The sequence below is a fragment of the Felis catus genome, chromosome F1 (assembly GCF_018350175.1).
Source record: "Felis catus isolate Fca126 chromosome F1, F.catus_Fca126_mat1.0, whole genome shotgun sequence".
Taxonomy (NCBI): domain Eukaryota; kingdom Metazoa; phylum Chordata; class Mammalia; order Carnivora; family Felidae; genus Felis; species Felis catus.
Window position 1 is genome coordinate 24,699,900 of NC_058384.1, and position 248,798 is coordinate 24,948,697.

The 248,798-nt window shown below is 44.4% G+C and overlaps 2 protein-coding genes and 3 long non-coding RNA genes across 8 annotated transcripts; 3 read left to right on the forward strand and 2 right to left on the reverse strand.

Moving 5' to 3' along the window:
• Positions 1-3,459: 3,459 nt before the first annotated feature.
• On the forward strand, positions 3,460-167,879 carry NMNAT2 (nicotinamide nucleotide adenylyltransferase 2). Of its 3 annotated transcripts, XM_045049379.1 has the most exons (12): positions 3,460-3,685; positions 21,149-21,294; positions 133,524-133,612; positions 134,426-134,493; positions 136,546-136,624; positions 139,666-139,792; positions 141,458-141,538; positions 142,720-142,764; positions 146,904-146,980; positions 161,295-161,396; positions 161,534-161,601; positions 163,554-167,879. In XM_045049379.1, exons 2-12 carry the CDS (start codon positions 21,210-21,212, stop codon positions 163,654-163,656), a joined length of 924 nt encoding a protein of 307 aa, XP_044905314.1. In that variant the 5' UTR covers positions 3,460-3,685; positions 21,149-21,209; the 3' UTR covers positions 163,657-167,879. The 3 variants fall into 3 exon arrangements, with proteins under 3 accessions (XP_044905314.1, XP_044905315.1, XP_011289298.1); XM_011290996.4 differs by lacking the exon at positions 3,460-3,685 and having other exon boundaries at positions 21,073-21,294; XM_045049380.1 differs by lacking the exons at positions 3,460-3,685; positions 141,458-141,538 and having other exon boundaries at positions 21,072-21,294.
• LOC123382929 lies at positions 143,889-146,681 on the reverse strand. Its single transcript, XR_006592111.1, has 2 exons — positions 146,518-146,681; positions 143,889-146,419 (listed from the first exon to the last, which is right to left on the reverse strand). It is a non-coding gene; the product is annotated as an uncharacterized LOC123382929 (long non-coding RNA).
• A 2,987-nt stretch (positions 167,880-170,866) lies between the features above and the next one.
• LAMC2 (laminin subunit gamma 2) lies at positions 170,867-228,282 on the reverse strand. 2 transcript variants are annotated; one of them, XM_045049377.1, is made up of 24 exons: positions 228,139-228,282; positions 227,757-228,015; positions 207,744-207,932; positions 199,407-199,542; positions 196,326-196,424; positions 194,020-194,156; positions 193,159-193,281; positions 191,533-191,722; positions 190,438-190,550; positions 189,164-189,382; positions 188,358-188,540; positions 187,383-187,628; positions 185,323-185,468; positions 184,239-184,395; positions 183,776-183,981; positions 182,520-182,599; positions 181,289-181,438; positions 180,668-180,812; positions 179,877-180,026; positions 179,253-179,367; positions 177,283-177,482; positions 175,209-175,367; positions 175,016-175,115; positions 170,867-172,614 (listed from the first exon to the last, which is right to left on the reverse strand). In XM_045049377.1, the coding sequence occupies exons 2-24, from the start codon at positions 227,833-227,835 to the stop codon at positions 172,361-172,363; spliced, it is 3,576 nt and encodes a 1,191-aa protein (XP_044905312.1). In that variant the 5' UTR covers positions 227,836-228,015; positions 228,139-228,282; the 3' UTR covers positions 170,867-172,360. The 2 variants fall into 2 exon arrangements, with proteins under 2 accessions (XP_044905312.1, XP_044905311.1); XM_045049376.1 differs by having other exon boundaries at positions 227,757-227,976; positions 228,139-228,279.
• LOC123382927 lies at positions 181,429-189,791 on the forward strand. The gene is made up of 2 exons (XR_006592109.1): positions 181,429-181,566; positions 184,137-189,791. It is a non-coding gene; the product is annotated as an uncharacterized LOC123382927 (long non-coding RNA).
• A 199-nt stretch (positions 228,283-228,481) lies between the features above and the next one.
• LOC123382928 lies at positions 228,482-233,254 on the forward strand. The gene is made up of 3 exons (XR_006592110.1): positions 228,482-229,628; positions 231,701-232,482; positions 233,195-233,254. It is a non-coding gene; the product is annotated as an uncharacterized LOC123382928 (long non-coding RNA).
• The last annotated feature ends 15,544 nt before the right edge of the window (positions 233,255-248,798 follow it).

The window sequence follows — 248,798 nt, forward strand, 5'->3', positions numbered from 1 at the left end:
CAGGATACATACAGCTGCAAGTCACAGAGCATGTGACAAAGACTGCCTCAAGTAATGAACACATTTATCTGGAGATAGATGGTTCCAGGGTTGGGAAGTGGCTTGATGATGCCATTAAAGATTTTTTCTTTTTTTTAATCTTTCCACACTGACATTCTTGAGTGCTGAAGGTTGATCCTTGCATAGTCATCTCCTGGTAACAGAATTGCTGCTACAGCTCCAAGATCACATCTTCATGGAATAGTACTGGACCCCCATCTCTGTTTTCATCAGAAATAAAAATTGCTTGCAGAAGTGGGGCTCCTGGGTGGCTCAGTTGGTTGAGCGTCTGACTTCAGCTCAGGTCACGATCTCACGGTTCATGAGTTCGAGCCCCGCGTTGGGCTCTGTGCTGACAGCTCAGAGCCTGGAGCCTGCTTCGGATTCTGTGTCTCCCTCTCTCTCTGCCCCTCCCCCACTCCTTCTCTGTCTCTGTTTCTGTCTCTCTCAAAAATAAAAATAAATAAACATTTAAAAAATTGTTTAAAAAGAAAAGAAATTAAAAAAAAAAATGATTCACAGAAATAAATCCATTCTTCCACCCCAGCCAACTTCCCCTCAAGTATCATTTGCCAGAACTGGGTCACGTAGCTACACTGGCTTCAAAGACAGGTGGGAATGACTGCCTAAAAAAAAAGAAAATTGGCAACCAACAGTGTCTACCACACCCATAAAAGAAAAGGCTCTTTTTTTACTTTGTTTCAAAGGCAACCTCCAAACCTAGGGAGCAAAAAGCATCTCCACCACCCTTTTCTTGGACTCTGGAATTTTTCTTGAATCACTTTGTAATGTTTATACTATCACATTCATTCATTCATTCATTCATTTGTTCATTCATTCAGACTAATTGGAAAGAAGATAAATCTGAGTTAGTTTGAAATGAAAAAAATAATAGAACAATCTTAGGAACTTGTATGTCTATCACTTTAAACTGCACATTATCAGTAAAAACTGGGCTAGCCAGAGAAATCCAAGGACAAATCCTTCAGAAGAAGCTTTACGGAATGAACACGCATCACCCGGGATAAATATGTTCTTTGTACCCAAACGGACCAAGCTTCTTAAACATGTTTTTTTCTGCATTCCCCTTGCAACACTGTTTGGCGTGTGTATTTTTTTGTATACACAGGGTGTATGCAGGGTGGAGGAGTGGTTAATTAAGGGAGCAACCAGGGGCACCTAAGTGGCTCAGTGGGTTAAGTGTCAGACTTCGGCTCAGGTCGTGATCTTCCAGTGGCAAGTGCGCTGGAGCTCTGCCCTGGGCAGCTCAGAACCTGCTTCAGGTTCTGTCTCCCTCTCAGTCTGCCCCTTCCCTGCTTGCTCACACACACACACTCTCTCTCTCTCTCAAAAATAAATAAAACATTTAAAACAGGAGAGCAACTAAAGGAAACTTAAGTAAATTAACATGATACCAGCTTTTCAAATTAGTTTAGTTTTCAGTTTGGTTTCCTAACAATTCAATTATCAGGAATCTTTGTATTTAGGGAAATCCTATTTGTTACTCTTTCCCCAAAAGAAGAACACATCAATAATCAAATAACTACTCCCTAATTATCTCTTGTGTAAATATGGATTTACATATCTGAAGTTTGGCTAATATATCGCATACTTTTCGGCCTTGGTTCCCCTTAGTTGTATTATTTTTAAAAGTATTCACATCTCTCATAACAAAAATTTCCAGGTAAACTCTTGTTTTTATGCTCCCTGAGCAAGACACTTCCCTCTCCCCACCCCCCACACACCTCAAACGAATATACCAAACCTCACTTTATGTTTTATCCAAACTTGCCTTTTTTTTTTTTCTTAGCAGAGCTTTTAGGAAAAGGTGTGAGCAGGATTCATTCTTCCCTCTCTGAATTCCATTCCCAAGGTTGATAAATTAAAGCTGAACCAGGTCATTCTTATGTGAAAAGTACTTTCCTTTCTTTCGGTGTCCTGGATTTGCTGAAGATCACGATGACGACAGAAGGGAGAACATGTCACAATCGGCCACCAAGGCAGTTTCTTATCCATTGATTTGTGAAAGCTACTCCTTTTCAGTAGCATACTTCATTTTTTTTTTAATGTTTGTTTATTTTTGAGAGAGAGAGAGAGAGAATGCGGGGGAGGGACTGACAGAGAAGGAGACAGAAAATCTGAAGCAGGCTCCGAGCTGTCAGCACAAAGCCCAACGTGGGGCTTGAACCCACGAATCGTGAGATCATGACCTGAGCCAAAATCAAGAGTCTGAAGCTGAAATGACTGAGCCACCCAGGCGTCCCAACATACTTCACTTGAATCCACATTATGGCCTGCATTTTTCCAGAGGCTGAGGAAGCAAAAGACCCATCATTTCTAATTATACAGTTTGATTACTTCAAAGAACATTTTGGGTGCTATTTAGATGAGGAAATGATCCCTTTACTATTTGTTAACATTTCCTCTACTGTGATGAAATTGTTGAGACCATGTTGGAGACCACCTCAATGCATGGAGAGTCTTGAGTTGGGGACCTAAAATGGCCCATGCTTTCCTTTGGTCAGGAAGTCTTCCTCGAAAAAGATGTCCCCTGGGATTAAGAGATCCTAGAAGTAGGAGGAACTTGGAAGATCAGCTGAGCCAGAACACTTTCAAAGCCTCGCAATGTTAGGGAAAAGGAGGCTCCAAGCAGAGGCGGGCTGGTGTGGGAGGAAGCAGGGCACAGGTGCTGGTGATCAGAGGCACTGAGTGCTGCCTTACCTACCCCATATATCACCAGGATTCCAACTGGTGGGGCTCTGGCTGGCAGTCACTTCTGGATAGGTTGTTGTGTTCAGCCTCTAGCTGGAAATGTCACTGGGCTTCAAAGTGGGTTGGCATAGCCTTCTTTGTCTAGGCTAGTTATCGTGTTTGAGAGCCAAAAGACCCACACCTACTTGATTGTCCTGCAATTGAGAAAGGAGGGTGTGTACCCCCATCCACAGTCTCCTTTCAAAAAGGCAGCTTGGGGCCTTGCAGTAGGAGTGGACGCTGGACTCCAACAGCCCTGGTTCCAATCCTGGCTCTGCCACGTGTAGTGGCTGAATGAATGATCTAGGGCAAATTACTTGACTCCTCTGACCCTTTTCTCATTTGGAAAATTGTAATAACAATCCTTGCCAACACGCAGGCTTTTAATGAAAAGTCAGAACACATGACTTTTAAGCTCACCTGACAATTTCCTTTCATCCCTTCACTTAAAAATACAATTCTTTCAATAGTATGGAGAGTGAGAAGGGCTCTCATTCAGAGGGATGGCAGGAGAAAAATTTGTAGCCTATGCAGGCCAATGGATGTGTGCACAAAGGCAGTTCAAGAAGACAACATTAATCACAAGCAACTATAAAGGTGAGTCATATAACGCACCCTCCCCACCTTTACAAAATGAAATCTCAGCCCTTCCAGAGCTTGAGACCTCTCAGTGCATCCTTCCGGCTTCATTTCAAATATCTACATGGCCATCTGTCAGCATTAAAACTGAGAGTGAATTGGAGGGGAGGAGCCAAGATGGCAGAACAGCATGGACGCCTTTTGTGTGCCTCTCGTCCGTGAAATACAGCCAGACCAACACTAAACCATCCTGCACACCTAGAAAACTGAGGATTAACACAACAACCTGCACAACCTGAACCACAGAATTCAGCAGGTACGCGGCGCAGAGCAGTGAACTGGGGGAGGGAAAAGCCGCGGAGGGCAGGGAGCCGCTTTTGTGTGGGGAGAGGACGGAGACGGGCGGGGGCGGGGAATACGGGAAAAGCACCCCCGCCAAAAGCAGCTGGAGAGAAAGTGGCAAAGTGGAAACAGCCGCAGGGAGTGAACTAAAAAGGGGGAAAAGAGAAAGGAGAGGGTTTACATTCCATTAAGACAGTAAACAGGGGGAGCACAGAGTCTGAAACTCCGCAGCTCCATACCTGGCGGTGCTCTGGTGAGAAGAACGAATCCTCAGCAGCAGAGTGGAGTCCGGGGTTCTTCCGGCCACAAGGGGAGAGGCGGTTCCCCTGCTGGCAGGACACCTGGCTGTGTGGGTTCCCCAAAGGCAAGGCCCCAGTGGACCTGGGAGAACAACCACATTCGCTGGTGCTGGAACAACATCGTTAAGAGTGAAACCTGGTGCCAGATGTGTGTTGTGATTTGCCATAATCCCTGAAACGCTGCTGCTATACTATCTCACAAACTTTTTCTGGGGCGGGCTGGCACCCGGTCACAGTCTCTGGCCATTGACAGCAGCATGGTCCCACAAACATTCCTGGGTGCGGCTGGCACCCAGCCATTGCTCGGTGAGAACCTCCTGCGGAAGGGCAGAACGGGTCAAAGCTGCAGTCCCTCAGAAGTAAGGGGACGGGAAAAACAGCCGCATCTGAGACAAGACTGGGGAGGGTGGTGCTGCCTGGCAATTGATCACGGACTGTGTAGGAGCTGGGGGTGGATGGAAGCCGAAGACAAAGGACGGGTGAGCGATTGCTGATCAGGGAGAACAGAATTCTCATACTAGAGACTGGCTAGCAGGGCGACGCCATTTTCATCACTACTGCGCATGCGGATACGCACCTACAAGCGCCATCTAGTGGAGAATGGAGTCATTACACTAAGCCCCACCCAACTGGGCCAACCTCACTCCTCAAGAACACAAGTCTCACCACCTGCTTAGTTTATGGGCTGTAAAGCTCTTCATAGTTTGACTTCTAGGGGAAAATGAAGTAATTTCAATCATATTTCAGTCTGTTCAATGGTTCATCTATTCAATTTTCTTTCTTTCTTTTTTCTTTTTTTCTTTTTGTTTCCTTTTCTTCAATACAGAAAGAGAAAAATTCATTTTTATTTTCCATTTTTATTGAAAATATTTTTATTTTTTCTACTATATTTTTTACTTTTGTGTAAATTTTTTCTTTTTTTTCAACGTTTATTTATTTTTGGGACAGAGAGAGACAGAGCATGAACGGGGGAGGGGCAGAGAGAGAGGGAGACACAGAATCGATAACAGGCTCCAGGCTCCGAGCCATCAGCCCAGAGCCTGACGCGGGGCTCGAACTCACGGACCGCGAGATCGTGACCTGGCTGAAGTCGGACGCTTAACCGACTGTGCCACCCAGGCGCCCCAAAATTTTTTCAAATTCTATTTTACTTCCATCATTTCATTTTAGTCTACTTCAGTGTATTCATTTTTTCAAATTTTCAAGTGATTTCCTTTTTTTTTTCTTTCTCCTTTTCTCTCTAATCTATCAAGCCCCTTTCAACACCCAGACCAAAACACACCTAGGATCTAGCGTCATTTATTCAATTTTGTGTGTGTGTGTTTTTTTTCAATTTTTTTTTTACCTCATTAACTCCGTTTCTCCCTTCAAAATGACAAAACAAAGGAATTCACCCCAAAAGAAAGAGCAGGAAGAACCGACAGCCAGGGACTTAACCAACACAGATACAAGCAAGATGTCTGAACCAGAATTTAGAATCATGATAATAAGAATACTAGCTGGAGTCGAAAATAGATTAGAATCCCTTTCTGCGAAGATAAAAGAAGTAAAAGCTAGTCAATATGAAATAAAAATTGCTATAACTAAGCTGCAATCTTGAATGGAGGCTACGGCGGCATGGATGGATGATGCAGAACAGAGAATCAGTGATATAGATGACAAACTTATGGACAGTAATGAAACAGAAAAAAAGAAGGAAATTAAGGCAAAAGAACACGATTTAAGAATTATAGAAATCAGTGACTCATTAAAAAGGAACAACATCAGAATCATAGGGGTCGCAGATGAGGAAGGGAGAGAAATAGAGGTAGAAGGGTTATTTGAGCAAATCATAGCAGAAAACTTTCCTAACCTGGGGAAAGACACAGACATCAAAATTCAGGAAGCACAGAGGACTCCCATTAGATTCAACAAAAATCGACCATCAACAAGGCATATCATACTCAAATTCACAAAATACTCAGGCAAGGAGAGAATCATAAAAGCAGCAAGGGAAAAAAAGTCCTTAACCTACAAGGGAAGACAGATCATGTGTGCAGCAGACCTATCTACAGAAACTTGGCAGGCCAGAAAGGAGTGGCAGGATATGTTCAATGTGCTGAATCAGAAAAATATGCAGCCAAGAATTCTTTATCCAGCCAGGCTGTCATGTAAGATAAAAGGAGAGATAAAAAGTTTCCCAGACAAACAAAAATTAAAGGAGTTTGTGACCACTAAACCAGCCCTGCAAGAAATTTTTTTAAAAAAAAGTTTTTTTTAATGTTTATTTATTATTGAGAGAGAGAGAGCATGAGCAGGGGAGGGGCAGAGAGAGAGGGAGACACAGAATCCAAAGCAGGTTCCAGGCTCCGAGCTGTCAGCACAGAGCTGGACGTGGGGCTCGAACTCACAAACCGCGGGATCATGACCTGAGCCAAAGTCGGACGCTTAAGCAGCCCTGTAAGAAATTTTAAGGGGGCTCTCTGAGGGGATAAAAGAAAAAAAAACAAATAAATAAAGACCAAAAGCAACAAAGACGAGAAAGGACCAGAGAACACCACCAGAAACCCCAACTCTACAAGCAACATAATGGCAATAAATTCATATCTTTCAGTACTCACTCTAAACGTCAATGGACTAACTGCTCCAATAAAAAGACATAGGGTAACAGAATGGATAAGAAAACAAGATCCATCTATATGCTGTTTACAAGAGACCCACTTTAGACCTAAAGACACCTTCAGATTGAAAATAAGGGGATGGAGAACCATCTATGATCTTAATGGTCAACAAAAGAAAGCCAGAGTAGCCATACTTATATAAGACAATCTAGACTTTAAATAAAGACTGTATCAAGAGATGAAGAAGGGCATTATATCATAATCAAGGGGTCTATCCACCAAGAAGACCTAACAATTGTAAACATTTATGAGCCAAATGTGAAGGCACCCAAATATATAAATCAATTAGTCACAAACATAAAGAAACTCATTGATAGTAATACCATAATAGTAGGGAACTTCAATGGACAGATCATCTAATCAAAAAATCCACAAGGAAACAATGGCTTTGAATGACACACTGGACCAGATGGACTTAACAGATATATTCAGAACATTTCATCCTAATACACATTCTTCTCCAGTGCACATGAAATGCTCTCCAGAACAGACCACATACTGGGACACAAATCAGCCCTCAACAAGTATGAAAAGATTGAGATCATACCATGCATATTTTCAGACCACAATGCTATGAAACTCGAAATCAACCACAAGAAAAAATGTGGAAAGGTAACAAATACTTGAAGACTAAGAACATCCTACTTAAGAATGAATGGGCAAAAAAAAAAAAAGAAAGAAAGAAAGAAAGAAAGAAAGAAAGAAAGAAAGAAAGAAAGAAAGAAAGAAAGAAAGAAAGGGCTAACCAAGAAGTTAAAGAGGAAATTAAAAAGTTCATGGAAGCCAATGAAAATGATAACACCACAACCCAAAACCTCTGGGATGCAGGAAAGATGGTCATAAGAGGAAAGATATAGCAATCCAGGCCTTCCTAAAGAAGGAAGAAAGATCTCAGATACACAACCTAAAAATCCTCAAGGAGAAAGCAGGCAAAAACCTCTTTGATCTTGGCCACAACAACTTCTTATTCAACCTGTCTCCAGAGGCAAGGGAAACAAAAGCACAAATGAACCATTGGGACCTCATCAAAATAACATCTTCTGCACAGCAAAGGAAACAATCAGCCAAACTAAAAGGCAACCGAAGGAATGGGAGAAGGTATTTGCAAATACATATCAGATAAAGGGTTAGTATCCAAAATCTATAAAGAACTTATTAAACTCAACACCCAAAACACAAACAATCCAGTGAAGAAATGGGCAAAAGCCATGAATAGACACTTCTCCAAAGAAGACATCCAGATGGCCAACTGACACATGACAAAATGTTCAACATCACTCTTCATCAAGGAAATACAAATCAAAACCACAATGAGATACCACCTCACACCTGTCAGAAGGCTAACATGAACAACTCAGGCAACGACAGATGTTGGCCAGGATGTGGAGAGAGAGGATCTCTTTTGCATTGTTGGTGGGAATGCAAGCTGGTGCAGCCACTCTGGAAAACAGTATGGAGGTTCCTCAAAAAATTAAAAATAGAACTACCCTACAACCCAGCAATTTCCCTACTAGGTATTTATCCAAGGGATACAGGTGTGCTGTTTCGAAGGGACACATGCACTCCAATGTTTATAGCAGCACTATCCACAATAGCCAAAGTATGGAAAGAGCCCAAATGTCCATCGATGGATGAATGGATAAAGAAGATGTGGTATATATATATACAATAGAGTATTACTTGGCAATCAAAAAGAATGAAATCTTGGCATTTGCAACTATGTGGATGAAACTAGAGGGTATTATGCTAAGCAAAATTAATCAGAAAAAGACAAATATCATATGACTTTACTCATGAGGACTTTAAGACACAGAACAAATGAATTAAGGGAAGGGAAGCAAAAATAGTATAAAAACAGGGAGAGGACAAAACAAAAGAGACTCTTAAATATCAAAAAGAAACAGAGTTACTGGAGGGGTTGTGGGAGGGGGGATGGGCTAAATGGGTAAGGGGCATTAAGGAATCTATTCCTGAAATCATTGTTGCACTATATGCTAACTAATTTGGATGCAAATTAAAAAAAAATTAAAAAAAAAAACTGAGGGTGAGTTGGATGTGTTCATTAACTTGGTTGTGGTAATCATTTTACAATGCATACAAATATCAAATCATGCTGTACACCTTAAATATACAGTTTTATTTGCTAATTATATCTCAATAAAGCTGAGGGGGGGAGACAGAGTGTATTTTTTATGGACTTCCAATGTTCTTTTTTTTTTTTAATGTTTTTATTTTTGAGAGAGAGGGACAGAGTGGGGGAGGGGCAGAAAGAGAGGGAGACACAGAATCTGAAGCTGGCTCCAGGCTCTGAGCTGTCAGCAAGAGCCCGATGTGGGGCTTGAACTCACAGACTGTGAGATCATGACCTGAGCCGAAGTCGGTCGTCCAACCGACTGAGCCACCCAGGTGTCCCCAGACTTGCAATGTTCTATAGTGTCCTGTGTGCTTTTCTCTCTAGAGTGCATCTACTGAAATTTAAGAAATTTCCACACACACATATCCGTGTAGAGTAGCTCTCACTTCCCATACTCTCCTCTCCTTCCCTGAGTCCTCTTTATTTTTCAATGTATATTTATTTTTGAGAAAGAGAAAGACTGCGTGGAGGAGGAAGAGGGGCAGAGAGAGAGGGAGAGAATCCCCAGCAGGCTCTGCACTATCAGACCAAAGCCTGACACAGAGCTCCATCCCACGAACAGTGAGATCATGACCTGGGCTGAGATCAAGAGTCAGATGCTTGACAGACTGAGCCACCTAGGTACCCCTCTTTGAGTCCCCTTTAGATCCTCCTCTCTGACAGACAATTGCAAGTGAGGTGAGATCCTCCCTTCCTTTCATTTTCTCTTTTCCCAGGGCAGCTGGAGGCCCTGCTAACCCTAAAGAGACTATTGCTTGCATTTACTGAGACAGGGGCTAGTCTAGGGCAAATGCCACTAGACCTGGCCAAAGTGGGGGAAGCTCTATAGTCCCCCTAAGACAGTGTTTCCTCTTCCCCACAATTCCAAAGTCAGGGCCAGACACATCCATGTTTATCGGGTGCCAATCATCCCAGGGACAGAGAACTATCTTCCTTTCACCAGATAATAAAGTGTCCTCCAGGCAGAAGAAATAAATCATGGAGCCAGCTCCTTTTGGTTCCTCTGGATGACAGCTTATTCATCCTTCCCTCTCCCCTGCCATTTCTGAACAGCTGTTTGAGAATCACACTGCCCTGGTGGAGATAGCTCTATCTCCCAAGCAAGACCCCTTGCTTATCTGCACCTTAAAGTAGGATTGACCCATGTGATAGTAAGTGTTACAGCAGAGGTGGACACAAACATCAGGGGCCCTCTGTGTCCCAGTCACCATAAGTCACGACAGGAGCACTCAAAGGGTGTTCTGTCTTAAATGTTACCTTTAGAACCAAAACTTGGTCTCTCACTTCACCCCAGTCCTTTTTCCATGAGTCATAACAACTCAGCCAGACTTTTAAGTGCAAGAATAACTTTACTACAATATGGGAGCATCAAGCCAAGACTATCCACAGAATGCCAGATTTACCCAGTATAGAGACTGAATCCACTCTGCTCCTCGGTCCCACTGCCAGGCTGCACACACTCCACCGCTCAGAAGACTGTGGCTGAGAAACAAGAAAGAGGCACCCTCTGATCTCGAGAAAGGCAAGAATTTTTATGACTAGGCTCTATAGCCTTTGTGTTCAGATTTAAAAATAGCATGTCTATTCTCCTTGATGGCCTGAAATCCTCAAATCCCCCTCATTCTTTTTTTAAAGTTTTTTTAATTAAAACAATTTTTTTAATGTTTATTTATTTTTGAGAGGGAGAGAGACAGAGTGTGAGTGGGGGAGGGGTAGAGGGTGAGGGAGCAGACTCCAGGCTCTGAGCTGTCAGCATGGAGCTCGATACGGGGCTCAAACTCTCAGACTGTGAGGTCATGACCTGAGCTGAAGTCAGACACCCAACTGAGCCACCAGGTGCCCCCTAAGTTTATTTATTTATTTTGAGAGAGAGAGAGTGTGTGAGTGAGTTGGGGAGAGGCAGAGAGAGAGAGAAAGAGAGAGAGAGAGCAAGAGAATTCCAAGTAGGCTCTGTGTTGTTTGCATAGAGCCTGACACAGGGCTTAAACCCATAAACCATGAGATCATGACCTGAGCCCAAGTCAGATGTTTAACCAACTGAGCCACCCAGGTGCCCCAAATCTCCCTCATTCTGAAGCTAAACTAATTTCTGTAGCCAGCAGCCTGGAGGTTCTGATCTGGACACTTACTGGTTACAACCTTGAGGAAGGCACTTAAACTTCCTGAACCTTGTTTTCTTTCCTCATATGAAAAATTCAGAAAAGGGCCTACAAATGCTTAGCTCACAGAATCATTCCTTGTAAGGATCCAATAGAATAACATGTGAAATCACTGTGGATGCTAAATGGTTCCACACATGTAAGTAATTTTTGGGTCAAGTTCTTAATAATAAAAAATGTATTAATCACAACTGTGCTCATTCCCTTGTAGAACCCTGGGGTCCCCTGTGCATCTTTCTCTTTTCCCAGTCGTTACCCATCATTCTGCTTGATTCATCCTTCCCACATTCTCCCTTCCCCTGCTCATGAAACACGCATGCACAAAACCTATAATTCTTTCACCCATTATTCTAACTCCTGTCAATCAGTTTCTTTTTCATTGCGTATTTACATTTCCCAAATAACTGCATTTACATATAATTTTCTCTTGCCCGCACAAAAAGAGGGTACAGCTAGATACAGCATTTAAGGGGGTGTGTCAGATTTCAACTCAGGAAACAGAAACAATTGTAGGTATTTTAAGCAGAAAGGGATTAAAAACAAGGAATTAAGGGCTTATGAAATTCACTGGAAGAGCTAAACAAAAGGAAGTTAGGGGCCCCCACTGGGGTCTAGATTGTAAGGGCACATCACAACAGCTGTAGTCCAGAGGTCAGCTGCCAAACCACCTCTCCACGCCCACGACTTCAGTGACTAAGATCTGGGGACTACTGGAATACGGGTTCCGGCTTCGGATGTCAACAGTGTTGCTTAGCAGCAAGAGCAGTAGCAAGATGGCCTTAGCCTCACTTCTGCCTTCCAAACCTCAGACAAGGGCATTGCCTTGGTAGATTTAATTAGTATCCAGAAATCTAGTTGCAAAGGAGCCTGAGAAATGTCATTTCTGACTTTCTAGGGCCAAAAAGTTCAGGAGTGTACATACAGGGCTTTGGGCATGGATGCCTACTTCCATCTGATGATAATCTGCTCAAAGGAGTGACTTTACGCTTTATGGAGTACACAACACTGTGATGACCTAAAAGAGAGCCTGTGGAAAGAGGGAAAGCAAAAGTGCACAGATTGTGTAGTTGCAGGCATTACCATCACCTGTTGGGATTTATTTGGGCCAGTCTATTTCTTAAAAACATGTAACTCAGAATAGGAATAAAAAAATCTCAGCCTACCCTCTACAAGAAATTGGAGTTCTAAATTTTTTTTTTTAATTTTTTTTTCAACGTTTATTTTTGGGACAGAGAGAGACAGAGCATGAACAGGGGAGGGGCAGAGAGAGAGGGAGACACAGAATCGGAAACAGGCTCCAGGCTCCGAGCCATCAGCCCAGAGCCTGACGCGGGGCTCAAACTCACAGACCGCGAGATCGTGACCTGGCTGAAGTCGGACGCTTAACCGACTGCGCCACCCAGGCGCCCCTGGAGTTCTAAATATTAACAAGACGTTCCTGGCTTCAATCAGATTGTTGAACTTGATATCTATAATATATATTTTCTTCTTATAGCAATGTTGGGGGCATAATTTTGCCAAGTTTGTCTACTGTGCTCTATAACAATCCTGCCCAGCCAAGTAGTGTGGATAGAGTTGGCCTCCTTCCTGTTTTCCTTCCCTTTCCAAGCCCAGTATGGGTAAATGACCCACGTTTGGCCAATTAGAATACTTCTCTTTTTAATCACAGTAATTGATCAGGGATGGGCACAAGATGAATGCAGGATAATGAGAGTCTTCCTTAAGAGTTTACTGGCATTCCTGGGAAGGATGTGCCCTCTTTCAAGGTGATTATGATCTGTAAGACAATGTCTTGATGGGGTGCCTGGGTGGCTCAATTGGTTAAAGGTCCAACTCTTGGTTTGGGCTCAGGTCATGATCTCACAGTTTCGTAAGTTTGAGCCCCACAAATTCTCTCTCTCCTGCACTCTCTACCCCTCAGTCTGTCTCTGTCTTTCTAAACATAATTAAATAAACTTAAAAAAAAACACAATGTAATTTGAGGCTGCCAGCAGCTACCTTGCTTTGATGGGGAGAGCACCCATCTGAAAATAAAGCAATCACAAAGGAAAGTAGATTGAGAGATGGTAAGAGACAGAAATGGGGTCTTGATGATATTATTTGAACTACTGAATACAGCTTTGCCTAAAGCTAGATCTACCCTTTAGGTTTTTGTTATATCTATGATATATTGTGATGTTTTGGTATCTTTAAACAACAAAAACAACAACAACTCTTCTCTTTCTGGGGAGAGGCTGTCTGTCCCAGAGGTAGTCAATTCTTAGAGATAGGAAAGGGCCCAACAAAGAGTATATGCAAACTACTTTGCAAACTTTGATATGCATACTACTCCAGAGCCAGACCTTCTCTACCAGGCTCATGAACTCCAGGAGGCAAGATTCTCTGTCTTTATCATCCTAGGGCCAGGCACCAGGCAACTAGGTATCACCCCTGCAGCCCAAAGCCCTCCCAAATTATTCAAATTAGCCTATCCTGAACTGCTTACTCTGCTCTGCTTTGCCTTTTCTATGGAAGTAAAGGTCCATGGCCTAAGCTTTCACCTCATTCCTCTCTTCCACCTCCTGACTATCCTGGTGTTTTTCCCTGTGGCCCTTGCATGACAAGTCTCTGTCTCTTGTCTCTAGAACCTGTGAAAATATTAAACTTTGTTTTCCTGAGCCTCTCCTGTGTCTCCTCTTATTTATTTATTAACACTTTTTTTTAACATTTGTTTATTTTTGAGAGAGAGACAGAGACAGAGTGCAAGCAGGGAAAGGGGCAGACAGAGAGGGAGACACATAATCTGAAGCAGGCTCCAGGCTCTGACCTGTCAGCACAGAGCCCGATGCAGGGCTCGAACTTGCAGACCACAAGATCATGACCTGAGTCAAAGCTGGATGCTCAACAGACTAAGCCACCCAGGCAGCCCCTGTGTCTCCTCTAATACCCTACTTGGCTGACCATCTCATAAACAACTGTAAAGTAATTTCCTACTCACATAGATCAATAAAATCTCTTTGTCTTAAGCTAGTTTAAATAGGGTTTCTGTTATGGATTTCTGAAATAGTCCTGAGAAAAGCAAGCAATTTATAAAATCTAAAAATGTACCAGACCAACCTTGAGCCTCCTCAACTTCACCAACAAAAGGAATACAGGTGGTGAAGATTCAAACTAACAGGTCCAAATGGTACAAATTTTTCTTATGTCTCTATTCTTCTGAAATCAGTTTAATTAGTGCTGGCAAGTTGTGAGAATAGCTCAGCTGTGCCACTGTTGTTTTCTAGATCTCATAGGTTTGGGGGATCATGGGATTGAAATTCTAGGTTAGATCTGACTTAACCAAATTTTGAGGTAGTGACATCATGGGAAAGCATATTTTGTAGTTTAAGTTGCCTATCTTTTATTTAGCACTCCCTTGAGCCAAATGTTTTCCATTTGGGCGGCATAAAGGAGAGGCAGAGTTATTCTCAGATGTCATTTCAGGGAATACTAGACTTTGTAATTATACTTCTAAGTCTGCTACAACTGATTTTTTCTATCTCCCACTTCTGCTCTTGGGAAAACTTTAAAAGTTGTGAGATTCTCAGTCTCAGGATGAAAATAGTGATTTATACTCTCCTCTCCCCGCCATCTGAAAGAAGCCATGGTGAATAAATTAGCAAATATCTGAGCTAGCTGAGGAAATTTATCTTTAATGATATACAATGCTTATTGGTTATAAAAACCTGTGTACTTTTTCCCTTTTGCCTGTGGCACCAGCAGAATGGCCATGTTTGTAATTGACAACCAGGCTTTAAATTTGGGAAAATTTGGGGCACCTGGGTGGCTCAGTAGGTTAAGCATCCGACTTCGGCTCTGATCTCGCGCTCCGTGAGTTCGAGCCCCACATCAGGCTCTGTACTGACAGCTTGGAGCCTGGAACCTGCTTCAGATTCTGTGTCTCCTCTCTCTGCCCCTCCCCTGTTTGCACTCTGTCTCTGTCTCTCTCACAAAAATGAATAAACATTAAAATTTTTTTTTTTAATTTTGGAAACATTTTTCATTTGTGAAATATGATTTGAATGATTAGAGAAATTATAAGTCTGAGTGAGGTTTTGGGGATTTAGAGCTAGAGGAAGGAGAATTTTGATCTAGGGGCATTTTTCACCTCACAGATGTAAAAATGCTTGCGGAGAAGATGGGGAGGGTAATGACAGCCATTTTAGCTGTATCCCTGAAGACATTTATCTTGAAGAAAAGTGGAGAAAACAAAGGAGAGAGAATTATACAAACGCAGAGGAATGTAGAGCATCCCAAAGAGTCATGGTTCTCTCAGAACAATACTTTTATAGGGAAAATATAAGATATTCACTCTCTGACTTTATGTCAAGAACTAAAGAATTCACATCTAGGAGTGCCTGGGTGGCTCAGTAGGTTGAGCGTCTGACTCTTGATTTTGGCTCAGGTCATGATCTCAGTTTCATGGGTTCAAGCCCCACGTCGGGCTTTATGCTGGCAGCACGGAGCCTGCTTGGGATTCTCCCTCTCTCCCTGACCTTCCCTTGCTCACACTCTCTCTTTCTCAAAAATAAATAATAAATTAAAAACTTAAAAAAAAAAAAAAAGCAGGGGCGCCTGGGTGGCGCAGTCGGTTAAGCGTCCAACTTCAGCCAGGTCACGATCTCGCGGTCCGTGAGTTTGAGCCCCGCGTCCGGCTCTGGGGTGATGGCTCAGAGCCTGGAGCCTGTTTCCGATTCTGTGTCTCCCTCTCTCTCTGCCCCTCCCCCGTTCATGCTCTGTCTCTGTCCCAAAAATAAATAAACGTTGGAAAAAAAATTAAAAAAAAAAAAAAAGCAGAAGTCACATCTATGTGTGTGCCTTTTTGCTCTTCCTATAAAGGATGACCCCTAATACTACCTTGGAACCATTCATAAACATGGAATGTGATGTAAATGGATGATTAGTCTGGACTAGGTGAATAGGGAGAGAAGGGAGCATGCATACCCACTTTGCTAAACTTTACATGTGTACATTTCAAATCAGATCCAATACACACTTATGCCTACCCATCAGAACAGATATTTTCAGCAAGGAGAGTTCTGGATTGGAATGTCTATCTTGACCTATTTGGAAACTGAACTGGCTAGAGCAGATTGCAAGATTTAGGTTGTAGGAGAATGACTCTGGTTCCTTTTCAGCCTAAAACAATTACCCAGCTGTTGGAAAGTTGAAATATTGGACCAAATTATATTACCTAAGTTAAAATAAGCACTCCTGAGAATAGATCACTATATATATTAAGGTACATGTATTATGCAAGAGTTGACATTCCCATTTCTGTATCTTATAAACCAGCCTTGGAATCTTCCCTGAAAATAAATTCATTGTCAGTATGTTTTTGGCTATTTGTTTTTATTGGTTAATATATACACTATTGGCACATTTCCAAAGCTATTACCCTCTGTGATCAGAACTTTCAGAAACCTCCTTGACAAAGCCACCCACAGAAACAACTAAACACTGAAAAACGATAGGTGTTTTGTATGGAACAACTATAGAGTATGACCTAAAGATGACAGTATGCTTTTTAAAAAGTCAGTAAGTCACACATGGTGTTATTTGATCCATATTGCACCCCTGTAAAGTACACATGGCATGTTTTATAGTATTTCCAGTTGACAAAATAAAGTCAGCAATAAATGACTCGCCCAAAGCCAAACAATTAACAAATGGCAGGACCAGGATTTGCTCTCCATGTTTTAATTTATTTTTTTATTTTTAAATTTTTACTTATTTATTTATTTTTAAGTAGACTCCATGCCCAACCTGGGGCTCGAACTCACTACCCTGAGATCAAGGGTCTCATGCTGTACTGATGGAGGCACCCAGGTACCCCTATCCATGTTTTTGTATTCCAATTCCAGAGCCTTCTTTGGGGATGCAGAAATTAGATATAAGCATAAGGAAAATGACAAGAGACAATTAGAATCACAACCAATTAGGGGCGCCTGGGTGGCTCAGTTGGTTAAGCGACCAACTTCAGCTCAGGTCATGATCTCGCAGTTTGTGAGTTTAAGCCTAGCATCGGGCTCTGTGCTGACAGCTCAGAGCCTGGAGCCTACTTCAGATTCTGTGTCTCCCCCTCTCTGTCCCCCTCCCCTGCTCATGCTCTGTGTCTCTCTCTCAATAATAAATGTTAAAAAAAATCATAACCAATTAATCTAATCGATAGCATTTAAACTAATCTATAGCATTTAAACTATTACTTAAGACATAACCTACAAAATTGAAAACATTTATTGCATTGTATTGACACACTCCTGTTTCATTGTTACTCTCTGGGCACTGGGCTGGTGAAAAGATTTTTTTTTTTATCTTAATTCATCAGTAAATATTTACTGACCACTATTATGTGTAGAGATTCTGAGTTGGATATGTTTTCTTTCTTTTTACTAAAATTAACCTGTAGGGGCACCTGGGTGGCTCGGTTGATTAAGCATCTGACTCTTGGTTTGGGTTCAGGTTATGATCTTACAATTCATGAGTTCAAGGCCCACATTGGGCTCCATGCTGACACTGCAGAGCCTGCCTGGGATTCTCTCTCCCTCTCTCTGTGCCCCTCCCCTGCTCATGCTCTCTCTCTCTTCCAAAAATAAATAAATGAGCTTTAAAAAAAGGATGAAATTAAAAAAATAAAATTAATAAAATCAACTTGTAGCATTGAGTGTCTAATCATTCCAGCAGGCTAACACAGAATTTTGTTGTCTACTTTTTCATTTCTCCTGGATAAAGAAGGGAAAACCTAAAGACGTGGTAGAGCACTTCTCAATCTGTTCTTCAAATCTCTGCTAAGAAGTCCCACTCTCTAATTTATTAAATAGGTATCACTTATTGATCATCTACTATATGCTACGTAGTCTACATCCATTACCAGGAATCCTCAAATCTCGGTGGCTTGGTATTGTTATTCTCATTTTTAGGAATGTGGTTAGTATAGGGTAGCAGTGAAACACGATGAGATAGTAGCATTGGATCAAGAGCAGGGCCTTCAATCAAAAACTACTAGAGTTGGAATCTGGCTGCATACATACTCGTTGTCTGAACTTGGAAGAGTTGTTTCATTTCTCTGTTCTCCCTTATGCTCATCTTTAAAATGGGGTAAATTACATGAACTTCTTAGACTTATATGAACTCACAATCAGAGTTACTTTGAGTGTCAAATGAATTAACATCTGTAACCAGCTTATGGTGCCTGGGCTTCTTAGCGATACTCAAGGGATGTTAGCTACTATTAATTTGGTGTGCCCCAGGGCTGAAGCTGATGGACTCTTTTTTCATTTAGATATCTGTTACTCCCTAGATGACCTCATTTAATCCTATGGTTTTAAATATTAAGCTATACCGATGACTCCAGAATTTGTATCTCCTGCCAAGCTGATACTTTTCCAGTGTAAGTTAGCTCATGTCACTTCCCCACTCAAAACCCTCCAGTGACTTCCTATCTCTGAAAAAATCAAAGCCCTAACCATAGCTATGAGGCCCTATCTATATGTCTGTTCTATTTTTCTGATGTGTCTCCTACCACTTTTCACTTTCTTTCTTTTCTTAAGCAATACAGGCATGCTTGCTGAACAATCCCAATCATTCCTGCTCCTTCAGGGTCTTTGTATTTGCTATTCTGCCGGGTATATTCTTCTCCAAATGACATATTCCTTCACTTGCTTCACATCCCTGCTCAAATACCATCTCAACAGAGATGCCGTCCCTGACCACCTCATAGAAAGGAGGATTTTCCTTTCCTTTTCTTCTTACCCTGCTTTATTCTTCATTGTATCTATTGCCATTATATTCATTCTTTTTTTTTTTTTATGGTGTGTTTTCCCCTCTAGAATGTGAGCTCTATTAAAGTAGGGACTTTGTTTTGTTCACAGTCCCTAAAACAAGTGCCTGGCACAGGGCAGACACTCCATAAATATTTATAGCTTAACTATAATTATGCTAATTGCCCAGCTAGTGTCAGAGTTTCATACCCAAGTCAGCTTCCCTTCAATATCTCTTGTTCTTTCTACTCCACTAATCTGCATCCCATGCCAGGAAAGATACTAACCCCATTATAAATGTACATCAACTTGTAGGACTTTTGTATCTGAACTAGAAATTTTGTGCACATTAGGGTTGATTTGCAATTCAGCATAATTTAGCAAATATTTACTGCACAAATATTTATGTGATCTTGGATAAGAAACAACGATCAACCAGTAATATAGGGTAGCAATTTATTCAAGAAATCTAGAAGCCTAGGAAAGGTAAATATTTGTACTTGTGGAACTCTAAATTCAGAATTATTATGGACATCTAAAATTAATACAATGTAGTATGTCAATTATACCTCAACTTTTTAAAAGGCCATTAAAAAATAAGAATTATTAGGTCTATCTATTGTATCACAATGGAACACTTAGTTATCCCCCAAAGTTTCTTTCCCCACTTTCTCAATCTCAGCCCACTCCTTTGCTTACCCCAAATTTCTAGACATTTTCTTAGATTTCTCTTTTCCTCATCCCACACATCCAATCCATATGCAAAGACCATAAACTATCAACAAAACTTGTTGTTGTTGTGAGACCACCTGCTTCTCACCAACTTCACCTTTATAAATCCTAGTCCAAGGACAACTCTACTTAGCCGAGGCCACCAGCAGAATTTCCTAAATGCTGGCCTTGCCCTCCTACTTTTCAACTGCCAGCCAGAGTGATCTTATAAAAATGTAAATTACTCATCACTCCTCTGCTTAAAGTTTCAGTGGTTTCCTTTTCTCATTCCTAAGTTATTCCACTTAGAAAAGCATCCCAGCCCTATCCTAGCCTGGAAGTCCCATTCGATTCTGTCCTGATCAACAGTCCAATCTTGTCTCCTAGCATTTTCCCCTTATTCATGAACTCTAGTCACACTGGCCTTCTTTCACATCTATGAGCACAAAAAGACCTTTCTTTGTCTCAAAATATATGTACTAACAGGTACTTGTCCTTTAGGCTGCAGTTTAAATTTCACCTGCCCAGGGAGGCCTTTCCTGACTCCTGGATTTGAAGTGGTCCCCACTCTTCCATTCACCTTTTGTTTTGTCAGAGTGCATGGCATTCACTTATTGTGCATTGCACAATTGGCATTTAATATTTTCCTCCTGGGGTGCCTGGGTGGCTCAGGCAGTTAAGCACACGACTTCGGTTCAGGTCATGATGTTGTTGTTCAGAGTTCGAGCCCTGTGTCAGGCTCTGTGCTGACAGCTCAGAACCTGGAGCCTGTTTCAGATTCTCTCTCTCTCTCTCTCTCTCTCTCTCTCTCTCTCTCTCTCTCTCTCTCTCTCTTTCTCTGCCCCTCCCCCACTCATGCTGTCTGTCTGTCTCTCAAAAACAAATAAACATGAAAAAAAATTTTCCTCTTCTGTGTATTGTCTATCTCCCTCCAGTAGGGTTTATAACAGCGCCCCAAACATAGTGAGCACTCAAGAAACACTTGTTGGATGGGTAAATCTTTGTCTCAACTTTGGTGACTTATGTAAGATCACAGTAGTTTTCTAATACAACTTTAGTCACTCTGCCCCATCCATGTTTTCAGCATTGCTTCAACCCCTCCCCCCCCCCCAAAAAGTCCATCATTCTAGGGGAAGGATTCAGGATTTCAGATTCAGTTCAACAGTTCAAAATCATCAGATAAGGGGAAAAAGAAAGACAGAAATCAGTATTCCTGACATGAACAATTGTCATTTCTCACTTAAAAAATTGAGGAAGAAAAAAAATCCCAATTCTTAAGATCAAACACTTTTGGAGTTGGAAATGTTAGAGAAAGTAGATGTGGACAGAAAAATGTTAGCGTGTGGGAGGAAAAGTCAGAAGGAGGTAAGAGAAAGAATACTCACCATGCTGTGAGTATTCATGGTTCTGGGCGTGGGTACCACGTCTTACCTGCAGAAACACTAGGGAAGAGCGTGATGGAGTGAGGTGGGTGGGGGCGAGGAAAGGGAGGGGCGGGAGACCAGGACCAGAGACCTGGAAAAGGACAACACAAAAAGAAAAGAGAAGGACGGAGCAATACAAAAGCAGCTTCGGATCTGGCCGGAGCTGCAAGCGTTAAGGGGAGGCGGGGAGTGACGCGGTTTGCGTCTGGAGCGGCTCCTTGGAGTCCACAGCATCCACCGCCGGAGCCTCGCCTTCCTTTCTCCCTCTGCAGACATATCGAGACACAAAAAAAGAGGCGACCCCTGGACCAGCGCGAGGGACCCACCCGCAAGATGACGGAGACCACCAAGACCCACGTTATCTTGCTTGCCTGCGGCAGCTTCAATCCCATCACCAAAGGGCACATTCAGATGTTCGGTGAGTCCTCCCGCCCACCCCCGGAGGCTGCTTCCGCCTCTCTCCTTCCCCGGCACCTGTATTTTCCAGGGCGACCCAACAGTAAGGCGTGTGCCCCTCGGCGGGATGCGCCGGCTGATCCCTCTGGTGGGAGGTCAGCCCCTCTATTTCGGGCTCCTGGGAAGGGACGTAGACTGCGCTTCCCAGGCGTCACTTGCTCGGGCCAGACCCGGCACGCTGGGGGGCCAAAGGGGTGGGGGAGGGGAGGGGCCGGAGGTGACTGGGTTTAGACCCGGTGGGAGGTCGAGGTTCTAGAACTGGGGTGCGGTGGTGTGGTAGTTTGGTCACTTGGCGGGTGAGGATCGGGGTGGGGGCAGAGATTGGGACGCGGAGAAGGAAGGAGGGGGTTGGAGATAGCGTGCTGTTTGTTTAGGATGGATGGAAAGCTCGCAGGAGTTAAATGATGTACATGCCTTGGAGACACAAACACACTGACACACAACACACCATTAGCAGGTCTGGGGCTTCAGGGAGATTAAATTAGGGTTTGGCTAATGGTTCAGGGCGGCCCAGGGGCGAATGTTTGAGGGTTGTGGACCGTATATTGCCCGCGCGAGGGGGATGGCTGAGTGAAAGGGGTGGGGGCTCGCCAGCCAGGGCTTGGCTGCCGGGACCCACTGCCTAGGAAGGGGAGGGGGCGGGGCGGCCGCTGCGGGCAGCCCTTTTCGAGGCAGCGGGTGTTGATGGATCCGGGCCCAAGTTGGCTGAGGCTCTGCCCAGGGCGGCGATGGCACCCGGAAGGCTTGCGGCGTGCGAGTGTGTGTATGAGTGTGAGTGTGTGTGCGCGCGCGAGTTGGGGCGGGGGGAGCGCGCATCGTTGCGCGTTTGTTTCTTGGAGGTTTTGGGGCGTGGAGAGAAAGGGAGCGAGCAGGGGCTCCTGGCTGCTGCTTTGGGATTCAGCAGGGGCAAGGGAAATGTGGTCAGTGCCTGTTGGAGATCTCGGGCCACTGGTGGACGCGGCTTCGCTGCTGCTCCGGTAGGACCCAACGGCGCGGGGGCGTGCGCATTTAGACCCTGAGGGAGGGACGCGGAGGTCACTTTAAAATCAGGCATAGAGTAGAGGTTAGAAGTTGGAGGTGCTTTTTCTCTGGCACTGAAGTAAACGAGAAGAGGAGAGAGAGTGGGCTGGAGATGGATGAGAGACGGGTGGGAGGCCCGAGCCAGCCTGCCAGCAAGGCGCTATCCAGAGGCGGCAGTGCTGAAGCACAGGGCGAGCGGGAGCTGGCTTCGGGCACACGTGTTTACGCGAGTCGGAGGATTGCGCGAGCCCTCGTCGGGCTGTTTAATGAAAGTCACATCATATTGGTAAAGAATGGGCGAGGTGGCTTTGGTTAAAAATACTCTGCTCTTAAACCTAAAAGGTGCGTTGAACTGGGCCCAATTATTTAAAGCCTCACGAAAAGAATATAGAAAGACTATGAGCTGAGGGGAGACCAGGTATGCACATTGATGGGATCCAAGGAGGGAGACTGGGAGATAGCCATCCCTTCCTCACCATCCCTTCAGCTTTTAAAAGTGTTTTATTAGGAGCTAATGCTAACTTACTTGTTAAGTAAAGACTTTTGTTTAAGCATCAGAATAGACCAGAGCATCTCCTCATTCTTCTAAGGGAATATCGGCGCCCTGGGAACACTGTAGTTTCGCTGGTGCTTTTATCCCTGGCCTGCCTTTCTTCTCTGTCCATATTTCCTCTAGCCATTTTATGCCACTGTACTTTGTTCCTCTCAGTTGCCCAGGCGGGTTTGGTTGTGCTTTCCTCTAGAATTCCTTGGCTCTAGAAATCTTTAGTGAGCCAGCCAGTACTCTGCCTTTTTTCCTGGGGTTAAAGTAGTTAATTCCACTTGTTTTGGGTTGTAGGATGGGTAGATTTAACTTGAGAACCTAGTATTCCGTCTTGCAGCTGAAAAGAGTTTGGTAACAGTGATAAAGGCTTTTGTTAAGTCCATGCTGACCTGCCAATTCTCCATGAGTTTAGAGGATAGAATATGTGGAAATAGGCATGGATTACAGCAAAGAGGTTTAGACATAGAATAGGTGAAAGAAGACTTTCTGACAGGGGTAACTATTTGCTTCATATTGGAACTGAGGGATAAGAGAGAGAATATCTGTCAACAAAGCCTTATGAGTGTCCATTAGTTATACATAATCTGAAGAGCAACATGGAAAGCGGATATGGTATGCTCACTGTGGCTATAAGGAGCTTATAACCTAATGGAGGATTTAGCACATATACATATGAAAGGAAACAAGAACAAGAACACAAAATATATATTAAACTATTCTTTGTGGACTCTCTCATGGGAATCTTTGAGCTCATGAAAAATTTTGTGATTTCTTTCTGTATATATGTGATATCACTTATTCCTAATAACAAAGTTACCAGAAAGGCATCATGATCTCCATTTTATGAATAAGAAACTGATGTTCAGAGGGGAAGTGACTTTCTTAAGTGGCTTAAGTGATATGGAGAGCAGGTGGCAGAGTTGAGACTTGAACCCCACATTCTTAATTCCTCTTGCAGAGACCTTTGCACTGTACCAAATGCAGGAACAAGTGCGCACTGATCTGACTGCATAATTCCATGAAGTCTATTTCCTTCAAACATATACTAACAGAGATTAGAATTAAGTTGGACATCAACTAAATGGGATTCCTAAATATGCATTTTGAGAGCTTCCCACCATCTCTAAAGAAACCAGTTATCCATGAACTATTTTCTTCTTTCAAATAGCTTTTAAAATCTTCTCCACACATTACAGAAATAATTAATGCAATAAAATTGTCAAACTTTCTTTAAGGTGTCTGAAATCTGTAATAGAATTTTTTTTTAAGATTTGAACAGGACTTTAAAATTAGACATCTTTATTAGAGCTCCCATGTTTTGAAATCTAATTGTTTACCAAAGAAAAAAGAGAAAGATTATAAACAAAAAGAGATGTGATGTTCAGAACTGAAAGCTCACTCTTAATCTCTGTAAAGTAGTACTTTTACAGTTCTCAATATTTGTAAAATATTTTAGAATGAGCTTTTCCTTTTATTTTGATGAATGGGAAGTTGTATTCCTAATTGTGGCTATAGAAACATATAGAAAAATTTAATATTTGTGATAGAAATAGTTGACACCTATATACTTGATTATAAGTAAAATGTTTTCAGGGATAAGTAAATTTTTGGAAAAATCAATTCATAAACTAACAATGTTTTACTTCATGAGTCTGCCTTATTACATAAGAAACTAACATGACACTGGAAGGTTTTTTGTGTTTTTTAACTTTTAAAAAATGTTTATTTATTTATTTTGAGAGAGAGAGAGAGAGAGAGAGAGAGAGAGAGAGCGAGCATGAGACAGGGAATGGCCGAGAGAGAGAGGGAGAGAGAGAATCCCAATTAGGATCTATGCTGTCAAGCACAGAGCCTGATGTGTGGTTTGAACTCAGGAATCATGAGATCATGACCTGAGCCAAAAATCAAGAGTCAGATGCTTAACCGACTGAGCCACCCAGATGCCTCTTAACTTTTTTTTTTTTTAATGTCGATTTATTTATTTTGAGAGAGAGGGAGCTCAAACAGGGGAGGGACAGAGAAACAGAAGTGGAGAGAGAGAATCCCAAGCAGGCTCCATGCTCTCAGTGCAGAGCCTAATGTGGGGCTTGATCTCACAAAGCATGAGATCATGACCTGAGCTGAAATCAAGTCAGACATTCAACGTGGAACCCCTAGAAGGTGTTTTTTTTAAAACACCTAAGATCTTAATTATTAATTATGTAGTGATTATATTTCAGTATAATTTCTTTGCATTTATATTGCTGTGTTTGTCGATATATTCATGCCTGGGAAATCAGATAATAAGTTTAAGTAGAAAAATAAGAAAGGACTGATCAGAAAAGTTTTGCCATAAAAAATAAAGGAACTGAAACAATTAGAGCAGAGGTGAATTCTGGTTTTTGATGATTGAAAAATAACTAGATTTTCCAGTTTTTCTACTGGAATAGAAAATAGTAATATTTTTACTTTGAACAAGTGGGTCTTTTGAAAAGAGACATGATCCAATTCTGTTCCTCTTCAAAGGTAGTGAAGAGGGCTTCTTAATTATTGTAGAATTGGAAAAGCAGCCCCTATTGCTATAACTAGAAATCATAAGAAAAATGAATTTGAGTTGCTACTGATATAGATAACTGTCAGAAATCAAGAAACTGTTTAATATGCTCAAAATGGATATTAAAAAAAAGACCATTAAGCACAAAGTGGTGCTTTTTACTTTTGGCACCATTATCTTATTTGATTCTACTCTGCAAGTTAAACTGGATAATATTATCATCTCCCTTTTACAAATGAAAAAGCAGAGGTACAGGTGTAAGTCATTTGGCCGAGGTTATAAGCAAAAGTCAAGATAAAACTAGTTTTCTGATATCTAGATTCTCTCTCTCATTTAAGATGCCTCTTTATTCCTTTAGTTGCAACAGCACCTATGAAAAGAAAGTCACCTAAATTTAGTTATTAACAAAGGGTTATGGGAACTTTGTGAATATTTTCCTTGGTAGTACAGGCAGCCAACAGAATATATTCAACAAAGATATCTGTTCCCAATATCTTATACTATAACAAGGAAAGGCTATTTCTTTTCTTAGTACCCTGTATTTACCATGTAACTCTATCACTGGAACATTTTTTCCACCACTCTCTTACCTCCTCCTTCCTCCCCACTCTCCTGTTACCACAACTAACACCTACTTATTCTTCAGATTTTACCTTCAGTGGTACCTCCTCAGGGAACCTCCACTGACTTCTAAATTAAGTATGGTTACCCTGACATTTGATCCCACATCACTTTATACTTTCCATGACATAACTCTCATCTCATTATGTTTAATGACTATTTTCCATGCGAGACCTTAAGCAATATTAGAACACAAACCATGCATGGTTTCATTATGGATTGATTTCCTTGTGCCTAGCATGGAGTAGGCTCTCCATAATAGTATAATTAATAAAAGTTACAAATAGCAAGTCTTTGCTCCATCATAGTTGTTGAGTAAATACAAAATAAATGAATGTATAAAATCTTGTTCAAATAGAGGAATCAACCATGCACAAAGGCTGGGGTGGTAAGACAGAAAGCCATGATGTATTAGAACAAAGGAAAGTTTAGGATGGCTCAAGGAGAAGGGGAGTAAGAGGTAATACTGGAAAGACAGATGGAAGTCTAATCGATTATGAAAGCTTATTAAGTCATGTTAAGGAATTACAATTTTATCCCAGGGAATGAAAGAATATCACATGGTTTTTATTTTATTTTATTTATTTTTTATTTTTTTTTCAACGTTTATTTATTTTTGGGACAGAGAGAGACAGAGCATGAACGGGGGAGGGGCAGAGAGAGAGGGAGACACAGAATCGGAAACAGGCTCCAGGCTCTGAGCCATCAGCCCAGAGCCTGACGCGGGGCTCGAACTCACGGACCGCGAGATCGTGACCTGGCTGAAGTCGGACGCTTAACCGACTGCGCCACCCAGGCGCCCCTCACATGGTTTTTAAAGTAAAGGAATGTCATAATTGTATCTTTGAGGTTATGATTTAATTGAATTTTGAATAGATTAGTGTAAGGGTAAGAATGGAAATGTAGTGACCAGCTAGGCCCCTATTTCAACAATACAGAGTTCAAGTAAGAGATGGTCACCTCACTCTGGTTAGTGGTACCTGGGATGGAAAGTAAGTGTATTTGAAAACATTTGATGGGTAAAAGGGATACTTAGTTGGTGACATGATGGGTGGTGGTGGCAAAGTAGACCAGGGTAACTCTCAGGTTTCTGTCCAAAGTACATGAATAAAGAACACTGGAAGAGGAGTTCATTTAGGGTTTATGGGGAAAGCGAAGATTCATACTGACTCTAAAATTTTGGAAATGTGCATTCTAATCCAGCACTGATGCAAAAGAAGGAAATACTGAAATTCAAAATGTCTTTTAGCTGGGACATCTGAATCTTCAAATAAAAGCTCCCAGTGGGTTCTAGTTGGGTTATTCAAAGTTCCTCATGTGAGAAAGATATTGAAATTCGTTAACATTATGGAAATAAAAAGATAAAAAAGGGTGTGTTGACTTTTTTAAAAGTATGAAATTGGAGAAAATCAAGGTCCTAAAGTTGATTCTTTTTTAATTTTGAGGTTGTAAAATTGGGAATAGTCGATGCAGTTCAAAAGACCATTCTAGAACTTGCCCACCACTGTGATGAAGGCTGTGATAGTATATTCAAGTAGATTTGGGCATTCTAACTCATTGATGAGATAAAAGTCCACAATGGAAACTCATGGATCAATCATGGTTGTTTCACTGGCAGGAGCTGTGTCTGTTCATGACATGAGAATAAGGACTGAAAAAGAAAATTTAGACATTTTTGTTCACAAGAAGAGGTGGTTTGATTTACTTTATCCAGCTGAATTCATTAACTGAGCCTCATGTGGACACAAGCTAACTATGAAAGGCAAATATCCCATCTAGAATTCACCCCAAAACAAGGAATAAGATAAAACCAAGATGGGTGATGTTCTAACAATTTTGAAATGAAGTAATATTCATTTTCAGCTTTTCTTCCCTTTTTGTTTTACTTAATTTTATTCTATATGTCTAAGCCTTTTATTCTAAGATATGCTTAGAACTATGAGAATTGGAGGTTCTATGCCTTTTAGGAAAAAGTACGAATTATTACTTGATACGAACATCCTTTAAAATGTTACGAATGTCAAGAGAAACATTTCTATACACATTTCTAATGTTAGACCAAGCCAAACAAACAACCTAGAAATGTGGAGGCAAACTAAGAAACATACCTGCTAAGCTTCAAGTTTGGACTCCTCTGTTTCAGAGATATCCTCAGACATGAGAGGAAAATGCAAAACTAGATGGGTTATCTGCATTTCTGTTATTTTTCTACTGATAGGCAATAGTTGTGAGAGTAGTATATGGATGACTGGGAAAGATAATGAAAACCCAGTTTTAAAAGTGTTTCCTTAAGGAGTACCTGGCTGACTCAATCAGTGGAGCATGCAGATCTTGATCTCAGGGTTGTAAATTTGAGCTCCACATTGGGTGTAGAGATTACTCAAAAATAAAATCAGTCTGTTAAGTGTCCGACTTCAGCTCAGGTCATGATCTCGCAGTCTGTGGGTTTGAGCCCCTCATAGGGTTCTGTGCTGACAGCTCAGAGCCTAGAGCCTGCTTCAGATTCTGTGTCTTCCTCTCTCTCTGCCCCTCCCCTGCTCGTGCTCTGTCTCTATCTCTCAAGAATAAGTAAACATTAAAAATTAAAAAAAAAAACTTTTTAAAAAGAGTTTCTTTAAAAAAGATTCAAGTGCAAATTTTATAATATCATTGTCCTTTCAGCCACAGATACAGTGTTCTGAATACAGTGATTGTTTAATCAATATTTAATGATACTATAAAATATACACTGTCTGGTAGAGTTCTTGTTCATTTTCTACAAGTTTTCAAATCATCTTGAATTGCTCAAAAAGATCCTAAGGAGGGGGTGCCTGGGTGGCTCACTTCAGCTCAGGTCATGATCTCACAGTTCTTAAGTTCGAGCCCCGTGTTGCTGATAGCTCGGAGCCTAGAGCCTGCTTCAGATTTTGTGTCTCCCTCTCTCTCTCTGCCCCTCCCCAGCTCATATTCTGTCTCTGTCTCTCTCTCAAAAATAAATAAACATTAAAAAAAAAAAAAAAAGATCCTAAGGACCCAAAGGAATACATTAAATAATTTTTCAACACCACTTTTTTAAAACAATATTCAACTCACAAAATTTTGGTTAAGCAAGGCATTTAAAATAATCCTAACAACTTGATATAATAGCCTAAGAATTGGGATATAGGAATTTATTTTATAGAGAATTACATAACTTTATTTATGAATATGTTCCATATAAATGCAGCATTAGTTTACAAGGAAGAAAGCTTTCCATTGCCAGAGGTTTTCAAATCATAAGCATTCAATTGCATGAAACAAATTTACTTTTTTTGGATACAGTTTGGCAGATAGCCTCAGAATTATCTTAGCCCAAAAAGATGTTATATGGTATGACCAAGGCCATCCTCCTAACATTGGCATCCTCTCTCCATCTCTTGTACTGTACAATATATGACTATGAACTTTGCAACAAAGTCAAGTGTTTTAACCACTACTAGCATCATCATCTTCCACATTATCATTTTAATAATGGAGCTACCTTCTTTGAGCTTCTTTAAATTCTACTACCATTAAACTGTTTTCCATTAAAGTTATCACACAATTCTCTTTAGTTCAGAACAAATGAGACATTCATGAACATTCTTGTAATTCTGGAGATAAAGGGGTAAGAGGAAGAAGTAGAAAAGAGCAAGACAAAGAGGCTAACCCATGGAAGTGGTGGCAGCTTAAATAGCACTCTTTTTTTCTACTTTCTTCTGCATCAGGTTACCTCTACAGCAGTAGCCATGCTGCTACATGTTGACCTCATTTCATATTTACCAAACAGTAGGAGGGTGAGTGAAGCATAACTCCCAGATAAGACTAAATGCATATGGTTTTGCTCTTGTTCCAGTTGCTTAGGTCAAAAACCTTGGACTTTCTAGATCTATCTCTCTGCACACCACATCCATGTCTGCAAATGATTTTGGATCTCTCTGTCTTCAAAATACAAGTAGGGCCAACCACTTTTCCACATCTACAACCCTGGTATAAGCCACTGGTCTCCTTCACCTGCATTATTTCAACAGCTTTTTAACTGATCTCCCTGCTTTCACCCTTGGCCCCAATACTCAATCCTCAACAAAAATAGCCAAAGCAATCCTTTCCAAATGTAAACCAGATCTAAGTCAGATCATGTTGCTCCTTTGCTCAAAATTCTCCCATGGCTCTCTTTCTCATTCAAGGTCAATGTCATTAAAATGACCTACAACGTCTCCACAATTTGCCACCTTTCTCCTCACTGCCCCCCCCCCCCGCCATAACACAGCTCTTTCCATCTAGTTCTTATCCAACCATAATGACCTCCTTGCTTCGACCTTACAGTCTTTGTACTGAATGTACTCTCTGCCTGTAATATGCTCCTCCCACATATCCCTATGTCTAATTCACTCTCCTTCTCAAAGTTTTTTTTTTAATTTTTTTTTAATGTTTATTTATTTTTGAGAGAGAGAGAGAGACAGAATGCAAGTCGGTTAGGGGCAGAGAGAGAGGGAGACACAGAATCCGAAGCAGGCTCCAAGCTCTGAGCCATCAGCACAGAGCCCGATGTGGGGCTCGAACCCACAGAGCTGCGAGATCATGACCTGAGCTGAAGTCAGGCGCTCAACCAACTGAGCCACCCAGGTGCCCCTCAAAGTTTTTGCTCAAATGTAACTTTCTCATTGTCTACTTGGCAGATCCTATTCCTCTGATCATATAATTTAAAATTATATTTAAAATTATAAAAACTATAAATTATAAAAATTTAAATTATAATTTAAAATAATTGCAGCTCACACACTCCCAGTCCCCCTCATTCTCTCTTTTCCCCTTACCTCTTATCACCATTTAACAAATCATGTTATTTCCTTTCTTGTCACATTTATTATTTAATGTCCCCAGCTAGAATGTGAGCTTTTCATGGGCAGGGATCTTGGTTTACTCTGCTTACTAATGTGTCTCAGGCTCCTAGAAGAGTCCCTGACACATTGTAGATGCTCAATAAAAGTCTGTCAAAGGAGTGAATGAATGAAGTGTTATAATTACTTACCACCCTCACCTCAAGCCTGTATTCTTTTTGTGGCAGAAAGGGCAAAGAGCCTTGAGAGGAGTCAGTGGCAGTTGATTCAACAAAGGTTTATTGAGTTATGAAGGTGCCTCAGGCACCATGCTAGGCCTCAAGGACGTGACAGTTAAAGGCACTCTTCCCCATGCCCCTGGGAGGAGACAAGCTAAACATAGCACTTCAAGTCATAAGTGCCATAAAAGAGGTACAGTGGGAACATAGAGGGAGAAGACATGGTGTGAAGGCCATCAGAGCAGGTATTAGTGAGAGTGAACTTGAAAGTAGGAGCTGCCCAGCGGACAGAATGTAGGATGGCATTCTGGGCTGAGATCGGGGTATGTGTGAAAGGCCTGTAACAGCGTGACACATTGAGGGATCTCCAAGGAGCTTGCTAGATAACTGGGTGTGGGTGGAGACAAGGAAGGGCAGGAGATGAGATAGCCAGAAAACAGGGTTGAGTGAAGAGGGGAGGGGGCAGTTTCAAAGAATTCAGGCTTTACCCACCACTGTCAGTGAGCCCCTGAAGGTTGATGGGCAAGGGCACACATTTCAGATGTGAGGCCTTGCATCCCAAATGTCAGTGTCCCTGTCACTGTGATTTTATCTAAATATCTTTAAGTTATTTCTGTATTACTCTTTGAAAGAAGGAAGTAAGGCTTTTCCTTTAAAAAAATTTTTTTTAATTTGTTTATTATTTTCCTAAATGGAACCATTGTCTATCACACAAGCCATATCTACTAAAAAAATACATTAAGTGAAAAATAATACTACGGTACAGCCCACCCAAACAACCAACCTCTTCCCTGATTGGAAGTTGTCCTCACCTATGTTCTAAACGTATGCCCTATGTTCTAAACGTATGCCTTCTGTACATCGATAGGATGGCCCCTCATTGTTCAAATGCTCTCAGATTTGGTGAACTTGATTCACCCTAGTTTTATTGTCCATAATTTGGTAGAATTTTAGATCACGTGTTTTCTCTCTTTTCCGTAGGCTTAATTGTCAGGAGAGTAAAGACCATAGAGATCCTTTTCTTTGACGCTTGTTTTTAGCTCTCATCCTTTTAGGAGGTCTTGAAGAAGTATGTTTATGCTCTTGCTATAAAACTATGAGTTTCCATGACTTTGAAATTTAGTGTTCTATCATTTTAAATCCTCAAGTAAGTGACATTCCAGTGGGGGGCTGGGCTCGGAATGCTTTATTCTTCAACATTTCCCAACCCTTCATCTTGGTACCCACAGAGAGGCAGAATACTCATTCCATGCAGCAGTGAGATTAAAATACATCAATAACTATTCATATTTCTTTTGAAATATTTATGTGCTGATAAATATTTAGCAGTTTGTGGTTTGTCACATGAACTACGAGATCTGTAGGCAAATGTTTTTTGTTGTTGTTAAGTTAGAGACTGCTACCCATTATAAATTAAGGAAGACAACAAAATATTATACATATAAATTTAAGCCATAATTGTTTCACTTACCAGGAACCAATCTGGCTAAGCACAGTTTAAATTTATTTGTGATGCCCTGGGAATCAAAGTTTATAGATAATATGTGATTTTTCCATGCTGTGAATACTGTTGATAAAGAAGGGATAAATGTCTTAGTTTTTCCTATTGCTTCATTGTTTCTCTATATGTGGATATTAATAAACTGAATTGGTATTGATTAGGGAATATACTTAGTCTCCTTTAGCCTTTGTTTTCTCATGTGTAAATAGAGTGATTGATATAACCCAGGGTCAGCAAACTATAGCTTGCTGGCCAAATGTGGCTTCCAAGCCAAGAATGGTTTTTATATTTTTAACTGGTTGGGGAAAAAAAAGGAAAAGGAGAATATTTTGTGACACATGAGAATTTTATGAAATATAAATTTTAGTATTTATAAATAAAATGTTATTGGCATACAGCCATACTCAGCAGCAGATGTGAGCAGTTGTGGTAGAAACCTTATGAATTATAAAGCCTAACCTGTTTACTATCTGGCCATTTACGGACGTTTGCCTATCCCTGATATAACCTACCTCTGGGGGTTGGAATGGGGAGTGAATCTAAAGGTTTCCAAAAATATGAAGTGTGTTGAAGTCCATTACCCAGAGGAACTCTTTAATGAACAATTTTCAGTCTAAACTAAATCACCAAAAAGACTTGTTTAAGCAGTAAATGCAGTTTCAATTTCATAATTGTAATTTTTCCAGCTGACTGAGTAAATGATCGTGTTCACAATGGGGATGATTTTCTGGTTTTCGGTTTACATTGGACATTGATTAGCCCCTCTGGCTGCTGTTGGGCATTTATCTGCCATTGAACATTAGATGTATTTTCCCAGAACATCCTTTTCCTGATTCACAGCTACCTCCTTCTTTAAATCTAATATCTTACATACTTTGTATTTAAGGATTTTAAAAGATTAGCACAACAGTTGCATCAGGCTTTTGCAGCCTGCTCTTGGAGTTACATCTCGTTTTTCTGCAGCATCTCACCTCTCTGTGAACTCTGATAGCACTTGGTTTGTACCTCTCTTATAGCACTTAGCACCTTGTGTTGTGGGGTGTAGCTATTTCTGTCCATGTTACATATTCTCTATCTGATTTAGGCCCTTGCCAGGGTCATATGGCGTTCTGTATCTCCTGAGGTGCCTAGCACAGTGCTCTGGGCACATGGAAGTTTCTGTAAATATTTACCAAATAATTGAATGATTGAACTTTTAGGAGTATTTAGAATCCTAAACTGTTAGGAATATTTAGAATTCTCAAAGGTAAACTAGGTGATCAGAAATCAGACAAGAATTGGGGAATCGGCAAATACAGGAAAACAGAAATCAAGTATGACAGAGTCAGGCAATAGGACAAATCACAGAACACTCTTCAGGGACTTCAAAATTGAGATGACTGCTGTCCCAAGATGAGAAGTCTCATGTGTCCCAGAGTGGAATCCTATCCCAGAGTATAGCCTTTCCAGATATCCACAGAGGGAACCTACAAGTCATTTTGGGGAGCTATTAAGTAAATAACTTAGCAGGAGTGAAAACGTGGGGTCATGGATGAAGGTGAATCCTACCACTGTCCCCTGGATTGCTTCAGTTAGATGCCTGGTACATCTAGGGATGGCTTCTCAGGGAGGTGGGGTAGGTTGGAGGATGGCTGAGGAGTTAAGTTTTATTTTTGTTTATTGACAGTTTGAAAAAGGTTTTATGCACAAGTCACCTGGCAAAGGAAACTCTGTACATTGTTTACTTCCAATAGGCAAAAGGAACAGAAAACCTGGTTTGTTGATTGCAAGTCTCCATCTTCGGAAATTGCGGAATCCCCATTTGAAGGAGATTTCAAAATCGTGCAAGATATTCTGTACTGAAATCCCCTTTAAAACATTTCTGCCAGTGTCTGTCCAAACTCCGTGTCAGATCTTCCTGGCCAGAGAAGGCAGTGTTGTCCAAAGCAGTCAAACGGCACTTGGCACGGTTTTACTTTCTTTCAAGATTGCTCCTTCTATTAGGCTGACATTGGCCTTCCTGAGACTTTCCTGTGTTGGAAGTTCTTTTCCTCGTTTTTTTCCCTTGAGATCCACAGAAGAGGTTTAATCTGTCTTCTTCTACTTGTGAGACATTGGAATGGCTGAAGACAGCTACTCTCCTCCCTAGGCCTCTCTTTAGTCCTAAAAAAAACCTCAAGTTCTTTCAGCAAGGCATCCATTACTGTTTCTAGTCTTTATAACACTCTGGCTCATCTTCTTTGAACATATCTTCGTTGTCTATATTCCTCGTTAAATGTTATGTTCCGTTCATGATGCTGCATTCTTTTTTTTTTTTAATGTTTTTAATTATTTTTGAGATAGAGAGAGACAGAGCATGAGCAGGGGAGGGGCAGAGAGGGGGGAGACACAGAATCTGAAGCAGGCTCCAGGCTCTGAATTGTCAGCACAGAGCCCGACGCGAGGCTCGAACTCACGGACCGTGAGATCATGACCTGAGCTGAAGTCGGACGCTTAACCGACTGAGCCACCCAGGCACCCCTCATGATGCTGCATTTTAATGTGGCCTGGTGTGTGTGTGATGTCTTATCTATTATTGGACTTAACTTACTGGATGTTCCCTTTATTTATGGGGTTCTGTGGATCTCTTTCTAATTAAATCAGGTAAGACAAGCTATTGCTACCTGCATGCTATAATGTCCTGATATTCTGAGTGATCAACCAATTTGGTGGACTAAGCTGTTGAACTAGCCCAATTTATTTAAAGATCTAGCTGGTTAAAACAACAAAAAACCTGACTGGTATATTGTCAAGATGTGATATCCTCTGGAACCTTGCAGGTCTGCGCACATGCCTAGCTATGTGAGATGTCAGCCATACACTGGGAATGACATGCTGCCTTTAGAATAAGAAACTTTAGGGGCACCTGGGTGGCTCAGTCGGTTAAGCATACAACTTCAGCTCAGGTCAGGATCTCACAGTTGGTGGGTTCAAACCCTGAAGCAGGCTCTGTACTGGGAGCTCAGAGCCTGGAGCCTACTTTGGATTCTGCATCTCTCTCTCTCTCTGTCCCTCCTCCGCTCAAGCTCTCTGTCTCGCTCTCAAAATAAATAAATAATCGTTTAAAAAAAAAAAAGAAACTTTGCAGGTTTCCAGACAGGGATGAGACTAGAAGTCTCTGAATTCTTGAATTATCAAGTCTCTTGATATTTCATTGCAGGGTATGTTATTTTTTTAATGGGTTCTGTTGAGAGCTCCAAATAAGCTCTCATCCATGTTTAAGTCTTGCTTTGGGGACTGAACTCAGAACTTTCTTCCTATCTTGTCTAACTCTTCCTGTCATGGTTATGCTATTGGCACTACCCTATTCCCAAGGTTCCCATAAGAGTGGCAGAAATGCTCTTGTTCCCAGCAATGGTGACTTTGTCCCAATAGAGGTGGGCAGTATCACATTTAAATTGGGCAGGTGGTGGGGTGCCTGGGTAGCCCAGTTGGTTAAGCGGCCAACTTCGGCTCAGGTCATGATCTCGCATTCCTTGAGTTCGAGCCCCGCGTCAGGCTCTGTGCTGACAGCTCAGAGCCTGGAGCCTGTTTCAGATTCTGTGTCTCCCTCTCTCTGACCCTCCCTTGTTCATGCTCTGTCTCTCTCTGTCTCAAAAATAAGTAAACGTTAAAAAAAAAAATTTTTTTTAAATAAATTGGGCAGGTGGAACTTAAAAACAAATAACAAAAAAAAGTCATTTTTCTTATGGAAATTTCCAAACATGCAAAAGTAAACAATGAAGCAATGATACGCGGAACCCCAAAGTACCTGCCACCCAACTTCAATAATGAGCAATTCTTTGCCCATCTTGAGTCATTGATACTCAGACACAATTCCCCACGTTTGCCCTATATTTTTTTAAGTAAATCCCAGAGATCCTATTGTTTCAAGGTGAGAGCCTTTCACCTAGTACATAATTAATTGCTTCTCTGTCTATGTGAGACCTCCGTTAACAGACTGGATCTTTCTCCTCCTTGCTTCATGTTTGTTTGCTTGACAGCTCGAGTTGCAGTTGGGAAAGTGGGGGGACAATGTCTAATTTCCATCTTTGAGCAGACATAATAATGCCTTCACCCCAATCAACAGTAAGTGACACTTTATCATTGGAATTGCCTTCACAGCAATCTTTCTCATGTGGGGCCTGGAAGGCTCCCCTCCAGAGTTGAACTCCCACCGGACACAATGGGCCATTCTTCCTTGACCTACAACATTCAGCTCCTTATCCCTTGTCATTCAAAGCCATGAATGTCTGTTTTGAAGATGTTCTACATCAGCGAGCCCCAAATTGGGGCTCTGAAAACCAGAGCTTCTCATAAATCAGAAGAGGGGTCTAGGAACTGTTTCCAGAAAGTGTATACATTCACCCTCCATATGGCACAGGGTAGGGGCATCTGGAGGGCTCAGTCAGTTGAGCGCCTGACTCTTGATTTTGGCTCAGTTCTTGATCCCAGGATCACGGGATTGATCCCTGTGTCACATTCTGCACTGAGCTTGGAGCCTGCTTATTATTCTCTCTCTCTCTCTCTCTCTCTCTCTCTCTCTCTCTCTCTCTCTCTCTCTCCCCCTCCGCCCTTCTTCCTGGCTTGCACTCTCTCTTTATCACTCTAATATATATATATATATATATATATATTTTATATATACATATACATATACATACATATATATATATATATATATATATATATGGCACAGGCTAAGCATCAAGTTTCTGGGCTTTTACTTGTATTGTTATCAGTTTGGTGAGGTAAGCTCATGCTGATCAGGAGTCCTGCTTAGTGGTTATAGATGTCATTGGTGAACAACAACCAAAAAACAGTGGGAATTTTTTTCTTCCATTTCTTCAGAGGAGGAGGAAAACAAGTAAATTCTGTTTGGTGACAGCTTTGCTCCTGGGATAACATTTGAATTCTGAGCTTCCGTTTGGCCTAACTTTTACCCCTTGTAGGAAATTAAAATAAAATCCTTCTTATTGGTGCCTTAATCCTTCCCTTGTGCTGTTTTAAATCAACTTTTCAAAGTGTATTGTCATGCAGTTTTGTCACTATTTGCATTTAAATGTAGTGAATAAAGAACTCCCTGCAGAATCCTTTGGGGAATGTTGTAGCCCAACATCCCAGTTTGCCCGGTAAATCTAGCAGCTGTGAATATTCATAAAAGAGGTTTGAAAGACTTCTCCATTGCGGGCTGCTCTGGTTTTGTTAAGATTGGTTCTTCATGGTTTCATGCGTGGTCTTGGAGCTCTGGCCACGAACAGGGAAGCTGGTAAGGACGTTTTCCGGAGTGGGGGCTGTCATCACCGTGGCCAGTTGGGTACTTTAACAATGTTTTTCTGGCTTTGCCTGCCTGCATGTGCTCCCATCCCCCACTGCAAGCAACCCACAGCCATTTACACACTTGCATTTCTTTTAGATGCAAATTGGTTTATTTCAGTCTATTGTGATCAAAAAAAAATTTTTGGTTTGTTTGTTTAAAGAACTGTAGAAACACTTTGTGTTTGAAAAGGCTGGGAAGGTGAAAAGGAGTAAGAAATGAATGGCTTAGGAGAAATTGTTTTATCATCTGACAATGGCTTTGGGGTAAAGTCCGAGCTTTGGAAATTAAAAGCATGTAGAAGAGGAAGGAAAACCCAACTTGTCAGTTAGGTGATCTCAGCCTCCTTTCCCCTTCCTTCTCCTTAGGCTTGAAACATACCCAGAGGGTTCATGCCCAAAGGCCTTTGTGGGAAATGGAACCACAGCTATTCTTCCTGCCCCGAGGAAGCAGGGAACGACTGTAGCCTGACCTCCTTAATACCATGGAATTTTTCTGGCCTATGTTGTGACCAACCCTGCTCATCCTCTCTGTTAGGGTCAGGCGTAAGGCAGGGTAAAGACAGGAGTCAGAGGCTAAAAAATTTTAGCAGTCAAAGGCTTTATTTGGGAGCTAAGGTCTCGGGCGAGGTTCCGTGACTCAGGGAGACAGAGAGAGAGAGAGAGAGAGAGAGAGAGAGAGAGAGAGAGAGAGAGAGAGAGAGAGAGAGAGAGAGAGAGAGAGAGAGAGAGAGAGAGAGAGAGAGAGAGAGAGAGAGAGAGAGAGAGAGAGAGAGAGAGAGAGAGAGAGAGAGAGAGACAGGAGTCAGGGAAGTCGCGCCCAGGTGTGGTGGGGTGGGGTTTTTAAGCTGCAGCGGTTCTGGGTTTAGGTCCGGGTGGGCCTTTTTCGCGTCAGGTGGTGCTGTCGCTCGGTGATTGGTTGACCTCCAATTCGTTCTGGCAGCTACTAGGGGCTTTAAGTTGGGTTGCGCTGGCAAGATGGCCGTCCCCTCTACTGTGGTTCCAAGGACATCTTAACACTCTCCAATAAATAATCACCATAAATGAACATAAGCTAATGTTTATTGAGTACTTACTTTGTGCCAAGCACTTTTTTTTTTAAAGGTTTGTGAATGTTTCTTCTTCTTTTTTTAATGTTTATTTTTAAGAGAGAGAATGCAAGCAGAGGAGGGACACAGAGAGAGGGAGACAATCTGAGGCAGGCCCTTCACTGTCAGTGAAAAGCCCCACGTGGGGCTCGAACCCACTAACTGTGAGATCATGACCTGAGTCCAAGTTGGACGTTTAACCGACTGGCCCACCCAGGCTCCCCATGCCCCAGGAACTGTTTTCATGCTCTTCTGGTCTTACTTCATTTAGTCCTTATAACAATCCTATTAGCATTCCCATTTAGCTAGTGATCTAGCTAACTTGTGTTAGGTAACTTGTGTCAAGTCACACAGCAAATGTGTAGAGGGCAGAAATGTAGACCCAGATGCTGTGATTCTGGTTACTATTTTAGCTCCTGCAAAATGCTGCCTTGATCATTTGCTGAGTGAGAAGGGATGCTGAGCACTGGATTCAGAGCTGTGACAATGCAGAAACAGGCTGGGCCTCCTCTGACACTTGTATCTACCAAGTGGACCACTGCTAGGGATCCTGCCCAAAGCAGCCAAGTGTGGAAGGGCCAGAGGACTCTGTGGAGCTCCAAGGAGACCTGTGGACAAGTCCAGAGGGACAGAGAAGAGAGCTACAAGAAGGGCTCAGCCCAGAAGCAGGGGAAGATCCGGAGCAAATCAAGAAGGGCCCTGGGTGACAACCCGCACACGGAGTGAAATAGCCATAGTCACCTTTCTGCTGACCTTTTTTAAAATGTTTATTTGTTTTTGAGAGAGACAGAGTGAGCAGAGGATGGGCAGAGAGAGGGAGACAAAGGATCTGAAGCAGGCTCCACGCTGTCGGTGCAGAGCCCAACTTGGGGCTCAAACTCATGAACCATGAGATCATGACCTGAGCCAAAACCAAGAGTCGGATGCTTAAGTGACTGAGCCCCCCCAGGAGCCCCCCCACCCCCTTTCTGCTAACTTTAAGGCACAGGGTCAGAGTGGACAGATGGAACTATAATATTCTCTCCTTTCACATTGTAGCTGGCAAGGGTGTCTACAACAAATTATTCAGTAACCTCCTTCCCCCGACACAGTAAAATGAGTGTATAATAGTCCCTAACCTACTGGGCTATTGTGGGCATTAAATAAAATAAAAGTGGATATATTGTCTTGTGTGACTGCCTGGCTTTCACTGTGGGCCCCAGTGCATTGTTTCACCCCTTGCAAAATCACAGATCTGGTCCCTAAGGACTGAGTGATGGAGACTTTACTCAATATTTTACAAAGAGATAGAAGGGGTTACAGTGTAAATCGCCAGTTTCTAAAATGTCGCACTCACGTCTACAGAAAGTTGGGTTCTTCCCCTGTGACAGCAGATCTGCCTCTCTTCCTCAAGCGGCTGCCCCCCACCAGCCCAAGTCCTTCCCACAAAATGCCCTCCTTTCCCCCTCACCTACCCCACGCTTAGCTTTCCTGGCTCAGCTCCCTCTCTGTCACGCTCCCCACCTCTCTCAACCCCTCTGCCAGCCTGCCTACCCCACTTAGTAAGCAACAGCCCCTAGACAGACTCTGCCCAGGTGTAGTTCTCCAAGCATGCCCCAGCCCCGTATGCAAAGACTATAGCCCATCCCGTCACATACAGAGTTTTTAGCAAAGGGTCCGGCCCACAGTAAGTGATGGACGAATGTGGGGAATACTTGCAATCATTTCAGTGTCTGTCCCCTGACATCTTGCCTGGGCCAGCATGCAGCCACCCCGGAGGTCTGCCTGCCAGTATAGTGGGGGATTTGGGAAATGACAGAAAGGCAGAGTGTGGGTGATTGACGTCAGTGGATGCTGTGAGCGGGCTGAGACCTCAAGAGAGGCCTGCAGAAGTGTGGGCATTGCCGGTGAACATCCAGAAGTCACTGGGGAGGCAGCCTCCTGTCCAGCACAATTTGCTCTTCTCCTGTTTGTAATCACTGGTGGCTTACCTGTCAGTGAGAATAGAGTGAGTGCCGAAGGCATCCTGCCTGTTCCTGCTGGGCCGAGCGCCTCGTTTAGATGAGAGCCCTTGGTAGATCCTGCAGGGTAAGGATCTGTGCCCCTTGTCTCCCTGCAGAACAGTCTGCTTTTGCTGCTGCTAGAAAGATCTAGGGCCAACAATCAAGTGACTGCTCATCCTCTGTGAGGGCTGGCAAGAGAACCAGGATCTAGGTCCAGATTTTTGCACCTGTCCTCACCCCATCATCCACAGGAACTAATGATGACTTAAGGTAGACAGAGTCTCCATAGAATGGACCATAATCAGATTTGTAGTTGGAAGAGACTTCAGAGGTCATGCAGTCGCTTATTGGATACTTTTCATGACAGCTCATTTCCAGTCTGTTTCATTGCTGGCAGCTTTATTTATTAGAAAGCTCTTCTGTCATGAGCAAAATCTGGGTTCTTATAACTTGGGGCTGTTTGTCCTAGTGTTGTCCTCTGAAACTGTCACCCAGGCTCTGTTTAGCTTTAAGACCACCCCAATTACCTAGCATCTAGAGTGGGACTCTTGCACATCTTTGTTATTCAAATGTATGATTTTACAGGGTCTCCATTCAACAGTTTCAAGCACTGTCCATCCTGCTGCCAGAGGAAGGATTTGTGGGTAACATGTTAATGAGTTATTGCTGGACATCCCTAACGTTAGCTCATCTGCTCTACTCTGCATTGACATTTATCCCTTTCCCTTCATAGAGCTATTACCCCTGACATATTTTAGGGGTCTTTAATTGTTTACTTGTTTATTGACATCTCTTCTCTAGGAGTAGACACCCCATGAGAACATAACCTTCTCCTGGTCTGTACTTAGCCTGTACCATATGCCCAGTGTTTAGAACAGTGCTGGAACAGAGGAAGAACACAATATTTGTGGAATAAAATCAAGAGTAGATTAGGAGAGTGAAAGTCCCAGATCCTGTCAGTACTCATTTGAGCATTCCAGGCGGAGAGAACAGCAAATGAAAAAGCCCTAATGTGAGTGCTTCTCTCAAATGCCCAAGAGAAACATAAGGAAACCAATGTGCCTGGAGTGGGGAGAGACAGAGTGGTAGATGAGGCTAGAGAGATAATGGATGGCCTGATTGTATAGGACAGGTTGTTTCTTTATTTTTTTTTTTTTAAGCTTAATTATTTATTTTGAGAGAGCGAGAGAAACAGAAAGGGACAGAGAGAGAGCGAGAAAGAGAGACTCCCAGGCAGGCTGTGCTGTCAGCTCGAGAGCCTGATGTGGGCTCAAACTCACAACCTGTGAGATCATGACCTGAGTCAAAATCAAGAGTTGGCTGCTTAACCAACTGAGCCACCCAGGCACCCCCAACTTGTTTCTTTAAAGACTGACTGGTAGTGGCAAGAGCCCTAATCCTGGACTCAGGAGACTTGGGTTCATCCCAGTTTTGCACTCATTGGCTGGGTGACCCTGAAGCTGATATTTAACTGCTCTGGGGCTTATCCTTCTCATGTGTAAAGTGGGATTGACACTCTCTGCCTTGTTCAATTTCAGAGTTGTCCTGAGGATGAAATACAATTATATGGGGCCAAGAATTCTGTAAACTGGAAAGCACTATATAAATAGGAGTTATTACTTTTATGATATTATGATTAAAGATGTGTAATCTTGATATAGCAAAAGTATATTTAGTTCGAGAATGAACTTATCTCCCTCTTGAGTTGAATTAATTTCTGGAGCAGTGAAGGATCATACAATTTCCAGAGATTGCTCTTTATGATTTTGAGCAACATCCTCATGACCAATACTTATTTAAGTGCTCAGTATGTGTAAGCACTTGTCCAATTGCTGGAGATACATCAGAGAACAGAACAGATACAAATCCCAGTTTTAATGGCATTTGCAGTCTAGAAGAGGCAGAAAGACAATAAACAAAATAAATAATTATGTAGTGTGTTAGGTTTATAAGCGCCACAGAGTGCAACGGAGGAAAAAAAGAGCATGATAGAGAAATAAGGAGGACCTGGGATGGGGGTTGCAATTTTATTTGATTTTTATTTATTATTAAGAATTTTTTTAAATGTTTATTCATTTTTGAGAAAGAGAGAGACACACAGAGCATGAGCAGGGGAGGGGCAGAGAGAGACACAGGAGACACAGAAACCGCAACAGGCTCTAGGCTCTGAGCTGTCAGCACAGAGCCCGATTTCGGGCTCAAAGTCACAAACTATGAGATCATGACCTGAGCCAAAGTTGGACACTTAACTAACTGAGCCATCCAGGTGCCCCATGGGGGTTGCAATTTTAGAGGGTGGTCAGACTTGAAGGAGGTGAGGGATTCAGCCATATGGGTATTGGGGTGAGAGCATTCCAGGCAGAGGGAACAGCAAGTGAAAAAGCCCTAATGTGAGTGCTGCTCTCAAATGCCCAAGAGAAAAATAAGGAAACCAATGTGCCTGGAGTGGGGAGAAAGAGTGGTGGATGAGGCTAGAGAGATAATGGATGGCCTGATTATGTAGGGCCATGAAGGACTTTGTCAGAACTTTGGATTTTACTTCAAAGGAAAAGGGTAGCCATTTGAAGGTCTTGATGATGTTATATCATCTGACTTCCATTGACTTACTCTGACTGCAATGATAAGAATAAACCATCAGGGATGAGAATAGAAACAGGAAAACCAGTGATATAGCTACTACATGTAATCTAGAAAAGAAATGATGGTAGTTTGGATCAGGGAGGTAAAGGTGGGAAGAAGAGATAGGATTCTAGATGTAATTTGTAGGAAGCTCCAATAGGATTTACTATTAGCTCTGTTTTGGTGAGAAAAAAAAGGAATCAAGGATGAGCAGAGGCATTTGGCATGAGCCACTGGAAGAATGGAATCACCATTTTTTGATGCGGGGTGACTGTGGGAAGAGCAGGCTTGGGAGGGAATATCGGGGGCTCAACCTTGGATATGTTACTTCTGAGAAGATGATTAGATATTCAAATGAAGATGTTGAGTAAGCATATACCAGCAGGAACCCAAAATACAAATAAATAAATAACTCAAAAGTCATCAGCACATAGCTTATATTTGAAGCCACTAGACTGGCTGAGAATACTGAGGGAGTGAGTGTCCACAAGGCAGAGGTCAAGGACCAAGTGTTGTGGCACTGCAGTGTTTAGGGACTAGGGGCTGGGTGGGAGGGGTAGAGGAAGGGAGCGACATTGACTTTGAAAGACAGCCAATGACGCTGTCTCGAGCATGCTATGAAGGCACACACACGAGTTGTGTCTTTCCACAATGTCAGCTTTATTCGATCATAAAGCAAGGTCAAAGCAGGTTCAGGATTCCAAACTCAATGACATTTCTACGTATTTAACTTTGCTTCATTCAAGTCACACAAAGCAAAGCACAATATAAAGTCACACAACCAACAAGATACAACAAGGGGCAGGAAGTTAACGAACCAAATGTGAGGTCAGTCCATGAGTGCACAGTTGAGATGAGGCCTTGGTCCAGGTCAGCTCTTGACATGTACAGCTTATTTTGTTCAAGCAGTGGAGAATCCCTTGTTATGTTCAGAGATCAATCAGGCAGAGCCTTCATTGGCAGTTGCCTTTTTTGATGCAATCAGACATGAAAGGGTCAGCGTCTGGAGAGTCTACCATTTGCTGCAAAAGTCCTCCTTTTTAAAGGAGTTTAATCAGCTGTGGGCTTCTGTAGGCTTCCTTTGTTTCTGCTGGTTATCAGTCCTGGGTGCCATCGGCCTGTGTTGGTCTCAGTGATCTCTGGTCTTAGCTACTATGCCCTTGGCTGCTTACATCACTGCTTGACATGAGGGACTCCATCTTGCTCTCTACAGAGGCATAGGGAAATCAGGACACTGTGAGGTCCTGGAAGCCAAGTGAAGCTGGTGCTTCAAGGTGGGGGCAAGATCAACCACACTGAACATTGTTGAGAGGTCAACTAAGATGAGCTCTAGGAACTGACTGCTGGTGTCTCAAAGCAGAGGCCATCGAAGGCTTTGACAAGAGCAGATTTGCTGGAGTGGTGGGGCAGAAGCTGGATGGAGTGAGCATAAGAAAGAAAGAGGAGAGTAATTGGAGAGAGCAAATTTAGATGCTCTTTTGAGAAGTGTCACTCTAAAAGGAAGCAGAGAAAGAGCGAATGGCTGGAGGCAGCCATGCATCAAAAGAATTTTGTATTATTTTCGTATTATTGTTTTTTGAGATGGGAGAAATAACATCATATCTGTATGCTGATGTGAGTCATCCAACGGATGTCGAAAAATGGATAACATGGGAAGAGAGGAGAGAGATCTTGGAAGAAGGTTCTTGATTAAGTAAGAGGGTTGGGTCAAGGCAAAATTGCCTGGTGGCACTGGTAGTTCACTCATAGGAGAAGAGAAATCAGAGAATATGGAGTCACACGCAGAAAGGAGGATAGATATGGTGGTGGAAGTGTGTGGAGGTTCTCTTCCGTGAGTTCCTCCTTTCTCGGTGAAATAGGGGGAAGGGTCATCAGGTGAGAGTGAGAATGAGGGGGTAAGGTACTGGGGTTTGAAGAGAAGAAAAGAATGCAACAGGAGCAGGGACAGAGCATCACTGACGTGGTGCAGGTGTTTCTTTAAGGGCTTTGGTGCTGCACTCATGTGAGAGAGCCTCAGTGCTGCTGTGCCACAGAATACTAGTCATCCCTATCCCTTCTCTAAGATTTCTTGGTCAGGTTTTTATTAATTTTTAAGCATAACTTTTGAAATTAGAACTCACTTGTGGGGACCCTTGGGTGGCTCAGTCGATTAAGTGTCCGACTCTTGGTTTCAGCTCAGGTCATGATCTCACGGTTTGTCGGTATGAGCCCCACATCTGGCAGCACAGAGTCTGCTTGGGATTCTCTCTCTCTTTACCCCTTACCCCCCCAACCCCCCATTCCCCAACCCCCACCAAATGAGTAAATATTTTTAAAAAACAAAACAAAACACCTCACTTGTGCATCACTCAAATGATTCTAGGTTGTGGGGACTTTCAGAACTGTCATGGTCTTTTCAAATATTGACTTCATAAAAAAAAAAAAAAAAAGGGCGGGGAATGCTATGCTCTGACCTAAGCTGACCTTCAAAATGTGCCAAATTTATGCAGTGTTCATGGCTTACCTTCTTCCTCACATCATTAGTTAGGGAGTCAATCCAGGCCTGGGAGAGGAATTTTTTATTTCTGTTGTTTCAGATAAATGTGCTAACCTTTACGTTTCTCCCTGCCAAAGTGACTTTGGTTTATCTGGCCAGACATTCCTAGCCTGACTTACTTTATCTTTTTAAAAATTCCAAATGCTCTCTTGAATCACACTAGCTTTTAGACAACCAAGAGTCTTCAATTTTGGTTTTAAGTATAATTTGTCTAACTACCATTAGAATCAAGCATCTAACAAGTATTTGTAAGGCAATTAGGATGGGCCAGCCAGGAAATCATAATGTGCAGTGAAAGCTCTTCCATACTTGGCGTTAACAACGCGGCGGCAAAGGCAGGATGGGGTGTCTTCTTTGGCTCAGCCGCCTCATAATAAGGAACCTGAGGGCCGAGGGAGTGCTCACAGAATTAGGGTGGGAAGATGACCTTGGCATGTGACATTTCCTCACCATAAACCCTAAAGCATGTTCATTGTGGTCTTTAAGATCTGCATGTCTCCCTTTCAGGGCTGGCTGGTATCAGGGGCGTGTTTGAGTAGCTGTTTTCATAATGATGTACATGCTCACCCTATTCAGTCACCTCTGGTTTAGAAGCAGCACACACAGAGAAAGCAGTGATGTTCCACTGCCTTCTCTCACCACTGCTGCCCACAGGAACTGCCCTGTGTTATTAGATGCCCTCTGTCCCTGGGACAATGGAATCAGTGTTCTAAATAGTGATGAGTTTCATTTTTTTAAATTTTTTATGATGCTTATTTATTTTTGCACGCGTGTGTGAGAGAGATTGAGAACATGCATGAGTGGAGGAGAGGCAGAGACAGAGGGATTCAGAGGATCTGAAGCAGGCTTTGCACTGACTCCACAGAGCCCGATGCAGGGTTCAAACTCACAAACCAGGAGATCATGACCTGAGCTGAAGTCGGACACTTAAATGACTGAGCCGCCCAGGCACCCCACAGTGATGAGTTTCTACGCATGATTCTGTAAAACCTCAGCTCTCCTTGGTTCATGAGTCCTTTTGGATAGTTGAGAATTCACTTCAAGGACAAAAAGAGGAGTAACATTTTTCTTTAATACCTAACTCTGCATCAGGTGCTTTTGCCTATTTTGTCCCATTTAATTCTTACAATAGCCCCTGTAGAGTCGGTCTTATCCCCATGTTTACAAGATGTGGTGACCAAGATGGTGAAGAGGTTATGTGATCTGACCGAGGCCACGCAGCTATAAAATCAAAAACCTTGGATTTCAGTTCAGGTCTTTGTGTGTGACAGAAAAAAAATAAAGATATCTGTGAAAAAGAAAAATGATTTATAATTCCCGTATTTCCATCTAAGGAGCATGGATTCCAAGGGGCATGTCTTTCTACCTAGGGACCACAGATGTGAGGAGGTGCACGTGAGGAGGTACACAGGAGACCCAACATTGCTCAGGCCCAAGGGGAGCACAGCGATCCGGGAGGAAGGACAGCTGGAGACCTACAGTGCTGGGGGGGAGGGCACGTGGAACGGTAGAGGGATGGCCAGCTGGCAGGCCAGGAGCTTGCTGAGCACAGAGATGCCCAGTGGAAATTGAGGAAGAAACAGAAATGCTGTGCTCTATGCGAGGTCCTTCCCTCCTCCATCTCCCAACCCGCCTCCGGCAAAACCCTTTCTTTCCCTTGTGCTTCGTGACCTGTGTTTGCTTTGAGGGTAAGGGAATAGCATTGAAGCACTAACTCAGGGCTGGCCGGCACCAACAAAGGCCGCCCACAAGGGTCTGGTGAGCATTTTCAAAGTCTATTCTTTTTCAAATATTCGCTTCATGAATATTTACTGAGTTCTTTCTCTGTGCCAGGCTTTGTTTTAGGGTGCCAATAACACAATGATAAACAAGAAGGAAGTCTTTGCCCTTATGTAGCTTGTATACTAGTTGGGGGAGACCAACAATGAAAAACGAACAAGGAAAGCTGTAAGGAAAAAGACACAACAGAGAATTCTTTTTAAAGGGTCAAATAGAAATATTCCTGAAATATTTTTAACACGTGACTGCTTTCTTAAGACAGAGCTGAGAATTGAGAACTAATGGCTTATGACATTTGTTTAACAAAGTTTTATTGATTCATTACCATGTGCAGAGTCCAATTCTAGATTCTGTAGTGAGTTGTACATGGATCTTCAAGGAGCATCTGGTTAATAGCAGAGATGTGCTGGGTTTGTTAGTGATGACTAAGCTGCTACAAACTTTCCAGTGCAGCTGGTAAGAGTGCATTTAAAAAATATATATTTATTTTTGAGGGGGGGGAGGGGCAGAGATAGAGGGGAACAGAGGATCCGAAGCGGGTTCCACACCGACAGCAGAGAACTCATGAACCATGAGATCATGACCCGAGTGGAAGTCAGACGCTTAACTGACTGAGCCATCCAGGCACCCCAGGAGTGCATTTCTTTAGGATCCTGAAATTGGTCTAGAGTGGGAGGAAGCCTCATAGACACTCCACTCTGTGCCCTCACTTTGTTATATCCCTGCTTTCTTAATGTTTGACCTTTGCTTCACTCAAATAAACACGTGTGCCTCCGCGTCGCCCAGTTTACCAGCCTGTCTTCCTGCCCACGGCTGGTCTCCATTTTCTGGTACTCCTAACTGAGGTAGAAAAGCATAATGATCGAGTACATGGTTTCTTAGCTCTGTCACTTATAGCCGAGCCACCTGAAACCAGGCTGTCATCTCCTTATCTGTAAACTGTGGATAATATTGTATCTGCTTCATGGAGTTCTCAGGAAGATCAAGTTAATTAAATTTTTTTTAAATTTTTTTTAACGTTTATTTATTTTTGAGACAGAGAGAGAAAGAGCATGAACGGGGGAGGGTCAGAGAGAGAGGGAGACACAGAATCTGAATCTGAAACAGGCTCCAGGCTGTGAGCAGTCAGCACAGAGCCCGACGTGGGGCTTGAACTCACGGACCGCGAGATCATGACCTGAGCCGAAGTCGGACGCTTAACCGACTGAGCCACCCAGGCACCCCTCAAGTTAATTTATTATGTATAGTAACTAGAGGAGTGCCTGGCACATAGCAGATTTTGAGTTAGAGTTAGCTATTATTATTCTGGTGTTGTCTCAGTGCCCATTATTGGTATTTCAACTGACCTCACTCACCCTCAAGACCAGCCTGCAACTCCCAAGCAGAGAGGCCACCAGTGCTAAGCACTTGGCACTTCGGAGTTTCAGAAAAGAGGTCTACTTTTTGTTTCCTTTTTAATGTTTATTTATTTATTTTGAGAGAGAGAGAGAGAGAGAGAGAGAGGCAGAGAGAGAAGGAAACAGAGGATCCAAAGCAGGCTTTGCACTGACAGCAGAGCCCAATATGGGGCTCGAACCCACAAACCATGAGATCATGACCTGAGCTAAAGTTGGACACTTAACTGCCCGAGCCACCCAGGCACTCCAAAAAGAGGTGTACTTTTACTTGAGGCATATGAAGCACCAGTGCAGTGGTATTTGAGATGGACCTTGGAGATGGACCTTGGAGATATTTGGGAATGGCAGATAAGGGGAAGGGACGCCATTCTAGTCAGCGAGAGTTCCATAAGCAAAAGAACAGAGGCCTGGCATTTGGGATGGCACTGATACACGGGGCGATGTGATTTGCCTGAAGACTAAATGCATGAGGTCAAGGCCAAAAGGTAAGTGTGGAGACATTAGCTGACAAATTGTGGAGGCATATGAATGTTAAGATTATTGGTGGTAGACTTTACCCTACAGGCAAACGGGGAACTATTGTGGATTTTTAGGAAGCTGGATTTATTCTCAGCTATAATGTAGGTGTATTTAACCCAACATTAAATACCCAAAGCAACTGTAATAATTTGAGGTATTCATTTTTTCCCCACTAGTTTTTTCTAGCTATTAGATGCTCCCCAGGGATTGGTCAAGAAAACCTAAATGAATTCATTATCTACAGTGTATATTCCAAATCAAGAATATTCCATATTTTCTCAGTAAGAAGATGTAAAAAATAGATAGGGGTTTTCCATCATAAATACACAAACTTTTAGGGCTTCAGATGACATTTAAGATAACATTTAAGGGGCTCCTGGGTGGCTCAGTCAGTTAAGCATCTGACTTTGGCTCAGGTTGTGATCTCGCTGTCTTCACAGAGCCCGCTTCCAATCTTCTGTCTCCCTCTCTCTCTGCCCTTCCCCTGCTTGTGCTTTCTCTCTCTCTCTCAAAAATAAACATTTAAAAAATAAAATAAAATAACATTTAATTCATGTACCTATTTACTCTTGCATATTTAACATTACATACCATAAGAAATAGTATATTCATTTATAAATATTGCCTTTCTTCATGCATATTTCATCAGCTTTATTCAAACTCATCATAGGCATTTTCAGCATCCCTGTCTTTGTCACTGCTAAGTGAATTTTAGAATTGTCTACTAGTTTTCCAGGACACAATACCTTCACATTTGTCTAAGTGGTTTGATATAAAGCCCTTTTTGCATCTGTGTATAATAAAATTTTATCCTAGGCTACACGTATTTGCAGAACATAAGGGTGGTTTTGATTTTTCATTTTTCCTATAGCTAGCTATTCATAATTTCCACAAAATAACTAATACTATGTTGCTTTTTTTAATTAGTGAAGGATTTTTAATTTTGTGCAAAAATTTTGACACAAGGTCAAATGAAAAAGGCAGGTTACATAATTATATAAATATTATATGACCTTAGCTATGAAAAAATATCCAAAACAATTATATTTCTTTTAAAAGGTAATTTTTAAAAAGGTTACATATAACATCCAATCCCAGTTATCATAAAGTTATATCCCAGGACTAATTATTAAATGTGTGTTGAGTTTCTTTGCCTTGCTTTTTATTAATTTCATCAACTGTTTTCTATAAGCACCAAAACTTAGCATAGACTGTGGTTGTTTTTCAATTACCTAGTACAGTCCTCACAATGGGCATTAGGTATGTGTCTTCTTTCCCTTTGCTTCCCTGACATAATGGCTTGGTGTCCTTCTTCTGCAACCTAGGCACCGGGGACTTACCTCCTCGGGCCCCCATCAACTGGCTTCATTTGCACCCATTTACTTGTCTGGGTCTCTAACTAGACACCAGGTGTCTTGAGGGCAGAGACTGTGTCTTGTTCATGACCTTAGTCCCTGGCACAATGCCTGAATGAATAAATGAACAAATAAGTGTCACACATCCTCCTGTGATAAAGGACCATTCCAATATCTTAGAGAGCTGGTTCAAATTTCAAATGATGCCATATGCAGACTTTCATGTTTGTTGATTCCAACTATGTACACACTTTAAGACAGTTTCCATCTGTCGTCTAAATGTATGGGTGGCCAAATCTCGTACATGAGGTGATGAATGGAGGACAAGCAGTGCCTGGAACTTAAATATAAAGGCTTCTCTGGAAAAAAAAAAAAAAAAAAAAAAAAAAGCCAGGCTCAGCCTGTTTGTTTCCATTGCATGACTTTGGACTCTGTCTTCACAGAATATGTGCAAGTTCAGCAGGTCTATAAACCAGTAATCTGCTTTGAGTTTGTTTTATCTCAACTAGAACTTCTCCTGCCTCCTTCCAAAGTTGCCTTTCATAGGTGTATTTTTAGATGGTTAGATAGTTGGTGGATGGTTTTCCAGGAATTTCTGCCATCTGTGGGTGGTAGGCCATTGCTTCAGCCAACCTCCACCATCCATTGCTCATAGTTTCCACATAGACAAGCACACGTAGGCACGTACCCACCCAGAGATTGGGATTTTCACAATATTTTCCTTGCACCTATTTCACGTTGCTGTGGTCTTGATCACAGTTTCTATACAATGTCTTGCCACAGAACTCCACTCTGTCATACCTTATGACTGACAGGGTACCAAAAATATCCCTTAGCCTTTCATCTTCAATGCCTTTCTTGACATTTCTGTGATTCTCTCAGCCGGGAATATCAGTACTTTCTGCCTCAAGGCAGTGACAGGCACTCACTCTCTGTGTGAGGGTATGATTTGGGAAATTATTACAGGGCCCAGAGCATCAACATTAGGACATGATGGGATTCTCGAATCAGATGCCTGGTTTGAATGTTGATTCTGCTGTTGACCAGCTATGTGATATGGAGCAAGACTCTTGTTATTCTCTCTGTGCCTCAATCCTCTCATCTGTTGACTGGGTATATAATAGTTCCTACTCCTGCTCTGGGAGCAGTAATTAGCTAAAATATGTGATGGGCTTAAAACAATACGTCATACAGAATAACTGTTAGTTTTAAGTGTGACTTATTATCATTTTTTATGGAGGTAAAATAGTAGTGTTATTATTATATATGATACTGGCTCTGGTCAACTGAAAAGGAAATGACTTCCACAAGTAGCCTAAATTGGGCTATCCTCTCCCAGCTCCCTCCCCTGCAAAGTAGAGCTTAGTTTTTGGTAGGACTCTTGGACTTGCTCTGCTTGCAGAGGTTGGGAGACCTGCCACTTTTCCATCCAGAACAGGAATCATGTGAATGCCTGTCCTTCTGGTCATTTATATAGTCAATTTCTTTCTCAGTTACCTTTACAACTAATCCTTTTATCCATCCAAGAGATTTCCTTACACTGGGCATCCCATTTAATCTCCCTCTCATCTCCTAATGGCTGGCCCAGGTTCTCCTTATCTCTCTCCTGGACCACTAAAGAAGCTTCCCCACAGTCTTCTCTACCTCTCATCCTAATATCCCCATCCAGTCCTCACAGTTTCCACAGTAGTCTTTCTAAAACAAATCTCATTATGTTTCTTCTCTGCTGAAAGCCTTCAATGGCTCCCTATTACCTGCACAATGATGTAAGAAGACACCATTTGGCTTTCAGAACCTCCTGCAACATGGTTAGAAGCTTACTTCCCCATACTCTTCCTGCTCACCTACTATTCCAGCCAGACAGAACCAGTACTTGTATTTCTGCTTCCTTCTTTTACTCAAGATATTTCCTTTCCCAAATTACCTTTCCTGCTACTTCTATCTGTTGAATTTTCATCTTTAAAATCTAAGGTGAGATATTAGTTTTTATTTTTTAATTTTTAAAAAATTTTTAATGTTTATTTAGTTTTGAGAGAGTGAGAGAGAGAGAGACAGAGAATGAGCTGGGGAGGGGCAGAGAGAAAGGGAGACACAGAATCCAAAGCAGGCTCCAGGCTCCAGGCTCCAAGCAGTCAGCGCAGAGCCTGACACAGGCTCAAACTCACAAACTGTGAGATCATGACCTGAGCTGAAGTCTGATGCTTAACCAACCGAGACATCCAGGCACCCTTGAGATATTAGTATTTATTTATTTATTTATTTATTTATTTATTTATTTATTTAATTTTTTTTAACGTTTATTTATTTTTGAGACAGAGAGAGACAGAGCATGAACAGGGGAGAGGCAGAGAGAGAGGGAGACACAGAATCTGAAACGGGCTCCAGGCTCTGAGCTGTCAGCACAGAGCCTGACGCGGGGCTCGAACTCACGGATCATGAGACCATGACCTGAGCCGAAGTCGGACACTTAACCGACTGAGCCACCCAGGCGCCCCGAGATATTAGTTTTTAAAATGAGACTTTTCCTCCAAGATTTACCATCCCCCAACCCATTACCCCTTCAGTCAGAATTATTTTTTTTTTTTTTGAGAGAGAGAGAGAGAGAGAGAGAGAGAGAGGGCCCAAGTGAGTAAGGGGCAAAGAGAGACAGAGTTTGAAGCAGGGCTCAAACTCACAAACTGTAAGATCACGACCTGAGCTGAAGTCAGACTCTTAACCAACTGAGCCACCCAGGCACCCTCCAGTCAGAATATTTTAGCCTTTCTCATACTACCATAGTAATTTGTGTATATCTCTATGATAATGCTTAGCACAGACTGCCTTGTGACACTTATTTTTAACTTTACTTATTTCAAAACTGTTTTCAGATGGCTAACAAAACAGCATGGTAATATTTGTCAAAATTCATTGACTAGTACACTTAAGATGGGTTTATTTTATTGCATGCAAATTATACCTCAAAAAATGATTTTAAAAGAAAAATACAGTAAAAGCAAAGCTGAATAAAAATAAACAAATGGGAAAATTAGGATGAAGGGAAAATAAAGATGGAAAAATAAAATAGATTTAGGGGTAAAATTAGTATAAACATGCATGCCATAAATTTCCATGAGCTAAAAATTTGCCTCTGATTAAATTTCCCAGCATCCAAAGGAAATAGGGAATTACGACCAGAGAAATAGAGATTTTCCTAGTTCTGAAACTTGAGCAAAATTTTCTTATGGCTTGCTTGCTTGCTTGCTTGCTTGCTTCCCTTCCTTCCTTCTTTCTTTTTCTCTTTCTTTTTCTCTTTCTTTCTTTCTTTCTTTCTTTCTTTCTTTCTTTCTTTCTTTCTTTCGTTTTATGTTTATTTATTTTGAGAGAGAGAGAGCAGGACAGTGGCAGATAGAGAGAGAGAGAGAGAGAGAGAGAGAGAGAGAATCCCAAGCAGGTTCTATGCTGTCAGTGCAGAGTTCCATGAGGGGTCAAACCCATGAACTGCAAGATCGTGACCTGAGCCGAAGTTGGACACTTAACCAACTAGGCCACCCAGGCGTCCCTGTCATGGTGTCTTATGAAGAGAACACCGTGTGATCTAAAGGACAGCTTTCTCAATAATAACCTTATATTAAACCTAATAAGGAGTTATATAGGACTGTTTCTTTTAATATCTCTTAGTTTATGTTGCTGGAAGAACATCAAAGTGCAATTAAGAAAACAGCCCCATAAGGGACTAAACTAGTGCAATTCAAGTGCATGGCTTTCAGCTTTTGGCTAGATTAGGAAATCAAACTTAAAATAACTGTATAAATGGATGGATTGTTTATCCTTCAAGAAATCCTTTAAATTAGGAGTGCCTGGGTGACTCAGTTAAGCGTCTGACTTCAGCTAAGGTCATGATCTCCTGGTCCGTGAGTTCAAGTCCCACATTGGGCCCCGTGCTGACAGATCAGAGCCTGAAGCCTGCTTCAGATTCTGTGTCTCCCTCTCTCTCTGAACCTCCCTCTCTCCCTCTCTTTCTCTCTTTCAAAAATAAACATTAAGAAAAATTTTAAAAAGAAAGAAATCCTTTAAATTAATATGAATCCATCATGAATATATCTTTTGTTAATATTTGAGAGAGTTTAAAACTACAGTCTGTGGCCAGATCCTAGAATACAGGTGGCTTCTGTTATCAGTCAAGGACAGACCTTTGTTTTGAAACTGTTGTTAGCTGCATACACATTTATGATTGTTATGTCTTTTTGTTGAATTCACCCTTCTATCATTACATCATGTCTCTCTTTGTCTCTGATAACATTCCTCGGTCTGAAGTCTACTTTGTGTGAAATTGATATGGCTACCTAGCTTTCTTTTAGTTAGTGTTTGAAGTCTTTCTTTGCCTTTTACTTTTATTTTTTTATTTTTTGTAATGTTTATTCACTTTTGAGAGACAGAGAGAGACAGAGTGTGAGCAGGGGAGGGGCAGAGAGAGAGGGAGACACAGAATCTAAAGCAGGCTCCAGGCTCTGAGCTGTCAGCACAGAGCCCAATGCAGGGCTCAAATCCATGAACCATGAGATCATGACCCGAGCTGACCCTTACTGACCCTTAACTGACTGAGCCACCCAGGTGCCCCTAACATTTCTTGTAGAGTAGGCCTGCTAGGAGTGAATTCCCAAAGTTTTTATTTGTCTGAGGAAGTCTTTATTTCTCCACACCCCCCCCTTTTTTTTAGAGAAAGAGAGTGTATGTGAGCAGGGGAGAGGGCAGAGGAAGATAAAGAATCCCAAGCAGGCTTCATGCTCAGCATGGACCCTGACATGGGGCTTGATCCTACAACCCTGGGATCATGACCTGAGATGAAGTCAAGAGTTGGACGCTCAACCAGCTGAGCCACCCAGGCACCCCTCTCCCTTACTTTTGAGAGCTATTTCTGCTGGGTATAGAACGAAGAGTTGGTTTTTGGTGTTTTGTTTTGTTTTATTTTGTTTTGTTGTTTTGCTTTTCAAAATAGTACTCCATTGTCTTCTTGCTTAAATGGTTTGACAGTAAGTGTGCTGTAACTCTTAGCATTGTTGCTACGTAGCTAATGAGATAAAGTGCCTTTTCCTCTGGTTGCCTTCAAAATTTTCTCTTTGAGCTTTTGGATCTGTTATGATTTGGTGTGTCTCACTAATTTGGGAAAATTCTTGGCCATTATTTTTTCAAATATGTCTTTTGTCCACTCTCTCTCTTTTTCTCTTTTTTGGATTTCAAATACATATGTATTAAACACTGTATTTAATATTGTCTCACATCTCCCAGATTCTCTAGTCTGTTTTGTGTGTGTGTGTGTGTGTGTGTGTGTGTGTGTGTGTGTGTGTTCTTCCTCTTTTTCTTTCAGTTTTGGTAATTTCTGTTGACCTATTTTCAGGTTCAGTAATTTACTGATTCTCCCGTCAGCCATGTCAAATCCACTGATGAGCCCACTGATAACATTCTTTATCTCTGTTCCTGTGTTTTTTATTTCTAGTATTTTCATTGGATTCTTTCTTAGAGTTTTCAACTCTAATGAAGTTATCTGATTTTCGATGTTGCTTGCTTTTTCCATGAGAGCCTTTAACACATGAATCACAGTTATTTTAAATTCCTAGTTTAATAGCTCCAACATCTGTATTATTTATGAATCTGGTTCTAATGATTGCTTTTCCTCTTCAGGCTTTTTTTTTTCTTCCTTTTTGTATGCTTTGTAATTTTTTGTGGAAAGTCAAATATATTGTATAATACAGTAGCTAATGAGGTGAGTTCATATTTTTTTATGCTTGAAGATGAACATACCTTTCCTTTTGGTAGACCTTTAGTGTAGGGAGTTTATGTTAACCTAGTCAGAAGTTAGGCTGGGTTTGTTGTTGCTGGAGTTACACTTAATGCACCAAAGCCTTCAAATTCCTCTAATGATAACTTCTGTTTATGGTATGGACTAATTTACAAGAGTTTTTTGTCAATGTCTATTCTCAGCTTGACTTTTAATCTTTGTGCTTGAATTTCTCTTTTTGCACTGCACTGCTACCCAGTGAGAATCTGCCTTTTGTAGCTCTCCCGGCTATATTCCAGTGTTATTTTTACCTGATGCTTATTAGTGCAGAGAAGATGGGTATGTGGAAGGGCTGTTCTCTGATGTTTTGATTAAGCCTCAGCTGTAGGCAGCCACTATCCATCTGGAACTCAAGGCAGTAGCTTTCCCAAGTGTTCTTGCTCTTCCAGATGTAATGCTGCAGCCAGCATGCATTTTCGCTCCCCTACCACAGGCAGAGTTTTCCCTTTTTTCCTATTCCCTTACGCCAACTTAAGTGAGTTTCCACCAATGCCCTGAGACTACTGTTTTGCTGCCCTTCCTGCTCAATATTTTCTTCCTTAGAAAAGACAAGGGAGGTAGAATTTCAGCAATGGTTGTTGTTCCCTGTCAGCCAGTACCACGAGAGGAGCTTTCTCCCTAACCTTCCTTGGAAGACTTTGCTGGGATTCCTGGAGAAAATAATTTATAAGGGAAGCCTTACTTTTTGGCAATCAACTGAACAGAATTGGACTCCTCTTTATGAAAGTTAAAGATCCCAAACAGTTCTGGGGCACCTGGGTGGCTTAGTCGGTTAAGTGTTTGACTTCGGTTCAGGTCACAATCTCATGCTTCGTGATTTCGAGCCCCGCACCGGGCTCTGTGCTGACAGCTCGGAGCCTGGAGCCTGCTTCGGATTCTGTGTCTCCCTCTCTCTCTGCCCCTCACCCGCTCACTATCTGTCTCTCTCTCTCAAAAATAAACATTAAAAAAAAAATCCCAAACAGTTCTTAAGCCCAAAGAGACTGCCACTCTACCTTAACATGGAAGGGGCTGCTCGGGTTCGTGTAGACAGGGCCATGGTATTTATTGGACAAAACCTTCCAAGACTTATCTTCACTCTACCCATGGCACTACCCACCATACAGTCAAATGCATCTTCAAGGTTATAAAGGATTTCATGGGACAGTAAAATTAAAACAACAAATCATCAGGAAATCAACATCAGGAAAATCAACATCAGGTTCTCAGCTTTTCATTTTTCAGATCCAAAAAGCACTCATTCTGCCATCACACCATTTCAGTATTAAAGGACATTTAAGATTCCCCCTACCCCACCCCCACAAACTACAAACAATGTAGTCTTGGAATAGTGACCAATCCTTTACTTGGAATGGATATAGCCCTTTGAAAAACTCAATATGGTCAACTTCAGTTTTCACCTTTAGCATCACAGATCAATGGGTGCTTAGTTATGGATCAGTACAGGCCCTTAGCCTGATGCTCATGGGTTTGCTGCAGAGTTTGGCTATCTTTTCATGTAGTTCTGTTTTTTTGTATTTTTGTCGTGACCTTCTGGAAAGCAGGATCTTGTCACAATCACCCTTGTTTTTCTAACTTGGCCCTCAAATGTAGCCTACTTAACAGGTATTCAGCTAATGCTGATTAATAGCAATTACTAATAACATAATATATGTATATATACATATATGGTGCTGTATGTGTGTGTGTGTATACATATGCATATGTATAATAATGTATAATAATGTATAATAAACATTAGCCGAGCTGAATTGACATCCTGTCACAATCTCTCCAGCACTCCTTAGATTCTCTCCCAGTGCCTCCCTAAACCTCCCTGGAAGGATGCAACATTTACTTTTATTTCTTTTCATCTTAATGGCATTTAGTGAGTGCCCACTTTGAGCAAGGAGGGGTTTTTATTAAGTTTATTTATTTATTTTGAGAGAGAGAGAGAGAGAGGCAGGGAGAGAGGGAGAGACAGAATCTCAAGCAAGCTGATTGTGTGGGGATCGGATCATGACCTGAGCTGAAACCAAGAGTTGGATGCTCGACTGACTGAGCCACTCAGGCGCCCCAAGGAGGTTTTTTTTTTTTTTTTTAGATGCTTTAGGGGATAAAAGGATGAATAAGACAAGAGTTTTGTCCTTAAGTGGTTTATAATTATTATGTACACAGGTATTTATAATACTAAGCAGAGTGTGATCAATGACCTAATTAAGGGTACAGAGTGCCATGGGAACAGAGAAAATGTTCATGTGCCCATGTTCTCAAAAATACCCTGAGTGGCTGCTTTGTTTTGGACTTAAGGTGGCGGGAGGAGAATAAGCATGGGTTTTGCTTTGATGGATGATTGCAAAGAAATAATACTACCAAGGGGTAAAGAAATAACAGATGTGGAAAGAGCATATGGAAAGGAGCTCAGAGAGGGGACAGCCACTCCCTTCTGGGGATGGGGGAATGGCAGGTGGTCAGTCAGACAAGTGATTAATGCTGACTTGGGGAAATCTGGAAAGGTTTCATAGTGAAAGTGTGTCCTTGAGTCTGGACAGAACTTAGATGTCTGGATATGGAGGAGGGGAGTTGGTTACACAAGAACAGCCTGGGCAGAATCACAGGGGAGGACAAGTCAGAATCAGGAAATATAAAGTCATAATATAGAGAGCAAGGTGTATGGAGCAGAGGGAGTGGGGACTACAAGATATGACTGGAGAGACTGGCCAGAATCCAAGTGTGGCTGGCACAGAGCAGGTGCTTAATGTATACTTGTCAAATGATTGGATGAGAGAATGACAGCATCAGACACGGGTTGTTGTTATTTTGTTTGCTTATTTATCACAGTAGCTAAGGGTGAAGACTTTTAAATAGGGAAGTGGTATGATCACATTACAATGGCAGCTCTGTGGAGGAAACATGAGAGACAAGGCCAGCCATGGGCGGGACCCGAATGAGGAAACTGTGGCGATTGTCCTAAATGGCCTCCCTGCCCCCAGTCCTGGAAGGCCTGCTTCTCTGCCTCTGTGAAAAGCCAGAATTGGAATGCTTCCCTCTTTTGAAACATTTATGGGTCAATGAACCTAGGGCTCAAGTTAAATGCAGGGTGTGCTTAAACATACACTGGGAACATCAACACACATCCTATTCCCAGGGAGGGCACTAAGAATCTCCTGGTTGCATATGTGTTAGGGTTCGCCTGGCTCCCAGGCGATGATCTGGGAGGTGACATGTGACTTGACTGTCAGTCAGCTCTGAAGATTGCACAAGCCTCTAAATGTCCTAGGCTTGATGACTCTCGTTCCTATCTCCTAGAGGGAAGATGGAAAGCCATCTGATCTTCCTTTCTTAACACTCCTCATCTATTTGGTATTGACACCAATAAACGATGAAATCACAGGATTCAGATTCAGTAAATCTATTTTCCTTGCATGTGGTACAACACAGTTTGAAAATAAAAAAAAAAATTCAAATGCTCTGATGAAAGCAAAACTAATGCAAATTAAGGTCTGGAGAAATCCATCAGCATCTGAGCATTTATTGTGCTTTCTTCTCCCCTTTCAATTAAACTAACACTATTTTCCAAAGCTCAGATGTGAATCACAGCCCCTTCTGGAATGAATGATTATGACTCTAGCCTAATTCAAACAGATGATCCCCACAAGTGTGGGGAAAGAGACCCTTCTCCATAGGGTAGGAGGGGCTCAGGCCTTGGCCTCGTGCAGGCAAACTGGCAGGTGAGGCCAAATTGCCCAGGTGAGGTTGTCTGAAGCCATGGGAGTGAAAACAGACACACAGAGAGTGTAGTTTTCTTTTTGATGAACCCATCGCTTGTGCTTTTTAAATTTTGTTAATGCTTCTCATTAAACATTTTCAGTGGTACTATAGCATAGCACCCATCCCTAGATGTGTGACCTTGGGAAGGGTTAAATTCTCTGAACTGCAGTGTCCATCCCTCTAATTTGGGGACCCAGCACCTGGAGGACTGTATGGGGTTATACGAAATCATACATGAAATGTACCTAGCAAAGTGGCACATGGTGAGCTCTTAACAAAAGGCAGTTCTTCCTCCTTATTAATAAAGAGTAAAGTTCAAGTATCTTAAAGGAGAAGGCAGAAGTCTTAGAATAATCATGGATCCTTATTCTGGACATTTGTGCTTTCCCTGGTGATTCTGAAGTTTCATGGCTATTCTGAAGCATTTTGCCCAGTAGTTATTGCAGAAGATACCAATGGGGCTGGTCAGCTATGGGACTGTCCTGAGACAGTGAGAACCTGTTACATCTCCATTAGGCTCTCCATTAGGTCCCTGGAGGGAGGAGAGGGGAGAAGAAGCCGGTGGTGCATTAAGCCCGTGTAGAGTGTCCCTTTGCAGTCAGACCCCACACACAGGGCTCCGGGTGTCTGCCTCACATAGAGAGTACTGGCTTTTTGAAAACAGAGAGCCAGGTACTTTACTGGGCAATGCTGTCTGAGCTTTTCCTGTCAACGATTACCAGGAAGTGATCATTTGAAGTGTGCAGTGGCGTGAGCAGAGAAGCTATTCTGAGCTGGAGGGAATAGCCCGGACCCTTCTCATCCAACCCAGGGTCAGGTGCCTCAACAACCATCCCAGGTGCTGGGGGTGGGGGGTGGTGCCCAGGGGCTCTGCTTAGAATCTGTCACTTCCAGGGATGTGACACCTGGGCCTGGACTCTGTGGCCTCCGCAGAGGAGATGTTCCTTCCATATACATCCCAGAAGATGAAAGACATTTGTGCCCTCTGGTTTGCAGGAAGAATCCATGGAGGGTCTTTCCACCTGGGACCACACTGGGGAATTGACCTTCAATCCTTGTTTCTGCCCCAACTCCCAGGCTGAGCTGTTCAGACAGCAGCAGGGCTGGATTCCTTCCTGATCCCCAGAGTATATTATCCCTATAACAACATCCCTTTAGACCCAGCTGTTCAGCTTGGTCATTTCCCAGAATCACACTTTTGAATTTTGATTTCCAACATCTCCTTGGAAATAATCTGGGCCATTAAATGAAAGGGAGGGGGCATGTTTGTGGTTGTGTTTGCAGAGTCCAAGTATTCCAAGGAAAGGACAAGGACCCAAGCAATTTTGCAGTAGGTTCTGAACTTTAGTATCACGAAAAAGTCTGTTTTATTTTGAGGAACAGGAAGGATCTGGTGTTCTACCTGCTATTCTGCACAGGTGGGCCCACACAGATGATATTTCATTTTCTGTATCTGAAGGCAGAGGCTGGTTCTCTGCCTCACCTTCCAGCTTCGTTTTGAACCCTGGCTTTTCAGTCCCTCAATCAACGTCTACCCCCTGGCCTTGCTGTTCCCTTCTTTCCTTGACTTTCTTCCCTGGCTCTCTGTAATGTGGAGTTTATTTCTCAACCATCACTGTTTCTGCTTCTGCCTCATCTCTGTCTTTCTGGCTTGCTAAGCATCTCTCTCTTAATTTTAATTTTTTTCACCAACCAACGCCCAGCAGCCCGTTTCCCTGAGAAGCATGCCTCGGTTACCTGTTCCAAATGTCCTTCAGAACTGCCCCTGATTTCTCAGGAGAAGCAGGCAGAGCATTCATAGCTCACCTTTTGTTTCTCTAATCTTGAAGTTCCTTGCAAAAGAGAAAAGAAATTAGGGAAGCCCACCTCCCCCTTTCCTTCCTCTCCAGCCACCAGCGGACTCAGTAGAGCTCAGGACATCCCAGAGTTTCAGGTCTTTTCAGCTCTTTGGATTTACAGTCTCAGGAAGTTTGCCTCGTGCTCCAGGTGGCTAAAAGCATCAGTCAAAATCTTTCTCTCTGCCCCCCCCCCCCACACTCTGCTTTTTTCCTCCCCCTGTGGAAGGCATGGGGGAATCCATCCTATAATATTTTTCCAGGCAGTTTGCTCTTCCTAAGTAAAAACACATGCTAGGCACTGCAGTCAATTGCCACGCACTTGCTCACCGGCTGATCCAGGGGATATTTACCAAGCACCCCTTGCGTGCTACACCCCATGAGGCTCTGGGTCAATGGAGAGCTGCGCCGTGCTCTGCAGGAGCTGTCCAGCCTGCCTGCTGGCCAACGGATGGAAGTTCAGGCAGGGACTGGGCCATTCATGGCCTCAGTATTACTGTGAGCCCCCTGGGGGCACCCCCATCGTCCTACTTTTCCTGCCAATACTTGAGGGGCAGGAAGTGGCACATATTTTTCTGGGGATGTGATTTCATTCCCCCAGTATTAATAAGTCTTAACCACTCCTCCTCAACCCTACCTCCTCCCCTTCCTCATTCTTCTCTCCCCTGAGCAGCCGGGCTGGCTGGGCTCCAGCGTATTCATGGAGGGTTTTCAGTTTTCTCTCTGCAGAAGGTGAAGGGGAAAAGGAAGGAACGGGAGCTCTGCTTCTGCTCCGGGTCAGGAACTATGCCTGCTTGATGATTTACTGCACCGGGAACCCAGGTCTGTCTGAATCCCAAAGTCAGAATCTTGCCACTACAGCCTGCGTGCGGGTGCGCATGCGCGCAGGTGGTGGGCGGTGCTAGGAGAGGCTAAAGTGAGCTGTATGAATCACCCCAGTTTCTTTTGCTCCCACCTTGAGTCCTGGACCTGAAGAGGTTTGCCACTCTTTTGCTTCTGCTCGGGGTGCAGCCGTGTGTCTCGGACAGATGGGGCATTAAGGACACAGGTCTCTGGTTGTTTCCCCAGAGGGACTCCTATTCTCTTTCCCACGGTTTAGTGGGCTCTAGGACCACCTTCTAATCCCAGCTCTTCTGTTTGCTAGCTGTGTTATCTTGGGCAAAGTACTTAAACTCTCTGTGTTTCAGTTTCCTTTTCGGAAAAGAAGGTAATAATAACAATACCATGCTCATTTCTAGTCAAATTCAGAGACAGAAAGTAGGATGGTGGTTGCCTGGGGGTGGTGTGGGGTGGGGAAGGATGGAATAGGGAGTTAGTGTTCAATGGGTACAGACTTTCCATTTGGGAAGGTGAGAAAGTTCGAAAGTGGATGGTGGTGATAGGTGCACAACAATGTGAGTGTCCTGCAGACTATACACTTAAAAATGGTTATAACAGTAAGTTTTTTTAATTAAAAAAAAAAAAAAAAAAAAGAGGAGGTGCCTGGCTGGCTCAGTTGGTAGAGCATGCAACTCTTGATCTCACGGTCATGGGTTCAAGCCCCATGTTGGCCACAGAGCTTACATTAAAAAAATAAAACATTTAAAAATGTAAAAAAGAAAAAGTATTTTCTGCAAAGGATTTGAGGGAAGCTTGAATGAGATAATGCACATTAAACGCTTAGAACAGAGAGCATAACAAATACTGTAGAAAGGAGAGCACATTTGTGCTCCAGGCTCGCCTTTTCCAGGGAGATCCTCGAAGCCAGGGGCAGAGCTTTGTGGCACACACCTGTCTTTTGGCTCAGGGCTGCATGAGAAGGCGGTGTCACAGCCAGCGTCTGGAGCGGTTCCCTGTGCGTGATCCGGCAGCTGTCAGGATGGGCTGGTGACTGTGCATTTTAATGGAAGAGCTTTCACTGCCCATGTCAAGCAGCAAGGTTATAAATGGAACACTGCTTGCTTAAATTACCCCATTTTGCACAGACTCACTCCATGAGTTGCCGGGCTCTGACGTGAGGCTGAATTTGGTGGTTAAGCTAGAACAAAAGAATTATGAACCCACTGAGGACAACATCCAATTAAATGGCATCAACACAGTATGTCTGAGAAGAGAATGGTGTTTCAGTGTTTTCACTGGCCTTGCCCACAAATATTTATGGAGTGTCAGCAGGGGAGGGAGGAAGGCAAAGCGCTTAGACTTCAGACCAGGAAACAGCTAGCCAGGTGTCAGGGAACCCAGGAGGGAAAGCAGACACGCACAGTAGAATGTCCCTGTATTGTGCTGGATCTGGGGGTGGGAGCTCCTTCACACTTCCTGCGTGCAATTCTCCCCAGACACTCCAACTCAGTCCAAAGCAGTAACATTTATTGTCTGGTATACACAGCTCGATGAATTGAAGACAACCTGGACCGGGGCAGGGAGGGGGCAGTCAGGAGAAAAGACTCCCCTGGCCTTGTGTTCTTGTTTGAGCCCCCGAGGACCCTTCCTTGTTCACTTCAGCCATGATACTCACCCAATTCTGAACCCAGAGGACTCTGCCACCTGCCCAGACAGCTCTCCAATGCCCTTCCAGCTCAGGGCTCTAAGAGTTACTGTCTCTTGTCTCTTTTCCACATCTCCCATCTTAGCATAAGCCCTGGATATTCATCTGTTATTTATTTATTACTTTTTATTTTTGAGAGGAGATACAGCATGCACACGAGCAGGGGAGGGGCAGAGAGAGAATCCCAGGCAGGCTCCATGCTGCCAGTGCAGAGCCCAATGCGGGGCTGGATCCCACGACCCTGGGATCATGACCTGAGCCAAAATCAAGAGTCAGACACTCAACCAACTGAACCACCCAGGCACCCCTCATCTGTCTTTTAAATGTCCCCCTGTCAGCTCACACTCAGCGTATCAATGGCATCAGCCTCTATCCCTGTACTCTCATTACACGCTTCCTCTCTCTCACTTCCGGCATCTTTTTTGTTAATATCTGTTCAATTCTACCCCCTTCCCATGTCTCACATGCATCAATATTAATGATGATAATACTTTTTATATGGCTACTATTTTCGACCTCTGTGTGCTCCTATCAATCTAGGCACCTCCAAGCCAGCAGAGTACTGAGCCTGCTGCATAGGACTAAGATTAACAAGTGATGATAATGAAGATATCTAATTCTAATATGGTGCTTAATATGTGCCAGGCACTGTTCTAAGCACTTCACATGTAGTAATTCATTCATTCTGACAATTATCCTAAGACGTAGATTATTCTTTTTCTGTCATTCTATTATTCTTTTTACAGATGAAAAACCGAGGCACAGAGAGGTTAAGCGACTTGCCCAGGTTCCACAGCTTATAGAGGCTCAATGTTGAATGAATGAGTGAGAACACGAATGGGAGAACCAATGTAGGAGGCCAGAAAGAGGGGCTGAGCTGCATAATGACAATCTGTGTCATATGTATAGTTAGTAGATTGGAAGCCATTCCTTGGGTTTCTTTCTAAGGAGGTGCTAAATGTTTGTTTTGGCGGTTGTATTTTGACCCGGGGCCTAGTAGTGCATCAGAGAAAATAAGAGTTTTATATACGTGATCAAGATAAATAAGGGGATGAAACATTCTTGATGGAGAGGGAAAGGAAATTGGCTGGTCCAAGGTATGATTTTAGCTGGAGATGTGAGTCGGGGGTGGTTTATCTGCAGTCTGTGCCTGCAGAGTGATATTGGCATCCTGCCTCATCCATCCCTTGCTACACAAACATCGTGACCAGCATCCCCCAGGGAGCCGTATACCTGGGATTTATATAGCACAACGTCCTGGGCATCTACTGGGGCTGTTGGCCACCTGTCATCGTCGTTTATTTAAAAAACCCATTCCTGATACACACAACTCCTCTATCACACTAAAGCCTGGTTACCACAAACTATTAACTGAACATTTCATAATCTAGAAAAATCGTGCTGCCTGGGCCTGTTTGCCATCTTCCCCAATTCTTAACCCTCCCTGAGCTTCCTTTCTGTTTCCATAGGGCTCAATGCTGTACGTCTGTGGTTCTGCCCTAACCACTGAGAAAGAAAAACAATGGACAGGGTCCTCCTCCCTCTTTCACTGTCCTCTACAACCAAATAAACATCAAGACACCTCCATTTTTTCCTGCTATTCCTGTTTTCTTCCTTTCTCTCAGCTAAAAATAAACACACGAATAAACTGCCCACTCTGACAGCCGGTCGGAACTATAAGAAATCTTCAAGACCTGCTGGTTCAACCTCTTCATTTTAAATATGAGCAAACAAATCTAGAGAAGGTTGAGGATCCTGTCATGGGGCACGATTTAGACGAAAACCCTTTTCGGGGAACATGAAGGATAGAAAGCATTCTCTCCTTGCCTAAATTCCTCCCTCCGGCTTCGACTTACGGGACACGACTATACTGTAAATTGATTCTAATACTTTCCTGTGATTTCTCCTTTTATTTCTATTCAGAAAAATGACTTTAAATACTTATCATATTTCAGGATGTCTAGGTGGCTCAGTCGGTTAAGCGTCCGACTCTTGATTTCGGCTCAGGTCATGATCTCACAGTTTGTGAGGTCAAGCCCCAGCTCCAGGCTCCACGCTGACTGTGCACTATCAGTGCGGAGCCTCCTTGGGATTCTCTCTCTCCCCCCCTCTCTCTCCCCTTCCCCTGTTCTCTCTCTCTCTCTCTCAAAATACATAAATAAACTTAATATTTCATTGCTTCTCTGCTGGTTCTCTTCTCCAGAGTACGCCTTGACAAAGAGAAATGAAAGCATGTGTAGGTTTTTCTCTCTTCCCTTCTAGTGGTTGTATGCAAATGGAGGAATTGCCATAAGATACCCCAGGAAAGGGGAAACCTCAGTGTCTGCTATTTTTGCGAGTCCTATCCTGTGTACTCCCATGATGAAAATCACTTTAGGGCAATCATTGAAATACAATGTTATTGGGGCGCCTGGGTGGCGCAGTCGGTTAAGCGTCCGACTTCAGCCAGGTCACGATCTCGTGGTCCGTGAGTTCGAGCCCCGCGTCGGGCTCTGGGCCGATGGCTCGGAGCCTGGAGCCTGTTTCCGATTCTGTGTCTCCCTCTCTCTCTGCCCCTCCCCCGTTCATGCTCTGTCTCTCTCTGTCCCAAAAATAAATAAAAAATGTTGAAAAAAAAATTAAAAAAAAGAAATACAATGTTATTGGTAAACATCTGTTTATATACCCAATTTACCCAACACATGATGAGCTCTTTGAAGCTACTACAAAACTATGTAGTAGTCCTTTTTGTGTTCCCACTATATTGCACGATGTCTTGCACGTAGTACATGCTCAGTAAATGATTGCAGGATTATGGCTGAATGCAGTTATCAGTCTGGCCACTCATTCAGGACTTATACTCCCTTAATAGAGAATATTACTTAGAGGAAATGACCCTCAAGCTGAGCTTTAATGCAAAGACAGCACATGATAACAGGAAGAAGAAGGCTGTTTTTATGCACATGGAACAGCCAGGCAAAGGCTTGGAACAGGAGACTAAAATTACTAGGTTGTCCATCAGGAAATTAAACAGCCTATCCATTCATTAGAGGAAGAACAAATGACAGGCCTTGTGCATTACCAGACTGTTAATAAGCAAGAACCAGACTTGCTTTTATGGAAAGCCAGACTCTGAATGTCATGTTACCCAGCTCTCAAGCTACCCATTCTTAAAGTCTTGCTATTCAAAATTGTGAAGATTGTATAGAGTACTGGTGCTAGGATAAGGGGTTACAATCCCTCTTTTATAACTGTCTCTGCCCTCCTTTTTTTTTTAAGGCCGCTGAGATGGTTTATATTTGCTCAGATGATCTCATGCAGAGATCAGCAGGGCCATGTCACCCATCACCCAAAAGGGGAGGCATTGTTGTATGTGTGTGGAGGGAACCTCATAATAAACTCACTGGCCTCTTCACATTGGAGGCCTTGCCTTTAGGACTTCAATCCATTCCACTTGCCACGTTGAAATTGGTCCACCTGGGTCAAATACATCTTCCTAAGGGAAAGCATGTCTACAGTGAGGGTGGGGTGATGAGGGAGTCTAATACATTTTTGAGTGTCTTTTGGGCACCCCAATCTATCCTTGATGCTTTTACATCTCATTTGTTCTTCATAATAGCCCTGGGAGAGAGGTTTGACCTCTTTTTTATGGATAATAAAGCTAAGGTTCAGAGAAATAGAATAGTCTTGCTTGAGGTCACATAGCCTAGTGGTGTAGCTAGAATCAAATACAGGTCAAATACAGGCAAACTTGTGATCCTTCCAACATGCCGTTCATTCAACAGCTGTTATAAAAACATCTGAGGCCAACAAATCACCCAATTTTAAAAATGGGCAAAGCGTTTGAAGAGATATTTCTCCAAAGAAGGTACGCAAATGTCCAATAAGCCCATGAAAAGAAGCTCAACATTATCAGTCATCAGGGAAATGGAAATCAGAAGCACAACAAAATACCATTTCACACTCCCTAGAATAGCTATCATAAAAAAGACCAATCATAACAAGTACTGGTGAAGATATGGAGAAATTGAAACTCTTGTACATTGCCGGGGGGACAGTAAAATGGTACCACCACTTTGGAAAACAGTCTGTCAGTTCTTCCAAAAGTTAAACACAGAGTTACCATATGATACCAACAATACCACTCCTAGGTATATGCCCAGAGAATTGAAAACCCAAGTCCTCACCACAATTTGTACATGCATATTTATAGCAGCATTATTTACAACAGACAAAAGGTGGGAATGACCCCAAATGTCCATCAAATGATAAATACATGAATAAATCATGGTATATCTACATAATGGCATATTATTCAGTCACAAAAGAAATGAAGTACTAATACATGCTATACTATGAATCAGCCTTGAAAACATCATTAGAGCGAAAGAAGCCAGTCACAAAAGGCCACCCACTGCAGGATTCCATTCAGACAAACTGTCCAGAACAGGCAAATCCACAAAGATTGGAAGTGGTGGTTGCCAGGGGCCGGTGGGGAGGGGGGATTGGCAAGTGACTGCTAAGAAGTGTGGGATTTCTTTACCAGGTGATAAAAGTGTTCTGGAATTAGACAGTGATGATGAGGGCACCACTCTGTGAATATACCAAAAAGCGCTTCATTATACACTTTAAAAATAATGGTAAGTTATCATAATCTCAATAAAATTAAATCTCAATAAAGCCATTACAAAATATATATCTGAGGCTAGAGAGTTGGTTTAAGCTAATGTCAGGTAAGGGGTATGTGAGTGGCTCAGTCGGTTAAGCGACTCTTGGTTTCAGCTCAGGTCATGATCTCAAGGTTTGTGGCTTCGAGCCCCACCTCTGGGTCTGTGCTGGCATTGCTGAACCTGCTTGGGGATCTCTCTCTATCCTTCTCTCTCTGCCCTTCCCCCAGTCTTTCTCTGTCTCTCTCTCTCTCTCAAAATAAATAAACCTGAAAAAAAAAAAAACCCACCCTAACTCATTGGGCACATGCTACCAAGATACAGGATTTAACAATAAAATGACCAATAGAATGCTTGCAGGGAGTGTCTGTATATGATAGGCTTGAAAATGAAGTTCTTGATAACCAGCCAAAAAGGTGAAAGAATGTCCGTTTTGGTTGTGGTGTGAGACACATCACTCATTACAAATAATATTAATCTATCTCACAGAGATTAAGGTGCTGGGAGTATATGGTCAATAGGAGACATAAACCATCTTTTATAATCCAATAGTAAAATAAAGGCAAGCACAGTGCTGGGACCACTATTACTACTTCCATTTGTTCATTTGTTAAAAAATACTTATCCAGCATCTAGAATGTAGCAGGTACTTTGCCATTTGTGTTAGAATTTATCAGGTCTATTCTTCACAAACACCTCATAAAGTATTAGTCTCCCATTTTACATATGAGGAAACTGAGGCTCCGTGAGGTTTGAACCCTGCACAAAGTTACATAGTTAGTGAGTAGTAGGAACAGTATTTGTGCCAAGATTTGTCTGACTCCAAAGCGAAGGGCCAGCAGATTGGATTGGAGAGTAGAGAATAAGCAGTGGCTGGCCATGTGTGGACAACATCAGGATGGGAAGGATAAGCACGCTGGTAGAGTGAGTTATGTCTGGCCCAGACCCTGGACCCAAATGCTTAGGTTTGAATCTTGCCTCTGCCATCTCATGGGGATGGTGTGCAGATGTAGTAAGTTATGAATGTAAAAGTGCTTACAACAGTGTTTGGCGTGTAGCTAACATTCAATGTGCAGCGCAATTATTATTATTATTATTATTATTATTATTATTATTATTACCTCATCTGCACACATGCATGGTCATGGCTCTGAGGTTAGGGACTGTTGCCTAAAGGGTAGAAAAGCCTCTCACAGATTTACAGTCAAAACAATAGTTATTTCTGCAGAGTGGGGTTAGGAGAGGGGGAGTGTAAAGAAAGAGGAAGTGGGGGCACCTGGGCAGCTCAGTCAGTTAAGCATCCAACTCTTGATTTCAGCTCAGGTCATGATTTCACAGTTCCTGAGTTCAGTCAAGCCCCACATCAGGCTCTGTGCTGACAGCATGGAGCCTGCTTGGGATTCTCTCTCTCTCCTTGTCTGCTTCTCCCCTTCTCTCTCCCTCTCTCTCTCTCTCTCTCTCTCACTCAAAAATAAATAAAAAAATAAACATTTAAAAAACAGAAAGAGGAAGGATATTCTCACCCTCCCTTATTTTTATATTTGAACTTTTTACAATCATGCATTACTTTTTAAAATAAAACACAGCTGATAATAATTCTTTCTCCAATAAAAGAACATTTGTACTTGGGGAAAAAAACAAAACAAACCTGGGGATATCTGTATTTATTTTAATTCCTGGGAAACCCAGAAATTCAGCCTTCTATATGCAACCCACAGACCAGAGTCTTTGCAGTGAGGGGCATAGTGCCAATTTTGCACATTCATTACCTTGCTCTCTCAGCCTCTTTTCCATTATGGGCAAATTTGCTGTAATTTGATCTTGATAGATGACCTGGCAGGCATTTATTTCTAGGCCTCAGCTCTGCAGGGGACACTTCTCAGATTCCTCCCTGCCAGGTACTCCCTGGATGGGTGATATTTACAGGAGTCTACCAGCAGGACCTTCCTCCAGGAGATTGGAAGGTGACAGGGAGACTTGTTTGTGGAGGTGGAGCCTGAGAATGTGTCATGGGTGGGATCTGGGGCTTGGGAGAAGGAGGAAGAGGAAGAGGCGGGCAGTCACATCCTCCCAGATGTGAAAAGACAAGCTATGTCCATCATCTCACCCTAGGGAGCAAAGGTTGGCCCTACATCTCTCATCTTACCCAGCCTCAAATTTTCCAGGTCGACCCTACCAGGCTGTTCTTCCTTGGTTGAGATGCAGCTTTCTCATTTATGAAATGGGCTTCATATTTCCTTTTTTCCAAGGGTTTTAGGAAATCAAATTAGCTTTGGCCTGAAATGTATCCTATAGGCTTCTGGAAGCAAAGCAGAAATGATACAGAAATATGGACAGTAGACAGTGGAGTGACTCATCACTGGTTTGTCTCTCGACAGGAAGAATAACTAGAGGATTTAAACAGCCCACCAGAAAAGAGCCTTAAACCAGCAAAATTCTAGTGTTTTACACTTAGCTTTATATAAGGAAGGGTATGCTTGGGACAGATAATAAGGACACAGGAAGAAAGCTGCTAGAATGTTGGAAGCAAAAACGCTGTCATTATCTTGCAGGTCTCTCTGTAGGAAGAATAACTAGAAAACTTTTAGATCCAGGCTAAAGTTCCCAGAACAAATGCCTTCCAGTGCTTCCTGCCTTTAAACCACACTTGTATCCTACCTCTACTGGATTCTGTCTCACACATTTCTTCTTTGTCCCTCTCCCACTGCTGAGCCAGATCTTGGCAAGGGGACAGGAAGGAGACAGCCCCAAGGGACATGTTCCCACCAGCCTTGAACTGACTCCATCTCCATCCCTTACAAATGACTCAGATGCCCTCTGTCCCATTCTCCCATACTTGGAAAAAGGTATACCCAGGACCAGTACAGCCTCACCCAGACGAAGGACAGAGTTCAGAGCTCACATGGCTCAAAATATAAAGTGATCCAGGAAATTAAGAAACAAAGACAACTGGCATCTGCTTTCCAGGGCTGTTCTTCTGTTCTCATCCCAGAGCGACCAGACATTATAAGATGGGATGAGTTGTCATTCCAGCTGACAAACAAATCTGGTGGTTCACAGCCCACTATGTTTTCTTCTCTAGCCTATCTGTTGGGTTGGAAATGGGAAAATGAGGGGATTTCCATTTCCAGAGACTCCTTTGTCTCCTTATGAGAAGGTTCCTAATGGCAGCACTATATGTGTGTTATAAAGAAGTTCTTGGGGCACCTCGGTAGCTCAGTTGGTTAAGCATCCAACTTTCAGCTCAGCTCAGCTCAGATTCATGATCTTACAGTTGGTGAGTTTAAGCCCTGCCTCGGGCTCTGTGCTGACAGCTCAGAGCCTAGAACCTACTTCAGATTCTGTGTCTCCTTTCTCTCTGCCCCTCCCCCATTCATGCGCATGCGCGCGCGCTCTCTCTCTCTCTCTCTCTCTCTCTCTCTCTCTGTCAAAAATAAATAAACATTGGGGCACCTGGGTGGCTCAGTCGGTTGAGCGTCCAACTTCAGCTCCCGTCATGATCTCGTGGTCTGTGGGTTCGAGCCCTGTGTCGGGCTCTGTGCTGACAGCTCAGAGCCTGGAGCCTGTTTCAGATTCTGTGTCTCCCTCTCTCTCTGACCCTCCCCCACTCATGCTCTGTCTCTCTTTGCCTCAAAAAATAAATAAAAACAGTAAAAAAAAATTTTTTTAAATAAACATTAAAAATTTTTTAAAATAAAAAGTTCTTATTAACCAACATAAACTTTCGGTAGCATGGCATTAAGGAGGCCTGAAGGGACCGGGAGATGCCCTATACCCCGCTTCCAAAAGGAAAGGACATTTTTCGAAATGTAATAGAATTATATCAAAATTAAAATAATAAAAGGAACTATATGATGAAATAAGTTTTATGTGTTCTATAATTGGTATTAAAAGTCACACCTTTTAAAAAGAAAAATCAAGATAGGACATTTTATAAGTATATTTAAACAACTCAACAAATAATGACACTTTAATTGTACCATCTCTGCACAGCTGTTTGCTGCCAGCCTGCTTACACAAGCTTTGTTCTCATGAATGCCTGCATGGTTCTGTATTGTGAGGCACACACATTCCTGTTCCCCTTCAGTCAGGGACTGACTTGCTACTATTATATTCAAGTAATTCAAACTCTTCCCCTCTATTCCCAATCCTTAAGCATTTTGTTTATGCTATCCCATTAAATCTTGTTTTGATTATGTGATGCTTCCTTTCAGAAAGAAGGGATTGGTCCCTTTAAAAGAGAAGTCAAATGATAAAATGGAAGGAGCCAGAAAATTTTATAACAGAAAGTCTTCTGAGACCACTTTATCGAATCCTCTTGTTTTATAATTGAGGGAATTGGGAACCAACAGGTTAAGACATTTGCCCAAGGTTCCACAGAGCAAGTGTCAGAGACACGAGGCCACATATCTTGAATCCCCTTTCCTTACATCATCAGGATGTTTCTACTTTTGGATCATTCATGCAGTGTAGCCTGAAGGGATTAGGAGAGGCTTGACAGGGGGCATGTACCAGCTTTAGTGTGTGCCCCAGACCTTTCAACATGCTGCCATCCAGAAAAGAAGAGCAGAATGTGAGAGGGCAGAAAGAGTCCAGCTGCACACTTTTGGCATGCTGGAAGATTATAGAAATCTTTTAGACTCAGCATGTTTAGGAAACTGAAATTGCCAGGCCAAGGAATAAGGGAGAAAAAGTGATGAGGCAGGTATATCTCACAGTCCTGGTAGCTCCACTCCCCCTTTTGCTCTGCCTTCGTTCCAGGTCTCTGGTCTTAGTCTGGTCACTCAGCTCAAGATGTTGCAAATGTGTTTGCAATGTTTTCACTTTTGCACCTTTGCTTGAGCTCTCCCTCTATCCTCCCCACCTTTATGGCCCAACTCAGAAAATCATGTTCTTTATGAGGGCAGCCCTGAAATACTCTACTGAATTTGATGTCTCTTTTCCCTGAGCCACCCAAACACTTGGCTGTGGCACCTAGGTTCTGCCATAGATTATTTTACTGCACTTCTTCTGCTTCTCACCAACATCCTCCACACTCTGCATGCAGCGCCCCCCCCCCACCCCGCCCAACCATTCCATGTAATCAATTATAAGCTTTTGAGAACAAATGTGTCTTGTTAATTTTTATATTATCTATAGCACATGGCACAGCCCCAGACCACTGTGGGTACTGAAATTGAACAGAATATTGGCTATGAATTGTAACGGTAGACCTGATTCTGTTAGTAAAAAGTTGTTTGGGTTTTAGAGGCTCATTTTCTGACAAATACAGTTTAATCTAGAAGAAAACCATCTCCTGGCAGCCCAAAGGAATTTTAACACCTTTCAAAGGTGAACATTTCTCACTTTCTTGCTAGTTAACTCTGCTTGTTTGTATACTGTGAACACAGAGAGTCACAACCACTTGACTCAAGCCCACAGTTTCTCCAGTTGGTCTTGTCTCTGGCCTGGTGTTAGTGGGGTCCACAATCTAATGGGAGTCAGGTCAGAGCACAAGTTTGAACAAAAGATTTGAGATCCAGGATAAATGCACATGGTAATGATGCTGCATTTTTGCACTCTGTAATTTAGCAGGTACGTGCTAAACCACACACTTGGCTGGTGGTGTGCTAGCACCCTAGGGCACTTCCTGGCATTGCTGAGTGGAAAGCCTTTGGTGCCAACAAGCTGCTCAGATGCACCCAATAGGCTGGCTGTTTGCCCCGGAAGTGGTTCTAAGAGTCTGTGGCTCTCTCTAACGGGGAATAGCATAGTATAATGCTTAAGAACAAGAAGTGTTTGGACAAAACTAGATTAAGTCCTGGTTCCACCGCTACTAAAGGAGTGATGTAAGACAACATACTTAATCTCTTTAAGGCTTATTTAAAAAATATATGTGAAGTGGAGTAAGAGCCCACTTCATGACATTGTTCTAAGGATGATGTGGAATTGCACATTTCTCTGTGGTGTCAGATACATAGTCAATGCTCAGTACCTGCCAGCTATTGTGAGTTGACTACTCTCATGTGCTTAGTCCTCTCTGGAATCAGTTCTTCATTAATTCTGGCTTTTAAGCAGCAAGTGCTGCTCTCAAAAGACTAAGTTGAACCCACGCTACCCTCAGTGTAGCTCTGAGATTTCCAGAAGAAGGATTTAAAGGGTAGAGAAAATAATGGTACAACTCTAGTTGTCAAAAACCTTTCCTCAAGTGTGTAGGACTGGAAGAAGGGCAGCAGATCTGCTGTCTCCACATCAGGGACTCCATGGGTTAGAACAACAGCATAACACATATGGCCTAGAAACATGCTATAAACAGAGTCTGAGCTGGGTGGGACCTGGCTACAGGGTTAGCCGTTAAAGTCTGTGGAACAGAGCAAGCTTCAGGAGCCTACACTGGGACTACATTTCTGATCTTGGCCACAATAGTATCTATCTTTCCCAGTAAACCCTTGTAATGCACATTTATTAATTCGTTCACTCAACAAAATCTTATTAAGTGCCTGCTCTCTGCCAACCACTGACCTCATGGAGTTTTCATTCAAATTGGGGAGACAGGTGTCAATCAATTTGCCACAGGAATAACAATATAGTACTAGTTCTCAAACCTTAGTGTGCATCAGAATCTCCCGAAAGATTTGTTAAAACACTTCGTTTCTGATTCAAGAGGTCTCAGGTGGGGCCCAACATTTGCCTTCTTAATGAGTTTCCAGGTGATGCTGGTCTAGGAACCATAGTTGGAGAACCACTAACATATAATAAGGAACTGAGATAGGCTCTCTGGGGTGAAAAATAGACAGGGTTCTGGTAGAGTGTATCAGAGGGTCATAACTCAGATCAGAAGAGTCTTAGAACTCCTTTCTGAAGAAATGGCATTTAAACTGAGATCTGAACAGGTGGGAAAGAGTGGGGGAAAGAACATGGGTGCTGTGAGGAGGAAGGGAGTATGGTGAGTTGGAGAAAGAGGCCAGTGTGGTGGGCCCATGGTGGGTGGGGGGAGAGCCATTCAGACAAAGTCAAAGGGGCAAGAATCAGGACCTTGTGGATGGGCAGAAGGTTTATGTGCTAAGCACAGTGGGAAGCCATTGTTGAGCAAAAAGTGACATGCTTTATAGTTTTAAAATTTAACTGATTGCCACTATATGAAAGATGGATTAGATAAAAGCAAAAAATGGTAGTGGGAGAATGGTTAGGAAGCTATTATAGAAGTCCAGCTCCCCCACCCCAAAATGGTGGCTTGGATATCGATGGTGCCTGTAGTAGGAATGAGGGAAGTAGGTAAATCTTGGATATTGTTTGGATGTAATACGGCTAAAATTTGGTAATGGGTTGGATGTGGAAGAGAGGAAAAGAAAACAGTTAAGGATGGTTACAGGTAAGTAGGATGAAATTGTAGCCGTGGGACAGGTCTGATGACCTTCCTGAGAAAGTGATGGAAATTTTGTGTCCACATCCACTGGCAGTCTTCATTTGACCTTACCTTTCGTCCTTCTTTTCCCTTTCCCCTCTCATCTCTTTGTCATCAAGCCAATCTGTATTCATCTGCCATTTCTCTGGGCTAGTTAAGCTATTTGGTGTGGCAGTAGGCTGTCTGAAAATGAGGGCAAGGCTCTGGTAAGTTTGACCAAAACCTGTGGGCATTGGTTCCCAATCTGACAAACATAGTGGGGAGAAAGGATTGTCCATATCTACAAATGTTGTATCCCTTTCAAGCTCTTTCTATTAAACTCTTAAAACATCAATAAATCTTAATATTGTCATCCTTATTTCACTGGGGCAACACTGAACCATGGAGCAAAATGCCGTATTCCCTGCCAGAGAGGGAATGAAGCCAATTCCAGAGCAGGGGTGTGGGGCTTCCTGGCTCCCAGGTATCTCACCAAGGCCTCTTGCTCAAGTAAGTAGAAGTAGGTCATGAGCTGCAATTAGGGACAGGGACAGGATGTTTCCAGCTGGAGGTGTGAATACCAGTGAGTCAAAGTGGAGGTTCCCATGGAAACGGTAATGCCATCTCTTTTTTGAGACCAGCAACCTAACAATATGGGGGTGAGTCAACTGCTGCTTTGAAAACCTGTTGTATTTCTCCACAATCATATCTCAGATTGGGAATATCTGTGATGGCTTGGTTTGCAGGGATTTGATAGCATTTCAGATGGTTTTCCACATGGTGATGTAGTCTTAGGATAGAAGCCTAGAAGCACCATTTCGTTCTGTGTCTTTCCCCTCGTCCACTGAACCATCCCCTGGGAATGATAGACTTTAGGGCCCCAATGGTGTGAGATTTTTTACTAGCTTAAAAGTCTTTCTCAGGGCATTACAACAATTTCCAACTTTTCTGATTCTGAGAAATATCAAGATGGAAAGGATGAATGGAAAAGATCCTTCTGTTTCTAAAAGATCTCTGAGAACCTTTGCTCTGGCTCCTCTGTCTCTTTAGGAGGTTGGCTTCAGTAAAGATGGCCAGGGGCTCCTCTCCAAGTACCCTCTTCATGCTGCCTTACTCATCTGGTCAGATCGCATGCCAAGGCCATGCGGATACCCTTAGGCTCTATCTCAGGATGAGTCAGAGAACTCTTGAATCACAGAATATCAGAGCTGGAAAAGGCTTCAGTCAGAAAGGGGTGAGCATGGAACTACCTTAGAATTTCAGACCTCATTCAGGTGAGGTTTCTCATAATGTAGGACCTTGGTGTGGTCACTGTGTTCCTCCTGCAACCAGCCATTTGTTTAATGAGTCTAGGCTTCGTAGACTGACATAATAGCCAGGTTTGCAATAAAATGGCATATAAACTCAAATTTCTTCATTTGCATTTTATAATGGGAGAGATTCCATTTCAGAGGCCGGATTTCTCAGGTCTCTTATCCAGTGTCAGAGTATTTGAAAGATAGAATTGATAACCAGGAGCTTACTTAATGATTAAAGCTTTAGAGCAAAGGGAAGTAGACGACCTTGAATGATCTTTTATCTGTGACAGAAACTCCTGCTGAAGTATACCTGCCCAGCAACACACATTTTTTGGGTTACAGCAGAATGTTCACATGCCCCTGAGCTAGCTGTTCCCTTCCTAAGACAGTCTTGGGAAAGTAAATACTGATAAATTCTGTTCCTTTCAGCTTATGTGGAGCCACTCAGACCATATCCCTGTCAGTAACATATTACATTTCATTGGGTTTCAACGGTCTCAATGCAAAAATCACTTGCAATCATGTCCACTCAAATCACATCCTGGTCACCCTGTCTCCTGATTTATTGATGTTCTCTTAGTATAGGTTGACTGTCAATAGTGTCCCTTTCCGAGGGTACCCAATTTGTATATTTTTACAGGGAGCCTACTAGAGCCTCCTCCAGGACTGTAGAAGGACCAATAGTTCTCCCAATCTAACACTTTAAACACAAATTCCTAGGGCACCTGGGTGGGGGGGGGGGGTGCTCAATCAGTTAAGTATCCCACTCTAGGTTTCGGCTCAGGTCATGATCTCACAGTTTGTGAGTTCGAGCTCTGTGCAGACAGTGTGGAGCCTGCTTGGGATTCTCTCTCTTTCCCCCTCTCTCTGCCCCTCCCATGTTTTCTGCCTCTCCCCCCTCTCAAAATCAATAAATTAGCTTTTTAAACAAGTTAAAAAAAAAATTCCCAATGCCATATCCCAGCCCACCTTTACTTGAATACTGCCAACAGTGCAGAGCTCTCCACCCTCTGGGGCTTCATTTTTTCAGCAAAGACCCTAGGCTGTAAAGGATGAGCCAATGAGACAATATTGTCAATGCCCTTGTGTGTCTAGCACCTGCCTTGTGGATGAGGTTTTTTCTTGAGGTGCCACCAGAGAAGAGTAAATGACATCAGGAATGGGTAGCTGGCCTGTTGCATAATTTCCACAGAGAAGGAGGGTCCAGACCTTCAAAGACTCGGCAGTTTGTGTCCTCCACATCCCTGGTGCTGGTTCAATCACTTAGAACAACTGCTGTCTATCCAGGGCTCTAGGAGTCTGCTATTTTGATGGAAAAAGCTGAATCCTGGAGCTCCTGAAGGGAAATATCCTGCTACTAGGTCCCCCTGAGGCTTACCAGAATGTCTGAAAATCCCTCCGTGGTTTCAGACCCTCGTTTAGTTTATAGCACTGTCTCCTGAAGGTTCCTTTTATAATGCAAATCATTTTACATGAAATCAGTAACAGATGACAACATAAGTGGCTGAGCAATGAACAAGACCTCCCAAGAAGGGGACCCAGGTGCTGGAGCACTGATTTGGAGGATGGGGCCCTCTTCTAAAAGAGGAAAATGGACTTTTTGAAGGATAATTGTTTGGCTGCTAACAGCTATGGGACATGGCTCCCAAGGACCCCCATCCCCACCCCAACCCTCAAAAACAAGATTCCATGGTGAGATTTCATTGCTATTTTTGCTGACCCAATTCTGGAACTGGGGAATTTTTCCTCCAAATTTATCTTGAACTCAGTAAACTAGCTTATTGTTCAAATCCCAGCTGCACCACTTAATAGCTTTGTGATCTCATGTATGGTACTTAATTTCTCTGAGCCTTAGTTCACTCAGCTATAAAAAAGAAGAAATCGTACCTACCCGGAAGGACTGCTTGTGAAGAGTAAATGAAATTACATGTGATGTGTGGCATGCGGTAGACATGCAGTAAATGGAAATAATCATTTCTCCTCTTATTTCTTATAGCAGCTTTCTTTAGTGTGTCCATAAAGAATTCCTTCTACTCTATTTCCAGTAGTCTCACCCAGATGTACAATCATTCACTCCAGGAGTTGAATTGCAATCAAGCCTAATAACAAAAGTGAGTTGTGACAAATTAGCATTGGCCTCTGAAAGTCAGACATGTATATGCCTTACTAAAGATAACTTCCAGACTCTGAGCTATGAAATCGTGGTAATAAAAGGAGGGTCCCGTTCTTTCCTTTGGTGCTCCTTTCCCCTTTATGCCTGTTTCCTTTATCATCTAGACCTTCAAACTGCAGGATATCTTTGAACGGATTTATCTCAGTTTTCGCTCCCAACTGACCAAGGCTGACTGGGACACTTCCGTGATCTCAGTGGTGAGCAGAAAAGGGGACTCCCTGGTCCTCCAGGACACTCTAGGTCATGGCTTTTGCTTGGCGTGTAAAGGAGGGGGAAAGAAGGAGGACCGTGACTATCATGTTATTCAATTTATGTATTCATAGCACTTATCATCCTCTACAGCTCTGTCCGTTGGAACCGGAGCTCCACACGGGACTGTGTGTATCTCATATACTTTTATGCGCTCAGGGTTTACACAATGCCTGTTGCAGAGCAGGGATTCAATAAATATAGAGTGAATGAATGCATGGATGTGTGTGATTGTAGCCTGGGAGGGCAGGGCCACAGGCAAGTCTGGGAAATTGCTGAGCTTAGGAGCCCCAGACTACACTCTGCCAATCCCTGAGACACGCATCTTCTAGCAAGGGCCATGTTGGGATGGTTTCTGTGCTTTCCACCCAGGAAGGGTAAATCTCTCAGTTCTCCCCACCCCCACACCCCCAGGCTCCCAGTCTGCGAGGTCAAGATACATTTCCAGCAGGAAATCAGTATTTGATGTTCCCTTCCTTCCCCAACATTTACGTTTGCAACTTTGGGAATCTCATGTCCTCTTCACACCACCCAGAGAGGAGATTTCTCCCTCGGCTTTTACATTCTGGGCCCAGGCCACCCGCTGGTGCGGGGGATTCTAGGCATATTATTTTCTTCCCTGAGAGCCAACAGCACACTCAGTACTAGACACAAACATGCAATGACACAGCTCTCGCCTGCCCCAGAGGCTGGCTGGGTAAGTTAAACAGATAATAAAATGCAGACTTCAAAAATGTCAGAGGAGAAGGCATTTAAAATTCTCAGCGGGGGCTGGAAAGAGAATGCTTTTAAAGTCTTTTCATTTCTTTCTCTTTCCTTGCCTTCTCATCCGAGCTGCCTGAGAGCTGTCCTGCCCCTTCTCCATCTGTATGACCATTTAAGGATGACTGGTCCTTTTGTGAGCGAGCAGAGAGTTTGAGCTGCTGGCGCTGCATGTGGACAGCTGCTCCCAGGCTCCTCCCATGCTGCCTGAAGGAGCAGAGGCACCTACACTTGGCAGCAAACATTTCCAAACCCGCTTTCAATTCTGCCGTGCAGAACGGTGGTGTAAGCTGATGATTCAGGACTGCAACCCAGCAGAGCTCTGTCCTTTGGGGGAAGTGTAATCCACATGACAGGTTTCACTTGAGCTATTTCTGAATACCAGGAAGCAGTGTACAGGACAGTGTAGATCAGGAAGCAGGTGAGCTGGGGCCCATGGGTCAAGATCCACCTGGCAGGAGTTTCATGGGTGATGCTCTCACTGCTTGCCTTGGTCTTTGCAACAGACCTCCCTGGGACAGCACGGGTCCATCCTGTGTTCACACTGGTGTCCCTTTCTCCTGGCAAGGACCTAACCTGCGTCATCGGCTCTCCTAAGCAGATACGAGGAGAGTCTACAACGACTTCCAAGGATTCACGCCCTCGTCTTCTGCAGAGGCTGTCTTTTCGAGGAAAAGTTGTGCTCATTGGCTGATGAAGGGATCAGGACTCAAATAGTGAATTCAATAGGTTGGGCATCAAGATCTCACCAAAACCCAAGTCCTCAGAGGGTGTTTATCTTTCCTGAATCTGGAATGTGTGGCAGGAACAAATGAAGGAGAACAGTTTGGGGGTTTATTTTGTGAAAGAAAAAGACCCTGCTGAGATGTTACTGATCATGCAGGTACTGGGAAAGACCCTTTGTTCCAGCAGATTTCCAAACACCATGTGGGCTGCAAGGATGGTCTGGTGCATTAGGCAAAACATGTACATTTTCTCTATCATTCTCCCTCCATTTCCCTCTTTTGTGTTGTGTCCCGTACATCCCTATCAGTACACAGGTCTTAGCAGCAAAGAACACAAATATCTTTGTAACTAACATTTTTTGCATTTGGTTCTACTCCTCGTTCACAGGGAAGCACCCTGGATGGACATTTATGGTGAGGGGGACAGAAGTGATCTAACAGCACTCACTCAGTGTTGCCAGAATAAATTACTTCCATTCCCCCTGCTGCCTATGCATGCACTTACACACTCATGCATGCATGCACTTGTGCGCGCGCGCGCGCACACACACACACACACACACACACACACACACACACAGATTAGGACCAAACAAATTGTGTTGCTTATTATTTCAAGGGACTAAAAAACCTCTAAAAGATGTCTTTGCTGGGTTGCCATTGTTTTAACTAAACCTCAGGCTGGATTGCAAAGGAGAGAATGTATCACCCATGTTGGGAAAATAAAGGAGCAGGGCATTTTATATACAGCTCCTGTCTTTTCAAGAGAGGCGGGCGAGGACACATTTATCTTTTCTTCTCTTTTTTTCTTTTTTTTTTTTGGGTAATATTTATTTATTTTTGGGAGAGCGCAAGTGGGGGAGGGACAGAGAAAGGGAGACAGAGGATCCTAAGTGGGCTCTGTGCTGATAGGCTGACAGGCTGACAGCAGCGAGCCTGATGCGGGGTTTGAACTCATGAACCACGAGATCATGACCTGAGCTGAAGTCAGACACTCAAATGACTGAGCCACCCAGGTGCCCTGAGGGCACATTTTTCAATATGGGGTGTGGGGGGTGAAAGGAGGTGGAGCAGGAATTCTCTTGGGAATGATTTTCAATGTTCTCATTCACTCCTCCTACTCTGAGTTATTGCTGAATGTAGCCACATTTCTGAGAGTGTGTACCAGCTCACAGAGTATTGCCATAAAAATAAAAAGGTTGAGGTCAACTGATGTGAAAGAACAGGATGGTTTGGGGCCTACCTAATAGGTGGAGCATAGTGGCATTGGAGAACAAATAGTTCCCATTCAAAGGTCTGCAATGGAATAGGAACCCCTCCTATATGCTGCAGTTACAATGATCTTCAAAGAACCATGCTGTTGCATTCATGCATTTGTTCAAAAATATTTTTGAAAATTCCTACATCCATAGCATAGTGCTAAGTGCTTCAAAGAACAAAGCTATAATTAATAGCAACATTTTTAGAATGCTTACTATGTATTAGGAAATTTCCCATATAGTAACGTATTTAATTTAATCCTCTCCACAGCCCCATGAGAGAGGTGTTATTCCCATCTTATAAGTTATGAACCAGGAATTTGGGAATTTGTGCACTACAGCAAGGAGGAGTGAACGAGAACACTCACAGGAGAAAGTGATAAAATGCCAGAGAAGAAACTACAAAGGATATGCTAAGGTAGTTTGTAAGAAGGAAAGGTCAGTTCCAACCAGGAAGATCAAGGAGGGCTTCATGGAGGAGCTAGCCTCTGAGTGGACTGAAGGAATTCCATCTTTAGCTGTGCTGGAGTTCTCCAGTGATAGGAGGGCCAGACCAAAGTGTGGTTTAGTTTTATTAATGGTAGGTAGTGATCAAATTGTATGGAAAATTAGATCTATTTCATTTCTATTAGGATTGGTACAGAGGTCAGGAGAGAACTACTTCTTAACTCTTGAGATCTATTTTGATGTCAGGATCATAATTAGAAGTTGGCCCTCACGAGACCATGAGTTGCTCAATTTGGGCTGCAGAGGCAAGCGAGAGGAGGATTAGGTTCTCAGCTGACGTTCATTTACTATCTACCCTAATACAGTGGTCCTTAGTTTGGGGCAATTTGTTCTCCCAGGAGACACTAGCCTTTTTTGGTTGTCACACCTGGGGTAGGAGGGCTCTACTGACATCTAGTGAGGAGAGGCCAGGGATGTTACTAAACATCTGTTAAAAACTAAAATTCAACTGACTAATTATAAAGCTCCAATTGGCTTTATTTAACAATCCGTGAATTGGGCAGCATCCCATTTAATGGACAGAAGGAAGCTCCGAGGAGTTGTACAAAATGGAAGGACAGAACAAGGCAGAAATAAGGCAGGACGTGGAGGTTATTAGCCAAAGAAAAGAAAGGATTATAAGCAAGGTCAAGGTGAGGAGCAGGGGTCTTATCATGCAGATGGCCTCACTAGTGCTGATCAGGAAATTCTAGACTGATTGGTTTAAAATTCCACTTCTGGGAGAGGCTGGAAGTGCACTGGAATTAGGGACTAAGTCTTATTGAGGTTTAGCAAAATACTCCATTTTGGGCCTGTTGTTTCTTTTTAACATATCTTACAACGCACAGGACAGTCCCCACAATGAAGAATTATCTAGTCCAAAGTATTAACAATGCTGAGGCTGAGAAAGCTTACATTAATGCACTTACTTATTATTCATAAAGCACCTACTAAATGCCAACTCTCAGCACAGTGTTGAGGATATAAAGATGAAAGTCAAATTTGTGTTCTCAAATTGCTGACAGTATTATGAGGAGACAGACATGCTCAATGATATGGAAATAGGATGTGTGCTATCATGGGGGTATATGCAAAGACCAGTGGGAACAATGGAAAAGAACCCAGCATGGTGGTTGAGAATCAATCTCTTTGGAGTTGGTCAGCCTTGGATTTGAGTCCTACTTCTAATCCTTACCTGGGCAAGTTACTGCACCCCAATGAACCTCAGTTTCCTCACCTATAATACAGATAATTATGCTGACCTTATTGTGCTGTGTGAGGATTAAATGAATTTAGCACAGTGCCAATATATAATAATTGGTCAATAAATGGTAACTAATGATAATGATGAAGACGTTGCTGTTGCTGGTGATGATGATGATGATGATGATGATAATGATGATGATGATGTTTACTGGCCTAAAGATTTGGGAAAGCTTCACAGAGTAGCACTTAATCTGAGGCTTGAAGGATGAGTAGAAGTTTTCTAGGTAAGCAACAAGAGGCATTTTAGACACAGAGGACATCATGGGCAAAGACTCCGAGAGAGGTTAATCAAGACTTGTTTGAAGGCCAATAGATCAGTACTGCTAACGTTTACAGAAAGTAGGGGTATTTCTACTCAATCCCAGCTGAGGTTAGGGGCTAGCAGGAGAAGAGGCTGGAGAGGTAGGTGAGGCCCCATCTTTTATTTAATGCCAAAGAGCTCAGATTTTGCACAATAAATGGTGAGGAATATTTAAAATGGGAGAGTGATGAGATCAGGCTTAGGAGTTGGGAAAAATAAATCATTCTTTCTGAAGTCTGTAGGGGAGATTGGAGGGAACCAGTAGACATATAAGGAGACTTTTGCAAAAATTCAGGAGGAGCTAGAATAGGAGCTAATGCCTTATCTCTAAGCATAGTCTCCATTCACTCAAGTAATTTTTATTGAGCATTTACCATGTTCTTGGTGATTGGAATACCATGATAAAAAAGATAAAATCTCTGATATCATAGAGATTGCCTTCTAGTGAAATAAACATAGAATAAATGAAAAAAATGAAGAAGTTAAATGTTGTGTAAAAATTAAATTAGGCAGTATGATGAAAAGACTGACTTAGAGAAGCAACTTTAGACAGGATGGTCAAGAAACGTCACTCTGAGCAGATGACAGCCAAACTAAGACCAGCAGATGAAAACATTGTGGTTGTTCAGTAGATATGTGATGAATGAATGAATGACTAAATGAAAGAACAAATGAATGAGCATATAAACATGAGTACTAGCAGTGGGGAAAAAGAAGAGGGAACATCAATCAGAGAGATTTAGAAAGAAGAATTGGGGCACCTGCGTGGCTCAGTCAGTTAAGCGTTCAACTTTGTTGCAGGTCATGATCTCGAGGTTCATGAGTTCAAGCCCCACGTCGGGGCTTGGATGTGGGGATTAAGAGAGTAAGGAGTCCAGGACGGCTAGCCTCAACGATGGCCTCAATGGCCCAATGGTGATATCCACTGAAATAGGAATGAGAATGAAGAGTGGATATGAAGACAACAGATCCTGAGTTACACTTTAGTTAAAATGAACTTGAGATGACTTTAGAATAGTCAAAGGATTAAGTCAAGGGACCATTTGAATTATAGGCCTGAATACCAAGAGAGAATTATCTGGGGTTGTGGATTTGGATTACCAACGTACGGGTGGCTGTTGAAATCATGGTCCGAAAAACAAGAGTGTATAAAGTACTGGGTGGAGGACCAAACCCTGAAAAACCTGACAGACAAGAAGAGGGGCATCTAGCTCCTTAGAAAAATCGTAAAGATCTTCACCTCAGAGAGTTAACAAATAACAGGGTGCATTATGTGTCATGGTGGTTTCAATCTTCCTCCAGCCTGTTCCAGAAAGGACTTTGTGAAGCTCTCTTCAAGGGCTAGAAGTACAAGCCTAAGAAGGGTGGGGCCACTCCTAGTGAGATTTTTCTGGCAGTGTGGGAGGTTTCTCAATCAGAGACACTGCTTTGCAGGTTTGGGTCACAGATGGGGCAGCAGGCTGGGGCCCTAGATGACAGAAGGGGCAGCAGAGAGGAGAGTGGTCTGTAAGGACCACCTCCCTAACCAAATTAAGAGATGGGATTCTACCCCCATGTAAATATCTTTGGGGCAAGCCATCCAAAAGGAATGGAGCTTGGTTTCCATCAATTAATTTGATAATTGTGTGTCCAGACAAAAAACACTTTAACGAAATCAAGGGAATATAAGTATATTGATATATTTTCCAGTGGGCTTCTGAGATGCTTTCCTCTGAGTGCTCTTGATGGAAATCAATCTTAAATACATGAGTCTGGGAAGTAACCTTAATCAAAGGAAACAGTTTATCATATCTGACAACAATTAACATTTATTGGGTGCCTACTATGTATGGCCATTTGTCCCAAAGCACTTCACTTATCCTATTTGAAAATATTATGGTTGCCATTTCAGAAGCAGGACAACTGACTGGTAGGTACATAATAGAGATCCTGAATTCCTGGAATCTCGAAGTGGACCACAGTGAAATGCCTTCTTCTGACTCACAGCATTCAGTCCTACCAACTTAAGCAGTCCAGTGTTCCATAGAGGAAAGAGCCAAGGACACAGAGTTAACAGAGTTGGGATCAAGTTCTAGCTCACTTGTCCATTAAATGCACAACCTCGGGGAAATCACTTAGCCTGACAGAACCTCAGTTTCCTCACCAGTAAAATGAGGACAAGTCTTGCCTTAGCTCACAGCTTGTCATCAGCATCTAATGAAACAGTACATATGGAACCTTTGTGAACTACAGCCTACCCCAGGTAAAAGATATTATTCTAATAATCACTACCTGCCTTCAGCAAAAATCCAGGTTGTTAGGTGGGGCTTCTGGGTCACAATCATTTTGCTGCCCTGCCAGCACAGCACTTGCTGGATGCTGTAATTAAACCAGCAACATGGCAGATCATCTTTGGATTATTCTTCCTCAGTCCAGCGTGGCAGGCCTGGAAGGACAAATATCTCCTAGCATCAGGGCAGATGTCTTCACGCCTAAGTCAAGGAGGCATTTGGAAAAATTTCCCAGTCCTGCTGTCCACAAGAAGCAGCTAAACAGAAGAAACAGTGGTAGGATCCAAATGGCCATTAGTACCAGCCACTTCACCACCCAGGTACCATCCAGCTAGCTGTATTTGAGGATGTGCCTTCTGTGGAAGCAGGGTGAGAGGCTGGGTTTGCTAGCACAGTTGTTTGCCCTTTACCACTTTGGTCCCCTGCAGGGAGGTAGCTCCCAGGAAGGGAGAAGCCAGGCAGTTTGATTCTCTGGCCTGAGGCCCCTTGCAAGGCTGGTTAGAAGTGGACCTTAAGGAAGGCGATGGGACCAGGATCTCTGCAGATTGTAATCATTCTAATCAGCCCACTGGCTCTTTTGATGGTCAAAGGGGCCACCCCTCTTTCACATGTTTGGGTTTCCAGGATGCTGATTCTTAACAGTAGTAATGGCTCCACCTGTGTGTCCCAGACATGAACACTTCCAACCCTCCTCTCCTCCCCCTACTCCCAGCAGACATGTTCTCATCAGAGACCCACTGGACCATCCAGAAGGCAGAGATAAAGGTGCTCTTTCATAGGCAATGTCACTTTACTGGTGCACATGGTACCTCTCAGGTACCATGATAATTGCCAGAGCAGTTATCAAAATTGCACTGTGTGACAATTGAGATAATCCACGTCAAGTGCTTAGAACAGTGCCCAGCATAGTGTTTAATTAATATTAATCAGCATTATTACCTTTCTTACAATATGTTATGAAGAAGTATTGTTATTATCTGAAAATTAAGTAGGAAGAAATTGGAGCTCGGAGAAAATGGATCTTTTCCCAGGAAGCTTCAGCTTGTGAATGATGGCCTTGGGACTTGAACTCAGGATTCCTCAGAGCTGCACTTGCACCCAAAGCAGTGTCCAAGCACTTACTCTGGGCGTCAATCCCCGAGGACTTAGAACTGTGATCTCAGGAACAGGAGCTGCTGTACCTGTCATAATGGGATGCCTGTCCCCAGAGGAGCCCTTGTGGAGGGACTGGGGAAAGAGGGGCCACTGGCAGGACACTGTGCGCTCAGCCAACAGTGAAATAGAGGCACTTGGTTCTGATGCCCTGAGACATTTCCATCTCTCTTCCAAGCCCTGCCCTCTCCGCCGCACCCCACTGCCATTGTTAGCCTGAGACTGGCAAGGAAGCATCCAAAAAAAGGCTGCCTGGCCAAATTCCCCAATGTGGGGGTGTTTCTAGTTGCTTCTTGCCCTAACCCAAGGCCGCATTGTCCATAGCACTATCGCGGGCAGCTGCCCTCCTCTTCCACAGCCACCTGAAGCCAGGTGCTACTTCCTGAGTCACTAATGAATAAGTGGTCTAGAGGCCATTTTTCAGACTGATGGAGTGCACTCCGGAAATCTGACTTCTAGATTTAGCTTTTCCATTTACCAACTTGTACAATAGTAATTGCAAACACTAATACAGCATTGACAAAACAGCCTTTTAAGCCCTGTTTCATTTAATTCTAAGACCATGTGGGTGGTCAGGAAAGATTCTTTTATTCCCATTTTACAGAAGAGAATCCGAGGAGCGGTTAAGAGCCTGATGGAGACTGTACCTCTAATACGTGAAAACCAGGACACGAACCCGAGATCCTGGTAGCATTTCCGCAATGTCATTTCTCTCCCTTCTCCCCTGACCCCATACAAACACACAATGAACCTCAGGTTTTCGTGTGTGAAGTGAAAGTTTGCAATGAATGAGCTCTGAGGCCCCTTCTAGCTCATAGAATTGAGTGTCTTTCAGGTTTCTGATGCACCCCTATTCATCTGAAGAACTCCGAGTTTATGATACCTTTACCAGGGTTATGATTTTTCAGACTTATGTGCACTCTTCTAGCTGTATCCTGTAACATTGCCATTCTTATAGCGCATGCAATATACTTTCTTTGGGGACGGGACCTATTTGATGCCAATAATAAGAGAAATTACCAGGTTATTCCTTAGATTGCACTAGCAAATAAAGTGTTCTACAAGGGTGTGTACATTTAAGCAGTTCCTTACTCGGGCATTAAACCTCTGAGTGCAGCTCAACCACTCTCCGTAAAGAAGCCTGGTTTGCAACATCTTCTAGCATCATCTACGAGGCATTTAGACCTTTGGAAGATGGCAGTAATAGTGCAAATGGATCGAGAGTATTGATGGCTCAAGGTATCTAAGTGATTAAGAATTTAAAAATGGAGCAGGAAATGATTGTTGGCAACAGAGAGAAGCTTCTTCTGAATCCTTGGTCCATTACTCTTGTAGGAATAATTATAATAGCCCACAAACTGATAGTGATTCTCCATTATAGAGGCTTCTCAAACATATGGCATTTTTTGCTGCAGAGAGGAGGTGGTTAAGTTTATTGGTAGTAAGGAAACCTAAATTCAGGGCCTTACTTTTTAATAAATTACTTAACTTCTTTATGTCTCCAGGTTTTATTTATAAAATCTTTGTTATGATAATAGCATAAATAATATATCAAATAGTGATGTGATGATTTTAAAGTAAAAATATAATTTGTATCTTTTTTCCTTTTTTCCTTCCCTCCATTATCTCATTCTCTCTCATTGTAGAAATGCTTCCCCACCCCCCATTATTTTCATTCTTGAAAACTGAGGTAAAACCTATACAGACAAGCTCAGATCTTAAATGTACAGTTCAGCGAATTTTGATAAATAAATACACCCATGTAACCAACTCCTTAGCCAAGATATAGACCATGTCTACCACCCCAGAAAGTGTCCTCATGCCTGCGTCCATACAGCCCTTATCCCTTACAGGAAGCTATTTTTCTGATTTTTGTCATTGTAGATTAGTTTTGCATGCTTGAACTTCACATAAATGGAATTACACCTTATATATTATTTTGCATTTGGCTTTCTTTGCTCAACACAATACTACTGAGATCTATTTGTGCTCTAAAGAGTAGCAGAGTTTATCCTTTCTAAACTGCTGAGTAGTCTTCCATTATATGAGTCTTCCACAATTTGTTTATCCAATCTGTTGATGAACGTTTGGGCTGTCTCTGGTTTGGGGCTATTATGAACACAGCTGCTATAACCATTCTTGTAGAAGTATTTTTGTGGACATATGTTGGCATTTCTCCTTGGTAAGTATTTAGAAATAGAATTGCTGAGTCATATGGTAACTGTTTAACTTTATAAAGAACTACCCAATCGTTTTTCAAAATGGCTGCCATTTTACAACCGCACCAGGACCAGTTCTTCCACATCACCACCAACTTTTGGCTTGTCAGTCTATTTAACTGTAGGTCTTCAAACTGGTATAAAGCGAGGTAAAATGTAACCAGTGGGAGAAACTGGGTGAAAGAGTACATGAGACCCTTTTGTACTCTGCAACTTCCTGTAAATCTATAATTACTTTTAAAATAAAAAAGGTTTAAGAGTACGTTGTTTTTTCAAAAGAACAGGTGTGCAGTGGTATCTCACTGTACTTTTATTTTGCTTTTCTCTGATTCCTAATGATGTCGAATACTTCTTCATGTGGCTCTCGGTCGCTCATCTATCTTCTTTTGTGAAATGTGCATTCAAGTTCTCATGCATTTTCCTTTAATTTGGCTGTTTCTCTTCTTATTATTGAGCGATAGTTGTTTATATATCCTAAATAGAAGTCCTCAGTTACATATGTCGCAAATATTTTCTATAGTTTATAGTTAACCTATTCATTTTCTTTAAAGTATCATTTGATAAGCACAACTTTTAAATTCTGTTGGAAGTTTAATTTATCACTTTGTCTTTTATAGTTAATACTTTTTCTGTCCTAGGAAAGCTTTGCCTATTCCAAGGTCACACATTTATTTGTATTTCTCATAGAAGCTTTACGGTTTTAGCTTTTATATTTAGATAAATGTGCTGTGCTCCATCTCATACTAATGTTTGTGAATGTTGTGGATAGGAGTGGAAGTTCTGGGTTTTTTTCCCATATATGTATCTAGTGTTAGCGCAGATTATCGACAAGACTTTTCTTTCCCCATTGATCTGCTTTTGTTGCAAATCAATTGACCATGAGCATGTGGGTCTCTGGAAAACCTTTGAGTCAGATTGGATCTTCTGAATTCATCTTCTACCTTCTTTTTCTCTTCTATTGTTCTTTGTCTTCATGGTTTACTTTATGTGATTTCTTCAACCTGGTCTTCCCACTTTTCTTAGAATTTTAATTTTTGGCCGTGATATTTTTAATTGGCAAGAGTCTTTTCGTGTTCCCATGTTTGCTATCTAACCTCCCTCGTTTCTATGTTCAAATGTTACATTCTCAGTGAGATTGACTCTATGTTTAAGTTTATATAATCGTTCCTTACTAGATCTGCCCAACTCCCTTCCCTATTTTTTTCTCTCCATAGCATTTGCCAGCAGCTGGCATACTATATATTACTTATTTCTGTGTTTGTTATCTATCTCTCTCCACGGAAATGAAAGCTCTGTGAGGGCAGGGTTGTTAAATGTGTTCTATACCAAGGCTATTGCTGCTTTCAGCACCTGGGATAACGCTGTGCACAAATAGGCCCAGTAAATATCTACCGAATGAACTAATAAATACTTGTTCCTTTGTTATAGTGTTTCCATCTTCATGGATGCAAAATCTTTTCTCTCTCTGATATTATACTACCTTTGACATTTTTTTCTATTCTCTGCTTTTCTTCTGTTTCTCTGAGTTTCCTCCCCGACTCCATTGTTTATTTTGATTTTCCTCCTTTATGTTGACTGTGATCCTTGACTGTTCATTCATAAGCTGGGCCTCATTGATTCAGAGATGGAACCTTTTGACTAGTGGGTTTTATGGACACATAAGGGTGGCTCCACCAACACCCATCCATGTTTTCTTCTTGAGCCACTCAGTTTCCCCAGAGAGGAGTCCTCAGTCTTCTGCTTGAAGAACATAAACCAGTCTGCCAGTGTTTTGGGAACCTCATGAGAAAGGAAGCTGTTTAGCATGGAAACCTTCACTATTTACCATGGAAACTTTCCTTTAATCCCCTTGTATTCCAGAAAGCACTTCCCCTCTGCCCTTCACTTTGGCTTGTTTCTTAAAGTCTAGAACCTCTTAGGGTTATTTGCTCCAGAGGCAGATATTCCAGTTTCCTTCATGGATCAGAGAGAGGCAATAAACACACTACATGGAGGAGGTCAGGGAGTGTGGGGGTCTAATCACCCTTTTTGCCTATTCTGTGTTCAGAATACCAATTTTTCCCTATTCTGTGTTCAGCTCCATGCTTTCTAAGGTAATGGTGCTTCAAACCCTGACTCTTAGATTCAATCATGTGAATGAGCTTTAGGCCCTTAAGTTTGACTTTCTCCACTCTGCTATGTCAATTACCACTCACGCTTCTATTTTTCACCTTCCAAAAACTTGTGGGTATCTTTTGTCTGGTGTTACCCACCCCCCCCCGCTTTTTTTGTCCTTAACATTTTTACTTTTTTATTCCTTTGCTTTCATTTTAGTGGGGTTTTAAGAGAGTGGAAATAAATGTACATATTCAGTCTGCCATGTGTAACAGAAACCTGCTATAAGGAGTAAATGAAAAGTGAAGGGGACAGTGAGTGACTCATAGCGTTAATTGTTACCATGTTCATTCAAGTCCCCCAGCTTGATTCTGAATTGAGTCCGGTAGGTTTAGATTTGATCATGGTACTGCTCTAGTAACACCACAGTGCTCATACTGCTTAAAAACCAACAAAGAGAAGTTCACTGTCCTGATTTAGGGAGGCTTTAAAGTCTGTTGCCAGGGAATAAAGTTGGTATTAGAGGAAATCACATAAATTCAGGGAGTAATTCTGAATTCTGACTAGGCTTTAGTTCTTCCCAGAAGCAAGTTTCGTAGAGTTCAGGTGCTTTGCTGTGGAAGGCTCTGGGTCCTACGTCCTTATAAACCTCTTCATCTCTTAAGAACGTCCTATGCACAGAGGACAGGCCAGCTTCTCATATTCACAGATTATTTATCCAGCAGGCATTAGTAAGTATCTATAATATGCCAGGCACTGGCTAGGCTGGGGATTAAAAAATAAGCTAAACCTTGTCCTAACTTCCGAGATCATACAATATAGTTGTAAAAACATAAAAATAATAAAATGGAATAAATAACCTTACTTAGGGTTAACTACAAAAAGAGGTATGCTTGAGGTAGTGTGGAGGCACAGAGAAAGGTATGGTCAAGTTCATCCTGGAATACAAGGGGAGGATTCCAGAGGAATGTTATGTGTGGTCCGTTCTGGGAAGTTATACTTTTTTCCCCAAGCTTCAGGAAAGCGTTATACAGATGGGAGAAATGTCCATCCCAAGGAGACATAGCTATGCTGTAACTGAAGGTGACCTGATCAGAAACATTTTCAAGCAAAAGCACCTTTGGATCAGAACAAGAGCCCTTTGACCCTGAACCACCGCAACACAGAAGGGGACATGGAGGTGATGACCACAGTGGTGGTTCATTCATAGTTTACATTAATGAGTGAAGGACTGTCTCCTTCCCACCTGCATCTGTAGCCAGAGATGTAGATTTTCCAGGACATAAGGGTGAATTAAGTGGAGAGATGTAGAGTAGGACAAGGCCATGTGACTTCTATCAGACATTTCTATTTGGACATCTGAGTGGATGGTACTGCTGTTAATAGAAATGGGATCTAATAAGGAGGAGGGAACCTGTTCTGTTGGGAGTTGTAATTTTGGCTGTGGTTTGGTGACCTTTCACAGAAGCCCAGCAAAATGAGAATAATGGGATAGTAGAGTGAATTAAATGAGGAAGCATCTGTAAAGTGGTTGGCAGGTTATATTTGATAATTATTATTAATCAGCATGATAAGGAGGTGGGAGACACGGCTGAATCACACTTTTGTGACAACCTAATCCCACACTGTGCTCCAGTTCCTTAATTCTCTTCACTGAGGACAATGTCATGTGACCTCTTCCTGACCCACTGACCAGAGAAAACAGGAAGTGGGCCCAGAGTCTCCTCACTGGAGCCTCCCAACACCCATGCTCCGCCTTACATAGGTGTTTGAATTGGAACCCAAGGTGCTAGGGTTCTTGTACTCACCTCAGTTGCCCACCCCAGGGCCTATGGCAAGAACAGGCAAAGGTAGACTTTGATGTATTTGTATGAATTTAGTAAATATGGCTTTCAGCCTCAGTCAGCTTTCATGGAAAGCACAGACTGTGTTGGAATGCAACAGGAAGCATCTCTATCATGGGGCATTAAGGCCTGGGAGCTGCTGCCTTTGGTGGCAAAGTTGGAACAGAAGAGAGTGCTTATTCCAACTGGGGCTCAGTGAATCTCGATACGGGCTTGTGTCTATGCAGTGGGGAATAGGGACAAACACCTTCCCCTTGAGGAGGCAGTGCAGAAGGCCACAGAAGGTCTCCATTGACATTTCTTTTTTTTTTTTAACGTTTACTTATTTTTGAGACACAGAGAGACAGAGCATGAACGGGGGAGGGTCAGAGAGAGGGAGACACAGAATCTGAAACAGGCTCCAGGCTCTGAGCTGTCAGCACAGAGCTCGACGCGGGGCTCGAACTCACGGACCATGAGATCATGACCTGAGCCGAAGTCGGAAGCTTAACGACTGAGCCACCCAGGTGCCCCATCCATTGACATTTCTTAACCAGACTGCCTAGGTGACCATGAGGGATGGAGTAGGCCCAGACTCATGACCTGCTTGTCCTTCCAACACACCCTGGGCCCTGAGTATCTCCAGGACAGTACTGTGTGAAGGCAAACCACAGTGTGTGTGGCATGGTCACGTAATATGGTGCTCCGAGTGTGGTGGGAAGGAAGCTTTGAGAAGCTCATCTGCTGGAGGAGATCCTTCCCAGTGTCCTCTTCATTCAGTGAGGAGGAGCCATCATGCACATTTCTCAAAGCCTCTGGACTCATATTTATCATTTCCTCCTTCCAGCCTTCATACCTCTGGGAACAGTTAGACTGCACTGGTGGATCCCTGAGATAGCTGGAGAGAACGAATTCACAGCCAGAAATGACAGAATTAATGACAGCATTATTAATTAGGCAGGAGAGGGAAGCACAAGCCGTAGATTCTCTGTGAAGAAAGCTAAGAGGAGCGCCATGTTTCAGGCTTACCCAGAAATGGTTTGTGTCATGGGGAAGTCAAATACCTTAGTCAGTGTATTTGTTTTCTATTACTGCTGTAATAAATTGCCACATGTTGATGGTTTTAAACAACATACATGTATTTCCTTACATTTCTGGAGTTCAGAAGTCTAAAATCTGTCAGGCAGGCTGCTTTCCCTTCTGGAGGCTCTAGGGGAGAATCTGTTTCCTTGCCCATTTCATCTTCTAGAAACTTCCACATCCCTTGGCTTATGGCCTCCAGACTCTAACCTTCTTGCCTCCCTCTTATAATGGTGCTTATGTTACCTTAGGTCTACCCAAATAATCCAGAATAATCTTTCCATCTCAAGATCCTTAATGACATCTGAAACGTCCTTTTGGCCATGCAAGGTGACATATTTACATGTTCCAGAAATTAGGATGTAGACATCTTTAGGGGGCCATTATTCTGCCTACCATGGTAGAGATGATCTTCTCAACACACCCCCAATTTGAACTTTCTTATGACGCAAGAGTCTATCTTTGGGTCTATCTGAAGATGTTCAGTAACACCTCTGAGTGCTGGGATATACAGGATTCACTTAACCAGCTCCAAGCATTCTCTGGAGAGTTCTCTGGGCAATAGCCTCCTCTTGAGTTTTGTTCTTTTCCCTGAAAGAATTTTGTATAACTGGGTAGAGTCCTTTTCCATGGGGTTTTTAGTGGGGGCTGGATGCATCTCAGCTCTGTGCCAGCATCACCAGGTGGCATGGACATCACAGCCTTGCCCCCCCATAAGACCGAGGGCAACCTCCCTCCATTATTATCTCATTTTCTATTACCCTGTGGTTCCTGATAGGCCGACGGCTGTTGCTGTTGCAAACAAAATGAGGGCAAATGTGCAGAGGTTTCAAAGGCCCCGAAGCCAGCAGGACGGGTGGAAGGGCAGGGTGCCCGGACCTGTGTCAGGCTGGGAAAATTCCATGGTGAGTTTGGATCCCCAGAGAAATGGTCACATTCAAGGAAGTCATGGAATTTCCTTCTGGTCCAGCATAGCTTAAAAGTCACTCTGGGGTGGCCCTCCTGGGCTTAGATAGCATGCTGTCATTCAGACAGACTCAAAGGCAGGCAAGTGTCTTTTTGACTTTTTTGAATTTCTTTCCCTGTTTGGTGCAGGGCTGGCTGATGACAGTAGCTGATTGCATTTCACTTCCATCCCACGTGCTCCCGCAGCTCCCAAAGCTCATTTTAAGTCTCTTCTCCATTGTAGCTGCCCTCAGTTTCCCCTCCCTTTGGTTCCAGTCTACATGACTAGAACCTTAATTTATTCAGCACTCGGTGCCTTTTACACTGAGTATTCTCAGTGATTAATATCATATCCTGCCTCTTATCATTTAACTCTGTCACACCTCCTGGGTTAATGGCATCCCCAAAAGACAGATACGATAAAGTTGTCTTGGAAAAAAAATTCCATGTTGGTGAGATCAGATAATACAGAAAGTATTCTCTTTGGGCTTAACTTTGTGAATCTGGGCCCTGCATTTGAATTCTAGAACAGGCCCACTGGCCCTTTGTTTGCAGTAACATAAAGTTCTCTAGCAGAGAGCCAAACTGCTGGCTGCGAGGCACCTGCAATGTTTTGGCAGAGCTCTTATCAGGGGACACAGGTTCAACCTAGAGAGTTGCAAAGGGGTGCAAGATGGGGCATGTTGCTGGCAAGAGGGTTGCCTGGGTGAGTGGAGGACAGACTGCTCCTCTGGAATTTGTCAGCATTGTGTCTGGCCATCTGAAAAGGCTGCTGCGTGAGAACCCAACAGAGTGAGCAGGGACCGCCCCAGAAAGAAAGGGGGGGGGGTCAAAAAGGAAGCTTGGTAGCTTCTCATTATGAGGAAAGGTGTATAGATTCCAAGCTCCCTGATTCCCTGGGTCCGCCCCTGCACCAAACCTGCCTCCGCTTCCCTCTGCCTCTCAAGGGACGGTATCTGCTTTCCTTTCATCTTGTCTATGCAGCAGGGTCCCCTGCCAGCAACTCGCCCTCCAGCTCCCTTCCCTACGCCTTCTGGCTTCCCTGTCACCCTCCTCCTTCCCATCCTCTCCTCATCCCCAGCTGCGAGCTGCAAACGGGCCCTGGCAACCCTCCACCAGGCCCTCTCCCTGGTTGCTGTGCATGTTTTATGACAGCAGCTGTGACGGACATCTGCCTCTTTCCAGCGTGAGTGCTCAGTGCACCACTGCCCCCCACCACGCCTCAGTTCTTTCAGTGGAATTGCCCTGAGGGGTTCAGGTGGGAGGGGACCCCAGCTCAGTCTCTTTGCCTGAAAATCCAGCACGGACCTTGAACAAACCTAGGGAAATGAGGGGGATTGGGGGGGTGGGGGAAGAGAAGCGGGGAGCATCCTAGCAAAGGAAGGAAACAGAGGATGTTCTTTCCATATTTCTGAGAGGCTGAATAAAGATCTGAGTGAGATGTTTGGATCATTAGATGGAGACTAGGAGCTCTGAGCCCTGAAGGGGTGAAAACCTTTTTCCGCATATTTTACTCTAGACCCCTGAGAGGACATTAAAGGGAGGGGAACTGCCAGTTGGAATTGATTTCAGCTCACTGTCCCTGTTTGAATTAATCCTTAAAGATGCAGGTTGGAAAACAACAACAAAAAACAACCCCCAAACCTCAGATGCTTTGGGGTTAGTAAGAAATGCCTCCTTGGCTTAGGAGTTCCTTTTGTGACCCAGCACTCCCCTTCCAGGCCCACCCAGACTTCAGGAAGCACTCACACCTCCTCCAGCAGGAGCCTCTGAAGCCCTCTCCTCCCACCAGGCCCTGCTTGTTGAGAGTGGGCGGAACTGGCCAGTCAGCATGTGGCCCCACTGCCACCCACAAGGTTCTCGAGGGCACCGCTAACGAATGCACACTTAGAATATGGAGCTTTCCTGAGGAGGGCTGGTGGTGGGCAAGGTGATGGGCTACATGTTGATGTAGCACAAACTGCAAGCCAGCATCGTTCCTACCCCCCTTTCTGTGGGTCTCCGCCTGGCTACTTTTATAACACAGCCCTGATGTTGAGAGACTGTCCACCTGATGCCCCAGGATGGCTCTGCCCCCAGACTCCTCATGAGATCTTGGATCTCCAGAGGCTGCTTGATTTTACTTAACAGAGAGAGAGCACTGTATGTGCCAAGCACTGTTCAACAGGCTTTACTCACATTTATTATAATGCTGTAACAACCCTCCGCAATACTCTTTTCATCTCCCATTTTACAGATAAGACAGCTGAGGCACAAAGTTGTTACATCACTGGCCAGACCCAATGCCGCTGGGGAGTGGTGGAGGTGGGATTTGGACCTGGGCACCCTGGAAGCGGATCCACTCTCTTTATCACCCATTATGCTGGTGCCATGCTGGCTCCCTTTGTCTCCCTGCTGGGTTCCCTGTCTCCCTACTTTGGGTGGTAAGAGGTGTCTTGGAGAGCAAGTAGAGCCCAGCCCGGAGGTGGATAAACCTGGCTCTAGTATCTGCCCAGGTGTCTCTGTGCACCTCATTTGAGCTCTCTGTGTCCCAGTTCTACATCTTTAGCTCAATGGCTTCTATACCACTCTAACACCGAATGCTTGCAAGCCCTCCATAGAACACTCGTCTCTCCTTGGGCCGAGCCATCCCTGCAGCTGCCTGGACCTCACCTTGGGGGATCCCTAGAGGAAGAGGAGGGAGGGAGGGAAATGAACACACTTGTCAGAAAGGCAATGGGTGGGCAGCCTCATTTGGAAAGATGGACAGCTTAATGAGGTTTTGTCCTGCATGAGGGGGACAGTATGGGTTTGGACAACAATCTTAACAGAGAGAGCCTGTTATGATTATGATCCCCATGGTGGTAGTTATGGTTATGGTCCTCATGGCAGGATTAGTAGGAATAATCAAAGGCTAATGCAAGTAGATAGATCTCTCACACAGGTAGTAATAGATAGATTTTGGCTACTCCTTAATGACTCGGAGACATATACACGTTAATTGCATTTAAATGAACCATTTTACCTAATTAAGAGTCAGGATCAAAGAGTTAAAAATTGAAGTGTCCTATTTCCTCAATGCTAAGACACATGCTTTTCATGTTTAACATTTCTTTAAAAAAATTTTTTTTTAATGTTTATTCATTTTTGACAGAGACAGAGACAGAGTGCGAGCAGAGGAGGGGCAGAGAGAGAGGGAGACATAGAATCTGAAGCAGGCTCCAGGCTCTGGGCTGTCAGCACAGAACCCAACATGGGGCTCGAACCCATGAATGGTGAGATCATGACCTCAGCCGAAGTCAGATGCTTAACCGACTGAGCCACCCCGGCACCCCATCATGTTTAACATTTCTAAAATTGGAACAAGTCATACAAACTTATTTTTAACGTAGTGTTTCTCCCCCAACACATACACACATATACATCACACACAAAAATTATTGAATGCTCATGGTGCATGTTAAAATTAAAGAAATATAATAGGGTTATTGTTGCTTTCATCTATGTTGGTGGTAGGGACAGAAATCACTTCAGCAAGAAGAGGGACTTTTTATAATAATCATGACCCCTGTGGGCAAGGATGGGCTTCAAAGAGGCTAGAAACTCAAATTTGGAATGCTGTGGGGATTCCTTGAAGTATATTCATCTCTCATCATTGCCTCTTCTGTGTACCTGATTCATTATTCACCCATTCTGCTGACTTGTGACCTCTAAACCTCAAGATTCACAGCGTAAGGCGGCCAACCATGGCCTCACAGAAGGGCCAAATCTTTCTGTCTCCATGTTTTTCTGTCTGTCTCTCTCTCCTCCAGTCCTAATATCAAGGGGGAAATTCCTCTCCATTTTTCTAGTCCAATCAACTGTGAATGGAGTGGAGAACAAGGACACATTTTTCAAGATGGCTGCCAGCTTCTTGTCTCTGTGAGTTCTCAGGTCAGTATAGGAAGACATTGTAAATCGGGCAAACATTCCTTAAGATCTCCCCACAGGAGGCAGAAGTTTACTACTGGGGAGCAGCATTCCAGTGGCACTATGTGTTGGAGCTGGGAAGAACTGTAGGCAGGACACCAGGAGACAACTCCCTCAGAATAGAGCAGGATGACTTCAGGCTCTGATGGCAAACCTGGTAGGCAGGTCAGCAATGGCAGTACTGGCTCATTCGGGGCTGCCTGGGGCTTAGTACAGATCTCCACCTCCAGCAGGAAGGACTAGAAGACAGAGGGACCATTGCACAAGAACATCTGGGGAATGGCAAGGAGGCAGAGATGGTGAATCACAGAAGGGGACTCTTCTAGAAAGGCTTGTTGTCGTGTTAGTACCACAAAGGCACTTTCCAAAATGCTCCCTGAGGGTCCAGATTTGCTGATCTCAGTCTCAGACTATATCCAAAGAAAGCTTAGCCCCTTCACAGTCTTTGTAGGTAAGAGGGGTGGAGAGGAAGCCAGGGTCCTGGCCGGTGGTGTCTGGCCCCTCCCCTTTTTCAAGGACCTGCCAATTCAGCGTGCTTGAGTGGCTGGGGTCCGGCTGCAGTGCTGTGCGGTCTTCAGTTCCAGGACCAAGTGATAAATCCCTCACATGACACCTTCCTCTCTCCTCTCTGGCCCTGAATTCTGGCTGCAGCAACCTCCCTGTCATGGAAGCTATGTGGGCAGCTGACATTGATGAGCCACCGACCTAGAGATTTGGCAAGAGAGCGGATTTGCTAATTTGGAGAGGATGTTAAGTGAGAAAAGGTAGTGTTCAGTGCTAGCTCCTCTGAAACCCAGGGGAGCCAGGGAGCAGACAGGGGCAGGGAGGAGCTGGGAGGAAAAGCAATAGCCTCCCAGGGCAAAAGAAGAAAACCAGCAGCCAAAGGGACTATTTTCATTTCCAATTCTCCAGGCACCAATCCCAAGAGATCTGCCCTAATGACTCACGAATGTCCTTGTGCACAGAGAAATCACTTGGTATGTGGGCACAGAGAGCTCTGTGCTGCCAAACAAATATCCCTTCTCTTCTTCAGTCACTCAGCCCTACCACCCATTCCATGGTAAACCATTCTAGGAAACTCTAGTCTCTGTGCAGCGTGCAGATTTCTGAATCGGTAAGGTTGTTAGAGGAACAGAGACAGTAAGAGGCAATGGTACATGTGAACTGTCAAGGTGACAAGGGGGGTTGCATGCAAATATAGTCTATTTAGATTGCTGGATTATTGATTCTTAGGCCAACACATGTCCATAGTTTGCTGTGTGGATGGAGATCATGTATCTCACCAATTTCTGTTTCTATTTTCCTATTAAAGAAAGAAAAAGAACATGAGCACTGCTGGAAAGTGGCAATGGCAGCAAGCCATCCAGGACCCTTTCACTCCTGTGTGGTGTGACTGGAGACTGATTCCACTCATCTCTGTATCTTGGTTCTTCCCCTGTCTCTTTCCATCCACCTAGTTATCCAAGCCCTTCCCTACCCCCCAGAGCCAGATCCTCAGGTAACCTCATAATTCTTCCTCCAGTGTGTATCTTGAGTCCGTCCTCTTCTTTCCATCGACCCACCAACTCTTACCTCATCCATGGCAATATCCCTCCTCTAGCTTCTCAATCCATTCTCTTCACGGCCCAGAATGCTTTCCTAAAATGCAAGTGCGACCATGTCACTTTCTTAAATCCCCTCAATGACGTCACCTTTCCCTTAGAGGAAATGTCCAGCATGGTCTGTTGCCTGCAGAACCACTCAGTGATGCTAGACTTTCCATGTTCTGGAGCACACTGAACTTTCTCCTGTCTTTGACTCTTTGCTCCTTCTGTTGTGTCCACTTGGAATGCTGGTCCTCTAAATCTCTGTCCCTGGATCCTCCACCTCCTCCATACTTCAAATGAAAAGTATTGTTTCCAACCTAGCTTCCCTGACAACCGTATCTAGGTAGTTCCCTTCCCCTGTTGCATGTATTCCTAATTGCCTCATTCTGCCCATTACCTGATTATTGCATCCTGTTCATGTTTCTCAATTTGAATTTATGTGGGTGTTTATGTATACACTTCAAAATAAATACTGGTCTTCTCTGTCTCCCTGCTCCAAGTTATAAGCTCCACGAGGGCAGGGACATGTTCCTTTGGCCCACCTCTGACCATTAGCACTCAGGCAGGGTACCCAGGATATAGCAGGTGCTCAATAAATATTTATATACTTCTTTCTTGAGCACCTATAATGTGTGAAGAATTGTATTATGTGATGAGCAAAGAGTGAGGAAGTAAAACAGACTGCCCACATAGGGCTAATGATCATAACATATAATTTAACTACTATTTGATTGTGAGGCGAAAAGGTGATGCCTCTTTTAATATCCAAACCACACTGAAATTGCATTAAAAAGAAAACAAAATAATAACAATAGACTGATCAGGCTTGCTCCATTGGGGAAATAATACAAGGTCGAGGTGTAATACTTTGGGTCTCTTTAGACGTATTCTTCAGAGGTTTCTGCTGCACTTTCCCCAAACCATCAAGCATTAAATTAGCTTAAAGAAAACAATAAATATTGCCCTGAGTCCCTTAAAGAACATGACACTTTTCATTTTTCCATTTTTTTTTCATGCAGATAAATGTATGTATCTCTCCAGAGTATTTATGGATTTTAATCCTTTTACAAGGTGGCTGTGTTTGCATTCAGTTGAAAGAAAGGGAATAAAATCCTTTTACCTACACCGAGGAAGAAATAGAATATAGAATGGAACTTCCTGAGGTAGGGAAAGAGCCCTGGCTAGGGGTTGGGATGCTCAGATGTGGGGGTTAGTCCTAGCGGGAAGTAACGGGCAAGTCAGATCATCTCATGGGGCCTGGGGTTTCTCACTTGGAGAGTCAAGGGGCTGGACTTAGTTAGGTGTCCTGATCTGCTGGGGGCCAGAGACCAGGAAGGACCATGGTGAAATGGGATACCCTGAGCCAGTGGCCCCTAATGATATACTCTATACCCAGAAAGAGAATTTGGTGTGACTGCTGGTTCCTGGGTAACCCTGAGGATTTCTTGTTTGGACCACCGTCATTGAACCCACATTTACTCTGTGGTAGACACTACTGGGTGGGTTCTGGGGATCCAATGATTCATTCACTCAACAAATATTTATCAACAACCTACTCATAGTAACAGGAACTAGGTACATAATGGTGATGGATGAAAAGTCTATGTTCCTGCCTTCAGGGAATTTAAATCTGGGGGAGACAGGTAGCAAGCCAAAGAGAAAGAAAAAAAGCACAATGTTAAGTGTTGAGAAGATGGAAATGAGGGGCAGAGTCGCAAGAGCCTACTTAGAAAGGGGTCCGAGAAGACTTTCCAGAGAAGGTGGCATCCACCTGAAGGATCAAAAAGGAGGAAGGGAGGGCACATTCCAAGGCAGAAAAAGGCTTAGAGTATTGAAGGAATCCAAGGAAAGCCAGAGAATCTGGCATTCAGTGTGGTCCAGGAAGAGAGGTTTGAAATGAGGATGGTGAAGAAGATAGAAGCCAGACTATGGAGGGGCTTGGGAGTCAAAGTGAGGGATTTGGGTTTGGATTTTAAGTAAGGGAAATAATTGGGTTCACTTGTCACCAGTGTGAGATTATCCACTTTGAACAGTACAGTGTGCAGACACTTAACTGTTTATTTCCCTATGACAAAACTTAGCTAATGAGAGTCCATTTCCTCTCATCAGTGCAGATGACATAGTAAGTTCTGGCGCTCTCTTTTAATACCCTGTGAGCAATTCCAGAATTCCTCCTTTCCTTTTCCTTCTCTCTTTCTCCCTGGATTTGCTCAAAATTCCAAGGGGCATGTGTATCTTTCTGATGCTGAAGGAAGGGCACCTGACCCCTGCTTGTTCTCTGCTGGCATCTGCTGTTTTAATGTAGCTTGGCTTTTGTTCTCTTGCCCTGGACAGCATGAAGTCATTTCTCTAGGGGAGCTGAGGGGTCACCCCTTCCGAGTTCTGCTCTTACCGCTGTGCCCCCTCTCAGGTCTCCAGTTAGGTCATCTACCCTGAAGCTTCTGATTTGGGGTCCCTTTGCACATTTTATGAAGACCCCTCCATCGGGCCCCCAAGCTAAACTTTGTCCCATTTTGGCACATAGGCATTGGTCAGATCTCCCCATTTTATATGAAGCAAAGATAATGGGGCAGGGCAGGGGGAAGATGGCAGGGAAGGTAGTATCCCAGTCCCTTTCTCTGCCTAAATCTGCTCATTTACAGTAACAGTGCATTCCTTGATGGCACTGAAATGTTTTTCCAGGTTTGCAGAGGGCAGTGGGGTCAAGTTTTTTCCATCTCAGCTTCTCAAACTTTGCCGATTTTAACTCCACGCCATAGTAATGAGGGGTGGGGGCAGCAGTGAGCCGGCTTCCAGCCTCGGTTTAACCGTGCTGCCTTTCCAATCCCCGGCTCCTCTCAGCTCCACCCCCCTGGTCATCCAGACAAGAGATGAGTGTCACTTGGAGTATGGTGGTGGTGGTGGTGAGGATGGAAAGGAGCCAGTGGGGTTTAGAGGCAATTGATTGGTCAGATGGGGCTGGGGGTAGGGGTTATGGGAGAGGGAGAAACCAAGGATACCTCCCCAGAGGTGTCATTGTTGCAGGGAGGGAGCAGATGGTGAGTGGTGGTACAGATTTGGGGATGGATATCAAGAGTCTAGTTTTGTATGTATCAGCTTTGAGATATTTGTGAGAGACATCCGAGCGAGAGACGTCAGGCAGATAATTTGATTTCTGAGATTAAAACTCAGGGAGAGGTCTGCAAGGTGTCGATATTTTGGAGTTGTCAGCAGACAGATGGTATTTTTTAAAAAAATTTTTAAGCGTTTATTTATTTATTTTTGAGAGACAGAGCACCAGCAGGGGAGGGGCAGAGAGAGAAGGGAGACAATCCGAAGTGAGCTGTAGGCTCTGAGCTGTCAGCACAGAGCCTGACATGGGGCTGGAACCCATGAACGGTGAAAGCACGACCTGAGCTGAAGTCGGACGCTCAATTGCCTGAGCCACCCAGGCTTCCCTGCAGACAGATGGCATTGAAAATCAGGGGAATGGACCTTAAATAGTCTCAAGTGTTCAGGGGGTGCTTAGGCTTCGCTGTGTAGTCCTGAAAGTTTCACCTTGTGGTTTGGCTGAGAAGAGCTTAGGCTCCAGATGGCTGTTTCAGGGGCCCTGGGGACCCAGGTGGTGGATCAGTGGTCCCCTGACAGCTGCTGAGGCTGCTACTCACTCTGCAGACTGTTAGTCTGGTGATATGTAGGAGGTCCCAGCTGGGGACGGTGACTGGGACAGGCCCAGCTTGGGAGGAGTCAAGGTAGGAGGAGGGAGCGGTCTGGCCATCTGGATGGAGTGGGTGGAGCACGATATTTCTAGGCGAGAAGGAGCTATCTCGCCCTAAGTGGTTGTAATTATTCCTTGAGCATCAAGTCTGCAGGTGCAGCACCGGTTAGTGAAGAAGGAGAATTCGGGGCCCAAGGAGAGCCTGGGGCCAGACGCCTGAACATGTTCTCTCCCTCAAGGGTCCCGCAGTCAGATGACACCACAATCCCTCATATTTGTCCCCCTTCTTAACCCATAAGCCACATAGTACAGTCTCAGGGGGTGTCATATTCAGGAACGGCCATTTAACATTCACTGGTAATTTAAAAGTTATTCCATCTTTACTGTCAAGGATGTTAAAGGCACTCAAATGTGTAGTCCTGGTAATGTTAATTAAAATCCTATTTTTTGTTCTATTCATATAATTTACACACCACAGCTGCTCCGGCCGGCCACTCTCAATCCTGTCCCTCCCTCCCCCATAAATAAACCCTCTCCTACGCCAGCCTCTCAGGATGCCTCCCTCCCTGGCCTGCTCTCGCACTAAGCCGTTTATTATGTATGTGTCTGGCCTTTCTCCTAGGAGGAAAGCATGCATCCTTTTTGAAAGTGGGGAAGGAGGCTTAGGGAAGTAGGTTGGAATAACTCTCTCTAGTGGGGAGGAGGAATGGACCTTTTTGTGTCATTGCACACTTACAGGTTGACTGACACTTCCATGCCCTCCTTCCAACTTCTCAACAACCTTGCAGGGTAGTTGTTATTAATCTGACTCTATAGAGGAGGAAACCGAGGCTCAGATATGAGGTAACTTGCTCAAAGCCCATGTCGCTTTAAAAAGACAGGGAGAGAGGGGCGCCTGGGTGGCTCAATCGGTTGAGGTTGAGCGTCTGACCTCGGTTCAGGTCATGATCTCACGGTTCGGTTCATGGGTTTGAGCCCTGCTTTGGGCTCTGTGCTGACAGCTCACCAATCTCCCCTCATTCCCTTTCAGCTGCAAGGATGCGGCAATTCTGCTCCTTGGTCAAGAGATTAGGTGAGAAACAAGGACCTGGGGCCTGTCTGGCTCCAGTCTGTTTCTTTTTCTGTAACAAAATGAAGAGGTTAGAACAGGTGACTTTGGATGAAGTTCTGTGAGTGTTGGTGTAACCCACCCAAAGCATAGCTGCCTGGTGATCCAGTCCCGAGATGATGATATACTCAGAGAAACAATCTTTAGATAGCCAAAAAGTCATTCACGAAGAAATTCAAGCCTCTGCTAAAACTGCTCAAAGAACACCAAAAGGGTGTTCTGCTCAAAATAGAGCAACACTTAAAAAAAAAAGAAATCTCTCTCACCATGTACATTTTGAATACAGCTACCTCTCAAGTATTGTCACCTCCCTCCACACTCCCCAAAACTGTCCCCAAGCCCAAGAAGGTTCAGATCCTTCTCATCTCACTGAGGATCTATTTATTTCTCTTCCACCAACGACCCAGAGTTACTTTCCAGAGGAAATCAGTCCACCCAGTGTGGTCCCTCTTTACCCCAATTCGGCACAGAAGACCGTGCTACTCCAGAGCTCCCCTCCACAGGCAGAGTAAGGAAGAGGCTGTTATAAAGATGTATAAATCAGTTTTCTGCATATTGGGATGGGTCCCGGAAAACAGGACTGAGGGGATAGGGACTCTCCACAACACAGGTGCAGGACAAGTCCTGGAAAACTGCCCCCCAAGGTCTTCTTAGGTTGTGACCCACCCTCAACCCCACAGCTGGGATGATGCCCTGACTGCTAACTCCAGTATGATCCGGAAGGACTATGCTGGTGGTCGCCCTATTGAGGACTCCCTTGGGACACTCATAGAATAGTGGCAGACAGAGCCAGAGAGGGAAGGCGGGTGGGGAGGGAAAGGGTAGGAAAGAAGGAAAGGAAAGGAAGAATGGCACTGTCACTGGACCAGGTGGAAGCAAGAGGCACCCCCTGGCCTGCTGTGTGGAGAGGCACTGATGAGAGCGGAGGGATTGCCCTGAGCTGCTCTGGAAGAGTTTCCCATCCTGCTCTTGGTTCTCCTTTGGCTTCTAAGGCAGCTGGCTCTATCTCAGGAAAATCAGGGCGATCCTTGGATTCACTCAGCATCTGCACATGCCATCTCACGAAACTCTACAACCACTTGGGCACGTAAGCATTGCACTGAAATCATCTGTTTAAAAGTCTTTCTCCCTCCACTAGTATACCAACTACTCAAGGGCAGGACCATGATTTTATAAATCCTTGTATTTCCTGCCACTCAGCACAGTCATTGGCACATAGGAGATACTCAGTATTGGTAGAACGGAAGGCTGCAGGGCAGATTTTGTTTTCAGGAGAGTCCACTAAAGCCCAAAGCCACCAACCGGTTTCCAGTGGAGTCAAGACCGGAGCAAATCAATCTTGACTTCTACTTCAGTGAAGTTTCCATTGTGGGAGTCCTGGGGGGTATTATGCGGGAATATACACACATGTGTGTCCCCAGGGCATGCGCTTCTGAGTCCAGACCTGATGGGATCCTGACTCTGCCATTTTTTAAGCAAATCCTTCACTTCTCATCTGTAGACTGTGCTTAAAGATACCACTCCCCTCCGCTTCCCGGGGTGCCTGGGTGACTCAGTTAAGCCTCTGGCTCTTGGTTTCTGCTCAGGTTATGATCTCATGGTTCATGAGTTCAAGTCCAGCATTGGGCTCTGCGCTGACAGTGCGGAGCCTGCTGGGAAGTCTCTCTCTGCCCCTCCCCTGCTCTGTCTCTCTTTCTCTCTCTTTCAAAAACAAGCAAATAAACACTTAAAAAAAAAGATACCACCCCTAATAGAGGCTGGTGTAGTGATTAAATAAATAGTAACAACCAAAAGTCAATTTAAGAAATCCTTAGTGGATTTGCACTCCTTAGCCCTTCCCTCTTTCCTCAGGCACCCAGACCCCAGACCACACAGCTCTATGTCTGGGACACGAATGTCCTCTGCTCCTGCGGCTGATTGTGGAAGTCTAGCAAGGTGGAGGCAGAGATCAGCAGCTTGGTGGTGGTGTGTGTTCACAGACCTCAGCAGATGGAGCCCAGGGCCTCTGGCTTACCCAGGCAGGAAGGACTTAGGGCTTTCCCAGAGCTGTGCAAGGTTCTGCTGCCCTCTCCTCCTGACCCCTCCCCACCCCGTTCTGGACCTGCCAGCCCCAGAAGTTCCTCCCCTGCCACCCTCTCTGTGGGAGATTTCCTTTCTCAGGGAGGACAAGATGACTTCGCTCTGGTTTCGGAATTCCAGAACTGAACAGGAATAAATCTTCTAGAGCTGACCTAGCTTCCAAACCCAGAACTCAGCTCACTTCCTCCTTTCCTGTGGGCATCGCCTCTGTATCGCCCTCCTCCTCTCACATCAGGAGCCAGCTCCAAAGGCAGGCCCCGTTTCTTCATCTAGCCTGGGCTTTTCTCAGACAGGCTAGGCCAGGGTCTGCAAACAGGTGGGAGAGCTTCAGGGTGGAGGCCCGGGAAAGCCAAACTGAGAGGAGCGAGGGGCTCAGGGTCTGCCGCTGGGGCCCCAGGCCTGCTGGGGAGGCAGGCATCGAGCAGCTGGACCAGGGTCAGAAGTGCACTTTCCCACCTCCATCAGTGGAGCTCAGAGCCTCCATAGCGTGGCGAGCTTCCCTCTGTCATTAAAATAATTAGGAACTGTAAAGCCTGTACACAGTGTCCATCACATAAAAAACACTCAGAAGATTTGACTATTATTACAACTCCGAATGCTATTGTATTTGTCTATTTATGTGTCTCTGCCTCACACTGGGGGAGTTACCTGTACCTAGTGCTTAGTACAATATCCAGTTCACAGCTGATGCTAACAAAAAAAATATATATATATGTATATATATATATACATATATATATATACATATATATATATATATATATATATATTTTTTACTATATATATGTATATTTTTTTTACTTTGGACCCTAGGCAAAACTTTTTGAATAGCTCCTGTCATTATCATAGGCAGGTGCCTGTCTCGACCAGTGTCGAAAGCCCTGGAGTTAACAGCCTTCGGGTAGGGGTTCAAGGATCCTTTTCTAGCTCTAGAGGTTAGCTTCTGCACTCTCTGGGCCTTTACCTGTCTGTTAATAAAGTGAGGGGGAAGCTGAATCAACTCTAGAGGGCTTTTCTGTTTGCAGAGACTGGAGAGGTGACTAGAGTGCAGGTGGGGAGGCGTGGGGATCAGAGAATGCAGAGGGGACCAGAGCTCAGGCCCAGGGTGGGGCTGGGGTGTGGGGCTGAGATCCGGCAGGGTAACGCTGGGCCTCCCTTCTGTGATAGAAGGGCGGACTGGTCTGGTCACATTGCCCCGTGGCTGCCACTTTTGAGATATGACCCAAGGGCTCCGACCTAGAGGGACCTCCCCCAACTGGACACGGACTGCTAAGATGATCACTTTAGAGTTGCTCCTTTGGGGAGGCAGGCTGAGGGCTCTTGTTCAAATGTATGTGTTAGAGTCAGATTAGGTAACATTTAGAAAATACACACTCGTCTAGTGCTTAGTCAGGTCGGGGCGCTAAGTAACATCTGGCTGAGGGCAGGAGGGAGGCACTGAGGTCTGGAACGTGGGATGCTGAATGAGAGTTCCAAAATGCAGAGCCGGGACCTGGCAGGAGGCCTCAACGCTTCTAGCAAAGCCCTAGGTTTCCACTAGTGGGGAGACGGGGAATCAGAAGGGGCTGTTCCCAACGTATGTTGCCTACTATGCAATATTCCTATGAATATTGGTCTGCTTTTATTCACTCACTCACTCAATGTTCATAGAGTATCAGCAGTACTTAAGATGCTCTGCCAAGGGCTGGGGGTGGGGCGGGTAAGGCAGCAAGCCGCATGAGATACAGTCCTGCCCTCCAGAACACCAAGTGTCCACGTGCCTGGAATAGTCCACCAGGAACACATGCCCTGCCAGCTTGGAGTCTGGGGAGCCCCGTGGGCTGGTGGGCCCTGGCACTCCTGTAGCCTAGGGGAAAATCTGGGATCGCTATTTGGCTTGGCACAGGATCTTCTCAGACACAAAGAGAAAAGGTCAGAAAGAATGAATCCTCTCCCTTTTCAAGCTAGAGAGCCTACAGGGGAGAAAGGAATGGGCCCCTCCCCCCTCACTTCCCATCCCACAGAGTGGCCCTTGGTGGCACGGAGGAGTCAGGGAGATAGACACGCCCCCCTCCCCTCCAGGTGGCACAGACCCTGGGCCCTGCCACCTGCTCCCTCCTCATTGGCTCTCTGACCTGTGTCAAAGTAAATTCCAGATCCTAGGAGAGAAGGTCCCTGGGAAAGCAAGCACATGGGGTGGGGTGGGGTGGGGATGACTCCATGATGTCCCTGCCGTTTCTAAAGAAAGCTGCCTCACCGCCTCAAGCACTCCAGTCTGTCCGGACTGGCACAGAGTGAGCCCAAGGAGAACAATACAGGCTGACCGCTCCCACAGAATGGTGGCTTATTTTGATAGTCACTAAGGAGAAAAAGACATCTACAAACCAGAAATGAAAGACTGGTTACTCTGAATTTGGTGGTTTGCTCAGTCCCTCGGGTACTCTTCTATTTCAAAAGCAGTTTGGACATGATGTCTTTAATTTGGGTTGAATTAAACATATACCTACACACATACAGCACACATCCTGTGTAGACTGTGCCAACGAAAGGAATGCTGGACTAGTTACTACAAATGTCACCAAACATGCATGATGTGTGTGTTCACCAAGGTGAAAATGCTGTGCCATTGGGAAACTTGGTACTTATTCTTTATTTTGTTAAAACAGTGGAGATATAAGTGAACCCTTTTGGGTTTTTTTTTAGTGTTTTTATTTTTTGAAAGAGAGACACACACAGAGTGCAAGAGGGGAGACCCAGAATCTGAAGCAGACTGCAGGTGCTGAGCTGTCCACACAGAGCCCAACGTGGGGCTCGAACTCATGAATGGTAAGATCATGACCTGAGCCGAAGTCAGACACTTAACCAACTGAGCCACCCAGGCGCCCCTAAATGAACTCTTTTAAAGGCAAGTAGAGAAGTACTTTACCTCTGGGGCTCCTGGGTGGCTCAGTTGGTTAAGCGTCCGACTTTGGCTCAGGTTATGATTTCATGGTTCTTGAGTTCAAGTCCTGCATTGGGATCTGCACTGATAATGAGGAGCCTCCTCAGGACTCTCTCTCTCTCACTGTGCCCCTCTCGCACTCTCTCTCTCTCTCTCTCTCTCTCTCAAAAATAAATAAATACAAAAATAGAAGTATTTTATTTCTATCTGTGTGTCTGCCTCACATGATCTCAGAGTCAACTACAGAGAGCTGTCACAGTAGGATGGATAGTCCATTGAATATACTCCATTTTTTAATTTTTATAATCATCCCTGTCATTGTGTTGTGGTAAACCAAGGTTCTAGATAACAAGAGAAAAAATAATTGGTTGGAATATGTACATAAAGTGTTAATTTAAAATTGTTTTGGACCTAATTATTATTTTATCTCTTGAAATCTCTATGAGGTAATGTTAGGAATTTGAATTCACAAAGGTTTTTTTTTTTTTTTCTAACAAGTTACTATATTTGCATGCGAAAAATTCACCTTCAGACTGGCAATTCTAGCTCTCAAGGTGGCCGCACTTTTGCACCTACGTGCGCTGTAATTCAGTGCAACGCTGTATACATCTCGAGTGCTGGTTGAGTATTGCCTGATGTCTAAGTGATCAGGAGGGGCCGGGTCCTGGAGATGCCAAAGAAGGGTCAACCACAATCCTTTGGCAGGTGTTACCGAGCTGGGGAAAGGCATTTGAGGTGGAAAGAACCCAAGGGTGAAGGCACCAGTGGGGCGTGTTCATGAATCCCTGTTGCTGGGGGAAAAGGGCATGCTTGAAGCAGGAGCAGAGGTGCAGGAGAGAGCCTTAAGGTTCAGATTTAAAGGGGTCTGCTTGGGAGTTTGGGCCTTATCCTCAAGGAGCTGTGCAAGGCTTGCAGGCGTGTAAGAGGGTGCTTGGGTGCCTCTGGAGACAAGCAGAAGGTTCCATGCGGGGCACATTGAAGGCTGCTCAACTTTCAGCTGCAACCACTGTTGGCAGAGGCATCCTCATAAACATGAGGCCCCAGGCTGTGCCTCAGCCAAAGCCACCCTGTTCCCAGTAGCCACACACCTGGCAGGTCCCTGGAGAGAAAACTCAAACCACAACTTTCTGCTTCAAGGCATTTCTTCCAGCCTTTGCCTTTGGAGCTGCCCATTGATAGTAGCTAGTGATTAATTGATCTGACCTGTTGTCACTGGATTTTTAAAGGTCTGTGTCCCAAAAACAAATGCTTGAAAGTGGAAATATCTAAATATCTTGTGAAAGGGCCGGGGACATAGTAAGCGTACTTTAAATATTAGTTTTCTTTTTTTCCCTTCCTAACCAAATACCCAACTATCCATGTCTAGGGAAGGAAAGTACAACTGGTTGACCCAAATACCCCGAAGCCAGGGGTCTCCCTGTGTTCAGGGGTAAATAGCTCAAATCACCACCACCCCATTGCTTGTGAAGAGATGTGATCTCATGCACACTAGGTTCTTTGTGGTTGTCCTACATTTCTTAATTTTTTTTTACTTTTCAATTTTTTAATTTACATTCAAAGTTAGTATATAGTGTGATGATGATGTCAGGAATAGATTCCAGTGATTCATCCCCTATGCATAACACCCAGTGCTCATCCCAACAAGTGCCCTCCTTAATGCCCCTTACCCATTTAGCCCATCCCCCCCCCCCACAGCCCCTCCAGCAACCCTCAGTTTGTTCTCTATTTAAGAGTCTCTTATGTTTTGTCCCCCTCCTTGTTTTTATATTATTTTTGCTTCCCTTCCCTTATCCTCATCTATTTTGTATCTTAAATTCCTCATATGAGTGAAATCATATTTGTCTTTCTCTGACTAATTTTGCTTAGCATAATACCCTCTAGTTCCATCCACATAGTTGCAAATGGCAAGATTTCATTCTTTTTGATCATAATATTCCATTGTATATATATATAAGTGGTTGTCCTACTTTAAAGCACAGGTATTTTAATAACCTTACAAGAAATGAAGTTTTGTCCTATTCTGTTCTGTAGTATGCTTATAAATTTCTAAATGTGTCATGGTTAAATTGAACAGAAGACTGATGCGGGTGTGTGGGGAGGGGAACTATCAGGGAGAGAAAGAAATTAGGGAGATTACATGTTTGATGTCAGCTCCGCCAATGAAAACAGGGGGACTAGACTTCATAGCAAAGGGTACTGGCTACAGAAATACTGGAGAATAATAATCCTAAATAATTACAGGGAAGTAAGAAGTGGAAAGAAAAGGAGACAGTAGCTACCATGAAGACTATTGTTATTGTGTATTGTTTCACACGTTAAGCCTGTCTGTGTGTAGTCTTACTTGGTGACTTAGTTCATTTGGTCCTCCCAGCGACCTATGAAAGAGATACCAGCATTTTCCCCATTGTACAGATGAAGAAACCTGAGTAGGTATCCAAAGTCACACTGCCAGAAAGCAGTGAGGCCAGGATTTGAACCCAGATATAACAGGAGATCCTTGGAAAATCCTATTCTGCTTGCCAGACTTTTAAGCCATTTGCCAGTTGTTCAGCTGTCCTTCAGTTGGAAAAGGACAAGCTTAATAAACTGTCACTAATATGCCCTTTTTGTTAGGACATACACACGGGAGTATTTAGGAGCAAAGAGGCAGCTTACTACCAAATAGTTTAAAAAGTAATAATAATCGAGTATGCACAAAGCAAAAATGATAAAGCAAGGGTAAGATATTAACAAGTGGGGAATCTGAGTGAATGGTATGGTGTATGGGAGTTCTGCAACTTGTCTTTAAGTCTGAAATTATTTAAAAATAAAAATATTTTGGGGCACCTGGGTGGCTCAGTCAGTTGGGCATCCGACTTGGGGTCGGGTCATAACCTCGTGGCTTGTGCGTTCAGGCCCGTGTCGGGCTCTGTGCTGACAGCTCAGAGCCTGGAACCTGCTTCGGATTCTGTGTCTCTTCCTCTCTCTGCCCCTCCCATGCTCACCCTCTGTCTCTCTCAATAATAAATAAATGTTAAAAAAATTAAAAATAAAATAAAAATAAAAATATTTTAAAAGACAACACAAACCTGTGACAATGTGCTTAGAAAAAGTGATTCTCCGTCTTTCCCTATTTCATAGTATGCTCCCAAATTTCTAAATCTGTTTGGTTAAATTGGGTAGAACACCAGGAGAGATGTGTGTGCGTGTGTGTGCGCGTGCACGTGTGTGTAGGGGGCCAGAAGTGTGAGCGTATTGCACAACTATCTTGCCCACTTCTCAGGTTCTGAATGAGAAAAGTAGTAACTGCATTTTGTGGCTCTTACTCATCAGGTTACAAAGCAGACCCTCCTGTCCCCTGACCTGAGAAGCAGGAGGCAGGTCCTTCCAAGGGAGCTTGGCTAGAGAAAGCCTCTCTGTCCACTGCCTGCCAAGACAGTGCAAACAGGTCCCTGCCATTTGAACTTCCAGAAAGAAAAAAAAAAATCTTTAGCAGCAGAGTGCCAAGAAAACAGTGCAATTTGTTTTACCTGATTATTTTATAATATTACTTTGAGCCTAGAAAATAGATGGCTGAAAATCCTTTTGCTGTTGCTTGTCTGAATTATTCCCCTCACGGTTTTTCATAAGGAACCATGAATTAATTAGGGCCTGCAAGGAGAAAGGGTCTCCCTTCATCTCTAGCCAAGGATTCCCTAAATCGCTCAGTCTGCTTGGTCCAAACTCCTGTGCTTTTTAAGTACTGTGCACAGAAACCATTCTTTCTGTCAGCTCAGGGGGATTTCTGGAGCTTAGATAGATGCATGACTCCCTAAGCTGAGGTTCCGTTTGTAAAAGCGAAGGGATGGGAGCAGCTAGAGGGGGAGAAGGCAGCTGAACAGAAGCAGCATCCTTCATTCAGAGGCGAGTCTGGATATTCAGCCTCTTAGGGTGACACGAACCTCCGGACTAATCTCTTACAACCCTCCTGGATCACTTGGAAATCCTTTTGTCGTCACACGGGGCATTTTGTCCTAATGATATTTGACTTGGTCACTTTTCCCAGTACCAGTTCCTTGAGCTAGAAGGGGTGGAAAGGTGGACACTGAAATCTCAATACCCTTGTTTTTCTTCTCTTGGGGCTATAATTCTTCCACCTGTGTTAGCATCATTAGTTCCCACTTCACCTTTCAGACAGAGGCCTTGTGTTATGTATCTGGAACATGGTCTCTCATTCTTGGTACTGTTGACATAGTGGACCAGGTAATTCTTTGTTGTGGAGGCTGTGCTGAGCATTGCAGGATGTTTAGCAGTATCCTGGCCTTTACCAGCTAAAAGCTAGTCGTACCCCCCTTCCAACTGCAACAACCAAAATCGTCTCCAGACATTGCCAAATGTCCCCTGGAGAGCAAAATCAACCTGGTTGCAAACCGATCTAGCACTGCCTTAGGAATAGTGGTCTTCCGGGTCTTCTTGAGAAACCACTGGGGACAGGAGAGGGACCAGAACAGGTTAAAGGCATTTGATTCAGCTTGGGCTGATGGAGCGAAGAGAAATAGTTGTGGTTTGACGTGTGAGGCGTTCTGGAAGACAGGGCTTGCGGTATTGCCCTGGGTGCTAGATCGAAAGTCTTAGGACTCCGTCATGTTCTGTGCTGGCTGTTCACACAGGAGTTTCTGAGAGCCATCTCAGGATCAGGGCAGTATGGGAAGCTGATCTAGAGGTAGTAAGATCCAGATTTCCTCTCCCAGGTCTTTCAATAATTAGAAACACGGCATCTTAAGAATGTTTGGGAGCGTCCGTCTGGGCCCCGCCCAGACTGGCTGCACATTTACCTGATCCTGGCACTCTTTCTCTTTGCTCTGTAATTAGAACTGCCCTCCCGGCAGAAGGTCACAAAGCTCATCTTGTACATTCCAAAGAGCCGAGCTGTGGACCGCCCAGGGTGAATTTCCATGAGTCTTCAGGTGTCCACCCTAATTTTTCAGGAAACTGCTCAGAGGGTTCATCCAAGAGAAAATACTTGTTGTGCCTAAAATTAGGATGAGAATATCAAGTCTGGTCTTCTAGGGGGCACTGTAACTTCAGCTAAAAAAAGGAACAAAACCCAGAGAGAGAAGTATGCTTAAGCACATGCATAATATACTTAAGAGCATGAGAATATGGGATTTACTGCTTACTTAGGAATTTTGCACAGGTTTTCATAGTTCTTGGGGTCTGCTTTCAACTCTTGGGTTTGGAGGAGCCATACTGCTACCCATTTCATAAACTAACAATATAATATCAGATTGTTGAATAAAAAGCCATGTTCTAGAGAAAGGATCTGACCAGATCAAATATGGTCCTGACAAAATAACCTTCATAATTAATCAGCCATTGCAAAATTTAATCCCACTGTAATATTACTCTCTACTTCATGCAGGCCTTTATACTTTTTAAAATAATGTCTTAGTTATCAACCCCCTTATAAGATGCCATTTACCGTGGCTCCTTCAGATGGGAGGCCTGGCCATTTGCAGTTTCATGCCTGTCATTTCTCTCCTGGACTCGTAATCGTCACCTAATCGGTCTCACTACCTCCACCCTTGCTTCCCCCACAATTTTTCTACCCAATAGCCAGATGAGCTTTCAGGTTTTTGAAAATTGCAAAATTGTCAACATTTCAAATTTTAAAATTTCAAAAACTATCATTCTCCTGCTTACAACCATCCAAGAGCTGAAAATAAAATCCCAAACTTCTTCCCTGTTCCCAAGGCCCTTCCCGGTTGGTCTCCCTCCAACCTCCCTGACATCAGCACCAGCCTGGACTTTGTACCCGCTGTACCCCATGATCTTCCACACTTTCCCTCCTGGTCTTCGTGTGGCTGGTGCCCTGTCATTCACTTCTCTGCCTCCTTGTCACTTCTGCAGAGAAGTCCACTCACAACACCCAATCTCCACCTCCCCTCCCCATTTTATTTTCTTCATTGCTCTCATAATCACTGCCTGAAATTATTTTACATGCATATAGTTTTATTCAAACGCCACCATACTATAGGTATTGTTCTGTGACTTGAATTTTTTTCAAAATTCATTGTTGAATTTATTTTTAACAATGTGTCTTGTCTTAGAGCCCTTCCCTTGTCAGACTGAATAGGTCTACCCCATCCTTTTTAATGGCTACATAATATTCCTTTGGCTGTATGTGTTGTAATTTGTCTGATAGCTTCCACATTTATTTCTGAGTTTTTATTATTACAAATAATGCTGAAGTGAAACATCCTTTTGAACACACGTCTGTGCGCATGTGCAGGTTTTTTTCTGTAGTAATGATTCCTGGAAGTGAAATTGCCAGGTCAGAGGTTATGCCCATTTGTCATTTTGATAAATGCTGACTGCCATATTGCTTTCCTAAAAGGCAATCAATTTATACTCCCACCGACTGTGTGTTAGAGTGCATACTTCCCCTCATTCTCACTGACACTAATTGGATCATTTATAAAAAAAAAATGTTGCCTTAAGGAATATACAACAAAAGTATCTGATTTCACATCACGATCCTGAAGGCCATTGTAGGATCATTTCCTGCTGATGTCCCTTGGAGTCATGCCTCCAGGTCAGCTTGGGGAGAGGCAGCAAAACCCTCTGTGAGCTTTGAGAGTTGCCAAAGACAAATGAAACCTTTGAAAGCAGTCTCATCCATCGCAGCAGAAAGCCCCTCTGTCCAGCCACCAGCAGAGCGCGATCAATAACCTTGAGAGCAGTGGGCCAGCCTGACATTTCCTGCGTGTGCCATTCTTCTCCATCCATCATCCAAACGCATCCCGGCCACTCAGCTTACACTGAAGAGAGTTGAAATCTGCCCAAGCACAGCAAGCCCCCACACCCAGTCTTGGCTTGTCTGGCATTACTCGGAAACTTCTGTTGGGTTGCACTTAAGGACGGGGGGAGTTCAGGGGCTGGGGATAGTCAGACACTCATTCTCCAGAAATGGCTTCTCAAGCCGAGAGAGGCACATCTGCTCTCTCTAATCGAGGGTAGGACAGCTACAGCAAGCACCAAGAAAAATCTCTCATTGCAGGGGCACCAAGAGCGTTAGGACGAAAGTAAGATTTACACTTAATAGCCCTACAATGACAAGCTGCATATTCTTTTTTTAAGAGTTTTTGATTTTTCCTTGTCCCAACTTCACTTTTGTAATAAGGAAAAAACTCAGTTTTCCACCTTCTATGTAGGGAAAACCTCAGTTCTTCCATACTAGGACTCTCTTCCCTGGATGTCTCCTTTATTGCTCAAGCTTCTGACATTTCTGGTCACCAGTTGCGTGGAGGTTTTTCCCCAAGACAAGCCCTTCTCTGTGACACTAGCTGGATGTCCTACAACTTAACTCAATTCTGCCACTACCTACCTGGAGATAGCACCAGATCCCACAGGTAAGGTCTCAGTCCCGCCAGCGTGGCCCCCTCCCCCTACTCACACACATCTCAGGAGCCAGTAACAAGCCCAGGTTTGTCACCTGTGCTTTTGCCCAACCACCGGCTGTAGATCGGAGGTTCTAAAGACCCTTCCTTGGGTTTGATTAATGTGCTAGAGTGGCTCACAGAACTCAGGGAAATGCCTATATTTACACTTACCTGTATTTACCAGCTTACTTTCTTTTAATGTTTATTTTATTTTTGAGGGGGGGGGTGTGCAGAGACAGAGAGAGACAGCAGGTCTGAAGTGGGCTCCACGCTGACAGCAGAGAGCCCGATGTGGGGCTTGAATTCATGAACCGCGAGATTGGGAATGACCTGAGCCAAAGTCTGGGGCTTAACTGACTGAGTCACCCAGGCGCCCCCATTTACTAGCTTATTAAAGGATATGGTAAAGGATATAGAGGAACAGCCAGATGAAGAGATACATAGGGTGAGGTCTGAGAGGGTCCCAAGCTTAGGAGCTTCTGTCCCCATGTTGTGTTCAGCACCCTGGAACCTCTCTGAACCCCCTACTACTGGAATATTATGATGGCTTCTTCACATAGGCAGACCAAATATTAACTCCTTTTCCAGCTCCCTCTTCTCTCTCTAGAGGATTGAGGGTGGAGTAGGTAGGGACTGAAAATTCCAAGCTTCTAATCATGGCTTGATCTCTGCTGACCAGTTCCCATCCAGGAGCACCAAGAGTCATCTCATTTAGAGCAAAAGACACTGCCATCACCCAGGAGATTCCAAAGGATGTGGGAACTGTGTGTCAGGAATCAGGGTCATAAACCAAATATCAGAACAATAGATGTTCCCAGTGCTCTTGTCACTTAGGAATTTACAAGGGTTTTAGGAATTCTGTGCCAGGAACCAGGGTCAGAGACCAATATGTGTGCATATATATATTTATATATATATTTTTTCTATTATCTCATAACTTCCCTCCCCAAAGGAATTGTTAGACTTCCCCAAGAAAGAAAAGTATGGCCAATGTTTCCTGGGTTCTAGTGTTATTTTATGTCTATTATCTGACAACCCTGTGAGCTGAATAATATTATCTCCAGTTTAGAGATGTGTCGGTGGCCAGAGCAGTTGAGTAACCAACCCGAAGTCACCCAACTAGTAATGCTTGGGACAGGATTTGAACCTAGAGTCTATAAACTTATGCTCTATTGCCTCTTAGGCAAGCTCCATGTCTTAATTTAAGGAATTCCAAAGGCTTAATTTTGGTTGTTCATAGGTTATTATACATTTCTTTACTTATAGGTTCCTTCAAAGAGAAAACTCTACAATATCAATGAAATTGTTTCAAAACCGTGTCCTTTCTGCGACCCTGAAAGAGTCCAACACATGGTACATTTCTGTGAGCCAATTTCCTTTCTCCACTTCTGCAGGAGTTGATACTTGTCCCTTGGTTCCATTCATGTAGAACAAGACCGAGTGGTTCATTGGTTCACTGGGCACACTGATTCAAGGAACAGGAAGGGTGACCAATTGTATCAGCTTCTTATTGCTGCTGCAATCAAACTTATCAGTTCAAAACAATGCAAAGTTATTGTCTTATAGTTCGGAAAGTCCTAAAACTATTGTTTTATAGTTCTTCCTGGAAGCTCTGGGGGAGATCTCCTTCCTTCCCCCTTCCAGCTCCAGAAAACCGGTACCTTCTTGTCTCACAGTCCCTTCCTGCATCTTCAAACCTCTCACTGCCCTCTGCTTCCATTGTCACATCATCCCTGAATCTGGCCCTCCGGCATTCTCTCAGTGAGTACATCGGCCCCACCTGGAGAATCCAGGATCACCTCCCCATCTCACCCCATGGCAAGGTCCTTCATTTATGTCACACCTGCAAAGTCCCTCTGGCCATGTTCAGGTGACCTATTTACAGGTTCTGAGGATTAGGACGCAGACTTCTTTGGAGGCCTGGCTGTCATTCAGCACACCACACTAACCATCTCACTTTGCTGGGGACTGCGAGCCCTTCCAGGTCATGGAAACTTCAGTGTTGAAAGTAGGAAAGTTCCAGGCAAGCCTGGAGAGTTAGTTGCCCATAGCTGGGGGGGGGGGGGGGGGGGGGGGGGCCTGGATTCAGGAAGATATTTTTTACTGATTCATGGGAAAATAGAGAGGGAAGATGAACACAAGTAAGAAAGCTGTACGCGACACAGTGTTTTTCCAGTAACATTCTTAGGGGGAAAGTAACCTTTAACTTTTAAGCAGGACCGTGCAGTGTGGCCCGGCCCTAGAGCCTCAGCAGGACCACATCTCTACAAAAGGGACCCTTCTCTGCCTGATGCGCTCTACTTGTTTTACTTGGTAAAAGCAAAGCTATTCCCTCAATAAACTCTACTTCAGAGCCTGAATTATCCCTAAATAAGAAGCCTGTGTGGTGAACTTGTGTTCAAAAAGATTAATGGTTAATAAAGTGTGAAATAACAGACGTGTAGTTAAAAATAGAGCCTGATTCCATGCAAATGACAGAAACCTGTCAAAAAACTACAGTGGGATTTTCACATCATGTGTGCTCTTCTGTCTTTATTCCTTCCCCCGCCTTTCCCTTCTCTACCCCACCCCCACCCAGCCACCCACCCAGTTATATTTAGTATTACAGTCTGTGGGTTTTTAAAATAATTCTCCCATGTGTTTATGAGTCTCACTGAAGGGAAAACCAGTTCACGCCATATTTTTACATATATATTTAGCTTTCTATTTCTGACGAAATAAATAGAAAAAAAATCATTCCCAATAATGGGCGAATTCCAAGAAGTATGGTTTGGAAAGAGTGGAGGCAGGGATCTGGGGAGCTTTTCCAGTGGACAGGATTCAAATGGAGAGGCCAGACTTCAGGGTGGGCACCTAGAAGCCAGGACACATGAGAGGTTCACCCCGGCTTGGTGTGTCAGAAGTGGCATTCGTGGAAGTGAGGGTCATAAATCATTTCCTAGCTGTGAAGATGAAGGGACATGAATTCTCCCAAGCCAGAGGTAGTGGAGCAAGTAAGATGAGCAGTCATGAGAAGGGAACCATGCTGCTCTGTGCTACTCCCCGACAGCTGGTTCATCCTTGCACATAGAAGAGGCTGCAAAAGCCAGACACGTGGATGAAAATCCAGGCACCAGAGGAAATCCAGGTGTGCAAGGAGTTCCGGGAAGCATTACCCTCCCCGGTCAATTAAGGCAGCCTGAGGTGCATGCACTGGGGATGGGGGCAGATGGTGGGAGCAGACAGACGGTTAAGAGAACTGGATTCTGTGTCCAGGGTCGCTGGTCAGGGGGTGCAGGGCTGCCCTGAACATGGGTCCGTTCAAGGGCCTCAGATGGACCCCCACAGGCATCCATGCCCAGCCCACCTCTTCTTCTGGTCAGCCATTGGCCACAGAGACTGGGCGGAAGAACACCCCAAACCTGGGGACCCCGTCATCATCGCCTTGGGAAATGTAGCCTTCCTGAGTCAGAGAGATAGGAGTAAGCAGGTGAAGAAAAAACTGTGCTCTCATAACCTCAAGAGACTTTCTATTTCACTGCTTCTCTTACAGTTAAGAGTACCCGGTGAGGAGAGGAGGGGCCATTGTTCTGGTGAATGTACATCTTCTCCGCCAGTTCCACTGAGATGTGATGGGAGCATTGGTACATGGCTGGCTGGGGAGCAGGGCTGGCCAGCTCCAGGAAGAGCTAAGCCAATTGCTCCCCATGGAGACTGGGTCCATAACTAGCCTGCACTTATTACAGGGGGCCTGCAGCCCACTCAGCTAGCAGTGACCAAGGAATGGCCCGGTGGGCTTCCATGGTCCCACTCATGGGTCAATGTCAGACACAATGCTCCCTTTTGTACTTCTTTCAGATTCAAGTGGTTCGCTCACTTGAATACTGTCTTACGGCTTAGGTTAGACATCTCAGAGAGATAGGACCTGGTATGATCCATCGGTTCGCCCACCCAGGGGAACGTTGATCACCCAGCTCTCTGCTTCCCAAACACATTGGGACTGGAGGGTCTGGGAGTAGAAGGAGATCCAGGAGGGTGCTCCAGGTCACGTTGGGGAGGGCAAGACCCCCTTAGTGATGAGGCATGAAAACAGTATCATTGCTTTTCAGGCAAAGAAAGCCAAGCTCTAGAGCCTTCTGTAGGACCTGGAGACTCCATTCCTGATTCAGTCCATTTGCTCATGCCACCTTTTCCCCCTGGAATGAGTTTCTTTGTTCTGCTTTAAAAATCTAGGTTTTACTGTTGTTTGGGTGTGGCGAAGCCAACAGATCAGGGGACCATCGCCACTGAAAAGATAGTGACACTCACAGATCCCAAGAGTAGAGGGCATGTCTTGCTGCAGAAGGGCCACACAGGGGAGGCACCAGTCAGGAGATTGAGGGAGCCAGGGAAACACAGGCCAGAGCCTTTATTGTGGTTTCCGCAGGAAGGAAGTGGGGAGGCAGGGTAATGAGGTTTACAGTTAGCCAGTATGAATACTTCCAGTGGTTCTGTGATGTAGAAGTTGTCTCTATTAGTTTGGTACCTGGTCCTGGGGTGATTAGGGCAGGTGGATGGGGCGGGGGAGGGGTGGCCTGCAAGAGAGCCACACAGAGGGTGTGTTTGTGGGTATGGGCTCTGAATTGGTTAGTTTGCATTTGAAAGGTGTGCTCTCGGGTGCATTGTTTACTGTCTTTAGGATTTAGCTAACCCTGGGAGTGGTGTCCCCTTGAGGGCCAGCAAGGCTCCAGGTGTCCAAGCGTCAGAAAACAGAAAAATAAAAAGACACAGTTAGTACGCCTTCCTCTTCGCTACTGTCAGGACCCAGCCCAAGTCTCATCTGTTCCAGGAAAGTTTCCCAGGCCACCTGATCCCATTGGATCACTTCCTCCCATGAAATCCTATAGCATTTTAATGTTGCTGTTGTTCAGGTTTATATCCATTATCTAAGCAGAGCATATTGTGTCCCTGCATCAAAAACCAAAGATCCTTGGAAGTAGAGACTATGTCTTTTACTTCTCTATGTCTCCCACAGCACCTGGCACAGAGCCTTGAACATGAGAAATGCTCACTAAATCTTTGTTAAGGAATGTCCAAGGTTCAGTTTGCTAGGCCACAGGGATGGTTCCTTTAAAAGAAGAACAATTTCCAACCCCTGAGCAGGAAGAACCCTACTTTGTTTCTTCCCTTATGATCCAATAAACATTCTAATATTTAAATAAAAAAAACTCTAAATTTTAGAATGTGTACAAATCCAGATCACGATTGTGAAACTCACAAATAAGAAAAATTCAGGCAGTTCCAGCTGTGAATACAACTCAGAAAGGGTCATTTCTAATTGCAGCTGAAAAGGAAAAATGGAGTTAGTATCGATGCCCTGACCACAGTGTTTCCTCCACTAACTCTCTGGAAGAGGAGAATAGATTACACCCATCAGCTGGTTTCACTGTGTAGCCAGGAGGCAGACGAGACATGTCTGTCTCATGAATTATTATTAATGGACAAATCATCTGTGTTGTGTCTGTCCGTGGCTGGTAGGTACAGCACAGGCTGTCAGGAGGGGAGATTTACCTGGTTTAAAGTGGCCTGGAATGAGTTGTGAGACAATAGTGGATCCTCATGGTGCTGAGGGCAGGAAAAAACAAGGCCACCCCATGGCATGGGCGCCTCCTCTGTGAATACAGGAGAAAGGAGGGTAGACCAAATGGAGGATGGGTTGGACCTGAGTGTAAAATGTTAGAGGGATTTGGCTCTGCCTCTGGGGCAGAGCTGAGGGACAAAAATAGACCACATCTCGGGAAGCTTGGCATGAAATTAAATTCCAGGCCCTAGCTACAGCTTTGCCAGGAAACTACCTGCCAATGTCCAGAAATGCCCTTATCACACAAAGTGGAGGTGGTGGTGGAGTTGGGGCGGGAGGAGTACTTCTTTTGCGGGGACCCTAATGTTGCAGGGGCTGCCGCACCTGTCTGTAGTCCCTCTCTATGCAAAATATAGTCTATAGGCCAGCAGCAGTGGTCCCTTCAGGAGTTTGCTGGAAATGCTGACTCTGGGGCAGGGCTGGGAGTAGTGTGAGGCCAAAGGGGAGAGCTCCCTCCAGTGCAAAAATTAAGGGGGGTATTCAAAAACTCAGTAATGGAGATAAATAACATTTTAAAAAATCAAAATTATTGCAAAATATCTATGGTGAACAAAATAAAGTAATTTTAAATGAAGACAGGATCTGACCCTGCACTTGAGTGATCCTGCCCTTTCCCCCTCACCCTAATCCTGGTCCTGATCCCAGGCCCCACCCAGACCATTGGAATCAGAATCGACATTCTAACAAGATCCCTCAAGAGGATTCACATGCACATCAAAGTTTGAGAAACACTGTTTTGGACAATACCTCGGAAGCCATAACAACCCCAAATCTTGGAATCCAGACAGCAACAAAAATGGAAAAGGCTGAAGAGAGAAAAGTTTTAGAAGCACCCAGCCCCACGAGTTTGCTTGTCATTTGCCTAGATTTGCACACTACCACCTTACAATTGTGCCATGTTCCATAGTTTACTGTAAACTTAACAAAAAAATTTTATTTTGAAATACAGTTTCATAGGAAGTTGCAAAGATAGTACAGAGTGTTCCCCCATGCTCTCGACCTCTATTGGTTACATTTTATGTGTCTATAGTACAATATGGAGGTGAGGAAATTGATATTGGTATAAAGTGTATCTATAGTTATATGTCATCTTATCACACGTGTACATTCATGTAACCAACACAATTAAGATATAGAACTAGTCCCTTACCACGAAGATCTCCCTGGAGCTACAGCTTTCTAGTCACACCGCCTCCATTCTCTGCCCCCACCCCTGTCCCTAACACTTGGCCATCACTAATCTGTATAATTTCTGAGACGGTTATGTAAATGGAATCATATAGTATTCGACCTTTTGAGATTGGCTTTTTTCCCCACATAGCACGATGACCTAGAGATCCATCCTAATTGTTGCTAGTTTTTTTCCTTTTAATTGCCAAGTAATATTCCACGCTATGCATATACCACTGTTTGTCTAACAATTTACCCATTGCAGGACATTTTATCTATTTACTGTATTTGGTTATTATAGATAAGGCCAGTATGAATAACCATGTGCAGGTTTTTACATAGACATGTTTTTATTTCTCTTGGAAAAACATCCAAGAGTATAATTCCTGGGTTATATGATTGAGCATATTTAGTTGTTTTTTTTTTTTTTTTAAGAAATTGCCAAACTGTTTCTCAGAGTAGCTTTTTGCCATTTTCCATTTCCACTGCAATGTAGGAGAAATCCAGTTTCTCCATGCCCTTGTCAGCAGTTGGTATTGTCATTATTTTCTCTTTTAGCCATTCTGACTGGTGAATTGGCAATATCTCCTCGTGGTCTTAATTTACATTTCTCTGATGCTTAGTACTATCGAACATCATTTCATAGACTTATTTCTCATCCACATGTCTGATTTGGTGAAATGTCTCTTCACATTTTTGCCCATTTTCTAGTTGGATTGTTAGTTTTTTTGTTTTTTAACTATTGCGCTCTAAGAGTCCTTTTTATATCCTAGACATGAATCCTCAAATATGTGGATCCTCCCAGTCTGTAACTTGGTTTTCCTTCTCTTAACAGGGTCTTTGACAGAGCAAAAGTTTTTAATTTTGTGAAAGTCCAATTTATTGGGTTATTTCTTTTATGCGTCGTGTTTTCAGCATCATGTCTGTCTTCACCAAGCCCCATGCCCAAAGATTTTTCTCCCACATTTTCATTTAAGTTTCTGTTGTACGTAATTTAAATCTATGATCCATTCTGAGTTAATTTTTCTATAGGGTAAGAGATTTAGGTTGACTTAGGGGTTTTTTGTTGTTGTTGTTTATTTTTGTCTTTGGCTGTCCAGTTGTTTCTGCATCATTTATTGAAAAGACTATCCTTCCTTTATTGAATTATTTTTACACCTTCATCAAAATGCAGTTGGCCATACGTATGTGGAGCTATTTCTAGACTGTGTTCTGTTTCATTGATTTATGTGTCAGCCTCTCTGCCAATACCTCACAGTCTTGATTACTATAGCTATATAAAAAGACTTAAAATTTGGATAGATTGATTTCCCTACTTTCTCATTTTTTTTCAAGTTTTAACTATTCTAGTTCCTTTCCCTTTCCATGTACATTTTAGAATTATTTTGCCTGTATTTACACAAAAGAATCTTGCTGGAATGTTGATAGGAAGTGTATTTCATTTACATATTGGTTTGGAGATAACTAATATCTTGCTATGTTATGTCTTCTAATCCACAAACATGGTGTGTTTCTACATTTATTTAGATCTTCCTTGATTTTTTTTAATCAGCAGGTTTTAGTTTTTAGCATGTAAGTTCTGTATATGCTTTATTATATTTATATTTAAGTATTTCTTTTTTTTTTTTTAGTGGTCTATTTAGTGGTCTTTTATAAGTGGTCTTGTGTTCTTAATTTCAGTTTCCACATGTTTGTTGCTAGCATACAAAAATACAATTAACTTTCTTTTGTTGATCTTGTGTCTTATGATCTTACTGAACTCATTTATTAACTCTAAGAATTCCCTTGTAGATTTCTTGGGATTTCTAAGTAGACTTTTATGCCATATGTGAATAGAGATAGTTGGTTTTTTTTTTCTTTTTGATCTCGATGACTTTTCTTTTTCTTGCCTTCAAGTACTATATTGAACAGCAGTGGTGACAGCAGATGTCCCTGCCTTGTTCCTGATTTTAGGGAGAAAGCATTCTATCTTTTGCCACTAAGTATGACATTTGCTATAGGTTTTTAAGGATGTTTCTTATGTTGAGGAAGTTCCTTTCTATTCCTCATATTCTGAGTTTTTATCATGAATGAATTTTGAATTTTGTCAGCTTTTTCTACATCAATTGATACAATCATGTGAATTTTCTTCTTTATATTGTTAATTTGGGGAATCACATTAAATGATTTTTCAGATATTGAAACATCATGCCTGAAATACATGCCAATTGGCGATCGTGTATTATTCTTTCTATGTATAGCTGGATTCTATTTGCTAATATTTTGCTAATGATTTTTGCATATTTTGTACTCTCTTTGCCTGGCATTGGTATCAGGGTAATCCTGGCTTCATGAAATAAATTGGAAAGTGTTCCTCTTTTGTCTATTTTCTGCAAGGGACTCTAGACTTGTTTCATTTTTAAAATTTCAGCTTTACTGAGGTATAATTGGCATATAAAATTTAAGATACTTAAAGCATACATTGTGGTGATTTGATAGACACAGACATTGTGAAAGGACTCTACACATCTAGTTTATTAACACATCCATCACTTCACATACTTTTTTTGTGTGTGAGAACATTTTAGTTCTACTCTCTTAGCAAATTTCAATTATACAATACAATGTCATTGTGGTGTTGTGAATTATAAAAAGCAGCTATCTGGTTGTCATCCACAGTTCCTGGTCCACAGCTCTCAAAGCCTTTGAAATGAGAGCAAGAAGAGCATATTTTTTTTATAATATTTGGTCTTTTTTTCTCAGTTCCTGAAAATGCTTCAGAACCATAAACGTGAAATGGGTGTCTTGTTATTCATAGCAAACCCCTCTCCACCACAACTAGGTTTATGTTAATGAAGCGACTTTTGGAAACACCTAAGGATGGAGGCTCCTGGCCAGGGAAACCAGCTATAAATAGAGGGTTGGGACTTTCAGTCTCACCCCCTGATTTCTGGGGAGGTGACTTGGCTTGAGGCTGACTCAATCATCAATGGCTACTGAGTTAATCAATTATGCCCATATGATGAAGCCTCCATAAAATCCCCAAAAGGAGGGCATTAGGAGAACTTCTAGTTTGGGGAACCAGAATGCTTCCATTTACCTTTATGCTGGATCCTAAACACCATGAGACCCCAAATTCCACAAAGGCAGAGGCTCCTTTGTTTGGGACCCTGCCCGGTGTATCTCTTCATCTGGCTGTTGATTTGTATTCTTTAATATCCTTTGTAATAAATTGAGTGAGTAAATGAGCTTCCTGAGTTCTGTGAGCTGCTGTAGCAAATTAATCAAACCCAAGGAGGTGACGGTGGGAACCCCTGATTTATAGCCAGGTGGTCAGAAGTATAGGTGACAATCTGGCCTTGCAATTTGGCATCTGAAGGGGAGGAGGCAGTCAGTCTTGCAGGGCTGAACCCTTAACCTATGGGGACAGATACTATCTCTAAGTAGATAGTGTCAGAATTGAGTTGGGCCGTAGGATACCTGCTAGCGTCTGAGAATTGCTTCGTGGTGTGGCTAACACACAAACACATACACGTTAAAATTGGGAGTTAAAACCATTTTAGTTTTCAACTACAGTTAGCATGTTTTATAGTAGATCCATCTGTAGCTTTGTTTTAAACTCTTCTTTAAATGTTTAATAGAATTCTCCAGTAAAACTATGTGGGGGTTATGCACCTTTATTTTGAGACTTTGATTTGATTTTCGTAGCAACCTTGCAAAGAAGGCATTTTACAGATATGGAAGCTTAAGGCTCGGAGAAATGAAGTGACTTACCCAAGATCTAGACATCTTCTGATTCCAAGTTCAGTATTGTTTCCACAAAACCACACTTCCTGAGTTAGATGTCACTAGGCAGACTCTTCAGGCATTTGGAATCTCTTTGAGAAACAAGGAAAGAGAATAATCATATCTGTTCCTGGCCACTTGTGTTTAGCTGGGTGCCAGCTCTTTCTTGCTTGACATTACATTCAAGTTAGGGGATAATCAGGCAACTAATGAATTGCTGGGTATAAAACCTAGTACTATTAGCACAATCATAAAGGTGCAGGCTACGAGACTGATGACACATACATTGACACATCCCTCTGCAAAGTCTCAGAAGCAAAGCAAACAAAAATGTCTGAAGAGAGAAGGAAATCCTACTTTCGCGGTCCCTGGACATTCCCTGGGAAGTTTTGATGGGTCATCTCCCTCCTCCATCCTCATGACCTGACCCCATATTTCCCACTAGGAATGACTATCTTGTTTAAGATAGGATTTTTCACCACCTTCACTCTCCCTTCTGCGAGTGAATTTTCTTCCAACTCAGAGCATGTCACTTCCCTGTTTAATAGCCTTCCACGATTCTCTGTTGTCTATACCTTTCAACTTTATGGTTGTTGTCTATGTATGCCTATGGTTCTCAAATTTCAGAGAACAGAAGAATCACCCAGGGACACTAATGGAAAATGTAGACTCTTAAGTCCTAACCCCAGAGATTTTGATTCAGTAACTCTGGACTAAGACTCAGGAGTCTATATTTTAATAACCTCCTCCTAATGATTCCAGTGTAAGTGGTCCAAGGAATATTGTTGACCAGATAGCAATCACTGGCATAAAAGTTGTAGTCCTTGGCCTGGCTTTCGGGGCCCCCTGAAGTTTGATTCCAACTTGCTTGGTCAATAGTACTCCTCCCTCACCCTCACCCTTACCCCTACCAGGCCTCCTATAGACCAAAATAATGGGTAAGACTGAACCATTTGGCTAGAGTGCTTTGGAAAGGCAAACTTAATCTCTCCTGTCCCTTTTCCCCCTGCCCTTAACATCTCAACATCAGCACAGAGTTGTTCAAACTATAGGTTGCCACACAATAATAGGTTTTGATCAGCTTTTTATTTAAATTTATGATTGCTGGAATAGAATACATGGAAAATGTCAGTGTGCATTGCTGTAGTTAAGGGTATTGTAATATATTTGTTTCAGTTAATTATACATATACATGGGTATGTACTATGTCAGGATATGAAGTGTATTTCTTACTGTGGGAGTACTACAGCAATAACATTGAAAGCCACAGCTATAGAACTCACCCACTTTGCCTCTCATTGGATCCATCAGGATAGCCTTCTGTTTCTCCATTATTGTGAACCTTTGGAGAATAATAAATACTCTTACCATAAGATCCAGCCATTGCACTCCTAGATACTTACCCAATCGAATTGAAAACCATGTCCATTGCAAAAACCTGCACATGAATATTACATCTGTTTTTTTCATAATCAGTGAAAACTGGAAACAACCAAGATGTCCTTCACTTGGTGAATGGATCAACACATGGTACAAATGGATAAACAAATTGTAATACATCCAGACAATGGAATATCATTCAGCAATGAAGAAAAAATGAGATATCAAGCCACAAAACTACATGGAGGAAACTTAAAAGCATACTGTCAAGTGAAAGAAACCAGTCTGAAGAGGCTACCTTCTGTATGATCTGCTTGGTGTTTTGGAAAAGGCAGAACTAGAGAAGTGATAAAAAGATCAGTGGTTACCAGTGGCTGTGGGGGGCGGGGTGGGGGGAGAGGTATGAATAGGTGTGGAGCACTGTGGACTTTGAGCGTAGGGAAGCTATTCTTTATGCAACTGCAATGGTGAATACATGTCATTATGCGTTTGTCAAAACCCAAAGACTCTACAACACAGAGTGTCTCTTCATGGGAACTATGGCACATAGTTAATTAATCATAATGCATCAGTATGGACTCATCAAGAGTAACAAATGTACCACACTCATGCAAGATATTAATAATAGGGGAAAACCGTGTCGGGGCAAGATAAGAAAGAAGGTGCGGGCTGAGTATATAGAACTCTGCATACTATCTGCTCAATTATTCTTTAAATTCAAAGCTTTGCTAAAGAATAAAGTCCATTAATTTTTTTTTTTTTTTTACAAAACTAAGAGATTTCACATTGAAAGAAAAAAAGGCAAATGTGATGAGAATTATTTTTGAGTTGTAAGAGAGCCAACAAGGAAATCCTGGAAACTTGCTTGTGAACTACACAGCCAGCCTCGCCACTCAAGAACCCCCTTAATCGTCCTGGCCACATTTCCTCAGGAGTACAAGCTGGGCCCTGTTGGGTTTGCACGCTGAACCCCTTTGGAAGTCAGAACCAAAATTTTCATGCCCTTCCTCGTTTTCTAGATTTTCTCATGGAAATGAAATTGGGCTTGTCTGGTAAATTTGAAAAAGCAGCATCACGAACTCCTTGCAAAGGAAAAAAAGCTTTTCTGTGTCTGAAGTTTTCTCAATCAACTATAATGATGGCTTTCCTGTTAATTCTCCCTAATTATGTAGGAGGGCTTTTAAGTTTGTTTTGGTGGTTTTTCTCTTCTGAGAGAAGGCCATCAGCCCACCTTTCATATTATAAGAAGGTGGTGGCAGTTACTGCTTCTCCTTCCTCCTTTTAAGTCACTCGTCCATTTTAGAATTTCTGTGATCACAGGTGTAAATTCCCATCTGTCCCTGGAGTGGCTCTCAGTGAGGTGATTGTTCTAAATCCCTCTAAGCTACCCACTCGTCAAGCAGAGGACCTTTACAATTGGACGAATCCCCTATTGTAAAGCCTTTTGCTTTGGGGGCCAGAATCTCGCTCCGTAACCTTTTTGAATCACCACCATAACTTCAAAAATTGTCACTTTCCATTTAAATGGCAAGAAAGCTGTCAGGACATAAACCCTACAGAGAGGAAATGTATTGATTTCAATGATCACCTTTAATCCACACCTTTCCTCTTTATAACGTGTGGTTTTCTTCTCTTAATTAGAAAGAGCCAGGGATTATCTGCACAAAACTGGAAGGTTTATTGTGATCGGTGGGATCGTCTCTCCTGTCCACGACTCCTATGGAAAACAGGTGGGTTCCTCCTTCACCCTCTCTAACCTGATGGCTCCTCTGGCTGCCCCTGCTGCCATCTCCACTTCACTCCCCGGAAACACAAGATGCCCGAGAGCTGGCGTCCTGCTCCCGTCTCTGAACCACAGTCAGACCTGGGCGGGTGGGGGCCGGGCGGCAGCTGGCAGGAACAGCTGCCCGTGACCGCGGCTGCGCGCAGCTCCAGGCCCCATCGGCACTCATTAGCAGCAGAGCGGGCCCACCCGCTGGGGGCCAAGAGTGACTTGGCATGGAAGCCACCCTGGCAGCTGGTGATGGGCTGGGCAAGTCTTTCCCGGATTTTAGGAGGAAAAGACCTATCTCTGCCTCTTACGCTCTGGTTTAAAATTCCTTTCCTTGTCGCTCCCTCCTTGCCTCATGTCCGGGAAAATCTAGGGGTCCTCCCGGGATTTCCATCCCCCTCCTTCCCCAGATACACCTCACACCTCTGGGGAGGTCGCCCAACCAGCCTGCTTGAGCCCAGAGACAAGGCAACGTTTGCCTGGTTAAGTCTCGTCCCTGTGCCGGGCACAAGTTGGCCACTTCATCGGAGAGGTCCACCTACTGACCCTGTCGGGAGTGATGTACTCCCACGCCCTCCATTCCTTTTCTTTTCCCTCCGCCCCTCCCTGTGTGTCTCTGTGGCAGATGGACTTGCAGGGCGGCCACACCCTCCTTCCCTGTCACCACTGACAAATGGCTGCCCTTGAATAACCGGGCGGCTAGGGATGGCGTCTCAAGGGCGGCTGTGGGGAGTGGAGCCAGCCTCCTGGTGATTGCTCTGTTGCTCCCCAGGGCCTTGTGTCAAGCCGACACCGTCTCATCATGTGTCAGCTGGCCGTCCAGAATTCCGACTGGATCAGGTAGGGCTGGCCTGGTGTGTGTGGATCAGGTGGGTGGCCCTGGGCCTCACTGGGGGTGAGTGCAGGAGGAGGAGGCGTCCTCTCAGCCATTTGGATCCCACAGGGGTGGGGAGGCCAGCCCAGACGTTAGCCACTGTGGAGGGAATAATTATACTGACCTTCAGAGGTGGCCCAACTGAGAGCTCTATCTTTTAACCAAGCCATAACGCCCACCGAACTGAAGAGGGAAGCTTCAGTGTTGATTCTGCCCCGGGACTTTTGGATCCAGTATTCCTGAAGCATCATTGGATTTAGGGTGAGGCCTGGCCAGGAAATCCGAAAGGCCTCTCCACTTTCCTCCCCAGTTGCTTCCTGCGAACTCTACCTTTTAAGGGAATATTCCCTGGCCCTGGCTATTTCCCCTTCCAGGACTCTGGCTCCCTAGGGCTCCAGGCTGACCGTGGCACAGAGGCACTGCGAGCGAGCACTCAGGGCCTTTCCCTCATACTCTGGGCACAGTCCTCACTGAGATGGCAGACACCATTATCTGCACGGCTTGCCTTGTAATTAAAGCGAGCCTCCTCCACTAGTTATGCTAATTACGCTCCCCAAAGTTCCTACGGTTATCATTTGCATGAGAAAATGGCGTTTAAAAAAAATAATGGCGCACCATTTGTACCGTAATATCTCCCCCTGGAAAAAATAAGCAGCACCTAGAGGTTTCCATGAAAGGAGGGAAACGAAGAAAAGCTGACCTCAGAATGAGACGGAAGAGACGGGCTGGGCGGGAAGGAGAGCAGCGAAGTGAAAATTAAATAGTGATCCTCACCATTTGTGTGCAGTGACTTGTGTAAGAAACGCTTGCCCTTTACAGACTATCTCATCCCCTGAAGATGTAGGTTGGGTCGAGAGACAGCTGCCTTCTCTCTGATGAGAGACATGCCCGGAGAAGTCGAGGGGTTTGAGCATGTACAACACATCTGTGGTCAAGTCAGGGATAGAAGCGAGGCCTTTACACATTCTGGCTCCCGATCTTCTGGGGAAAGCGGGGTCCAGGGGGGAAATACTGGACAGGAGGTCTATCCTGATTGGATGTTATTAGAAGATCCTGAAATAATTGCTTCATTCATTCATCGAATGTTCACCCAGCACTTCCCACCTGCACTGCTCTAGGCAATTGGGAGAAGGCAGAATTCTAAGAACTGAGATCACTAGCAAGGCTCAGGTAGCTCTAGAGAAAAGGGCTGAGCCCCAGGACTTGGCCAGTATGGTGTCTGCCTGTCTCAGGGGAGGTGGTGGTTAGGGGTACAGGGAGCCTGACACACAGGCTGACTCTCAGGGGTTTTTGGTTAGGGAGATCTTACCCCTGGGAAGCTTAGGTGCGTGTGCATGGTGGGAGGTGGGCAGGGAATGCTCAACTGCTTAGGAGATGTTTGAGAAATATCCCAATTTAGCAGTTCATTAAGTTGGCAATTAAGCCCGAGTGCTGCATCAGTCTGGGGCTGGATCCCTGCTCATTTCACATCTGCGTGTACAGGAGGGGTGGACCAGCACGCGGGTCTGTGCCTCTCAGTCTGACTGGTACACCCTCCCCCTCCATGCCCACAAGGCCCCCCACCCGCACAGGGAGGCAGACAGGGGCCGATTCCCCAAGTCAGATATCTGCAGCCACCACTCAACAAGGGCCTGGCTTTTAATCCTGATCACAATCCTAGAAGGCCCAGAGGAGAATTTCCATCTCGTGGGCAAGCACAAGAGACTCTATATATAAAACTCATTGGGCCCTTCCAATAACCCCACAAGAGAGTTACCGTAGTTATTTTACAGGTGGGGAAAGTGAGAACCCAAAGACAACGTAACTTTCCCAAAGCCCCATACTCCTCTGGTTTTATAGAGGGGGCAGCTGGGGGGTAGAAAGGTGTTTCAAGCCCACGTTTGTTCTGATTTGGGATCTAAGTACACGGTGTGAGCAGGTTTGCTAAGTGCCCTGAGCTATACAGTCTCTGGAAGGAACTACTAAAGAAAAAGTGTTGAGAATGGAAACCCAGGGAAACCTGTTTCTGGTCATGTCAGGGTGGACCCGTGGGAGTGCTATCAGGACACCTGGCAGACAACCTGCAGTGTGCTGGAACATCATCGGGACCTCATGAAGGTGAGTTGGGCTGTGGCTGAGGGGCGGGTGGCCCCCAGAAGCTGGGCGGGCCGGTAAGGGTGCTGCTGCTGGCCTACTGACCTGGTTCAGTTTCCTGCTTCCCAGACAGCTGTGTGGGAAACCAAGCCCCAGGCAGCAGGAAGGAGGGCAGTGAACTCGAACCCAAGCAGCTCCAGAGCCTGTTCCCCTGTCTTGCTTCCTCTGCTCAGTATGACTCGGGGCGATGTTCACCTTCCAACAGCAAATCCAAGGTGGGATTAAGGAGACCCCCGTGGGAGGATTTCAAGGCAGACAATGTCCTGATCCGTGTTATATTAGTGGATAAAAAAGGAAGCACAGAGAGGTGAGCCAACCTATCTGAGGACACACAGCCACTGCTCAGTGGCTTGTGCCCAGGTGGTAGTGACTGAAGAGCTGCTTGCCAGGTTAGAACGAGTCCCACACCAGTCAGCAGCACTGGCCAGAATATGTAGAAAGCACCCTTCCCAGATCAATACCAGCCCATCGACTTCCACAGTAACGGATGTAGAGCTGTGCCATCCATAGGAGGAGGCCCGACCGACCGAGACAAGATGCAGTGGACCCTACTCACCTCCACTGGCATGGCCACCATGCCTTCCCCAGCCCGAAATGGCAGTCCAGATAGCATTGTTCTGACTCAGGGAGCACCTCTACCCACCTGTGTTTTCTGTCAGTGGGGCCAGAACCTTCTCCTTGGGGAGCCATCAGCAAGCCCCCATCTCCTCACACTCCACCAACCATGCAGCTGTGCTTCATGTTAATAGTGCTGGAGTTTAGGGCTCCCAACAAGCCAGGGAGTCAGGAGTAAGAGGAGGAGGGAAAGGGCCTAGCTGACTGTTGCTTCATCTATTAAGTTTGTCCCTCTTGGAATTGAAGAAAACCCATTTTCCCTTCCTTTTGTTTTCAGAACCCTTCACACACATCCTGAGTCTTTTCTGGTCCCCTTGAAAGGATTCTAAGACAGGGTGGCCCTGACTTGACCCTCTGTGCTGGTCTCAACAACGGCAGGAAGAAAAGACATCCTCTCTTACTACATAAGGGTGTATCAGTCAGGATAGGCTAAGATATGCTGTAGTAACAAACATTCTTAAACACTTAGCAAATTCACATAAGTTTATTTCTCACACTACATGGCAGTGGGGGAGGGGGACAGCTGGGGGCCTGGGCTCCTTCTAGTCACATAGGAGCCTCAGGCTCCATGATGGAAAGGAGGAATCAGGGACCCTGCAGACGTGCCGGAGACCTGGCTCTACCAGCCATGAAGCCTGGCTGCTATTTTGCTGTCTAAATGCCTGGGCCTCCCAAAGCCTCCCTTTGTTACTCATGCCCAGAGGCAGGAGTCTGGGCCAGAGGAGCTCAGCCAGGAGTCCCAGCTGTTGCAGGGATGGGCACAGGCTGGCAGAGAATGTAAGTCCCTGTCTTGGAGCAGGAGCTGATAGCTCCCCATCTCTTCAGTTCTGGCATCAGGCCACGTTCCTGTTGGAGAGACTACCACAGGGCACACTTCACAGGTGACTCAAGGCTGTGCTTGGAAAGGCCCCTGAGGATCTGAGAGCCCACAGAGGGCCAATGAGGGCAGCACAGGGCATGTGGCTAGTCCTTTTCTTCTCTACCCAGAACAAGTCCATTGGGATTAATGGTGCAGTGCAGCAGGAGGAAGAAATTCTTCAGCTACCAGACCTGTTATTAAATGAGAATGTGGCCTTTTCTTTTCTGGAGCTGAAATAATACTAAAAAGGAAGCAGGCTGCCCCTTCCACTCCAGCAACCACCACTGGGTGGAGAATCCTGCAAAACAGGCTGAGAAGTTCGTGCTGTCCCGGCCTCAGCTGGCTCCCAGATGTGACTGGATGCTGCTGTGACCTCCTCCTGTCCGAAACACGACAGAAGTGACAGGTCACCCCTCAAAACAAATGTCAGCCCTTCTGGGGCTTGGAAGGATGCCGTGCTGCCCTGCTTGTGTGGAAGGGGTCCCTTCCGAGGGTTGCCACAACCCTGGGGCTTGGGGCTCTCTGGCCTCAGGACTCCATAATCCAGAACGAGTCATGGGCCGCGGGGTGGGATGCTGGCTTTCAGGGAAGGGACCTTGAATCAGCAATGGCCCTTGTGAAGCTAAACGGATTGAAAATCCATCCTTTGTTTCTCAGTTGCCCAGTGGCAGGCCTCCCACCCACCGTGGGGAGGGGGGGTTGCTTCTGGGTCAGCTGTGAAAAATGCTGCCTTATCAGCTCTCTGCTTTCTGCGGCACCAGAGGGAAGCAGCGGGCCAGATAACACAGGACAATGGATAATACACATAGAATTTCCGTTTGGCTCTGGAATGTGTATTCACACTGGCAGGCAAGCGCGAGAGTGCCCAGAACCCCACCCCCTCTTCCTGCAACACAAACACATCCTGCTCGGCCTGGCACCACTCTCTGGCTCTGCCCGTCATTGGCATCTCTGGCCTGGAGAAGCGGCAGGTGGTGATAGTGCCTGGTGTTTGTATGACCTTTCCCAAGCTCACACAGCCCTTTCGCAGACGTGACCTCATTTGAGCCCCGTGAAGCAGGCAGGGAGGGCAGGTATGCACGTTACACAGAAGGTTACAACATCGGCCGTCATGTGGCAAATACTCTACCTCTACGGGCAAATGCTTTGCAAATGCTCACGTGTTAATCCTCCCACAACCCGGAAAGGCAGCTATGTGGCCTGTCCATGTTCAACGCCTGAGCTGAGGTTCAAGAGAAGTTAACTATCCAAGGTCACGTAGTGACAGAGGGGGCTCAACCTGAACCAGTGTCCGTGCAACAGTACATCGCATGCTTTTGCAGCACTGAACTGTCCGGCCTCCTGCCAGCCTAGTGCAACCACGCAGTGGGGCCGTGTCTAGAACCCGCTCTTGCCACCACTGCGCTCTCCCTCAGCTCCGAGTGGCCTCCCCATGATAGATGAGCAGATGAGCATTGGGAGATAATTGGGAAATGCTTCTCATAAGTAACTTGGCTAATGACACTGACCTTGCACTTCTCCCTTTCCCCAGCGGGTGACTGGCTGCATCCTCTCCAATGTCAACACACCCTCCATGACGCCTGTGATCGGACAGCCCCAAAATGAGACCCCTCAGCCCATTTACCAGAACAGCAATGTGTCCACCAAGCCCACTGCAGGTAGGGCAACATGGATGTGGGGCCATGGTTCTCAAACTTCAGAATCACCTGGAGGGCTTGTTGAAGTCCAAGTTGCTAGGCCCTTCCCCAGAATTTGATTTAGTAGGTCTGGGAGGGAGACGATAATCTGCATTTTTAACAAGGTGATACGGATGCCCTGGTCCTTAAAATAGAGCATCAGAGAGAAATAGTCACAATGAGAGAGAGACTGAGAGAGACAGGGTTGGTGGTGTGCATTTTTTCCCCTGCATTTAAATATAAATATAATTCCTTTAACTGAGAATTAAAGATACAATAAGGCAGCATTTTTCTCTGTCTCTTCCAAGGGGGTTGAGGATCTTGCCCAAGGTCACACAGTGAGGAGGTAGTGGGACTAGGAGTCAAACCCAGGCATCTGCATTCAGCGTCCCACACTCTTAACCACTTTTCAGTGACAGAAAGGGCTTCAACATTTACTCAACACCTGTTACTGTAGGCCTGTACGATGTTCAGTGCTTTCCACAGATTCTCATTTAGTGCAGTAATTCTGCGATATAGATATTATGTTCCCATTTATCAAGAGAAAACTGAGATTCAGAGAGGGTAAGGGGTTTGCTGAAGATCACACAGCTCAAAAAGTAAAAGAGCCAGAATTCATATTCAGGACTATCTGATTCCAAGGTCCCTGTTTTTTCTTTAAAAAAAAAAAAAAATTTTTTTTAATGTCTTTATTTATTTCCGAGACAGAGAGAGACAGAGCATGAGCAGGAGAGAGAGAGGGAGACACAGAATCCGAAGCAGGCTCCAGGCTCTGACCTGTCAGCACAGAGCCTGACGCGGGGCTCAAACTCACGGACTGCGAGATCATGACCTGAGCTGAAGTCAGTTGCTTAACCGACTGAGCTACCCAGGCGCCCCGGTCCCTGTTTTTTCTAATATATACAAATATATATATATATTTTACCAGACCAATTGTAAGAGACAGATCCTGGTATTACTTTTCAAGCCTAGAGGCCATAAGCTGTTATGTTATTAGTCTGTTATAAACAGGGTAGTCCACAAAGAGCCAGAATTACTTAGCTCTCATGTGGGGGCTCAGAAAAATTTTTTGGATTACAGCCCAGAGAGATCATCCAAAACCAGATCCCCCTCAGCCAAAGTGGGATGTCTGATTATTACAAAGTCTATCTTCATGGGAAGGCATGAAGGCCAAGGCTCATATTAAAAAATGAAAAAAGCCAATAGCCTCTATGCCTTTTAAATGGAGACTACGATCCAATTTATGCAAACATAGCTGCAGAATATATATATATTTTTTTAATGGAGGAAAGGAAATACTATACCAACATGTCAGTGGTGTTATTTCCAGGGGTGGGGTTATGGGTGTTTTTTATCTTCCTCTTCTTATATTTTCCTCTTCTATATTTTCCAACCTTCAACATGAAATAATAAACATGAGCAGAAAAGAGATTCCAGTCTGTGGTTCAAAATGCCTGTGCCTTGGACTGCAAATGAGAAGGAATGTTTGCTGTCATATTTCTGTTCTTTGTCTCTACCCTCCTGCCTCCCACCGCTCAACCCCTGCCCCCTCCAGTGCAACCCCGGTGTTTAAGTGGCCCAAATGCTGGGCATAAGTTGTGAGTGGTTCTCTCCCTCTGTCCCTGTCTGTCTTGCTCTCTCCTATAGCCAAGATCTTGGGGAAGGTGGGAGAAAGTCTAAGCCGGATCTGCTGTGTCCGCCCACCAGTGGAGCGCTTCACCTTTGTGGGTAAGGGAGCAAAGACCTTTCCCGGTCCCGTCTCTTCTTGGTCCCCTCCCTTCATTCATTCAGCAAACATCGCCCTGCCTTGGGGTGACCATTTATAAAGCAGTGATGGAGAGAAAACAGTGGTAAACAGGAATGTCCCCAGGCCTGCAGTGCCAAGCAGTTAGGGGAACCCCAAGGGCGTGACCCACCTGCCCTCGGGCTGCTGGGAGACCTCAGCGGTCATGTGTTCATTTCCCATCTCCCACACAGAATGAGGCCACATGCCGAAGAGTTTTCAGGGGCCCAGAGTCCTCTCTCAGGTCCTCCCAGCTCTGGCAGTGTCTGTGCTCCTGCTGATAGGCTACGAACACACACGCTCTTTCCTTAATTTTCTGCTTCTGGCTGTTCCCTCAAGGGCTCAGCAGGGATGAGAATATCTGAAGTCTGTGGGGCTCTTTCAGGGTCCCCCAGTTCAACTCTGCAGAGAGCTGAAGGTCCAGACCTCATTCCTTTGACTCTTTGGGGCTGATTTCTGCCATTTCTGAGATGTCCATTTTCTGGCATCTTGAAAAGGAACTAAGAGAGATGGAAGAGGAGGAAAGGAGACAGGGGACCAAGGTGGCACCTCTGTTGTTTAGTGCACACCCAGTGAACCCCCATGCAGGCATTGCACACTTAAGAGCACAGGTCAAAGTCTCTTTCTCGTCTTCCACGGGTGTTTGCTGTATCTGTCACGTGACAAATCTCAACATGCTCAGTTTTGCTTGTTCTTTGAACCAGGTAACCACCAAGGAGAGAGGGTCACCTCCTTGTGAGTCTAAAAGTGGTCTCCCTAGGCTTAGAGGACATTGCTTTTGTGGACTACCTCCCTAAAATACAGAAAGAAACAGAAGGCTCTCAGCATGAGTGTGTGTGTGTTCGTCATTGGCTTCCCAGAGAAGCTGTCTAATTCTTAAAGTCCCAGAGATGTGAACTCCTACCCTGGACCGTGAGGAGATGCTCCCTCTCCATATTAGGCTGGACATCTCTCCACTCACAGATGCCCCCTCCCCTACCACCCCCATGCAGGGAGGCGATGACCCCCTACTCCCACCTACTCCATCCCATCCCACATACTCCTGAGTAGGCCCCTGGGCAGACCGTGTGTTGGGTAGCATTAAGTCAGTTCCCTAATGCTTCTCTGTTCCCTCTTTCCTCCCTAGACGAGAATGCCAATCTGGGCACGGTGATGCGGTACGAGGAGATTGGTAAGTGTGGCTGGAAAAGCGGAAACACTTGGAGCTTCCTGCCTCAATTAGGGGCAGAGTGGGGAGGAGAGAGGCTTGAATCCCTGGGGTTCTGTTTGCAATAGGGTCTACTCTCCGAATGATTGTTCCAAGCTTGATCATTCTCTTCGTTATCTATCTGGCCAGCTCCCAGGAGGGAGGACTGAATGGCTGGTAATTTTCCCTTCAGAGCCTCCTCTCCCTCATCCAAAACATGTAGACCTTACTCTTCAGTGCCAGCCAGAGAGATCATTCTTTTGCCCACGACGTTGCATGAGACAGAAGAGCTCCCCTGCCCTTCCTTATCTTCTTCCTTATTTTGTGAGCTTGGAGGACAAGGAGGAGAAGGAGCGGAGAGCCACCTCCACAACCTCCCCCCAGTCTTGGGTGGACACTAAGGCACCCACTGTCTGTGTGAGGGCGTGTGTGGGCCCAAGGCCAGAGCAGGTGGACGGTGGCTCCACTGAGCTGTCGGATGAGAAGGAGCTGACCCACCGGTGGGAATGAGCCGAGTCCTGTGTAACCCTGGGGAGTGAACCAGAAAACTGAATTCTTTCCAAGGTTCCAGAGTGGGTGAGAGACCCAAGTGTGTGAAGCTGAGGAAAGAACAGACAGATGCCAGGATGGAGCTGGTTTTGTCACAGTACCAGGTGACAGGGAGGGGCCAGTGACAACTGGAATGCTTGGGGCTCTAGCATGATGGGCAGTCTGGTGTCCAGCAGACACACTCGATCTTAAACTCCAGCTGCCAAGATACTCCAGGCCATCCCTTCCTGGTATTCCTGTGTCTAGGGCTGGAGGTCAGGTGTTCCTGCCATGGCCCCGGGAGCCTAAGACTGTGCCTAGAGCATCAGGTTCTCTTCCCGGAGGCCCAGCAGATGTGACATCATTTCCAGGGGCTCCTCGGGGTCACGTCCTCTGATCTGCAGAGCAGTGGCATACCTGAGTTAACTCCTACTGTTTTGTTAGAACCATTTCTAAGAGTTTCAGGACTTTGGCCAACTCGTTGTTAAATGCAGCCAATACTAAAGATTATATTAGGTAATGATTAAATAAACTGTATTAACAACAAAGATAGTGGCTACTCAAACCTCCTCACTTCTGAATTATTTTCTGCATTTTAATGTCCTTTATTTACTGGCACTTCACTGTCTTAAGGTCACACAAATCCCAAACACCCCCGACGGCAAGGATGAGAGCAAAGTCTTGCACTCCTACTTCCTGCATTTCCACACCTGGCAGGGAACTACCTTCCCAGGGAAGTCTTCCTGAGCGGCCAAGCTCAGAGCAGTCTTTAGACTTTCAACTGTGTTCAATGTATGTTTCTCTAGTTCCTTGTTCCAGAAAGAACTGATGGTGGCAAGCTTCAGCCGTGACCTTGTTCACTTTCCCAGCACCCAGGGCCAGTGTGTTAAGACCACACCTCTTGGGAGCTCCCCCTGCGGCAGAGGCCACGCTGATGGGTGTTTGCACAGTGTGTTGGTGTGGCCAGCACCCTCAAGTTCCTTACCTCACTGTAGCCTTGTCGGGGGCAGGGCTAGCCTCACCCCGTCTTACTCTTCTTTCCAAGAAAGAAAAGCTGGGTGGCCACAGCTGTCAGGATAGATTCACGGCCTGGTGTGATACAGGCGGCCATTGCCTCAGCGTGCAGGGAGCTGGAAAGGGCCCCAGGGCCTGGGCTTCACATAGCCAGGATTCCTGGGAAGGGAGGGTGGCAGGACAGTGCTGATTCTGCCTCCTGGCTCTGGATCCCTGGATGCGGATGAGCTGGGGGGCGGAAGGAAGGTGGAGAGGAGAGGAGGTGGAAGGGGAAGGAGGCTGCCTTACCTCCAGACTGCTGTACCGGGAGGCCCTGTGGCTCACGAGTCCCCTTTTTGAAATCCCCTTGCACCTCACAAGAAACAAAAAGCCACTTTCTCTTAGCTCAGGTAGCATGTAGGGCTCCATTTCCATGTTCTGCTCCTGGGGGTGCCCCAGACCAAAGGCTTTGTGGGCCGGAAACGCTTACATTCATCTCACGCAATAAACCAGGAGAAATCGCTGCTGCCCCCCAGCGGCCATACGTGGGATCCCAAGCTCTGCTAGGGCCTCTGGTCTGTGACAAATGCGTCTGTTCCGGCCCTGCGAGAACAGGTGGAGGCCCCACTTTTTAACTGTCTGCACATTGGCTTAAAAAAAAAAAAAAAACACACACACAACAACAACATTATACTCGAGTGGAAAAGTGAGTTCCTGGCTTGGGAATAGAAAAGAGATTCATTTTCGTGGCTGTAGAGCAGGCCTTCTCAACTGAGGACCATTGACATTTGGAAACAAACAATTCTGTGTGGTGGGGGCTGCCATGGGCATTGTAGGGTGTTTGACGGCATTCCTGCCCTCTGAGCACCAGATCCCAGTAGCACACCGCTCTCCCCAGTCTTGACATCCAAAAATGTCTCCAGGCATTGCCAAGTTCAGGAGACAAAACTGCCCCCCACTGTGAACCACAGACATGAAGAAAGCCAAGGGCCAGCACTTCCTCTAGATAATGCCACCTAACTGAAATTTTAGGCAATCAGAGTTATAGAGTCTCAGCTTCTTTCTCTTCCAACAGAGGACTGAGCTGGAACTTGGTGGTTCCAGGTGGGAGATGGGGAACAATAGGATCCCAGGAATGAGCCCAGTCTTGCTCCTCTCAGCCATACGAAGGCTGGTTCATCTCCACAGATAGGGAGTTGGGTCACAAATCCCACGGCATAACATGGAAGGAAGGAGACACCAGTGGCTGGGACAACACTTTCCCTAGGACCCCCATGCTGCAAAAACAAAGGCCATAATTGTCAGCACAGCCATCAGTCTGCCCAGAGGCTCTTAGCAGCTTGCCTGCATGGCCTCTGTGGTCAGCCTGTCTATTATTCACTTACTCAGTACATCCTGAGCACCTATCATGTGCAAATCATTCTGGCAGGCCCTGGGGACATAAGATAAATTAAGGTCCCTGCACATAAGCAGATGATTGGGCTACAGGTTGACTTGGAGAAGAGAAGAGGAGAGGCTGCAGGAATATTTAGGAGTTAAGACCCCAGTGCTCCCGAGGGCTTCCTGAGGACGAGCTGCATGGTGGGTCAATGAGATACAGGCACTGTCATCAGCTCAGCAGCCTTCCTTTTTTGTTCCATCTGGAGAATCCTGCAGTAGGGAAAAGTTCACCTTCTGAAAGTCCTTGTCAGGTCCCCGAGCAGACTGTGGGGTCTAAGGCAGGCAGACCTACCAGCCATCTCTCAGCGTCAAGGTCCAGGGAGGCAGTGGTCTGTGGAAGGCTCCGAGCAGGGCTGTCTCACTGTTTCGGACAAGGTGCCCACAGCCGTGGCCTCTTGTTGGAGGGCCCAGGATGCCTAGAAACTAAACACTCCACACCGAGGCACTCCCTGGCAGAGGTCTCTCCCTCCCTCAGTGGTTCTGAGAATCTCAGGATTCTTTGCTCCCCATTGCTCAGTGTCAGTAAGTCAGTCAGTTTGCTGCCTGTGTGGATGAGCCTTGCTGGGATAATTCAGAGTGGGCTTTAGGAGGGGAGGCGAACAACAGAGAAGCAGGAAGTGCTCCTGGGCCGGGGCAGGGCAGGGCAGGGCACTCAAGCCCTTTGCTGAGGACGGTGGCCCTGTAAAGAGAGGACATCTGTAATTCAGCCACTGCATGGGTACACTCAGTGTTCCCTCAGACCCCCCATCATGTCGGCGTTTGTGATGAAAGACAAACCTGCATAATGCACAGCAGCAGAGAAGCCAAACTCAATGTTGACACTTGAGTTCGATATGGAGTCCAAAGGGCCCTTCGACCTTAGATAAGGCACATAGCTGGTTCCGTCTCTGTTAGGATGACCAGTCGTCCTGGTTTAGCACAAAAAGACCTCTGTCTCCAGAAACCCTTCAGTACCAGGCAAACCAAGACCCTCCTTGAATGGGTAGTTCCTCCCACAGGGGACAAGAGTGGTCTGTAAATGAGCCCCAGGGGAGTGGCAGGCCAAGGTTTCTGCCTGGAAGAGCCAGGTGTTGGAGCCCCAGGAATTGGTGGCTTCTGTATTTCTCAGGGGAAAGGCTGAGAGTCTCCACTTACCCTTTGCAAACTTTGTTCCCCCTCCTCAGAGCTGAGGATCTTGCTGCTGTGTGGCAGTGACCTGCTGGAGTCCTTCTGCATCCCGGGGCTCTGGAATGAGGCAGATGTGAGTAGCAATGCTACGGCAGCACCACACACAGCTGCCATGGGAAAGGTGGGGAGGGTGCACTGGGTTTCAGCCTCCGGTCTCCCCTCCTCCCTACCACTTCTCCCCCACCCCCAAACCTGACTGTCCTATCTCCTCTGAGCTCCCTACAGGACCATCCATTCACATCACTATGGGACAAAATTCTCACCTACCCCAAGCTTTATCTCTGACTGTATTTTTACAGTCACTCTTCCCGGTGCTTGCTCCTGTAAAGCCCCTGGGAAGAAAGCAATCATCGAATACCTTCTCCAAGTAGTACTTACAGCGTAGGTGTCTGGCAGAGGCGGTAGGTGGGGGAGGAAGGGATTAAAAAAAGCCTTTACCCCTTTGAGGTTATCGTCTCTTTTGTTTTCCTTTGATTCCTTTTGAAGGGGTAGTAAATACCACGCCAGCATTCCCTCAACAAGAAAAAAGGGGGCAGAAGGGGAGGCGTGAATGGCAAAAGGTCAGTAGGATCCTCCTGGAAATTGACCGGGGGTAGAGGGAAACAGGAAGTTAAACTTGTACCACTTAGGAGCTGAATCAGCCTCTTTTGTTGCCAGATCTGATGGTGATGGCCATAAACCAGCTAATTCATAAGTTACTCACCCTTCATACATACATTCATTCTTGCTCTTCCATTAATTCATTCATCGGATAACCTGATCTATTGCTACCTCTCAATTCCAGAGCCCTGTGCAAGCTGGATTCTCAAGGCAGTAATTCCAGACCCAGTGCTTTCTTTATTAACTTGTTGCATGACCCCATGCCAAGCACTCAACTCTCTGGGCATCAGTGTTTTCCAGTTTTATTGAGATAGAATTGATATGTAACATGGTATTAGTTTAAGATGTACAATGCAATGATTTGAGATATGTGTATATTGCAAAATATTATCACAGCAAGTTTAGTTACAACTCGGTTGTGTTTTTTAAATCTGTAAATCTATAGAATGCTATCTATCACATTCTAACATTTCAAAAAATATGCGGTACAGTCCCTACCCACAAGTGTCAGGTGGCAAGACATATACCTATGAAATTTTTTTTTCAGGATATATATACAGATATATATATCTCTGGAGAAAGAGAGAGGGAACATTCAAGACCAGACTCAAGATTCCAGTTCTATTCCAACACAGCTCATGACAAAATCCATTTTGAGCCCCAGTTTTTCCCATCTCTAAAATGGTGTAATAATAGTGCCTACCTCATAGGATTTAGGAAAAATTAAATGACAGTGTGTACCTCAAGTGCCTAGCCTAGTGCCTGAAACACAGCTACATGCAACGAACATTCATAAGTGAATTCACCTAAATAGCCTCATAGACATACACATAGATATTCCAGGTGAAGTGCTGTGGGAGGAACGGGAGGGCAGGAAGAGTTTCCCGGAGGTGAATTACACTGTGTGGGCCTTTCATCTCCACCCCTGGACCATTTCTCAGAGGTGAAATTCTAAACCTTCATTCAGTTCTGGATTAAGTGGCTTAATGAACTTTTACTTTCCTCTCTACTTCACAAGGTGCTGTGAAAGTAGACAGTCATGTGGCCCAAGTTATGTACAAGATCTCAGCAGAGCTCTTTGAAGAATCTAGACACATCCGGATAGCTGCAGGGGAGTGCATCCCTTGGGGAGGCCTGGGCAGTCCTGGAGGGTGCACTCCGTAACTGGGGGCAGCCTGCAGGGCCGCTTACATGAGCAGAGAATCTCTAGGGCCCCCTCTCAGGGGCAGACCCAGGCTTTGTGGAGCCTGAAACTTACAGCATTTGGGACCCTGGAGGCACAGCCGGTCCCTCTCTGCTCCTCCCAGTTAGATCGCTGATTTCTGGTCCTCTGACTTCTCTCCAAAATGGCTGCTCTTGCAGTTATCAGATCCGACGTTTGAAGACTGAGAGAAGGAGCCCCAGGGCTCTCCTCTTCCCACTGGGCCCTGGTGCTGAAATGACATGGTGGTTAAGACAAAAAATTGGAGGAACCAACAGCTGTTGATTTACTGGGAATGTGACAGGGAAAGTGGAGCAAGACCCTCATTATTCAGCTGTGCTCCCCCTTGGTTGGTTACTCTGAAGACCCAGAGCCCCCAGCCTGGCTACTCCCAGAGGGCACAACAAGGGGCCCAGCAGGAGCCCATATCTATACTGGCCGGGTGGTAAGAATTCCAGTCCACAGCACAGAAAGCAGGGATTTGGGTGCTCAAAGCTCACTCCAGAAGGCTTTCTGGAACCTAGGGCTCTACCTCCCCATCCCCACTCAGCCAAGTCCTCTGTCCCCTAATTTAATCCACAGCAACTGTGGGGTCCTTAGAATTATGGCACCTGAGGTAGAGGCCAAAAAAAAAAAAAAAAAAAAAAATCAAGGAGCTGTTTTCTTACATAACGAGTGTGAATCTCAACCCACAAAAGAGGTGTGCTAGAAATATCACCTTTGATTTATTTAAATCAAATTAAAATTCAAGTCCAAATCTATCCCACAGCGTTGATGGGAAGTTAGTCTCAGTTATTATGTTAATGATTAGTAGAACCTGAAAGGCTTCGGTGGACCCTGAACATGAACATTAGTTCATCAGGTTCCCCGCAAACATCGTCCCTGTCTGGACCTTTGTGGTCACTTGAAGGTGGTAACGTTCTGCAGGGCTCATGGCTGAGTCTGGAAGTCCAGCGCTGGGTCTCACCTGCCAATGATAACCAGGCCCCATTTTCTTCTGAAGTTTTGCCCCTAGGAGGGAGCAGGGAGGAGGGAGTAGCTCCCACAGACCTCTAGCTTCTTTCTAGAAGTGGGGGTACGGTGGGCAGGGAACAGCAGAACCTCTTCTATTCTACAGGTATCTTTCCTATTTTCTCTCTTCCTCGGGATACCTGGCAAAATCTCTTCAGTGAGTTTAAAGCCACTGACTGCAAAACGTTGTTTTCTGCTCTGCAAATTAGAGAACCAGGTCCAGTAAAGGGTCTGGTCCTCTGCTAGAAGTGGGGTTGGGTTGGGCAGAGGGGGATGTAGGGAGGACAAAACTAGTTAATAGCTCAGTGGATTACTCCACTGGCCTTGTTTGAGGATGGTTGGATCTCAGGGTCTAGAAAAGGAAGGTCTTACTTTCAGGACAGGGTACAGGGTGAGTCATGCTTACTCTACTAGAAAGTTCTGTCATCTGGAGTTTGCCTGGAAGGACTCTATTTTAGGGTTTTCAGTTCCTAACCATGAGAATACCAGGTATGAGGTTTGTGAGACCTGCTTCTATCCCAGATTTCATTCCTTCATTCATTCCTTCATTCATTCAAGCCTTATCAGAACACGTTGTTCTTCATTGCCTGGTATCCCAAGTGATATTTGTTGACCACAGACCTCCGTTTAGTGATCATGAGCCCAAACCCCTGAATCTGCCCATGACTGGGAACAGGAGGTGGGGAGGAGAGCCAAGCTCCTTGGGAAGGTTATAGGCCCTGGTTCCACACCCAAGCCTCCCCTATCCTTCAGACGCCTCAGGATTCTGAAGGCAGGAGAGAAGCCACTAGTTCAGACAGGTCTGGGGAGAAAGGAGACTCTCCACCCTGCTGTAAAGAAAGCTCAAAGGGGTCTGTGGAACAGCTTTGCCCCCAGCCAGGCTGGGAAGAGGCTGATTTGATCTGTCCTGCAGCAGGACTACCAAGGTGTCCTCCAGCCGGGTCACAATTTCTATTCTCTTCTCCGCTGAATCCATCTAGTTCTTTCAATCGGGATTCCGGAACCAGTGCTCTCCACCCAGAAATCTAATCACACAGCTAAAGGAACAACCCCACCTCCTAACACATCCCTTGGGCATTTCCTATTAGGCACAAAGATCCATTAGCCCACAGTGAATTCTGACCTCTGACTAATGACACACCCTTCCCCTTACATTCCAGGGGAGAAGATTCCATACATATTCATCAAGTTTCTCTCCATGGAATACAAAAGAACTGCTTGTGCAGCCTGGCAGTTGGCTTTTTCATTCTTGGTTCCTGAGAGAATTCAAGATCCAGGCTCCTGGGCCAGCCTTGGGGATCAGCACTCATGTTCCATAGCCCCATAGCCCCATAGCCCCTGAGCCCATCCCATCCCTGAGTTTTTATTACAGAGCTCGTCTCCTCTTAGGGGACCTGATCTTTGCTGTGCCACACCCAGGCACCAGCACCAAAGCAGGTATCCAAGCATGGACCAGGATCTGTGGGAAGTCAAGGCCAAAGGATAGATGGTGACCAGGAAATTTGTGACCAGGAAATTATACTCACTCCCTTCCCCCAAATAAAAGGCTCTTATGCCCTTATGTCTAGGGCTCTTATGCTGTCAGCTTCTTTGTCCATCATATTATGATGGAAGGCAGTCTGGCAAATTAATTCCAATTTAAGCACTCTTTCCTTCAATCAATCTTGCAGTGAATACTTACTGAGTGCCCAGTACTAATATAAGTATGCTATTTGTCCTTAAGGCACTTGCAGTCTAAAAATATCTTTTTCATTATATCAGTTTTTTATATTACATAAAATAAAATTGTAAAAAGTTTAGAAGAGTTCCTGAACCTCGTAAGCACTCAATAAATGTTGGTTGTTATTCATCTATTGGTTTTAAAATATTCATTGGGTACCTACCAAGTGCCAGACATTGTTCTAGGGCCGAATGAGCAGAGAAAACAAAATAGACAAAGTTCCCCACTGTGTGCATTTTACTTTCTAGTGAGGGAGCTGCACATAAACACTTCGACTGTTTTTCATGGATTAGTGCAATCAACCCCTAACACACTCCTGTGAAGGGGAATCTCTATTCACATGTACAGGTGTGAATGCCAGGGCTCACATGGATTGTGACTTGTTGAAGACCACATAGCTGTTAAACAGCAGAGCCCAACTTCACACAAGTCATCAGATCCCTAATCCACAAAAGACAGACAATGAGAAGAATTATATATATATATATATATATATATATATATATATATATATGTGTGTGTGTGTGTGTGTGTGTGTGTACATATATATAAATATACATACATACATATATATGTGTGTGTGTGTGTGTGTGTGTGTGTATAATTCATGGCAGGCTGTAAGAGGGGAGCACCTGGGCTGGGCTTTGAATGAGGGGCAGGATTGTGTTAAGTGGGTGGAAAGAGAAAGGGCTTTTTGGTTTGAGAGTAGGCTATAAAAGATCTAATGGTGGGAACAAGAGCTTCTGGGGAGATGGTTCTGGCTGGTTGAAATAGAAGGTTTATCTTGGTCTTTATTTGAGAAAGCTTTTTGACTTTTCAGCAAATAGACAAAATCATTAAGTTCAATGATTAAATGTATTAGCTGCTTTTGAATGTTATTTGCATTTTAAATGAGCAACATTTGGGGCGCCTGGGTGGCTCAGTCGGTTAAGCGTCCGACTTCGGCTCAGGTCATGATCTCACAGTTCGTGGTTCGAGCCCCGTGTCGGGCTCTGTGCTGACAACTCAGAGCCTGGTGCCTGCTTCAGATTCTGTGTCTCCCTCACTCTCTGCCCCTCCCCTGCTCATGCTCTTTCTCTGTCTCAAAAATAAATAAAAACATTAAAAAAAATTTTTTTTAATGAGCAATGGTTACTAATTGACCCAAAGGAATGAAAATCTAAAGGTGGAACAGTAGGCACCAGAAGTAGGTTGATGAGGAAATTGTTTTTTCTTTTTCTTTCTTTTTGTACTTCTTGAAACCCAGCATTCTAGCCTCTGATTGGCTATACCCTACATTTTTCCAGCCAACGAGTCATGGGCCAACTGCTTCCTACATTCACCAGCTATGGGAAAACAACCAAGGAAAATAAACAGAGGAAGAGCCTGGGGCACTAGCCACTCCAGAAGAAATCCCAGGGCTCCAGGACTAATAGAGCAAAGACAAACATTTGGTCTTTCAGGCTCAGATGGTTTTTATCAGACAGTCCAGCTCCAGCCAGGAAGCCCGATGGACACTTCCACCCCGGGGAATTAGGCCCCCACACTGATAAAAACCGATGCCGAATTTACAGGCTCGGGGTAGGAGGCTTAGCTCCTACCATGGGAGATTCTGGTTCTCATGTGAAAGATAATGTTGGTTTGGAGTTCAAGCTTTTGACTTGAGTCTGGAATCTCTTGCCTTCCCACACCCCCAGTCAAATTGGAAATGGGGATGGGGATAATTTCCTCTGGGAAACCCCTCTGAAGGATCATTCATTTGCCCTTAAGAGAACCATTGTGGAAATGCCTTCCCACTTTCTCAACTCAGATCATACTAACCTCTGCCCTGATTTCCCTCCAGAGAGGAAGAGAGGCCAGAACAAGGGTGGAGGATTCTTATTTATTTATTTATTTATTTATTTATTTATTTATTTTAATTTACATACAAATTAGTTAGCATATAGTGCAACAACGATTTCAGGAGTAGATTCCTTACTGTCCCTTACCCATTTAACCCATCGCCCCTCCCACCACCCCTCCAGTAACCCTCAGTTTGTTCTCCATATTTATGAGTCTCTTCTGTTTTGTCCCTCTCCTTGTTTTTATATTATTTTTGTTTCTCTTCCCTTATGTCCATCTGTTTTGTCTCTTAAAGTCCTCATCTGAGTGAAGTCATATGATTTTTGTCTTTCTCTAATTTCACTTAGCATAATATCTTCCAGTTCCATCCACGTAGTTTCAAATGGCAAGATTTCATTCTTTTTGATTCCTGAGTAATACTCCATTGTATATATATACCACATCTTCTTTATCCATTCATCCATCAGTGGACATTTGGGCTCTTTCCATACTTTGGCTACTGTTGATAGTGCTGCTATAAACATGGGGGTGCATGTGTCCTTTCGAAACAGCACACCTGTATTCCTTGGATAAATGCCTGGTAGTGCAATTGCTGGATTGTAGGATAGTTCTATTTTTAGATTTTTGAGGAACCTCCATACTGTTTTCCAGAGTGGCTGCACCAGCTTGCATTCCCAAAGGGTGGAGGATTCTTTACTGAAATGGGTGGGGCATATTTCAGAAGCTCCTAACCCACCATGTGGCTTCTGCTGGACATCTTTCCTTGCATCTTTTGCAACCCAGTTGGAAGTATACAAAATTCTATACTCCAGAGGGCATTGTAGAGTAATGAATTGAGAATGGCCCATGATAAACTTGGAGGAAAAATAAGAAAATATATTTTCAAACCAAAAAAGGTTCAAGTTGCTAAAATGCAAGTCTTAGAAAATGGATCTAGAAGAGGTTTAATGTGGCAGAAAGAGCCTTTAAAGCAGACCAGAGTGGGTTCAAATCCATGAGTGTCCCATGTTCATCCCTGAACATCCTCATCTGAAGAAGAAACACAAGTGGGCCCAAGTCACCTATGTGCTGTACCTACAGAAGAGAGCACTGTTTGGGGGAGATGGTCAGGATTCTGAACCCTGATTTCAGAATGATACTATAGAGGATCTAACCAGGTAGGCTTGCCTGGGTAAATCAATGTACATTGGATCCTATTGTCAATGGAAGTTAAACCTTCTGTTTAAAACACTCCAATGGCTTCTGTTTGCAATTGGAATGAAATCCCATCTTTGATCTCTGGTCCTTGTCTGCTTTTCCTACTTCTCTGTGCCTCAGTTGTACCTGTTTGTTTTATTTTTGAATAGTTTTTCCCAGCTCAGGGCTGCAGGCTGTGTGCTAACTGGGAGTGCTCCTGCCCCAGGTATCTCTAAGTCTGGCCCCTTCTTGTCATTTTGGTTTCAGCTTGAAGATCATTTTTGTTTTACATTCAATATTGTACTTAATTCCACCTCATGTTTTCTTATTTACATTTTTGTTTATGGTCTCTCTCTACTGGAAGGTAAGGTGTGTGAGTACACTATACGTGCCTGTCTTATTTGGCAACACCAGGATAGTGCCCCGTTCACCATATACACACTTTGTTGAATGAAAGAATGAAAGGGCACCTGAGTACGGGTTGATTGGAGGAGGTTAGCCCATAAGATAGTTTAAGTTCACCATGAGATATGGCCCAAACTTTTACCAGTTACCCATTAGACATTAACCACTAGAAGATATTAGCCACTCAATAGTAACCTGCCCTTGTCCTTCATAGCAAGGGATACAGTTGAAATAATTAATCCTCTGTTTAATGCCTCCTGCTAGATAGTGATTGATCCAGGAGATGAAGCCTTATCTGTCTTATTCAACACTCTGTCCTTGGTGCCCAGGAAAGTACTTGGCTAAGAACACAGGGCACCCCCAACTCGAAGCATTCCCCAAATCCAACAATGCAGATCGTGAAATTCAGTCTCCTGGAGAAGTTCACATCCCTTCTAGGAGATCAGCCGCCTGGGTCCTCATGAGTGTTCTCTTTCCCAAGGCCAAGTTGCTTCCTGCCTCAACATGTCTCATATCCTTCCTTCAGATTCCCCACATTTGGGGAAGCAGAGTCTGCCTCCTCCCACTTCCTCTCTCCATCCCCACCCATGCTTCTCCTGGGGAACCTTTGACCAGAGGATGAAAAGATATAATCAAAAAGCTGTGCCCAAGAGCAGGAAGTTGAAACAGGATGAATGTCACAGACCCCCACCTCAGACATGACAGACCAGAGCTACACTGAGAGGGCCACTCTATGCCGGGGGTAGGGGAGATTGTACCCTGATCCTGCTAACTGTGCTGTGGCAGTATGGGATCACATTGGTCACCATCGGGAAAGGGACTTGCCAACCAAGACAGCTCTGCTACCCTGGCTACTCACCCACATCCCCACCCCCAAGGCAAGACCTGCAGAGAATTCTTCATGAACACACAGGAGACTTGGCCACATCCTGCTGGAATAACAGCTCCATTCCAGGGGCCTGAGCACACTCCTGCAGGCTTCTTGGGCAGGGAGAACCTGAGCAAACTTCTGTTTCCTGGGGTCAGATGTCAGCCCCAACCACCCCCACTCCCTAGGGCACAGGTGACCTCCTCATTTTTGCTGGAATCCTCAGAGGTGCTTGTCTCATGAATATCTCATTTTGGCCTCCTCCCAAACCAGGCCAGAGAACTAGCAGTTTAGGCAACTGCTCATGTGATTTACAGCAACAATTTCCCAAAGGTTGGTGCACATCAGAAGGATTAGGGAGCTTTGTGAAGAGAGGGGCTACAGCCCATCCTAGACATGTTATGTCAAAATCCCTGGGGTAAGAGCTGGGGCATCTGCTTTTGTCGTGAGTTTTAAAGCTCCCCTAGGTGATTCTACTGACCAACCAGATCAAGTCTAGGAGTCTGCAAAAGTAAGCTCACCCTTACTTATCATAGGATGTGAGAGTCTATCTTTCACATAACTTCTTTGGGGCTCCAGAACTCCCATTAAGTAGCATGGGCTCCTTGCCGGATCCCGAGACAGGGAGACCTTATCAGTTAATGCCTCAGAGATGGCTGCCAGACAAGACTCTGCAGGAATCTACTTATTCAACAGCATTTATTAAGCATGTTTGAGGTGCCAGGTTCTTTTCCCTTGGGACAGCAATGACTAAAACACACAAAATTCCCTGCCCTCATGGAGGCTACCTTTATAGGAGAGAAAGAGACAAAAATAAGGTTAAACAACAACAACTGTGTGTGTGTGTGTGTGTGTGTGTGTGTGTGTGTGTGTGTGTATGATGTTAGATGGACACAGGCTAAGGAGGGGTGTGAAACCTAGGAAGGTGTAGGGACTGTGAAGGTGTGGGTTGCATGTGGGTCTGTGTACATAGCATGGTCTTGAAATGGTGTGGTCTCATTGAGAAGGTGATATTTAAGTGAAGAGTTTTGAGTCAAGGAGCAGCATGATCTATTTTAATACTTTTAGTCTGGCTGTTGGGAATAGACTGAAAAAGGCAAGAGAAAAACAAGGAGACCTGAGCAATCCAGGTGAGAGGCTATGGGGATGAATTAGTTTTCTGTTGCTGCAGGTTGGTGGCTTAAAACCACACACGTTGATGTTCTTACCCTTCTGGAAGCCAGAGGTTTGAAGAGGTTTCACTGAGCCAAACCCAAGTTGTTGGTAAGGTCACATTCCCTCCAGAAGCTCCAGGGGAGAATCTGTCCTTGCCTTCTCTGGCTTCTTGAGCTGCATTGGTTGTCTTCCTTGGCTCATGACCCCTTCTTTCCATCCTCAAGACCAACAGTGGAAAATCTTCAAATCTTCTGCTCTCTCTTTGCATCGTCTCTCTTCTGTGTTAAATTTCCCTCTGCCTCCCTCTTGTAAGGACACTTGTTATTGCCATTAGACAGCTCACCTAGGTTATGTACGATAATTTCAAGATCCTTAGCTTAATCACATTTGCATATATGTTGCTTTATAAGATAAAATGCACAGCTTCCAGAGATTAGGACCTGGTTATCTTTGGGGGCCATTATTTAACCTACCAAAGGAGGCTTGGACCAGGATATACTTGATGGAAATGGTGAAAAATAAGCAGATTCTTGGATTTGTTTTGAAGATGGAATTGATTTGGTTACCTTTAAAAAAAAAGGTTTTTTTAACATTTATTTATTTTTGAGAGACAGAGAGAGACAGAGCATGAGCAAGGAGGGGGCAGAGAGAAAGGGAGACACAGAATAGGAGGCTCCAGTCTCTGAGCTGTCAGCACAGAGCCCGATGCAGGGCTTGAACTCATGGACCACGAGATCATGACCTGAGCCAAAGTCAGACGCTCAACTGACTGAGCCACCTGATTTTATTACCTTTTAGATGGAATGTGGGATGTGAGAGAAAGACAGCCATCAAGGAAAATGCCAAGGCTTTGGCTTGAGCAGTTGGGAGAAGAGAGTTTCTATTTCCTGAAATGAAAAAAATATAGGAAATGCATTTTGGGGGATATGAAGATTGATTGACTGATTGATGTCAGAGGGTTCAGGGGCCTGTGGACATTTTAGATTTGAGATGCCCCATCTAAATAGTCATATTGAAAGAGCTGCTGGATATATGAGTTTGAAGGTCAGGAGAGAAGTCTGTGCTGGAGGTATTAATATGGGAGCCTTCAGTCTTTAAAGCTGTGAAACTGAGTGAAATCATTAAGAGTGTAAGTATAGATAGGAAGAAAGAGAGAGAGAAAGGTCCAAGGACTGAGGCCTGGGGGGACTCCAATGGGTCAAGGTACGTGATATGAGAAAGAACCAGCACAGGGAGACCCAAAATTGCAGCTGCTGAGGTAGGAGGCAACTGGCAGAGGGTGGTCTCCTTGTCTCCTGGTCTCCTGGAGAGAGAGAGGCCAGGTGAAGACGGGAGGCAGGGATTGGGGGTGGCATGGGAAGGACAGCCAAGTCCCTGCACAAGATGGATACCTATGGGACTGAGGGTACACTTCACCAACTCTAGTGTGTGACACCTCTCCCACCCCCAAATGCACACCCACACAAACATGCTCTAGACCCAGTGCCCTAGGGTCTGGCCAAAGTTGCAGAAAAGCTCTGCAGTCTCTGACCCAAACCTCTGCAGATATGAGGCTTGGATGTAGTTAAGCTGTGTCTTGTCCTGTAGACCCTGTCTCCCTTGCCCCGTCTGGGATCCCCAGGGGGCAGGCCTGCCACCTGTTTCTGGAAAAAATATATCTCAAGCAGCAAGGTCTCCATCTGCCTGCCACCCACTGAGCCACCTGGCACTGTTACTGATTGAGTGCTCAGATCATTAGTTCCTGAGTGGGAAGCAGCAGCTGCACTAATGTCACCCATTGGGTGATCCCCCGTGAGGCCTGACTCCACTCCGAACGAAAGTTTTCATGCTTTCAATGAGAATGCTCACTTCAAACAGCCCCATTATTTCATGCATCATATATGGAACACTACCAGGTTCTCAGAATCAAATTGAAGGTATTACACCATGTATCTTGAAGCAACTACATAGCCAGGCAGTTGAGGAAGGTCCATGTACACTAACTTGGATGGATTCCCCTCTTCCCCTCTTCCCCTCCCCCACCTCCCTTCCCCTCTCTCTTTCCCCTCCTGTCCTCTCCTCTTCTCCCTTCTCTTTTCTCTGTCTCTACACTACCACTTCCCCGGAGTTTTTTGTTTTTTTAATTTTTTTGTTTAACATTTATTTATTTTTGAGACAGAGAGAGAGCATGAACGGGGGAGGGGCGGAGAGAGAGAGGAAGACACAGAATCGGAAGCAGGCTCCAGGTTCTGAGCCATCAGCCCAGAGCCCGACGCGGGGCTCGAACCCGCGGGGCTCGAACCCGCGGGGCTCGAACCCACGGACCGCAAGATCGTGACCTGAGCCGAAGTTGGACGCTTAACCGACTGAGCCACCCAGGCACCCCTCCCTGGAGTTTTAAGCAAAACTTAGACCACCAGTCCTCAAGCTGGTTGCGTATTGGAATCACCTGAGAAGTTAAAAAAAAAACCTGTTGATGCCTGGGTCCCATTCCCAGAGATCCTGACTTAACTGATCTTGGGTGTGAGCTGGGCTTCAACAATGTTAAAAGCTCTTCAGGTAATTCAAATTTGCAGCCAAATTTGAGAGCCAGTGCCTTGGGTTACCTACCAAGTAGTTGGGTCTACCTCCAACTCCTTGCCCGGCCTCTCCCTAACATTCTGGTTTATAGGACAAACGTGTGGTGCCAGTTCGCCCAATCTGAACACTACCGGGAGATGCAGCATGCTGTGTAAGGCTGTGTTATCTTCCAAATGGCCCGACCCAATGGGGGCTCTGATGCTGTATACGTAGCTTCCAAGTTCTCTCCACAGTCTCCCTCCCAGGGTACCTTCCACCAGCTTTTTGTCTCAGCAACATCAGAGTTCCAGCCTCGACTATAGCTCCAGGTGTAAGCAATGGAGAAGTAGGGTAAAGGTGGATGGAAATACCCAAGGACACGTGTGCACGTGCACGGGCGTGCACGTGCATACGCAACCATAATCGATAAATTAGACTTAGAAGTGGAATTCTGCTTATACAGAAATTGTCTGATAGAGAAGTGGCCATAGTGCTCCATTATGTCTGTTTTTGTGGCACTTATTAGGAGGAAGACCCGGGTCCCTTGCCACCAGAGCAGGTCTTACTCAATGAGCTGCACTGCTTAAAAGCAACCTGTCTCCCCCTCCCTTCTTTCCCCGTCTGGGATCCTTAACTGGCAAGATCTAAACAGTAATATGCCTGGGCTAGGCCCAAGTCTATTAAATGCCGTAACTTTCAGGCTTTTTGAAAATAAAAATTTGCATGAGTTTCCAGAAAGCAACTTGGTAATATGTCTCAAGAGCTTGAAATATGTTTGTGAGATATGTTCATCTATATCATGCATCATAAATATGTTCATATATATCAGTTTTTATGCTTTAATCTAATTATTTTACTTCTTATCCTAAGACAATTAAGAAGGGGAGAAAGATTTATATATAAAGATCTTCAACAAAGTGTTATGTATACTTATAAAAAATCAGAAGTAACTGTACACATTTTATAATACCAGATTGGTTTAATGTCATGTATAGTATAGTGCACATAATGAAGTATACAGACTGTTCAAACTTAATGTTTTCAAATAATTTTTAACAATGTGAAAAATGCTCACAATATAATGTTAAATGAAAAGTATAGGAAAATGATTTATTTTTTCAATTTAATCCAGTTGTAGATATATACACTTACTTGTAAAGAAGGAAACACTGGACAGAAATACACTATGTTAAAAGTAGTTATCTGGATTGTGTGATTGTGGCTGATTTTTACCCCCTGAATTTCCCAAGCTTATACTGTGTCTGTAACCAGAAAAAAACATTTTTTTTTAATGAAAAGGTTTCATTTCTCATTATGGCAGCAAGCATTTATCAGAGGCTGATCTCTCAGAAGTGACCCCATAATAATCTTCCTATCACTGCCTGTGGGCACACAGGCATTCCAAGCCCTTCCGTGCTCTTCACCACCCTTAAGCCCCCAGCAGCTTTGACATGGGTGAGCGAGGGAGCATTCCATCCTTCTGAGTAGTCTGGCTGGGAGCTGGGGTGCACTTGCTGGGCAGCAGGACCTGTGGCCTGTGAGGGTGTCTACCACGTACAGACTATGTGTCCTTCCTATTACTCTTCAGTATAATGAACCCAGCAGGAGCCTCAGGAATTGGAGAGGTCTTGCCCAGACATGCAGGAGTGCATTTATTCATTCAGTCTGGAGGTATTTATTTAGCATCTTCTGTGTGCCAGGTGAAGTTCCCACTCGTCCCACGAACACCGTTACAGGTTGTTACTTGAAGCAGCTGACTCGTAGAGTTGAGAAGGCAAGCTGAAGACTAAAGCTTGCGGTTCCACATGGAAGATCATTCCACCTGCTAAGGAGTTCCTTAGTAGGCGCTGGAGTCGTGGTCTCATCAAAGGATGCTTTCTCTGTTTTTTCAGATGGAGGTGATTGTGGGGGACTTTGGGATTGTGGTGGTGCCCCGGGACGCAGCTGACACAGACCGGATCATGAATCACTCCTCAATACTCCGCAAATACAAAGTGAGTCCTTCATCTCCTGGCTGCTATAGCTCTGTGGCGTGTTCCTTCTCTGAGAGGCCTGGGGGCTGGAGGAATGAGGGCACCCACGGAGTGTAGTGTGAGGGACTGGCAACCCGCTTTCTCTGCTCTATCCCCAGAACAACATCATGGTGGTGAAGGATGACATCAACCATCCTATGTCTGTTGTCAGCTCAACCAAGAGCAGGTACGCTTGGCAAACAGCCAGAGGGAACTTGGTCAAATGGGCTCACAAGTTTTATACAACTTTCCTCAGTTCAAGCTGACCCTTACATTTGCTGACACCCTGCTGCCTGGTATTCAGCCTTCTTTGGGGACTTCATGTATTTGTCCCCAGTCATTTACTTAAAAAACATTTTTTTAACATTTATTCGTTTTTGAGAGGCACAGAGAGAGAGACAGAGTGCAAGATGGAGAAGGGCAGAGAGAGAGAGAGAGGGAGACACAAAATCCGAAGCAGGCTCCAGGCTCTGAGCTGTCAGCAAAGAGAGGGAACCGGGGCTCAAACTCATGAACCTTGAGATCATGACCTGAGCTGAAGTCGGATGCTTAACGGACTGAGCCACCCAGGTGCCCCTCCCTCCAGTCATTTACTTTTAAAGGGGAGCAGGTCCTTGACTAGTTTTAGCTGGTTTGTGGGGGGAAGGGGATGTTTTTAATTTGAGACTCTTTAGTGTGAGGTAGTTATGAAGTACTGTATTAATAAGAGTATAGGCTAAGCTGCTATAACAAAAAGAGCCAAAATAGTCACAGTTTAAGAAAATGTCTATTTCCCTCTTACTGAAGTCAAAAGAAACTGACCTCTGACCTCTTCGATGTGAAGCCCCTATCTGTGGGTCCACAGCTGCTGCCATGACTGCTGGAAAGAGCAGGAACTTGGTCTTTAAAAAGGTGACTCAGAGTTGTGCAGATCACTTTCCCCTGCATCCCACTGGCTCAGCCTCAGTCACACGGCTATACCTCCCTTCAAGGGAACCAGGGAAAGAGACAGTATGTGCTCATGTGTAAATAGTTAAAGAGTAGCATCAAATTGAGAGGTGAGAGCTGAAACCCAATGGCAATGGCCAATAAGGGGAGAGGAGAAGGATTTGGCTCCAAACATGGCTGCACAATAAAATTACCCCTCACACTTACAGAAGCACACAAATTCCTGTGTCCCATTCAATCCCACTGAATCGCAATTTATGGTGGATGGGCCTAGGAATTTGCTTCCTGGGTGATTCTGATCAAGTTGGGGTTAGCATTTGGAAACCACAGATACAGACCACTTTTTCAAGAAGTTCCCTGTGAACTGTTCAGGGAGCCACTTAGGGACCTAGCCTGCTTGCAAGATCAGGACAGTATATGCATTGAAAAGGCAACGAGCCAGCCTCTGAAGAGGTCTCACAGGGCAGGGCTCAGATGCCTTTTAGAATCTCGATATCTGGAGGAGTGTGTGCATTTTTTACAAATAGCTCCTTGGGGCCTGACATTCCCAAGACCATCATATGAGTAGAGAATGGAAGCAGCCAGACCAAGTCTGGAGCACAGCTGTGAAGAAACCAAAGTGTATCACCAGAACGCTTTCGTACCTGGTACTGCCTTCCTCCACAGCCTCCAGGGCTTGTGAGAAGGGGCTCAGAAGAGGTCATCTTCTTCTTCTCTGTCAGGGCTCCAGTAGGAAGGAAAGGTGTGGTCAATCAGGAGATTCATTTTCATGAATGCAGAGAAACACAAAGGAGTGAAATAAGAATAGCTAACACACTGAAATACCTACTGTGTGTTTGGACTATTCTAAAGGCTTTGCATAACGATGCATTCAATCCTTTTATTTTTTTCAAAACCTTTTAATAACTGAAGGAGATAGGCCCAAACATTACCCTCATTTTACAGGGGAGAAAACTGAAGGACAGGCTTAATTAACTTGCTTCAGGCCCCTCAGTTAGGAAATGGCAGAGCCAGGGTGAAATGGAGTCACCCGGGTGTGGGAGGGATCCTGGGACAAGCAAGCTCTCCCCCCCATAGGGAAGCCATTTATGGAGCCCAGCAGAGGCAGACACCGGGATGTGGGGTAAACCCTTCCTCTGATGGAGAAGGGGCAGGCCAGTCCTCCTGCCTTGCAGGGAGGGTGTCCTCTGATGACCGTCTCTTCTCATCCAGGCTGGCCCTGCAGCACGGGGACGGCCATGTCGTGGATTACCTGTCCCAGCCGGTCATCGACTACATTCTCAAGAGCCAGCTGTACATCAATGCCTCGGGCTAGCAGCCACACAGCGCTGGGCTCCACTCTCCCCTCGTCCTCCGCCAACACACTGGCCCCTCCAGTCTCTGTCAGCCCCTCGTTTTCCTCTCTGTTGCTCCGTCTCCTCATCCTGACTGTTCTCCCCACTTGCTGACTCAACCCTCCACGGTGTGGGGGCCTGCAGAGAACCACGGCACACCCTATTCAGCAGTCATCTTTGGACCCACTTTCCTCTAGTCTCCGGGTCGGGGGTGGGTGAGGGAATAGGGTGGGAGTTGGGGGGAGTGCAGTCCTTAGAGATGTGCTGGTATCTGTCTCCCAGCATGCTCTAGAGAGCGGCTCCGGGGCCCGTCCTCCCAGCATGCTCTGGGGAGGCGGCTCTGGCTCTCGCCTTCCCAGCATGCCCTTTACCATGAAGGGCTATTTTTCTTTCTTTTCTTTTTTTCTTTCTGCTCTTGTTTTTTGGTGTGGTTTTTTGTTTGTTTGTTTGTTTGTTTGTTTGTTTTGGTTTGGTTTTTGGTTTTTGAGGGTTTTTTTTGGTTTTGTTTTGTTGTTCACTCCTCATAGAATTTGGATGAAATCCGTTTGCGTGGTTCTTTATGTTTGTAGTCTCAATGCATTCCTGTGGGGTTAACCTCCCTTTTGATCGGACACTGTAACCAGCCTCAGCACTCAGTATGTGGGTGAGGGCCACACCCAGTAAAGAAGGTCAGGCTGCCTCCACTTTCCCAACACTCCCTCCCCCACTCACCCACTCACACCCTCCACACCCATGCACCCACACACAGCAACAGTCTAGGGTCAGGACTGAGGCTTCCAGGTTCTGAAACCTGGGAGGCATATCTGGTAATAGTAGGGTTTCTCAGAAGAGTTTGAGTCTGTTTCCTTTGTTTTAGAAGATAATTTTCCTGATGCTCTGGGCCTGTGATCACACGGAGCCAGTCTATCGTCATATCCTGGTGGCATTTGTACAGTTTCTCCTTTGGACTGTGACTGATGGCACAGTGGGTTCCCTGCCAGCCCAGCATTTCCAAGGAAGCTTCAGGTCACCACCTAAGCCCTTGGAGGTCATAGCTAGCTACATCCCTGCCTCCAAAAAGAATCACATATTCAAAGCCAAATCCTACCAACGCAGTCATTTCTGAAATAAAACATGCTAGGAATTCACTCAACCCTAGAGATCTTTGCTAATTGGAATTATTTTTTGCTGTTTGGCTGGGAGATGTTTTTGTCGTGCTAGAAGTCCAGGATGGCCAAGGAGAGAGCAACTTGTTGCCCTGATGGAATTGATGGCTCTCACCTACTCTCGCTGTGCTGACATAGCTGGTGCCTGAGGTCAGTTTCTTCTGGAGACACACTACTTCGGCCTTGTTTCTTGAGCTACTCATATCTCCTGCAGAGCCCAGAAACCACACTCATCGCCTGAGGAGACGTGTCTGGCAGGGGAATGGGTTCACAGAACAGAGGTCATGGCGGGGAGGGCATCAAGAGCCACTAAATTGTTTCATTCTTTTTCTAACTTCTTACCTTGTCTGCTGCTCCTGGAAACAGTTCTGACAGACTGTTCTAGTTGTTCAGGTCTCATTCAGGCCCTGTTTCGAGAGCCAAAAGAAAATTATTCTCTTATGCTCTGTGTCTCTCATCTAGTCTCTGGCTCTGGGGTTTCTGGTTGTCTTCATGGAATGGGTCTCCAAGGAGCTGGATAATTTTATCAAAATCTAGTGCCAGTTATGGTCCGGGAGGGATGGGGGGAGATCTGACATCAGGGACACCATTCTTCAGCACACATTTCACATCTGTGACATTCTTCAATGGCCTCCAGGAAAAGGAACAGGATTCAACAGAAGAGCATGTTACAGCATCATCTAGGAGGGTGTTATTCCTCTTGGATTATGAAAATAATCTCCAGAGGAGGGAATGAAGATTCTAATCCTGGGTTTCGGTGTTTGGTTAAGGCTCATGAAATCATAAATGGAAAAAAAACCCCCACAACTTCAGAGATTAGTTAATTCAACATTCTCCTTTAAAAGATGAGGGAGCAGAGATCCACTGGATTAAAAGGCTGGCCCAAGGTTACACAGCAAGTGTAGAGCCTGGCAAAAGGATATTGTTTCCCTGACCCTTAGGTCATCCCACCCCGTTCTCTCTGTCCCTCTAGTTCCCCCATGATATTGACCAGGTAGCATGTGGTTTCTACACTTTTCAGCCTTTAGCTGGCATCTTTCTTTTAAATTATGTCTCACCCAGGTGCTCCTATATAGGGCATTGTATATGGCAGTCCTGAGGGAAGGGAGGAAGGCCATAGCTAGGTTTCCCTTAGAAATCAAGAGATCTCAACAACTTAGAGGAAATCCCAAAAAGTGACCCACTGAATCCAAGAAAGGATTGCTTTATGGAAGGCTAAGAAAGACCTGGAATGTTCAAGATGACACTAGACAGAGAGACACAGAAGAGGCTTTTTCTGGGCAAAATGGTCCTAATCCAGGAAAAGAAAACAGGGAACTGAATTCCCTAGGGCAACATGGCATTTTTAAGGATGTGGAGTTTCTCTATGGTTAGAGTTTATTATGAGGATCTACATAAGCACATCTGAGAAAACCCAGACGTCATTTGTCTCTTTGGTGCACCCTGTTACTCTGCTGGGCTCTGTGATCAAGTCCCATTTGGTCCGCAGCCCATGATAGGGAACTGGGCTGGCTGTGTATACTCTGTGTGGGGATAGGCAGGGAAACAACAGGGGCAATAAAGATGTCTGGAATGAAATGGGGCAGATCTTATCTTGGTGGATCACAGGGATTATATTAAAATAGCTTTTCTTTAATATAAGGAAATGTGAATTTCCTTTTGGGTAGAATTGTCCATTCTCCAACCTGCCCCATTCTTCATTTGCTAGGGGGAGGTCAGAGCCCCTATCTCAGTCCAGGGCAGGACATTGTGCCTGTGATGCTGCAAAGGCTGGCACTAGAATGCCTCAGAGTTTGAAGTAGTGCCCCAGGTGCCACAAGGATGACCTCTAGGCCCTGACTTCCCCCTCTGGGGTCCCACTTCTTCCTACAAAGGCCAACTCAAGGCTGGCATGGCTCAGAGATTTTGAGAAACGCGTGGGGTACAATGATCATGTTAACAGAGAGGTCAGGAGCCTCATTTCCTGCCTATCGATGAAAAACATCCCTCTTGCTCTTCTGAAAGTGGCTGAACAGGCAAGAGGGAAACCCTTTGTGCCAGTGACTCTCACCTCAAGGAGTGGCCCTCTGGGGGGTTCTGTGCTGCTACCTGGTACCTCATTCGCCACCCCCAACCCCAGGCAGTCTCTGGGGCCTTCTTGCTTTCATTTTCCTTGAATGTACATAAGAACAGGGGAGGAAAGTCTCTTACTGAAGTGCCTGAAACCCAGAGCTAGAGCTTCTAGAGACGCTATCTATTCTTCCATCTCCACTTGGCCAACTTTCCCCAGCGTTCTCTGGTCTCATGCTTCAGCTTCTCAGAAAGAAGAACTTGCTGTTCTAATTAAGTAGAAAGTGAGACTCAATAATCAAACTGCAGCAAAAGGCAGAGGATTACGAGGAGACATGACTTGTATTTTAACAGCCCAAACCTACTCTCCCCAACTGATAGAAACACACACTTCAGGGGACTAAGAGAGAGAAGCATGTTATTATATTCCATTCATCAAAAGAGTAATGCAAAAATAAATCCATAGAATATGAAAAGCTCAGGATCTCTCCCAAGGCTACTGCAGGAAGGCTGACAGGTGAGATGGGGAGGATGGAAACAGGGACTGATTTTGTAGCTCTTCCAATTAGGATACCCGAGGAATAGCACTGTGGTCCGATTCATCCAGTCTGCACCTTCCTATAGCTGCCCAGTGAACTGAATTCTTCATGTGGTTTCTTTGTCGTGTAAGTTTGGGGTGTCCTATCAGCTTGTTCCAGTTACTTAGGAATGAGTTACACTCTTTCCCTTCAGTCTAGCCCAGGGCCAGAACTCAGTTTGATCCAAACGGTCTCAAGGATTGGCGCGGGGAGGGGGAAGCTTTTTTTCTGAATCACTTTTGGTCACTGAGTCTGCCGTTTTGAGAGTAAGATTTGCTTTATGAAAATCAATTCATTAATAAAAACTACATTAAAGTTGCGACACCATTTCACAGTGAAATATTTTGAGTAAAATTTTGTTGCTAGAATAGTCACGGACAAAAGTTTTATCAGCGAAATGTTTCAATTACGTTAATAAATAAGACAACGATATTCGTATTGTGTCTTTGTCCAGAATCTTCTCTGTAAGCTGCAGAATTAATCACTTTTTTGTCATAGTCTTACTTGACAGGAGCCAGCAGTTGCAAAAATGTTCTTAGAGCAGAGATTTTCTGCCCGGTTTAGCTGATGTCACATGTGTAATATGAAAGAATATACAGCCATACCCAAGGATCATAAGCAGGGAAGGATAATTAGCAAAGTTGTGAATTATGTCTAAGAGTTTTCAATTAAAAAAAAAAATCAGATCTTAGAACCTACCTAATCTGCATTGTCTCATCTTGGTTAGCTTTGGCTCCCTAATGAAATTAGCTCTTTATAAAACAAAAATGTATTTGTAAAAACTCAGTTCAAATAACTCACTTTTGGTATAAGAGATCTTAAGACAAATCATTAAACTCTCAATTTGGGCAATGTAAACAAGCAAAAAAATGAATAATTTGTTAATTGTTCAGTTCTGCTCTATTAGTCCTTATTTCACGTGTAGCTGTAACACATATTGTGTGTTGATATAGATCTAAATGGTGATTGTCATTAGCTAGTATCAGTCGTGATTCAGAAGATAAGATAGCAATTCCCCTTTAGGACCCTCATTTAGGGCTTAGCCACTTGTTTGTCAGATTAGTTGTGATTTTTTAAAAAAATCATTTTGGTTTTTACTATGTGTTTTGTTGTTACTGTTTACGATTGGGAATAGTTAGCTTTTGTGTGTATCCATCTGGGTTTGGTGGCACATCATAATGATGCTTGATATGCCTTGTAAATTGATTACTTGTGTTTACATTTGTTATTTTGGCCACAAACCGAAACCATTTTTTTCTGTGTCCTGAGAGTATGTAATGTTGAAAGCTTTGTTTAAAATTGGGCATAAACATTGGTTTAATTTGCTAACTTACATGAACTTATAAAAAAAATATGCACTCACTATGAACTAACATACATGTACCTACACATTTCTTCTCTTATGACCCATAAGTAAGCTTCAGAGCTTAGAATTTCTTAGGAAGTTCCATGTAGTCCATAGTGTAGTCCAAGCAAAAAAAAAAAAAAAAAAAAAAAATTTAATGTCTACTTTCCAGGTGGGAAAATTGGACCATAGTGAGAATCCACGACATTTCCATGACCATGTAAAAACATTAAAAGAAGACCTAATAAACATATTCCTGGTCCTTGAGCCTCACTCCAAACAATGGACATTACTGAGTATCTTCTTACCCCTTTTTTCTGGCCTCCCAAGAGTGCTGACAAGAAACCACATCCTGGGATAAGATCAGAAATACATCTGCTAAGAAGCTATAGTCTATGGGCAGCTCCATTCCTACCCACATCTCCAAACAGAAATCCCTGTGAGTCAAAGTAGATGATGATGTGTGTAATAGTCTACCAGCAGCGCAGTTAATCAGAAAACTCTCAGGGGAGAAGTACAAGAGGGTTTTCAGTACCAATTAGAAATACTGATCAGAACCAGGAAACACAGCTCCCTTAATCTGGCAGAGTCAGGACAAGACTCATAACAGAGGCTAAGTCCTGAGTAGGCTATGTCTCAGCCACACACCCCTTCTCTCTTCTTAGGAACAGTTTGTCAGGTCCACAGAAATGATGGGATCATGTCTACAGCAAGGGAGTCATATGAGTCATTTTTCCACTTCCCATCTCTACTCAGGAATCCTCTCCCATTCTATGACCTTCTTAATGATTCATCCCATTGAGGAATAGTTTTATAATTGTATGTATTTTTCTTGATGTTTATTTATTCTTGAGAGAGAGAGACAGTGGGAGCAGGCAGAGAGAGCGGGGGGAGACATAGAATCTGAAGCAGGCTCCAGGCTCTGAGCTCTCAGCACAAAAGCCCGATGTGGGGCTCAAACCCACAAACCGTGAGATCGTGACCTGAGCTGAAGTCAGACACTTAACTGACTGAGCCACCCCGGTGCCCCTATAATTGCATGTATTAACTAATGGAATCCCGCAGCAAGTTCCCTGGAACATGTACTGCCAAATCTCATACTTGGCAGAGACAGACGCCAATCACTTAGCAAAGCATTCTTCCCTCTCATAGTGTAGGATTGTCACTGAGACATGGCCTCCTACCAAGGGACTCTATTTCTCAGACCCCTTGCAAGTCAGATATGGTTCTAAAACTGGGTTCTGGACCATGGAATGTGAGAGAAAGTGACTTGCATCCCCTCCAGGCCTGACACACAGAAACCTTTCAGGTGTCTCCCACTTCCATATCTTTTTCCTTTTCTACTCACTGGAATGGAAATGAGTCCCAAGGCGACCTTGCAAGTCACGTTACAAATGGCAGGGTCCCTGGAATGACTATGTAAAGGGTCACCCTGCCCACTTGCTCCCTATCCGTTATTAGAGCAAGAAAAAAAGTCTATTGTGTTTGAGCTACATACATTTTTAGGCCGATGTGATATAGTAGTTAATCTAAGTAATACATATACATTTCCTGGGTACTAGTTGTTAGTTACAGTGAGAGATTTATAAGACATGTGATTGACTATGCCAAGACAGGATAATAAATTCACTTCTACAGAAGGTAAAGCTAAGTGATTAGACCTGTCAGAATTTGAGGGATTAATGTGGACTGGGGCAGAATCTTTTTCCTTGGCCATTTAGGTAGATGACCAATTCAGGATCTTAATTTATTAGATTTTAATTTATTAAAAAGCATGACAATATACCACAAACTATTGATTTTACCTTAATTTCATAGCCAAAGGAAGAAAGGCAAAAATATTAATTATAACCCCACTCTGCTCAGGTTGTTCCAGAAATAAGTCCTTCTTTATGCTTAGGAGACAGCACCAATTAACTCTCATAAAGTGCTCTCATGGTTGGAAATGGCAAAACAAGATGTTCAGAAAAATACAAACTCTAGGACCCATTGCTCTGTGACATTTTGGTTTCTATTGTTTTGGTTCCTCCATATTAGGCTTAGAGTTTGATAAATTAGAAACTGACTACAGGCATCTAAGAATTGTTCTTTATTTAAAAACACATCCATGAAAAGCCAAGGAGCTATAGAGGCAAGGCTGCACCAATTCTTCCAAGCCGAGGTGGAAGTGTCTCTGGATTTTCCAGCAATTCCCAAGGGTGTCATGATGACTCAAGAGTCTGTTGCAATCAGATGTGGAAAGGGGAGGAGTGATGGCTGGAATGCAAAGCAGTGTGCACAACCCAGACCCATCCCAGCTTTGCCAAACCCAAGTGCCCCCATGGGAGTGTCTTGCAACATGTTCTGTTGAGAAATGAGGTTGCCAACCAAGGGGTTATTGCAATAAAAACTACTTGTGATGAACAAGAGTTGTAATTTTAAATATATTTTTTTTAATGTTTGTCTTCCTTACTAGACAATCAACTCTGTGAGGGCAGAGACTACGTCACCACTGTACCCCAGCCCCTGACACACAGTAGGTACTCAATAAATATATGTTGTAAGGATGGATGGATGGAGGGATGGATGGATGGAAGGATGAAGGATGGAGCCTACCCAGCTCAAGTGTGAGTAGAAACATTCTCTGCTACAGGGAGAGGGAATGAGAAAATAAAACATGTAGACACACATAATTTTTAGTGTTTGAAAAGTGGGATTGAATTAGGACTAACAAATCTTCTAGATAATTGTAGTTCTTTCAATGCTCAAGCTACATTTTTCTATCACTTTGAAACCCAAAAGTAAATACTTTCCCAGTGTTTGCTTTGCTGGTCAGAAGTGCTTTAATAAAAAAGTAGTCTCTAAGTTGCCATGGCGTCACTGGAGAAAGGATGGCACTTCTAGGCCCCAGAAGAAACTGAAGGTGGCAGGACCCAAACAGGCACCATTGCTCCAAATGGACCAGCCTTACAGCCTCTCACTCCACCACTGCTCATTTCTCCCAGCTTGAAAGTGGACGACATGTTGACAAACTGGGTGGTAAGTGGGAGGAACTCTGGTCAATGAGAAGTTTGTAGTTGGACACTACAAGGTAATAGTATTTCACTGGCCACAGTGTGACTGGACTTCACTCTCTGTTCAGACATTAGGAAGAACTGTATGGGTGGGCAAAGTAAAAATATTTCTCCTTTGGTCATATTATTCAAAGAATAAGCTGACTATAGCCCAGCAGCATACTCCATACTCCATACACTGTCCATACTCCAGGACTCAGTGTGTGACTATCCCAAGGCAAACACCTGCCCATGCAGCTTGCCCTTCCATCCAGTCTACCCTTTGGGGTCCAGGCCCTTGACCAGTCTCACACCCAGTGCTATCTGCCTCACTGCCCAGCATCAGGAAGCAAGTAGTGTCACACTGGTGCGATAAGACATTTATCTGGCCAAGGTCTCAGGGATGGGATCAGGTTCAGTTGACCTGAGCATGCCCATTCAACATGTTCAAGTGTCTCCATCCCACCCCAACCACACGAGATGGCTCCTGAGGTCTGTATCCCAAGAACCTCAGCTGAGAAATCTCTATGGCAGATTCACTGTTGCTCAAGAGCCTGTGTATTATAGCAGCCTGGCGGCAGGTTGTCCCTGATGTTCTCCAGGTTCTTCACATCAGCCAGAATCCCGTTGATGCTCGTCTCCAGCAAACGAAGGTGGCGCTGCTGCCGACGTGCTCGATCTTCCAGCTCTGACACCAAGGGCCGCAGCTGGCTGTTGATCTGAGTCTTGGCTCGGAAGAGTTTCTGCTCCAGTAAGATCAGTCCCTCTTCATCCACACTGCCAGGCTGGTCTATTTTAGGGAATGAGAAAGGAGTTAATATAGAAGAGCTGTGATTAGATCTCCTTGAACACACAAGGGCCTTCTACACCCTTAACTAAAACCTGTTTCCACCTGCCCAGAGAAAATGGTATGCCATGCCTTTAAAAGGCTTATTTTACATTGGGAATAATATAGAAAATATTCTGAGAGCTCTAGCCTAGTTACTAGTTATGAACAGCCCAGTTCAAGCCTCTGAACTCTATAGTTAAGCAATATGAAGCTTGGATTTCTTTCACTTTAGGGCCAAGTTCACGCTCTGAAAAGACGAAGGCTGAAGGTCATAGGAGACTGAGTACTGTCCAAGGTGTCTGCCCAACACGGCTCACCCTAGGATCAGAATCAACTCCAAATTATGTTTACTGAACTATCCTTGGGAAATATCTTGCTGTTTTCCATTAGAAGACCTTTAGAAACTGGCTGGGTTTGGGGTTTAAAGAGGCCAAGGTACGCTTTGACATTTCGGGGATAGATTCCAGCTGTTAGGAGGTGATGTAAGCTATCATTCTGGCCTGAAACAGTGGGAATCTGGCTAGTTATTAGTTTATTTCCAATATTAAATGTAGTCATATTTGTTGAGGTATGTTTCACCCATATATAATCTAAAACTAATGTCAGCAGGAAGGGCACCTGGCCAAACCTATTTAATGTGGAAAGGGTTTGAGTGGCCTTTGGTCAATTCAAACTCAAGGTCGGGTGGCCTCACATATCTGAGCCGTGGTGTGAGCACTTGACTGCCTGAGTTTATTACACCTAGAGATTAAGCTGTTACCGTTCCCAGACTCCAGAGAGCAAACAGGAGAAACAACACCCTAACAAAAATGTGTATCTGGTAGATCAGACCTTCACCTCAGAGCAGGGGAGAATTCCAGAATTCCAGGTTCTATGACATGCTGGGAAAGTTAAGTAAGCTTGGGAACAAAATAACCATGTCCTTGGAGAGGCAGGACGATCTGCTCAAAAAGGGCAGGAGCCTTAGAATCAAAGAGTCCTCAGTTCAAATCCCACCTCCACAGTTTACTATGTGATCTGTGGGACTTATCAACCTCTCTGAGCCTCAGTTTATTCCTCTGTGAAATAAAATAATAAAAATAATAAAACCTGCCTCACAGGACCTCAAAAAGGCTTAAATGACCAGAGAACACCTGGCATGGTGCCTGGCACCTGGTAAAACGCTCTCATTTTCTCTTGAAGGGCCCTGTTTGTTGCATTACCTTTTTCAGGACACTAAACAAAGCTGCTTGTATCTCCACTGGGGAACTGGGTTTTGTGTTTTTTTCACCCTCAGAGGGTATTTACTCTTTGGAGCTAATGGGACTACAAAGCAGACTCATTAGTATAACAACACAGGCAATATTGATCTGCCAGGGTGAGGATGGTACTCCACAGAAAAATCAGATTTTAGAGTTGTCCTACCGAATTGAAAAGGTAAAACCAAACCGTTCCCTGAATGTGGCTGGAATTCATGATCAAATCCCTCGTCCCCTATCTGCTGCAGCCCCTGACAAATCAGGCCAAATGAGGGTTCGATATCAGGGGGAGAGATACTGTGGGCAAATCTGAATTGTTGCCAAACTGTGCCATTAAATCTATTTTATCCGAAAATTTTGCAGTATCTCTTGTTCCTACTATCTTTACATTTCTTCCGGGCTATCAATCAGGAAGGTCAAGTTCCCGCTTATATTAAGGTATAACTGTGGGTTGGGAGGGACAAACAGCAGAATCAGCAAGTGACTCTTGACTTCACAGTCTGGGAGAATCTCCCCCACTCACTACTACTACCACTATTGTATCAGAGTTCAGGCTTGGCCACCTCCCTCCTCAACTCCTTCCACCATTTCCAAAATGGTCTCACTCTGCCTTTTGTCTAACCCACCTCCAAGCTCTCCTCCACTCACTCCTGCACTCCACTTAGTGATCTTTCTGAAATATACAGTGATGATGTTATTACTCTGCTTTAAAGTGTCTACTAGCTGCTCAGGATGAAGGCCAGAACCCTTAGCAGGACTGTCAAACTGTCCAGTCTTCTCTTTAGCTGTGAAGGTTGAATATACTGCCTCCACAATTTACTATGTGATCTGAGGGACATGATTAACCTCTCTGAGCCTCAATACACCTTCTCTAAAGACAACCAGATCTTTGACCTACAGACTTTCACCTCCAAGGGCAATAGGTACTCAATGACCCATCTTATAGACGTTAAAATAGAATCCAGAAGATGTAAAGGCATGTAAAGCTCAAAGTCTCTGGGTGTGGAAACAAAGCAAATACCCTTTAAGGGTATCAGACTTCCATTCATCAGGGCTAGGTCTAGCTAATTTTCTGGGCGAAGCCCTGAAGCATGGGGCTGGAAGATTGTGGATACTCCACATACCCATTAGATCTAAGATGCTGTCCAACGTGTTGAGGGTGTCTTGGATCGTAGCTCCAGCATTCTTGGCTCTGTTATCAACTCTTTGGGCTTCTGTAATTACCTGGAGAAAAAGAAATACAAACCAGTCTTGAAAGGGTGTCTCTCACATTAGCAAGTTTAAAGGGATCTCCCATGGAAAACGATGGAAACTGACCATCTGTACTGTGTCCATATCCAGGTCAAATTCTTGCTCCTTCCTTGCCAGCTCTCCTTCCACTTCCCTCATCTCACTCTTCAGAATGGCCAGTCCCTTCTCCATGGCCAAGGCTCCATCTGCTGTCACATTGGCTTCCAAGTTCAGACTCCCTATCTCCTGGGAGAAGAAAGGGAGCCAGGGACGGGAGGAGATATAGGGGTGAGGCACAAAAACATCCCAGAAACAAATACGGAAAAAACACAGCTGCAGCCAGGCCCTGATGGAGTGAGTTGGATGAACAACGGGACAGTCAGACTTGCAGACACACCCTTTCCCAAGCTCTGCTTGAAACAAGTTACTTTGAGGGTCTGGCTGTAGGTCCTAGGAGGGTCAGAAGTGAAACACTGATTCCCTGTCAAGTCAATGTTCACCAAAAAGTGAACGCAATAAAAAACTATTTGGGAAAACTCAGAGGGTGAGAAATTGAAATCATTTCCTGTCATAGTTCTTTGCTGCCACAGACTTTTGAGTGATTTTACCAGGATCCCTGAGACAGTTGAGTTTGAGGTGCAGAGAATGAATGGGCTACAGCTGTGCTTTTGTTTCTATTAGAACAAAGTTTATCAGTACCTTTATCAATAAGCTGTTGTTAAGCATCAAATTGCAGTTATCTGTGTGCTAGAAGCTATATAAAGAGAGGCACATGAAACTGGTCTCTCCCCTCAAGGGACTTACAATTAGAAATTATTCTTGCAAATTACCAAGTGGTCAAATAGTCCAGATACTAAAAGTTCCCTTTGGGCTTTCTAGAGCTGCAGAAGCTTTTTAGAAGTCATGCTTAAATGAGACATAAGAAGATCTCTTCCAGCCGAGAAAGCACAGCTCCTACGATAGCATTTAACATGTGGGTTGTGGTGTAACTAGTCTGTCTCTCCCCATTGCACCAAGTGCTCCTTGAAGAGAAGGACTGGCTCTTTCTCATCTCCATATCCCCAGCACCAAGCACAGTGCTGGTACATTGTGGGAGGGGGGAAAAAAAGGATATGTGGTGCTTAGACATAGAAAATAGAGATAAGGGATGCAGAACTCCAGAATTTCATAATCTTGAATCAAACATCGATGATAGTTGTTAATGGGGTTGAACTGTGTCCTCCAAAAAGATATGTTGGTGTCCTGACCCCCAGTATCTCAGAATGTGACCTGATTTGGAAATAGGGTTGTTGTAGATTCAATGACTTAAGATTGATTTCTGACTTCTAGCCTCCAGAATGGCGAGAGAATAAATTTCGGTTATTTTAAGCCACCTAGTCTGTGGTACTTCATATAGCAGCTCTAGGAAGCTAATACAATAGTTGATAAAAGTATATATACATATATCTTGGATGGCTCTGCTCATGGTATTGTCCAAAATGGGAGCTGCAAATGAAGCCTGCAGCTTTCAGAGACAGCCTTGTGAATCAATCAACAAAAAGGGGCACCTGTGGGGAGACAGGTTCTACTTACATAAACGGGTTAGAAGAAAGCTTAGGGCGGAAAGCCACCGCCACGTGGCGAAAACGCCCGAGGTTAGCCAGCGAGGTATTGTAATGGGGTCACGAGTAACTTGTTATATCACCTGCAGGAAATTACCTTCCAACTGATGCCAATATACTGATGTATCTCGATCACAAACACCACTTACCCCCCCAGACCCTTTGCTTCCTACACCCACAAGTTAATGATTACTGTTTGATTGTTTTTTCCTCATTCACACGTGTAAGGTGTTGTTTTCTTCACGTTCACCACGTGGGTAGTATCTCGGGAGCTCCATAAATACGGAGACAGAAGCCCTGTTCGGGCCTCTTGCCTCCTCCCAGGCGTTAGTTTCTCTCATGTTCAATTCTGCCTTTGTTCTCTTGCAGATAGGAAGCACTCCAGATTCTTAGTCTGTGATAGGTACCTGTGTGGATCTGGGGCTGCTACGGGCCCCAACGGGACTTTAAGTTGTAGGGATCAACAGTGAGCCTGCTGCGCGCTCTCGCTCTCTCTCTGGCTTCCTACGCCGCTCTTGCATTTGGGACTTCTGCCAGCCTACACTTCGACTTCTGTTTACCTGTTCTATCTTGTCCGTGATCTCCAGGGCCTCGTTGGCTGCGGTCTTTGCCCTCTGGGCATCGGCAGCAGCACCGCCCAGGGCTGCTTCTGCCTGTTTAGTCTTGTCACTAGCGCTTGCAACCTTCTGGCTGATATACGAGAGTCTCTTCATGGCCTCTTCGGCTTCTGCTTTTCTGTCTTCTACCTGCAAGTCAAACTCTGAAAGGCAAGAAAATATTGCCGTGAAGATGAAAAGTGACTTCTAGGGGCACCTGGGTGGCTCAGTGGGTTGAGCGTCCGACCTCGGCTCAAGTCATGGTCTCACAGTTCGTGAGTTTCAGGCCCGAGGCAGGCTCTGGGCTGACAGCTCAGAGCCTGGAGCCCGCTTCAGATTCTGTGTCTCTCTCTATCCCTCCCCTGCTTGCACTCTAAGAACTCAAAACCTCAAAAAGTGTTTTTAATGGCTCATAAAGCTTACAAATGAAGGCGAATGGGGCTAAAGTTTTCATGAAAAATTCCGGGAAGAGTGTTATTACTGCCTGGGGGCAAAAGTAGGGGAAGTTGTGGCTCCTTATCTAGCAGAAAGTATCTTAAAGGACCCATTGAAAGAGCCATAATCAAGTTCTTAGAAAAGCTGACAATCAGCCTGTACTTGGTCCCCACCACTGCAAGAGTATTAAGACCCTAAAGCAGGTCAAAAACAGGTGTAGAATCTTTAACGTTTATTTTTGAGAGCGAGCACTCAAGCACGAGTGGAGGAGGGGCAGAAAGGGAGACAAGGATCCAAAGAGGGCTCTGAGCTCAAGCAGAGAGCCTGACGTGGGGCTCGAACCCACAAACTGAGATCATGACCTGAGCTCAAGTCAGATGTTTGAGCCATGTAGGCACCTAGAAAGCAGGTGGAATCTTTGAAGCCCAAAGTTTCAAGCCAGAGCCTTAAACCTAAGCTACCAATGATGATAGTTGGAGGCTGGATAGAGGGAGTAGAGGCTCTTTCTGTGAGGAAAATCCCAAGACTTTAGGAATGTTTTCTCTTTTTGTAAGTTAGTAAAGAAACCTGAAATCCTAAAACCTCTACAAGGCACAAACACAAATTTCCTGGGATCTAGATGTTGTGACAAAGCTTGCTCTATCACCACAAAACAACCACGTTGATTCTACACTTAAAAAAAAAATCTTTTAATGTTTATTTTTGAGAGAGCACCAGCTAGGGAGGGGCAGAGTGGGAGGAAGACAGAATCCAAAGCAGGCTCCGGGCTCTGAGCTGTCAGCACAGAGCCCAAGGCGGGTCTCAAACCCACAGTGAGATCGTGATCCTAGATGAAGTCGGACCCTTAAGCCACCCAGGTGCCCCTAATGCTGAGCCATCCAGGTGCCGTTAATACTACATTGGAACCAGCCAGGCTACGAAAGAAAAGGAAAAATATCTGTGGTAGTAGGATGCTGGATCTGTGAAAGGACCTTAGAGATCACTTAATTCAACCTTCTCTCTTTAAAAGAGAAGACCTTACGGGGCGCCTGGGTGGCGCAGTCGGTTAAGCGTCCGACTTCAGCCAGGTCACGATCTCGCGGTCCGTGAGTTCGAGCCCCGCGTCGGGCTCTGGGCTGATGGCTCAGAGCCTGGAGCCTGTTTCCGATTCTGTGTCTCCCTCTCTCTCTGCCCCTCGCCCGTTCATGCTCTGTCTCTCTGTCCCAAAAATAAACAAACGTTGAAAAAAAAAAAAAAATAAAAAAAAAAAGACCTTAGGGTCTGCAAAGGCTGTGACTTTGCCTACAGTCAGCCCAGCAAAATTCAGAACTCAAGCCTTCGGACATCAAGCTAAATTCTTTCTGCTACATCCAATATTAATACTTTCTAAGAAAAATGTTTATTAAATGTCTGTTAATATCCCAATGTATCTATCATTTAGAGAGCTACATATGGATTCAAGATAAAGTCCTGGTTCTACCTTTAACCTAGTCAAGTGACCTGACCCATGAGATACTTACCTCTGAGATTCTTCAAGATGTTCTCAACTTCATAAAAAGTGGAATTGCCCATACTCAGTGCTTCTTGGGCTTTGCTTTTAGCGAGGTTGGCACGGGAAAGCAGCTGATCTGATTTCTGTAAAGAGGCAGAATAAGATTACAGTAAACATAACCTACACTGAGGAAGAGTATTTCTGGCAGAACAGCAGAATCACCCTGGCACACTTCATGACGACAGAGTGCTGCAATTCACCAGGAAGTCCAGGGGTGTTGTTGCAAAGCCCTCCACAATCTGGGACAGAGCGAGCTTTATAACCTAACGACAAATCCCATATAGAGAACAGTCACAAACTCTAGTCTACCATCAAGGACAAGTACAGTTTTGCAAATCATAATCTTATACTCTGGATACTTCCTAAAGCCAAGCTAGTAGAACAAGCTGGACCAAAATTGAACTCAGGCCTGAGTCCAATTCCTAGGTTTGAGGGCTGATCCAGTGGGTGGAAATGAATTCTATCAAGTTGTCTGTTACTCCATCTATAAGATACCATGACCTTCAGAGTTTTCTGTGGTTCCTCTTGCCATACTTATTCACTTAGTAGGCATCCATTACCTGGTTGTCGAGTGAATGAATTAAAAGGATACCTGTCTCCCATTCTTTCCGTTCTGTAAGAGCTGCTGGGTTTCTTCTTCCCAGTTTCTCAGATTGCTTTGCATGTGCTTGAACTCCTCCATACGTCTAGTCACCAGGCCTGAGAGAGAATCTGCTTTTTGTCTGATCCTTTTTGCTTCTACCTGTAAGCCCAAAGAAATGAAGGAGTCTGACTTTCGGCCTATCAGTCACCACACCAGCCTTCTTAGGAGCTGGCATCATTGTTTGAGAATAACTGCAAAATCTAACAGAAACGAAGCAGTATATCGAATGATAGCATCAGACAAGTTTTGTCTCTTAAAATTTACACGTTTACATATGCATGAAAATGTTGTAGGAATCATGGTGAGTGCTTTTTGCATAGGTAGAAAGCTGAATCTTAATCTATGTGACAGTTAAAGGAATTGATGACAAACAACGTAAAACTTCTGAGAAGAACAAAACGCTTCTGAATGGCAGTACATAGAGATGTACTATGGTTTGGACCCAAATGTAAATACCAAGCTTTATCCATGGTAACTTCCCACAGGTTTCAGTAGTCCCCAAAGCAAAGGAAGAGACCTAAAATTCTTATCAGCAGCTTCAGGATGTGGGCTAAGGCTTTTTCAGAGGCAGACTAGGGTTTAAGAACAAGGAAATAGTTAAGAAAATAAATACACTCCCTAATACAATGCAAGAAAGGTCCATATGGAGGGAAAGCTGAATGATTTGAGATTATGGAACCTCAGAAGAAGCAAGCACTATGGCCCTTTTGTCCACCAAGCACATCAGTACATGCCCTCACCTGAAAAGACTGATCACTGACTCCCTGAAGCTGAGACATGGAATTGAGAAGGCGAAGGCTATGCTGATAAGACCTGTCTGCCTCAATGTCAGCTTGAGTGGCCTCCCCAGACAGCTGCTGGGCCAGGGACTTGGTTTTCTCCAACCTGCAGGGTGGGGAGAAAGAACTTTGAGGAATCCCTTAAAAGCAAACATTCATCCTGTCGCGTAAAAAGTATGGACGTTGGAGTTACCGGAAGAACCAAATGAGGTTATGTGCCAGATGTGTCCCTCTCCATGATCTAAACATAAACCTTGAAGTTTATACAGATTAAATCAGAATTCAGCCCGAGTTTCCCACTCCTTGATAACATTTCTACATTCCATGCCACCAGATGTGGTTGAAGGATGGGAGTAAACCCAACTTCCCGCAAGTACTGCAGTCTCTCAAAACACAAATTTTACTTAATCACCCTTTTCTTCCAGCCGTAAAGGCATGTCCTTTCCCCCAAATCAACACACTCCTCTTGTCCTTTAGGATTATTTGCTAATGAAACATGGTGTGCCCCTCACACGTGGTTTGTACCACACCACAGAAGGATGCAGATTATCTTGACCCGTGTGAGGACCCGTTGAAACATACTTTCCCATAAGGCCTTGCACCGCAGAGCCCTCCAGGCTGCCCCTTCCGCCTCCTTCCCGCTGAGCCTTGCGTGCCAGCGACAGCGCTTCTTTGGAATAGTCCTCGGTTTCCCTCACCAGCCGCTCCATGTTACCGGCTGACGCAGCATGGCTGAAAGGATTGAAAACAAAGAATCTGAGTTTTCATAGCACAGGACCTCCTTCAGGTGTTCTATTTGCATGAAGGGAGAGGAGTAAAGGAGCTAGTTTGGCTGGAAACGCCAGACGTAATCGATCCAGGTTAGTCGGAATGAGGGGATCTGAAGGTGTTCTGGAGATGGAGCCCACATCTTAGGCCGTGGCTGCTGATGTTTTCCGTTCATGGTGGAACCAGGGGGAGCGGGGCGTGGAGACGCGTGCGAGCAGTCCGGGGTGGGGCACGGGCGGATAAAATACTGCGTTCATAAGATGTTCTGTACCACAAGAAACGCCTAGGTCTGATTTCATCCAGAACCCACACCCCCGTACTCTCTTGCTGCCACTCGACATTGGACCCTCCTCCAGAAGGGGGCAGAGCCTGTCCGTAAAAGTCCCCCACAGGCTTAGAAAGTGATTTTAAAAAGAAAAAGAAACTCGAGGCAGCTCATGCTACAAAAACACAAATCGGCCCCCTTCACTGGCTGAATTCCATCGGGATTAACTGAGCCTTGCCACCCTGCTGAGCACTCTTGCTAAGAGCAAACCACTTCACCAGGGTGGTAGGATTTAGTCGGGCTAGGACTAGGGAGCCGCCTGGTACCACTGGGGCCCTGCAGAGCCGGTTTTCGGGAGGAGGCTCCCCGTCTACAGCCCTGGCCCCCACAGGCTAGTGAACAACTCGTTGCTACTTGTTCCCAGGCTCGACGTGGGAGCCTGGGAGTCCCTCAAAGCTGCAGAGCGTTCTCTTCCAAAGGCTGACTTCATTTCACGGGCCAAAAAAAATCACCTCTGACACACACACCAAAGCCATACTGTGAGTCAGAAAAATCTGTGGTAAAAAACACCTCCACCCGCAACACTTGCCAAACGACCGTGGCCCAGTGGCCACCTACATACACTAAAAGCCAAGAGGTTTAAAAAAAATGGCCCCAAGGCAAGGAAATGGCTGCAAAGGAGGCTGGAGGCATTGAATATGTCGCTTAGGTCCTGAGGATTCTACAGTCTTGCTCGAGTCTGGCCTTGCAGAGGTAGCCTGAAGCAGGGGGTCTGCTCACCTGTCTGCCAATCTTGTGGCCTCCTGAGCCAGGCTTTGAAAACCATTTGGCCCCACGTAGTGCTCTGAGGGAGGAATGTTCTGAAAAAAGGAGACTTGGTTAAGACTTTGCACTCGGCCCTGAAACCTAAGCGGGTTTATGCATCTGTCCTGTTAGAACTTGTTATTAGCCACACAACATTCTACACCCTGATGTCAGGAGTCCCTAGTCACCATAATTATTACATTAAAAATAAGAATAAAGTAGAAATCCAAGACCAAAAAAACCCTGTATACAGATACTGATGCATGTAAAAATATATTCATGTTAATATGTATTTTCATATGTATTTAAGGTCGATAGACTATATACCAAGTTTCAGTGGTGGTTATTAATGGCATCAGAGGATTTTCTATTTTTTCTTTTTTTCCACGTTTTTTTAATTTTTATTTTTGGGACAGAGAGACAGAGCATGAACGGGCGAGGGGCAGAGAGAGAGGGAGACACAGCATCGGAAACAGGCTCCAGGCTCCGAGCCATCAGCCCAGAGCCCGACGCAGGGCTCGAACTCACGGACCGCGAGATCGTGACCTGGCTGAAGTCGGACGCTAAACCGACTGCGCCACCCAGGCGCCCCTCTATTTTCTACAAAATAGAATATTTTTGTAATGAAAAAAATCAATATGGATTTTTTAAATCATTTCCTCAGCATATGATTGTCTTGCAATCTCCTTTATTGATCTTTCACCCACTTATTGTCACCATTGTCTTCTGCATTGAGAGGAGAGGGCTCATTCAAATCTCTCCCTCCTACCACCCTAAAAACTACAGCATTAAGAATCATACTGGCAACACTCCCCCCCGCCCCCCCCCTTTTCAGAATCCTGTCTTCAGAGATTCCTTCCTTCCTTCCCACCTTTCCTCTTTATTCATTCATGCAGCAAACATTTATCACAGCCACACACTATGCTGTGGGCTGGTAATGCAAATATGAACAAAACTAAATCCTGCCCGCTGGCAGCTTAGGGAGGTGTGCAGTGAGAAGGGAGAAGAGAGCCAACAAGAGGGGTACGGTTAGTGAGAAATGAGCTAGGAAGAACACAAATGCCGTAAAACCGGGAATTACAAGAAGCCAAATAACACGAATAGTTGTGCCTGTTTCCAGAAAAAGTCCAGCTACCTGCCAGGCGGACCTAAAAATGGGAGAGACGGAAAGTCTGCAGGGGGGTCTCCCGATAGAGCGGGGATCTTCAGTACCCTATCCCAGCAACACCTACAGTGTTTCTCAGGGAGGCCTCGCTTTCCTCCAGGCTCAGGCGCATCTGCGTGACCAGCCTGTGAGTATCTTGAACTCGGTTCTGATACTGACTGCCCAGGGCCCGAATTCTTTCCACGGCCCTCTTGAGGTCATCCAGGCGGCTCAGGTAGCTTTTCTCTTCACTCCTTGCCTTGGCCAGCTGGAGATTGAGAGATCTAATAGCACCTGGTACAGTAAGGAAAAGAAGGATGAGAACTTTCACAATCAGCACAGGGTAATCCAACGTGGAGGGTTGAAAAAGTTACTTTGGCTTATGGCAAAATGGTAAAAACCCAGTAAATGAGTGAATGCACGGAACTGCTCTCATTGCCATCATTCAGGTCTTGGGAGAGTCCAGGATAGTCCTCCTCTCTGCAAGTGCTGGGCAGAGACACCTGCTCAACTGATACCCACAGGAGATTATGGAAATCGGCCTTCATCACCTTCTGAAATCTGGGCTTCTCTCAGAATGTCCTGAAGGGTCTGCTCAGCTTGCCGCATCCTGCCTTCCAGCTCGGTGCTGGGCACTGCTCCACCACCACTCTGAGCCCTTGAAACCAGGGCCTCCAGGCTCTGGAGCTGCTGCCTAAACTGGTCCATCTGAAACCACACAGGAAAGATCAGAACAGAAGGTGGAGATCACAGTCCAATACCAGGTACTCGGGGGGGATAATAGTTAAGAGCCCAGAAATGCTTGGCAGGTCATGGTAGTAGTTAGATTAGAGCCTAGACTCTAAGTTTGAATCCTGGCCCCCCTATTTATTAGCTGTGAGTGTGACCTCAGGCAAGTCACTTTTATCCATTAAATGAGGATAATAAAATATCTCCTAGTTATTTGGTCTAAGTTAGTACCTGTATAGGGCTTAGAACAGTGTCTGGAACAAAAAAGTGCTATAGAGGGCAGGTAAAACTGATAAATTAAAAAAAAAAAGTTGAATTTGTTCTAATCTTCAGGGTTTGGGCCTTCTCTGCCTCCGCCCTTCACCCTAGGAAATAGTAACTAATTAACATCCATGTCCTTCTCTGGAATGTGAAAGAAATTTCTGGAGGCCATTCTTTGAACAGTCTTGACACCTTCTAGACTCCATGGATCTTCTATATATTTTTGTTTTGCAAAGGACCTCTCTTACAAATCCAACTAGAAAGTGGTATAAGTGGAAAGAGTACTGAATTCACAGGGAATTCAGGGTGGGATTCTTGGCTCCACTTGGCCATGTGACTGAAAAGTCACAGATGTCCTGAGACTTGCTCAGTGAAAACGGATGTCAGAATACGTTCTCTTGCAAATTCACAAAGTTATCAAGTGTACCAAATGAGACCGTATCTGCAAAAGGGTACTTTTGAAAAGTCTATTTAAGAGCATCTGAAACCTATTAACTACATTTTAACTTAGCAATTCTTAAAGCAACAAATAGTAATCCCCACCCTCATCCCCAGGAGGCTAGGAGGGTCCTAGATTTGTGACAGACCCACCCAGTAGACACTTAGACTGTCCTTATGGGGGTGAGAGTTGGGTAACATGCACACCTGAATCTTCACTTGATTATAGCAAGCTGGGCAGCTGGTTAATGCTGCATGCTCACAGGTGAGGCCGCCATACCCTGGCTTGCAAACACAGCTGCCATCACTTCGGCACTCCCCAGGCTCTGAGCCCATTGGGTTGCAGTTGCAAGCTAGAGAGAAAAGACAAAGCATTCATATCAAGCTAATTCTAGAAACTGGGGTTATAGCAAAGGTAAAAGGATCAAGTCACCAATGGCAAAGAATCCTTCTTTGCCCTTGTCAGTTCACACTGTGCTAGATTCCTCTCTTGCCTGGGACTCCAACTACATTTCCAATATAGAGCTTGGGAATCATCTAGTAAGTTTGGTGAACGTGTGGATAAAGAGGGACTACAACAGTGCATCCTTTCTGGTGGTGCTTTTTTCCTCCCATTAAGTTGTAAAGCTGTTGGATATTCTGCAGGTACTCTAGCTCACTTTATTTTATAGATGAAGAATAGGAGCTCAGAGAGGCTGAGTCATCTGTAGGTCACACAGCAAGTAAATGGCAAGCCAGAATGAGAACTTGGAAAAGAGGCAATGCTCTTTTCCTTTTGCTCTGCTGCCTTTGATGTAGGAAATGCAGTTAAAAAAAAGTATCTTTATTCATTCATACTGATTGAGCACCTATGTGCCACACTGTTCTAGGAGCAGAGGATAGAACAGTGGGTGAGGTAGTGCACTAAGGGAGTTAAAGTGATTCTCTTGGTTGCTCTGACGCTCGTGAAATACTTGGCACATAATATCACACATAAGTGTCTTGTTACTTACATATTTTTGTCTTATTAGCATATGATCTCTTTGGGGGCTGGAACTGACCTATTCATTGCTATGCCCTAACATCTAGTTCCATATATGGATACTTGGCAGGGATTTGACAAAAGATAGTTGAGTGAAGAAATGTATAGTTTAAAGCCAGTAAAGTCTCTTAATAACTCCTTATCGCTAGAGTTATTCTGTTTACAGTGTACTTTCTCATATGCTCTTCTATTTACAACCATTTTGAGCTAAATATTCATCCATATGAAGAAGCTGAGGCTCAGATTAACTGCCATAACCAGTGTAATACAATAGGTAAAAAACTAGACTTGAACTCAGTACTGCAAAAATGGCATGTGGGCTCTTCCTATCATGGGGTACTTCCAAGCACACTGGAGCTAACCCACAGGGTTGGGGTTAGGGCAGGTGGGATCTCTGCCCCTGTGTGGAAGCCTCAGGTTGCACAGAGATCCTTAGGCATTTTCAGGGGTGGAGGTTCTGTGGGCTGGGCTCCCTGCAGACCTTACAAGGAACTGGGAGTCCTCCAATCTGGGTCCCCAGAGGCCCTCGTGGCTCTGTTATGATAAACAAGCCCCTGCATTCTGGGCATCAGGGCTGGTCTGGGACCTTTGCAACTGAGTGTAGGTCTGTGGGGGCAGGCCAGCTCCCTAGAACTGAACTTCTTGAATATATGACATGTGCAGAGGCTGGAAAGAAGGGCCGAGCAAGAGGACCCATGTGCACATTGGCGCTTTGATCTGAAGCATCCCTGAGGAGTGCTCCCAGATAGCTGCTGCTTTGAAGCCAGGTCTCCTTAGTAGAACTTGAAACTGTTACCTTTGTCTACATCAATTACCCAGACTTCCTGAGAGGGTCTCTTACACTGCTTCACAGCACCCCCCTCGCCACCTCCGTGTGTTCAGGCTTAGTCTCAGGTCCTTTCTTGCTGTCCTGTGAGAGGCTTTTGCCAACACTTCCTCTGCCAGCCTTGGAACCAGGCATACGACCTGGCCACTTCGCACCTCCTCTTCCACTCAGGAATGTAAGCCTGGCCTTCTCTACTTCTCCCACCCAGCTTTAACCCACTCGACACCCTCCAGCTCTGTCTTCCAGAACCCTGCTGAGGGGTCTTAAGGCCTTTGACAGGTGAAAAGTCCAAACTGTTCGTGGGCCAGTCGGTCAGAGAAACCACAGTAGCATCCTATTACCTGCTGCTGGCCCAGCTGATTTGTATGTTCTTACATGTGTGCACATGCACACGCCATCTGTCGAGGGATGCCGTCTTACCTCGACACTTGTCCGCTGGGTTGGTAGCCAAAGGGTCCCCAAAGTAGCCTGCTTTGCACCGGTCACAGTGGACACCAGCTGTGTTGTGGATGCACTTCAGACACCTGCCTGTCAGGCGGTCGCAGTTCCCGGAAGCACTGGGATCCACGTTGTTGTTGCACTGACAGGGCTGACAAGGCCTCACTGGGCCATGCTCCCCAAATGGGTCCCCAAAGTAGCCATCAGCACAGAGCTCGCAGCGGGCACCTGGAAGAAAAACAAATGCCTGAGCCTGAGTGGTCATCTGTCGATGGCAAGAACAGGCACAGGGGCCTGGGTCCCAGTCACCCTCTGGAAGAGTCTCCCACCCTGGACCCCAGAACAATAGCAGGAGCAGGTGCCCAGGGCAGGAGGTCCGCTCTTCCATTCATTCCATGGTGGTCCCAGATGTTAGAACACAGCAGCCCTACTAGGAGGCTTCCTGCCGATTAACTAGATGGTTGAGGAAGTCAGATTTATAGTACCATCACTGAGGCTGTTGCTGAAGAATGAACTTTCAGACTGACCAGCAGACAAATGTGACATTTTTTTTAAAGTAACTTCTACACGCAACATGGGGCTCAAACCGACAACTCCAAGATCAAGAGTTGCATGCTCTACTGATGGAGCCAGCCAGGTGCCCCAAGAGAGGTGGCATTTAAAATGCCACTAAGTTTCCCTTCTGTACTGCGGTTCATTTTGTAAAACTGAAGCCACATATTTCATCTGCAGCCTTCGCCTCCTAATTACAAACCTCCTAAAACAGCATTGGCCACACATACATACCATACAAGACCATGCGCTGCCCTTCCTCACCTCTCGGGCATATTGTTCTCTTTAGAATGAGCCTGTTTACGTGAACGCTAAGGAATTATAATTCCCCAGAATTTTTTTGGAAGAGCAGCTGTTGATGTGGATTTGTGGCATCAGGACAGGGAAGCAGGCCATGGGCCTTACCGGTGACCCCGTGGGGGCAGTTATTGCACACCACCTCCTCTGTCTCGGGCATCACGGAGCAGCTGAACCCGTTGCGGCAGGGGCACGGCTTGCAGCTGCGGGGGTCGTGTGGATCGTTGTAGAAACCAATAGGGCAGTCGGCACATTCGATGTCAAGATTTTCATCCCCCGAATAACAATCTCCTGGGAGGGAGCAAGAAAGGAGGGGCAGAGAAATGAGCAGGTAAAACAATACACTTCCTTTAATATGGATGAGGCATGGGAGGCAGAGCGGAGTGACCAAAACCTTCCTTTTTGAAGCTTTCTCCAAAGTGAGCACTGGCATTCACCTTTGCCTTAGTACCAACTCTAGACCTGGCCACAACCCTGAATCTCACCCTGGCTCTCCTACACTGAGACCTAGCTTCCTTTACCATCCATACCTCAATGCTGCTCCCCCAGTCCCCACGGCCTGAGGCCATTTGTCCACACATTCATTCAGACCCTGACATTGCCTTTGATGTCTCCATACAACTCTTGAAACTCAACACCAACTACACCAATCCCCCCTCCCCCCACTGAACCCTGACAGCCATTTCCTGTAACCTGGTACCTTTCCCACAACCTTGTGGCATTTCCATAATGAAAAGGATTGAGTGTAATAAAGCTCCATGTCCTTTCTGTCAGACTCCAGCCCCTACCTTCCTAACCCTTTCCCATCTCCAAAATGAGTTGCACGGTCTTTCTTACATAGCTCCGTTTCTTCCTCAGGTCCCCAGCCACCTAGCAGTACCCCAGCCACCTGGAACAGGTGTCTTTTCACTCACCTGTGTCTGGATCGCAGGCTCCTCCCCCTTGGCAGTTACATGGAATACAGGTGCCAAAAGGTCCCAGTCTGGCAGAATCTCTTTTGTAGCCAGAAGCACAATCCTGGCAGAACTGCCCTTTGTACCCAACGGGACATACGCATTGTTCAACCCAGGGTGCTGGGGCTCCGGAGACGGGGCGAGCTGAAATCAGGGTCACGTTGTCAAGGTACCCAGTACCTGCAATACGGAGAACAGGTTTAGAAGCCAGCAGGTGGTGAGGTCTGAAGATCTAAAGTCAGGCCTCTCTCTAGATTTTAGATTTAACACCCTAACAAAGATGAGTGGCGTTCACTCACTATGCCGCAGGTACGGCAGTCCGTCATGACTGACGCACATCAGAAAAGCCAGGGTTTAAATTCTGGTTCCACCCTCACCAACTGTGTGAAGTGGGTGGGCAAGTCGCATAACTTTACAACTGTTTCCTCAACTGTAGAAGTAAGAATGGTCTCTGCCTCCCATGTTGGTTGTGACATTAAATGGGACAACTGCATATGTTACGTGCTTGGTTCAAGGTAAAGATTCAATAAACTGTTAATAAACACTGTTTCCTCTTAATGCAAATAAAGCAGGGATGATATAGAAATTATGCATGCCAGCTATCCTTCCTGTTTAAGTGTGGAAAAAGCTCAAACTCCCATATAAATCCAATTGGGATGAGGAATACCCCACATGTGAAGGTCAATAAACGGAGTTAACAGGGGTGCCTGGGTGGCTCAGTCGGTTGGGTATCCGACTTCTGCTCAGGTCATGACTTCACGTTTCCTGGGTTTGAGCCCCGTGCCGGGCTCTGTGCCGACAGCTCAAAGCCTGGAGCCTGCCTTGGATTCTGTGTCTCCCTCTCTCTCTGCCCCTCTTCTGCTAGTGCTGTCTCTCTCAAGAATAAAAATTAACAAACTTAAACATAAAAGTAACAGAATAAACGTGATGTCTGAACATGGTAGCCCTGAGTATAATCCCAAAGGAATTCCAGGAATAGGGGGCTCGTTGTGGATGCCATTGTCTAGCCTAAGGGAACATGCCCAATTGTTGCAGATCCTCTTCAAGTCCGCTTTCACCTAAATCTGGAGGCTCTTTTAAGCAAAGTGGCGTCATTTCATTCTTCATTGGTGTTAACCTTCTTTTAGAGAAACATTACTTCTAACTCCTAGAATGTGAAAATTTAGACCCAGAGACTCGATCATAAACCATCCTGAAACAAAACCCTGAAGAATTCATTTCCCTTCATCGCTTACTGTATTCTCCATAGGTAGCTCGGATCCGCAGGGCCGTGAGGTTACGCAGTAACCTCCGATACTCAAAGTAACTCAGCTGGGGGCTCCAGTTACTGCTTGGGCGTTCATTTAACCTGCAGGATTTAAAGCCAAAAGCTTAAAAATCCAACTCTTATCAAAATACACCCAAGAATGTGGGAACAGCTAAGCCCCTTCAGTCCTGCCTAACCAGGGGGACGAAGGATGGGTAGCTGCATCTTTATAGGCATGAACTTAGAGTTTCCTCCCTCCACGGGGGGAGGCAGTGATGGAGGGCACCCCAGTGTTGGAAGCCCAGCTCCAGGGCTCATGGCATCCGGTGATGGTCCAAGTCTTCAGAGCCCACTTCCTATTCTTGGCCACACAAAACTTAGTATCCGGAACATCTCCGAGTTCAAGAAGCCCTGACCCTCAAGGGAGCTGCCATTAGCTTTTGGTTTTAAATGACTTAGCACATTTCACTTTCTCCAAGAGTCTGCTTTCACGTTCTACACTGCCCACGTCTTGATTTATCATTACAGTATCTGGCTGCATCAGATCACCAGCCCCTGCGCTCATCTTTCAGATTTTGGTTTGTGTTCCAGAAACAACCCTACCCCTTCTGTTTCATTCCCTGACCTCACTTCTCACCGTATTCCTGTCCCCAACTCCACACTTCACTCATGCGTCACTGTGCTTAGAATTTCCTACTGCACAAAACCTCCGCGAGCATGACTTATTGCCTCTGCCTGGCTAACCTTCCCCCAACCCCTCCTTCTTTCCTTAGAAAACTGTTTGTGTCATGTGTTCTTGGGAAGCTGTCCGTGACCACTCCAGTGTGGGTTATATGTGTCTCCTCTGTTCAAGATATCTGTGCCCACCTTGTCCATCTGGTCACTTTCAAGCCACACTGTAATACTGTTTATTTTTTTCTCCCGTTAGCTTGTCAGGGGCTTCAGGGCAGGAAGCACTTCCTGTTTCTGTATATAGTACCATGTCTGGTACGTGAAAGGTGCTCAGAAAAGCTTGTTAAATGAACAAAGGAACTGGACTTCAATCCGTTTTGGTGTTTGACCTGTGTGTAGTCACTCTTCTTACCTGAACGTGTAAGTCTTGGTGATCCCACATGGCAGTGTCTTGCCACGTGGCATCAAGGGAGCTGTGACCCGCAGACCAGCACCTTCCAGGATCACATCGTGAGCAGATGGGTGTCTGCCTCCCCTGTCCACACGGTAGTCAAAGGACAGGGTTTGCCCATAGCTCACCTGTTGATTCCCAAGAAATTTGGCTATGAAACAGAATTCGAAAAGATTGAGATCAGTGTGAAGCTGGAGAAGCAAACGAGCAAGCAAGTTTGGCATGAATGTTGATTTCTGTGGGAGTCCTGTGTTGCCAGTGTATTGCCCTGCCCCAGACCACCCTTCCAGAAGAGCCAGCTCACGGACATGGCTATACTGCTATTGGTTACAAAGGAGGGTTCGTTACTAAAATGCTAAAAGGGCCTCGTTATAAGACCATTCCACTTATTAGATGTATAAAGATCCGAGGTATGTTGGCAATAGTACCCTCTGTTACATACACTTCATAGTTCACAGATATCGTTACATTTGGTGTTAATTCTTGGAGGTATTCCCATTTGACAGCTGAGAGTTGAAATTTAGAAACGTTAAGAGGACAACTTGCCTAGATACCGCATATTAACTGACGTGAGTTAACGATTTTAATTTATAAAGGGTTAAAACTTTGAGCAATGCCTTATTTTCACTTTTCCACCTGCTTCTCAGTAGGTCCACAGATTTGACCACTATTTTGTCTTGGAAGCCTAGAAACTTCCCACTTGATTAAAGTAGGAACTGCAGCCAGACTCTGGCTGCCTGATACAGTCCTGTTTTTTTTTTTTTTTTAATCAAAACATATACATTTTTTCAGGAATAGAATTTAGTGATTCATCACTTATGTATAACAGCCAGTGTTCATCCCAACCAGTGTCCTCCTTAATTCCCCTCGCCACTTTGGCCCTTCCTCCCCCACCACCCAACACGCCACCAGCAATCCTCAGTTTGTTTTCTGTATTTAGGAGTCCCTTATGGTTTGTCTCCCTCTGTTTTTATATTTTTACTTCCCTTCCCTTATGTTCACCTGTTTTGTATCTTAAGTTTCACATGAGTGAAATCATGTGACTGCCCTTGACTTCTTTCTCTGACTTTAGCATAATACATTCTAGTTCCATCCACATTGTTGCAAATGGCAAGATTTCATTTTTTATCACTAATATTCCATTGAATATATATACCACATCTTCATGCATTGGTCAATGGACATCTGGGCTCTTTCCATACCTTGGCTCTTATTGGTCATGCTATTATTGGCTATGATTATAGTGCTGCTATAAACACTGGGGTGCATGTGCCCCTTTGAAACATCACTTCTGTATCCTCTGGATGAATACCTAGTGCAATTTCTGGGTCATAGGGTAGTTCTATTTTTAACTTCTTGAGGAGCCCCCATACTGTTTTCCAGAGTGGCTGTACCAGTTTGCATTCCCACACAGTCCTGTCCTGTTGTGCCATGACTTTGTCAATAGGGCTGAAGCTCCAACCATCGTCTGGAGATAGTGTTCAAAACAGCAATGAGTGACCCGGTTTTCACATTCTCTACCTCCATTTTTCTATCATGACTTCGAGTCTTAAAAGTTGGATTCTATAAGAAAAATACCATACGTACCAGGAGCTACAAAGTAGACAGGGTCTGATCGTCGTGCAGAGCTAAACACATCTCGATGGCGTTGTGACCACTGCAGCTTTGCAGGAGCCCCATATCTTTGGACAGCCTTCCAGCCGTCAACATCTGAAACACAAAATCACTCTGCATTCAGACAAACCTCTTCATCTATTGAGTTGAACAAGACAAGACTTGATTGCCCAAAAAGTCCTAGAGGTGAATAACTAGTGGGGTTTTCTTAATAGTTCCACACTTCCCTGTGCCCTTCTCTACTTGGGCTTCAACTTCACCTCCCACCCTGCAGCTGCTTTGACTTGAGTTTGATTCTTGTAATTCATACTTTTATTTACATAAGTTCTGGCCTTAGTTTCTCTTTGAACATATTAGACCCTCTTAACTAAGCTGAAATCCTATCCATCTCCTATGTTTTTATGGTGTTTTGTAGCTTGGTAACTAATTTCACATATATTGCATGTAATGTATGTGAAAGCAGTGTTAGTGTTATTAGTATCAGTTATCACATAACCGCCCCCCCCCCACCCCGCCGCCGCCCCCATCCAAATGAAAGACTCTTTTGTGGTTTTAAAATACATGGAGATGGGAAATGCCAGGGACATGAAAATTTGGTCTCTTTAGTTATTTTACATCTTTCATGTGCTAATATAAGGAAACTGTTCAGGTAGGACTTTTTCAAGTCATTAGGATCTGTCTTATTGCCCTGACCGAATAATGTATGTTAAAAGCTAGAAGAGAAATGCTAAAGATCAGTCAAGAGTCCCATGCTATGATGAGGAGGGAGGTTGTCTGTAAACACAAAGCCCTATACGATATTAAAAACGGAATTCTAGAAACAGGACACTTTACCTTGATGGAAAGTAGAGATGATTTTATGGACACTGTAGTCTCCAGAGCTGTGGCAGTTGGCTGAATGCCCATAGCAAAAACACTGGGTGCAGCCCTCGGGGTTTCCCCCATCCAGGTGATAGTAACCTGGTCGACACCTGTAGCAGCATTTTAGAAATCGGGACAATGTTATGGGTTACTTTTTAGTTCATATAGAGAACATGACGACTGATCTTTCTCTCCCACCTGGCCCTGTTAATTCCCAGAGCTAGGAAATCCTAAGTTACACGTACCACCCTCACTCCCAAACCTGATGGACAATCACAGCTGCCCACTGAGACAGCATAAACATTCACTTTCCCTCTGGTAGAGCAGAATCACATTTGACTTGGTGGTCTGGGAACTTAGTGATTTTTTCCATTTGTGCTGAGGAATTGAGTGGAGGCCACATGAGCGGGACAAAGAGAGTCAGGGCAAGAGTATGTAGAGCTGGCCCTGTCCTAGAGAAAGTGTTTGATGGAGGCAAAAGAGTGGGAGGTTGGAGGCCAGGCAAGGAAAGGCAAACACCCGGGTCCCAGCACCCCCTCAGCTGTACTGACCTGCATGAAATACCAGGTGCTGCCCACCATCCCTGCCCCTTAACCTGGGCTCTGGCCCACAGGGGAAGGGGCAGGTGAAGGTATGACAGAGAAGGATGGCTCTCCACAAAAGCAAGATGTAGGCTGGCATCCCACCTGCCAGTAGCTTCTCTGAGGACCACAGCTACCAGGCAAGTTGCAGATGTTGGGGTCACAGAGAAGAAGGAAAAACTGGGGAGGACTTGTTTCTCCATTTGAGTTAATTACATCCTTCTACATGAAATAATAGTTTCAACTATCATTTATTTAGTAGTTATTCCCAATGTTCTTAGATGAAGACACCCAGGTCAGGGAGGTTAAGAAACTTGTTCGAGGTCCTGCAGCTGGTAGGTGACTGAGGCAAGATTCAAACCAGGTACATCTGCCTCTAAGTCATGTGGTCTAATCCATGGGACCCTGTGTTGGGAGTCTGTTCGTTGTGCAAAATCACAGAAAAGCAGGTTGGCTGTGAACAGTAAATGCTTCAGAGAACAGCTGTAAGCATTCTTTTTTCTCTAGAGAGCAAAGGCTTAAAAAAAAATATGGTTTCTGTGGACGAAACCTGTAGGTTAAAAGGGATTGGAAGGAAGGGAGGGGCACAGAAAGTGAGGGGAAGGAACTGAGGGAAATCAGGCAAAACTAAACAGTGTTTAGGGATGTACTTGGGTAATAACTTATGAAGAAAAGGAAGGAAGCAATTACACAGGTCGGAATAGTGGTCACTTCTAGAAACAAGGGAGGGTGTCGTCAGTTGAGATGGCAAATCTTTAGTGAAGGTCTATTTCTTAGAATCAATTGGTGATGCTGATGACATTTATGGTATGTGCTTTTCTATTTCTATCCTACACTTCGAACTTAAAAACCTTTCAACAAGTGACTCCTCTTTTCACGCTTTTCCATACCCCCACCTCAGCCCCAAGGAACTCCCTGAAAACACAAGCTGGGAATGGATCTGGAATTTTCTCTGCCCAGGTATAAGTGATTGTCAGAATGGCAAAGAACTGCTTTCTTTACTTTAAGGAAATGAGAAGAAAGCCTTTACCGCCTTTACCTCTTGGGCCAGCCTCTCAGCACTCAGCTCACAACAATCTTAAAGGAGAGAAGAGTTTTAGAAGTCTGGGCAGTCTGTCCTTAAGGAATATCTTGCAAGCAGCGACTGAGGGTGGATCGCTGTTTACTGTGCCACCTGCCCCAACATGGCTTGGGGCCCAACGGGCTCGTACGTCTCCCGGCTCATGTGTGTGCATGTAACCACTGTTCTGCCCCTGGGCGGCTCCTTTTCTGCACACGATGGTTCTATATGGCCATACATGGAGATATTTCCTCCTACAAGCATTTTCCCAACGTGCTTGATTAGGCCAGGTCTTTTCTGGGGCCCAGCTGAGTCATGTGACCTCACTGCATACCACCTTATATGGGAGCACCTAGGATTCGGAGTCAGCTGGCAAGGGCACTCACTGGGGCCCTGTGCCTCTGCGGCCCTTGTAAAGAGACAGAAGGGGCCCACGGCAAGAGCATAGAGTCCAGTGAGACTCGGGGGCTCCGTGGTATTTTTTTAAAAGGCAAGTTTTTGAGGACAGAGGGCAGGACCGAGGTCCTCGGCATTTAAGTGTCCCTTTTCCACAACCACACTCGGAGGATAAAGCCTCATGCTAGTTGCCGGGGGACTCTCCCTCTCTGCTGTGTCTGAAGGGCCATGGCTACACACACCTATCACAGCGCTCTCCGGTGACAGCTGGCTTGCAGACACAGCGGCCTTCGTCACAGGGCCCCGAGATGCCAGCTGGCTCGCAGTCACACTTGGAGTCTCTGGGAAAGAAGAAAAAAAATGAGGGGTGTGTTTCCAAGGGCTTCTCAACCACACACCTAAAGATCAGGGGCTCACAAGCAAATGTCAGCAACTTGAGTTTTTCATCTTCCCTGATGCCTCCCTCAGCCATCTTTATCGGTGCTAATCTCTCGCAGACCCCGTAAGGGCTCATTTGTCTGTGTTCCTGCTCCTCTGATGGCGACAGCCAGTCCGTGAACTGTCTGCTACCCAGCCCTAAGGAGAGAAGGGGATTGTGCCAGAATGTGAACCAAATTCATCACTAAACTGGGTAGTTTGGCTTGGTTTGGTTGACTGTTTGGTTCAGTTGCTTTCTCGTCCTTTGCTTCTCTATTGCTCGATTCAGTGATGACTGCTTTCATCAGGACTGATCCCATCGACTTGGTATTGTATTTAATAGCTCTTTCTCTTGCTAATACTCCTATCAAGACACAATTCTCATTCCATGCAATTTAAAATGTACAACTGATGGGGCGCCTGGGCAGCTCAGTCGGTTGAGCATCTAACTTTGGCTCAGATCATGATCTCACAGCTAGTGGGTTCGAGCCCCGCTCTGGGCTCTGTGCTAACCGCTCAGAGCCTGGAGCCTGCTTTTAGATTCTGTGTCTCCCTCTCTCTCTCTCTGCCCCTTCCTTGTGCTCTCTCTCTCTCAAAAACATTAAAAAATTTTTTAATGTACAACTCAATGGCTATTAGTAGGTTCTCAGAATTCTACAACCATCTCCATTTTAGAACATTCCCATCACTCCAAAAAAAAAAAAAAAGAAAAAAACAAAAAAAAAACCCTGTGCCCTTAGCAATCACCCTCCACTTCCTTCCCCCCCCAGCCCAGGCAACCACAAATCCACCTGCTGTCTCTATAGATCTACCTGCTCTAAACATTATCTGTAAATGTGGAATCCTACAATCTTCGGCCTTTTTGTGTTTGGCTTCTTTCACTTAGTATGTTTTCAAGGTTCATCCAGGTATCAATTTTTTATGGCTGAATACAGTTCTGTCATATGGATAGACTACATTTTGTTTATCCATTCAACAGCTGATGGACATTTGGGTTTAGCTATCATGAATAATGCTACAAACATTTGTGTACAAGTTTCTATGCAGAGATGGATGTTTTCATATTTCTTGAGTGTATTTCTAGGAGTGGAATTGCCGAGTTTGGTGGTGGTTTTTTCCTTTTTTGCAAGACATTCTCAGTGGAGTCCATGTTTCCATTTAATTTTGATGCAATCTGTCTCGTGCAGACTAGTGCTTTGGCTAGTAACTAGTGTCACTCAGATGGGCACATAGTCATATGTGCCTATATTGTGGGTCTAAAGCCAAATATGCTGTCTTTTCCCTACTGTTCTGTTCCTCTTCTGACTTCCCTTTGATCCCATCCAAATCCTACCCAAGCCTGGATTGGACTCCCCTCACCCCCTCACATTTCTCATCCAATCAGATTCCAGGTCCTGTCAGGCTCCCTGAAGATCCCTTTCCCAGTGTGGGAAAGTGGATCTTTCATTTGCAAGGGTCCCCTCCTGTCCTTAGCCCCACCACATGACTAACTGGACCCTCTGACAAACATTATACAACATCTAGTGGTTGCTAAGCACCAGAGACACTAAGAAATGGGGTCCTGGTCTCTAGGAGTCTCAAGGCAGGGCAGAGCTTGAACAACGATGGCAGTGGAGCATAAGGCCAGCTGGAGCCAAGCAGGAGCACAGCCTGTGTGCCTCCCCCCGCTCTGGGCACTGGGAACGCAGTGGTGAACAAGACAAAGCCGACATGGAGCTTCCAGTCTAGTGGGAGAGAGCGACAAATACGTAAAGAAAATGAGGGATGTGAAGTAACAACAGTCAGAACACAGAAGGTGGAAAGGCCTCTGGAGAGTGGATGAGGTGAGGATAGAGCCTGTGAAGCTCCCTGTGGCCCTGTAGGAAGTGGGAGTGCTCTAGGCCAGGTCCAAGATCGCTTGGCTTAGCTCCTCTGAAGAAGGGAAGGCAGGCTGGTAGGGCTGGAGTGCAGGGGGCCAGGGGGAGAGGGGTGAGAAAGCCAGGGAGAGGTCACTGCTGAGGGCGCAGAGGGCAGAGGATGTTGTAGGGCCCTGCTGGGCCTGCATAAGAAGTTCGTCTCATTCGGAGTGGGAAAGGGAGCTACTGGAGGGTTGCAAGCAAAATGATATGATCGACTTCATATTTTATAAAGCATTTCCAAAGGGACACTGGACTGAGGGAAGGGTCTCTGAAGACCATGTAAAAGGGGCAGGGAAGGCCGGAAGAGAACAGTCTGTGTGGAGGCCCAACGGGTGAGAGAACTTGGGACAGTGGTCACCAGGCCGGTGCAAGCGTGGCTGGAGGGCGTTCTCCCACGGGCAAGGTGCTGGAAAAGGGGGCAAACGGGAAATGATCCTCTGTGGGCACCCCCTAGCTAATGGCTTCCCTGCCAAGCTCCCCTTCCCCTAGTGTCTGTCTGCTGGCTCTGCAGCTCTGTGGACTGCTTAGGTGACTGATAACGTGTGCTCCCTCCTCTTCCAGAAAAGCCTCTGAAGAGGGACGGAGGACGCTTCAAACTATAGGAATAAAATAGTGTAGAAAAATTTCTCTAGCCCAGTTCATGTTGGGTTGAAATGGGTCCCAGGTAAGAATCTGAAGGACTCTTTACCTCCATCCTGGTTCATCTAAACTGCGGGCAATCCTCAGGGTGGAGAACGTGGGTTCCAGAGCCAAAACTCTGGGCCTAAATATTAGTCCACCCTCACCAGTAATATTGGGCAAACTTAACCTCCTGGGGGGCAAATTTCTGTCTTTAACATGAACTAATCCCAGCCTCCAAGGGTTATTGTGAGGATCACGTGCCATAACCCACATGAAGTCCTCAAGCAGCGTTTGACACACAGTTAGTACTCAGTAAAGTGGCCACTGATGTCACGGTCATTGTCATCACTCATGGCAGAAGCTGCAGTGGAGGGTGCAGGTGCTTACAGTGGCCTCTGGTCCTGGGTGCACCCAGCATCGGTGAGTGTGTGGAAGCCTGGCAGACACCGGTCACACCTGTCTCCTGTCACACCTGGTTTACAGCTGCACCGTCCAGAGTTGTCACATCGAGCGCTGAGAGCACCTGTAACCCGACAGGGTGGGGGGGGGGGGGAAAGGGAAGAAGAAAAGGAAATACTTAATCTATTTGGCATTAGGAAACAACTGTGTGGCCCCGTGGGAGCACAAAGAATATCCACCACCTGCTGCCGCTAATAATTCCATGTTGTCTGAGTACATGTCCACCCACCGGGGCAAGGTTTCATGGCCAAGGATGGCTTCTTCAGGCAAAGAAGCAGAAATTACTCTTGAAGGCAGGCATTTTTACTTAGTATCTGTTCTGATTTGAACATTAGTGTGTAGGCCACTGCCTTGTAAGTTGAATCCTGGAGATCTCAAGAAGAGGGAAAATTTGAGCACATCAGCCTCCTCAAAGAGAGTCGGTAGGAGAAAGTGAGCAACGCCTTCCCTTATTCCTGGCAGGCAAAAGCTGTATTTTAAGTGTCCATGCTTGAACAGTGTGATTCTTGAGTGGGAAGAGGCTTCCTAATCTAAAATCTGTACCTACCCAGAGCGGAAGACATTCTCGTCCTTGGTGCTATCTCCCCTTCCCTGTGCATCGTACCCGCTTAGTACATACGGCATTTGTCCTGTGATCAGTTTTGTACAGACGTGCTCGTACTGGTCAGTGGGCCCTCTCAGACTGAGAGTTGCTGAGAGACCGGTGCTGAGGACAACAAATGTGCCACTACGGAAGCCGGACTCTTCTCCATTCTCACTGCCCTCCCTTCCCCCGCCACAGTTCAAGCCTCTGTCTTTTCTCCCAGGACCCGGCCTCCCACTCTCTCTTCCCGGCCTCCCACTCTCTCTTCCCGGCCTCCCACTCTCTCTTCCCGGCCTCCCACTCTCTCTTCCCGGCCTCCCACTCTCTCTTCCCGGCCTCCCACTCTCTCTTCCCGGCCTCCCACTCTCTCTTCCCGGCCTCCCACTCTCTCTTCCCGGCCTCCATCCTTGTCTCCTTTCTTTCCTCTCATCCTCCTTTAAAAATGGAATTCATCTTGGGGTGCCTGGGTGGCTCAGTCAGTTAAGCATCCAGCTTCGGCTCAGGTCATGATCTCACAGTTCCATGGGCTCAAGCCTTACATCAAGCTCTGTGCTGACAGCTTGGAGCCTGGAGCCTGCTTTGGATTCTGTCTCTCCCTCTGTCTCTGAACCCCCCACCCCCCGCCCCGGCTCATGCTCTCTCAAAAATAAAACATTAAAAAAAATGGAATTTATTTTTAAATGGGTGGTTCAGTTGGTTAAGTGTCCGACTCTTGATTTTTGGCTCAGGTCATGATCTCACAGTTCATGGGTTTGAGCCCCATGTCAGGCTCTGGGCTGACCGCACACAGCCTGCTTGGGATTCTCTCATCCCCCTCATCCCCTGCCCTTCCCTTCCACTTGCGTGTTTTCCCTCTCTCAAAATAAACATTAAACATTTAAAAATGGAATTCCGATCACATTACTCATCTGTTTAGTCCTCTGGTGACTCTCCACTGTAAGCAGCATAAAATGCAAACTATATCATGGCCCACAAGACTCAACCTCTCCTTCCTACCCTCCACTCCCAGCCCCCCAGCCTTGCTGGTAGAATGTGCCAGACTGCTTCTCTCCTCAGGCACCTGCGCTTGCTGCTCCCCTGTCCTGGAACCCTCCTTCCCCAGAGGGTCCCCTGATTGGCCCATCCTTGGCTCTCCGGTCCTGAGTTACTACTACTACTCTAGTGAAATCTTCTTGGATCCCCAAATCTAAAATCTCCATCCCACCACTACCATAGTCCTGCTTCCTCAGGATTCCCTCAGTCTGTGTTCCCTGCTGTCCCCAGTGCCCAGGACAGAGCCCAACGTAGAGGAGATGCCCAGAAATCTGTCGGATGAAACCATGTACGCCATGAAAGAGGTCGGGGCTGTTGGGACAGGGTCAAGGGTAGCAAAAGCTGAGCAGGAAGGTGGTGAGAAGTGTACCTCCCCTACTTGACGATTTCCCTGTGCAGGCAGAATGATCAAATAATCCACCTGTCTCAGCAGACCGTGGTAGCTGGTACCAAGCCGACCGGACACTAACCAGTTGCTCCTTTCTTTCTAATCAGTTATTCTTTGAATTTTTAATTCACTGGTAGATACAATTCAAATCGATAAAGGTATGGGCTTTGCACCTACATAAAGGTTTTTTATGCCACCTGTGGAACATGAACAACATCAGTCACACTCAGAGCTGGTGGAAGACCCCATGTCAACTCTAAAGCTTGAAGGGGCCCTTCTCCTCTACAAGCTGTCAGCCAACACAGCTAAGAAGGAAAGCTGCTTTTTGAATTATGCTCTGATAAGTAACATTCAACAGGAGACATCCCTCTTTATTTAAAAAAAACTCTTAACGTTTATTTTTGAGAGACAGAATGCGAGCAGGGGAGGGGCAGAGAGAGAGAAAGGGAGAGACGGAATCCAAAGCAGACTCCAGGCTCCAAACTGTCAGGACAGAGCCTGACGCAGGGCTCAAACCCACAAATGGTGAGATCATGACCTGAGCTGAAGTCCCGAGCCACTCAGGAGCCCCAAGACATCTCTCTTTAATACAATTAGTTGTTTTCTTTGTTTAACACAAATGGGTGTTGATGGGTTCAGAAACACTTTTTTTCTCCATTCCAATTTATGGAAATCACGCTTTTGACTTAAGACCATTCTCCCTGCAGGGGTGCCTGGGTGGCTCCATCGGTTGGGCGTCCATTTCGGCTCAGGTCATGATCTCGCAGTTTGTGGGTTCGAGCCCCGGGTCAGGCTCTGTGCTGACAGCTCATGGCATGGAGCCTGCTTCAGATTCTGTGTCTCAGTCTCTCTCTCTGCCCCTCCCCCACTTGTGCTGTCTTTGTCTCTCAAAAATTGAAAAAAATTTTTTTTTAATTCTCCCTGCAGTAATTTTTCAGAAATGAGTTATTCTTAGAAAATGGAAAAGACTGTACTTTGCTTTGGACTCTGGCCTACATAGACCAAAATGGTTATTCTACAAAACACTGTTCTGAGGGAAATTAATGCTCTCATGAAAATAGGCATTCTACGTTCAAAAGAGTTCGGGAAATGGTACACTCTAGGCATTTCAGAGACTTATAACTTCATTCAGTAGGCATGACGCTTGTTTAACTCTTAAGGCCAGTGTTTCCAACCATTTGACATTCTTACAGGCCACGTCTATTATCTTGAACACTGTGCTCTACAGGACATTATCTAGAGAATTCTGCTCTAGAAACTGGGGGTCAAAGTGCCCAGACTTTGAAATCCAACAACTCTCCCTTCAAAACCAGCTCTGCCACTTAGCTCTGTGTCCTTGGGTAAACTGCTTACTCATCGCTTATTTTAAGTGAGGGTAACAGCCTATGCCTCATGGAGCTGTTGCAAGACTTTGAACTAAAATATATAAAGGCCTAATTTAGTGTCTCGCACGTAATGGGCACTGGAAGAATGTAGTTTACGCTGCTATCTCAAGGCCTCCCGCAAACCTTGACACAGACATGTGCACGGGTCCTTACTGTGAAAGTGACTACTTTATTTCACATTCTAAAACTGCCAAAATAATAGCACTGGGTTTTCAAAGTTTCTCATTAAAATAAAAACCCTTGTCCCAATTCTACATCGTGAGTTGCTTTTAGGGATTGTGAATAACTGGGTTGAAAGAACAAAATAGCTTCCTGTTTTGTGTCCCAATAAGCTCTTTTAGGGCTTATATAGTTTCTGTGCATCTGAGGGTTCAAGAAGTTATTCTAAAATGATTACTATTGGGGCGCCTGGGTGGCTCAGTCGGTTAAGCGTCCAACTTCAGCTCAGGTCACGATCTCACGTTCCGTGAGTTCGAGCCCCGCGTGGGGCTCTGGGCTGATGGCTCAGAGCCTGGAGCCTGCTTCCGATTCTGTGTCTCCCTCTCTCTCTGCCCCTTCCCCGTTCATGCTCTGTCTCTCTCTGTCTCAAAAATAAACAAACGTTAAAAAAAATTAAAAAATAAATAAATAAAATGATTACTATTTAAAAAAAATAGCAAATTAAGGGGCACCTGGGTGGCTCAGTCAGTTGAGCGTTCAACTTCAGTTCAGGTCATGATCTCACTGTTCATGGGTTTGAGCCCTGCGTCAGGCTCTGTGCTGACAGTTTGGAGCCTGGAGCCTGCTTTGGATTCTGTGTGTCTGTCTGTCTCTCTCTCTGCCCCTCCCCTGCTTATGCTGTGTTTGTCTCAAAAATGTTAAATTTTTTTGACAAATAGTAAACAAGAGGGTATGTCCATTTGAGAACCCTTTACACACACACACACACACACACACACACACACACTTGTATTTTAAAGTAACAAGAATTTAAGAATTATGAGTTATTTAAGACCTGTTTTGGGACACCTGGGTGGCTCAGTTAAGCGTCCGACTTTGGCTTAGGTCATGATCTCACGGTTCATGAGTTCAAGTCCCACTTCGGATTCTGTGTCTGCCTCTGCCTGCCTCTCTCTCTCTCTCTCTCTCTCTCTCTCTCTCTCAAAAATAAAACCTTAAGAAAAGGCATGTTTTCAATAATAACCAAAATGTTGTATTATGAGTAATCCATTGTCAGGATCATAAATATGTAAATAATAAGAGAACAAGGCCAGTATCCTTGATGTCCATACAGGTCTCAAGAATTTAGGTGTCATGGAAAGAAAAAACCACATGTATGTACAGTGAATTTCAAAATATTTGCAAAAGGTTTTCAGGGCTTTTACACACGTGGTTATAAGACTTGAGGAGAACTCAGCCCTGTTGCTGAACCCACAAAGTCATCACCTAAAAATAAGCCTGGCTGCTATATTTATGAGAAACTGATGTGACATCCAAAATCTGTGACCACTTTGGGGATTACTGATGCTGTTGGCTTCATTCACCATACATGGAATGATTGCATTTTTTGGTAAGGTGTGTTCTTCATTTTGAGATTGAATATATGATAAATTCCCTTGTAGGTGATGCATATCTTCTGGCTGATTGGGAGACTGAGAAATCCCATAGGGAATTAAATTTGTGCCACTGGGCTAGGAATCTGGGCAGCCACAGTGTCGTGGGAGACGGCACAGGGTGGGAACCGTCTGTCACTAACATGCCACTCAGGCTCACAGGTCAGACTCTGGAATGTCACCTTCTTCGTGTCCATAACGGTGGGTGGAGCGTGCTAACACCTGCAGGTTGTCAAGTTGTTATGAACACTGAAGAAGATATAGCCTATAAAAATATTCTGGAAAAATATAAAGCACTACCCAGATCTTAGGAAATAAGATCCATTAAGCTTTTTCCTGGACATCTAATTGTCTGATGTTGGGAATAAAAGAACAGCATTCTGATGCTTTATTTGTTCATATGGAAGGAATAAGAGAATAGTTCTCCATCAGAACTCTGGATTATAACTTTAGCTTTTGCAATTGCTTGTTAGAGGACTGGAGGCCATCAGCTCCTCTAGGCCTCCCTTTCCCCACTCTTTAAAAGACATTTGAAAAGTTCACTGCCAATTTCAGGATATTAATAAGAAAATAAAATGCTAATAGTTTCAGACCAAATATATGACCTTGACAGCATTCCTTCTAAAGTAGAATGTAACTTAAAAAAGCCGGTGTCCCAGGAAACTGCCACACTGATCTGTCCTAATTAAAAGAAAAATCAACTACAATTTACTGAGTTGTCTACCACGTGCTTAACACAATTCTCCCACGATCCTGTGGTGGGAAGAGCATGATGTCCCCCTTCTACAGATGGGGACACAGGGGCAGCAAGCAGTGAAGGGACATGCCTGGAATGACACAGCAGAAGTGGAAGTACCAAGATTTGAACCCAGGCTCTCTGGCTCCAAAACCCACCACTAGTCTTTACATTACCATCTTTGATGTCAGTGCACCTGGGGCTGGCCACCTAGCTACACAACCTTCGACAAATTTCTTCACCCCCCTCTCTAAGGCCCTGCCACCTCATCCGTAAAATGGACATAATAATAGCACCCTCTTCATATGGTTATTTGTGAAGATTAAATGAATTGCTGGATGAAAGCATCTAGCAAAGTGCCTGGCACAGAGAAAGTGGGTAATGCATGTTAGCGATCATATAAGCTATAACTCATTGTTGGGCTCCTCCTCTGTCTACCAAGATGTTCACACTGAGCCTGGGATGTATACTCCCCAAAGGCAAAGAAAAAGCCAGGCTCATGGATGCTGGGCGAGCAATGGACTCGAGTGAAAAAGAGATGGTGCGGCAAATCCTTCATTACCATCTCTCAGCCACGCGGCAGCCTCCTTGTCTACTGTACGGACTAATAACCTTGTCTTCAGGCCAGGCTCTCCAGCTAAGTTAATTAAGTTTCTAATTACATTCTCGCTGATCGTCTTGCTGGGATGACACAACTCCAGTGACTCACAATGAAGCTGCATATCCTAAAGGGTTCTGGGCTTTTGAGAAGGGTTGAATGCCCACTAACATGGAATAACTTTTAATTTTTCTTTATGAAGTTCTTTAATTCACAAGAATTGCTAAATCCAAAAGATTCTGGATGCTGACCCTATGCCACAAAGCTGAGCAAATTGGACTCAAACACACCGTAACCGCAAGTTTGGTGAACTGGGAAGTGTTTGCTGGAATTTGGGTCTGCATCAGCCTGGGGTCATCCCCAGTGTTCTGGAATTCTCTCCAACACACTCTACCGGCATCTCCTGGCTAGACCAAAACCTGCCCATTTTTACGTTCATTAAGCTGTTTATACCCATTAAGCGCACTAACACTTATCCTATTATGCTGTTAAACACTTTCTAACAAAGAAGAGAAACAGATATTTCCAAAAAAGATAATAGACAAGGTATTCTAAAAAACCAACTTCTTTAACAGAACTACTGGTCTCTCCTTCTCTATATGTACTAACTTGTCTTTACTGTCCATGATGAATATAGCACAACACGTACATCTGTGTAGGCAAGAACTACCCACAGCTGTGCGAATACAGCACTGGGCGACATGTTTTAAAAAACAAAGGATTCCTGCTATGAACCAGCCATCTTGTAGGTATTTCCTATTTATTGATTGTATTTTCTTTTGTGAACAAACCCATCAAAGACTCTAATCTGCCTTTTTTTTTTTTTTGAGAGAGAGAGAGAAAGAGTGGGGGAGGGGCAGAGAGGGAGACTCTTAAGCAGACTCCGTGCTCAGTGGGATCTCACAACCCTGAGGTCATGACCCTGAGATCCAGACCTGAGCAGAAATCGAGAGGAGGATGCTTAACCAACTGAGCCACCCAGGCGCCCCTCTAATCTGCCTATTAATCAGGGTGTCTCTTGGACTAATACAACTTTATATTGCTAGCACCTACCATAGCACCAGAAACAGATTTTCCTATCCCTTTATTTTTCGAGAGGTTGGTCAAAGGCATTGCTATGGATGCACTGGAAGCCTACAAAGCTTCCTTTGTCCCTGGGCCAAACTGTCATCTGCCAGGGAAAGTAATCATGGGCCTCTTGCTACTAGAATTCAAGCCAACTGTGTCCTAAAGACTCCAGCTGATTCCTACAACCCAGACTTAAGACAGAAAAATGTGTTGCCTTTCAGATAGAAATGCTAAGACACTACACTACCAGTGTCTAGTAGATTCCCAATTGTTCTAGATGTTGAACACCACTCTCTTGCCCTGCTGGCTTCTCTCTTCCTTCCCCCTCCCCCTCTCTCTATTTGCCTTTCCCCCAACTACTTTTTTTTTTTTTTTTTTTTTTTTTTTTTTTTTTTTTTTTTTTTTTTTTTTTAGCATAGTCAACACACAAGGTTACGTTAGTTTCAGGTGTACAACAGTGATTCAACATCTCTGTAGGTCATGCTGTGTTCCTCACAAGTGTAGCTACCACCTGTCACCATAGGACAATATCACTGTATTCCCTCTCCCCTGCACCTATTTTGCCCATCCCCCCCACTCCCCTCCCTTCTGGCAACCATTGGTTGGTTCTCTGTATGGGTCTGATTCTGCCCCCCCCTTTTTTTAAATTTATTTAATGTCTACACCCAACATGAGGCTCAAACTCGCCACCCCAAGATCAAGAGCCGCCCACTCTTCTGACTGAGCCAGCCAGGCTCCCCTGATTCTGCTTTTTTGTTTACTCATTTGTGGGTTTTCTTTAATTCCGCTTAGGAGTGGAATCATATGGTGTTTGTCTTTCTCAGTCTGACTCCTCTCACTCAGCATACTACCCTCCAGGTCCGTTCTTGCTGTCGCACATTACCTCTGGGGTTACAGTTGCAGGGTAAGCAGCGATCCCTCTCTCTCTGTCGGTAGAACCCCTCCTTGCACCTCTCGCAGTGAACGCCATCGGTGTTGTCAATGCAGTTGAGGCAACGGAACCCGTTGCCTGTCTGTCTGTGAAGCTCCTGATCAAAGACGCATTGGCTGGACTTCCCACTGCAATCACAGACTAGGGATGGGGAAAAAAAAGACCTCGCTAGTAAAAAGCTCAGAGACAATGTTATCATTAATGTAAACTATGCGCAGGGTACTAAATATTCACGCCAGCTACTTGGAGTAAGGTAAGGATGACATGGGCCGAAGGAAGGTTGGGAGAGTCTCTGCCCCACCCAAAGGGAGCAGCAGCATGCTGGGGCAGGGGGGTTGCTGTCAGGGAGAACGTGAGCTCAGGGTTGCCCGACTGTCCCATTCCTCAAGAGACACCAAAAATCTTACGTTATGTATTTTTTTTTAATGTTTATTTTTGAGAGAGACCCAGAGCGTGAGCAGGGGAGGGGCAGAGAGGGAGGGAGACACAGAATCTGAAGCAGGCTCCGAGCTGTCCGTGCAGAGCCCAATGTGAGGCTCGAACCCTTGAACCGCGAGATCATGACCCAAGGCGAAGTTGCACACTTAACTGAGCCACCCGGGCACCCTTCGTTATGTATTTTTATGTACAAATTCCTGATTTAAATTTGCAAAGAATTCATTTTTACAGCCCTGCGCAATCCCATAGAACAAGTCTACCGGCTAGAGAAAACCTGAGGGCTGCCAGCGGGTGCGCTCTGGCACAGCTGTCCAACAGCTGACGGCGTCCTCTGTTCAAGATCCACGATAGCTGTCCCTCCCGTGATGGTCAAGGCTGAGGAGCTAATGTGACTGTCTGGACAGGAATCTCCCTCTGCCCTTCACTGTGCCTTGAGTGTCCCTCCCAGAGCCAGGTGCCAACGGGAACCAGAGTCCCATGAAGAATCAACTTTCCCAAATGTCTAGGAAAGTTTACCCCATTGAGCGACCTCTCCATGGGGGACCTAAAAGTCAATGAGGAAACATGGAAATACTCCACATAATTCCTGGCACACAGCAGACTCTAAAAAATGTTTGTCACAACTGAGAAGACAAAGATGATAAGCCTTGAGGTTAAAAGAATTGGACCAAATCAGTACTAGTTCTATTTTTGGAGGCAAATCTCTTCAACTCTCTGAACCTTATTTCTTATAAATGTAAAAGGAATTACCTGCCTCCCTGGACTGTTGAGAGGATCCCAATGAGAAAAGAATACCAAGCCCTTCACACCTGCTAATTCACTCACACAAGACAGGCATCGCCTCAGAGGAGTAAAATGCATTTCAGAAAGGTTAAGTAATTTGACCCAGTGGAGAGCTAGGGTTGGAACCTGTGTCTGATGCCAGACCTCATTTTCTTTCCACCAGGCACATTGTCCATTGGCCACGTGGCCTCAATAAGAGTCCACTTCTAGAACTGCCTAGGGCCACGACTTACCCAGAGCACTGATTAAAAAAAAAAAAAAAAAAAAAAAAACCAACGCACGTGCTGAACAGCTGCCCTGTGCAGGCCATGTCAGGGCTCTGAAGGCACAAAGGGGACTAAGTAAACGTGATGAGCTTCTGAAGCGACTTCTTACCACACACGTCTCTCCAGAGCCCATGCCGTCTCTAGCACCTCACACATATCAGCTCAGTTACTTCTCACAAGAACACATCAGCACGAGTGGTCTTGTCCCCATTGACCGGATGAAGAACCTAATGCTGGATATCTTGCTTAAAGTCACACAGCTAAATGGCAACCATACAATTTGCTCCTAAGTGTGTCCAACCACAAAGCCTTCACCCCCCACCCCCACCCCCACCCCCACCCCTGCTTCTTGAGAACCTGGTTACCTCTGCAGGTAGACTTTCCTCCTAGAAATCCCTCACAAAGGCTCATTCAGCCCCTACATAAATCCTGTCCCGCCACAGACCGCACTGGTTGTTCCAGATTACTTTTTCGGGAGTTTTAACTCTGCCTCCCTCCCTGTAATTTTTACTATGTGTTCTTGCTCTTCCTTGGAAAACACACGCACACCTACTGTGGTCTTCATTTACTTATCACTTTGTTTCAAACATGGCTTTACAAGCACTGTGACAGCCGGGGCTTTGACTGTCTGAAGACAGCTATCCTATCTCCCTCTCTAGCCTTCTCTCCTTCTGGTTAAACTGGAGGCCTGTCACCTCCATGCCTTTCAACCTTTTCCCATGGGATGATTTCTAGATTCTTCTTGACTGCCCTCCAAGGAACATACTGATTTCCCAATGTCTTTCTTAAAAGGGCCTGAATTTATCACAGTCCTCCAAGTGTGGTTTGACTAGCTCAGCATGCAACACAACTGGGTGTTAGAATTCCACCGACGCAGTTTTGCATTTTGTTAAACTTAGTGTGTTAAGCTTGCACTCAATTCAGACTCCCAGCTCTCTTTGCAGAACGGGTGCCAACTCCAGTCTTCCCCAGTGAATGCTTGTGTAACTGATTTTTTGGATCCCGAACAGATGTGCCACACAGCTGTCATGTGCTGTGAAATTGCTGAGAACATCCTTAGGCGTGTATAAGCGCTAAATTCAGCCAACGACCCTTGTGTGAGGTCAGTCGCCTGGATCACGCAGTGTGCCAATGCCCTTTCTGTCCTGGGTGCCTTTTGAGGGCAGTCTCAAAACAATTACAAAATTTTCACTGTGCCTTTCTGACCCAGAACAAACTTTCTGCTGGTAATCGTTAACTTTATAAGGATGGCTCATGATATATTTAGAACACTATTTCAAAAATAGACAACCTTGTTATAATCTGGTGTTTAATGCCTCCCTCCCCTTCTGTCCTCTCTCCTGTCAGGCTCTACTCTGAAAAAACTGTTCTCCCTTTAAATCCCCCAGCCTTCTGCAGAGATACATTACAGTTTGAGCAAGGGGGATCTTCAGCCGGCAACTCTGCTCTGGAACTTGCTCACTGCCGAATCCCCCTCCTCTCTCACTGGGGTTTCCATGAAAGCCCAAGGTTGTGCTGACTGGGTAGGGCCAAGTAGGCCTGTGTCAGGGAGTGTATAGGCCTCCTATGTCTGCATCGTGTGAGAACCTCATGAAGATGTTCCCCAGCCCTGCCTGCAGGACTTTGAGGTTTCCAAGCTGCACTGAGCTCAACACTTAGCTGCACTGCACTTTAGCTTAATACTGAGTCTTCTGAACCTTCACCCCCCAGAGAAGGAGGGTAGAGACTTTGCTCCTCTTGCATGAGATGACCCCTTTTGTCGCTGATGCTTTTGAAACATGGTCTCAAATCATCTCCCAAATTTAGACCAACCTCCCTAAAACTATTACTCATTCTCGCTACTGGGGGGAAAGAAATCTTTTGAAATTCCAGAATATTCTTGCAATTGGCTTAATAAAATGGGCCTCATACAGCTTGAGCCTGGTCCTTTTTTTTTTTTTTTTTTTTGGAGACAGTGTGTGTGTGAGCATGAATGCAAGTGGGGGAGGGGAAGGGGCAGAAAGAGAGTGAGGGGAGAGAGAGAGAGAATCCAAGCAGGCTTCATGCTGTGGGGCTTCATCTCACAAACCAAACCGGTAAGATCACAACCTAAGCCAAAAAGAGTCTCAAACGCTTAACTGCCTGAACCATCCAGGCACCCTGAGGCTTGTCCTTTTTATTCTGTGACCGATTTCTACCTAACCACTACCATGGGCACGCTGGTTGCTGAAGGGCACTGCCCGGCTAGGAATGAGGTGACTGGGAGCAGTGGGGACTCTGCCAACAGGGCTAAGAGGAAAAGCAGCCAAGTGTAGCCACATGGGGATCCTGCCTACTGTGGTCAGCATTTCCACTCAGGTTTCTAAAGAAAACAGAAATCTGGCCCTGTAGGAGATCTGATCTTTTTTATTTAAAAAATTTTTTAACGTTTATTCATTTTTGAGAGATGGAGAGAGACCACATGAATAGGGGAGGGGCAGGGGGAGACACAGAATCTGAAGCAGGCTCCAGGCTCTGAGCTGTCGGCACAGAGCCCGATGTGGGGCTTGAACCCACGACCACGAGATCATGACCTGAGCCAAAGTCAGATGTTTAACCGACTGAGCCACCCAGGCACCACTGAAATCTGATTTTTAAATGTTGGCCAAAAAATATTTTTTTTATATTTGTTTGAAATAAATCTATGTCCAAGGGCAAATCTCTGCTCTTCTAACAGGCAGAAAACACATGTCCTGCTTTAGAAAAAGGAGAAATGAAGCCCTAGTATATGGCACAGTGGCCTGGTTGTAGTGGGTGTTTGATGTGTGTTTGAAGAACAAATGAATGAAAATTCTCTTGAACTTGTAGAAACACAGCTCAGGGGTTCCTAAATTGAAAGGACTCCATGTGTCCCATGTGTCTTAACATGCCTTAAAAATATAAATACTAATATTTAGCAGTCACTGTCTTCCCTGTTCCATGAAAGGATGCTTTTCTCTACAGAAGACCAGTCCAGAAAACAGCCTTCCTTGGTAACTTCTACTGCAATGACTTATTTAGGTTAATAGACCCAAATATAAGCCTTGGCTACATTTTAAACTCTAAAAATTTATTATACTTCTTTTATATTTGGCCTCGTTCAAGTTTGTCTAGAGCTCTTATTCATTTTTATTTTGTAATTTTGCTATGCTTCCGAATTTCATAAATGGTTTATCTAGTTTCAGTGCATCTTTTTTTTTAATATATGAAATTTATTGTCAAACTGGTTTCCGTACAACACCCAGTGCTCATCCCAAAAGGTGCCCTCCTCAATACCCATCACCCACTCTCCCCTCCCTCCCACCCCCATCAACCCTCAGTTTGTTCTCAGTTTTTAAGAGTCTCTTATGCTTTGGCTCTCTCCCACTCTAACCTCTTTTTTTTTTTTTCTTCCCCTCCTCATGGGTTTCTGTTAAGTTTCTCAGGATCCACATAAGAGTGAAAACATGGTATCTGTCTTTCTCTGTATGGCTTATTTCACTTAGCATCACACTCTCCAGTTCCATCCACGTTGCTACAAAGGGCCATATTTCATTCTTTCTCATTGCCACGTAGTACTCCATTGTGTATATAAACCACAATTTCTTTATCCATTCATCAGTTGATGGACATTTAGGCTCTTTCCACAATTTGGCTATTGTTGAGAGTGCTGCTATAAACATTGGGGTACAAGTGCCTCTATGCATCAGTACTCCTGTATCCCTTGGGTAAATTCCTAGCAGTGCTACTGCTGGGTCATAGGGTAGGTCTATTTTTAATTTTTTGAGGAACCTCCACACTGTTTTCCAGAGTGGCTGCACCAGTTTGCATTCCCACCAACAGTGCAAGAGGGTTCCCATTTCTCCACATCCTCTCCAGCATCTATAGTCTCCTGATTTGTTCATTTTGGCCACTCTGACTGGTGTGAGGTGATATCTGAGTGTGGTTTTGATTTGTGTTTCCCTGATGAGCGACGTTGAGCATCTTTTCATGTGCCTGTTGGCCATCTGGATGTCTTCTTTAGAGAAGTGTCTATTCATGTTTTCTGCCCATTTCTTCACTGGGTTATTTGTTTTTCGGGTGTGGAGTTTGGTGAGCTCTTTATAGACTTTGGATACTAGCCCTTTGTCAGATATGTCATTTGCAAATATCTTTTCCCATTCCGTTGGTTGCCTTTTAGTTTTGTTGGTTGTTTCCTTTGCTGTGCAGAAGCTTTTTATCTTCATAAGGTCCCAGTAGTTCATTTTTGCTTTTAATTCCCTTGCCTTTGGGGTTGTGTCAAGTAAGAAATTGCTACAGCTGAGGTCAGAGAGGTCTTTTCCTGCTTTCTCCTCTAGGGTTTTGATGGTTTCCTGTCTCACATTCAGGTCCTTTATCCATTTTGACTTTATTTTTGTGAATGGTGTAAGAAAGTGATCTAGTTTCAGTCTTCTGCATGTTGCTGTCCAGTTCTCCCAGCACCATTAAAGAGACTGTCTTTTTCCCATTGGATATTCTTTCCTGCTTTGTCAAAGATACTAGTTGGCCATACTTTTGTGGGTCTAGTTCTGGGGTTCCTATTCTATTCCATTGGTCTATGTGTCTGCTTTTGTGCCAATACCATGCTGTCTTGATGATTACAGCTTTGTAGTAGAGGCTAAAGTCTGGTCCATCAGGGCATCTTGACAGAAAAGCAAGCGATGAAGGGTGCCTGGGGGCTCAGCCGGTTAAGCATCTGACTTTGGCTCAGGTCATGATCTCACAGTGTGTGAGTTCGAGCCCCACGTCAGGTTCTGTGCTGACAGCTCAGAGCCTGGAGCTTGCTTCAGATTCTGTGTCTCCCCCCCCTCTCTGCCCCTCCCCTGCTCATGCACGTGCTGCATGTGCGTGCTCTCTCAAAAAATTATCGTTAAAAAAACAAGCAATGAAAGTATAAAGATGGAGGTTTTGGACATTTCCTAAGTTGCCTGGGAAGCATTTATCAAAGGTCCATTTGCTCAACAAATACATATGGAGTATCTAGTATGGATACAGTGGTAAACAAAACCAATAGATGTCCCAGCCCTCATGAAGTTCTCGTGTGAGGTGGGGGGGGGGGGGGGAAATAAGTAATACAGAGAATATTTGGATAGTGATATTTGTCAAGGAGAAATACATAAAGCAGTGAAAGGAAACAGGAAGTTGTGGGGTGGGAGGTGAGAAAGTGAAAGTGACATAAGCTGATTTACTTTTTTTTAAGATTTTTTTTTTTTAATCTCTACACCCAATATGGGGCTTGAACCCACAACCTTGAGGTTGAGTTGCACGCTCCACCAACTGAGCCAGCCAGGTGCCCCTGGTTTACTTCTCTATTTTGAGGCTGGTCTGTTCATGAGCTTTGTCGGCTTATCTACCAGGCATGGTGTTTTTCTTACCAATTATGAATTACCCACCAAATGTATCAAATTATTCACCTCTCATTTTGTTATATATTTTCTTTTCCTCTCCTGATAAATCTTTCTTTTCCAAGTACCTCATTGGTAGATTTTTGTCTTACTGGTTCTTACTCCTTTTCCCCCCTCCTCCTTCTGTCCTTAGTCACTGAGATGTACTTCCATTTCACTTGTTGAACAAAGATCACTTCATGGGGCGCCTGGGTGGCTCAAGTTGTGATCTCGTGTTTTGTGAGTTCAAGCCCCACATTGGGCTCTCTGCTGTCATCATGGAGCTGGCTTCGGATCCTCTGTCCCTCCCCCCTCTCTGCACCTTCCCTGCTTGCACACACATGCGCTCTCTCAAAAATAAACTAACATTTAAAAAAAATAAAAATCATTCCTGACAGAGGCCACACTGGATGTCTGCATCCTGGGACATCATAAGCCAGCATGATTTCAAAAAAGGGAGCTGCCGATGTTTTATTTTGTCACATAAGATATGCTATATGTAGATATTTAATATATATATTGGGCTTTGTCAAATACTTCTCACATTATCCATGTTTTTCTCATTTCACTATGGACAGGCATGGGTCTGGGACCTGGTGCTAATTTATCACTGCAGCAGAAAAAAGAAACAAGTTCCTCTCAGACCCTGAACAGACCCAAAGCCTTACAGGGTCTAGGAATCAAGACAGGCAGTTTTTTTTTCTCCCTTTTTCACTGAAGTCCGTATCCTAGGTGCCAGGTTCCATTGTTACTCTTATTTAACTCCTCATTTGTCCCATACTCTTTCCAAGCTAGAGACATCTCTGCAAAGTTCTGTCCTTTTCGCTCTCTGTCCTGCACTCCAGCTCCCGGAAATCCTGGTCTCTGTCAGCCAGGCATCTCTCCACAGCTACAGCAATAAAATTCGTCAAGTTGACCTCAAGCCCTGTGTAAACACACGTGAAACCAAGTCATTTTACTCAGATTTTCACATATTTCTTTCAGTCTAGTAAAGTGTGGGTGGTTTTTGTGTCTGCCTCTCTGTTGCTGCTTCTTTGGCACTTAAGTTTTTATTATAATAATCACTATAACAGCATACGGTTGCTGACCCTCAAGGTGCTTCTTAGAGGAGCCCTCCAGGCTGCCAGACACAGGCTGATCTGCCCACACTCCCCCAGACTCTGCAAACAATGGAGCAAGTGTGCAGAGCCCCTCAGGCTCACTTCACAAGGCTCCCACCCTCGCTCAAACACACAGCTCCGACAGGCCCGGACAGGAAGCACGGGGCAAAGGCTGTTTCCAAGCTGCATCCTTAGGAGAATGAAAGGAAACTGAAAATGCAGGTACTTCCTAGGTTTGCACTGTGGCAAAGCCTTGGAATAATCAGCATCAGCGGCTGCTGTTCATCAAGACCTCATTTTAAGTTCCCCGTAGGACACACTGCGAGCAATTACGAGAAAGTTTAACAACTTGGCGCCAATCTGATCATTTGTGTATAAGCAGGTCTTTTCTATTGTTCGAAGCTGAAAAACATGCTCAGCTTTTCACCAAGGTGATCTAATTTCCATCCTCTGTACAGCGTATGGGATCATCGTGCTTTTTAGTGCTCTCACAAGTAACAACAAATTAAAAAATCCGAGCTCCTTTCCAAACCCTGAAGATTTGGCCCCGCCGACGTCTCCAACTTTACCGCATTCCTCTTTTTCTCCGTTCACTGGGCTCCAACACACAGACCTTTGCATGAACTCTGGGAAGCACCACCTCCTTCCCACCTCAGACCTCCAGGCTTGCCACTTCCTTTGCCAGGAGCGCTACCTGCCTCCACCTCCCTAAATCCACACAGCCACAGGCTGATCTTTTAAAGAGCATAAATGATATCGTGCAGGGCCCCCGATGGCCCTTCTACAGCTTCTCCCTCCTCTGAATGCCCACGGGACTTCATCCTCGCCTCCATCCTGGTACTTCTCACCTTCTGTCCTGTCTTCACTATTTGTGTATGACTTACGTCCTCTATAACGTTTTCTACGTTTGTATCCACATGGGACCTAACACAGGGCGCAGGACTGTGATGGGTGGGTGGATGGATGGATGGGAGGGAGGCAGTCTGACTCTAAGAAAAGTAAAAAAAAAAAAAAAAAAAAAAAAAAAAAAAAAAACCAACAAACCCGAAAGTACAGAAATCTCCCAGGAGTCCAGAGACCTGATATGAAATTTTCTAAACACCTCAGATTTGCGTTGTCTACATGTGGCATTCAGTGTAAGTATAAAAAGCTAATGTTTCAATCAAAAAAATGCAGGGTGAGATGGGAACAGAGAGAAAGGAAAGGTGATCCGTTCACTTAGAAGGAGTGGCTGAGACTTTCTGGTTGCTCTCACACCAGAGGAACTATTACTGCCTCCAGGCCACCTCCGCACTGGTGGTCCCAGACCCCCGGGCTGCAGTGACACCCAGCCTGCCCTCTCCAAGGGCAGCAAGGCCAGAGCCAGGTGGGCGGAGGGGCCTGAGGTACGGCCTGCCTGAGACCAGGAGATCAGTTTGCAGTGGTGGGGCAGCCTTGACAGGCAGGGTGCACTTGGCGGGCGCAAGGGAAGATCTCAGGGGCTAGGAATCTGAGCGTCGTGTTTGAACCTGGCAGCGTGTGCTGGCCGCCCTCACCCACAGCTCTGCCGCCCTCGCTTCCACTTCAGGGGCTCCGGGCACTAATGCTGACTCAGTTACGGGGCAGTAGGTTTGGAAAGTGTTACCCGTGATCTGTGGATGAGTCCATACAGAGATGGCACCCGTGCTCTTCCTTATTTAGCCCTGTCTCCCCAGCATTTTGTGCCCCTCATTCCTTTTCCAAGATACCACATCTTTTTCTCTCCTTTCCTTTTGAAACAGTCTTCCCTTGGACACTAGAAGACCATACTGTCAGGTTTCCTCTTGGCTTCTGACCTTATCCCCCCACCCCTACCCAAGTCTTTGTGGCTCCTCTCCTTACACTAACTCTAAATGTTGGGGTTATTCCAGACTCAGCCCTGAGCCTCCACGAGGCCTCCCTCTGGGACTTGCCCATCCAAGCCAAGGGCTTAGGTAACCATGATAGCTGTTGACCGGTATGCCAAGGTACTTCCCGGCCCAAACTTCATTGTCAACTCTAGACCAGCCATCCGCTTTACGTGTCCAGCTGGTTGCCTCACAAGCTTTTCACACAAAATGTGTTTAAAACCAAATTCCTAGTTGTCATCCCTTCGAGTCAGAAGGCTGGAAGCTATTCTTTATAGGTTCTCCGTCATTCTTCCTTATTCGTATTCTATTCAACACCAAATTTTATTGACATAACCCACTAAATAGCTCGTTCACCCAAGTCAATGTCCACAGTAGCCCTTCTAGACCAAACCCCTATCACCTCTTGCCTACAATACTTCTTGACTGAATTCCCAGCAACTTCTCTTGCCTCCATCCAGCAGTTAGAAAACCTTACCAAAATATATTCTACCAATACCTCTCTGCTTACAACTCTGATAATTCTCCTTGACTTTTAGGATAAAGACAGAATTCCTTGACATTGCTACAAATACTTCCATGGTCTAACCCAACCTACTTCTCCAGCCTAATTTCATATAACACTCCTCACTGGGACATCTTCACCTCTCTCCCATTCATTTCATTTATACCTCACTTTGTCTTTGCTTCCTCAGCTTTTTAAAGTTCTTTTGTGAAGGAAAAGCATCATGGTGGGGAGAGGTGAGTTGGGGCTAACATTGGCAACCACCATGTTCTCTCTTGTTTGTCCAAAGCAGTTACACAAAAAATTAAGCCTCCATTGTCCAATTGAATATTATTTCCTTCCTCTGAGTCAAAAAAACTGGCCTCCTGTAAACTGACACTTTTATGCTCAAAGATAGCTGCTGTCACCTCTGAGAAGTCACTTGTAATGAGGCTCTTTAATAGGAAATCCAAATGTAAAGAGCTAGACTGAAAACAGTGAACAAAATGAGTCTTGAGAATAGTATACTCAGATTAAAAAAAACAACCCAGCAAATGCTTATCTTCAGAACAAAAGCAATTATTGAAAGTGTCCTTTATTAATTATTTGAGAATATGTGAGCAAAGGAGAGGGACAGGGGGGGTGGGGGAGAGAGAGAATCTCAAGCAGCCTCTATGTTCAGCATGGAGCCCAACGTGGGGCTCAATCCCACCACCCTGAGATCAAGACCTGAGCCAAAATCAAGAGTTGGACACCTGACCAACTGAGCCATCCAGGCACTTTGAAAGTGTCCTTTAAATAGCAATCTATTCTAATGTATTCTTTGTTATTTTTACACATATTCAAATTGAACATTACATATGAAGTCCAAAGCAAGATCAATCTGACATCTATCAGTGAGGTAGATACCAAAGGCACTGGTAGCTATCATCCTATTTGCAAAAATCAAAGTCTCCAAACCTGAAATGCTCAACATGACACGGTATTTTTACCATATTGTACTTACATGTGATGATGAAAATGCTCTTAAGTATTTTCTAGTTTTAAAGCCTCCTACATGAAATTTTTCTTTCCAAGATTTAATATGTTTCTCAGGTTGGGTGAATACTTTAAAACAAAGTCTGAACATTTCTTCGTTTAATCTTGAAATGTTGTGGATTAATGTGTGAATGTCTGCTTCCAGTTTTATCTTTTTAAGGCATGTCACAATATGTTTTCTAATTAAAATAAAAAGCCAAAATGGCACTTCCCTCACGAAGAGTCTTTTAATTGAACTCAGTTTTTTCCTCTCATATTTTTCACAGCTGCCTTTTAAGCCAACAGAGCCAGAATCACTGATGTGTATCCTGCCTGTTTGCTTCTCAGGGTATGTAAATGCCCAAGCAGGTGTGAGTAAGTCTGCACCAAGAAGTGCCCTAAGGAGAGGAACACTTCAGGTGTTCTAATCACATGGGCAATTTGGGATGTTAGAATTATGGACCAATCTTTTGAACTCTTAATAGTCCAAAGTCATCAAGAGTCAAACTCAGGTCACCACATTTTCCTTTGGAATGATTATGACTTAAAAGGAGTCACCTAGTTTCACTGAGCTCATAGCATATTCTATTACAACCTAGATGTGGAAACGGCACACATGGACCACAGATACTCCACCTGGTAAGGCATACGCCAGGAGACCACACCTGGAGATGTCTTCCCCTAATCCCCCACTAGGGTCCAGGCAGACAGCAGGGAGAGGGAAAGAACATCCCAGCCAACAGGGAGGTTGGAGACACCAATTTTCATCTAACTAGCAAAGGAGTTCGGGGTACAGGAGGAGGCTCAGTCTGAGTTCAAAGGTGAAAGAGAAGAGGAGATTAGGACATGAGATAGAGGAGTCTCCCCTTTCCTTGCACCTGGCACCTACAAGGGCTCTACTCTGAGACCACAAGTGTCAGCCTCAGTATGGAGGCTCAGTGAGTGTGCGTGGTAAGGATTCCATATGCAAATATCCAATACTGCTATGTAAACCCACACTCTTCTGCCCCCATATATAGCAATTTTCTGTATTTCTAAGAAATCCTCTATAAAGAAAAACATCAATATGGAAAGCATATTTGACTAACTTCAGAGTACAGTATTCATTGAGCATTTCCACATGACTCAACAAAAGGTATCCTCTGCCCTCTTAAGAATCAACTGAAATAAACAACAGTAGAGTGCTCAGGACAGCTAGAGGTGACACCTGAAGCAATGAGGACCAAAAGAAAAAAAAAAACGTGTATAAGGAGTCTGGGTAAAGAAAAGCTAAAATGGAAATTCTGATTTGTACTGAAAATGCTTTTCAGAGTGTACATATTAAATATAGTTTTTCAATCATTTCAGTTTGTTTTGTTGGCTCCTTTAAAAAGTTACCAAATAATTCCTTTTTAAACCTTGCATTGCTTTCGTGAACAATGTACTTCTGTACAAAGAAATTAGCCATAGATTCTTCTGCTGTCTCTACATCCCTTCACAACGCTGAACCCAGTTAGGTATGCATATGCTTACTGTGCACCACAGCAGTTCTCAGTTTGGACAAAAGAACAAAATGGTAATTCATGTGCATTTACAGTGTTGGGAAAATATGTATGAAGTGCATTTATAGAAGCTTCCTTAGAGATTCTTTTCTGAAAAAATCCATCTGAAAACAGTAAATTAAAACTGTACTGCTTAACGTCAGAAGAATGAATTAAGTTAACATCTCTTAGGGGACCAACCACTTTTTATACCTCCATCAAAAGAAGTAACGAAGATCACAGACTGGACCATGAAGCCTCCACCAGGGAGCAGGTGCAATGTGTCTTGTATCTCAGCTGAACAAATGTGCTGCTACTGCACTGTCTCTTCCCATGGCAGATCAGCTGTGGCTTCAGCATGTGAACGTCCCCTCCCACCGTGTACAACAGCCCCCCACCCCTGGCCCCGCGAGGCAAGAGCAGAAGCTTTGGGTTACTGTTGGACCTGGTGCTATTGCAAAGTAGACCGGTCTATCTGCTATGAGAAATGACCTTTCAACATGCAGAATCCCCTTTTACCAAAAGCAAAATGGGTGATGATTTGAAATAGTAAGTACGTGCAAAGCTTACAATGTTCTGGCCATGAAACTGTCCTGATCCTGAAAGACTCTAAAACTTATACCAACGGACTCCAACAGGGGGAGAAAAATAGCCTCAGGACATAAATATGCATGTATAGAATCATGTCAACAGTCATTGAACAGGGGTAAAAAAAAAAAAAAAAAAAAAAAAAAACTTATCCCTACCCCTCAACTGTCCTATTTTTTTTTTTAACTGAGCCACCTAGTCAATTCCAACCTGCATGACAATCTGACAACAGAGTTGAACAAAAAAAGAATAAAAGAGAAAGAGAAAACTTAGTCATTTAAAATCTGTTCTTTTGTCAATGCCCCACCAACTAGAGTTTGTGCTTGGTCTTAACCTGTGGTTCCCTGACATTTTTAAAAGAAAGGCCACCATAGGGAGTCACGTATACAAATAAAGACTTGAAAATAGCCGGGACACAGATGCCCCTACTAGAGACATAGGGATATTCTTATAATCAAGGTTCCACCAAGTGTGAAAATTAATTTAAATGAAAATTTTTAATAAGAATTAGAAATATTAAACTAGCAACTGAAATCTAGTCCTTTTACTAAGTGCATGGCTCTGGTCAAGGAAATAACTTTTCTGTGCCTCAATTTTCCTATCTATGAAGGAGGATTACATATGTGGTAACCCAGCTCTGATGTAACTGAGAATTCACACAGTTCCTTTGCTGGCTGGGTATCATTTTTCTCACCTACAAAAGGAGAAGCTTTTGTAGAGAACCTCTAAGGACCATTCTCATTTAAATACCATGATGCTGGGGTGCCTGGGTGGCTCAGTTTGTGATCTTGTGGTTCTTGAATTCGAGCCCCTCACTGGGCTCTGTGCTGACAGCTCAGAGCCTGGAGACTGCTTTGGATTCTGTGTTTCCCTGTCTCTGCTTCTCCCCCGCTCATTCTCTCTTTCTCACAAAAAATAAACATTAAAAAAATTAGTAAAAATTAAGTAAATACCATGATGCTGTAATAAGAGAAAAAAGTATGGAAACATGCAGAACTTTTTATAAGAAATGCCCCAAATGAGTGCAGCTAAAGATGTGAATAACTTTTCCAATGTTTAAATCAGTGTGGGAAATGATTTGGCTGCAATTTTATTTTTTCCAGACTGTGAATATTCACAAAATGAATAAAAATAAAATCTGGAAAAGAAACAGCTGGCATTCTGTAAATGGTCGCCAAGCCTGAAGAAGTCTAGGATACATAGACCTTTACCCAACTGATCTCCACCTCTCCTCTGATACGGCAGAAGGGAAAGGCTAGAGCCCTTACATTGACCAGTGATGGAAGAAGAACCATTCTTTTCTTTCCTAATCGTGACATAAGGAAGCACATGACTGTTGGGCAGGCACCTATACAGACATACAGTCACCCACAGACACAGAAAAGACTTAGCTTTTGGCTTTGAATATAATTCAAATATTACATCATGTACCTGGGGGTTATATTAGAGCACAGCCCAGTAATGATTCAGTAATCTGCTAGGCCTAATTTGTGACTAAATTAGAGTTCCAGAATCTATGGCACTCCTATTTCTACACTGGTCTGTAATGATCCAAGTCTTGTCCTTGGAAATTTCTCTAGGGTGTAAAAAAAAAAAAAAAAAAAAAAAAAAAAAAAAAAAAGTCAATATACTTGAGCCCACTAAGAGCTTAAATGGGAAAAGTATTCCCAAGATTGCCTCAACAACTTAATTTCATGCTCCTGACTTTCCCATAAACATTGATCACAAACCAACATTCTTCCTCAGCTCCTTGACCAGTGGAGCTAAACCGATGGCTGTCCCCAGTTCAGGACCCCAGCATTTAAGTCTTCATAGGTGTTTCCAGCTTATGCCCCCAATTCAAATCCATACTCCAATTTATTGCACACACTTGAATATAATAAGGTGGGAGGTTTTATTTTTCCGGGGGGGGGGGGGGGGGAAGGTCACATTTAAGTCTTTTCAAAATCTTTTTCAATTACTTTTAATTTTAAAATATTATTTGGGGAAGACCTGTCAATTTGAAATGATGTCCGTCAATGCATTGGATACTTATCAGTAAGAAAAAGCCTAGGCTATTGAACCAACCCTCATAATTGTTCATTATCTCACAATTTTGAGTGTCGAAAATCATAAACCTTTCAAGATGATTATGCTGTGAAGATTACAATGTGCGTTGAAGGATAATCTTTAAATCTTTTAGACGTTTTGAAAATGGTGTACTTTCCAATGACGGTGTGAAAAGCAGACACAAATGGAGCTATATCTCAAGCCACCTAAACCGAAGCAAAGAAGAAACTGTATTAAAGTTCTGTTAGCTGCTAAAGGTGGAATTTGAATGTAATTACTTCATAAAATGTGAACTTACAAACTAATGCTTGTAAGTTATTTTATAAATTATGTGACTTTAGGTTTGTGAATTAATGTGCTACATTACACACAAAAAGCCATGTGACCACTGCATCTACACTGCTAAATGGTTTCATAATCAAGTTGGCCAAACCCTTTTTTTGGTGGGGGATGGGGAAAGTCTCCAATTAAGAAGTGAGAGAGCAGCTTATGGAGTGCTCATCATATATTTGAGCATGTTCTAGACAGCAATAGACCTGCTGAATCTGTATGTGATAAGATCTGGTGTTTGCCAAAAAGTAAGGATAAGAAATGATACGACATCTGATCTTGAAATTCCATCTGCTCTGAGTCCCTTGTCAGGAATTCCCATTTATTTCATTGGGTAAAACTTGGGGTTCATTTCAGCCTGAGCAGAAGGACTCCTCATCACCTTTCTTGAGCTAATGAAAGGAACCTCTTAAAAAAGTTCACCGCTTAAAACTCAGAAGACAGTATGTTGACATTCAGCATTGGCAGAGTTCTATGACAATAATATTGAACACATAGTGCTTACTAGGCACTGTGCAAAGTGCTTTAGTATGTAATGATTGCAACAACTTATTTTCCTCATCTCAGAGACCAGGAAACTGAGTACCAGGGGAAGTAGCTTGCCTAAACCCCACAAATAGGAAGTGGAGCTACCATTTGAACCCAGGCCTGCACCTGTATGCATGATGCTGTACCATTTCCACAGTTTAAGTAACAGAATCCAGGAGAGAGTATAAACCTTTCCAGGGCTCTCTTCCACGATCCACAGCATCTCTCTTCCAGTATCTGACCATGAGAGAAACCAGATCAGTGTTCTATAATCATCTTGGATGTTGAGCTCATCATTCTAGAATAATTGCTTCAAAACATAACTGATGGCTGAATCCAACAGTATCATGTTGATCCTCATTCTTTGTATATTTATAGTTTTATGTCTGAATACCATTTATTATACCTACATTGTTGTAGATCTTCCTTTGGCTAGCAAAACATTCCTCTTTGATAATGTTCTCTATTCTCAAGGCCCATTCCTCCTTATTCTCCATTGTTCTTCTATCTCCTTGGTAAGTGTTGAGGTTTCTCTTACCTCTGTGTCCCAGGTAATATCATCTATTGTCAGGGCTTTGCTTTCTCCCTTTGGGCTCACCATTTTATATTTCAAACTGTTCTTCTAAACTTAAAGATCACAGTTCCAGCCGTTCACCAGGACTGTTGGCCATCTCCACTGGCATCCCTGATTTAACATATCCCTATAGGAACTCATTCCTTCCTCTTCATCCACTATACAACCTTGCTCCCAATTCGGATCCTTGAGTTCTCATTTCCTTTAATGGCATCACTATCTAACCAATCACACTCGCCTGAAGCCTCAGACCCATCCTGGACTCTTGCTTATTTCTCATGACGTCCCCTTCTATCCCTGACACACACTCATTGGATCACCAAATTCTTTCAACTTTACCTTCTAAATGTCTCTGTAACCTGTTTCCACTTTGCTATTTCTGCCACCACAATGAAAGCCTTCATCATCTCTCATTTGGATTCTTGCAATGGCCATTTATTGCCGTCTCCTAGCTCAACTCCGTCTAAGGCATTCAGTGAGCGACCTTGCTAAAACATGAATCTGGCCATGCCCACCCCTGCTTCTATATAAACCATCTGCAACTTTTCTTTACCTATGAGGCACTATCCTAGCTGTGCAGCCTGGCACATAAGGCTCTTCACAGCCAGGTTCTTGGCTACATTTCTAGTCTCACTCTTCTCTACTTCTTGCCCCTTCTCCAGTCACGATCTGTGTGAACTGTGATCCAGACCAATGGAGCTATATGCCACATTCTCTCACACACCAACTATGAGCTCCTGAAGGGAAGTCCTTATCTTGCTTAGCAATCTCTGTGCATCCAAGTTCACTATTTTTATCTCGACTGTTGGCTTCATAGTTTTTAAAGAAACATGGTTCTAAGCATTTTAAAGCACTTTACAATAAACCGCTCTGCAAGGTTGCAGAGTACTGCTGTTCCCATTTCACAGGTGAAGAAGATTCCAAGAAGTTGAGGAGCCTGAATAGTTACTAATAAGAAAATAGTAGCCAAAATTTGAAGCCAGATCAGGCTGACCCTAAAACCTGTGCTTTAGCTGAGACCAACCGTGAAAGTCTCACTGATGACATCTAACACATAATTTCACCTTCAAGGGAACAGCCGGGAAGCAATGCCATGGCTTTAGGCTCCCATAGGTGCAGCCCACAGGGTGCACAGATGCAGGTCACTTTGGGAAGTGGCCAGTCCCATATTTTAGTCCAACTTACACCACATCCCAGCAGCCCGTGAATAGAAAAGCATGGGTGCTCTACCCTAACGCCAACCTTTTCACACTCTCATTGAACCCCAAAATGAAGCCCTTTTTGAGGAGGGAGTCTAATATCTTAAGCAACCTATCTCCAAGGAAGGGGAGAGTCTAGAAATGAAACTGAACATAGCTTCTGACTTGTCTAAATAGAATACTCAGTTTGTCTATCCTTGAGTCTGTCCTCTTGAGTCTGGTTTTATTTAACAACTGATAAAATCCTACATATTTATTTCTGTTATCTAATGCTAACACATTAGATGTGGCCAATGGGAAAATTGCTTCAAAAATTACCCATTATATAAAACATATGTACTTGCTCCCTTATTACTTTACAATGTGGTCCCAAAAGCTCCAGCCTAAGAACTCCTGGATCGAGTGCCAGATGTGTCCCTGCCAACAGCTGGTGTATAGCTTTGTGCAAATCCAGTTCCATGTTTTCGTATTTTAAGCCAAGGGCTGTAGTAGTTGATCCATAAGCAGTCCCTTTGAATTCTAATATTTGGAGACTCTCCTTACTTTTAGGATGTTTCTCACTAGGTTAACCATAAGGGAACCTAACCTACATCATTATTTTCATAAATGGCTTTTAAAATGGTAATCAGGGATGATGGGTTGGAAGTTAATTCCAAGATTATTTTAGGAAAAAAAAAACACTATCAATTCATTCAAACACATGCCAAAATATCGTGCCATTCAAATAGAATTCAAGCCAGCTATTTATGGAAAGCATAAGATAATGCAGTGCGTGCGTGAACATTGTTTCACATTCACATATGTGAAAATGACTCTTGGACCTAGTGAAATAATTACTGAAATGCCATCAGGTGCAGGGAGTAATCTAAACATGAAAATTCAGGGTAATTAAACAAGTGAATATCATCGGTCAATCCAAGTGACCGGGAAAACACCCGTTATGTGTTGTCATAACTGACCCGTGCCTATAGCAAACAGTTGCTAGGTTCTCAGCAAGTTTTGTTTACGTGAGCGACTTGAACTTCTCACAATATGACAGCCCTTGGACACCCTAGATAAGATTAAATGACCTATGGGGTGCCTGGGTGGCTCAGGTGGTTGAGCATCCAACTTCAGGTCATGATCTCACAGTTCGTGGGTTCAAGCCCTGCGTCGGGCTCTGTGCTGACAGCTCAGAGCCTGGAGCCTGCTTCGGATTCTGCGTCTCCCTCCCTCTCTCTCTCAGCCCCTCCCCTGCTCATGCTCTGTCACTCTCTGCCTCTTTCTCTGAAATAAACATTAAAAAATATTTTTAAAAAATCAATCTATGACATAGGCACCCAGTAAATGCCTGTTGAATTAATGTGAGAATACTATTAGAAGTAACGTTGTGCAAAAATAAAGCGCTGCTAAGACTCCTAGGGCTCAGTTTCCATCCCGAAGATGAAATGAGGATTCCAGAAGGATTATTAGAGAGGCTCCTTTTCAATCTTTATGGTGTTCACCCTCACAGAAAACATTCCCACCACAATTCCATCAACGAAAACACGTGATGGGAAAAGAATTCGTATGCCGGCATATTCCTGATCAAACAGGGCCCCACTGATCCAAAAAGCAACCAAGACGGCACATTTTTAAAGTAAGGAAAATCTTGGTTTGGCACAACCTACTGGCTCCATTTTAACACCAGACAGCCGTATAGAACATTAGACTTTGGTTACACCGCGTCTCTGGAGAAGCCCCAGCCGCGGGAGGAGTCGGGAGCTTTACAGAAGTTCTCGACTCAGCGGGAATCGTCGGAGGTGCGCTCGGCCGTCGCCGTGTGCAGGGCCAGGGCAGCGACGTTTCCTCCGGGAGGCCGACTCACCTTCCCTCCTGGAGGTGGCCCGGGTGTTGGGCAGGAGCAGCGCGACGCAGAGGCAGCCGCACAGCCAGAGCGCGCGCATGGCCGGGCCGGGCCGCGCGTCCGTCCGCCACACAGGGGTCGCCGCCCGCGCCTCGCGGCTGCTGGTTTGCGCTCCGCGCTCCGCTCTGCCTTCCTTTTCCTTGATCAGGTGGTTTTATCGACTCCTCTACCTGACTCAGTCCTGACAGGAAGAGAGCCTGTGTTTCAGGGTGTGACTCACCTGTGAATAAGGAGGACCCAGCCCTCAGCAGCCAGACAAACACACACCGCGCACACCGCGCCGCGAGAGCGCTCACCCCCGCCGCCGGGCTCCCCCCGCCCTCGCCGCGAGAGGGGTGCACACCTGGCCCGGGCCGAGGGCGTGGTGCCGAGGCTGCGGCCCAGGGATCCCGCTGGAGGAATGCGCCCGCTGCCCCGCAGCCCTGCTTCTCTCCCGGGGTGGTCCGCCGCAGAAGTCGCACAGGTGGACGGCGAGCAGCCTGCCCCCTCTCCAAGGCGCAGACTCACAGCCGGCAACCCCGATCGGCTCCCGTCTAAAAGACGTCAAGGAGAACAGGCATCACGAGAGGGTGCTCTCCACCCTCTGGGCTCCCCTCAACCGCTCTGAAGTACGGCAGGCCTCCCCCAGCCCACCCACTCTGCTAGCACTTCTTTCCTTCCCTCCCCATCACCGGGCTCCTCTCCTGGGTCCCCTAACTTCCTGATCACCTGGGCTGGCGACTGTCAAGTCACCTGCTGACCTGACCGGTGGGCCTCCCTATGAAGGCGGGGTATCGCTCGAGATCCCTAACAGCTCGCGCATTTGCTGGCGCACTGTCAGCTCGGTAAATGTCCTTCGGAACTGAAGAAAACGGAGAACCCGGATTTCATATTCCTTTTACCTCTTAGAGCATTTTTCTCATACCGTTCTCCGTGGGCGCACAGGAAATGTTTGCGGAGACTCACGGTGAGAGGCATCCAAGTCTCTTGTGTTAGGTGAGGGGACTGATGTCCAGGAAACTGCAAATCCTGGTATATCCTACATCGCCCCTATCCCTAAGGAGGCTGGTGGCAATAATTCAGAGAGACCTCTGTCAAAGAGAAAGCTTTGGTTCCTACTAGAGATTTAAAAATTACCAGAGGTTTGTAGGTGCTCAGTATATACGCACAATCTGTCCCAAACAGTCACCCCTACTTTTCATGATCAAGGCCTACAAAGGCCCCTGGTGAATATTGTTCACTGGCTAAAGGAATGCATGTTATCTAGATAGTTCTATAGATAACATAAGGCAACAAACAATACAACATGGTTACTGTGTGTCAATAGGTGTAAGAATTTCAGTTTATGCATGTAAGTGAGACCAGTTGGGCTGGGAGAGCTTGGGAGGATTATGCACAGAACATGAACCATGAACTAGGTAGGTGTTGGGGAATAATCAGGATCTGAATACAGCACCAAAGAACCACAGAGGGAGACCATTCACTGAACACTGGCTACCATCTATTCTAAAATCTCCAGCAAAAAAAAAAAAAAAAAAAAAAAAAAAAATAGGAATAGAAAGGAATCTCCAATTTTCTCATCCCAAGCTTCTACTCTCCTCTTCCACTCTGTTCGGGATTCACGCAAATAGCATAAAGATTCTTCTCTCTCAAAGTTCACAGTCTCCAGTTACTGCTAGTTTCAGGTCCTGGAGACCAGTAACTGTCTAGTTTTTCCTGTCTAGTAACTAGTATGTTGTAGAGGCTGAAATCATGCCCCCAAGTCCCTGATCCATGTATTTCTACCCATCAGTGTTGTGCAATCCACAATCCTGCAAGAACAGGAACAGAGCCCTGCAAAATAAAGGCTTAAAGGTAAATTTCATTTTAGTACAGATTATTAGTCTATTCTGTCTCAAAAGTTGGAACAGATATTTTCATCTATCACTTTTGGATAGTGATAGAAATAATAGCTAACATATATACAGTACCTACCATTTGTAATTGCTGATGTGAATCCTTTATACAGAACAACACTTTAATCTTGGAAACAATGCTATGGGACAGGTGTACTATTAACTTCCCATTTGACAAATGGGAAAACAGAGGCATAGAAAGGTCAGGTAGCATGCTCAAAGTCACACTGGTTCCAGAGTTTAGGGGTCAGATTAAAGAGCCCCATAAAAAAGACAAATTCACAATACTCAATGAATTCAAAATGCAGCCAATGGTTATTCGTCAACATCCATTACAACCCAACCAGATTGGCCCACACCGATAATCAAGTCCCAATGACTCTGAACAAGTATTTCTGATTTTGCCTAACGTGTTAGCTCTGAAAGGACCCCCAGAGGCTGCCTGAACCTGGAATAGAAAACGGGCAGCAGAGCCCTGGGCACCAGGCCAAACAGCAGCCTCTTTTATGCGAACAGTACACTTTGGTGTTTCTCCATTCCTACCCCTTTTCATTGTCTTATTCTGGATCTTTTCACACAACTCAACAACCTGCCTGGCTCAAGCTTGAGACCTCTGTTCTGGCCGAATCTCCTACCATGCTCGGAGACCATATCAACTGCTCTTTGCCAATTTGAGGATTTTTCTGTAGTGCTCTACTAGTCAAAAGTTGAGGTTCTTTAGCAGATCCCCAGGGCCAAATCCTGGCTTCACGTCTCATCAAGGTAGTTTATTTAGTTTTCTCTAAGCTTCAGTTTCCTCATCTGTAAAATGGGGATAATAATAGAACTGTTACCTGGTAGGGATACTGGGAAAATTAAATGGCCTATCTAGTGCTTAGAGAAGTATCAGACATATATGCACTATGCAAGTAAGCTATAATAATTGTTGGTATTGTTACCACTAAGCACCATCAGTTTTCCTTTATTGTAATTAATAAATATCCTAGAAGAAGGGATTTTTGCTTCAACTCTCCTACTAATTGACAAATAGTAATTAAAATTTTTGATGTTTATATATTTGTGAGAGCAAGAGAGACAGTGTGAATGGGGGAGGGGCAGAGAGGGAGACACAGAATCTGAAGAAGGTTCCATGCTCTGAGCTGTCAGCACAGAGCCTGACGTGGGGCCCGAACTCCCAAACCAAGCTGAAGTCAGAAGCTTATCCGACTGAGTTACCCAGACGCCCCTATTGAATAGTAATTTGAAACTTCTATGGAACTCTTGGTCTTCTCCAGGTTCCTATCCAGATTGCCAACATTTACTTGGAAGTTGTTAATTTTTATTTTTGCTGCGTATCTCAAAATTTCCTTCACATTCAGATCTTCCTGTCCAATGTTTTAAGATTTAGAATTTTAGGGGCGCCTGGGTGGCGCAGTCGGTTAATCGTCCGACTTCAGCCAGGTCACGATCTCGCGGTCCATGAGTTCGAGCCCCGTGTCAGGCTCTGGGCTGATGGCTCAGAGCCTGGAGCCTGTTTCCGATTCTGTGTCTCCCTCTCTCTCTGCCCCTCCCCCGTTCATGCTATGTCTCTCTCTGTCCCCCAAAAAAATAAACGTTGAAAAAAATTAAAAAAAAGATTTAGAATTTCATTTTTATAAAGTTAATTTTTTTTTTTTTTTTAGAGAGTGAGGGTGTGAGTGGGGGAGAGAGGCAGAGAGAGAGAGAGAGAGAGAGAGAGAGAGAGAGAGAATGAATCTTAAGCAGGCTCCATGTTCAGCATAGAGCCCTATGCAGGGCTCTGTCCCATGACCCTGGGATCATGATCTGAGCCAAAATCAAGAGTCAGATTCTCAACTGAGCCACCCAGGTACCACTAGAACTTCATTTTAAATAAGGGGTAGGAAGATCTTATATTTCGGGGAAAATTAAAAGTAAGATGGATTTAAAGAATTCTTACAATTAACCTCAGGCAACACATGTTTTTCAAAAAGGCAGTGAAAGTCTGTTTGCTTTTCCATGTGACCCAAATAAATCTTTCTTCTCCAAATCCAGACAAAAATCATTAGATACTACTCAGCAATAAAAAGGAATGAACCACTGACACATACAGAACGTGGATGAATCTCAAGGCTTTGTGGTAGGTGAGAGAAGCCAGACAACAAAAGACCAAATTGTATATAATTCCATTGATATGAAATCCAAAAAAGGTGAAACTACAAGGAAAGAACGTACAGCGGTTGGCAGGGGTAGGAGGTTGACTGCAAGGGGCGTGAGGCTCATTTTGGGGGATAAAAGAAATATTTTTAAATACAATAGTCAAAAGTAGTCAGATTATACACAATCAAATTACCTATTTTAGGTGTACAAACTATACCTCAATAAAAATGGTATTGGTACGAAAAGTAAGATAATCTCAACAAATCTACATGATAAATAAGATGATATTCAGCTCAAATGTGCAAACTCAGTCCCAGGATTAGAAACACACCGCTGTCTGCACGAGCTGTGACAAAGCCACAGCAGAGTCCAGTCCTAACACTCTGCTGGTCCTCATAAGCTCTAAAGAGCTTCAGGCAGAAATACTACCCAAGAATTGCAGGGGGACCCATCTTCTGGAAACATGTCTCTTTGGGCAGTTTATGGGAGGTCAGAGATGATGTGAAATGTTTGGGGGCACAGATTTCAAACCCCCGTTGGACTTTTGTCCTAGGAAATGAGCACTTGGATTTTCATCATATCGTCCCCCAAATCGCCACGATCATCTAGAGTATGGCCCCCGATATCAGTGGGGATGAGGTTCCATGCAGAAGTTCTCCAGTTCCGGAGACGGAAAGGTACTGGGGCATTTCCTCAGGGTGTGGCCGGGAAGGCTGAGCCCTGGAAGTCCCCTAGGTCCATTGTTTTATTTGCAGCTCAGTCATAAGTCACCCAAGGGACTTTTCCTTTTACAGTGCCGTGTAAATCACTCCACACAACTGGCATCTCTCCACCCGCAACCTCCCAAACAGAATTGCAAGTGACATGTTGATTTTTGCCTTGAGTTCCATCGTTACCTTAGCTAGCTTTCAGAAGGAATGTCTGGCATGTCACCCGCTTTCAAGCTCACTTATGATAGAAACTGAAGCACTGGCTGTTAACATGCCAGCAATAGACAGGACTGTTGGACTCCATTCCCTGCCCTTAATCTCCCCCAGATAGTTCTAATTATGTCAGCATTTGCAGAAAAATTTTACATATAAAATGCAGCAATTGGAGGCGGGGCGGAAACCCAACTCCCCTTTGTTCTTAATTGATAAAGGAAAATGTCCATAAATGGAAATGGTTCAGCGTTTCCTGGATCGTCTGGGTAAATTCTCTAAGGTTGGCCGGACTCCAGAAAACAATGTTCTCTGAAGCAAGCACTCTGGCTGAAGGGGCAGGTTTCCATGTTATGCAGAAACCTATATAGTGTTCCCACGGCTACTTTTCAGGGGACAGTAGAGGCCAGGCCAGAGCTCAATAATGACTTTCATTTTTTACTTTTTTTTTTTAATGTTTATTTTTTAGAGAGGGAGAGAGACCCCAAATGTGAGTGGAGGAGCGACAGAGAGAGGGAGACAGAGGATCTGAAGCAGGCTCCAGGCTCTGAGCTGTCAGCACAGAGCCCAAAGCGGGGCTCTGAACTCTCAAACTGCGAGATCGTGACCTGAACCCAAGTCGGACATCTAACCAACTGAGCCACCCAAGCACCCCTTTGCCTTTTACTTTTTAAGGGGAGTTGATCCTTTTTCCTGTGGTTGACTGGTGGCACACATGGGCAGGCAATGTGGTGGGAAAGGAACAGCTACACACAAAGGATTTCACTGCGTCTTTTTTGGTGTAGTTATTACAGACAAGTATTCAAATCCTACATTTGTTTACCAAAACGACAAGCAGGGAGGAGCAGAAAGAAGAGGGACACACGTGCAGAACCAGATGAGATAGACATGGAAGAAATAACGGGGTGAGAGATGCTGGGAACTTTAGCAGATTTAGGGGTTTGCCAGATGTTACATTCTCTTGGACTGAAATGTGGTCACCCGCTCACCTGTGAAATGTCCACTCGTAGATTAAACACGCTGCCTGCAGTTCCTCGGCCACTTGAATACTTGATTTGTAGATATTCAGAGTTGATTGAGAGGTGAAGGAGCCCACACAGTGAACATTCTCCCCTGGATTGCACTGGTAGGGCTCAAGGGCTGCAGGCATGACAAGATAGGCTTGGAAGTAAGAGGTGGCCACCCTTAGATCCGAGATCCCCACCCATGCCTTCCCAAAGGAAGAAATGAGTCCAGGAAACAGTGTTTTTAAAGGTGCTTAATTTCAATCTGGAACTTTCCCACCTTTACTATAAAGTCTGAAAAACTCCATAGCATTGAGAATCTAATTCTCTGTCTTTAGACAGGAAACTTAGGACACATTTTAAACATCTAATCATTTTGCCAACCACGATACTGAATATTCTGCATGTGCCCAGCTCAGTGCCAGAAGTCTTGCAGGGACTTAAGAATTCATTCGTCACCACTGCCCTATGCAGCAGGTGCTATTATTATCCACATTTTGAGGTTACTCAGGCTCCCTCACAAATCCCTGCCAATGCCACTCTCCAGAGTAATTATTCAACTACAATATAAAAACAAATTAAGCCTCTCACTGAATAAACACACACTTCCCCATAAAAAAAAAAAAAAAAGTTGAACCTTTAAATAAATTAAAACTCCTAGTCCTTATAACATCTACAGGACTCCTGCAGATCAGCAATAAAGGTTTGGCTACTAGGGGTGCATTTTCCTTTTCACATTACCTTTTGTAATTCGTCGGTGTACAATGACTTCAGATTCTTACGCAACATCCTTTTACATCATCCAACCAGGTCTTGATGCTTTTCTCTTGGTCTGATACCTTAATCCAGGTATAAAAGCTCCTTTATTAAGTAACTTAGTAACTCCTTAGAATAGTTGGAAATTATTTTCAGCATAGTGTAAAGAGTCTGAGCAGTCTTAAAGAGTTCCAGAATTTAGTAGCTCTCTCCAGGTTACACAGAAATCCCCAAACATTCCTGGGTGGGTCTTTTGCAGGAAGCCTGTGGATTGGATTAGACTTTGGTTACAAGGTGCAACTGTCAGACCATTGCAATTATGGAGACAGCTACCAATAATCACTGAAAAATCCAGAGACACTCCTCACTAGCCTAAAAATTTCCCACAGCCTCAATATGTCTACTTAGATTAAGTAGGAGAATTAATGCACTGTTTCAGACAATTTAAACCAAAATGACACATTTCCCTCCGTTATCTGTCCATTTTAGGCGAATACATTGTAGATCTGAGTTATTCAGACAAGAGTTTCAATTTTCTGCTTTTTATCGTATGAATACACAGCAAAGCAATTGCTTTATTAAGGTTGCTAATGCCTTTGCTACTTTCTTATCTCAGCGTCCTCTGTTCACATAACCTTTGGAAGTAATTTAGAAAATCTCAGCCAAAGCAAGAATATGGCTACTTGGTTTGGCAGCAGAATTGTTTATGAAGAAACGAATACATTTTATGCGCCTTAGGTAAACATAACATGGATTATTACATCTATGCTAAAAATTCTACACACACGCACACACATGAATATATAGTACTTGAGCTCTAGGCAGAAAACTATGGAATAGAATTATTACTACATTGTCTACTGAAATTAATATAACACTTTACTGGAATTGAATCTTAATAAAATATCTTTTGATATTTTAATTATTTAATAAAAAAATCTTTTGAGAAAAATTTTGGGGCTTTTATTTAGTCGGTTTGCGTTTTGGGTTTTAATCTTCAATACTTTCTAAGGAAAGGGCCACTCTAAATCTTCTGACCCTTCAGGGCCTGATTACAAAACCCATCTTGGCAGTAACTGTCTCAATGTTATCTGCACTCTAATCTTCCCTGTTGAAATTTGCTGAAGAATTCTTATTAACTTTATACATTTATACTAATAAAAATTAATTTAATGAGCTTCCTTTCAGAATCCGATCTTGTCTGACCAGTCAACCATAATGCTGGTTTTCCCACTGGAACACAGAACCCAAAGAGTAATAACCTGTACCGTTTACAGTACCCTGCTGATTCCGATCAATGTCCCCTTACACAGACCTAGGCTGCACCTCATAGGAGCACCAGTGGATATTTTGAAAGTGGGCTGCTTCCAATGACACTAACTTAAATGTTTAGGAAAACGATCCAAAATATCCTCATATTTTCTTAACATATTATAGAATTATTCTCCATGAAGTTAACCAACTCTTTTAAACAGCTGTATTTTCCAGAAGTTTTTGATCTGCTATATAAAATTGACCTTATTTCATTAAAAGAACCTCTTCGTTGTCCTCGGTTCTAATACTTTAGGCTTTGTTAGACAAAAGTATATTTCAACCATTCCCCAATCCCTTATGACTTTGTAAGCTTGATCTATAGGTCTGCTTCCCTTTTTAGCTGAAAGATCTATTTTTAGACTCATCTAGTATCCTGCCCTCGTGATGATTTTGGTGGCTCTCCTTAGAATGTCGCCAAGCGTTCCTGTGTGTGTGTTCAGAGAGACCAAGTTGTGACACTTCTTACGTTTGGAAACCCCACAGCCTGCACACTGGTGGTGTAGAGTTTGGGTGGACGGCCCGGCCAGGGCACCTTGTGGGGTTATGCGTCGCCCAGGACATCTAGGGGAGGAGGTGTGTGGGCTTCAGGGGGAGTAAAGCACTGACATCCACACACGCCTCTTTGGCCAAGCTGTGCACGCCAGCTTGCGTGCATCCGGAGGAAGGAAACCTTTCTCCTGCTTGGTCTACGGGGAGGGGCTCCATCAGCAGGAAATGGGAAGCAAAGGATCAGTCTACATGAATTCTTGATTTTGTCCTTGATGTGAAGCTGGCAATTCAGATATCCTCATTTAGTTCTAATTTGGATTTTCCTTTAAATATAATAATGAACACCAGTTTTCACGGAAGTTCACATTTTACCTTTCCACTTATTCCAGGTCTTGAGTTTTTCCAGAAAGTTTCTTTTCTCTGCACTGATTCAGTGTGTAGCACCAACCTCAGCAAAATACCTTCTGGGAGATTAAACCATGTATTATGTCTTCTAGGCAATTTACAATCATTTTAGAAAACCTTGCTTACCACACCAATCTTTGGAGGATATTACTTCTAGCAGTTTCCTCCATCCCCCAAACAAGCTTCCTACGCATAACAAAATATTACCTCTGCTTCTAAGGTGACAGGAGTTTAAAATGTCTGCTGTGTAAGTTTTGTAACTTTCTTGAACATCCACACAAACTATTGATGTTTCTATTTTTTTTTTTTTTTTTTTTTTAGTGGAGAGGACACAAGTGATCAAGGGGCAGAGAGAGAATCCAATGAGGGGTATAGAGGGAGGAAGGGAGGGAAGGAGGGGGAGAGAGATGGAGAGTGAGAGAAGCAGGGTTCACCAGGGGCTCATGTTTTTGCCCAAAGTGGGGTTCATGCTCATCCGAAGTGGGGCTTATGCTCAGCCAGTGTGGGATTTGAACTCACCAACTGTGAGATCATGACCTGAGCTGAGGTCAGATGCTTGACAACTGAGCCATCCATGTGCCCCTCTATCTTGTCTTTAAATTCATTTGTGCTCCCGAAGAGCCATCCTAGTGTCATCAGGTGTCCTTTTCCCAGAATCCATTATTCCTTGTCCAGAATAGGTCGCTTGCTCACCTTCATTAAAGATTCTTTGTTTTTTATGTTTATTTTTGAGACAGAGTCAGAGCGAAGGAGGGGTAGAGAGAGGAGGACAGAGAATCAGAAGCAGACTCTATGCTGATAGCAGAGAGCCCGATGCAGAGCTTGAACTCATGAACTGGGAGATCATGACCTGAGCTGAAGTCAGATGCTTAACCAACTGAGCCACCCAGGCGCCCCTAAAGATTCTATCAGCTTGACTGCCCGTCTGTACTTCTTAAGGCAGTGCTGCCCAGTGGAAATTTCTGCAGTGATGGAAACGTTCTGTTTTTGTGCTTCCTAGGGGGATAGCCACTAACCACATGTCTATTGAGCATTTGAAATGTTGTTTGTGCAAATGTGGAGCTTAAACTTTTTATTTAATTTTATTTAGATGTAAATAACCACATGTGGCTAGAGGCACTGGTCTAAGGCCTTCTCTGCCCCCCCCTTTAAAAAAGACTTTTTTTAATGTTTATTTTTTGAGAGCGAGAGCACACGCACAAGTGGGGTAGGGGCAGAGGGAGAAGGAGACACAGAATCCGAAACAGGCTCCAGGCTCTGAGCTGTCAGCACAGAACCCCACGTGGGGCTCAAACTCACAGACCGTGAGATCATGACCTGAGCCGAAGTTGGAGGCTTAACCGACTGAGCCACCCAGGCGCCCCTGCCCCTCCTTTTTCAATGGACATCTCACCAAGTACCTTCTTCACAGTGGTCACTTGTAACTAAGTAGATAAAATGACTTCTGATGGGAAAATTTTTTTTGAAAGTAAATAATAACTTATTGCTTAACTATTAAAGTTTTAGCCAGCAGAAATTTTCTTCTGTGTTATCTAAAATTTTCTGACCCTGGAACACCTGAGTGGCTCAGTCGGTTGAGCGTCCGACTTAGGCTCAGGTCATGATCTCACGGTTTGTGGGTTTGAGCCCTGTGTCAGGCTCCGTGCTGACAGCTTGGGAGCCTGGAAGCTGCTTCAGATTCAGTGTCTCCCTCTGTCTGCCCCTCTGCTGTTTACACTCTGTCTCTCACATTGTCTCAAAAGTAAATAAACATTAAAAATTTAAAATTTTCTGACCCTGCATTTCTATTGGCAAATATCATTTTTACATTAATAAATTCTTGTAAACCAGATGCCTGGAAATGGGATACAAGTTCCTTGCTCTGACTTTTAGTTTCACCTTCTTGTGCCTAAAATTTGGAAGTTGCACATTTTTTTTTCCATTTCCTCATTTATTGCAAAGTATTCACATTGCTTTATTTGAAGGGTATTTTATGAGAAGCAAAATAGTTAGAATACATTTTTTCTGACATTTTACAAATACTAAATTGCTTTCCCAGAACACGCTTGAAAACTTAGGTGTTGTAATCACCTACAAATGGAATTTATCTTCAGAAACTGTCATCACAAGGCAGATTTTTATTTTATGATTTGATCTTTTTAAAGAAAATAATATGACATGAGAAAGAGGAAAGAAGTGCTTGTAATCTGTCTTTTCAGTGACCCTAGGCTAAATTCTTAATATTAAAGTCTGACAGCTTTATTTCGTTGAGATAATTTTTAAAAAAATTTGTTAACGTTTAATTTTGAGACAGAGATACAGCACAAGTGGGGAGGGGCAGAGAGAGAGGGAGACACAGAATCCAAAGCAGGCTCCAGGCTCTGAGCTGTCAGCACAGAACCTGATGCAGGGCTCAAACTCACAGACAGTGAGATCATGACCTCACTGTCATGCTACTGACTCAGATGCTCGTGTCATGCTGCTGAAGTCAGATGCTCAACTGACTGAGCTACCCAGGTGCCCCTATTGAGATAATTTTTATAGAGAATCCTTTTTTCACAGTATTTTGTTGTGCTCATTCTTTTGCTTAGTTGTTCGATGCGTTTCTTGGAGCAGCTACTCTGAGCCAGACGTGATGGTGGGCACTTGATCAATCCTATAACTCCGCTCTACATAACCTATGGGAAAGGGGAAGACAGGTGCTACAGAAACTATTAAAGTTTCTGGGCACAAAGGGAACCAAAGGAGCAATATGATCATGAAGTACAGTTTCAAAGCCTTGTCCTGGTAGAACGAATTGCACTGGGAAAGAACAATGAACTAATCCCTTCACTCTGTAATGAATGGCTACTCAACTACTTATTAAGGCTATAAATCAGCTTAATGAATAACAAGAATTCATCAGTTCTGCTGTCTTGGTATTGCTGGGAATATTTAGGTTTGTCAGAGAATCTGTAGGCTAGTGACCCTCTCAACAATTCCCGTCTTTCTCAGGATAAAAGTCAGCATTGTTGTGGGGCCTGTAAGGTCATACACGACACGCCCCACCCGTCTCTCTCATTCATTCTGCTCCAACCCCACTGGCCCTCTGCTGTTGCTCAAACAAGGAAGCGTGCTCTGCCTCAGAGCCCGTCCCACCTGAGGTTGAAAATGACCATGATCAGATACCATCACCCAACTCTGCCCAATCAGCATCGACTCCTTACTTTGCTTTCTGTGTTGTCTTACCATCTCTTACCACCTCCCATCAGACATACGAATTTGTTCTCTGTATTTCCCTCCAGAACATAAGCTCCAGGACAGTCGCAACTTTATGTCGTAAAAAGGCCTAAAATACTCACTGTCTGGCTCTTCGCAAGCCTTCAGTAACATCTTTTTTTAATGAATGAGTAATGCATGTTTAGTATTGATCTTTGCAAGACCGAATTGACTTGCCTTTCTATATCACAGCTTAAATATTAATATGATGAGGGACATTATCTAATCTAAATTACCCCTTAGCAATGTTAGGAAGATGACTAAGTTAATACTATACAGACTGGACCTGCTTGGAAGAAAAGCAATTCTAAAACTCAAGTTCCCTTATTTTATTAAAGTAATTGTGCAGGCCACCAAAGCTATAAATTCGTACAACTAAGACTAAAATGAATATAAAACAGGGGCCTATAAACTATAATAAGAATGGCATAAAGAACATTAAACTTCTAAATGAGATGCTTCTTCTAAAAAGTACTTTTTTTTTTTTTTTTACATTTTACAAGTGGTTATTTGTTATTGTTTTTGATAAACTCTTTTCATTAAGGCCTAAGGCCTTAGATCATTTTCATTATTATACTCACCAACCTAGGTAATTAAAAAGAGCCATTTAATTTCCTATTTTTCGCATTTATTTTTAATGAGAGAAAGGAAATTTTACAGAAGCAGGTGTCAACTCTTGTTAGCATTTGCACCTTTGAAAGTCATAAACTTATTTTAAAATGTTCCATCTGATAGGATGCATTTAGCTGCAAGTAATAGAAATCCCAACTCAAAGTGGCTTTGACAGTAAACAAATTTATAGGCTCACATAACTGAAAATCCAGAGGTTGGGTGGGTAATAGGGTTAAATTATCCTGTGGTCCAGTGATGCCATCAAGGATCCAAGTTCTGTCTTTCTCTTCCATTATCCAGAGTCCACTTCATCTGAAGGTTAATTTCCCCCATAGTTGTAGACTGGTTGCTGGTAGCACTATTCCATACTACTTTACTCATGTGGGAGGCCGGAGATCAAAACCCTCTCCCCCAGACTTTAGACAAAAATCTTTCCCTTTCCTGACTGGGCCAATTTAGGTCACATGCCTATCTCTCAGTAACTATCACCAGGAAAGGACTTTATGCAGATTGGTTTAAGCCTGGTTACCCTAATCACTGATGGGATGGATGGGATATCTATGATTGGCTTAGGCCCAAAGTCAGCAAACTATGGCTGTGGGCCAATTCCTACCCACCAGCTGTTTCTGGAAAGTTTCATCAGAACACAAACTCTTTCCCCACATTTTATGCATTGCTACTTGTACACCACAACAGCAGAGTTCAGTAGGTGCTAACATAGACCACAGGGTCTGTAAATGGTCAAATATGTACAGTCTGGTCTTTTACAGAAAGTTTGCCAACCCCTGGCTTGGGTCAACATGAACCCACTTTGGAGCTGACTCCAACCCCCTAAATCATGATGCTACAGGAGAGAAAGTCAGACTCAGTTGGACCAATATAAGTCCCTCACATGTCAACCTAAGTTGATTCCCCCCCACCCCTGCTTTCCTGAGCAGAGCTGAAAAAGAAATGAACACACCAGCTTCAGAACAAAAGCCTTAGTTTTGGAAGCTCACGAACTTACCCTCATTCTTTTCTTCCAGATTGATGGGTATCTGTTCCTTACATTGATCTGTGTTCCAACCTTGGTGGCATGTTTTGTTTTGTTTTTCTGAATTATCTGCAAGTTATTTGTTCTGTGAAACCAGATGACTCAGGCCCTCTGCCGAATCTCCAACCCAACAGCGGTGGTAACATGGAGTCCCCCAGAGTCCTGCTGCAGTCCTAGAAGAACTCTTCCTCAAACCAGGGCCCTGCTCTGCAATGCCTGGTCAGTCACAGGAAGAACCATTCCTAAACATGCTCATATCACGATTTTCCAGGTAAGCAATTTCCTGGCAAAACAACAATCTGAACTTTCTTATACACACACACACACACACACACACACACACACACACACACACACACACAGTATATGTGTAGCTTTTCTTGTTTATTTCTATTAGGATAGGAGCAACACATGTACTGTTTTTTTTTTTATTAGAAAACAGATAACCCAAGGGGAAAAAGAGAAGCCTTTTTGCCACCCCATGCCCCAGGGAGCTCATAAAACAAACGGCGTGCTCCACTGGAGCTGTCTCCCCTCCAAGTGATCTAAACCAGCTTTGACTTTTCTAGCAGGAAGTCGTGATGGAATATTTTACTTTTAGCCCCCTATATTTATGAAGTTACTGAATGGGTCTATTCTTTGACTAGCCTTTTCAAGGGTCTTTATTAAGTTGTGAACTTTACGACCATTTAAGGAAATTTATGGAAAAGGGCAGAGTTTGAGGAGCTGCTGTTTCAAATTACTTTCTCAAAGTCTTATGTACATCTTTTGCAAACATGAAAGGGAATCTACTTCTCTTCATTTGGGCTGGCACATGCAATTTTATCTTATTTTGTAAATAAAAGGGAGTCAACCTTCCTGAAATATAGGGTTGGGAAAATATGTTCAGCTTTACAAATCCTCATTTAGGCACACCTGTGGGCTTCCTAGTGCTCATTATAGAAACCACTTGAAAATGCCCGAAGGCTGGATTGTTTCCAAGACATCAGATGGGTACAACCCTTAGGTTTAAGGTTAGAACAGACTATAGGATGGGATTCAGTATCACTGCAAGTCCCTGTGGGGATCTGAGCGTGGGATTGGGGCCAATGTTGTTATTGGAAACCCGGCGTTACTTCAGAGAGTGGGGCTTTCCCATCCTGCTCACAGCACTGCCCCCACCTCCATTATTTCTCTGTTGAGTCTACACAGTACAGCTGACACCATGGGTCATCATAAATTTGGCCCTTTATAAACTAAGAATAATTCCTGTTGAAGAGAGTAGGAGCCCCTGAGTGCCTGGAAAAGGAGGAGTCAAGTGGGGGGTGATGATAGAGGTTACAAGAACCCTGACTCCGGGCCCAGACAGTCTGGATTTTTATCCCAGCTCTACCCTTACAGGCAGGGTGAGCTTGGGTCCTTTAATTCTCTAGGTGTCCTTTTCTGCATGGATGAAAGAATGATAATAATAGCACCCACCTACGTCCTAGTGTTGGCTGCTGTGAAGGTAAAAGGCAATTAATGAGCTAGAAACTTAGCACAATGCTATGTTAGTATTAGCTTCTATCTTTGAGGGGAAAGGGTCCAAAATGGGGAAGCTGGGATCTTGGGAACATACTTCTCTTCACAGCATTGCCAGAATGGTGGGGTCCATATTTATAGGGCTCTGACGGCCCAGGACTGCCCAATTCGTGATTAGACTTTCTGCATCAGATTGTGTGAGAGCAGGGTGTTTACCTTTCATTCAAGTAGGTTTTTAAAACGGATTTTATTTTTTAGAAAAGCTAAAGATTTATAGAAAAATTGAATATATAGTATAGAGAATACCCATATACCCCATGTTCAGTTTCCCCGATTACATCTTACGTTAGGATGCTCTATTTGTAATACAGCAATGTTGATACGTTACTATTAACTAAAGACCGTATCTTACAGATACGGTTTGGGGTTTGGGGGAGGTAAACCACTAAGGAAAGTGCCATTTTCATTTCATTGTGCCAAGGGTACATGCTACCATGCATGACATCCCTGTTGATGTTGACCTCACTTGGCTGAGGCAGTTTTGCCAAATTTCTCCACCATAAAGTCACTCTTTACCCCCTTTCCATACTGTGCTCTTCGGAAGGAAATTACCACATGCTGCCCACAGTTAAGGAGCGAGAGTTAACTTCACCTCCTTGAGGCAGGATACCTACATAAATTATTTGAATTCTTCTGTGTGGGAGATTTGTTTTTTTCCCCTCAAGTAACTTTTCTAGCGTAACCTTTGCTTGAATGAATGGTTTCGTTTTTACCAGGCACCACTGAAACCTAGTCTAAGGCCAATTGCCCCCCAACTGATTTCTTTAAAATTTGCCACTTTCTGTAATTAAAGTAGTAATATTTGAAGTGTTCTCAAGCTGGACATGGGGCAAACAGGAGAAAACAAGATTTCTAAAACCTGATTTAATCTTCTGGTTCAGCGTCACAAATGCCAGCTCTGGAATCAGTTTCTTGCTAACCCTATACGGAAAGGCCTGAAAATGAATGAGGAATTAAAAATAAAACAAGTGGGAAGGTCAAAACCAGTATGAATGAATAGCTGTGAGCCAAGTGGAAAAGCATCCTTTGGCAAGTTTAAACTGGTTACCTCAGCATGTCCTGAGAATGTGCTTTTAGTGTTCCAGGCCATTAGTGTTCCTTTTGTAGGCATGAATCTGTCCCTCCTTAAGAAGGAAGCTAGTGCTAGGCCTCTCCTAAAACATACATTTTCAGATTGAACTGGCAGTAACATGCTCTTAAAAATCCCTTTCCGCTCTGCTCCCCTCCCCCTTCTCTCTCTCTCTCACTCACACACACACACACACACACACCCCACCACCACCACCACCACCACCGCCAATTTGAGAATAAATTCCATGTCCTAGAATTAAAATAATTAGAATAATTGGCTGGGTAGCTGAAAATCCACTTGAAGTTTTCCTCAGACTTCTTGTAAAACAAAGTTGCTGTTGGGAGTCGTTCATTTGAAAGAAAATGGGGGAAGATTATCGTTGGGTCAGCCTATAATGGCTCTACATTTCTTTGGCCAGATCAAACTTTAGCCACCAATCTCTTTTTTTTTTTTTAAGAGAATTTTTTTTGTTTAAGCAATTCAGAATTTGCTTCCAAAGCATAGGCTTACAGAAATAGGCAAGTGTTTGTTCACTTCTTCAAAGTTTACCTCAAAACAGACCTCTAATGCACTCGGAGGGTTCCTCAACCCCACTGAGGTCGGGCATGGCCCTAGTCACAGCGTCCACCGTCCTGACAAATCCCTTTGCAAACCCACCATGGCGTCCAGAGGCATTCATCTCCTATTGGTAGAGGCCCTGGTTCCTACCTTATCCTCTTCTGTGCTTTCACTGGCACCAGAGGACAGCCCTTCATGTTGGTCTATTATCTCAGGCCATTAAAATGAGCAGAAGGAAAACGTCCTTGAACAGCTCCTGTATATCATCATGAAGATTTTTAAAATGAATTATTCTCGCCAGTTAGGAGCCTTCTTAATTTCCCACTTCTTATAAAGGCAGCAAATGTAGAATCCTCAATTAAATAGAAAGTTCAGGAAAGAAGATGTTGGGGTTGGATATGGTGTCTGGCTAACTAAATCCCTGCTAACAGATTTTCCTGAAGTATGGCATTGCATTTTCCAGACTAAGGCATTCATGCCTTCATTTAACAAGTTAGATGCCCTCTCTGGCACACAAGCTGTCTAAAGCATGATTATTACAATCCTTCTTAAAGAAGAATCCTGTTCTTTCTTAACCATTATTTTTACTCTACACTATAGTTAACACAGACAATGCAAGCCAAATTTTTACTCACTCTTTGACCTCACTTGGAAATTTTGGATAGTTCTTTGTCTTTTAAATTTTTGTTTCAGTGAGATAATTAATATGAGCTTATATTCTTGTGGAATTGTTTTTTTGTTTTTCAGTTAACCCAATTGTTGAAAAAAAAAATCATTGAAATTAAGGGTTCCGATTTGGGTTTTCTGGCTACATGGTTTTCAATTTCTTTACTTCATGAGGTGTACTTAAAAGAAGGCCCATTTGTAATATGCACAGGACAACCACAAAGGGAAATACAGTAATCTGCGTAGAATAAATAAAATATCCCTTCTTAAAACATTGGCTTTACAGAAATTACTCAAGTACACTTCATCAACCCCAAGTATGTATGCTCATGTTCATTTGGGATTCAAGCCCCTCCTTTCCTATCAGGGAGTCTCATCAAATGTCCTAGTCATGTGTCTGTGTGCAGGATGCAGAGGGCCAGGGCATCTCTGAGTCACAATGGGTCATCCATGGCCTCGGGGCTGCCAGTGAACAAAGATTTCATTCAGTTTCATTTGAGAATAAAATAAAATTTTGGACAATTTACTGAGGTGGCTTCAACTGGGACAGGATTGAAAACGTGAGAAAAGTGTGACTACTGAACCAAAAACAGTCTTTGATAAAACACACCCTACTCAGCTACTCACTCCTGCAGCCACATCTAGATCTTGCCATTCCAGGTAACTGTGCCTCTCCCAGAACTTCAGTTTCAAGCATCCCCCTGGTTTCGAACCACCACCTCCAATCCGGGAAGCTCAGTGTGTCCAGTGCCCCGACTGTAATCACACCCCAGCCCCTGCAATCTGTCGAGCCTATCATCTCTGCACTTCTACTCCCTCTTGCCATCCCAGCACTTCTCACCCATTTAAAATGCTGTGGCCAATGGCCAACAGGCACATGAAAAGATGCTCAACGTCGCTCCTCATCAGGGAAATACAAATCAAAACCACACTCAGGTATCACCTCACGCCAGTCAGAGTGGCCAAAATGAACAAATCAGGAGACTATAGATGCTGGAGAGGATGTGGAGAAACGGGAACCCTCCTGCACTGTTGGTGGGAATGCAAACTGGTGCAGCCGCTCTGGAAAACAGTGTGGAGGTTCCTCAAAAAATTAAAAATAGACCTACCCTATGACCCAGCAGTAGCACTGCTAGGAATTTACCCAAGGGATACAGGAGTACTGATGCATAGGGCCACTTGTACCCCAATGTTTATAGCAGCACTCTCAACAATAGCCAAATTGTGGAAAGAGCCTAAATGTCCATCAACTGATGAATGGATAAAGAAGTTGTGGTTTATATACACAATGGAATACTACGTGGCAATGAGAAAGAATGAAATATGGCCTTTTGTAGCAGTGTGGATGAAACTGGAGAGTGTGATGCTAAGTGAAATAAGCCATACAAAGAAAGACAGATACCATATGTTTTCACTCTTAGGTGGATCCTGAGAAACTTAACAGAAGACCATGGGGGAGGGGAAGGAAAAAGAAAAAAAGAGGTTAGAGTGGGAGAGAGCCAAAGCATAAGAGACTCTTAAAAACTGAGAACAAACTGAGGGTTGATGGGGGGTGGGAGGGAGGGGAGGGTGGGTGATGGGTATTGAGGAGGGCACCTTTCGGGATGAGCACTGGGTGTTGTATGGAAACCAATTTGACAATAAATTTCATATATTGAGAAAAAAATTTAAAAAATGCTGTGGCCAAATTAAAAAATAATAAACTAAATAAGATGCTATGGCCAGTCATTAGAATCCCTCCCTCAGAGTCCCTTTAGAATCCCAGGCCTAACTTGCTGACATAGATCAAATTCATGCTCTTTAACCTCAAAGGGGTTCTGAGCAATCAGACTTCCATTTCCCTAGTCCATTTGTTGTCCTAATTCTCCTTGAAGTCTATTTCATTCTTTCCCCTTTCTTCAATCCTCTCTCATCTCCCTCATGTCACTCTCTGCCAATGATCTATTTCCTAAGACTCTGAGAAAATAGAAGCACCTGGAAGAGAACCTCTACCTTTACTGCCCTCCTTTCCACCTCCCCTGCTGTTACGTACCCCACAGCAGGAGGGCTCAGCCCTGGAGGCCCCACTCAGGGACAGCACTCTACCCTCTGGAGAAGGATTCTTCACTCTCCTGCATCACTGTTTCTTCTGCCTTTTCTGGATTTTTCTCCTCTTAAAACAGAAACCCCCCCTTGAACCCACGTTACACTTTAGCTTCTCCCCCATTTTTCTGCTCCCTTTTAGAGTTGTCCCCCTCGTGGACAAGAGTTGACTTGCCCTCCCCAGTTTCTCACCTCCTGGTCCCTCTTGAAACTGCTGCAGTTAGATCTCATGACACCTCTCCCACCACTGCAGTCAGGCCTTTGCCTCCACCACAGTACTGAAATTGTGTCTGGAAGCCTTTCAAGGACCTCTGTGTTGTAAAACGAAATGGCCAATTCTCTGCCTTCATCCTCTAGGATCTATCAGCATCATTGGTCAGAATTGATCATGCCTCTGTCCTTAAAAAAATACTTTTCTTGGTTTCCAGAATATTGTGTGCATCTCTCTTACCTTGGAACATAGAAGTGCCCTCTTAATGGGGGGGGGGGGGGGGGTGGTAAGCCACCCAAGTCTCAGGCCTTGGAACTCATCTCTTTTCTGTCTATAGTCACTCCACTGGTTTTCTCAGCTAGCCTCGTGGCTTCAAGCATCATCTGCCGATGATTTCAAATTTCTATTTTTAGCTTGCTTGCACAGCTCCTCTGAAATCTTTAACATCATGTTCAGTTGCCCAATTGAAATCTCCATTTGGATGGGTAATTAACATCCCAGATGTAACACGAAGCCGAGCTCCTCATATTCTGCCCCCCATATCTCTTCTGCCTCAGTCTTCCCCATAGAGAAAGGTCTGAAAATGAGTAAGAAATAAAAAAAAAAATAATAAAACAGGTGGGATGCTCGGTCCAAGCACCTTAAAGTCATTCCCGACTCTCTCACTCACAGCATATCTTGCTGCTCACTGTATCTTCAGATCATACTAGGCATTGGACCACTTCTCATCACCTCCACTGCAACTACCTTAATCCAAAGCCACTTACCGTTTGCATAGATTACTGATAGCCTACCTCCTCTCCCTCCTCTTGCCTTTGCCAGCCTTTAGTTTAAACACAACTGCCAGACTACACCTATTACAGTACGATTCAGATCTCACCATGCCTTATTACAAAAGCTCCCAGGCACTCCACCTCCTTCTGAGTCGAAGCCAAAGTCCTCGTAATGGCGTCAAGGTCCCGCATCTGTGTCCTGCTCTACCTCCAACCCCTGTTACCTGACTGTCCTCCTCCTCGCTCCCCCTCAGCCACATGGCTGCTTCCACTGGGGGGCTTTTGCAGCCTCTGGTGTCTC

Excerpts from the sequence above, each read along its gene's own strand:
- NMNAT2 (XM_045049379.1), top strand. The coding sequence starts at position 21,210 with ATGACGGAGACCACCAAGACCCACGTTATCTTGCTTGCCTGCGGCAGC. Across the intron at positions 21,295-133,523 it reads AGGGCACATTCAGATGTTCG|AAAGAGCCAGGGATTATCTG; the intron begins GTGAGTCCTCCC and ends TCTCTTAATTAG. Across the intron at positions 133,613-134,425 it reads ACGACTCCTATGGAAAACAG|GGCCTTGTGTCAAGCCGACA; the intron begins GTGGGTTCCTCC and ends GTTGCTCCCCAG.
- LAMC2 (XM_045049377.1), bottom strand. The coding sequence starts at position 227,835 with ATGCGCGCGCTCTGGCTGTGCGGCTGCCTCTGCGTCGCGCTGCTCCTG. Across the intron at positions 180,813-181,288 it reads GTGCAAGGCCTTATGGGAAA|GTTGGAGAAAACCAAGTCCC; the intron begins GTATGTTTCAAC and ends CCCACCCTGCAG. Across the intron at positions 175,368-177,282 it reads TCACGGACAAGATAGAACAG|GAGATAGGGAGTCTGAACTT; the intron begins GTAAACAGAAGT and ends TTCTTCTCCCAG.